The sequence below is a fragment of the Aphis gossypii genome, chromosome 2, assembly GCF_020184175.1.
Source record: "Aphis gossypii isolate Hap1 chromosome 2, ASM2018417v2, whole genome shotgun sequence".
In the NCBI taxonomy this organism is placed as follows: domain Eukaryota; kingdom Metazoa; phylum Arthropoda; class Insecta; order Hemiptera; family Aphididae; genus Aphis; species Aphis gossypii.
The window spans coordinates 58,242,857-58,505,742 of record NC_065531.1 but is presented as its reverse complement, the minus strand read 5'-3'; the positions used below and the strand labels follow the sequence as shown (position 1 = coordinate 58,505,742).

The 262,886-nt window shown below is 25.9% G+C and overlaps 9 protein-coding genes and 1 long non-coding RNA gene across 27 annotated transcripts; 5 read left to right on the top strand and 5 right to left on the bottom strand.

The window, feature by feature from the left end:
* Positions 1 to 4,205: 4,205 nt before the first annotated feature.
* Positions 4,206 to 10,185, top strand: LOC114125078 (mitogen-activated protein kinase p38b-like). 5 transcript variants are annotated; one of them, XM_027988568.2, is made up of 12 exons: positions 4,206 to 4,435; positions 4,558 to 4,681; positions 5,186 to 5,320; positions 5,399 to 5,528; positions 6,723 to 6,781; positions 6,839 to 6,980; positions 7,051 to 7,213; positions 8,284 to 8,355; positions 8,587 to 8,666; positions 8,759 to 8,837; positions 8,906 to 9,079; positions 9,782 to 10,185. In XM_027988568.2, the coding sequence occupies exons 2-12, from the start codon at positions 4,662 to 4,664 to the stop codon at positions 9,838 to 9,840; spliced, it is 1,113 nt and encodes a 370-aa protein (XP_027844369.1). In that variant the 5' UTR covers positions 4,206 to 4,435; positions 4,558 to 4,661; the 3' UTR covers positions 9,841 to 10,185. The 5 variants fall into 5 exon arrangements, with proteins under 5 accessions (XP_027844369.1, XP_027844370.1, XP_027844367.1 ...); XM_027988569.2 differs by lacking the exon at positions 8,587 to 8,666 and adding an exon at positions 8,448 to 8,527 and having other exon boundaries at positions 4,207 to 4,435; positions 4,558 to 4,664; XM_027988566.2 differs by lacking the exon at positions 8,587 to 8,666 and adding an exon at positions 8,448 to 8,527 and having other exon boundaries at positions 4,207 to 4,435.
* A 34-nt stretch (positions 10,186 to 10,219) lies between these two features.
* On the bottom strand, positions 10,220 to 11,068 carry LOC114125079 (NADH dehydrogenase [ubiquinone] 1 alpha subcomplex subunit 5). The gene is made up of 3 exons (XM_027988572.2): positions 10,912 to 11,068; positions 10,557 to 10,718; positions 10,220 to 10,497 (listed from the first exon to the last, which is right to left on the bottom strand). The coding sequence occupies exons 1-3, from the start codon at positions 10,933 to 10,935 to the stop codon at positions 10,324 to 10,326; spliced, it is 360 nt and encodes a 119-aa protein (XP_027844373.1). The 5' UTR covers positions 10,936 to 11,068; the 3' UTR covers positions 10,220 to 10,323.
* A 5,756-nt stretch (positions 11,069 to 16,824) lies between these two features.
* LOC126549832 (uncharacterized) lies at positions 16,825 to 17,622 on the top strand. Its single transcript, XM_050200219.1, has one exon. The coding sequence runs from the start codon at positions 16,825 to 16,827 to the stop codon at positions 17,620 to 17,622; it is 798 nt and encodes a 265-aa protein (XP_050056176.1).
* Positions 17,623 to 19,402: 1,780 nt separating this feature from the next.
* On the top strand, positions 19,403 to 35,943 carry LOC114125090 (uncharacterized). Of its 12 annotated transcripts, none has more exons than XM_050199011.1 (24): positions 19,403 to 19,666; positions 22,608 to 22,804; positions 22,994 to 23,296; positions 23,383 to 23,520; positions 23,654 to 23,754; positions 23,806 to 23,954; positions 24,013 to 24,225; positions 24,297 to 24,446; positions 25,600 to 25,764; positions 25,829 to 26,041; positions 26,101 to 26,251; positions 26,800 to 27,037; positions 27,167 to 27,204; positions 27,274 to 27,356; positions 27,590 to 27,739; positions 28,978 to 29,017; positions 31,077 to 31,097; positions 32,159 to 32,301; positions 32,479 to 32,781; positions 33,214 to 33,396; positions 33,457 to 33,669; positions 33,745 to 33,864; positions 33,942 to 34,082; positions 34,912 to 35,943. In XM_050199011.1, the coding sequence occupies exons 2-24, from the start codon at positions 22,644 to 22,646 to the stop codon at positions 34,981 to 34,983; spliced, it is 3,489 nt and encodes a 1,162-aa protein (XP_050054968.1). In that variant the 5' UTR covers positions 19,403 to 19,666; positions 22,608 to 22,643; the 3' UTR covers positions 34,984 to 35,943. The 12 variants fall into 12 exon arrangements, with proteins under 12 accessions (XP_050054968.1, XP_050054972.1, XP_050054967.1 ...); XM_050199015.1 differs by lacking the exon at positions 19,403 to 19,666 and adding an exon at positions 19,981 to 20,781 and having other exon boundaries at positions 23,812 to 23,954; XM_050199010.1 differs by lacking the exon at positions 19,403 to 19,666 and adding an exon at positions 19,981 to 20,781.
* Positions 35,944 to 38,180: 2,237 nt separating this feature from the next.
* Positions 38,181 to 39,872, bottom strand: LOC114125071 (ubiquitin-conjugating enzyme E2 N). The gene is made up of 2 exons (XM_027988556.2): positions 39,260 to 39,872; positions 38,181 to 39,079 (listed from the first exon to the last, which is right to left on the bottom strand). Exons 1-2 carry the CDS (start codon positions 39,355 to 39,357, stop codon positions 38,722 to 38,724), a joined length of 456 nt encoding a protein of 151 aa, XP_027844357.1. The 5' UTR covers positions 39,358 to 39,872; the 3' UTR covers positions 38,181 to 38,721.
* Positions 39,873 to 40,274: 402 nt separating this feature from the next.
* LOC114125070 (GPI ethanolamine phosphate transferase 2) lies at positions 40,275 to 48,012 on the top strand. The gene is made up of 13 exons (XM_027988555.2): positions 40,275 to 41,647; positions 42,275 to 42,473; positions 42,542 to 42,751; positions 42,822 to 43,004; positions 43,823 to 43,974; positions 44,068 to 44,264; positions 45,026 to 45,222; positions 45,310 to 45,540; positions 45,611 to 45,932; positions 46,022 to 46,196; positions 46,306 to 46,597; positions 47,235 to 47,383; positions 47,456 to 48,012. The coding sequence occupies exons 1-13, from the start codon at positions 41,472 to 41,474 to the stop codon at positions 47,676 to 47,678; spliced, it is 2,706 nt and encodes a 901-aa protein (XP_027844356.2). The 5' UTR covers positions 40,275 to 41,471; the 3' UTR covers positions 47,679 to 48,012.
* Positions 48,013 to 51,942: 3,930 nt separating this feature from the next.
* Positions 51,943 to 118,073, bottom strand: LOC114125080 (pikachurin-like). The gene is made up of 14 exons (XM_027988573.2): positions 117,532 to 118,073; positions 101,132 to 101,248; positions 95,605 to 95,856; positions 85,554 to 85,755; positions 85,339 to 85,483; positions 81,628 to 81,817; positions 78,682 to 78,818; positions 64,748 to 64,971; positions 62,250 to 62,349; positions 61,656 to 61,784; positions 57,524 to 57,759; positions 55,907 to 56,137; positions 55,386 to 55,489; positions 51,943 to 53,706 (listed from the first exon to the last, which is right to left on the bottom strand). The coding sequence occupies exons 1-14, from the start codon at positions 117,677 to 117,679 to the stop codon at positions 53,564 to 53,566; spliced, it is 2,358 nt and encodes a 785-aa protein (XP_027844374.1). The 5' UTR covers positions 117,680 to 118,073; the 3' UTR covers positions 51,943 to 53,563.
* Positions 118,074 to 121,542: 3,469 nt separating this feature from the next.
* Positions 121,543 to 147,890, bottom strand: LOC114125074 (guanine nucleotide-binding protein G(o) subunit alpha). 2 transcript variants are annotated; one of them, XM_027988560.2, is made up of 9 exons: positions 146,840 to 147,890; positions 144,537 to 144,579; positions 140,452 to 140,602; positions 132,223 to 132,383; positions 129,897 to 130,025; positions 129,689 to 129,818; positions 124,968 to 125,121; positions 123,865 to 124,094; positions 121,543 to 123,129 (listed from the first exon to the last, which is right to left on the bottom strand). In XM_027988560.2, the coding sequence occupies exons 1-8, from the start codon at positions 146,955 to 146,957 to the stop codon at positions 123,907 to 123,909; spliced, it is 1,074 nt and encodes a 357-aa protein (XP_027844361.1). In that variant the 5' UTR covers positions 146,958 to 147,890; the 3' UTR covers positions 121,543 to 123,129; positions 123,865 to 123,906. The 2 variants fall into 2 exon arrangements, with proteins under 2 accessions (XP_027844361.1, XP_027844362.1); XM_027988561.2 differs by having other exon boundaries at positions 140,461 to 140,602.
* Positions 147,891 to 164,862: 16,972 nt separating this feature from the next.
* On the top strand, positions 164,863 to 178,194 carry LOC114125073 (cAMP-dependent protein kinase type II regulatory subunit). Of its 2 annotated transcripts, XM_027988558.2 has the most exons (9): positions 164,863 to 165,414; positions 165,842 to 166,073; positions 167,395 to 167,486; positions 167,548 to 167,631; positions 169,103 to 169,209; positions 169,301 to 169,559; positions 169,633 to 169,791; positions 169,991 to 170,093; positions 176,128 to 178,194. In XM_027988558.2, exons 2-9 carry the CDS (start codon positions 165,854 to 165,856, stop codon positions 176,256 to 176,258), a joined length of 1,155 nt encoding a protein of 384 aa, XP_027844359.2. In that variant the 5' UTR covers positions 164,863 to 165,414; positions 165,842 to 165,853; the 3' UTR covers positions 176,259 to 178,194. The 2 variants fall into 2 exon arrangements, with proteins under 2 accessions (XP_027844359.2, XP_050055921.1); XM_050199964.1 differs by lacking the exons at positions 164,863 to 165,414; positions 165,842 to 166,073 and adding an exon at positions 167,062 to 167,266.
* Positions 178,195 to 210,634: 32,440 nt separating this feature from the next.
* LOC126549562 (uncharacterized) lies at positions 210,635 to 211,602 on the bottom strand. Its single transcript, XR_007603668.1, has 3 exons — positions 211,344 to 211,602; positions 211,069 to 211,109; positions 210,635 to 210,816 (listed from the first exon to the last, which is right to left on the bottom strand). It is a non-coding gene; the product is annotated as an uncharacterized LOC126549562 (long non-coding RNA).
* Positions 211,603 to 262,886: the final 51,284 nt, after the last annotated feature.

Here is a 262,886-nt window from a genome sequence, read left to right as displayed (position 1 = left end):
CATATACTATAGTCTATATACTGAGATATCTCAGTGAGTCTATAGTATATAATCTAATATACTGTAGTATACATAGGCGCCGCAAGAGGGGTGCACTTGCACCCTCCTGGCTTTTCAAAAAAATAAAAAAATTGAATGATATTATATAATATAATATTTATAATATCAAATAATAATAATATAAATTATTATTATTATATCATATAATATATAATAATTACTAATATAATATTATTTAATGTATATTAGAATTAGAAATCACCGTATACTATGCACAAATGCACCTCCCTGATAAAATTACTGGCGGTGCCTATGGTAGTTATGATCTAAGGTCTACACACTGTACGGTGCACTACACATGATAAATCTAATGAACTCTATGATAAAATAATATAGTGTTAAATGAATAAAACAATCTTGTCATCGTTTCTGGAGTCCTCCATTCTGTATTGGTAGTTGCCACTTGCCAGACGCCAGTTACCACCAAAGGAAAATATTTCATCTGTACATTTTAAAAGTGGATTCAATCCTGTTTACGTTTTAGCCAAAAATCAAAATTATCTACTTTATACGAATTGGAACGACTACCCCAGTCATTAGTTAAACTTCTGAAAACATAATTTTATTTTATTAAAAGCTTACTTGAAAACGACTTTTATACTATTTTTGTAATAGAACTCTCGAACCTTTTGAAATTGGATTTTTTAATATTAATAAGAATTTTTAAATATTTGTATTATAAAATATATTAGTAGCGTAAAAAAGTCGTTTATAAATAAATTCTTTAGCGAATTTAGATATTTTTTCATACATTATATTGAATACCTACCTAATTAAAATACTAGGTTGTAATTAATGCACAGGCGCGTAATGAATTCATTTTTCCTATACAGCGGAATACGGAAAACTAGGTATAATAAGGGCCTTTGAGGCCACTTACAACTTACTAGTAGAAATGAGGGGTCACATACTCACATATCATCAGACATAACCTACGTATAACATCAGCCAAGTTATCTATATCTATATCTATTTCTCACACTAAAATAAAACTATTAAATTAATATTGTTTTTTGCAATTCAAAAACACTGTTTACTCGTAAAAACAGTTAACTGTAAGTGATTTTCTGTTCAAGTGCCTAAATAATAAACTGGTGATAATATGTTTCGATATGATTGTCGATTGAATGAACTAATTAATATGAAGGAAAAAATTTCGTTATTTTTATTTTTTATTATTTAATCGTTATTCTAAGAAAATAAATTCGATATTGGCATGAATGACATGTTTATAAGTTTGTAAGTAAATAATATCAGCTGGCAGCTGCATAGGTACCGCATGGCGAATACGCCTCTGTTTGTGACAGATGATTGTAGGATATTATCACTGGATATTGTTTATAAATATTAAATACAACGAGCCAATGGCACAAACGTCAAATATTTGAAATATTGCGCATATAAATATCTAGCCAATAAGTCACGAGTGTCTTTAATATTCTATTATTTATGAATTTATGATCAATGGGCAAAGGCAAATACTAAATAAATAGATGATATTTATGATGGTATTACTATGAGTAATAGTTACTAATAAATTATTATACATTACAAATTTTAAAAAATCATACCTTAATGGTTATAGGTAACCTATATCTATATGAAACACGACCAAAAGTACGTAATAACTAATAACTAATAATAATAATTATAAAATTTTAAATTCTAGTTACAGTGTTATACATTTTCAACTCATGTCTCATTGTTACAATATATACCTAGTTGGTATAACTACTAACTTTTACATTGACTTTTCTGTATGCTGTATTAATTTCAATATCCTGTTTTAATATTATTTTATTTATATACATACTGACATACCTTAATATTACGTATAGGTATACATTAAAATGTACCTATAGTATGTCTGTATGGTCTGTACATAGCCACATAGGTAATATGATCAAAGCTAGTACACCAAAAATTATATTATCACTTATCAGTAACTTACTAACGAAATTCGTTATTTGTCCTTTTTATACTTTTTTCTTTTCAAATATTCAATTAAAATAATTAAAAAAAAAAAATTTCAGTGAAGTCATTTTATAATTCATAAATATCAGGGCATCAGGCAATATATTAGTGAAAAATTATTTTATTTAAGGTGGAAACCTTTAAAATAAAATATAATTTTTAAACTGTTACAGTTCTATTAATACTAAATTATGAATATATAAAATACTCTTAAAACCATTACAGATGACGTATGGGAATTTCAATCTGGACTAAAATTTAAATAATTAATAAATACAACAAATATTTCATTAGTGAATAGGGAATATTTGCCCCTGGCTCCTTCATAGAATTTCTTCAATATGTTTTTAATCTTTTTATACAAGCTAATGCAGTGATATAAGCTAAAACAAAGGTCAAGGGGAAGATATATCTCCCTCATCCCCCCTCTAAAATACATCACTGAAGTACTTCTGCACTCCCTGCAGGAAATCTGGAAATCCTCACTGCAGGCTAAAACGGAGGCAGTGTAGAGATCTTTCATAATTAATTTAATTAACCCAAGTCTCAAAGCTAAATGTCACTAATAAGTAGATATATAATTACGCAACTCAATTGTTCACATCTCTCATATCTACATCATATTGATCGTGTGATTGTACTAAATTGTTCCATATAACTTCAATACATGAACTTCCATATAAATTCCAAATATTTACATCCCAGAAACGCCTTATGTCATTTGTCCATAGTGTGTGTAACATTGTATAAAACGTGTAACTGTATTCAAGTTTATGTTACCTGAAACTACATTTTTGAAACAGTATTGTAATATTTTTCTAAAAACTATTCCCAGGATATTTGTCACAAATAATATCGATTAATAGTTTGAAATATTATATTCCTAAATTCCTGATATGTTTTTTTTGTAACTTTAAAGGTGCATTGGTATACAGACTTCGTCCTACCTTTGAACCTCTCCAATGTAACAAATACATAAAATGTACACAGTTAATACATTAGTTGAAATGTAATTTACAAATTAAATAAAAAATCCAATTTATACTATAAATAAGATTATTTTAAAATAAATTTCCATACCAAACATAAATAAATATAAACAACTTAATATTTATATTATATTATAGTACAAGTGAAAAATTTTTGGAAAGTGATTGTGCTTCGACAAAGCGTGTACGCTTAATGTTGTACTTATTACCATTGCCAGATATTGGGGGGGCTTAACCCCCCCCCCCTGATAGCCTCTAAGCACCCTCAAAAATGTTTGCAAAATTATAAAAATACGGTACAGTTCAGTAAAAAAATTTTAAGAAACATTTTTTTTTCAAATATAATATATCGTACATTTTATGTTGAGAACATTTTACTTACATGATTGTATAATATATTAAAATATACTTCTGTACGGCAGTGGTCGATCTTTCTAGAAATATAGATCGATCGCGAATACAAATTGATTTAACCATTATAATCGGTCGATCGTATAATAGTTATTGGATAATGCGAATTGCTATATTCTATTGTAGGTATTTTGTATTTACCATTTTCGGCAATTGCGATAGTGGGAATAATTAGTTATTTTATTTTTGAGCCCTAATGTAAGACACCCGTTAAATTACTCCATATATAAATAATACAGAACACATACATATTTTTACACATAGCGATTCGCACTGGTCATTGATGATGTAATTCCTCCAGAATGCTGGTTTTAAAATAAAATATTCATTACTGTTATTATCTAATTATTGATATGTTAATTGACTGGTATGCACTGAATAATTTTGTAAATTATGTATAAATAATTGTAGCTACCCCAACATTTTTAAAGGATATCAGCTTATGCGTATTACATAGGGAATTTAGCGCGTCAATGTGTAACAACGACTGAACGACACGTTATTATTATAATATACAGTATATTATACCTACATAATAGATAGTTTATTAAAGATATTTTGGACGAAAACGATGTCTTGGTTGACGGTTTTCGAATAATAGCCCAGACTTCCACAGTTGTATACACGATTAATGATATATTAAAGGTATCGTGGTTTAATCGTGGTTGTATAGAAGTCTATAAGTAATAATAATGATATTTGACCTTCGAAATCGGTGATAACTGATAATGTTGTTTGTGTACACGATTATAGAAAGAATAAATATAATATATCTTCAATCGCTGTTATGTACTCGTCTAATGCTATAGTGTGTATTTCGACATTCGTTAAAACTGTCGTAACCTACAATTAGTAAGGACAAATATTAAAATAACAGTGAGCACCGTATAACTGGTATTCAACGAAGATACTAAATAGTTCTAGATTTCCGCATTAACCTATAGTAGCCACGAGCTGTTGTACGATACCCACCTACTCCATATTATTGATTACGATTGTTGGTAATTACAAATTGGTTAATACCTATCTAATCACGCATGTTTATGATGTACAATTGTCTTAATGATTCTGTTTTACGAAATAAATAATAAACAGCGTTTTAGACATTTTTGATTTGTTGTAGATGCCAGATAGACTACAACTCACTTCACAGTTCATGACGTTCACGGGTCCCACGTCATTTCGTCAAGACAAACCGAAGCCTGAAGAAATCAACTCTTGAGTGTTATGGTAAAAGCAATTAATATGTAGGTTTATTACTGTATAATATGTATTATTATTGTAGGTATAGTTATTATTAATTAATAATTAATATTATTATCGTTTTCTGTTGTTTTGTGGACGTAACACGCGTTATCAGCTGCAGGTTATCAATTTATCATTATATTATATTACTGTAATATCTTAGTTCAGTGGCGAAGCGAAAGCCCACATTCAAACTGCGTTGTCCACCAATCACAGTCGATGATTCAGAAACATAATCTTGAACTTTTCTTTTTTTCGAATAAAAAATTATTAGACCCACTAGCTATTAACCAAATAGGTAGGTGTTTAGGCGGCGCAGAATTGTAGAAGCACCCCGCACTCCCGAAGCTCTTCATTTTATAACTTAAAATAAACAAAGATAATTCGATAAAATTCATTCGTATCTTGAGAGACACATTTATTTGATAAGCTTCGAATTTCAATAGTACACACAAATATTATTTCGTTACTGTTTTTATATTATGTTATAATATTACAATTTATAGTCATAGATCCATCTCAGCAAACCAGCGTTTCACGATGAAATATTACAAAATCGAAATTAACAAGACCGAATGGGAAGTACCCGATAGATACCAAATGCTCACTCCCGTTGGTCTTGGTGCCTACGGACAAGTTTGGTATTAAATTTTACCAATTTTTACTATAATTTTCAACAAACCACATGATTTTTTTTTTTTTTTACTTGTATTTTTTAGCTCAGCTGTAGACAATCAGACTGGGCTGAAAGTTGCCATCAAAAAACTCGCCAGACCATTTCAGTCAGCAGTTCATGCTAAACGTACTTACCGAGAACTTCGCATGTTAAAACACATGAACCATGAAAATGTATGTCCTTTTTAAATATTAATTATTAAACTGCTTAGATAACACTTAACTTTACGTTAATATACTTACATCATAGGCAATTTTAATTTCAGGGCATGTGACTTGAAATTTATTATTATTATAAGGATCATGCTTTGATTATTTTGCTCACTAATTTACCCTGATATCTGCTTATGATTTCATTATTATTATTTTATACACTTTAGGCGTTTGTTGTAAAATATATTATGCAATTATAATATTGATTAAGTATTAATAATTAATACTTTTAAAATACTATTAAAAATTGAATAAGTTTATTGCACAAATTAAATTATTCATGCTTTCTTTAGTCACTATTATTCTAAGACACCCAATATTTAATTTGAACACCCATTACTTATAACAATAATTATAAAAACAAGTTGTTTTATTCTTTTCCAGCAGGATTTGGGATTTAAAGCATTTGCTTTTTTTCTTTTAATAGAATGCATAAAAATTATATCTTTCTACAATATGCTTATTTTGGTATTTTTTCTAGTTTTAGTTTCTGGGCTAAACAAGGAATGAATTGATTTTACAATGATGTGTGTTTTTTTTTCATGTTTGTTAATACTTATGGTAAAAACTCAACTTTATCGGTGGTTTCTGGTAATAAATTGGATCTAACTACTTTAGTTGTTTTTATTTACTTTTGTTTTATGTTTTGTCTGCTTTAACTACCTATGGAACAATAAAAGTATTCAAAATTTCTAATTTTCTGATAATAATGCTGCAAGAAACAAAAACTATAAAGGATTTAAGTACATTAATGATTTTAAGCTGTACTGTCAATGTGATGAATACAATTATATTAGATTGGTCAATTTATGTTGCATGTTTGTTGCATTATTTGTGTTCTCGTATTCATTTGACTTATAAATTTATAATGGGAAAAGTTGAGGTATTTAAAAGTGCAGTTCATAAAAGTTACAAATCTGGAGTAATTTGTAAGGAAAAAAGAAAGATTTTGAGTTTGCTTGTTTTATATTTAAAAATTCATTTTTGAGTGCTTAATGGTTATAATAAAGTTTTTATATGCTTTTTAAACACTTATTTTGATTCTTTTAGGTGCTTTAAGTCCTGAACTCTGTGTATTAGTAAGGGAATATTACATGTCATTAAAAAATATATTTAACCAAATTATTAAAATTAATTGTATATTCTTATGTTTAGGTAATTGGATTATTAGACGTTTTCACACCTGCAAATAGTATAAATAATTTTAATCAATTGTAAGTTTTTGTATAATTTAAAACTTATGTATTCTTAATACTTTTATTTTGTTATAGGTATATGGTCACTCATTTAATGGGAGCTGACTTAAACAATATTATACGTACTCAAAAATTGTCTGACGATCATGTCCAATTTCTTGTTTACCAAATTTTACGAGGTTTGAAGTACATTCATTCTGCTGGAATAATTCATAGAGTATGTAAAATTTATTAATGTATTATGTATTATTGGTTATTTCATTACTAATAATATGCAATTTATTTAGGATTTAAAACCATCAAATATTGGCGTGAATGAGGATTGCGAGCTAAAAATATTAGATTTTGGATTAGCACGACCAACTGAAAGTGAAATGACTGGATATGTGGCTACCAGATGGTACAGAGCACCTGAGATAATGTTAAACTGGATGCATTACAATCAGACAGGTTTAGTTTGCATACTTATTTACTATATAATATATATAAAATATTTATTAGGGCAAAGAATTATAATATGTTCTATCAACATATAAAATATTTATGCATTTATATACTTATTATCGTTAAAATACACAAAATATACGTAGGTGCAAAAAATATTCTGCTCATATTTATAAAATTATTAAAAGTGTTAATATGTATTAACTTAACTATTATTATAATTAATTTTAAATAAAAATCTAATAAATAATTTAAATAATTAAACCTTGTATAACTTATTGTCTCATTGGATTGCAGATAGTATTTTGAGTATTCACTCTTCTAAAAAGGTCATGAACAGTAGCGTCAAACTACTTTTTAGTAGGTGGTGCATATACACATTTTAACCTCTCATCCCTACCTAGATACCTTTAAAAATATTATTTTCATTTGGCCATCTATGATCAAATTATTAATGTATTATTATGTTCATATTAAATAGGTACCTAGTTCTAAGTGTAAGTTTTTCAAAATTATATAAACGCAGTATCTACCCATCCTTAATTTTAGGTGGTGCATTTGCACCACCTGAAGTATTTGGCACCATTGGTCATGAACAAATATTAATGAAAGAAAGTACATTTTTATAATTTTTTTTATGTATTTTATGGAAAATTGCTGTTGATTACTAAAGACTCATAAATCTAATATTCAAATCAGAACATTCCAGTTTTCAAAAATGTTATTCTGAATTGCGAAAAAATATTCAATATCTTTCCAAAACATTAATACATACTTAAAATTTACTAAGACATTATTAAGAACATAGTTTGGTTTTTATAATTGTTTTTTTATTAAAGTTATTATTGTGATACCTACAAAAAGTGTTATCTTGTTAGTATTATAGTAAGCATTACCAACAAGCAATTATCAATTAAGTATTGAAAATAATTAGCCAAAATATCATAAAAAGAGCTGAAAATATCCTATGTTAGACATTAGCTTTAACTTATTATTACTTTGTTTTTAAATATTATATTTTTGAAAAATACTAATACATAATAATTAAAACAATTATCATTTATTTTAAATTCTAGTTGATATTTGGTCAGTAGGCTGTATTATGGCTGAACTTTTAACAGGAAGGACATTATTTCCTGGTACAGATCGTATCCTTTTTAAATAAGTTTAAGTCTTCTATACTAATTTACTATTAACGAAAATCTAACATAGCATATATTTTTCTTATAAGATACTAAAGACATACAACAATTAAATTTGATTTTGGAAATATTAGGCACCCCATCGAATGAACTGATGCAAAAGATATCCAGTGAATCGGTAAGTGCCTTATTATATCATATAATAAGCTTATAATCCTTAACAGCGTCTTAAATTAGATGTGGATCATTTAACACGTGTATTAGTTTTGTGTGGAACACCGTCCGATGAATATTTAAATAAAATTAAAAGCTCGGAGGTTTGTGTGTCTTATATTTTTCATTTATTTGGTTGTGGTAATATTTGCTTAAATCAGTATCTTGTGTTGTAAATTTTTATTTGGTATTTTAGGCAAAAAAATATATACAGTCATTACCAGTAATGCCGAAAAAAGATTTTGCTGAAGTATTCAAAGGAGCTAATCCACTAGGTAAATTTTTTATTTAAAAATTATTAAAAATTATTGTACAAAATCTTAATGAATTACTTTGCGGATAGCTATTAAATTGTTAGAAGAAATGTTGGAATTGGACGCTGATAAAAGAATGACTGCTGAAAAAGCACTTGCACATTCATACCTGGCTCAATATGCTGATCCAACCGATGAACCAAATTCACCTCCATATGATCAAAGCTTTGAAGATATGGAATTAAATGTAGAAAAATGGAAAGGTAAAGTATTAATTCTAAATATTTGAGTTTATTAAATACAAAATTATTAATTTAATTTTTTCATTGTCATTTGTAAAAAAAATACAGTTTTTCAACAAAAATGATTTATCAATTGTATTTTAAATGTATTTACAGTATAACTTCGATTATCTAGATTAATGGTGAATAAAAACCAGGGTTAATTAAGATTTTTTATTTATTTAACAATGTTATGTACATATGTGTGTACATTGTCTTGTTATTATGTTATATCAGGTCCCAAGACTTAAAATATGAAGTAATTAATATTTTTTAACCCTATTTATAATACTGTCTACAGTTTTAATAATTAATCGTTATTATTTTTATCGTTTTCATCCTATATACTACTTCCACATCTATTTCTTAATACATTTTTGGAAGAAGGTTCATGGTTAATTGAGTTTCTGCTGTACATATTAGTACCTGTATAAACCTATATTCTAAAAATAAACTATGAATTAGATAATTAGATTATTTAATGGTCATAAAAAATTATTACATACCTTATACTTACATCTTTTAACTTTTTTTATTTTGACTTAAATTATTCAATGTTAATGTGTTCCTGAGCGTGCACACTCATCTAAATTTTCCTTTTAAAAGATCTTCACAAAATATATATTTCAGATTATTAAAATAAATAAATGTATTTTAATTGCATATTTAACATTTATGTTATAGAACTTGTTTGGGAAGAAGTTGTAAGCTATGTTCCACCCACACAACCAGAATCAACATAAGTTACTTTAGCATAATTTTGATTTCTTGTATAATTACTTTTGCAAATTATTGTAAAAAGAATGCTCAGCTTTATTAAAGTGTTATTAATTTTTATAATTATATTTGTAGATTAATATTTTGATTATTGTTATTGTTAAATAAATTCATATTCATATGAATTGAATTAAGATAATTTAGCATGTAATTATTTACCGTTAATTGTATTTTATATATAAAATATTTTCTAACATATTTTTTAACACGCATTGTTTTATTCTATGCAATAATTATATTTTTGTTTTCATTTTTTAAATAATTTATGTTTTTTATTTCACATTATATTAAATATATTTAAGTACGCTTTACACATAGGTTTACTAATTATTTAAATAAAAAGCATTACTTTATACTTCACTTTATTAATAAAAATTCAAAATTTTGTAGAATACATATTTACGTATCTAACAAATTGAAACCTAACTATTTCACAATATTTAAACAAATCACTTTGTTGGAGGCCAAGTCCATTGGTCAGCACTTGGTTTAACAATTAATGATTCCCATGGTTTATAGGCCAACATCTGTCTAGACAAAACCAATTCATTTTCAGCTTGTACAATAAGCTCTTCAGCTTGTCCACAGTCAATTTTCTTTTCAAAATCTTCTACTGCTACAGTCTAAATAAAAAATGGGTTAGTTATAAACCTTATTTACAATCATGCATTAAAAGCAATACTTCTTGAACGATTTTGGCTCTATTGCTTATTATTTGCTCAGTGTATTTTCGATATGCCGCATCCTCAGGCATTTTACGTAAAGTTCGAAGAATCTTTCCGTACAACACTCCTAAAGTATAGTGTGGACTTTTTGCTACATTAAGCTTTGTGAGACCAGTTGTCTAAAAAAAGTATTGACATTCATCATTAACATGAAATACGACAAATGTAGGTACATGGGTACATTGTTGATAAGGTTATTATAGCGTTATTAATAATTTTAATATTGCATATTTTTATGAATCGCGTGAAACAGATTTGAATGCTAACAATTATTATAAAACAATCGTTTCAAAAAACAATCGATACGCTTACCTTTTTTAAGTATTTATAAGACATTTTGAAGGACAACCAAAAACTTTTCTGTAAGTTTATTTTTCAGTTTACACTTTATTGGAGTAAAATAAGTTAATCAGTGATTAGTGATGTTATCACTTATCAATAAAAAAAAACTACAAGACCGGAGAATATTACATGGCCATCAGCAGGCTGAGCAGCAGCTGTTTCCATTTTGTTATTATATCATTAAACCTGATAGTAATAAGTAACCGATAACCACAACGGTTTTAGATGTTTTAAGTGTTTTAACACAGATTTAACTACACAGTATAATAGAAGTATTATAGTCTGTAAGTTTTAAACACGAATTAGGATAGACTGTTTTAAATCGAATGCAGGGCACAACATCATAGACTATAGGGTAAATACTAGTATTTATAATCATTAGTAATAGGTAATATAGTATAGTATTAATATACCCAGTGTCGACTCAAACCCACAGACATATATATTTATATGTCTGTGCTCAAACCTAACCTAACCCCTTCCCCTCACAATACCGGTCATTGCTATAAATAAAATACAGTTGATTAAATTCTCCAGACAGCCTGACACTGATTTTTTTAGTAGATTACTAACCATCACCGCTCAGAAAGAAACTGTAAATAGGTACGCCACTGCATACAATTTAATTGATGATTGATGAATAAATCAATTATCATTTATCATATCTAATATAATTAATATTTGGTTAAATATTTAATCATTAAAGTAGATAGTATGAAAATTAAGTTACTATGTACACAAAAAATACATCAATACATTAGTGTAAAACTATAATATCAATTTTGCTTAATACTTAGCTTAAAATATAAAACTGAACATTTTAATGTAAACTTAAAATGGTATATTATTGTTCATTGTTAAATTTAAATTGTTTATTTTCTAAGTTACATAATAGTTTTAGTTGAGTCTCGACTGCAATGTAGGTATTCATTCAAATTAGAGCCTCGTTAGTCGTTAGGTACCTATAGGCTATAACTGAGTGCAGTGGCGTAGTTATTGGGGGGGGGGATATGGGGATAGATCCCCCAGAGCCTTTTTTTTTTAATGTTTAAATCATTGACTATTGAGCCCCCCACTTTATGTTTAACCAATAAATTACATATCCCCCCCCAGAACAAAATCATAACTACGCCACTGAGTGCGCCGAAAGAGTGCAAGTCGGCTATCAAGTTCTACGCATCCTCCTGTATCTCCCTGCTATCAAAACTGGTTTCCCTATGGCAGAGTGACGTTTGGGGATGCGCAGTAAAACCGAATATGGTCGCCGCCGACTTGCGCTCTCTCAGCGCACTCAGTATTATACAGCCATATAGGTATACGTTTTATTATTATTAAATATATATTTCATATAGGTAATTTTTGAATATTTATACACTTAAAAAAAATCTAAAAACTCTGACGGAAAAATTAATTTACGACGAAAATAACTTATACATTGTGTAGGTAATTAATGTATAATAATATAATATGTATTTTTCTATCATGATGAAAATAGCTCGTAAGCAGATTAATATTATAATTAGCTGACCCTGTGCACTTCGTTGCCCGTTAAAAATGCCAATTCTATGTAATATTATTCGAATATTGATTAATTTGTTATTTAATATTCGGTTTAACGGTGTTCAAAACTTAGACATTTTCATTGACCGTTTTGATTCTCAAAAATCTTGTGAAAGCTCCACTTTAATATGCGAATTTTGTAAAATGCTTTCTTATTGCTCACTAAATTTGTGGTACGATTTTACGAATGTTTCGTGTAAATTGTAAGCATCGATCTATCAGACTCTCTTATGATTATGCGAGCAGTATATTATCAAGTAGGCAATCCGCACGTGGTGGATTGCGGACCCCGTGAGATGTGTACCTAAGTTTATTATTTCTAACATTTAAGTTTCAAAGTTATATAATTTTTTTTTTAACTACGGTGGGTAAAATACAACAATGTGCCATCTCGTGGTTTTTATATTGTTGCCTGTTGGTAAAACAGTAAAACTTGGTATAACTTGTTATGTTAGTCTATTGCTGTGAATTTGAAATTTACTGTGGACATTGACTTATTTCGCTAATTCTTATTTTTGTTGTTATGGTTTTAATAAAATATAACAACAGGTCTATAACTATTATATTCAATCATAATCAATAGCGACCTTAATATAGTTTATTTTCTTGCTGGAATGCAGTGACAGTTATACATTGTCTTATACATTTTTGTCTCCATTTTTATATACATAGATTTTTAATTTCTTTTTTTACTATGACAACGATTTAAGTTTATATGTCCATTTGCTTGCATTTTTAAAACCAACCTTGCTATAACATTTTAAATAAATGATTTATTTAATTTAAATGGTTGCCATTGACTACCAAAAATAGTTTAGTTTACTATTTGCTGGACAGATGGCGCCTCTGTAATTTCATCACCACCTCATCATATTTCTCTAACCCGATAACTTTCTCAAATTTTTCGTCCGTAAGAACCTTTTCCTGGCAATTACGACCCAAACAAAAAAAAAGATTGAGCAAAATCTAGATAAATATATTAATATATGTATATATATGTATAATATGTATAGTTAATAGGTATACCTATTATTATTATAATGTTCTTATCTTACTCGAGTATACTTAACTCAATATGTATCACGTGGTACTATAAAGCTATACGTAGAGAGTCTATAAAGACCGCTATACGTAGTATTGTTGTTTCATGACGAGTTAAGGAAGAATAAGGATGTTGTGCTGAAAATGCAATTTCATTAGCTATTACAGTCAATGGTGGTGATGATGGTGTGTCACTGCTAGAGCGCGGTGTTTAGGTGTTTAAATTAGCTCTCACTTGTTACTACTGGAGGTGCCTTGTTTTATATATAAACAACCGAACCCCATTTTCAACTGTGAGGACAATCACAGAAGTCGACGTCAATCAGCCCATGGTAAGTTATCTTTATTTCGTCATTAGTCGGCTTTACGGCAGACTTACTTTCCATTGAAATTAGTGTTGTTGTATGAGATATTTCATGATGGGATTTTCATAATAAGTAATAATGAATCTCAGTATCAAATATCTTACATTACGGCACTGACAATATTTTGCCAAAAAATATAAGGTAACAGCTAACCTTTCTTGTACAGGAATGGCTTTTCGAAAATTCGTATCTTGTTTTGAAATTTTTTGGACCAATCAAATTTATTAAAAATTCAAAATCAATAGACGACATTCTAACGAAATTTCTATATTGTCCGCTTATTTTCTGTTGCTGAAGACAATTTAAGCCAGCGAATGCTTTCAATGGATCCTGCAGCCGCAATACTATTCTCAAAACTAAGAAGAAATATTAAAACTCACGATAGTTTCCTAACCTTGGCCACCATGTAGATTTCACTACTTTGATAGGCCGACTTTATTTGGAGGGAGTTCGAACTTTGCCTTTTCTCACTGTTTGGTTTTTGTTGGGGATATCAATGATATCATTTATTTTTATGGGCTTAAGCATCGTGGAGGATGTATAATATGTGTTTTTTTGCGATTACGATACGGTCGTGGCTATTTCGGTAACTCCTTCTTTGTATTATACAAAATAATGATAATGCAGTGATAATATTTCCATTCAGTTCATAATAGTATACAATTTTTCATCAATGTTTTCTTATGACGTTATCACGTAAAATTTTCATCCATAATATTATTAAAATATTCTGTATTTGAATTATTATAATATATTCTGTACTTAAATAAAATAAATTTACGAAAACATTATAATGTTTTATAAATATATATATAAGTCAACTACAACAATTTCTTATTACCATATTGTAATGCTGTTTGAAAGAAAACGTTTATGCTTGCCAAGCGTGCCACTTTATAAGTACGTTTAAAAATACACTCTCTAAAGCCGCATTAATTTTGAAAAATTTTCAATTTTTAGATTTTTCCCTTTAGTTACACCATACAACCTACCTTTGTGTCAAATTTCGCGTTTCTATCTAAATACAGGAAATGTCTTATAATTTTGATGATGAGAGAATGAGTCAGTAACAATATTGAAAATGTTGACATCCTCCCATTTTGAAATTGCACAATATTAAGGGCTCATATTCTTACAGCAGCCTAAGCTACTCGAGATTAATCTGTGTTTTAAATTTCAAAAGTTTATCTTTAGAGAAAACAGAGATATATGGGAGATATATGGGTTAGAAAAACTGGGCGAATTGGTTCATATAAAGATAATAGATATACTGTCATTGCTGGAACTTGGCTTGACGTACTGCCGTGCTCTCAGATATTTGTTCCACACGCTTCTCAAGGAAGGCGTCGCATAGTTTATAACCGCTATCCTATAGTTTTAATCACTGACTTATACCAGAGTCAAAGTGACTATTACCAAAGTGATTGGGTTACTTTATTTATCCACATCTTCGTGTGTATAATATATCCCTGATGCATTCGCGTTCTTTAATTTTTTCCAGCTAAATGATATTCAAAACTCTTTTGGTGTTGTCTTGGACCTTGTGTTCTCCAATGTTAACAGTATCTATATCTCTAAAGCCGTAACTTCAGCAGTACCTTGTGATCCCTACCACCCGGCTCTTGATATTATGATAAAGTTAGATAAACCCTCCTCTTTACTTGATCGCTCCCATAATTATTATGACTTCCGCCGTGCTCCCTATTCAAAAATATGCGAATTCCTAAATTCATTTAATTGGTTGGAGACCATAATATCCCTCGACGTTGATGAAGCTGCTAAGGCAATTTATGACGCCTTGCACTTTTGCATTTTAAACTTTGTTCCGAAAGTGTCTTATATACCTTCGACATTCCCGAAATGGTTTTCAAAAAATCTCAAACATATTGTTTTTAGCAAGAAAAGGGCACATGCCAAGTTTAAAGCTTCTCGCTGTCCCCTAGATTATGCGGAATTTTCCGCACTTCGTGCCTCTTACAAGACAGAATACAAGAGATGCCATACTGTCTTCTTGTCTCGCACTGAGTCTATGCTGAAATCTAACCCCGGGTCGTTTTGGGACTTTGTCCGAGTTAATAAATCTAGCAACGAAATTCCCCACTCAGTACATTATGAGAATTTACAAAGCTCGGGTTCAGAGTCTGTCTCTAACTTATTTTCCCATTACTTTAATACAGTCTATGTTCCTCCTTTGTCTAATGACCTTTCGTCTCCTTTTTTGTTCCATGACCTACCTAGCACTTGCTCATTCAACATCGATGATGTGGACGCTGGTCTAGACGCACTAAAAAATGTTAAGTCGGTAGGCCCCGACGGCTTGTCAGGTATATTCTTATACAATGTGAAATCTTCATTATGTTTTCCACTGTGGCTACTTTTTAAACGTTCAATCGATAGCGGAGTTTTTCCCTCTTCTTTCAAGATTAGCTCTGTCACTCCTATTTTTAAATCTGGTGATAAGGCTGATGTCAAAAATTATAGACCTGTCTCTATTTTGAGCCACATATCCAAACTGTTTGAACTTCTAGTATTGAGAAGTATTCAATCTCCAATTAACTCTATTCTAATCGACGAGCAACATGGATTTAGACCTGGTCGCTCGACCACTACTAATTTAATCGTTTTTAACGATTTTGTTTTGAAGGCTGTCGAAAAGCACATCCAAGTTGATGTTATTTACACAGACTTTACTAAAGCCTTCGATAGAGTCGACCATGGCCGCTTAATCGAGACCCTATACAAAACTGGGTTCGGTGAACCATTGTTGTCTTGGTTCAAATCTTATTTGTCAGACAGAGTCCAGTGGGTAAAAGTGTTCGGATGAAAATCATCCATCTCAAAGGTTTCTTCTGGTGTTCCTCAAGGAGGACATTTATCTCCAATATTGTTTTCTTTGTATGTAAATGGCATCAAAGAAATGGTCAAAAACTGTGAACTACTCATGTTTGCCGACGACTTGAAGCTCTTTAGGAAAATTGAAAACTTATCTGACTGCTCTACGCTCCAAAATGATCTCAACAACCTAGTCTCGTGGTTTAATAATATTGGTCTTCAGTTTAATGTAAATAAATGTCATTCCATGTCATTTTTAAGACACCGCTTTCCTATTAACTATACTTACTCCATCAATGGCTCAAGTGTAACATCGGTATGTAGTAAGAAAGACTTAGGTATTATATTTAATTTCGATCTCAACTTTCACTCCCACACTGAAATGATATGCTGCAAAGCCTTAAAAACGCTTGGGTTTGTAATGCGCATTTCAAAGGAGTTCAATCTATCTTCTTCATTAAAAACTTTATACTGCTCATTGGTGCGTTCACTATTAGAGTATTCATCGGTCCTATGGGACCCTTATACGGTATCTGTCTCCTGTCAACTAGAACGTGTTCAGAGACGGTTCTTATCTTGCGCAGCTTTTGTCTTAAAAATAAATCATCCTCCCCACGACTATTTCTTAGTTATGCAGGAACTCAGCCTCATTTCACTGGCTGACAGGCGAGTTAACGCTAACATAGAGTTTCTGAATAAACTGGTTGATGGTCGTATAGATGCTCCCTCACTTCTCTCGTTAGTCAATTTCAAAGTTCCTTCCCGTACTACTAGATACCATATTCCTTTCGTTGTTCCTGCGCACACTACCAACTATGGCAGAAATAATCCATTAGACCGCATGATGCGGCTGGCCAATGAGAGCACCGTTCATCAAAACTGATACATTTATTATTATATATTTTTATATTGTTTTATTATCATTATTATACTTATTATTCTGAATTATTATCTTATAAAAATTTAATTGTGTCATTGTGTTAATTATTTAAATTATATATTATTGTATTATGTTAAACTGTTGTATAGGGCCCAGCCCGTTAACAAACAAATAAATAAATAAAATAAATATAGTCTTTACGTTTGACATTTTTATTTTTATTTTAAATACTTATACCAATTTATTATAAGGAAGAAAATATTCTATTGGCGTGAGTAAAGGTCTTTTTTAAAAAAAAGTAGATATGTAGAACATTAATACAGTAGGTAATACCGTGGCTGGATGTTGCCCATAAGCTAAATTCCTAAATAATCCAAAAGCGTACAAATAATTATCCCATCATAAGTGTAAAATATTACGTTTTTAACAACCCATCAAATCAATTCTATATAATAATATAAATAATAATTAATAATAAGGTATTTTATTAAAATAGTAGTTATCATTAATATTTAATTAAAGATTTATAGTGATATCAAAATTTCTAATATTCAAATTATAGTTAAAAATAAAAATTTTAATGTTGAGTATTATTTTAAACAGTAAAGTAAACGTCAACAACAAACACTCAAAATTCAACATTAAATTATTTTTCTATACGTTTCTCATACAATCAATTTGGATCTACGACTTACAGTTATGGGGTAATGCAAAAATCTCCAATCTAAATAAAAAATATAGAGGTTCCAAAATATTACACTGAAGAATAAAATTACCGATTCTCAACATATGTATCTTAACACACCCTACATAAAGACCTACACACGTTTACACGAAGATGCCTAAAGTTGTTATAAATGGTTCCACCTGTGCCTTAACTCTCATACTAATCCTCTCATAGTCTCATAAACAACTCAATCACATTAGTCATCCCGCGGGAAACCCTCCTCGTAGCCTTAATCAAAAGTGGGGTAAAGACCTGCTAATTAATAATCCTTGATTCAAAACGAGCAAGAAATTCGAAAAAAAAAATCATACAAATTGTTCATGTTTTCTTTTTCACGTAGGTAGCTCATATTCTTATTGTGCCTGCTTAGTACAATTGGTACATATCGTGTGTGAATTAAGATAACAAATAATAAAAAAATAATAATAGTTATTCAATAGCTATAAATTTATAATTAATATATTTTATAGATAACGCAACAGCGACGACTAAAAAACCGGGAGTTTTTGTAAACAAAAACGGCAACAAATCCCTTATTACATCAGGATCCTCTTTTACCTCTTATATATTATATGTATGATATGTACATAAAATCGTAAAATAAATAATAAATAAATAATTGCTAGAGGTAGGTATTCGTATTCGGACCTCTGCAGCTGTTTACATACATAATAATATAATATATAATGTATAGATATAATATGTATCATAGTGGCTTTTGCGTTTCGCCATTTGTGCAAAACGAACTTCCTGGTCCTCGGGGGCGATGTTTCATACGTGCGCGCGCACAGTTTACACTCGCACAGATGATGATTCATACACACGGGGCCGGTTAACGCGAGACAGCGTCATCATCCCTCTCGTCCGCCACTGCCGCTGTTGACCCTCTCGCGGTACGCCGCCGCAGCATCCGATAATCACAAAATTTGTCTCGCACATGCGCTCCACCGGAGTCAACATCACAACACGCACGCACCCTCTATACAAGCACACGCACACATATATATAACGTGAAACGCGAATTCATAAATAGAGTACAATGCATTATCATGTATAATAACGCGGACAGCGATCTCTCCGAACGCCGCCGCGCGACGTGCAGGCGTTGTACCCCGCGAACACACGAGTTCGTCTTATAGTAATATTATAATATACATGACGTTTTTATTCGGTTTTAGTGACAATATATTATGGTCGTACGCAATAACACAATATTATTTATAATAATACGCCACCGCCGACAACGCCGCCTCTTGCAGTCGACACACCACGCGCGGAATACCACACGACACGTCAACGCGTCAACACGTCTTAGACGCGGTATATACCTATATAAATTATATAATAATAATAATACACATACGTACACACACCACTCTTATTATTGTTCTTAATCACAACACTGCACCTATATGTATATGTCGCAGTGTTTATGTCGCGTACCGTAAACAATACGATTATTGTGCAGTACATCGAGTCGTATACTATATTATGTACCTACTACTTAGAACTACGATACTTCTATACAATCAGTTCCTACGTGACTGTACCACAGAATAGATAGAAAATCTATTCTGTGACCGTACGACCGCCTTATCGAAATTTTTTTTATTTTTTTTTTTACAGAACACACCCGGACATACTCATCACGATATTATCTCGTTGTCGGGCACATAATTATTATTGTTTATTACAGCTCGTCGTTATCGGCTAGCCCTCCGCTCCGGCCTCGTAACGAAATATAATAATAATATTATTACGGACGCGCGCGCCCCACGATCCCTGCAGGCGTGGTCTTCCCCCCCGGATCGTTAGATCGATTCCCGCACAGCGTCCGCGGTCCCGCCGCCGCCGGAACGCGCTTTCCGTCTGTCGCGCGCCCGACACGCACGACGCACCGTCACCACACGTCAAGTACGAGTACGAGGACGTCCGTCGCGTCCGATCGCCGCGCGGTACCCGTCACCCTCCGCGGACGCGACGTCGTCCCCCGGCGTGAGTCACGTTTTCAGTCGTGTTCCGCGCGCGCCGCGAGTGACGGACGACACAATCAATAACCTTATCACCAGCGGAGCGGCACACACACGCACACGTACACGCGTCGCGCGCGCGCGCCCGTCCACGAGCAGTACACGCAAACACACATACTCGCGCGCGTTCCGTGTACAGTCTCTCGTACAACACGCGTATGCCGTGCTCGCTGGTCGTTTGACACCGTTGTGCGCGTTACTTGGCGGTGCTGACCGACCACCCGACGGCCACGAACGCGCGACGGCCGCGTCCGCCGCTCCGATTTCTGCCGCAGCCGCTGACCGCTGACCGTCACCGCCGCCGCCGGGCCGTGCCAGTTGTAGTCGTCAACAGAGCGCCGTCGGCCGAGACCTCCGTTTCCGTCGTTAAATGTCGGCAAAAAATAAATCCATCTGTTCCGGAAGGTGAGCCACTCGTAGATTTCAGGTCGTCTCGTCCCGTAGGCCGTATAGGCAGTGTGGTTAGTCGTGTGTCGCGACCGATTGCAGCGTCCACCGCCGTCGATGTTGCTGTTGCTTCATACTCCTCGATTGCCGAGAACGCAGACCCCCGTGGCCCTCGAATCGTTTTTGGCCCTGTACCGTCTTACTGTCATTACTCGGGGTTCGTCTGGACCTGACGTCTCTAGCGGTCCTCGTGCTGTGTTCATGGACAGTGTCGATTTTTGCGCGTCTAGTCACTAGTGGCCGGTGACCGTTTGTGTTTCATGATCCTCTAAGTCGAAAAGTATCGCGCCTAACCCAGTTTTATATTTTGAAATTGTTTTCGATGTGAGAAAACCAGTTTATTTCAATGTTTTCGGTACATTTTACGTTGGAAACGTGATCACGATTATGAATTTCTAGTAAGAATTTTTTGTGTTGTTACTTCTGACACATGTTGTGTGTGTACTCAATGTCTTTTTATAGTAGGTATATTCATTCACTTTACTTATCGACATCACACCATTTTCAATAGCTTTTCGTTTGTCCAACAATTTATTAATAATTATAAAAGATTATTTAGCACTTTGTTAGTTGTGTAATTATTTGGATAGATTATATTTAATACTAATTGTAATTATTTTGTAGACCAATATAATCTTTCATATTTAATTCATTTTTTTATGCTTTTATGTTATGACACGTTTGTGTGATTATCCAATAATATTGGATGTTTCATAATTCAATAATTATCTAGCCCATATCAATTATTATTTATTATACGTATAATCTGTTTTTAATAATAATTAATAGGTGTAATCTACATTTTACATAATCAAAAATGAGTAGTCTTATAGCTATTTTATAATTTAAACAATTTGTATAATTTTATGAATAGAAGAATTACAACTATACCTAAGTAATAGAGATACAATGTCATGTTTTTGTTGATAATTATTTTATAAATGTACTTATATCAGACAATGGAAATTTAATTTTCAACATGAAATATTTCTGTTTTATCATACTTCTCTTATAATGAATATAAAATACATTTCAATGTGTAATCAAAACATAAAATAATTTTTTGTCTTTAAATGGTTGCTTTTTTTCATATTTCTTAAGTTATATATTAGGTATAAAATACTAAAATATTATAAATACTGTAAATATTGTAAACACTTATTGTAAATGATTAAAATAATGCCGAAATATTTTGAATAATAATTTATTAAATAGGTAGTAGGAAAGAATTATTTATTTAGTGGTATTTCTGTCAAATTAATAAGTGTACATAGGTCTTTGATATAGTTGTAGGTAGTTAATATATATAATATAAACTAATATTGTTATTGAAATTAAATCAATATTATAGGTTCAGTAGTGAAATATAACATTCAATTGCAATACTCATTTTATACTCCAAACATGTACTTTAATAATGTATACAGTATTTTACTAAAAAAATTAAAACAATAGTATCTGTTGGGTTTGCCGTATAAACGAATTACTAATTGATCTTTTCTTGAACTTCTAATGTTAGTTGTTAGTTGCCATAACAACTACAATGTAGCCAAATTGCATATGTTTTTAATAATGGCTGTTTACTAAGAAAAAGAAATTTTAACATCCACCCAGTATTGTTTTCAAATATTCTACCTAATATTTATTTAACTCCAGCAAAATCCATAGGTAGTTGTTATATTTTTTAGGACATTATAATAATTTATTATTCAAGTGTTAACAATAGTTAATTATTTTGTAAACTATAATACTATAATATATGTATATTTTTTGTTTTGTTTTAGATTTCAGAAACGGTGGGACCCGTATTTTGAAAAGCTATGATAGGCTTGAAACTGGACAATGATGATTTATCAAAAATTTTCCCTAAGTGTCGCCCATCTACTGTACGATCTACAGACCTAAATTTAAATCCCCTTTGTGACGACGACACAGACCATGACATGGATTTGACTCAGTCAAATGAACGGCAAAGAAATAGGTACTAATTATAAATATACAATAAGCTTAATAAGATTTTCTGCTTAATATCCCATCTTTCCCAAAGTCCCTTGATGAAAAAGTCCAATTTAATACATTTTTAAATTATTCCCTTGAATATTGTTTTAAATGGGTTGTACTTTATTTTAATTTTAAGGTTAATTATAAATAATCCTGCATTATTAAATAGGTGTGATAACATACGTGGAAATGGTACTAGAAAGCGTAACATCCGTGGAATAAGAAAATTTCGAGCTCGCAGAAGAAGTGATAGTGATGCTAGTCAAGATTCATCATTAGAAACTAGTATTGAAGACGATGAAGAAGAAATTAATGAAAACATGGATGAAGACGATGATGATGAATCTGATATCAAAAATGCATCCAGTGAATCTGGAGGCATGTGTGACATTGGGGCTGCTAACCGAACAAGAAACTCAAATAAAATCAACTCAACATCACATCAATCTACATATAAATTGAGAGATTCAAGGTTTGTTAATATTATTTTGGTAAACTATCTAAGAATGTTGAAAATAATCAATAAAATAATTAATCATATTTGTGGTTAACTTACAGAATAATAGAAATAGCTGGAGGTCGAGAAGTCTATAGTCAAAGCCGAAGTAAACCTGGACGAAAAACCCGTCAATTACCTTTGCCTACTGAAGTTGATTGGATCAAATCACCTGGTCGGGTTTGGGAACTTCGCAATAGGTAAGTTAAAGATTTAATTTGATATTTTATTGGACAATTTTATAATTTTATGGTGCCTAACTTAATTATAATATTTACAATTAAATAATATTTTTATTTTATTTTAAATTTAATTTTTAATTGTATTTTGTAGAGGACTTGATGTTTCAAATACTGAATCTTCACGTGAAATTTCTGAAGCCGTATTTTCTACTGATGTAAAACCTACTAAACATCAACGACCATTATCCTTAGGTATGTAAACAATTATAAGAATAAAATGTATTTTATTTACTATTCATTTAGAATTAGATGATCCAGTTTTGTTTGATGATATACATAATGACATGTGGGATAAAGTTCAACATGAAACTTCAATTGGGCACTATGGGATGCATCATCATAAAAATGCGTATCAAACTATTGATCCTTGTCAACACCATTTAAATTATAAAGTATGTATAGATATTTTCTTTAAATTTTAATATTTATTATTATTTGTATTTCTTATAGACTAGTCAAAATGGTGATATAAATATGATTGCAAATAGCAATCGATCAGAAATATCAAGCACTGAAAACACTGATGCATTAGTTAGATCTCAGTGTGAAATTCAGGCTAATGATTTTAATGGATCACCAAAACAATACAGGGAGGAAGAACAATCAATGCCATCTTTATTATCATCTCCTACACTTTATATGCCCCGGCCAGGATTTCCTCAAGTATATTTGTTGTATACATAGTATTAATATTATTGTGTTTATAATCCTAATAATTTAATATTTTTTCTTAGAGAGTGATTCAAGATGATTCTAGGTCTTCCAGTCCATCTCCAACAATGAATTTCGATTATTTGTATGAATTTTCAGAGACCAGAAAAGTTTTAGAAGAATTCTTTAAATCTGGAGCTGAAAATCAGGATACTCAGCCGTTGCAATTCCAGGTATACAATAATATATTTATATTGGGATATTAATTATAATATTTTTAATTTGAGTTTTTATTTAATTTGTATAGAAGAAATTAAATTATTTTGTTATATAGTGTGATTCACTAAATATGTTCACTCCCATTTTGTTTTGAAACTACTGTGATTCTAAAATGAATTAAAATTTTTGGAATTTTTAAATTTATCTACTTTAATTGTTCATAATCCCAGCTGTAAACCTATTGATGAATATTTAATTGACATTAATTGACCATTATCCCTTTTCTATTACTATACAATTATTTATAATATTGTCTTGGAATATAGTATAAAATTTATAGCACAAATAGGAGACCATAAATGTTTGTACTGGAATTATATTGACTATTGAATTTTTGAGATTAAAGTGCACTAGGTAGTACTGGACACTTCTGTAAATTTTATTATGCATTAATGTTCATTTATATTTTATTATATAGATTTTTATATTATGTTTTTATTAATTATAATTATTATAAAAAAAACTCATAAGGTCACGGCACACTTATTGAAAACTACTGTCCTAGACCAGTGGTTCTTAGCCTTTTCGAATGACGGAATACTTAACATTTTATAAGGTTTTCGCGGAACACAGCCGTAAAATAAAACAGTAGTTATATTAATTTTTTAATATATCAAACAATAATAAATTAATGTTTTACATAAAACAGTTTGCAAATATGTTAGTAAAATGTCTTATATCTTAGTGTTTTGTTTTAAAAGTCAAAATGTTAAGAGAATAAAACTAGAAATACTTAATAAAAATTTTTTTCACTGATTTTAAAATTTTGTCAAAACACTTATAATAAGTCCACCGAACTCCGGTTAAGAACCACTGTCCTAGACTGTAAATTAAGTCTTGTAGACCTTGTTTCACTTGAGAAAAAATATATGTGGACAGTGTGATGATAATTTTTGATTGTTTTGTTTATATATTTTCAAAGCCATGTGTATTTAACAGTCATTAAGTTAGTAAATGCTAATGTTGAAGATAATATTATGTTAGGTGAATCACCCTTTATTTTATAATTTTTAATAATTAGGATTTATTTGTATATTGTATTGTTAATTATTAATAATATATTCATATGATGATTTTATTTGTTAACTTAATACATTTCTTGTCTAGGATTTGGAGTATGAATTGCGACGAAGAATACCAGTTTCTGAACAAGGTAATACATATGTTGGTATGCATCTATCAAATGAAGATGTCCACAAAAATTCACAGTTATCCCCACTTAAACATGATTCGTCATCAGATGGATCTCGATGTTTAGCTGGGGTTCATCAAGTATGTATAATTATTTAATGATTGATGTTGTGAATAACATGTTGTATGATAAATATTTCTTTAGAGCTGTGTTGGAAGGTATAGTCGTAATGTGACTTTATCACCTGAAGTAACAGACTGTGAAGATGCTGGTATGGGTAGTGATGGAGAATCATCCTCTATGGTAGATGGTCAACACCTTATTCCATTATGTGGTGTAACATGTATCACCATGCCAGTCTTAGAAGATGGACTGTCTAGTGGTCATACTAGTGATACAGATAATAACAATCCAACTGTATGTAATGAATATTTTATGTTTACATGATTAATAAAATATACTGTTTATGTTCTTAGGTATTGTTAATGAAAAGACAAATTAGTGAGATTGAAAGAGAAATAATAGAACGTACAAATAGGGCCAGTAAATGTGATAGCATTGATGCAAATGCAAGTGAGGTACTTTCCAATAGCCAAGAAACTGGAATTCAGTTATTGGATTCATTAGGTTTGTTTTTCAAAAAATTTTATAAATAAACTAGTATCTTGATATTTCAAAGTCAAGTCTAAGTTAAAAGAGGGGTTGTACCTAATTTAAGTTATTAAAAATTAAAAACTTTTTTGATTATATAAGAAATATAAAAAAGAAAAACTTTTCATATAACTTCATTAAGATTGAAATTTAATAATTAGGGATGGGTCAAACATCAGTTTTCATAAACTTAAACTTTGAACTTTTGAACTATAGAATTTTATAATTTTAACTATAGCAAAATTTAAAATATATTAATAGTAAAATAATGTTAACATTTAACAAAAATAATTTAAATTTAATTTGCTGTCATATTCAAACATATTAAATTTGATTATGCCTGAACTATTCAATTTATTTGAAATGTTTGAATTAAAACTTAAATTTTTTTCTGAATTTTGAACTGTTAGAGAACCTATCCCTAATAATTACACAACACATACAAAATATCATTTTTTTTTTTTTAATGTATTCCTATCTCTTAAAAACAAATGACTTAATACAAAGCATATGTTTGGTTTTAGTGAGGCCTGATGAGAGTAGAACACCTCCTCCGCCAGCACCAACAGCACACCGTAGTGCAAATGAATCTGCTGATTTAGTTGAGGCTGCTATTCATGAAATAAGATCTAGTCTTAGACAAACAAAACCATTAAAAACTACTAATGTAGATGATGATATATCGCCAGGTTGCAGTCCTAGCAAAGATAGTACGAATTCAAATACTGCCAAAACTGAAGATTTACCGATTTGGGTACCAAGGTAAAATTATTGTTTACTAATATTTCTTATCAATGATTATAAATACAATTGTATATTGGTATGAAATATTAATAAACATTAGATTAAGATTTAAAATAATTTATTTATAAGTATACTTTTTTTTATTAGGCATAGAGGTACTGGTTCTGGACCTAGTGGCGACGAAGGTAAATATATAGTTATTATTTATTTTTAATCATTGTTTTTAGTTTTACTTATACATATTTAATTATTAGAAGAAGCTGATACAGACTTAGAAACTGATAGACTTTTAGGACAACAAAGAACTGATGACACTGGATTCTTTGATGAAAAAACTGTAAGTTTTTAAATAAACTATAAAAATATTTTCCTTGACACTTTGATAACCCCTAGTGGTTTTATAGTATTTACTCAAGTGGCGTATATTGTTTGAGCAATTGTAACATATGTTTCTAACCCAGTCGGTCAATTATTTTAATTTTTAATTTAAATTTTTAAAAAATAAATAAGCATTTAAGTTACAAAAAAATAAAAGAAAACAAATTAGTTTTGTATAAAATATCACCACAGGACTGGAAGAAGTCAAAAACACGGTCTTTGTTACCGTTTAGTTTGACAACATCAACAAGCAATACGTCCACACATCCTACACCCGTAGAACCGGCTGCTATAATTGAAAAACCATTCATCGTAACCCAAACCCTTAATCCTGCAAAAAAGGTTTGCCTATGTGCTTTTGTCTTCAATTTTATACATTTTATTAGTTTATTGATTTAATTCATTTTTTTGGTCATAGTTCTCTGTTAGACATTATACAAAACACTGTTATTGTTTTTGTTTGCATCACACAGTTTTTATTTTGGCTTTTAGTTAGTATCTACATTTCTTACAACAGGTGATTTTTCTATAGTATGAATTACATAACTATTTTACTGATTAAACAAAATTAGTTTTAAATTTTATTAATTATTTAAAATATTTCCTTTTTTGCAATCACTGTAATTAGTTAATTATCTTAGAATTTTGATAAATAGTATTATCATTTATATTATTATAACAATTTAAATTTCTACTTTTGTATTATTAGTTGTTTTTTTTTAAGTAATTACTTTTAAAAAGATCATTGAAATTAATCTTTATAAACTATTATTAAAAATAAAACATAGAAAAGTATTTCTTTTTAATCTTAAAGATTATTTTTTCAGTTTCTAGGAATTGTCACAAATGTTACTCTTTTCTTAATTTTCTTAAATATGATTTACATTTTAAATTGTGTTAAATTAATTTTAAGTACTTTATTCTTTTTTCAGTTTTAAGTGTATTACAAATTTATATGAAAGAATGACAGATTCGTATTTTGATGTATGATTTTTTAAATTTAATTAGTTCAAAAAAAGAAAATATACTATTGCAATAGCTTAGAAATAATATCTAAATTATTTTGTAATTGGAAAATTCATAAATTGCTCAATCATTTTTATTGATTAATATTTTTTGTTTTACAGCCATAAAAATACTTTATACTTAAATATAAATATTTATAGATTAGTTAATTTTATTATGGCTAGAAGAAGAAAGTTAACGTTTTTTAAAGTTGTCAAACAAAAATATTATGTCTTGTGTTTGAAATATTTAACACAAATTTCTAAATATGTATTTTGTTTACAAATGAAGTATTTTTATCAGCATTCTAAATTAGACTACCTATTCATATTTCAAATTTATATTATTAATTCAATTTTGTAATCACTTGTTGTTAAGATTTTTATTTTGATTATATCTGCTTAATTCCATATAAATAAATGCTTCACAAATATTGTAATCCTTTAGTTATTTATGTAGTATTATTTTCTGTATTGAATGAAGTATTCTTAAATAAAATTATGATGGATTATTCAAATTTCAAAATAAAATTGTAAAAATTATTGATAATAATGATACAAATATTTTTTTTATAGGAGAAAGATGGAACTAAGAAGAAAGCTCGCAATAAAGAAGGTCAGTAAAATTGAAATGATTTAATAATAACTTAAATAATTTGTAAAAACAATGAATAACCGCTAATATATTATTATGCCGCATGGAAAATTGAGAAGCAATTTTCAGCAGTATTCAATAATGATTTTGTTTCAATGCTTTAATTGCTAGTCAACACTTAAAAAGCAATATAATATCATTTTGATAATAATTATGCTTAACTAAAAAACTAACTAAACTTGAGGTTATGATTATGAATAATGATGCTTTTACACTTGCAATCAGCTTGCTTGTCAGCAGCAAAGTACTTCGAGTTAATTAGTTAAAGCCTATACAAATAACTTGTATTCTACAAAAATTATAACCTCCGTAAATCTGTTAACTTAATTATATAATATATATTTTTAGTTTTTAAGCCAAACTAGATGCAATCTATTAGTTGTTCAATTTATTAAAAACATGTTTTAACAGTTTTATGAGTGGAAAAACTATTTTAAAAATTTTTTTCTTACTGGTTTATAAATTTAAAAAAATGGTATCTTTATAGGACAATTTTAAAATCATTAGTAGTTCTTATGAGATTATAAAAATTCTACTTTTTAATTAACTGTGTAGTCAAAATAATATAAATAAAAATGAATTCCTCGTTGGTTATAACTTATAAGTAAGAGGTTAGATGAAGTAAGTGAAAAACTGTGAAAAGTGTCAAATGAATAGAAAAATATGATTTAACTAAAAGTTTTACTGTATCATATATATTATATTATGTACAATGTCATTGGAATATTGTAAAAGTATGGATATAATTTGCTTTGCGTACAATCTATTTTCACTCATGATCAAAATCTGGTATGTTGTGAAATTATAAAAACTGATTAATTATTAAATAAGTTTTTCCGCGTTTTTTTTTTTTTTCAAGAAACTTGTTTTTCAAGATTGAATAAATGTATATTATTTTATTTGTAGTTTATGATGTATTCAAAATTATTTTTTTTGTAATTCTCTAATATAATTGATTAATGAATCACTTTTCTCATAAGATAGTGATAGAATAATTGAATCAATCAATATGGGAAAGTGGCAAGTGCATAATGATGTGTTTCACATGCTTCACAATAAAAATATTTTAAATTTTGATCTAGACTATTTGAATTATCTAAAATTGATAAAATGGTACATAATTATTAAAAAATAGAACATTAAGACTTTTCAGAGTGCTGACATTTTTTCATCATTAGTTATAATTTTATTCTAAATATATATTTTGTAGTTTGACAAATACAATTTTGTATATTTGCCCTATAAATCAATATATATATATCAGCAACTAGTTTATTTCTGTTATTTTTTACAATAGATATTTACTGAGGTTATTGTGTAAATATCAAAATGTTAATGTAGTAATCAGATAAAGTTTAACTTGTACATTTGGTTTCACTTACCTCACCCTCTTACACATAATTTTAATCTTTGAGATAAAAAATGTTCACTGATTTGTTTTTTATATACAGGATATAATATTTTAAAAATATTACTAACTACTATATTTTGATTATATATGTGTATTTAGAAATTTGTTTTACTTTTATAGAACGTATTATTTTAATTTTTACAATATAAATATCTAAAACATTAGTAATTTCATATTCTATCTTAACTATAATGAATATAAAACAGATGAATCAATTAATATTTGGTAAATTTTGATTCCTAAGATTGCAACTTTTAATATAAATTTTTATATTATATTTTTTAGCTAAAGAACATATTAAATAAAATATTCAATAATAAACGGGTTAAAAATTGAAATGTTTTACTAATATTTTTATACAAGTAAATAGCAATTAAATATTTATAATTACACATTTATATAAAAGTCTATTCAGAATGATTTTCTAATATTTTTTTATAGTTTTTTTTTAAATATTTAATACATTATTGAAGATTCAGTTAAGATAAATGAAGCAAGACAAATTTCTAAAACACCCAATATCCCATCAGAACACTTTTATTTGTGTGTAAATATATTATATTATATTATGTATCTTAACAGCTTTGTTTTGTTTTTGTTATTCGTTAGGAATACCTCAACACCAAACAGGTATGCTTTGATAAGAATATATAATTATTTCCTTATATATTATAATTTTACCTGCACGATTTTAATAAAATTTCACATTAAAATTAATATGTATATGTATACAAATACTTAAATACATAATTATTATGACTAATATTAAATTCATTTCTTTTAAAAATGTTATACTCTTCAATTTTTATAAAGTTATGTTATTATTGACTTATATATTTAAATTTTAAACACTACTTTGGCCAAATAATTGTTCTGCTTTAATTTTAAGATCTTACTATTTCACTCTTAATATTTTTTTTATATTATACAACATACCCTAACCATTTAGTTTACTGTGCAATTATTTACAATTTTTGCCTAGAGGTAGATTTGGATTTATCTATTTAATTTATTTTCCTTACCTTTATGTGTGCATGTTTCATTTATGTAATAGCATTATAATTGTGAAGTTGTGTATTGAGTAACTAATATATATATTATTTTAACTGTAATATTGTGAATGAATATAGTATGTATGTTTTGTAGCTCTTAGATCTGTATAGTTATGTTAAAAATAAAATTAACAATTGTTAATACTTAATACTAAAAAGGAAATTAATAATAATTGTTATTCAATTTTTGTGACATAGAATGTACAGTATATTTTTAAAATACTATTTCCATTTTTTTCATCATTCTAACACTAACAATATTGCTTTTTTTTTATCAACTGCACAACATGGAATTAATACAATATTGCACTTGATTGCACGGTAAGTCCAATGAAACACACAACTTTTATATCAACATTAAACACTTGCTTTAAATATTTTATCGTTGTAAAATTTTCAACGATTAATTTTAATAATATATACATGCAAAATATTAGAATAAAATAGTAATATCTAATTTTACATAAAAAAATTTCTGAAGTTATAACATTTTAACATTATACTAACTAATATTAAAACCTCATAAAACTAGTGTTTGAAATTTTATGAATTTTAAATTAAATTTATAACTTAAACATCTTAAGTATAGGTGTCTAAAATTTGTTCTCATATATTTTTTAATTTTTAATTGGTATTTAGTTATGATTCACGAACCTGCAGTATTAATTGAAGGTGTTTTATTCCGAGCACGTTACTTGGGCTCTACACAGTTAGCTTGTGAAGGACAACCAACTAAAAGTACTAGAATGATGCAAGCCGAAGAAGCAGTGTCTAGAATAAAAGTAATATAATTAATAATATTTTTCTTTTAATATTTTATATATTCAATTTATCTTATTCTGCTTCCTTACATTTGGATTATAAAATAGGCTTTGGTAAGTTAGATGAGTAAAATAAATCATCTGTGTTTTATTAATAAATAATAATATTGAAATAAAAAATATAATTTGTTTTGACAGGCTCCTGATGGTGAGACTCAACCAAGTACAGAAGTGGATCTTTTTATATCAACTGAAAAAATTATGGTTCTCAACACTGACTTGAAAGAAATAATGATGGACCATGCCCTTAGGACAATTTCTTATATAGCTGATATTGGTGAATTAGTTGTGTTAATGGCCCGAAGACGTTGTTTTCTTACACATCAACCATCTGACTCCACCACAGAAACTTCATTAGTGCCTTCAAGTGTAAATGGTGTTGATAAAACAGCTAACAACAGAACTCCTAAAATGATATGCCATGTTTTTGAAAGTGATGAAGTAAGATATTATCTAATATTTCTAAATTATAATTGTACCTATTTAGAAGTTGATATTATATTAGTGATGGTAAAATTTACCCCAGTTCTTTTTAACTAATATTTACTCAAATGTAAATTGACTGACACATGTCATATTATTGATATTAACATTGCTTTTTTCAAAAATGCTCATAACATAATTTCATATTTTCATCATTGTTGTTGTATTGAATAAGCATATTATATTCTACTGAATAATAATTAATACAATATTTATGTATATTCGAAATATGTAATACATATAAATACATTTTTTTGGTTATATGCTAGACCATATGTAAATTTAAAATGTAGAGCCAACAATTTTTATTAATTATTTACAATGATATATTGAGTTGGTGAACACATTATTTTAAATATGTACTTATTAAATTATATTTATTATGTGTAGGCACAATTTATTGCCCAATCTATTGGCCAGGCTTTTCAAGTGGCATATATGGAATTCTTAAAAGCAAATGGTATAGAGGATCATAGTTTTGTCAAAGAAATGGACTATCAAGAAGTATTGAATTCACAAGAAATATTTGGTGATGAATTACAAATGTTTGCTAAAAAAGAGTTGCAAAAAGAAGTATGTTATAATTTATTTGATTAATGCCATCTATACTGATTATTTTTGTTTTGCTGTCAGGTTGTAGTGCCAAAATCTAAAGGTGAAATACTCGGTGTTGTGATTGTGGAGTCGGGTTGGGGTTCAATGTTACCCACGGTTGTGATAGCCAACCTGGCTCCAGCTGGAGCAGCCGCACGCTGTGGTCAGTTAAACATTGGTGATCAAATTATTGCTATTAATGGTGTATCACTAGTTGGTCTACCGTTGTCCACTTGCCAAAATTATATCAAGGTACTGATGAATTTATTTATCCCACTGGCTTTTGATTTGATTCTAATAAACTGTTTTTCTTTTTTATTTTTAAAGAATTCCAAACCTCAAACAGTGATCAAATTAACTGTTGTCCCTTGTGCTCCTGTAGTCGAAGTAAAAATTAAAAGACCTGACACAAAATATCAACTTGGTTTTAGTGTTCAAAATGGTGTGGTAAGTGATATAAAAGTTATTTATCTTATTATTTTAATCAAAATATTTAGTATACTTTATTTTATTTTATATTACAGATATGCAGCTTACTTCGTGGTGGAATTGCAGAACGTGGCGGGGTACGAGTTGGCCATAGAATTATTGAAATAAACAATCAAAGTGTGGTAGCTGTGCCACATGAAAAAATCGTGAACCTTCTGGCAACTTCAGTCGGAGAAGTAATTAGATAATTTTTTATAGTTATTACTAGAATCCAGATTTATATTCTGTTAAAATGTTTGAAATAAGTTTATATTCATCAACAGTTGATGAAATGTTCTGAAAATTAAATATTTATTTATTTATCTAACCATAATTTATAGCTTTACAGTCATTATTCATATATATATATATATCTTAAATCTTTAGTATTTTATTAAACTAAACATATAATTATGATTATTTATATGCAATAGGAGGTACATTAACATCAAATATTAATTACTATTATACAATGTTTTTAAATGAATGTATCAATTGTTTAAAATTTTCCAGTGTAGTTAGTATAGCAGTCCGTGATTATCCTCTTAAATATTGTGTTGACCGATCTATCCACATCTGCAGATATTAAAAGAGCACTTTTCATGTCTATGACCATTCAACAAAACTTATTTTTTTTTTGCTGAAGTTGTACTATTGAGTTGGAAAATATTTCTATTTAATCCAGTTTAGTGGAAATATGCTAAAAAATGCACTAATTTGTAAAAAAAATTTTTTTTGATAGATTCTACAGGTTATGAAACACTGACATATTTCGTACTCAACCAATAAAACATCATACACTTGTGAAAAATATGTTTTACATAAAAATCCAGACTAGTTACTAAAAATTTTATATTTTTAAAAATAAATTACAATTTCTAGATCATATGAGGGGTTTTCATAGACAATATATATATTTTTCAATACTCATATTAATTAACATGTTTTTAAAGTGAATCTATTTGAAAATATATACAATAATAATTTCTATGTTGATTAAATTTAATGTATGTTTTTATTTTATAGATTTTGATGAAAACAATGCCAACATCCATGTTTCGTCTTCTGACTGGTCAAGAGACACCTGTATTCATCTAGTCTTAAAACATGAATAGTCAATACAATTAATGTAAAAAATTGCCATTATGAGTTTAATTTAAACCTCAAGAAGAAAAGTATATTTGTGAGATGTTGCGGTATGACTTGACTAAATATAATGTACACATTTGGTTATGTGTCTCTCTAAACAATTGATACTGCGCCTGGTCAGTTTGTGGGTTTGTTAAGAGTTTTTGCACAATATCACAAGTATCTTCTTCTTCCATTTCCTTTTTAATCATAATATTATCAAAGATTGAAAGAAAGAAAGAATTAAATATGGAGACAACAATTTTCCAAGCATTATTTAATTTGAATTTTCAACTTATGTTTTTTTTTATTATTTCGAGCATCTTGATATTCAAAAACTCTAAATAATAAGAAAAAAACATCTACATGATGATTTTAACATACATTGCATACACATTTAAAACACAATTTATCAAATATTGCCATATCACAAAAAATATTATATTATTGTACTATACATTGAATTGTTTTTCTAAGTCTAATCAATCTAATTAAGGCCCTAATTTTTATTTTTTCATACATTATGTTTGTTTTTTTTTTTTTTATATACTTTTATTTGGTATTTTTTATTATTATTTTTTTAATGTTGTTATTGTTATTTTATTTTTATTTGTGATAATTACCTTATTGCTAATGTATATGACATTGCTGTAGCATTGTATTAATTTATACTTTGACCAACAAAATTGTAAGCACAACAGCATTGTCGTCATTTGAACAACTCAAATTTATGTATCATACATAAAATGTGTCTACGGATGCATTAGCTGTGACAATTCTAATTCCTAATTATTCTAGTCATTGTCGTGAATGAACATGTTATGATGTAATTTTTAATCCTAATATTTATTGTGGTCATTAGACTTAAATATTATGTATTATAATAAAAATAAAATAAATATTTAAAATATACATAATTATTATTATTTATATCTATATATTATAATATATTAATATGTATAATGTTTATAAAATGCGTTTTTACCAGTTTAAATCTAAAATCATACATGTTTTAAGTTTGATGGTTAGTTTTTTAATTTTACAAGAATTCGAGTATATAAAGGTAACAATATTAATAAAAAGTGTTTAGTTTTACTTCAGAAATGTTGTAAAAAATAAATACGAGGTACTGTTACTTGAAATGTATATTAAACTAAATAATATAGATAAAATATTGACTCGTGCACTGTACAGTCTTTAGGTAAAATGATTGTGAGAATGGTTAACCTTAAAAATAGAATATTTATAAAATTGAAGTATAAATTGTTATTTGTTCCCAAGATACTATGAAAACTTATAAAAGATGAGTACCTAATATAAGATTTTTAAATTTGTTTGATGATATCAATGACATATTGATTGTCAAAAAAATTTTTTGATTATTCTCATATAAATACTAATATAGGTAGGTGAGTAAATGCAGTTAAACATATTACCTACTATGTTTAAACCTAAAAATTAGGCTACCATAACATTTTGCTGTAGAGGGGTTATCCTTTTTGTAACATATGATTACACTTTAATTACAGCTGTGTAAACACTAATAGCAGCTATTTTGAATTGATGTTCAATTTGTTATAAATTATAATGTATGCAATTGAAATAAAATGTTTGACTAATAGTGATCAGATATAAAAATAAGAGTATATTATATACTTTGTAATTTATTTAAATCAAATCATTAATACTTTGAATATAAAATCTAAATTATAGACTATGAGGGTAGCAAGGAATGCAGTATTTATACATTTTTTGTTGTTTCAGAAAACTCGATTCAATCCTAATTTCTGGCTGTTGAAAATAGAAATTAATGACTAAATACTCAACTAAAACAATAATTTAGTTCGTGTTCACTTTTGTCTTGTTAAAAGTAATTAAATAATTTCTTGTTCCTATATTATTTTGAAATTATATTCATGTATATAAAATTGTGATAACACTGTGAACAACAGTAAATTTAAGCAATACATACTTGTAGGTATTATTAAACGGTTGTTCTACACACTCACATTGTCAACAATAAGATCACAGCAACTGACTTGATGTATTGCAAACAACGCCAATACTATTGTGTGTTATCTTGTATAGGTTCAATTTTATAGATCATTATATTTAAAATAAATTAATTTGACTCCAATATGTTCTTTTATATGAAAAAAAGAATGGGTTTCTCCTTTGAACCTTGCTTTGATCATACGTACGATATTAATATTTAAATTAAGACATCATGAACCATAACTAAAGATTAGATTCTAATTTTAGGGTAGGTTCATCTTAATCTCACCTGACATCAGTCTTGATGACAAGGCGTCACAAAGGAATACGCAGAATTGTCATGTTTTGGATAGAGTATAGGTGTTGTGTAAAGTAAAACCGTCTTCAATACTTTATTTTGTTTTTAATAGTGGAACACATGTATAGGTAAATATTTTAAGTTAAATTCTTCTATTATAGGGTTATTTTAATAATTACGAAGCATATTTTTTGAACCGTGATTAAAGAATCATGCATGATGTGTTTTTTAATTTATTTTTTTCTTATATTTCACATTTTTTTTTAAATGATCACATTTTAATTGTATACAAGTATGTTTTAAGTACACAGCAATTAAAATACAAACAAAACGTATACATGTTCACTGATAAGTGACAAGATTTTAACTCATATCAAGTTCACTTAAAATATTCAAAACATAGGTATTGTAAACTATCAATTAATTGTAATTTTAAAACCACAAGACATTACAAATATATTTTTAATTAGAACAATTTAGACTCAAACAAAGTGAAGTGGATGCCACTAATTCTTGTAGACTTAAATCATAATGAATAACAATGTATTGTTCAGCAAGACCAATGATATAAAAATTGCGTCTTACAATCTAAAACCAATTATTTATATACTAACAATAAAATAATTTCACTGATATCCTCATAAAATGATAAGACTATTGAGAGTTGCTTAGTCATTGTAGTTAATAAAGATTTAATACATCTGATTTATCAATTTTATTATTTTCTAGAAAATATGAGCAAATATTATGTTGATGAAAAAATATTTTAATTGAAGGACAAACAAAAACATATTTTTAACGGTAAATAAACCAGTGTTCAGGATAGTGATTTAAACATTTCATTGGGTGCATAATAGTTTACTCAAAGGCTAAGTAAGTCTTAAATAAATGTTTTATTCACACAAGAATGATGAATCTCAGCAATATAATAATAATAATAATAATAATAATAATCATAAAAAAAAATTGAATAGTAAAAGATTATGAACAAGTTTAAATTAAGACATAACTGATGAAAAGCATTACAACATTAAAATGAAAATACATGTTTTACATATTATATATATATATATATATAAGTATATTACTAGTATTCACTGATGACTTAACAGTTCTATATCTCATTCAGTAGAATAGGCTAGTAAAACTTCCTACCCTTTTAAGTTATCATTGTGATTATATACCAAAGGCATAATAATACAATTTGGGGAACAACAAAATGTTAACAATTATATTCCATCATTACCATTTTCTATAATTCTTAATAAATTTCCATTAGTTAAAAGACAACTGTTGGAAAAAAATATATAAAGTATATTGCTCGATTTAGAATGGTTTTCATTCAGAATATTTTATATTATTATAATTATTAACTTTTAACTTTATTTTTATACTCCTCACTTAAAGCGTACTGTTCAGTTTTCTGTGGCATACATGCGTGTCCATTCCTTAGCATTGCGTATGGCTTCAATTTCGTTGACTTTCCACAATTCAGCAACATCATTTGCTAATGGATCATCTGGATTTGGTGCGCTCAACAATGCTTGTATAGACAAAAGAACGGTACGTATCTGCAACGCTGGTGACCATTTGTCCTTAAGTATGTCCAAACATATTCTTCCGAGTCTGTCAATATTTGGATGGTAAATTTTAGTGATAAAGCGAACCTTTGGCGCTGACATTGGATAGTCTTCGGGCAAAAATAGTTCCAACTTGAATAAGCCCCCTTCAAACGGCGAGTCTTCGGGCCCCGTCACTTTGACGTGAAAATACCTGTGGCATTAAAGAAAAAATATAAATAAAACAAAAGACTACTACCTATCGAGATACATTTTGTTCACACCAATAATAAAAGACGTGTGTCGGAACAATAAACAAAAAAAATCACGAACGTTCGCACAGACGTAACAATTATTAGTACGTAGATGACTTTTAATAGAATACGCGTCTTACCTAGCATTGCCTTCGTCCGGCTGGGCACTTATGCCGGGAACGGGCTCCTGCATCAGACGTTGAGTCTCCTTGAGTATTCTCCGCGGTAACACAGACATAATTATATTGCGCTAAAATAAGAGTGAAGATCGAACGGAAGTGTTTGCCCAACTATAACCGGACAAGACGTAGAATCGGCGCCGTCAATAATTCGTCGTCGCCGTGCACACTGGTTCACAACCTTCTGCAGTTCCGTGTAATAATAATGTATTATTATTTTCTTCTCTTACCGGTTCCGATGAGCGTGTGTGTGTGTGCGCGCGTATGACGTGTGTTTTTATTGTATAATAGTATTTTTAAATAATTATTATCAATAAAGTCGCGTGCGATGGTTGGTGTCGGACGACTATAAACTGCAGTAACTGCACTATGATGCACTAGAGTCGACCGTACGTCTGTACTGCTGGTCGCTATTATTCACGAATAATCACGATTCAGTTTTCGGTATACAACAGCTAGAAAATATTATCACGAAATGAAAACATGTCGGCAGGGTAGTTGATGGGATACCACGACGTATGTATTATTTTGTACTCTCGCGTTCGAGTGTTCAATGTTTAATACCGCGTCGACCTATGGTAATAATAGTAATAGTAATAATAATAATAATAAAATTACTATGGTGTAGAGTGAGCTGCACCGGTGGAAGTGTGGAACGTATTTACGAATGTCGGCTATGTAAAATGTAAACACGCGCGAGTTTAATGATAATACGGAGAAAAAATCAAAAAAATATACACAAATGTCAAATATAAAGAATAAAATAACAAATAATAAATATTAAATAATATGGAACTTGGTTAATTAAATATTTTTTACTGGCCGCTGTCGACAGTCGACTAGAACAGTAAAAAGTATTAAGTAGCTCCCGACTATTGTGTGTACTGCGGTCTGCGGCGTTAAGCGATTAAGGGTTAAGACGATTATTTCGTAGCCTGTGAGTCGGTGTAGTTACCTACTCTAGTTGACTCTAGTTTGGAAATTTTTGCTTTTAAAGTCGGTAAATCGAAAAATCACAAATTCTCGAATCTCGTGAAAGAAAAAATAAAAAAAACAATTGTATCAAAATGGCGCGTGCGTGTAAAATTGGTTCCTAAACCATCATGCACGTGGTATTTGGCGACAAAATATAAAATTATATAAATATTTTATTTTGCATATAAAACGATTAACGAATCGTGCACAACGCGCAGGTGTTGGACTGTTAAACTGTCAAAGGCCATTGGAAACGAAATATTGAAACATAATAGCCAATAGGTATTAGGTATACCATTTGTGATTATTATACGATTGAATTCAAATGGTTTTATCGGTTTATTTCATTCTTAAATCTTAGGTTAACCTTTACTGAACCTTTCTACGTCTAGTAAAGTACTAAAGTATAACTACTACCGCCAGCGGCGTTCAGGATAAAGGATATGCGAATTCTCTTGGTTTGGTCGGTCAGGGCTCTTGACAGTAAACTGGATTTGAGAGCTTAAAATATGTCTAAGTTTTTAAAAAACGACTGTATAGTCTGATACATGTCTATAAAATATAAACTGTGTGGTCACAGATAAATATTTTGGGTCAGACCTCAATGGATTTTTAACACGCCTTTAGAGCCTTCGGGCCCTGGCGTCTACATATAAAACAATATTATAATATATTATTCATTATTCAATCCTAAATCTATCAATGATCGCGCATCTAACTTCATATCATATATCGGTGACCGGTATGGTTTTTAGGTTATGAAAATATTGTTCTTTTCTATTTGTTTTGTTGTTTTGTTTCGTTTACCTTTACACCTCGGTCTTGGTCTCTTAGATTAAGAACTTAAAACTTATGCTTTTCTGCAAATGCACTCTGTGGCCCGCTTGGCTGCAGTTTTGCAGTCGTTACTCGTTATTTGACATGTTTGAAGTAGTTTTGAATCTGACGTGCTGAACACTGCTGCTGTGGCTCATAGCTATTATCTTTTGGTGTGGATGCATAGAATAAACAAAACTTGCGAGTGTGATGAGGAATGGATATTTTGGATGAACCGAAATTATTGCACTTTAGTACTTAACTAACAGTATTGTAGGAACAATTAGTATTCGTACTCACCGTTATAAGTCTTGTGAGAATGTGAAATCGACAGAAAATTATTACGAACAACGGTTAAACTCATTCAGTCTCCGGTCACATAATGCGGCTGACTAAGCAGTCGGTCACTCTGCTATATCTATCATCGTGCAAAATTTTCGCCAATTTGCTGTTCCTCTATGGGTTCTTTTCGTTTGGCTACAACGACAGTCGCACATCAACGCCAAACGATATTCCGTCGATCATATGGCCAAACAAAAATGACTCGGAGCCTTGGCGGTAATTACATTACAGTAATACAGTTACCTACTACCAAGGCCGTGCCTAGAAGAAGGGTTTATGAGTTCACTACAAAATTTTCTCGAATTATGCAATTAAAAATAAACAGTTTTTTAAACGACATTTTAATAATACTCCTTAACCCCCTTATAAATTTGTATTGAATACCTTAGAGTATTACTGTGTCTACTTTTACTAACTGCTGACTATCAAGTTCCAAAAATGTGCATTTTCCTAGTTCCACCACATTACTGGCTTGTCTGACCTTTTTTAAATTTCTACTGTTAAACTATTGAGATTAACACGAAAACCTTAAAACCTACCATTCTAATCCTCCAACAAATCGTCCTGAGTTTAAAATGGGAGAGCACAAGTACAGTGTTATACTTAGATTTTTGTAGGACACCCAGTAATATATTTTTTCAATTTAATGCAAAAGATAATTTTAATAAAAACTTATAGTTATTAATAATTATTGATTAGGTTTTATGTTTTAGTGTTTTAATTCAGACAGTAATTATACTTTAATTAATAGTAAATTTGTTGCTTCAAAAAAAAAAAAAAAAAAAAATATAAAGAATAAATATTTTAAGTTAATTGTTTTTAATAATATGGACATTTTTTTAGTTTTGACACTCGTCGCTTGTATCATAAGTCAGTAAACAAAGTTGTGTTGATGGTAATTGATGGTATTCGTTATGATTTTTTCACGGAATCAGAATATAATGTATATATGCCATTTTCTACTGATCTCATAAAGCAAAATCAAAGTTGTTTATTTCGTACCAGAGTGAACGCACCTACAGTTACAATGCCACGTATTAAAGTATATTTATAGTCATATAATGATTTCTAAACAATTTGAAAATAAGCCAGTAAATATTTTATTATCAGGCCTTAACTACAGGTACAGTACCAAATTTTATTGATCTTGTGCTAAATCTGGATAGTTCAGCTGTGAAACAAGACAGTATTATTCATCAAGCTCGTGCAGCTAATAAACGAGTTATATTTTATGGAGATGAAACATGGTTAAAATTATTTCCAAATTCATTTGTCAGACATGACGGAACTACATCCTTTTACATATCTGATTATACTGAAGTAATTCTATTTTCTGTAGTAAAGTTTTAGATAAATATAAATATTATACTAAGTGATAAGTTTTCTTTAGGTTGATAATAATGTCACTCGTCATCTAGAAAATGAATTAAAACCAACAGCCGACTGGGATATTATGATTCTTCATTACTTAGGTCTTGATCATATCGGCCATACAGGTGGACCTCGAAGTACATTGATGCCAAATAAATTATCTGAGATGGATAATATTATTCAACGTATTGTAAAGTACATGGTGAATTATTTGTTTTGATTAAAATGGATAAATGAATTGCAAAATAAAAATCTCCATGAAAAAAATCCTCAGAATAGGTACTACATATTACCCACATAGTATTTTTCAATGAAATTGATTGAATAAATATTTTTAAAATGTTAATAACATTATTAATATTTAATTACAAATTTATAAATACTTATTATTTAATGAATGTATCATATTTAAATATTATATAAGTTCAAAAGTTATTAAAAATTTAAAATCAAGCATTAAAAAATCATGAAATTAAAAAAAAATCAAGCTAGGTATGTTAATTATTGTTTAAAATAAATATTAAATACATATTAATTTACTTTCATATTAATATTACCATTTTAAAATATGATTAATATTTTATTTTGTATTACTATATACATTATACTGTAAAAAATTAAATTATTAAACAATAAACTGTTATAAACATAATAACTATTAGGAGGCATTTTTAAAAGCCACCAGTTACATTATACAAAAGGTTAAAATAATACATAATACAATAAAATGCCTACATACTTTAGTAGTTACTTCATCATAGAAGGCTTCTATTTATAAAATATTTTGATTGGTTGTTGAGTTAAGCAAAACTTAGTTAATAAATACAGTAAAAAACATTTGAAGTTCTCACATTAATCATTGACTATTATTATTTATTTCATAAATTACCTAATTTTAAATATTTTATAATATTTATCAAAATATTTTTGGGGATTTTTTCCTAGGGTTTGATTTTATTCCGATTACCAAATAGAATTATGTAGTTGGTTTATATTAACTATTTCTGAACAAATTGCTAGGATTCTGAAAAATCTGAATTGCCATCCGTTTTAATTGTTTGTGGTGATCATGGAATGCGTGACAATGGTGGTCATGGTGGATCCTCAATTGGCGAAGTAATGGTTCCTTTATTTGTTTATTTTAAAAATAAGAAATGTGGCGGATCTATAAAGTGAGTATAATTATAAAAAAAAGAAAATTATTTTTTGGCAATGTATTATTTTCTTATTTATAAATATTACCTTTTTTTTAAAAAAAAAAATAGTGAAGAAATAATGCAAACAGATTTCGTTCCATCAATTTCTGTAATTATGGGACAACCAATACCTTCAAGCAGCACTGGAAAACTTATAAATAAAATTGTGCAAAATCTTAATATCAATGAAATTCTTTTTGCATATCATTATAACACACATCAAATGTTTACAAATTATGTTTCAAAAAAAGGATTACTGAACAAAGGTATTTTGAATTAGACTATCTTTTATATAGGTACTATATTTATATAATAGTATTAAAACGGTTTAAAATCAATAGATACTTGCTTTGTTTACTAATTTTTTGTATTATTTTGTTTAGTAGTAAAAATACAAGTATCTGGAGACTTTAAATTGCTTCAATATTATCATGTAAATGTACTAATAGAATATTTATGAGTAAGGTTAAGGTTTATATGCTTTGTTATGTTTATTGCAATGTCCATAAATAACTTCATTTTTCAACTATAAACAAAATAAAATACAGGTTTTATGATATATATAAATATATAATACAAGATGAGTATAAAAACTATTGTTATATTATTTTATGCTCCTGATTTAAATTTTATCTCAATGATTTTATCTTTGACAAAAAAAAAATGTACTAAAAGTATCTTGAATTTATTTAAAATAAGTCTAATAAAAATGATTAAGCTTTATTTAAAATTAATTGTATTAAATTTGTTTAAAACTAAAATATTCCTTTTTTTTCATTTAATGATTGTATAGAAATTATTTAAATTAAATATATATTTATTGTATAATATATCAAAATAAAATATATATTTTATTATTATATATTGCATATAAATTTTATCCCTACTAACATAATGATTCTTTACTCTTGCTATATATTTTATTCTATTATATAATATATATGAAAGAGTAATTCTATGAGAAATATTTTTTTTGTACAAATATATAAAAATATGTATTATGTATCTGTAATTTTTTATCATTTAGCTTTTATGGATGATTATGATCATGCCGTGCTCTATTATTATGAATGGTTGAAAAGAGAAACTGTTTCAATCAAGCAAGCACACCGTGTTATTTCGCTATATGAATCTGCAATGAATGGTATGAGGAACTATATAATTGGATCAATAGCTAAATTTGACGTATTTCTCATAATTGTCTCAATTGTATTATCTATACAGGTACATAAAAAATATTTTCAAGTTTTTTGTTCTTACTATTTTTAAATGACTAGTTTTATTTTAATGATTAATATTTATTAATTTAAGGTATGGTTGTTGCTCATAGACTTTGATGCTGTAAATATCCAATTTATTAAAATTAGCAGTTTTGTGTACTTAATGCTAATTCGTTGGGCCATTTGTGTATGGTTACAATGTGATAGTGTACTTTGTGAATTCACCATCACATTTAATTTATTAGCTAGTGTTATAATCACAATGTTTATTATAAACTTTGGAAGTTTTGATTGGCCACTTACTACATTTTTTAAATTAGAGGTATTGAATATTATTATTATTTTTTTTTTAATTTTAGAATATTTTAATAAAAAACTATTACTATTTTTAGATTAATGATTCCGATAATAACTTATTTTATGTTTTGCCGGGAATATTAATACATGTATTAAGTCTATTTTCATCAAGTTACATCGAAGAAGAGCATCAATTGTTGTATCACCTTTGGACAGGATTTTCTGCTATTCAAGTGTACAAAACTTTTGTTATGCAAAGTTATACAACAACTGCTAAGTGGGTTGTATCTATGATTTTGCATCGATTTTGTAAAAATCTGAATATTATCGGTAATCAATGGTCAGGTGTTTATAGTTTAGGAGATTGGTTCCGTGAGTCCCAAAATAAAATTTATTTGTCAACTTTAATGGTTATTGGTAAGTTTTACAGACTATTTTTGTAATATTTTGATAATATCTAAATTAAGTTAAGCTATTTAAAACTATTATCTTTGAAAAAATTACAGGTCTCTGCAGTATATTCTATGCTTGTATCAACATTTACCTAGTGGCTAAAAACAAAAAGCGATTTTATATATTAAGTAAAATTATTTTTGTTTTATATTTTTGGACTTTATGCAGTGTTTATATGTATAGGGTTGAAACTAAAGAACTTCCTGTACCATATGGATATAATATATTGTAAGAATAAGATTTATTATACTAATAATTTATATACTAGTATTAGTATATTATTAGGTAAAAAATTAATTACTATATCAATAATACTAATATCATTATTATTTTTTAGAAATTTAATATTTTGTTTGAATTCGTGGACTATAGCATGGTATTTATTAATTGGATGCCATATTTTTCTTGTTATCAAACAAAATGATAGATATAACAACAAGTTTAATAGTGCTGTCTGTTCAATGATAATCTTGTTAATGCTACGTTTGTCACTATTATTAAGACCTCATAACATTTTGGTACCGGCAGTCTTAGTGTATACATGTAAACTCCTTCAATTTAAAAGCTGGAATACTTTGACTGTAACTATACTTCATTATTGGTTGTCGTTGATGTTTTTTTTCTATCAGGTAAATCACTTGTGGTCTTTTTCATTTTGCTATAATATATAAGGTTTAAAAATATTTAGAATTATTTAATGTTCCACATTGTATAGAACTCAATTTATTATTTATGTAAATTCACTCTACTCTCGTGTCTGAAAGAAAAATAACTTATGTTTATCTATTTATGCATCAGAAAAGATTATTCATGAACTTTTGACTAAAAATACACTGTTAGTCCTTCATTTTGGCACAACATGCTTACTTTTTATTCTTATGTTATACAGAATTTTCATAAAAAATTTGGTTAACTATTAATAGATCTTTAATATTAATTGAAATTCTTCATCCTAAGTTTAATTTGTTGTGCTTATTGTTGTTTATTATTGTAAATGTGTGTTAGTAGTTATTGACTGTTATACTTATTTATCAGTTTTTATTATAACTACGGTTTCAAATTTTAATTTTAATAAAATGTAACATTATTTTTATCTTCAAATTGTTCGTTCAATAAATCCAGTGAAGTTAATTAAATGTACTAAGTTGTTTAAATAATAGATGTTATTGTATGTGCCTTAAAAGCTGACACATATGTTTGTCATTTTAATAATTAGTTATAAATATTATAAATATGTGAATAATAAATACTCTTTTTAATTTACAGGGTAATTCAAATAGTGTTGGGACATTAGACATAGTTCCCGGATACATTGGTCAAACCACTTATGATCCTGTTGTTGCAGGAATCCATATTTTTACCCATACATATGGTTTCCCAATGCTGGTTTACTTATTCCTTGTTCTCGATCAAAAGTAAAATATACATAATATTGATATTATATTCATATGTTTAAAGTTTCAACTAATTAGATTTTTTCAAATTAGGTTTTCAGGACTTCAACAACTTTGTGTGCTTAACGTTACTCAATCATGTGTATACAATTTTGTTATTTTATTATTTCGTAATCATTTATTTGTTTGGTCAGTATTTTCTCCAAAACTTTTGTATATTGTAATATTTACATCTACAACATACATTTTTTCTGCACTAAATGTTATTCTATTAACTTTATGTAGATCTTCTACTAAAAAAAAATTGGAAATTTAAATTTGTGTATTTGTGGGTTACTTAATTACTATTTATATTTTATTATTTATTACAATGTGCAATGTTATTATGATAATGATTGATGGCTCTAAGTGTAAATTATAAATTATTTTTTGTTAATTTATAAAAGTGTATGGTTGTTAGACCATTATATTAAGTATTGTGTATTAAAATTATAAGACCATACTTATAATTTATTATAATTACTTTTTATACCATATTTGTCTTCAATTAATTTATTACACTGTCTAAGATTCTTATTACATATAATTATTTCTTAATAATTTTAAATATTATTGTAAATGTGTTAAACTGACTGTTACATTACTTAACTATTCCAAAGAACTATCTAGTATTATTCAACTAGAAAAGTTTATTATCAATATTCATTTGATTGTTGATTATTGTATAATATTTATTAAATATGTTTTTTTTAAATCTTATGATATTGAATATATTATTTTTATTTTGAGTTTATATATTTAATCATTATTTTCTTTATATTGGCTATTATTAATAGTGAATTAAAATACTAAATATGAATGTTACATTGTAACCTCGATTATTACTATATTATTTATTTGTTATGTCAATTTTACAATATAAGATGCTATATTACTATTTACAGTGAAATTTTTGTATAAAAAACTTATTAACTAAATTTTTTTGTTTGAATAAATGGTTTAAAGTACCATAATCAAATTAGAATTAAATTTATTAAATTTTATTTAACAAATTTCTCTTCAGTATAAATTAATTTTGTTGCCCGTAGACTGTTGAAACTATTATATTATAGAAAACTTATTGTTGGCAATAAGAGATGGGAGATTATCAAGAAAATTATTATTTTTTTAAATTGTGTAAAAAGTATCCTAGTGTAAGTAGATAGTAAAGATACCTATCTATCAAATTTGAATATTTTTGTATGAATTAAAAAACATCTATTACATTAAAATTATATCAATTCATTAAAATAATGGTATCTCATTTTATAGTATTTTCAAGAAAAATACAAAAATATATAATAGTAAGATTATTGTAATGAATTAATAATTATGATGTTGACATAATATGGTTCAAAATTGTCAACATCTTCTTAGTAGAATAATGTAAAATATAAAAAGTTATTGGAAATCAATAAAAAAAGTTAAAAAAATTTAAATTATGAATACAATTTAATTATAAATATATAAAGTGTAGGTATATTTTCTGAGTGTCTTTTTGAAATTTTCAATAAGTAGGTACCTATGTACCTAATCAGTAATCACTTATTATATAGAGTTTTGGGGCCTCTTAGTGGCACCTATTAATGCATAAATTTAACAGTACCTATCTATAGCTTGCATATAGCCGATACTCAACAGCAGTATTTGTTCCTACTGTTAATATATTTATTGAATATAAATTAATAATTTATGTTGTTAATTGTTATTATATTGGTACAAATATTTTGCGTAGCGAAAAAAACTAAGGTGTTTGTGGATTTAAAAATTTAAGCATGTTTTTAAAATTTTTACTTACGTATCTCATTATTAAAGTAGTCACTATACTTGGAATAAAAAGTAAGACCAAGATATATCTTGGCTAAAAACAGCCGATATTAAATAGGTAGGTACCTACTCTTAATAAATATGTTATCGTTCTTTTAACTAGTATAGGTTAAGTCTATCTATTTCATAGGTAATAACTAATAAGAAATTTAAGGCGTTTTAAATATTTGTCATTTTGGTTAAGTATCTAGGTACCTAATATTGGATATGTATCTCGGTACCTGAACCAATGAAATTATTACTCTCATTAAATTTAAAATAAAATACCTACCAACATGTTAGGTTTATTTTTTACACATCAGTAATATATTCAATAGATTAAACACTTTATTACTATAATTTAATAACATTAGGTACCTACGTAAATTAATGTTATCAAAATACTGAATTTGAAGTACCTACTTACTTACTATAGGTAGTGTATTAGATGGTATCTATACAAAACTCACACTTGAAAAAAAAATGAGTGAGTACTGAATATATATATCAGGGATGGGCAACTGGCGGCCCGCGTACCTTTTTTATCCGGCCCGCGCTACATTTTCAAATTACTTCATATAATTTTCAACTACAGACATAGAAGTGGATTTTACTAAATTGTCTATTGAAAAACCTCATCCTCAAGTATCACATTAAATAATAATAGTAAATATAAATAAATAAAGATAAAAAATAAATGTTAGTAAATTTGAAGGACTTTTTTTTTTGCTTTCTCCTATGCACTGCGGATCGCTAGATTTTAAAGTACTTAAAAGTGGCCCGCTAGTTATTTTGAGTTGCCCATCCCTGATGTATATAAATAAGATGTTTTTTTATTTATTCTGCTTCTGATAATATATAAAATAAAAGTTCTTACCTCATACAAGTGACACACGAAGATTCTCGGAAATCCTATTGTCTAGGCGCAAATAGGGAGTTACATTGGCGGGGGTTTAAGCCCTTTAATATATTCAACAAAAATTCCCCTCCTTCCACATCAAATAAAAATATTACTTTTTTTTTTTTTAATTAGCTTCTAGTATAAAATTATTACTCAATGCACAAATTCTATTTATTATTAACTAGATAATAGGTAACTACAGTATTAAATTTATTCTCCTGTTGAATTTGACAAAGTCATTTAATACTGATATACCGTGTCAATATTAATATCCTTTTCAATATTAATTAACCATAAACTCCTGAATCTTTCTTGGAGCATTGTTGATCTCATCCATGTTTTCAATCTCCAAACACTAAACACACAGGCGTTATTTTAACGCCCAACATTTTTACCGTGCGAAAAAGTCATGATGCACTTTTTTTGAAATATCGCACGATATTTATGTTCCCAATATTTCATAAATCAATTAACTCTATAGTTAAAATGTAAAAAAAAAAAATATATATTGACCATATTGTACACATTTACCGTCATAGGGAGCAAGCAGTCAAAAATAACATTTGATTATTAATAGGTACATTCAAATTTTAATTTTAATATAAGTGTAACCTAGCCCTCCCAAGCCCCACCTTATTTGCGCCTATAGGCTATTGAGCTTTTCTTAAAAACTCCAACTCTTCATTATTTAAATAGTGATTTGCAGCGTTGACAGCAGGTTTATATTATAATATATTGAAGTATAAATATCTAGGTAGGTACTAATTAGTAATTATAAATGACATTGATGATAGTATTTTAATTTTTAAAGTAATGCAAATTTCTAATTTTTAGTTATTGACTTAAATGTCAAGAAGTAGGTATTTTATTATGCTTATTTATTGAAGATCTCAGACCAAATAACATCTTTGGCGAATAAATAATTTTCTAATAATTTTTAAATAGTTAATCACTTCCTATATAGTGTTAAAATAAAAATAAAATATCTGTCACATCTGTATAATTATATGCTGTTTGCAACATAAAAGTACATTATTGTCCTTTCTCATACATATGAGTACCTAATGAGTAACATGTAATGATGGGAAATTCAAAATTTAAAAAGGATTGATCAAACTAGTATATAAATAAATATAACATCTGATATTATATTATAATTAGTTAATTACTTACACGTTCATACGTTGAATATTATTAAATTGATTCTCGAGAATAATGCAGTAAGCACTGTAATTTGACGGTTTATCGTCAAAATATTATTGTCTAATAGGTACTATGTAAGAATACCTGAATACGTATTAAACATTTATTATAAAATAAAAGTACCATATAGGTACTGTTATTAATCATTATTCTTTGTTAAATTCACTAATTTATTATGATTTTACCATGAATTAAAAATATTAAATTCTATAAGTAGGTAGGTTAAGTACCTACATTATATAGCAGTATTTTTTTCTTTTTTTTTAAAATTTATTTTAATAACAACTTGACAGAAAATACCAATTACAGCAGCATTCAGTACCTCCCTATTCAGTAGGTATAGGCTATTTAATAGGTCAGTAGAGTTATACACATTAATGTGTAAGTGTCAGATTGTTAACAATTTGTCTTTTTTCAAACTATACACATCTTACTCTCTTTAATTTAAGCTGCTTTAAATATTATATATAATTTATAATTAATTGTAATTTGGTAGATAGACTCCCAAATGTTTCACAGACACAGTTGAGTAAAGTAAAGGTAACTCTTATGTATGTATATATTGTTCTCGCTAACCTATAATAATCTAAAATGTACCTATGAAATAAAATGTATACATTATCATAATATATAATATTTAACATTTTGTGGAAAGTTTATTTCAATTATTCAGTCGCTAATAAATAAATAATGTACACGGTGATAATCAGATACACAAGAAGTTCTTATCAATATTAATTTTTTGCTAAATAATAGATTATGTGATATTTTCAAATTACACGTAGAATTTTTCCCTACATATATTTCTAATTCACAAATTATTTAATATTTTTTTGGACATTTTAATTGACAAGTACGTTTGTGTTCATATTATATTGTACGAGTTACTTGTTTTTTTTTAACATTTAACATGTTGATTTGTTTTTAGTTTTGTACAAAGTATATAATAATATATATAATTATTGTTAACAAGTGCCAATTTTATTTAATACACAGTTAAAAAATTAAAACAGTGTTTTTTTATTTTAAAAATTATTTTGTTTGATGTCTTAGCAAATTGAATACAATATTTTACTAATTATCATAAATATTTTTAAATTATAATTGTACAATTCTATATAAAAAAACACCAATATGATTTTAAGGGTTATTGTCTACAATTTTTATATTCTAATTTTAAGATATGTACGTAAAAACCTTGTAATTTATATTTTCGAAATATCTAAAAAATAATATGCAACGCACGCAACGGTGATGTTGTGTATGATGTATGAAGACAGGAAAATGGATACCTACTAAAAAGTCGTTGATAGATATATATTAGTGGCGTTTCACCGGTGTAGAAAAATATTTTAAAAATTTCATCGTCCAAAATTATTAAAAAAAAAAAAAAATAATAATAATAATATTAATTATTAAATAATAAATATTATCACTAGCTGTATGGTTAAAAACATATGTATTAAACATCGTTTGAATAATTGTTCGTATAGACAAAATTATTTTTCCGGAAATGTTCTACAGAATTTCGTTTTTTTTTTTGTCCAGAAATTCCAAATATTGGCTGATATTGTACTCGATATACAGTATTATTTACAATTTTAAGCTTTAAAGTGTAGGTATCAGTGTATAGAAAATGCGAAGGAGCGTTCGAATGATAATACGAATATTGTTCGTGTTTGTTTCAAAACATAATTATGATAATAACAATAATTATAATCTGTATACGCAGTTAATCGACTTAAACGATGTGAAACGATTCGCGCGCGGGCGATAGGTAGTTAGGCAAGTTTAGCCTACACGACATATATATATAGGTATTTTCAAAAAAACATCGATACATATAATAAAGACGCCTATACATAATAATTATGTTATTAAAATGATTATATAGTAAGTATTATGTTTTAAGACTGAACATTCGAACTTTCAAAGCTAGTTCATTACAGTGGTTTCTCAATTTAACTCGTATTACAAACAACAATAATAATATTAATAATAATAATAATAATAATGACGATAATCTAAAACAGAATTTCCTTTAACTACAATACAAGACTAGATATCAAACGTTAGGAAAACACATTATAGTTAATATTTTTACTCCAGTTGAAAACTGTAATAGGCATTTAAGTTTTTTTTTTTTGTTTATGTTTCGTCGTCATTTTTACACGTTTATATACGTAAGCTCAGTGTGTACACGCGCGCACGAGTGCTGGAGGAAGAAAATAATTGCGTACGACGCTCACGCTCTATGATATGCAAACACGTTCTCTGCCGGTGGACCAAGAAAGTTTCACTTGGTAGTCCGTGTTCAGGATAAAGTCCGAAATGCAACCGACAAATCCTTTTCTGTATCTCTTGCCCGTAGACTTCTCCACGTCTTCTGTTCCTCCTGCGAATTCGAATAAATCATAAATGTTTAAATGCGTTTTTAATACATATATAATATAACATAATAGGTATTGTAAAAGTACTGTTGTTTTATATTTTTATAACTAGTTTTATTTATTGAAAATTATAATACATTTTAAATACTATATGAACGAATGTTAAATATATTTTCTACGCGATATTATAGTATAATAATATATGTCTAAACCTATTCATATAGCGTTTATTATATAAAAAACAATATTTGTATTGCACATTTACTTTTTAATTTTATTGAAAATATTTTACTAGGGAAAATTTTGTTAGTTTTATTTTTTCCAACTAAAAGTTTGTACATTTTAAGTATACTATTATATTATGTTTTACATGTGTTTTGTGTAAATTACTATTTTTTTTTGTTTTTGGCACGAAGAGGGTTGTTAAGAAATGTGCAGTATCATTAAAACACCACCCAACTACTTTCCTGCAACCAATTACTCGTTAAAAAAAAGTAGTGCTAAAAAGTTATTAGAATTTGAAGAAAGTTTAAAAACAAACAATAACACGAATTGAAATTACTTACTTATTAATTATTTTTGCAAAACTTCTGATTTGAATATTAAGTTAACAGTTTTTATTTTATGTTTGGTTTAGTGTAATAAAAAAATACTAGCATTTATGTTTGAAGAAATATATTTAAATATTAACACTAAATTATAATTATTGCACACAGATAAAAGAGAAAACTTTTGAGTTTTTGACACTAATAAAAATTTAAATTATATTTCATGCGTATGTATACTTTGAAGTTTGAAGTATTTTTTATTCGTTATATTTTACATAATGGGAGTTTGAAGTTATACATAATGCATTTATAAGGCAATCTTTTATTGTAAGTAACAATTTTTGAATTGTAAAAGAAAATTATTATTATTAATTCAGAGTTATATTATAGTAATGAAAAATTGTAAAAGGGAAAAATGACATCTACCTATGTCCTATATGTTACCAGGTTACCTATATTGTAAGTAGTAAATATCTTATAGTCTCTGCATCACAAGTGATAATGTATAGTATATTAATTAATTAAATAGATAAATTATGTATCCTGAAAAGTAAATAGTAATTCGCTTTGAAGAAAATTAAATTAATTTAATAGTGTGAAATGTTGTTGAACCCTAAAATCGCATAGGTACTCTAGATAAATTAAAGTACAAAAATACACACTTTTTAGTTTTTTTAGTTAATTGTATCCAAGAACTAAAAATTTTATACTTTTATTTTTTTTTAATTAAAATTTATTATTCTTATAGAATAATATAAAATAAATTATCTTCTAAGAAGATATTAAGTACTCATCATAATAATTAAATGTTATAAATATAACTAATTTATTCCATCTTATTTGTAAACATAAGCCATTTTTTGATTTTAGGTGGTATGAATATCATAATTTAGTGTTTGAAGTGTTTCTATCAAACTTTTTAGTAAGCTAAGTAAAAGTTTTTTACGTTCGGAATACATCTGTAGAGTGTAGATTGTACATTAAAAATAGTGTGTAGACAATTTTTATTAGATAAAGTGTATGGTTTTTGAATTCAACTTAAAATGTAAATCTGCATATGTTGGCGATGTAACGATATCATGGCTCAACATACAAAATATTTTATCGTATATTTTAATGTATAAAATAAGACTTACCTAAATACAGTCCTGTATTTGTGTTGAGTTGTTTTAGTCGTCCCGTAGAAATTGTTATCATTTTCGTTCCATTATCTATAGTTAATGTACTCAACCTCTCATCTCTAAAAAATAAAAAGCATTATATTTTATTACATTATTTATAATATTAATTTTTAAATGACAACCTATACTGAATAATTAGATATTTTGTAGACTTAATTTGATTTAAATTATGCATTAATTTATCTTGATTAAAAAAAAAAACTTTAGTTAATCAATTTTATAATATTATTATATTTAACATTTAATATAACAATTATGTATCCACAAAAAAAAAAATCAACTAATAAAAAATACCTATTTAAAATAATTATTTTATAATTTATAGTGTATATATTTTTTATTTATAATTATGTGTTTATATAGAGGAAAGTTTGTTTTATTATTACTTATAGATTAAAATAAATTCATTTTATTTTATATTTTTATTAGATAACATGTAACCATGTATCTAGGTATTTAAAAGCATTTCTACAAACCTTGTAAACTTCATTCTGTGCCAGTGTCCGTCGTTTATAGGTAAACCAGTGGTATTATATCTAAGTACTGTTTCACCACTCCCTAAATCGTAAGTCACTTCAATACGACCATCTTGTAATCCCAATGCTAAAAAGTCAGCCGACCTGTCTGACCGCCCGGTCCATAATATGAGTCCGGTAAGTGCAGTAGTCCGAAAGCGCATATTAATATCCAAATGTCCGTTAGTGATCCTAAAAATAAAATAAAAAAAATATACCCATGTTCATGAATAATAATAAATGTATTTTAAAGTTGATTAAAAAAGATAATATTTTCAGATGTTTAGAAAAACGCATAACTAATGTCTTATTTGTACGGATAATAAATTTATTTTTAGTCTTTCAAGTCAACGAGATTACTAAAATATAAAAAACGATAGTTTTACTATTACAATCTTAATTTATCACCGTGCCATAGGTTGCTCATTTTTTAAATTTACGTTTTAAAACTTAATGGTTAGATGATCCATCTCAAACTGAAAATATTATATTTGTGTATCTATACTATAAACTAAATTTAATTAATTTTACCAAAGTAACATGTGTATTTATTTTGTATTAGTATTGATAAATATAACATTAAGAGTGAATTATGATTTAATTTAAATTTTATAATAATATTTAATATCTATTACCCGGGTGTAGTTATCCATTAAGAGGTTATTAGACATACCCATCCAAAAAAATCTAGTTGAAATAATATTATTCGTATAACATTAATACAGAAAACATTGACAAAAATTAGACTAACTAATTATTGTCAGGTTTAAAAATTGATAATATTTTATACACCATTGAGTATAAAAATACAATTATAAGTTATATAATAAACAATATTATAAAGCAATAATAATTGATTTCAATGGTAATATGATTTATTATGATTTGGGTGTGTATGTTTTTATTTTAAACGTTAAATGACTTAAATAGTGTATAATATTATGTGGTCGTATAGGTAGCAATATTGGCAAGTACGCAGATGAGACTCAAATGGTGCATCGCACATATTTACATATTGTCATAGCACATATGGGCGTGGTGGTAAATCTACTGTTAGTTTTAGGAGCTGCCGATATTATTGAAGTAAATTTGTGTTTGCAGTGTGTTACCTATACAACTGCGCAAAGTAAACAAATTATCTATTTGGAATGTTCCCAGGTTAGGTACTTATTTTATGGCCCCGTAATTTTGTCTCTCTTATCCGCAGTGAAAACGAAGTAATTATCGTACTGCTATAAAATGTTTTTTAGTCATTTTAATTAAAAATTAATTAGAATAATTAATTCGTATGAAATATTATCCACTATTAGCGTGTTGTTAAAACAACCGAATACATAGAATATGAAAAATTACGTTTTTAGGCGTTTTTTTATAATTTTGTAAATTGCCACAATATTGAAAAAAAAAAAAAAATCACATAACTTAAAATGTGCTCTCACAGTCTCACCTTACGTATCAAGGCATTGGTTACCTTTAGGTAGATATAGTGGTATAGGTAGTGGGTATACTCTAGCGGCTTGAGAAATGCGATACTGTTGTTATATTATGTCACAATAATAAAAATTTTTAATGAAATACCTTTGTTGTACTTCGTGACCGGTGTAATGTACGAAAGACGTGCCATCGAATGACACTTGATCGCCGTCGGATGAGTTGCACCGTCTGTCGCATACGCACTTGTACTTGTCAAATATCGGTACGCACTGCACGTCGTTGCCGCATGGTTTGGCCACACAAGGATGAGGGCAGTTGGCTACGTTCGCCCCAGACAAGGCCCCTCGAACGATTTGCAACGGCTTATCGTTGATGGTCACCTGCACCGATACAAATTCGAATTTATTATAAAACGACAATACTGTCACAACGTAGAGAGGTTATTGTTATAGATAATATTATTATATTATTATAGCAGGATAACATACTTATTAACCCTGTCCTGTCCTAACCAATTATCTTTAGTATATATATACTAAGTCATTATAATTCAAAAACTACTCGTTCGAATTTTGATCTAGACACAGTGACATTTTCACAAATTCATCTGCTTAAAAATTTACAAGAAAAATGAAAAATGAATAAATATATAAAGTATAACATGTATACTCACTTATCTACAGTTAATTGTTTAAATTATTATATTTTTCTGGAGAAAACTCTCATAAATTTAAAATGCGTTTTTGATCATATTTTATTAATTAATTAAAAAATACCAAGATTTAAGAGAGGTATTACTAGGGTTAAATTTTTGGAAAGCGGTTAATTTCCTCACAGTTTACACTTTTGGAAGGGATGATCCTTCACATAATATGCATGCCTAATTTGTAACGATTTAAAGTGGAACAACCGATTTTGCTCATTAAGTTAAATTATAAAAAAAAATGCTCTCTTGATTCGAATATTTTATTAAAAATAGAGAAAATAGACCGTTTTGTTAAAAATGCAACTAATTTTATAAATCACCAAAACAAAAATCCAATATTATCACTGTTATTTGTGATTGGCTTGATTGGAGGAACTATAACATTTTTGTTGTATATGTAGCTATAGGTATATCCTCTATCCTTATTTTGTAAGAAAATTAAAATCAAAGGTCTACATAAAAAAAGACAAATTATTTTATACTTAAAACATTATCAATCTTATTGTCGCACTAAAAGCTATTGGTTATATTATATACCCCGCACTATATTATACTAGTTACTGTATGAAATACGGCGAAAGTCATCCCTCTAAAATATGTGTTTCATGTTATCTGCGCACTATGAAAAAGTAATTATCGTGCAATAAACCATAAGGTAGATATGTACTGTATATAAATAACTCCAACAACAAGACTTTGACATTTTAGTATTAATTACATTTTACTAGTATGTTATACTATATTATAGTTTTAAACACACCCACATGCAACATCAATATTAGTTACAACACTTCTCCGTGCCCAGTCCAATTGTTAACCAAAAACACACACCACAAACATAATACGCTTGATCCGACACTAACGTGATAGGTGATGATATCACATAAAATAAAACAATTTATACTCTTTTAATTAATATAGATAAAATAACTTTTACATTAATTTAAATCTATAATATAATAATTGATCCCTTAATCTGATCACTGTCATTTCTAAACTGATCGAATCTAAAAATAATAAAAATCGTACTCCTCTAACATTTTTTCATTACATTACGGATCGCTAGAGGGAATTCCATAATAGGTTTAAAAATATTATGGTGTTGTGACCTGTTTATTTAAAAATAAAATATAATTTTAAGAATAATTAAAACACACGTTAATTATTGCGAGTATAAATTATCGCCTTTGTAATAAAATTCTCGTAAATCAAAGTACAAAGTTAAACAATTAATAAAATAACTGAATACTTACATATATCATATATTTTCATTTTTATATAGAAAAATACTATTGCAAATTTGTAAATTAATTTATATACGTCATACTTTCAAAAGAAAAAATATGATTTTAATATCTACTTAAGATTTTAATATAGTTATATAGGTAGCCATATCGACTCTAAATTAGAATAATACAATATTTAGAAATAATGTAAGAATACTTTTTAAATGATCGTAAACTTCAACTTTGTAAATTATTGATCGAGTAAGTTAATATATCTAATTAAAAAGTATTACACAATTCAAACTATTCGTTAGAATATTAATTCATGTATATGCTTTACTCAGTAAATAACGTGATATTAAATTCAAGGGTCTCAAAACTATATTATAAAACAAATAAGACTTATTTAATTATAAGTAAACTGAAAATAATTTTTTTTTCAAAGTATACATCGAATGTACACATTTATTTTATATAATTAAGTATTCTTTTGAATATTCGTTAACAAAGCTTAAGATCGGGAATGTGGATTAAAATATTTATAAATGTATGTATAATGTATAAATGGGTAAGATAAAATATTTTAGATATTTAGAATCCATAAGTAATCAGTAATAATTATTTATTTGATACTTTTTCTGTTACACTAAAATAAAATTATGTTTGGTTTTAATTTACGATACTTATTGAAATGTAAAATAATTCAATTTAATATATTTTACTGAATACAAGTCTTTCATATATCAATCGCTTTAAAATGACAAAATGGTTGGTGGCAACATCTGGAATTACATTATTCGAAGTATACCTACTAGAAAATTATACAATCCACAAAATGAAAATAAACCAAAATCGTATGACCGTATTTTATAATATATTATTATTTATATATGGTCAATACAAATTCAATTTTAAATTAAGTGTAAATCACAGGCACCATTTTTACGCTAAAATAACGGAATTAATTAGCATTTATTTTGTTTGACATTTATTTTTTTTAAATAAAAAAAAAAAAAATGCAGTATATAAAAATTAATATAGAGAAACATAATAGTTAATAATTTGCACATACCATATGTTTTTAAATTAACTTAATAAATAATTTGTTATTCATTCATATTTTTTTGATAGGAAAGGAAAAAATTGCAAAGAAGAGCAACGTTTTAATGTAAGCTCTAAGTTAGTTTCTGATGCTAATACAGATTTTGTTAAGTGATATAATAATACGATACTCTCAAATATTATTATCTATTTTTATAGTGTAAAGTTGACGAAGTTTATGTTGGTTTATTAAAAAATTAGAAAAAGTGATATACTATAATAAAATAATAGGTGTGAAGGTGGTAAACACTATTGGCCTGTTAGCTTTTATTTATGTTTTATTTATAAAAAAAAAAAATGTAAGTGGACATTATACATGGTATGTTTTGCGTTTGATATATAGCTGTATGTAACAGTTGGTTGACATTTATAAGTAAAATTAGTTGCAGAGTTAATTTTTACTATAAAAGCATTAACACTTCATTTAAAGAAAAAAAGACATACATCAAGTTGGTCATGGCTGGTTACCTCAAATAAATATTTTTTGGTCGTAATTTAAAAGTATTAGACTTTTGGATATATGCATCAGTATAATACAAGAAAAGATTCTCTTAATGCAAATATTGAGAATGTGAAAGAAGATAAAAAACACACTATGCTGCATTGCTGTAAAAAGTGTAGCGTTTACCTGTGTTTTAAAATGAAGTTAAATTGTATTAAAAAATATCATGATTAATTTATAACTTATTTTATTATATGATGTTACTTTATATGATCTTTATATTTTATCGTATCGCTTACACCTTTTAAAAGTGTCTCCTTAGTTTAGGTATATACATATTGTTTTGCTGGTCTGACCCATTTCTGTTATTTATTTACTAAGATATATTATCACATAGGTATTATATTATTATATGTATTATGTATTATATTTTATACAATTATTTAAAATAGTTTGACATCTTTGTTTGAACTTGTTTACTCTGCCAATATTTTTTTTTATATTTTTCCTTGAATTTATATTATGAAACATAAAATATTGCTTTTCGTTATTCAGAGTGAATAATACACTGTAGAGAATGAATTGATTAATAGGTTATAAATCAAACCAACCATCAATATAATCTTTATTCTTTGTGTTATATAGAGTTTTTCGTTGTAATACGTTTTGTTATAAAGAGTTTTCATATATATTGTCGTGTTCGTAAAACATTTTTACTACATTTTTAAGATTAATAACTGTGTGAATATTATAGCTTATACAATAATATAATAATAATATTTTTGTTGAATAGATACAAACTTTTTGTATGCAGCCTCTGAATGACGTTCGAACTTTGATTTGTGAAGGTACTGTGTCGAAGTCGGGTACACCTCCAATGTACATACTTAACGGTAATGATAGCTGCGTAAATGCGCCCGGTGACAATATCTGAATCAAAGAACCAAGGTGATAGATTAATAGCCGATTAGGTTTGCATTTTTTAAAATATTTGTTTTATAAATTATAATATTATATATTTTTTGTTTGTTTTATTTATGCATGAATGATTGACTATCCATTAATAATATGACTATAGATATTTTTACGAATTTTACGCTGTATTTTTTACTATGCATATTGTATATATTTATTATTGTTTTATGAAGAGAACACTTGTGGCGATTGTATAACTTTTTTTTTATTAAACCTAAATTGTTGAATAATAAAAATAAATTACTTTTCGTTTATAAAAATACCATGGACTATTGAATTTGAAAACACCTGCTATTTAGTGTTTAAATTCAAATTTAAAGTTTTTTTATGCTCTTTATACAACACCTTAGTTAAAAGTTGTCGCGTTTATATTTAATAACTATATATTTATAAGCTTATAAATATTCAAGAAGTTCTTACTTGAACTTCTGGTTGATTGTCCACACGCATCACTGCTAATTTTCCTGTTCGTGATATCCATAGTCTGTGCCATTCTCCCAAAGACACAGTCCACGGACTCCTGTTCAAAGTATAAAATTAAATTAGCCATTTCTATTCTTTGAAAACAATTTAATGATAGTGTTTCTTTTATTTCGTCCTTATGAGTTCTGACTAGTGGCGAATAGGGTATGTATACATTTTGTATGATTGCAATACTAATTCCCTGTCGGAGGTTTGGAAAACCTAATCCATGTACAAACATAGATCATTTAGGATATTTATAATGTTCTAAAAAAATCATTAGTGAAAAATAATTTAAAATAAGACTAAAGCTTCTCAAATCCACTATAAACTCTCATACACGTTAAATAGTGTAATAGCATTCTACCATAATATAGGTACCTTTTATATTATACTGTAAAAGTTTCATATATTGATAATATCTTCTAAATAATTTTATGTATAAGAAAATACTAACAACTTCTATACGTTTTAAACATTAACCTACAAATTAAATGCGCGTTTATAATTTATTTTAATACCTATATAAAATTCCAATTAGAAGTTCAATCTAAAATTAAAATTTTGTCAAAATCGTGTTTTATGGGTTATAAACTGAAATAATATAGTTTAAATCAATGTAGATCCTATCCTGTGTTAATAATAATTAAGGTTGTCTGTGTAAAACAGTGAGTATGTAATATAGTTTATGTTATTACGGTTTATGTTTATAATCCGTTCAGTTAGTTAGCCACCCAAATGCATGCATGAACAAACATTTCTAAAGATTATATTATAGATAAATATATTCATATAATCTTAATAATTCGAGGAACCAACTATGATTTATACATATATGTTTCATAAAATATAAATAAATATTCTATTCAATTGAAATATTAATACCAAAATATTTGTGTACCCAATGAAAATGTATGTACCTACAGTGTATAAGTAGTACATTTATTTGTTTCATAAATATGATTTGCATGATCGAAGTATGAAATAAAAATTAAATTAAAGCTTAAATGTTTAAAATGTAGTTAAAAACGCTTAAAGAGATTTTTTTATATTAAAATTGAATTATCATAGTATAACATGTTGTACAAAAAGTTAAATTTTATCATAAATATTTTAATATTTTTTTTTTCCAATCATAATTTTTTATACTTTTGTTATTATTAGAGCTATATTAGTATTTAGTATAATATATTTAAGGATAAAAAAGAAAGCTCACTACAAAATATCAATTAATAGTATAACGTTAATATTTACATGCATTAATTGATAATTTGTTGTATACGATTGAGAATTTTTAAATACTAACAATATTTATGAAATAAAATTTTCTTTCTGTACTAAATAAAAACTACTATATAGCTAAGTATTTATTTGTCATATTGAATGAGTTAATAACATTATTTGATAGCTATAAAAATATAATTATTTTATTGTTTACTCTATAGCATAAGTTAAACATTTATATTCTTTGAAAAAAAAAGATTATTCGTTGTATAATAGCCCAATTAAAAAACCTATTATGTTTTAAATCTACAAATATAAGAAACTATTTAACTATGAAAACTTAATGTTGTAAAAAATATTCAATAATTCAGGTTTTGAAACTTTTAGCATTAAAAAAAAGATTGAATAGTGTTTAAGCAGAACTCTCTAGTACCATAGTATAATACAATACAAATAAAATACATATATTTTATATAATATATTGTGTTTCTTGTCCTTGTGTGTTTGTGTGTTTGTATAACAATATAATGTAAATTTATGAGATATGATTAACGTTAAAATGTGTTTAGCATCAAAATGCAAATATATTTAATTGAAACATAGTTATGTAACAAATAAATTATAATGCATTTTCTTTTATGTTATTTACACTAATCAAAAATAAATTAAGTTTCTAATTAATGTTCCATTAAAATCTTATTATACACCTATTGAGTAAAAGTTATAGTATATAATGACATAAATAAATTGTCAATAGTATTTTATCATATATTCTGATTAATTTTGATTTTATTAATTTATTGCAAATTTCGCATCTATAAAATTAATCTTGAAATATCTATGTAATTATCAAACCAGAGGTGATTATTTTGGTATGCTTGAGTGATTTATAGTTTATAATTATCTTTAAATTATTCTGACATATTATTATAGTGCAAGATAGATACTTGGAATGTATATATGTAAAATATATTTTTTAAATTAATTTGAATGAAATTAAAATAACTGACTTATGTTCAAAAGCTGTGTAAATAATTTATTGTCTATCACCTTAAATTATTACACGGCGCAATAGATAGGCTATTTGAATACATTATGCGTTAGTAGGTACATTCATATTATTTATATTGTATTTAACATTATTTTAACAAAAAGTTATATTTTATATTGAATAGTTTTTATTATAGATTATTAGATTTATAAACCCAAATAAATTGTAATTTATACTAAACCTTAATGAAACTGTTCCAGTGCCGAGATCGAATGTAAACTCTACGTGACCATCAATCATATAAACACTTATGAAGTCAGCTGAACCATACTTTTGGTATCCTTCATACAGTATTAGTCCATCGATTGATTGAGTTTTGAAAACAATATCCAAATCCAACCACGACAGTGCTGAGTCACCCAAAGCTGGATGTCTCAAGTAACTAGAACCATTAAATGATGGTACCTGGAATAATAATAAAGCGGAATGTGAATTATGATATTTTTGTTACCAATAGTTAAGTATTTTTTATTTTAAATAACAATATACCTGCTTTTTCTTTTATCATACTAATTTTTAGTTAATGTTAATATTTTGTCTTAAACCATAATAATATTCTGCTTCTTTACTGTTTATATTTGTTTTGAATATTATGTAGATATATAAATCGTATTTACAATTTTAAGGATATCAATACAGGCAATGACAATATGTGATATTGATTAATTGTCTTATCAGATTTATTGTTATTGATGATATTATGTTTATATGATAATGTTAGATAATTATTAATATTATGACATTCAAAGAAAGTTAAACAGTTTATTAAAACGAATATATAAATTAGTATATTCATTTAATTACTTATGGGTACTTACTTTATAATTATAAATGGTTTGTAATAGTAATCCACAATAGGGCAAAAATTACCTTTGAATGAATCTTTCCCTGTCTATCCCCATAATTATGGCACTACAAAGTAACATTACTTGGATTCTATTATTAAGATGAATTAGGTACTAACTATAGGAATCCAACAAATTCTATTATTTTTGATTGCATTCTAAAATTAATTAAAATAACATATTTCATTATATTACAGAGACAGGCAAACGTAATATATAGGTATTATCATATAGTTTTAGATTTTAGTACTTATTAGGCACTCAAATTAATTATGTTATATTATATAAGTGGTACTAGATAGTTTTATTAAACTTAATAATTAATAACATAATACATATTGAAATCAAATTTATTGATTTGTCATGTAAATTATTAACTACTCGTTGAATTTCTGTTTTATGAGTACACGATTGTATGGTATATATATGACTCTATGAGTAATAATACCATATATTATTATAGATATAAACGAAAATATGTAGGTAATAATAAAAGTGTAATGCATATAGTTATATATACCTATTAAATTACATTTTAATGTTTAATTTGGAAAAATACATTATTTATAAATTAAAATATATTTTATGTATTTTCGGTATAAAAGTATACACAGTGATTTTTGTTACTTTTAATATCATGATTCATAGATATAACTATAAGACATTTGTAAGTATGTAGAAAATATTTTGTTTTATATGGTATCATAGGTCTGTATTATAATTATTATCGTTTGTGGTTAACGTGTATAATATTGAAAGTGTGGTTAGTGTATATTAGTAATAAATGTTATTATACTTCGGTAGTTCGGTTCATCCAAAATAGTAGTTGTAATTAAATTTAACTTTGAAGTTGAATACATATTTCATTTAAACCTACCCTGCCAATATGTCTTCGTAATTTTGAGAGTCTGATAATGAATTCGTTTTTATGATAAAAAACTATTTTACTATACTCAGTGTTTAGCAGAAGTTAAAAAATGATTGAATTATATGCGATCCTCATCGGAATCAATAAGAGCCAAAAAAAAAAAAAATTAAGTAAATCAGAAAGTTTTATTTGCACCGTCCGTGAAAGAGTTGATCATAAAATGTATGAACCATTTTACAGTAAAATATAATTTTTAGAAAATATTGACGACCAAATATTTTAAGAACTCGATAGCGGATTAGTTTTATAATAACTTTAGTTAACTAAAGTTTCAAAGTAGTGATAAACAAAATAAATACAAAAATGTACCTACACTTTCTTGATTACAACACGCATTATGTTTACCGAAGCAGAATAAGGTGCAATAATATTTGTATTATATATATATATACATGAGATTAAAATTTAGGTATTAACTACCGACTACATACTTCAAATATTTTGTGAACTATTTGCTTTTTAAACCTAAAGTATTCGTCGCTTTTCTAGTCAAAAAGGTTAGTAAAGTAAATAGCAAGAATATAATTATTGCAGTTAATTAAAATTTACCCGGTTGGGTATAAAACCTAGTTATACCCCGAAGAATTACAGAAAGTGAAGTTATTATAACTATGTCATGTGTTGTAGTCACTACTGACTACCGAGAACTGAGTAAATTTTATTTGCTTTACAGTCGGTATCATTTAATATTGATCCAGTACTATTTAACCGGAATATGACAATATAATAGACTCCGGGCATATTGTTCAGATCGATAGATCAAATAAAAAAAAAAAACATTTGAAATACATTTATAAATTATAGTAAATAGTTAGTGTATAATGTTTATTCAATACAATAATATTTGTACACTCGAAAATATTTTTTCATAGAATTGGGGTTTTCATCTTCAAATTTTCATTTAGTCTTTCTTTTCTCACGATGCGGTGTTATCATTGTGACACACACACACATATCTACCCGCCCACTAGTATAATATATTATTATCTTATATTTTAGGTTATTTATTGAAATACGAAAAACGAAGAACGAGTATTAATAATAAAATAACAATAGTAAAATGGTATTACAATATAATATTATCATGATATATAAATTCTGTACGTAGAGACGGCCACTTGCCTCGAGACATGGCGATATAATATTATAATATTTGTGTATTCTGGGAAATGTGCATCAGTTGTGGTTGCAGAGGGAAAGTTTATATACATTTGTTTTAAATCGTTGAGTGGTTGTGCACCGATCGTGTGGGAAGGAAGAAACAATTTACAATGAAAACAGTTGTCGGCGCGCACTTCGTGAATTTACGCCCGGAGACTAATAAACATGTGGCAGTTTTGAGGCGCGAATTGTTATCGCGCGAACACGAATAATAATATCTAAATTGATTTTTTTCACAACAAACATTTCTCTTCCGAACGACTAGTGATTTCGAAAAAAATAAAATCAAACAAGTTGCATTTATTATTTTTTTTAAACCCGCATTGTACATTTTCGCCACACGCACGTCATATTATAATTTTATCATTATTTGTTTTAACATTCTATCCAAGTTTTCGTTATTGTTTTTATTTCAGTTATAGATATTTAAATTTTTAAATATCAAAATTTAAAAAAAAAATGTCGATTCGGTGAATACGGAATTAAAATACGATTCTTAAAAGTATTTTAAGACTCAGACGATTACCAATAAGCAGTATTGAATTTTTTTTTTGCAAAGATGTCAGAATTTTCAAAAAATAATAATATAACACAAGACTAATCTCGTATGAATAAAAATTCACCACAATATATAATACGATATGGGATTGTGGCGAGCATTATACGTCGGCGCATTATTACGCCTATTGTTACGAAAATCTCTATATATAATTGCGTAAAATATTATATTATGGAATCGGCGTTATAATAAAATCAGGAAATAGCGCCCGTGCTGGCTGCAGAGAGAGGATTCTCGCGAGTTAGAACGGGATCGCTGTATACTCTCAGCCATGGTTGGCAGACTTGGGGAAAATTCGCGAAAACACACCAGACCGCATGGCTCCGTAGCCGCCATTTCTACAAAACCCCCCACTGACCTCTGCCACGTATAACCGCGATGCCACAGCGCCAATGTTATTTATTGTTGTCATATATTATAATAAAATATAAATGTGCAGGTATTATACGCGTACCTATACATATACTGGTGCGGTGGCATTTCCGTCCTCGTGCAGACACGTATATACGACGATTAACTGCGACACAGTACGGGAAATGTTTGTTGGATATGATTTACCTAAGTGTATAACATTGCAGACTCAAAAAGAGAATTATTTGGGATGCAATTATTCGATGTAATAATATTATTTATGTATATTATCTATATTATAAGCATATAGAAACTTACGATTTGTGCAATTTTTATTTTCAATTTTATTTTTATCACGGCAGTGTGGAATTTACTGTGTCTAATAAAAAAGTTTTCGCGAACTTTATCCCGCAAGAGAGTTTGACTCGTGTTATCTTAACGAAGTAAAGAGTTTGCGTGTTTGTCCTCGAAATCTAATTATACTAAGGAAACAGATATTTTGGAAATGTAACTTAAAATCCTGTAGTAACAAGTAAATATGAAGGGTGTTAGGAATTGGTTTATTGGCAGCTGGTTGATAATATATATAATATAATCTACGCTTCTATGGTGCCTATCGGGCAGTCTTATTTATAATATTTTGCGTCGTTTCAAAATTGTTGTAAAATAATATGTCGATTTACCACGACTGTTATGTTAGAATTTAGGTAAACGGAAAATACCTCTTAGGTATCCACAAAAGCTTGTAAGTAAAATTTCGGGTTGGTTATGGTTTTATACAAAGTTATATTATATACATAATACAAAATGATAAATCTATTTTGAAATACTTAATGATTTTAGGTATTTTTAATAATGCCATTAAAACTCAAAAATGAGCAAAGTTTGTGGGTTCGACAAATCTTTTTGTTGAAATATTACACAAAAAATATAGTAAAAAGATTATTTGTGTCGATTTTTTGATAATTGTAAAATCACACGATTACGTATTTAAAAATATATTCAATCATATATTTGTACTGTTTTCGAATAATATTGTTTTAATTTATTGTTAAAAAAATAAACTATACTAAGTATTTTTAAATTAAAAATAAATCTGATTCAATTTAATACTTTTCGATACTTTGTACAATACTGATTACTGATATTTACTTATAATACAAATGTACATGGCGTGAGCGTTTACGGGCTACGTGTTAGGCATTACTAATCTCAGACACGGAAAATTGTGCGCTTTTCGTTGATGGTATAACGACTGCAGCTGCGGCTTGTCTGGGCAGCACGTCAACACTTAAACGGGTTTGTGCCATAATAGGAAAACGTCTAAATCGCGGGCACGTCATCACGACCGCCGTTTTCTGCGCTTGTCGTTAATCTCCACAAGGACGCGACGGATTTTCCAGTAGTAATCTATACCTCACGACAACACATTGCGACGGCGAGCAAAAACTCTCGTTGAGTAAAAAAAAAAAAAAACTTATTCAATTTCTAAAAGTTGTTATGATAATAATTTTGTAGTGCTGGTGACGATGACATGACAAGTTGTATTTTGCCTTTATTTTGCCCACCCACCATGGTTAACCCATACACGATTATGACAAATACAACTATGAATATACTAATATAACATTTTTTTTTTATGGAAATTATACATTTTATTTAATCAATATTTTTATTTTGTACCCTGCAATATTATCGTTAATAGTGCGTTTACACTAGTCATGAAATTTGATATAACTACGCAGTAAACATAGGACATACTAAAAAGTACGTTTTAAAAAAAATTAACATAACTTGACATAATTTAATTCATAGCTATTTTTAATAATACATACAATAACACTATACATATTAACAACTTAATATTGATATTTTAAAAAAGTAGTGTGTTTGACATTGTCACTTCTCTAATAAAATAATAATCGTATGTATATATATTATTAATGTATTGGTACGAGTGTACGACGAATATATTATTGAAATAAACTCAATACAATATTATAAATGGTTAAAAGAGTTCATTATGAATTGTCATCTGACATTGATAATTTATACCGTAGTTCTAACAAAACAGAATTATCATTAACACGTAATAATATTTATAAAAGGCAAAAGTGTGTCAAAAACAGTACTCACCAAGTGGTATTATCTATACTATAAAAGCAAATCCCGATTTTTGTCACGCATTATAATATATTAAAATAATTGTTTAAATCGCCCACGACCCACCTCAAAATGTATTTATAGAATCGACGATGAACCAATTATTATTGTCGACATATCGTGTATGAGATGTGACAATGGCTCGGTGCTTTGAGCGATCCCGTGGTGTTTGAAGTATAAATCACTGCGCTCTAATTACGACTGACGTACTTAATCTTAAGACTCGAGTTGAATTGTTTTTATGCGCTGTTTGAGAGTGCTAAACTTGAAATACTTTGTAAAGTATTATGTTGTGTGATAACATTTCGGAAAACGAGATTTGCAATTTGAACACATGTGTGTGTACGTTTGCTAGTATCAATATATTTCCGGTCCGGTGAAACATGTCACCCATTTCCCGAGGGCAGCGTTTAGAGATAATATGTTCATCGGTTATTCGGAAAATGATATTCAACACACTACGACACCTATACGACTCGTTTACAACATTAATTAATATAGTTAATAGTTGCAAATAATATTATTGTAATGTACAGTGCGTATATGGATTGTAAGATCCAAGCTGATTAAGAAGCGGCTGTATGAATTCGAAATAAAATACGTTTGTGGAAATAAATAATAATGTATAATTATTACTATATTATAGAGTCATTTATGGTACGCAGTAAGTGATTCGTAATTTATTTTAAAGTTTAACGCAACTTTTGTATGAGACGGTGCAGCACCGTTTGAAATCAACTTGCAGCACACGTTTTTTCTCTAACTCGTTCTGCCACTAACTTTTTGCAAATTTTTATTGAGAATAATAAGTTTCAATTTTTTCACTCCTACTCAGAATTGTTTTGATATCAATTTGGACTGAAAATTTTGGGTTGTTAGGGTAGATGAAGCTGTAATAGCGTTTCTTTAACATCTGAAGATGTTTTTTAGATTTTTGTATATTCATAGTATGTAATAGCTGTAGACATTATTTTCATTGAAGTTTAAATAAGCATATAATATATTTTGAAAATTATTGTTGGAACATGGAGATTACAGACTTCTTTATACCTTGGTATCATCTTCAACTATATCTTGTCACAACAAACAAAAAATTCGCCGATAAAACAAATTAATATGTATATTCATAAAAAAGTTTTCACTCCAATAACTTGTACTAGTTAAAAGATTTGACAAAATGTTTGATATGCATGACAAAGGTTTGAAGTAATTTTTATTCAAAGGTGAAATACAGCACGAGCCGTTTAGTCTTACGTTCGTCAGGAAATAAAAGGTAATTAAAATATATCAGTGATCTAATAAAAAAATTCTTTATGTAAAAATTCCTATTTTGCTTGATACTTTTTAGTTTTTCAAATTATTAAAAAAAGTACTGAACATTTTTTGCTTTTGATCTTCTCTTCCCCTTTCAAAAATAAGTAACTTATTAGAAATACTTTTCTATAAAAAAAGATATTGAAGTAAAAAATCTAAGCATTTTTAATGTTCCAAAATGTGCTGACACAAAAAAAAAATATATAAAATTAATAAAAAATAAAATTGCTATATTCAGAATCTAAAATAAGTAGAAAGCCGGTATATTTCTTTACCTATATATAATTCCACCAAAACTTTTCCACCCCTAACCCTCACCCACTATTAAATAAACCACTGTATAGGTTTCGTTTATATGTCGGTTGTCGAAGATTATGAAATAGTGAACAATGTCGATGTTTCGTGTGCACACACTCTTCAAAACATCAACAAAAGTGATCCGGCATTCTCATGGTCGGTAAACACAATAATAGAAATATGATGACCTGCCAGCATTCCACTAGACGAGGATTATATTATTATATAGATAAAGATGAAAAACTCCCTTTTTTCTAACCACTTTAATAAATCTGTAGGATAATTAAATATTATTGTTTATAATACATGTATAGTGACTATAAGTGTCAAAATTTATAGTCGGTATTTTGGTTCATGGTTTAAAGTTTATACCTATATTAAACGTAGGCATATAGTGTTGTATATAAACTATTTAGAGGTGACGGTAGTCGGTAATGAACATTTTCGAACGTCGCTATTTGTACACACGAATGAACCATTTCCTGTTTAAATAACAAATATATACCGCTACTGTATGTATACTTAGTTTATTTATTTTTTGTTCAGTTATTCGGATCACTACGATATCGGCGTATCGGATATAAAGTAAAAAAAAAAACTCAAGAAAATCATCGTAAAAAATATGAAGTCTTTAATATGAAAAGACTTAGGTATTTATAAAACTTTTTGCCCTTTCATATGTGTAGTAGTAGGCGCTAATACAATATTTTTTTCGCAATGTTATGAGTAAACTAATAGATGTGTTTGAAGCTTTAATGATTTTTGTATTTTTCTGTACTCATTTTTTCGAGCAAACCACGTATGTTTCCAGTGAAAACTATATTTGTGGTGTTCAGGGTATACGTTCATACAGACATCAAGTTTCTATATAATAATACGTTTTATGACGAGTTCATGAAATCAATAATATCATTGCTGAATACGTGAAATCGGAAATTCGGTTAACAACTTGACAAATCGGCGAAATTTATTTGCTGATTTTCTGAATTAAGCAGACTTTTTTGTACTAAATGCATTTAAGTTTTACAATAGGTTATTTAATGACGTTTTACATGATATAGAAACATAACTAAAATAATCAAATAATAAAAAAAATATCAGCCAAGAAATGTTTTATACCGAAATACGTGATTTAATTTGTATTAGGTAATTAGTATATAATATATTGTTTAGGCTGCCCATTATTTAGTTATTGGTGAATGAGAGGGCAATTAACATATTTTTTGTTTGATGTTGACACAATTTTGTTTATAAGTTAAAAAATTATAAACTTGATAAAAATGTTTCTAATATAATATTTTTCTTGCAGGTAGGTAATACGAAATTTATAAAAATTTGCAAATTGTACTGTGTAGTTAAAAATTCATAAAATTACAATGCTATCTATGCTATACACCATTACATAAATAATTTATTATAATACACAATTAAATTTTAAAAATATACTATCAAAGTTTAAGTTATTTTTTCATTATACTACTTATCTATCCATATTATTTTACGTTACATCGAAGTTATAAGATAAAAGTTAATAATATACATTTAATATGATGATCTACCATAATATATTTTGAAAAAAGAAATTTGTATCACTACAGGATATTTCTAAATTAATAAAAGAAAATTTTCAAATGCATATTTAAAAAATACGGTCCTTAAATATACTTAAAAAGTTTAAAGTTTTAAAAATCAGAATTTGAAAAATGTATTATTAAAAGAAAAAATGAGTGAGAGCATATTTGATTAAGCACACTGAACAGTGTTTGGCGTCGAAAATTTTCGACGTCTAAAGGATGTTGTTATTACATTATAATATAGATATATCTAGTTCGTATCCTGCCATGTTATAAGTTTTACATTGTTCATCAGTCGCCGTATGAGATGATATATCTAACGCATCTAAGGTAGGTATATTTTTTTTCTTTGATGCCTTTCAATATGTTATTGCGAGGAAGCGCACAACGTATACTCGTTAAAAACGTTACTGATTTGATGTGTCATTAGCGTGGCGTCTCTTAATTAAATTTTTTCGTTACCCACAAAAATTGAGTTTCGTACGATGAGATTTCGACACAATTTAAAGTGTTTCCATGGAAATATAAAACGTATGGTGGTTTTAGATGGTGGTTAAGGGGTAAAGGTCGTGTAAATCCTTTACAATATAAATCATATATATTATGTGTTCCCATGGAGACCTATTTAGACGAGATGGGTTAATCTTTTGTGTTTGTATAAATCAAACTTAAAGTCAACGTTTTCATTGAAAATCAAAATATTTAACTTGTATCTATAAAATCTGAACTTTAGCATGACCAACTTATCTATTAAATGTTTATTTTATGCTTGGTTAAATAATTTAAATAATTTACTAGATTACGTAATGATACTGGTTATACTATTTTTTTGTTGGATATAACACCATTTTTTGAAAAATAAAATATTTTATGGAAATGAATAAATATAAACATAACAATATTAAAGTATAGCCACAATGAATTCTTGGTTAAAATATATATACATGTAATCTTACTTTATTATTGTATTAAACATTTGAAATTCGCGATATTATAATATTTTGGAGGAAATAATAAGTTTTGTTGTTTAAAAGTTTCTTATTTATTATAAGATAAAGGAATGTTAACAACAAATATACTTTGTTCACTAAATAAACGAATAATATTAATTCTTGTTTACGCCATATTATGCTTTATTGTTTGTCAAAGTGTAGAAACTAACTTAATAGTATTAATTTTTATTTGACATTTTTTCTAGACCCGAAAATTCGTAAAATAATAAATTTTTATAAGTATTTTTTCTATTAGTACCGTATAGCATAAAAGGGTTAATGACAATAATAGGAGTTACGTGTGGTGTAAATGCGGTTTCAGGATTGCATTTATACGGTTATATAATATTATGTCCAATGCAGATTTACGTGCACCGGCGTCTTTGATAGGCAATTTGGTTATATAATGGCATACGAGGGCTATACGTGCGTGCGTGGTATAACCGGCCCCTTCTCACTCGTTAGAATATCCTAATGTTATATTATGCTGCCATTTCATGCCCCACCGGTCGTTAAATGACAATAATGTAATTTAATAGTCATTTGGTATTAATTAAGCCATAGTGCCCGAATAGCGTTTTTGCTGTTTCACTCGCCATTATATAAATTAAAAACCATATTTTAAAATCAATTTTAAAATTGAACACAATAGTGGTTGTATAGTAAATGTCAATTGCATATTATACAATAATACCTATAGGTACTATACACATACCAATACTATATGTTACGTTTAAATTTAAAATTGATAAAAAAAAATTATATTTATTTGTAAATATTACATTACTAAAGGTAGTATATAGTAAATAACTATTATGTACCTTCATGTTATATTTTTCAATTGAATTGTTAGTTAATATTTAATTTAATATATTATACTTGTTTGAGGTTATTCCTATCATGTATTATAATTATTGATTAGGTAGAAGTCAACATTTTTTTATAACAAATAAATCGAGAAAATATGTTAACGAACAGCATTTTGAAAATATATTTTAATTATTTTAGATCAATGGTTGATTTATATAGAACTTGAATAATATTTAAAATAAAGTAAATTGTATATCTATTATGTAGAAATATTTATAAGATATTTTAAAGAGTAAGAGGTAATCAAATACTTTTTTTATTAAAAATGACTTTTTAAATATTTTAACTAAAAAACTAAAAAAAAAACTAAAAAACTTATACATTTATATTTATAATACTTAATATCAAAAAGTAAAGTTGTGCCATTTTATTATATATAATTTTTTGGTATTAAAGTAATGATATTTGAGAATAAATATAATTAATAACTATTCTAATAAATTAAAAATGCAAAAAATAAAATAAAATGATCTTTACAATCTGTAAATCATAAACATTAAAAATCGGGATGACGTTTTGATATACAGTACTGACAATAACCATGGTGCGTAAATAATACACGCATTCATTTGAAATCGGAAACTAGGAAATGGAGAAACTCATGAAAGTCTCATGTCCACAAAAGATTCCTTTTTATGCTTTATCTTTTGTATAAAAAAAATCTTAAGAAATGTTTTTTGTGATTTATGTTCAATAAAGATTTTTTTCTTCTTTAAATTTGCTAAGTATTGCAACTCTTGCGTCTTATAAAAATAAATACCTCATTAAGAATTTTGTAAAATATTGAATTTACTTTACATTTTTCTTTTACTATATCATTTTTTAGATCATTTTCTATAGTTTTGTACCATGTGGAGAGTATTATTCTCAATTTTTTTTTATAATATATAGGTATGTATAATATTCAAAAAAGTAATTGATTTTTCGGTTTTGTTGTGATTAAATTTATCGCGTACCCAAAAGGTTTACCATAATTACATTATATTACATTAACATATTTATTATATTTACTACTAATAATTATTTTTTAAATTAAATCGTTTTTATTTATTTAAGTAGATTTGTTTGGTAAATCTTTTGGAGTTTTTAGAGCATTTTTTTCATTTTTTTCAGGTCATTTTTGTGTTTTTTAGGTCATCAACATCCTATCTCTAGTTACTTACACATAACAATAAATGAAACTTAATTGTAGTACCAGTAGATACCTATATAGCATATTATTCATGTTGAAGGCTATTGGAAAAGGGATGTGTTGAATTGCATAAAATTTACTACGATTGCCATAAATAATACCAAAATACAATATAGTATTATATCACATTGCATAGGCGATTTTGTAAGCTTCTTATGTTCTTTCAATCCGTTTGTTAACCCTTTATAGAGTAGTAAGCTTTTGATTTCCATACCACCCCACATAAAATTATTAAGAAGGATTAAAACTGGGTTACAATTCAATTGTTCAATCTTTAAATCTATAAAATCCAAATGCTTAATTTATATATACCATCATTTTCTCTCTCTCTATTGGTACCAATAAGTAATAACAAGAGCATCTCGGTTTCAATCACACTCGATTGTCAATATTGATGTATAAGTCTGATGATAATATTATATTATAATAAGTCATATGCTTTCAAATGTTTAACGATACATAATTCAATATTATAATATTTTTTTAACTTTTTGTTAGAAATATATTTTTTTATTTATAAAAGACAATTTAAAATCTGTATCTAAAAAAAAAAATAAAAAAATAATATAATAAGTAAATAAGTTGAAAATTCGTGTATTAGACATCAAAACGTGAGGGAAAGGGACATATATTGACACTACTTCCAATTTATGAACTCATAGAGAGTAAGTTAATATAGATTATTTAACAGATCACGTGGCCATTTATGTTTGAGACGACAGAGAGAGTTTATAGGTAACACGCGAGAGGAAGTTTGGATATGAGTGGATTTGTGTGTTTGAAAGAGCTTTTATGAAATTTATTATAGTGATAGAATACAAGTGTGGATATTGTTGATTTGTTGAAATCATGATGAAGTTAGAAATATTTCTAGTTTTAATTTATAGCTTATCAAAATAATTTAATAAAATATAAGAATAGGTATATTCAGATTTTACGTTGTATTTACTTATTGGTTTTTCTTAAAGTATAAGATTGGGCTATAGGTATATATACGTCATGTAAGTTATTTTTATTATTAATTTAATCAAGTTTTGTAACTTTTTTTTAGCTTTTGTAAATACGTAATTATAAAATATGTATAAATTGTACATACCTAGTTATTTTTGGTAGTTAAGGTTATTTATTAAATAAATAAATAATATATTATTAAAATAGTTGGGTATTTTTTTCTGTGGCGTAAATTTGATAAAAATATATGGTAATAATAGATAATTATAGGTCGAGATTTTTCTACTGTTCTTAGAAAAAACTCAGAATTTTATTATACTATATTTTTTGTCACCTATCTGTGACAATAAATTTATACAACTAATTGTTTAATTATTGAACATCTATTTTAAAATATTTAGTTTAATGAGGTATTAGTTATTTAAGAATTCTGTTTATAAATCTATTTTAGTTACCATTTTAATTAAAAAAAATTTGCTTCGAATCAGTGGTTGAACTAATAACTTCTCTTTATTGTTATTAATTTTTATTTTACTTCGAAGAATTAGTCATAACTCATAAACTCTGCATAAATATATATTGCAGGGACGTACGCAAAATTCGTTTATGGGGGGGAGGGGTTACCATTTATGTATATGTATAAAATGTTATTAATGTAATATTCCATAAAAGAAATCATTATACATGTTTCACTTCTGAGGCAGGGAGATTAAACCCCTAAACCTCCCCGTTGGTATGCCACTGATATATTGTTAATATGTTGTACATATAAAAGAGAAATAAAACTAAAAGAAAAATCTTAATATTGTAAACAAAATTACATTTACTTACATATATGGTTGAATATTTATATAACTTATATATATATATATAATATACGTTTACGAAGTAATATGATATTATTTTTGTGATATTTACCTGTAAGTCTAATATCGTTTCACATAAATCTCCAGTGTAACCAAGAGGGCATAGGCAAAGTGATGAATTGGTAGTTGTTACGCACTTGCCACCATGTTGACAAGGAGATCTTGTACACTTGTCTGTAGAGCATTCCTCTGTAAAATTAAATTATTATTGATATTGTTTAGTCGTTCTGGTACATATTATTGGCTAAGTGATACGAGTTATAATGTTTAAATAAAACAAGTTCAGAAAATAATTTTTTTTATTTGGTTTAATTCTATTTGAGAAAAAGCAACCCTACTGCGTCTCGGCCAGTCCCATGTGTACTAAATTACAGTGCCATTTATCAAAGACAAATTACAAGGCGAGGTTTTCGATCAGAAACTAATACTTCAATGTCATTGTTCAAGATACATGTAGCTATCGCAAGAACAGTGCTTTGCCCGAGGTTAATCGATCTGATTTCAAAAAAAAAAAGTAGCAGCGCCAGACTTAAAAGTTGTACACTTTGTTAAGACGAAAACTATTAACAATATTATGTAATTATTAATCAATTTAACACAGTGTGTTTAACACAATTATTATTAATAAAAATAATTTTCATTAATCACTGACATAATTATGTTTCATGTAGTTTCTAATCTATGCAAAGTTAAAAAAAAAAAATGCTTATAATATTTTAAATTAAATAAATATATAAATTGTAAGATAAATTATTATTTTAGTTGTATGGTATGCTAAACAAACGTAAAAATAATTTTTAAATTTAATAATGATGAAATCATATGAATATTATAATTTAAGTTTTAATTTTTATGCAATTTATAAATAAGAACCTTATTCCGAAGTCTTGGTTCTTGAATATTATATTTATATATTATTTGAAATTGTTCAGGTATAATTTAAGTGTTAAAGACGCTTATCGTTTCGTATAACTCTTATTGGGATTTAGATTTATGGAAATACCGTCAAAACAACAATTTTTTTATTAACTATATGGACTATCGAATAACATAATTCACGGAAAGCTAAGTTTAGCGTGTTATGACTATAAATATAGTCATTTTTCCCTTATCGCAAATTAATGGGAATTTGAAACTTTGACAAGCATTTTTACACAATAGGATAGGATGGATTGCTTATAATTTATTATTGTTTAACCTATATGTAAAACTTATAAAAAATGTTTGTTTTTTTATAAATATATTTATTGGATGATTTATAATATTATAGGCATACAAATACTCGTAAACCATATACTTTTTTTTATCATAAAAAATTAACTTAATTATAATCAATATCGATACTTGAAATAATCTAAATGAAAATTTAATACTAAAATTACTTACGTCGAGTAATTAATAAAATAAAACTTCAAGTATTTGCTCAAAGAACTTTTAAAAAGATTAAAAAGAAGTAAGTGAATTTTGCCTTTTTTCGTTATTTGCCATGCCTCCCAGCCGATTAAATTCATAATAAGACACGAACCGACATCGAGCAACGTCGACGGTGAAGCGGTTGACTAGAAAATTAATTAACGCGGTTGCACTAAAAGGGGGGAGGGAGTACACTGCTGTCCTCGACTTTCACCTCAAAAGCTTCTATCTAATGTTTACTCAAAGAGTTTTAGCAGCTTTTTTCCCTTTTCTCTTATTGTTGTCGCTTTTAGTTTAATATTAACTATATACATTAATAAACATATATACGGCATTTGATCTAATCATGTTTCGTTTTTCATCAACTGTCTATATATCAAGAACATTTTTATCTCGTTAAATCTCTTCTTCTATAACATTTTTAGTTTACAACTTAACATTTTTATTAGAAGATCATTAAAATAAAATATTTTTTAAGAAACCAGAATAAGTTCTAAGAGTAAAGCTCTTGACTATAATATACTCATGCCTCACAAGTCATAATTGATAAATTGTAATAATGCATGTTGGTTATTTAGCATACATTCCTTCACAAATTATATATTAGTAAGTTTTACTGTATTATTAATGTAATGATTAAATAAGTCATGTACTTGTATAATTTCACCAGGATAAATAAAAAATAAAATTTTAAATCTTATTATTATTTGTATAATATAATATATAATTGGTACCTACTGAGATTAATATTAATCATTTTACATTTATTAAAATTTTTTTAATAAAATAAATAATATAATATGATTTTTATAATATTTAAAACAATAAACATAAAAGTATAAAAATATTATACCATTATAACGTATCCATTGCACATTTTTACTGTTATATTTCAAAAAAAAAAAACTAACTGAATGTATGCACGTTCAAAATTTAAATAAAATATAAACCTTGTCGTTAAATTCAGCAATAAATTCCCAAAGAAATTAAAAAAAAATATAATACTTAAATTTTAAAAACGTTCAATTATAATTTTCATTAATAGATAAAGTATTTATTAGTTTTAACGTCCGTGATTACAATAATAGCGTAAACAGGCTTTCTCAAAACTGATTTTATTATTTTGCTTTACATTAAAAAAATTATAAGCTGTTATTATACGAACAAAAATAATTAATGGCATCACCGAGTAACCCATATGTTTTATCCGGTATAATTTGCGAAGTTAGTGAACAAGAAGACGTAGATTAAGGAGAATGAAAAGTTTTCACTGTCCACAAATTAAACAGTTTTGGCAGTTTGTTTAAAGTTTTGTTAGAGAGCCTTCCCCATTATATTATTTCCTTTATTTATACATAGAACTGCTAAAAAGTGAACATCTATATGTTTTTTTCATCGTTGGATTTCGAAAGTTCAGTCACGTCCTTCAGCGTCGTTTTGAATGTATAAAATTGTATTTTTAATACCAATAAATATAATAAATATTTTGTTGACGGTTATGAATGGATCGATATTTCTCATATTATGTCTTTTGAAAATGGCCGAGAGGCGGTTTAAGAAAACTAAATGTGTAGTTAACACTTACCGACTTCTTGAGATTTGACTGTATCGCCGGAAGGTGTTTCACCAAAATCGTATCTATGATCATTAGCTTGTAACAGCCGAACACAGCCAACGAATCCACGGTCTGTTGGAAACCGTTCAGCCAGTCCAGATGTGTTACCTCGACCACCGATAAAGACAGGTTCTCGAAACGTAATTCTCGAGAATAAACCCTAGTTTACAAATAAAAAATGTTGTTAGAATGATGAAATTGGACTTATCATTTTTAATTATATTCAAATTAATTTTGTATTCGTTTTTAATATATTATATAAAAATTATTTAATGTTATTAATGTTTTTGAAAATTGTAAATACAATTTCAATTACGTTTGTCTCATGCAAATAATTTATATCATAAAAAAATGGTATCTGGTGTTTGTGTAAATGATAAAATAAAATAATTATTTTGAAATTTATTAAGTGAAATAGCTATAACGTACAGTTAATTTAATTGTGTATAGAAACCACCGTCATAGCTATTACTAAACATTTATTTATATGGCACGAACCAAAGCTCATTATCTTAATAAAAGTATATTTTAAAATATAAAATGTAGTTTTAAAAACCAATTTTGTTTTACCAATTCTTATTTAATATTATATATTCAATGTATAAAATGAGTTAAATTATTTTAATATTCAAATTTCAAATATTATATTTCTATTCAAGGCAAGAATAAAGAAAAATATGCCTAAAGTCAATGATTATATTTGGGTTTTGGTATCCAAATTTTTCACGAAGTCAAAGGAAAAAGAGAATTACGGCTAATGTATTAACTTTGCTACCATAATAATGTGTCTGTTGCCCATGTACAATAATATAAATAATAAATGCGATAATAATTTATTACGTATAGGTCCTGACCTAACGCATAAGATGCTACATAGGTACTACAGAGTCACACTTACTCTACATTTGATCCACTTATTGTTATTATTATAAATAACGAAAAAAAGAAGAAAGTATGATGCTTTGAAAATTGAGAATATAATATATAATATAATATAATATAATGTCTAATGGTTAATTCTATTAAGCAATTATCCATTACACACTGATATAACATTTATATTTCTTACAACAAACCGTGGTCTGTACATAAACATCACAAATTTACAAATAATAAGATTACCAATAACAGTATTATTAAAAATATTTTAATTTAATTTATATTTACATTCAACTTTATCGATCAACCCCAAACAAGATCATTAAATGAAACAGATCCTTTTGCAATATTATATGAAATTAATATCTAAAAGATTAGGCGAATAATAAAATATTAATATTATTAATATAACAAATATAATATAAGATAAAAAAATACCTTATTTTATTTTGTTGAAAAAATGTATGAAATTTACTGCCAGTTAAACAATACTTAACATTATTTTATACTCTATAATTTATTGTATTACATATTCCATAATAGGACATTATAACTTAAAATAATTTGAATACCATTAAACGACAAATAAAACATAAAGATGTGCATTGTTCTAACTTATAAATTTATAATGCTTAAGTATTCAACTCTTAATTTATAGTTTTAAATAAGGAATTCTTGTATTCAGTATTTTACAAATATTTATAATGTAGATAACCGCTATTTTTGGCTATTAACCAAGTTAAAATAAGTGAATAAAGAAAGAAATAATTTATGTTTTGTTTAGTTGGGTTTTATTGTTATAAAATTAATAATCTAAGTAGTAAATAAATAAATAATATTATATTTTATAGATTTTGAGCGGAGCTGAAAAAAATAATGTTAATATTTCACATATTATATTATTATTATTGGTTTTACAATGAAGTGCGTTGAATGTCTGTTATACAATTTAATAACAATTTTTTCCTTAAACGATCTTAGTTATTTTTTCTTTGTTATTTTTTAAATACAGTTTAAATAAATAATTATTATATTTTGATAATTCTTAGTGATTTTTAGAAAATAGATTACTACTCTGCTGTACAGGAACAGTTGAGTGTACCACTTAATAGAATACGCATTGTAATAGATAACGTGTTCAATAGAATTCAATGATAAATAATTGAAGTGATTCTGAAGATTGTCTAACTTTTCGGTAACTAAAGTTGCCTAACAATTTATTATTTTAATAATAACATTAAAACTTTAATAGATGATTATATTTTTTTAATTTTATTATTTTAATTTTAAAAAGTACTGATAATTTTCAATGTTTATCTCCTCTAAGTACCAACTAGATCCACTTTGTTACAAAAAACTTCCATCAGAATTGATGATAAAAGCAAGTTTTTATGGAAAAAGCTTCTTCAGATACAAAAATTCAAATAAAAACAGTATAAATGCACATCATTATAAAATAAACACATTTACCATTACACTTAAAATCTAAAATATTGTTAAAAATTTCATATTTTAACAGTTTAGCTATAGCTTTTTTTTTATCTTTAACTTTATCGATTTACAAAAAAGCTACAAATTATGTGATAATGGCGTGTAATAACTTCTAAAATTCACTTCTAAATATTATATATAACATATATTTATTCATTTTTTAAAGTTTTAATTAGGTCCTGAATTATTATTATTTTTTGTAATTATTGTGTATTTTTTAGATAGTTACAATAATCTACGAGTATCAGAATTAATTAAATCTTAATTAATCTCAATTAGAGTTTACCTATATGAACTAAATTAAATATATATTATATTTCTACACTGACGAATAGTTGATAAGTTATTCTACTTTATAATATTAAAAAGTTTATTAAAAAGTAATTTTTACAATAAATGTCTTGCCTAATTTAGGTGAATACGATTTTTGACGACGTTTACATATTAATTAAAACTTTTAAGCTTGAACTAATCAATTTAACTTTATATTAATTCAAAAGAAAATATTCACTGTAAAATTATACTTAAAGTTTTCTTGTGTATTTTTAGTTGATTAAAAATTTTAGATAACTTATTTGAAGTTCTAACTTCTAATTTCGACGGAATATAATTAAAAGATAAACTATTTATTAAGATATATTATTATTTATCACGTATTCACGGAATTTTACATATTTTTCAGTATTATATAATACGTAGTAATTTTGTTAACATTTTTAAATTCAAAATTCTATGGATATTGTGTTTAAGTTAGTATAATAGTCTATATTTTTTTTAAATGAAAATAAAGTTAAAAATGAACATTTCTCTTTGGAATTAAAATATTTTAACACAAACTGCTTATTTTAATTATAAAGTTGTAAAGAATTATGTCTCAAAATTTTAACCGTTTAGGAACTTACGAATGTTTAATACAACACTGTATAGACATAATAAGACATGTACGTTTATTGCATGTATTCAAAATATTTAAGGCATTATTTGTTTATTCTCGTATATTACATTTAAAAACAAATTATACTTAAACGTTTAAAATATTAATTAATAGAAAATTTTTTTGATTAGAGTACACCAGTGATTTATTGACTCGGTAAACAATTCATCGATACATTTATAGTTCATTAACTTTTATTTTACTTAAAAGTAAAATCAAAAATATATTATAATCTTTTTGAAATGACCAATTTAAAAAAAAATGTATTTAAACTATTCTCTTTAGTTTGTTTGTGCAGAAAATGGTCAAACGTGTATTCAAATAACAATCATTACATTTGTAATTTTACTTTAATTAAAATGTATAAATGCACTTACTTTTGATCTCCCAGCAATGCGTTTTCCGCGATTTAATTGGATCCACGCATCCCATCTATGTCTGTATACAGACAGAGTATTCCATTGATTTAAAATAACTGTTTCTTCAGATTTAACTACTCCCAAACCAGACCCACAATCAAACCTGTAAAGAAACATTTCATTTTTATTTATAATGTTATCATCACACTGTTATTGGTTCAATTTTGAATTACCTAAATTCCAAAAAGCCATTGTGAAGTAGAATAGCCATGAAATCTCCAACTAAATCATCTCTTTCAGCAGCTAAAAACAATATACCATCCCAGCTTTCTGGTCTGAATTCTAAACTTATTTGCACATGTTTGTAAGCTCCTCGTAGTGGCGGAAATGCTAACCAACTACGTCCATTGAATCTTGGGTATCTAATTGGATTTGCTAATAAGAAAAAATAAATTATTATTATGGCGTTGAAAAAAGTATATGCGTATAAATGTATATTAATAATAATAATTATGAATAATAAATTTTATTCTTTACAAAAATATTATATTAAACTGAGCATGTATGATATAGATAAGTATTTTTATAACTGCATAATTATAATAATACTTATCACATTTAATCATAAAATCAAATTATTTGATCTTTGAATCAAAAATAAAATATAAGTAATTTATATTTATTTGTGTTTCAAATTATAATAAATTCTAGAACAAACAAAACGAAAATATTGGATTATACTAAATCGACTTCTTCCTAAACGGTTTTTAAACTCTTATAAATCCACTTATCTCAAGTTTACCACAATAATCAACAAAATACTACTGAACAAATTAACTAATATTGATTCAAACTTTTTTTATTAATTAAAACACTACATGAAGTTATATTAGAACACCGAACAGATCGTCTGAAGATATAAAATAACTTAAAATAAACGACTGAAAAAAAAATTATTTGTGTTTATAAACAAATAAGTATAGACTGATTAATATTTAGTAGGATAATCTAAACTAAATGATTAGAAAATTACTAAAAAAGTTTTTAATTCAAAATTAAGTTAAACGACTATATTTTAGAAGTGTTATTTAAAACTTTCAACTGTATTTAAAATTGTTTTATTTAATTAAAGCGCTTCATCAGTTTCATTAGATAGTTACGATTAATTAGTATTCCTTGCAAGATACCGAGACAGCAATATTAATTGGTATAAAACTAAATATTAATCGTTAAACAGTGATTATATGATTTTTAATCTCTTTCAGGAAATAGTTGTTATTAAGGATATAAATGTAATAATATTGCATTAATAATACACATGCATAATAGTCAAATGTTTTAAATTATAACCTATTATATAGGTATTTGTTACAATATATATTATAAAATAATATGAATTTATATATTTTAAGTCATAATAATTAATGTTGTTTTTACTTTGCCAAAATAGTAATTATTATCAATTCTCAAATCTTAATGAAAAATGTACAAAGCAAAATCGATTTTTCTCTTTTCTTTACACGTAAAAAGTTACGCACTATTGTTATTGACTCATGAATAACCATAGATTGACCATCCACCTACCTATGCATGTAGTACGGCTACTACACATATAAAATATCAGCAAACACTAATGGGTTTATTTTCGCAAAGCGCCTTTGTCCGGTCACCGGCGCGGTCGACACAAATATCCGGGGCGAATTATTGGGCGCGGTCACGCAACAATCCAGTAAGATGGTCACGCGAACCCCGAGCAAGCCAAAAATATATTTGACACGCATCCAAAATGTTACCTGCAGTTGTTATTAGCATACAGTGCACACCCCTAACTGAATGGACAAAACAGCAATATGTATATACATAATACATATGTGGGTATACCGTATACGCACTTGCTATCCTGCCTAAGATTATTTATGCGGTTAGTTATTGATGATTTATACTGCATATTTCTAAATGCAAATAAATTTAAAATATAGTAACAGTATCGTTTGATGTACATGCGTGTATTATTTTATGTAAACAAAATAAACAGTATAAAATAGTAGGTATAATGATGATAAGAAAATATTCAGAGTTAAAGTATATACAGAGCATAAACACTGTTAAAAAAAGAAATTAAAAATGTGATTAATTTAAAAATGTCAATACAAGCTAGTATATAATATGTGATATAATATATATATTATATGTATTTATATATTATTAATTTTTTCTGATCAGCTATTAAAATTATTTTATTTTTTAACCTAAATATAATATAAAAATATTATAATTATATTATATTATATATATTATAATATAATATAATTTATAATAATCACAATAATTTTCGTTAAACCTTGTAAATCAAGAGCGTTTTATAACAATATAAATTATCATGTGCAGTTTTTATAAATTAAGACATAATCTTGAGATTTTTATTATGTAGTTAGAACAATGCGTATGACAAAATACAAATTACAAGGCTTTGAATATAATATTGTATTTAACGTACAAGGCAACCCGTAGCTTTTATGATATCTATGTATCACATTATTATAACAAATACACGTACCTACAAGCTTCTTCCGCATCACGTCATTGTTATATATTTCATCAATTTCAATAATGTTGCAAATTAAAGCTGACTACCTAAATCATGTGATTATCGTACATTTTCTATATAATTTACTATAACGGTTGTGAAAGCTAAATTATTTTTAAAAGCTGTCCAAAATACAACTAGGGCTATTGCAAGAAATAGTAGTCTGTCGTATATATAGACGGTCATTAATATTATTTTATACGATGCGTATTGAAAATATATTTTAGATTAGTAAAAAAATTAAAATCGATCGAACCGATGAAATGAAATGCACTAAAATGGCAAAATAATATTATGTATTATTTAAGACCGCCATACTAGGCTTGGGGAGTCCCATTGTTGTAGTGTATACGGTAAACGCGGAGGTCTTGATAGTATTTGTGTGTAATTTTTGTGGTTTAAATATTAAATTGTACATTTTTATTTTTGTGTTTGTTTGTTTCACAATAAAATTGTTTCTGACAACTATATTTTGTGTTATACTATTGTTAATTTGTTCGACATTTTTAACTTTAAAAGTTCTTACAGCACAGGGATAATTAATATATTATATGGTCATAAGTTCTAAAGGAACCTTTGTAAATAATAAAAGTATATCATTATGCCTCATTTTAAGATGACAGTGCAGTCTGAATTGTTTTCGAATATGGTCATAGGTTTAAAATGAAAAAGGGTAAGCCGTTTCAAGTGTTAACGCGTATTTACTCGTGTGAATGATACGACTAAGTATCGCCCAAATGTTAAATTATATATTTGATATATTCATTACAGTGTATATTCAATGAAACAGCTTTTAACCGAGTTCAACCTTAAATAATTCAATACGTTAATAACACGATTGTTGTAGTACTAACGTTTTACCTTGGATTAAAATGTATTCTGATTCATAGTTTAGAAAATGTATAAAAAAAGAGGAAAATATTTCTAGATATATTAGATATTTATACATGAATAATATGTATATTAAGGTACATATTACTAGTTTATACTATTTTAATATGGGACAAGGAAAATATTTGAAATTATTAGCATTGCACTTAACTACTAGTTATGTAAAAAAAAAAAATGCAGAGTAAGATATCATGGTGTATATTATTTTACAATATTGTTAAGTTGTCATTATTATTACGAGCAGTAAAATAAAATAAATATTTTTGATGTCTTTAGATAGATTTTGTATAAATATCATATTATTTTATCGTCTTCCTTATCCCAAACTTAAATGAATGAAAAATGATAATGCATCAAACTGATCCATTAAACTTTAGCATTATTGGACCGTATGCATACAAACTATGTAATTTTTTTTACATAATAATGCACTACTGCAGTTTTTATGTAAATCTTTTTTTAAATTGCAATGGCTCACTAAGCTGGATATCAATGGGATTAAATTCTCATTTTTCTTCACTTTAATAATTTTGACCTGTAAAGAGGCTTTTATAAACTAAATACATGGATTAACTAGGTTCGTTTTGTTTAGTATTTTTTTTATCTCACCAAGATTTATTATGATATTTATAGAAAAAATAAAACCACATGTTACAATTTTTTGGCTTCATTTAATGGATTAGATTTAAAGAAAATTTTATTTTAATTGAAAATTCTTATGTATATAAACGTTAAATTTTTTATTTTACATTATATGATAATAAATATTATTTTCAAATTTTAATGACAAATTATTTTTTACACATAATTAATATTATTATGTGCTAAGCGCGTATTCCTAACTGTGTAAAAAATGATACTTAATGAGTGTGTGGTCTGGAATATTATCGAACCTTATCACTAATTGTATATAAATAGGTAAATTCAATCAGTACCGAACAATCATCTTGAACTTGTTGAAGTTTATTTTGATTAAAACATTTTTAATATTTGTGATGGATTGATTAATGTCATAATAATACAAAGTAATAATTTTCACTCCGTTTTTTATTTAAATTCTGATTATTGGTATTTTTAAGTACATTCCTATACTTATGAATTATATTTTACAAATAAAATAATATAAAAAAATAGAAATAAAAAAAAATAATGATATAAAAATAAATATACGCAATAATAATAAAGTAATTTTTCGATAGTTAGTCAACAGTTTTAAACAGTTTTATTTTTAAATCTTTTTTGTGAATAGTGGTTACATTACAAGGGGTTGATGATTTAAGACTAAATGACATACACTTAATAAATCAGATAATGCAGATTTAAGATGGTTTAGTACATTCCTAGATTTAAATACCATTGGTTCAAATGGATCTTAATAAAGATTTGTATAGTGTAGATTTTGTATGAATTGATTTAAATACGAAGTAGATGTAGGTGGTTATTAAATACTTTTTGTTTGGATTTTTATCGTAGCTGAATGAAATTACTACAAAACTCTGTTAAAAATATAAAATGTTTATAAGATATTTGTTTTCACTTAAATATTAACAACTCTAAGTTGTGTCAAAGAAAAGTTTAAGACGTGAGTTTTACTATGAAGTAAAAAAATATAAATAATAAAGACATTCTATCCAGCAACTACCGAGTCGTAATTTTATGTACATGTCGCATCCACTTGATGAAATTGTCCATTTCATTAAAAGTTATTCAGTTCATGAAATGGAAAACATTTTTTTCCACTTATATACATATAATAATTAAAAATTTCATAAAGTGGATATCTTTTCAAGAAATGGATACTAAAATTTTATATCGTGTAATTTTTTTCATCAAATGGCCATCCACTTAGTGAAACAAAATATAATATACAAACATTGTCATTTTATTTTCACTTACTTACTACTTTACACGATAATCGGTATCTTATTGTAATTATATAGTTATATATATATATATATATATATATATATATATATATATATATATATATATTATTTATATGTATTTTTGATTACATTAGACTATTCGGAACACACATTTGCAAATGTACTTGCAAGTACATGATAAAAATTATGGTTTTAAAGAGAAATAAAAACTATTACATTAACAACAAAATAATAACATAACTTTTGCGAAGTGCCAGTATGTTCATGAAAATGAGTGTTGCAATAGATTTTATTTTTAGTAATAATAATATATGTAGCATAAACATAAATTATATTATATACTACTATATACTTTTATACTAGGTACATAATATATTTGGTGATATTATGTAATATACTTAAAATCTATAAATATGAGTGGTACTATTGTTTGAGAAATACGAACTAATGATACGAGTAGTTATGGCTTAACGTTTTACGTTTACATAGTTTCATACTAAAATAGTATAATTCGTCTAACATTTTTTTTTTCTAATCAAACTTTTTGCGGTTGTTAAATATTTCTATAACAGTTTTATATAGCAAAACTTTTAAGTAGAAATTGATAACACATATGCTAGTAAGGGAGCTTAGAAAAGTTATTTTTTAATGTCATTGTAACAATAATAGTTACGTATCATCCGAAAACTCTCGTGTTCGGTCAAAACTTGATAATATTTTTAGCAAGTACATCAGCTTAGAGAATTTTTTCACATTTACCTTTAATTGTATTGTTATTAAAAATATGATTTAATATCGAATAATACTATAATATTTTCATAGGTATTATTCGAAAGAAAATTGACAAGACTCTTTTGAGAAGAAAATTCTTTAATGTCGCTTTTTTGACAATGATTATATAATAATAATAATAATAATAATAATAATAATAATAATAAATAATAATATTCTTATTTTCAAGATCTACTATAAGATGTAAATTAAAGAAGATGGTAATTTTTATTTTGCCTTTACAAAGAAGAGTATAATAGTGAAAACGTGCATAATGTTTATCTCTCTGTAAAATTATATTTTTAAATTTATAATATTATTAATATTGAGACTAGATATCTTATTGTAAGACATTTCTTTATTTTTTTATGTGATTTTCCGTGTTTATTTTGAGTTCAAGAAGTAATATTGTAGATAAACAAAATTATAGTGAAAGATTTAATTAATTTAAATATTAAAAATATAGTCAACTTGACCGAGTTTTAAACGGTTTTGAGAATAACTTATTTTATTAAAATATGTTTATTACTCCATTAAAATGGGTTAGATTTAAGTTAATGTTTATTTGAAAATTTAATGAAAGTTCATATTTTCTCAAAAATCAAAAGTAACTAGAAAATTAAAATAATTAAAATGGATAATGTAGATTTTATGATCTTAGGTATATAGTTTTTAATGATAGGAAATAGTTACTGCATGCAAGTTTTTAAATATTTCAATAGTAAATAGTAATTATTAACACGCATACTTATAAGATGTATAAAAACCCACACACTATTATTTTTTTATACTTGTTTTGTACAGAGTTTAAAATATATATATAGATTATTGAGTCATACAATAGCTGTTAATTTAATACTAAAAAAGCGGGAAAGTACCTGCCACTTTGATATATATTAGGATCACTGTAATGAACGTGTAAATTTGAATTCAATGATATATCATTAAATATGAAAACCGATTCTGAGTGAATTAGTGAAGATAGTTTATCCATAACTAAGTGTATATCACGATATATTTTTTTGATATAGCTATTAAAGTTATTTATTTTACAGTATGGCGATTAATTTATTTTTCACCGAAAATATTACAGTTATAATAATATTAATATTTAATTATTATAATTAAATAAATTTATATAATGTAATAATATTGTTATTAAGTTTTGAGTTAATATTACTAATATCACTTTACTATAAAATAGTCTGATAAGGTTCATAGCACAAATAGATAATATTTTGAAATTAATTTACATATATGGCATGGAAGCATCGTATTAAATCATTTAATACACTATTAAATATATTAAATAATTTAAATGTTGATACCTTAGTATTTTTTTTATGGATTTCTAACGCTTACATAAACATTTGATAAAATTTTCAAGGATCTAAGGTTATTCGTTTTTAAGTTATATAAAAAAAAAACAACCATATTTATCAATACACTGGTTTTATGTAAAACTTCTTATTTTTTTCAATTTATTTTTTATTTTTCTAGATTATTTTGTAAGATACTAGAGTTTTTTAATGCTGTTCTGTTTAAAGTACAAATTAGATTCAATTTTCTATCAGAATTAATTTCAATTACTTATTGTGTATATAGAAAAAACCACACAACATTTTAAAATCAAAACATTTATCACTCCATTTAGGATATAAAATGAAATTGAAAGTTGAGTATAAATTAAAAAATTTAATTGATAGTTTTGGATTTATTATAAGATAAAGCTGTAGTTCTCCAATATGATGAATTTATGAATTTTACTTTTAATTTTGAATATGATTTAAAAAAATTAAGTAGCTACCTATATAATATAAACATAAAATTGAAATTGAAATAGAGGTATTTCGTTATTGTCTTATTGATCATATTATTGAATAATAATAAATATATTATTTTATTTTATATTTATTTTTTTTTATAAATATTACAAACGTAACTTTATCACTACTATTCAATGAGTTTTGTATTATTAAAATTATTATATTATTTATTTAATGATGATAAAATTTGGAAACGACATATGATTATTTCGTAGCATACTATAACACCGCATCTTCACTAATGATTAATTAATTATTAATAATTAACTAAGTTTAATTTAAAATTTTATTATAGAACACAAATAATGTTATAACAATTAAGTCATCTAAAATTATTTATTTAATTTAATATTTTTTATGATAAAACAATTGTTTCAAAAAAAAAAAAAAAAATGCTTATAAAATATGGTTAAAAATGAAAAATCTACCATAAAAATCAATAATAAATTATTCAGTTGAACTGAATATATAATATAATACGAATACAAAATGTAAAAATGTATGATTAAACTCATAAATATCACGTATCTTTAAAAAAAAGACCTCTTTTAAAAATACTTTTTTTTTTTTTTAAATATAAATTTTCTATAAGAATATGGATTGGCAATATATTAAACCATATAACTTTTTACAATTAATATATATTTATGTAAATGAGTTTTCAAAGTATTATGATTTACAAAAGTTAACCTATTTTAATTATGATTTAATACTAAGTATGATAATGATTATATGATATAGGTAATAGTATATATTATATATTGTGAGTTATAAAATTATTATTAAATGTAAGTTATAATTTATACATTATAAGTTGTACAACGTTATTATTCATTGATAAAAAATTATAGAAGATCAATAAAAAAATATTTATTATTGCACTCTTGATTAGTTTGATATGTGTTAAGTTTTTGTAATTAAAAATCCAGCTTGATTAGATACTTATTACAATTTAATAACAATATTTTACGATTTCTGTGATATATACTATTATACTATGTTTCAATGTGTACTTACATCAGTAATATGATGTATTGTAGAAATTAAGTAGCCTAATATATAATAGATTTCAAAAAATTTTGAAAATGGTAAGAAATAAAATATATATAAAATAAATGAATAAACTAGATTTCATAAAAAATAAATAAATAATTTATAGTAATTTTACTGTAAAAGTTTTTCAATAAAATTACTTTTATAGTCAGTTATTTATGAATTAATTTTGGTAGAAAAAATTGCTTCGAGGAATTTAATTATCTACCAATATATTAATTATTAAATATTTATTTATCATGAATGGTTTTACAGAAATATAAATAAAATAGTAAATATTTAATAATTTATACTTTTAATTTTTATTAATTATATTTTATATACAATACACATTTAAAAAATATTGATTTATTGTGTCTATACGTTTGTACTCTGCACTAGTATAATTAATTATTGTGAAAATGAGTTGTTTTTTGTTCTTACGTTTTGAATTTTAATTTAGGTAATTTGAAATTGTAATGCATTATTATTAAAATATTCCTAATAGTATCAAAAAAAATTTCAACTTCTTATCATAACAATTATAAAATAGTTGTGTGGAATATCTCGTAGAACTACATAACACTATCTATCGGTAAGTGGGTAGATAAAGAAATGTGTATAACCATGGATTCGACAGTTGGTGGCTCAAACGAGCTTCATTCGTAATCTTCTTTTTGAATGCGATAGTTACGATTTATGATTGTAACATTTAAGTATAAATCAACCCGCTATTACGGACTGGTAACATGTCAAAACTACAAGGCCAAAATAGTGATAACAAGACATCTTAGCACAATATCGCGAATATTCAAAACAGCTTTAGCTTTGGTTTATGTATTTAATACATACACATTAATATATATATCAAAATACTAGTTGAAAATCCCAAAAATACCATGTTTATTAATTTGTATGTATATTTAAAGAAGTGTTAATAAAATAAAATATAGTACAGGTAAAATATTTTGTACATTTCATTGAAAACTGAAATAAGACTACCGACAAGTTAAAATTAAGTACAACCGAATACTGGAAATACGCTTCCAACTAATATTTAAAGTAGTATCTAAATTGTACATTACAAGTGATTTTCAGTGATTTTTGTTTTTAACGGCAACAAAAAATATTTTATAATTTTTTATATAAAATACAATGTGTTATAATTGAATTCAATATAACAAAATGCATTACAGTGCTCTACTCATAGTAGAGTTTCACTCGAAATCTAATTTTACAGCAGAGTAGTACTCACTGGCATATCTATACTTTTAATACTTTTAATACTTACTGATCTGGCAGGTGGATCCAGTTTTACCAAACGGACATCGGCAAGTCTGTTTGTTTCGGCTGTCAAACACGCATGTGCCTTCACCGCATTTTCGAACGCACAAACCCGGCGAGCCTGTGGCAGCGGATGTTTGAGTTTCGACATGCTTTACAAACCGTACACTATCCTCGGAATCCACTTCGTTGGAATCGACAAACGTCAGTCCAATATCTCTTTCGAACTCTTTGATCTTATCCGTTACCGAATCGTTTCCTATGAAATACATAAAAACATAATAATACATAACAATATATAACAGTTATAATAGAATGATTCACCAAGTATGCTCCTTTTTATTTTTAACAATGCAGTTTTTTTTAAATATGATATTTGAATTTTTAATCATATTTATACAATATATTTTAAAATTTTTGAGATTTACTTATACTACTAGAGAAGTGTCTTGTTGAGATATAAACTTTCTGTTTCTTAAATATTAATCCCTTTTTTAATTAGTAAATTATTAAATACATAATCTTTTTGAATGTTTTGACGTATCAAAATCAAAATTTGAGTGAATAATTAAATTTTTTGTATAAAAAAAATAATAATAAGTGAAGATATGAAGGGTAATAAACTATGATAGTTTGAACATTTAAGTAATCTGTATTAACCTATCAATATTTATTATTTATAAATATGGTCGAAATATAACTAATATAAGAACCAATATTATATTTATTTTATGTGTTTAAAATGGGTTATGCATACTAATTTTTAAACATAATTATTCATTTTCATTAATTAATAATTTTTTTAACAATATTATTGCATGTATGCAGTGCTTCATTATCGCTGTTAACTAATTCTGCATAGGAAGTTCGAATATGTTCGAATTTTCTACATTTGTAACAAATAATTCATATACTCTAGTGGATTTTGAGTATAATTTTCTACAATATAGATTATAGATACTTAGTATCCAGATTATCTTAACTTGTCGTCAAAACTTTTCTCGGTTTTTTAGAAATATCAACTTTATTTTATTTTTTGACATGGTGTTCAATAGTTATCTCTTATCTTGTTTTCTAAGATTTTCTTTTTTTTTACGTCATTATTTTTTTTATGTTACTTCCAAAGACATTTGTATTCATTCTTATTGAGTGATTCCGTTAAAATTTCTGTTTTAATTCTCTTTCGTAAATTTCTTTTTTCTGTTTCTTTCAGTTTTGGAATAGGTAATACATATATTTATATATTTTTAGTTGTTTCAATTGTAAATATATTAAGTTGATTATGAAGTACCCAAGAATACAGTGGCCTATTCAAACCAACTGTAGTATGTGTTTTTGTGGTTTTTGCGTTCAAATGTTGATCAGTTAATTTTTTATTTATTCCAATATCTTTTTTTAGTTGACGAAGTACTCGGTATTAATGTATTATATCAGTTATAATCGATGGAAAAACATCATCATTACTAAAATCTTTATTATTCGAAGGCTATATTCTAGTTACTTCAAGACATTTCATTCCCGTTTTAATGTTTACAGCTACAGCATGTATGAAAGCCGTACTAAATAACGATGAAATATTTTCTTAAGTAAAAAAATTCTATGGATTATAATGGAGCTATTTTTCAATTTAATCTTCATAGTATATATTATGCTTCATGGTTTTATGAAAGATTATGAAAGATACGTCACGTGGTTGTTTTTTTTTTGTACCACAGTGGGATGGAAAACATAATATAATAACTCCATTTTTTTTTAGCTGTGTCAATAACCGGTAGATTTTTAGTATGTAATGAATGACCACTAAAAAGTAATACAGCTGTATCTTCTTTTATTCCCTTCAAAAATCCACTAAATTGCATTATGAATTATTTCAAAAAAAGCTCAGAAGTGATTTCTTTTGTTTCATGACATTCAATCCACGATCTAAGAGGTAGTCCAGAAAAAAATTGGGCTGATTATTTTTTCTTGGGAAAATTAACATTGGAGGTACCACTTGCTGAAAAGTATATTGGTGCAGTACCTAACCATTTACCAGATTTCAGCGAATATGAAAATGCTAACCTATCTTTTTTTTTAGTAGTTAGTAACTAGCTTAATTAATTTTTCATTGCTTACTTATGTACTAATACATTTTTCGTTGGGGGTCTGTCATTTTTTTTTAATTGGGGGGTAAGGATAAAAAGTTTGGGAACCAGTGATCTAGTCTTTATCAGTCATTCTATCAATCTAATTAAAACGTTGAAAGCAACCATTTTTTTTGACAAGTTGGAAAGCCAATTTACAAATATCTAACATTGTTAAATGTGCAAAAAAAAGAGGCGGGTTGGGTTATACCTTCGTAATACCTCACACTGCCCCTTTTGTTTTTTGTGTCCCAAAATAGTATTAATATTAACACTATAATACGTTTTTATATAAAAAAAGCGAACACTTGATAGGTATTAAAGAAGAATAGCAATTTAACTTTAGTGCGTGTTTTGATATATTTATAATAGTACTCAGGTTTTTATATAATATTAAATTCTAATTACCTGCAGTGAAAAAACGAATTAATAAGTTATATAGAGTGTATATAGATTTTTATTGTGATAAAATTATCTATGATTACATGAAGGAAAACATTATTATTTTCGACAATACTTAAAGACGGTGCTTATGAAAAAAACTGTGATCCCATTTTGCTCCGTGTCATCATTCTATCACGGAGTTTCCTACTCATAATAATACTAGCTCATAGTAACGTTATTCGTGGTAGTTGCTATTCATTGAAAACCCCAATTTATCTACTGCCGCAATAAAGTATCACCATCACGGTCAATTAGTAAAATGGCCTGAAGTGCCGATTAACCACAGAACTTATACTAATACAGTATTTTTTTTTTTTTTTTTGTAATGATTTAAATTATAACTTAAGTATCTATAATTAATCAAAATTCAAGTATGTAAGCACTTATATTCATAATTGTTGGTATTACATTATATACATTTTATGAAGTTGGTTGTATATATTATTAAACTTGCTATGTACGAGTATTCAATAGTAAAACCGAAAAGTTTAGTTTAGTTTTTATTTTTATTTATTTATAATTGTTTAATTCATTTGAAAATAAAAACATTTTTAGTTCATTTTTAAATATAAGATAACAGAGAAAGTACTGAAAAAAGCTTAATTTGAATACTATTCGCATTTTAAATAATTTAATGCTTTACAATCTTTTGAATTTAAATTTTTATATAAAATTATTAATTGCAATAAATTTACTTATTTATTCTTTTAGACTGTGTTAGAATGTGTTTATAGGAGAAGAGAGGTATTCGACAAAGAAATTATTGATCACTATTTATGATTGATAATGTGTAAGTTAAAAATTTAAACTACGCTAAATTTCTAATAAAATACTCACTGAGAGAGGAAGTTTTTTAATTCATTCTATAAGTACTAAGAAATAATAATCATTCAAATTAGATTTTTGAAGTATAGGATAACTGAATTTTGAGAGAGGAATTGATATAATACAATATAAAATGACTAATATGAACATTTAAGTTATAATAACAAATAAATAATATATATTAAATCTAAGAAAATAAAATAATGAAAATATCAAATTAGGTAGGTACTTATCATGATTAAAATGAGTAAATAATATTGGTTAAATATTTGACATTTTATTTTTAGTAAAATAATGTTTTAGTTAAATAATATTATAATTTCAAAAAATTGTATTTGATTGACAATAAATATTACAGATTGTATGAAAAGTGTTGAGATGATTTTTTTCCTTAGAAGATATTTTTATTTTGACGACAATTGTTTTTATTTATTTTATTTTTTAAAATAAAGTATATTGTTGTTGCTAAGGTAGATAAAGATTTTTTTAGAGTACTATGTTTTTGTGCCCGGAAATACTTTTTGTTACAGACGTTAAACATTAATAACAAGAGATTTTTTCTCGTAGGGTTCCTCATAAAATAAAACTCTTTGCTCAAGAATATGAACAAAATCATATTTGATGAAATATGACACAGAATGTACCTAATATTTATTTTAAAGAATATAGAATTTCACAGTAAATACAATTTTAAGGTATGTTACATCACAAAATCATCTAATAAAATTAAAGTACCTTTTGGTTAGTAACAAATTATCTAATTACTAAGTATAGGTATGTTACGGTAATAGTAAGACCACTGGTAAAACATAAGATATACAAAATTACAAAATAGTTTAGTCAAACCACAAATGATTTTTGTAGTTTGGACTTTTACAAATAAGATTTAGTTAATCTTAGGATAGACAACCAGCTTTGATAAAAGTACGAAATCTTTACTAATATTATGTATTTTTTTTTTTATTGTTTTAAACTCGTATATTTAAATAATAATAATTATTGTAGATACTCGCATGCATACTTATTTTCCACGTTTGATAAAACTTCACAAAACATAAAATATTTATATACCTAACTAATAAATGACTACATAAAATGCACATTAAGTCCTTAAATATTAATTATTATTATTATTATTTTTTTTTTTGGATGTAAACAATATTAAATATATTTTATTGTCAGTCTTTCATAAATTAAAAAATTAAACTATTTTAATGTAAATAGATATAATACTATATTGTTTCATTATTCAGAAGCACTATCTTTTTAAACATCATTCTCAGTACATGATTGGGACCTGGCCCATCCAATAAATGTTCCAAATAAATGTTTGAGAAGGTTAAGTTATCCTAAGATTTACCAAACCTCGTTTGTAAAAGTCTGAACTACAAAAATTATTCAGGGTTTAACCAAAATATTTTGTATATCCTAGGTTTTACTAAAATTAATCGGTAAATGTCCGAAATTCGGACATTTAACGACTGCAGTTGGTAAACCCTAGAATTTACTGGTAAATCTTAGGTTTTAGCGGTATTTGTACTTTTACCGTAACATATAGAATGTATTATAAAAATAAGTTCATTATTAAAATATTGAAAACAGAGTGTCTCTTTATTGTTATCTCTAAAGTTTATATATTTTTTTAATCAGTCAGTATTAGAAATAATTTTAAATAATTATTTCTCTATTTGAGAGCTACAATGTTAATTATAGTTTATTATAGTTATTAGTGTTATTATAATATTTATCAGTTATCTTATAATTTCCTTAAGATCCATAATAGGCGATTTATCAAAGTTAAAAAGGTATTTAAAATAATTTATTTATTTAAATATTTTAAATGTTCAATTACTTATTTAAATTAAGTAATTTAATAGTTAAATAAGTTAAAAGTATTGTCAGAATTCTGATTGAAAATAATACCTACCTATATACTATATATATATTAGGTAAACGTGTAAATAGGTACTTGTTAAATGAAAAACATGGTGATAGATTTTGTGTAAAACTATGTAAATACTACATAACTCATAACATTGCTATGAATTATTATGTAAGAAAAAAAGTTATAATTTAGGTTATAAAATAACATTAATTAACGCGAATAAGCTATTTATTCTATATTAGACTAATTAAGCATACTTGTGCAAGTATAACCATCTTCGTGTAATGTAAATCCAGTTTTGCAATCGCATTCGAACATGCCGTCGTGAAGCTCGTAGCATAGTTGTTGACATGGACTATCGTGGCCACAACGTCCTAAGAAAAAAAAAATTAATATTCTATACAATAAGCTTACTTACATCAATAATATAAATATATTACATTATAAAATTATTTAACGTTAGCTCTTTTTGCATGCAGATTAATGTAGAAAATATAAAGAGCCCTTTTTTAGAGTATATTCGTAAGTTTAATAGTAATAATTGTCAGATGAGAAGTTTGATTATACCATTGATATAGCTTTAAAATATAAATATAAATGTACATTAACATTATAATATATAGCAAAAAATCATTTTAAAGTTAGTAAAAATCTTTATTTTGTATTTATTTCCTGAAAAAAATGCCTATCTATGTAAAAAGTAAATATTATTAATCAGTTTTTTTAAAATATAAATTTAATAATTTAAATAAAATGTTGTTTGAGTATAGTCATTAAAATCTAAAATAGAAACAAACAAAAACCTTTTTGCTGAAAAAAAAACATTTAAATAATTAAATTTTGTAAAATAAAAATATGAAATTCAGGAGTCAGACACAAGCCACTGGAACAAGACGTGTCATCATATATTTTGAATGAATTATAAATCAGATTTAAAAAAAAAACTTTTCTGAGCTGTTTTTCTTACTTAATAATAATCCAAAGAGTTTGTAAAGGAGTATGCGAAATAAAAGAACAAACCATTAAAATACTGGTTTATGAGTCTAAAATAAAATTTAAAAAATAATATAATTTAAATAAGTGTATAACTATTGTTAATATTTAAATAAAATAATAATAATATTTTCTGGTTTAGACTTTATACAATGATAAAGTTTACAAGTAAAAATAATTAACTTCAAATGAATATCTGAATTAGCCGATTGTTATATTTTTACATTTTGTACGATGGAAGTTGAATGAAAACGTATATTTATGTTTATAAACCTAATTATATTCTCAATCTTAATAAACCAACTGGACCTAAAAATGTTGAATCAAAATATGAACATATGTTATTATTTATTCAATCAATAAAATTATACTTATATTTTAGTATAATATTTCATTCAAACCATTATTTACAATATAATAATTTTAATTTCATGTTACCGTATAAATATACAATAGAAAAAAATAATTTATTGATCATACAGTTATTTTCATGTGATAACTGTATTTCAATTACAAAATTAAAATATCAGGAAATCACATAAATTTAGGCAGGTACATACACTAAAAATATAATTCTGATAAATTGGTTAGGTTTATTTTATTTTATGATCATTTATTAAATTAGTTAAATCATTCAATCAATTAATCAAACTTAAAAATAATTAATAATATTTTATAAATAGATATGATTCGAGATTGACAATAATCTTATAAAATATTTTAAAATGTAAAATAAGACGAAACAACAAAATAAGTGAAAATATAAACATTATTAAACTTATCAATAAATAGGTACATATTGTGTCCATTGAAGTATTTATAATTAACTTAATATTATATGTTATTTTAATTAATATATATTTTTAAACGTATGACAAATTATAAAAACAGTTATTAAATATCGATTATTATTCATATTTTCCCTTTAATCTAGAATTTAAATACGTTTTGAAAGCTTACCAAATCGATAAAAATATGAACTTTATTATTACGTTAAAATATAATCAACGTTGAACCATAAATAAAGAAATTCATTTTTATATATTTTTTATGTGGTAATATATGCGAAGCAAAAGCCATGAATATTTGAAATAAAAAAAAAAATAAAAATGAGAAAGTTTAAAAGTATTACATAGAGAGATACATAATGTACTTAAGACTCTCTGTCGTAGTTTTTTTAGCAAACAATTATAAATTATGGCTGTTTGAAATTTAACACATCTTTTTTAAAACTTAATTTTTAACTAAAAATATACGGCGATAGACGTTATAAATTTATGATGTACCTAAGTTAAATGTATTCGGTTGACGTAATATCCATATAGCTAACTGAATAATAAAATTATGTAATTATATTTTGTTTGGAATATAAATTATAACAGCATTCTTGCAGTACAAGAATACAAAATATCCTAATAAAATCTAATAACTTATTTATATAGGTACATATATTTTTTATAAAAAAAAAGTTTAAACGAATTTTAAACATATATCAATTTATATAATTACATTTATTTAACGAAATTTCAAAAAGATCACACACATTTCAGTTAATGTGTGTAACCTTTTGTACTTTTTTTTTTATAATTCTCTTTTTTTGTTTTAAATCTAGTGGGATAAGCCTTTCCTCTTCGGGATTAAGTTTTATTTTTACGTAAACAAAAAGCATTAGATTCATATAGGTGAATTGTGTATTTAAATTATAATCCTCCAAAAAATATTTAAAGTAAAAATATGTGTATAAAAACTAGATTTTTTTTTAACTATATGGAAAATATAATCAACTTATATTTATGAAGTACTTTATTATAATTAAACCAACTTAATAATATATTAATCTATTAAAAATAAGTTATTTTTTTTATATATTTTTAAAATGCCAAAATATAGATAGTAAATACCTAATATTAAACTAGTAGGTATGCGTTCTACTATATAGTAATTATCGAGTGTACCCTATAATTGCAATAGATATGATACATTTTAATTCAATGATAAATCATTGTATACGAAAAACAAATCTAAACAGAGACGGTTTGACAGTCTATATTACTAAGTATATTATAGTTATTTATTTTATCATGATTCACGAGTAATGGGTAAGTAAGTTAGATTGAATTAGTTATTATTCTAAACATGGTATTTATTTTATAATAAACGATTAAAATAGTATATTATTTATTATTTATATCAGTGGTGTTATCACGATGAATCGAGAGGGTCTAATATTTCCCTTTTGGACTAATTTTTTTAGTAAATATATAAATGAAAACAATTTTTAACAGTGTTTTATTATTATTTAAAATTTATAGCTTTGATAAATCTGTAGATATGAGTATTTTACAACAGAAAAAGTTATCCAAAAAGTAGTTTTTAAGTTACGGCCTCCCTCTTAACCACCACAAATTTGTGAGAATTAAAATATTAATAACTTAATGATGGGATAGGGGACTGGGGAGTCATGCTCATTTAAAAATTAATTTTAATTGCCTATTTGAAATAGTATACAATTTGACTTAAGACTGTAAAAATTTCATTAAGTATGGAAAATAATAATTTAAATAAAAATATAGTTTCTCATGTTTCTACAATCAATATTTTTTTAATAATAATAAATAGCAAAAATAAGTTGAGAGTAAATGTTGTACGTTTGATGACGTCAAAATTTTAATTTCATTCGTTTGCTTAAAGTAATTGGGATTCAACCATAAAATTTTCATCTATTTTTTAGTTTGGTAAGAACAATTTATAAGGGACCTTATATTAATTTACAAATTTTATTTAACCAAAAAACGAAAATTTTATCATAGGATTTTTCATCTAATAAAAAACATTCAATTATTAACTATTAATAGTATAAAAAGAGCCAAAATATATTGAAAATAAGCCTTGTGTATTAAATTTTTCTGTGAATAATTGATAAAAACTTCAATATTTTATTGTAATTTATTTTTGAATTATAATCAAAAAAATCAAATGATTCTGTTAAAAACGGTTTTGCTTAAAAATTATTGTTTTCTATAATTTCAGCTCCCAAAAGTACAAGACAAAGATTCAGTTTTTACTAAAAGTAATTTTTGAATTTATAGATTGAAGTATTTCTTCTACTGTAAATCGTATACACAAACATAAAAATGATGCAACCGTCATTTTTATGTTTGTGTATACGATTTATGGTAGAAAAAATACTTCAATCTTTAGGCTGCATACGAATTGCGTCCCGGATTTCCTATACAACTACATTAATTACGTCCCAGTTATTTAATATTGTTGTATACGAACTATAAGTGTCTAATTTAATAATCAATATGAGAATTATCTATTGAATAATACTTTGAAACTTATGGAATGAATGTATACGATGGTTAGTATATATTTTGATTATGTGTTGGTAACCATTTTGCATTGTTCTGTTTCAAAAATTATTAAAAAAATTATAAATCTACGTCCTTGGTTGTATTGAACAATTTAGTCAAGTTATATATTAAGTTCAAGTCATATACTAAGTTAAATAATAAAAACAAAATATTAAATATGCTATAGTATAACCATGCAAGTTAGTCTGTTAAAATATTAAATAGACTCAAATTAAACAATCATTTAAAACATAAGGTAATAGACGATGTCTATGATAAATCATTAAAACTATAATTTTTAAGAAATTATTAAATGATGTATCAACATCGAAATCTGGTGCAATTAGATTAGTTGTTTAATACTATCATGACGTAATTGAGTAATCCGTATAAAAAAGGATTTTGGGTCTTAGGCAATTTTATTGCCACAAAAAAAGACACACTTCATTGTTAAATAAATTAATTTACAGCTCCGCTCATTATTTAAAATTAAAATATAAAGGCATTATTTTATTATGTGATGTATTATCAAATATAATTTTTAGGAATGACATTTAAATTTTATACTTATAGTGTTGTATACTTGCTATCTACACACCCTGGTGGTTAACATATCATAAGCGCTTACTAGCATGGACGATCGATCCGTTTGCTAGTATAAAAATAATGTAACGTCCTTCGCATCGTAATATTACCAAAGAAAAGTAAATAAAAATAAAACCAAAAAATAATTCAACTTACATTCATTTTATTGGCCAACAAGTTCAAGTCTTTGACTTATGAAATATTTCAGTTTAAATTGAATGGAGGTTTCGTTCCTTTAATTCTATATGAGAAAATAGTGATATAACTATATGGGGTGGAAGAATATTCTACAGCTCGTCCACCCGTGGTCATATATCCGGACATTAATGTATTGCCAAGGTATAGTATAGTCACTCATACACAATTTATTTGTAGTCTTAAATCATGAAATATGAAACGAAAACACGAATCTAATAAATAATACATTTATTATCCAGTTTTATTACTATTAAAATTTATTATTATTGTTGTTAATTATATTTACTTCAATTATTAATTCAGATTAACTAGGTAGTTAAATTAATATTTTACATTATTTGCATTACAATAATACAGTGAGTTGTACAATAACAATTATTTAAAAATTATTACAATACTTTATCATTATTATTTTTTTATTATTAAAATTTAGATGTGTATTATTATTTTATTTTAATAATTATTACTGTACCTACCTTTAAAATAAAATTATATTTGCTTAACAAAATGTCTACGTTTTTTTGTCTTTCAATATTTATCTACATAACACGAACAATTTTTTTTTTTTGAAAATAATACCTAATATATTATCTTACTCTAAGGTAACTTAAATGAAACTATTAGCTATCACGCAATTAATGTAATTTATATATTCAAATAATAATAAAAATCAATACTTTTATCGTACTGTAATGCTAAAAAAATTATATAATTAATGATTTTAAGTAGGTAATATTGTAAAATATAAACATTTTTAAACTAAATATATTGTCGTAAATATACACAAATTATTAAATTTAAAGTGCCTGCTAAAATTAATTTGCTTGCCTGTAAAACATATTTTCCTGTTGACGTCTAACATAATATCTCTATATTCTCAAAATAAAGTCTTCTAGATTCGATTTCATAACATTCAAAGTAACTAAACATTTTCCGAAAAAAAAATTATTGTATTTATTATAATAATTTGTTTATCATATTTTTTGTTACAAAAGTGAAATATCAATTGAAATAGTTGTATCAAAAATTAGCAAACCACCCGATTTTCCTTCATCCTTCAAACCAATATAATTAACCTTAAATATGTCACTCCTAAAGATACTTGACTCTAATATAACTTAAGCTTGTATAAAAATGTTATAAATTATTTTATTCAAATATATAAATAAATAAAAGTATTCATTTTATTTGATTAGATTAAAATTATTCATTAATGATATATCAATTTCATATAAATAAATGTAAAATTTTGTTTCTGAATATAGACTATTACTTAGATAAACAAATATTACATAAAATAGTGAAATTAAAAATAATAACTTAATTTATTTTTATATAATTTTGAAAATTAATTTTGAGCAAAGTGATAAATGATATTACAATGATGTATTTTTTTTTTTAAATTTTATTATAATTATTTTTCAGTATAATGAGTACTTCAAAACTTTTATGAAATTATAATTTTGATTTGACGTTTTATTTCAAGTCGATAGTAATGTCGAATTTAAATTTTTTCATTAATTTATGTCAGATTTATGATCTGAAAAGTTTACTTAAACTAATTCTTACCAAATTTGATTAACCAATGAGATTAATGAAGTGAGATGAATGTTTATACCTAGTAATTGTATCTTTAAGATTAATTTCTATGATATCAAATATACATATTGATCGATATTAAAGTATACGTATAGATTTTGTTTTCGTATTTATACTATATAGGTAGCATAATTAATATTAATGTTCGTAAATACTGACAATAATAATTTAATTCATTAATTTTTTTAGTAGTGTATCGTAGATTTGGTATTTAATAAATATATGTAGTTATCTGGGCCCTTGGGTAAAATTAAAACCGTGAGTTTGGTATAGTTTCAAAGGGTAATAATTGATGTAACAACTGTTAAACAATATATTATTTATTGTAAGCACAGCAGTTACCCAAAATGATAATAATTTACACGAACTAATATAATCGGTTTTCAAAGACAAAATATGTAGTATTAGGTATACTGGTGTTTAATACTATTGTCAACAAAATATGGATAAATGGATTACAATTGTTGATTTTGACTAAAGCGAACATTGTATATTGCATTGATAGTATGATAATATATTATTACTGTTATGAGTTTTTTATCCATCAATTTTTAGTTTAAAAGAAGATTTTCAATAATTATAGCTACCTATATATAGATTATAAACATAACACAGATAGTAGATAGGAGAATTTTTTTTTTTATAAATGGCAAGCTTAGGTTTCCAGAAAATTACAAAATTATTAATATAATTAATAAAAGTTAAAAATTAATTTTTTAATAATACAATTTTAACCAGTCAAAAATTCTTACTTGATTTTAATAATTTTGTTATGATAATCAAAATAATCAAACGTTTATATTATTATGAAGTTATAGTTTTTATAAACAATAATCCACATTTTTGACTAGAGGACGACATATATAGATCATGTGGTTATGTTGTGTGGGGGGGGAGTATTTATTGATTTTTTATGAACATAGAAGAAAACTGTATCTATTGATAATTTATTATTAAAATGAAAACTCATGTTATCAATATGAGTATCTATGAAATTTTTTATATTTCATTATATTCCTTAATATAATCAATACATTAATTATTTTTTTAATATTTTCATACATCTTTTTTTACAATTACTTCTAAAAATGCTTCATTAAAAAAAAATACGAAGTCTACTCATCAGTCATCACTATTCTTTTAAATAATATAATTTTAATAAAATTTCATTCAAAATGTATAGTAGTAATACATATTAAAACAAACCATATTTTGTTTGCATCGAATTGAGTGAAATTTAACAAGTTGTCTTTTTGCAACTTATCTTATTCATATTAAATTTTAAATTTTAAATGTATAAGTTACTAAAGAATACATGTGTTCGAACTGGGTCTTTAACTTTATTTCTTATTTAGTCAATAACTTATTGATTATTATTTCATTTCCTTTTGTAATGTAGAGTATGAATAATAATGATATTTTTTAAAATTTAATTATTTATTACTTATAAAACGATAGTACAAATAAGTAATTTATTTTATTTTCCAAAATAATTTATGTACTATGCAATACTTCTATATAAAAATATTCGAATATGTATTACAATAATCTGAAAACTGAGTTTTATTCATTTATTGTTTTATGATAATAAATTTATTAAATACTCAAATAACTTAGTATCTAACATTAAATTATGATAAATTATGTACCTATTATGATCAATAGTGCACGAATTTATTGTGGCAATATTTAGACAATGAAAACTCAGCTGAGAAACCAAATAGATTCTTGTGAACGATTTAATATTCGTGCAAGATAATATATCTAAATATTAGCATATCTCATTTTCTCTAGATAAGAATAAACTTGGCTATAAATAAGTAAAGTACCGTTTGAAAGCGAGTATTCAAAATACTTGAAAACTTTTTACAAATGGTACTCAGAATATCAAACAAAAAATACAAAATATTTTCACTATTGTTTTATAACATATTGTCATCTTTATATCCAGAAACCTTGATTAAACAAATTTGGAATACATAGTGTTTCTATATTAAACGTTGATCGCTTTACAGAAGTCTATATATTAAACCGAGAAGAAAATGTATGCACTTATTACTTAAGTATTTGGATACTATTTTAATAATCATACAATATAATACTAAATGTAATATAATACTTAATAGAGAAATTATTGAAAAATTATTGAAAAATTATATAGATACTGTATAATAATCATTTGTAATTTTCTATAATTATTGTGTTGTACATACTATTTACATTTTGAAAATTGACGATTTTAATTTAAAAAAAAGCATTTAGAAAAAAGATTGCTAAATCCAACCTCCCGGTAGAACTACTGGAAGCGTGTATTTTTATCGACTTTTAAGTTAGTCATTCGATTAGGTTACGAATAAGAATTATAATATATCTAGTAAATCAAAACATTTGCATCTAATAAATAATTTTATTTGTAATTTTGAGTTTTATAAATTTAATCCAAAGATAGTAAAGTGTTAAAATTAGTAAATATAAGGATAGTGTTATTATGAATTAGATAAGTTTATTTAATTGCCTAAATTTTACTCTTTCTAATTATTAGGATAATAAGTTTTTATGTGAAAAAAAAGAATAGGCACCTGAATTAGGTATTAGGTTTATGATTCTTCATTAAAATATTATTTACATATTTAATTTATCTGGGTTTTAATCGCTCTACACATTTAGACATTTAGTTGAAAGCACACAACAATGAAAATAAAATATGTAAATTGAATGTAGAAACGTGTTATCAAGTTGACATCGTAAAATTAAACGAAAAATATATTTTTAAAGAAAGGTTTAAAAAAACCAAAATAGGGTATTGTTTTTTCCAAAAAAAATGAGACATCGAGATTTATTTTTGTGAGTTTTGAATAATTCAATTGACGGCAAAACGTGTGTCTTGGCACAAGTCTTCAGCTCGTACAAACAAATGAGTTCAAATTGAAAGATCGTAAAATAACGGCGGTGGCAGCGATGATGACGGAAATTAAACGCTTTTGGACCAAATCCATTTTCATTAAAACCTCTTTGTTCCCAACCTCGGCCAAATATCTAACTTATATATCTTCTTTATCGCGTTCCATCTACAGCCACTACCGTTGTCAGTAACCAATCGAATTCAATTATTCCTCATCTTCCCTCCCTCTAATCGTAAACGGGTACGGCATCGTTTATGGTAAATCGGTATCATATCGTTCTCCATAAATCTGGATGTGTTGTATAACGACTGTCGGTCTAATGATATAATGATGTGTTTTATTTTATCTTGTAATTTCAAGACGAATGTTTAAAACAAACAATGATGTGTACAATGTACACTGTACGCATTATTATTAAATATGAATATAATATATTGGACAATATTTCACACGCAAATATTATAGTCTATAAATATAGTCATAAGTGTGATCAAGGTGGAGACTGTAAATGTGTATAGATGTGTTCGGAGCGTTCTACGGCCGCCGCACCGTTGAGCAATTGTTGTTAATCAATACACAAGTTGCCGCTGCCGCTGCCACCGCCCCCCTCCGTTACCCACCACCATCGTTTTACCGCTGTTGATAGTATTCGTGAAACTACGGAAGGGTGTCAAGTATATGTATATATAAATATATATATATATATATATATATATATATATATTATGTTGAGTACACACCACTGAGTTTGCAAGCGACCTTCTGCCCGAGTCGTGTATTACTGCCGCCTCTAAGGGCATATTTTCTCTAACCCCCTACTGCAACAATACTCTTATCTTATTCACCACCTACAAATTTTTTAAATGTGTATAATTTATACGGACCTGTTGCTCGAATGTAGCGTTTTGTCCGGATACCCAACTTTTTCCTATCCTTATGTTCCCAGCAGAAATAGATTCAGAAATCACAGCGTTTAGACCATAATATCCACAATCGCACGCATTATCCAACTTATTCTACACATTATAAATTTTGAAAGAGAAACATCTAGAAAATATGTTAACCATAAATGTTTATAAAATATATTAGATACCTGGTAGAAATGAAATATTTTCGGTAGAATGAAAAATAAGAATATTACATGAAATAATCCATTAAACATTTAAGGAACTTAGAATATTCATACCTATGTTTAAATATTTGACATTAAATAAATATTAATATCACCTTAATTTTAAAAGAAAATCAGACATACTATTGTGTAGGTATTTTAAATTCCATGTACATTCCAGGTGATTTATTTTATTGTTTAAACATCTGTCAATTAGTATCTTTTGGTCGTCTAACTACTACAGGTTAAAAAATGTTTAGTTCAGATAATTTAAATAAAACGTACTTCGGGTATTTGGGTATGGTCAAATACTCATATTTAAGCATAAAATGTAAAAGTAAATCCACATGAATATTTTAAAATGTATATACCTAGTATAGTATAGAGTTTTGTTAAATAGCATTGTTAAATTCAAAACAAAATGAACAAACTAACATAGTAATACTTTCGTATATAATGAATTACCCACCCATAACTATTTCGTTAAAAAAAAACTTTAAGAGCCCTCTCATAAATCATTTCTATTATAATTTAAATGTATTGAAACTAACGCTAACCAAATAAGTAATAACACATTCTGGTTGTTAACTAATTGTAGAATTAATGATAGTATATAATGCATGAAATAATGTTCATGAAATATTTTTTTTTTTTTACTTGAAATAAAAGTAATTAAATAACTTTAATTTCGTAATATTATGATACAAACGTTGAAAAGATAGTAAGTAATGATGTGAAATAAAATTATTTTTCCTAAAAGATTTTAATATTTTAATTACATAATAAATATATGAAACCTGTTTTTTATTAGTAGAATTGAATGCATGTTATTAGTTTTAATATTAGATTGAATTGACCTATTTACAATTTAGAAGTAAGAAGTTTGTCCTAGTATTTGTAATTTTGTTTTTATGATGTTTTAATTTTTAAGTGAGTTATCAGTGATATTGTTAATATACATTTTTTTTATTTATCTATGATACTTATAATAAATAACTTATTTTAACTTACATGAATAATCAATATAACAATACAATACGTTATATATTGTTTCTATTTATAAAGTACAAATGTTATTAATAGATAACGACAAAGAAGTAGTTACAAATTCAAAATAATAAAAAGTTTTTCCTTATAATAAATTATTTAACATAATATTATACGAATATTTGTTCTAGTTATTTGTTTCAAAAAAATAATTTATTCGAAGATTTTAAAAGTTAATTGAATATTACAGTACTTTTATTCTATCTTATATACTACAGTGATGTACTTACAAATTATAATAATTTAATTTTATAATTAAACTTACCCATTCTATAATAGAATATTATCTTAGAAAATAATTACCATGAGAGATTTAGGTACCTAAATATAGAAAAGTACCTATATAAAATACACAATTAATGCACAATAATTATAATGATAGTAAATTAATGAGTTTGAGGAAACTTTCTTCTCAAAATATGAATCCAATAAAATGTATTAAAATGAGTTATTCGTATATTTATGATAATTATTTTCTTGCAATTAAATTTCTCAGTTGATGTGAAGTTTATTTAATATAGTGTTACATTAATTAAAAATACTCATAATCCAGATACCTATCACACTTATAAACACTTAATTACATATTAATTTTTAATAAACTGTAAAAATGTAGGTATTCATTTATTTACAGAATTATTAAAAAATTATGTGTTAAATCGGTATGTATTTGAAATAAATTGTTTCCATAAAAATTGTAATTTGTATTTATTTGGTTTTTGATATATATATATATGTGTGTAATAATGACCACATAATAAGTAAATTTAAGTAGTATTCGTACATAATTATGTCAAATATAGTTTTGTTTTATTTAAAATAATATAATATAATTTTATTATGAATATAAAAATTACAATTGTAGGGAAAACGCAAAAAAGTCAATACGTGGTTAAGTTTATTATTACATTTTCATAAAATATATATAGATTATAGATATATAATCAGTGGTGTTCATACATATAGAATATATTTTATAGAAATATACAAATTCAAAATAGTAGTATGTATAAATTTCAAACCATAAAAGTGTTTTTTAATCATTTTGAAAAGTTTCTGGAAGTAGACTTGTTTAGTTTATAAATTATGTTATTTTACAAAACAAAATCAAACTTTCAGTCAATTTGTGTCAATAATTTAAGAATGGGACATAATATCAGTCTTTATATAAGATATATTCACTAAAAGAATTAAACTGTATTCACCTTATAAAATTCTATAAAAGAAAATTGAATATTGCTGTTTATATTTTACTCAATTAAATATATTTATTTTTTCATTTATCTAAAGATATAAATGCCAATCGACATTTTACATGTATGGAGTATGAAATATCGAACAATACATAGAAATAGTTATAGATTAAAATTAGGTTAAAATATTAATTTTACTACTATAAATAAAATAAATGAATACCATGTGTTGATACATATACATAATATACATATCATAATCAAATCTATACATTTCATAATCAAGTGTATAAACAGAAAGAAAATCATAAAAAAAAACAAGGCTTAGTCAAATGGTATCAATTAAAATATACTTCTTTCCCAATAAAGTTTTTCCCTTCAACATTTCTTACTATTTTTTTTTACGTAAAATCCATATATTTCAATCTCTATTTTGTTTTAAATTTTTAGTAAAAGTTTGGTTTTTAAAATCTAAACTACCTAACAATATAACTGAAATAGACAATTATATTCCAGAATGGGGAAAGTTTCTATGTATATTGTATATACTTCACTATGGTACTTTTTAAATTATTATTTAACACTAAGAAAACAAATGTTCTATATATTGTTATATTTTATTGATAGAAGTCTAAATATTAGGAAAGAAAAAAAATATTCTCTAACCTCTCAGACTAATTCAAGTTTCTTTGAAAAATATTTCATATTCATTTTTTTGTAAAACAATAAATTTGAAGAAAAATGTTTTTTTTTTTTAAAAAGTACATTACAAATATTAATTTCTAACAATTATAATCGTATGTACATGTGAAGTATAATACGTATGTCGTATATATATTTAGTATTTAAACACTAAAAAGTTCAATAGGTAGAAAGTACTCGTTCCACTGAAAACCATTATCATATTATGTCTGTGCGTGATGTTTATTGATTATTATACAGTGAATAGAACATTTTTGTATTTTATATTTTTATATACATAACATCACATTGTAATAGTTACGTGAATTTTGAACTTTCTATCTTAAATTTTGAACTTTGTTGTATACATTTTAAAATATGAAATGGATTTAAAAATAACACATTTGTTTAAAATTAAAATAAGAACAATTGTTATCGTATATATTATTAATATAAAATATTTAGTTTTATAACTTATTTATAAAATTAAAAACAATAATGTTAAGTATAACGATTGTCTTAACAAAATAATTTAAAATTTAGGTATATAGATACTTTAAATATGTATAACAAAATAATATTCAATTTAAGAGTTATTAAAATAAATGCTATATTAATTTAAATTAGTCATTTTTATAATAAGTTGTACAGTGCATTTTAAGAATCAAAATTTAATATGTATACCTACCTAATAATTAACATACTGATATATTTTTTGTAAAAATGAATTTATATTAATTTAAAAAATATGGAATAGAAAAATACTATACGTACGATTAGGTGAATTGTTTTTTTTTTTTGTTTGATTAATATGTTAATATATTTTTATAGTTTTATACTTGTATTCACTCTGGGATACATAAAACAAACTGAATTGCTAATTATTACAGTACTCCTGACAAATTTAATTAAAATACCCTTTTTACTATTTTAATATTCGTCATAAATTAATAAGCGAGAGTGATGTTTATTAGTACACAGGTGGCTAAAAATAAATCTGTTGAACGAACTGTTAAATCAAATTAATAATCAATGGGTTACTATAGTAGGGGTTGCTCTCTAGTGTCTACCACAAAATGACTAACACACGTATAGGGCCACAGATAAAGCTTCTATATATACTAAAATTGTGGCTATAACGTGCACATCATGCAGCATTCATTATTTGATTAACATAATGACTTGTTTCAATATCATATTATACATAACATATAAATTTTCTTTAAGTTAAGTGTTATCAATTTTTCCCCAAAGATAGTGTTTTATTTGACTGTCAGTTTAAGTGTTAAATCCGTTTTATACATAAAATATATGCTTATATGAGGTTTTCGAACTTTCTTCAAAACTTTCTTTTACAAAAAAAAATTACAAGTAATGTTTACCAAAGATTCATGAAAATGTAGACAACTACTTATATTATTATGTGACAATACAATGATTTATCTACTAAAGCATTCAATAGTATTCGTAATAATATCTCACTTTATTGTTTATTTGGAAACCTAACTACTAAATACCTACCTAACCTAAAAAATAGACGACAACAATAAATAATAAGTATTTTAAAATAAAAATTAATAATAATAATAATATAACCTATATGAACTAGGTACATTAAAATATTAAATTATCATTTCATCAACAATATAAGTATGTATTAATTTTGCATACACAACACGCCTTGTGTAAACATTTTACATTGTGATTAAATATGACGTGTAGCTTACGTAAAATAATCTAGTTTCTTTATAATACAGGATACAATTAATTACATAAGCGCTACAAACATTTTATTGTATTAAGTTTATACATTATTTATGTTAATATTAATATCTATTATCTATATAATATTATAACTCAACTTTTTTTGTTTGATAAAGCAATATTTTTTACAATTATGTAATTGTTTTAGATTCTGAACATAACAAACATATAATTATGGTCTCAATAGTTATATGGAAATATATATTTTTCTGTAAATATTTTTTGTGCTACGAAATCTATTAAAGATTTTTGTATGTGTCTATAGATTATGATTATAATTTTTAAATATTATTCAATCAGTATCAGTGTTTGCACATATTTAATAGTCTAATTAGTATATTACATTACAGCTTTAATTACTTTTAATTACTTTGAATACCTTAATCAGTCTATTATTAGTAAGTATTTAAATATCACTCTCACTTAACATATGTGGCTGTAAGATTGACTAGCATTATTAATGAAAACTTTAAAAACTAGAGTAATGATGACTTAATCAGGTATAGATATAAAATAAATTTTACTTCCCCAGTTATTAATAATTCATATATTTTTCAGCAGTGTTCAATTTAGCATTATTGTACATTCATTACAATTCGTAGGACACATTAACATTATAAGTTAAAGATAATTATTATTCTCTAATGTTAAATACTTTAATAAGGGTGGCCGTATCGCAAAATGACCATACTCTGTGTTTGTTAACGTTTGTAATGTTAATATGGTATACCAATTACGAAGATACTCATTCATTTCTTAGCCAATGCTTAGTAATAATAGTATTTGATGACATGCGAATGATTAATTCAAAGAATTGAGCTTAACTACAGGAAGACAAATGTTTTAAAAAAGCTTCTTTTCCATTAAAAGCTCTTTCAAAGTTTAAATATAAATCAACGACAATTGTACATGTTAATACCACAAGTTAATCCTCTATATTTACGATTTTTTTTTCATAATAATACATCTTACAATTTTAGAACAGCTTAATCCACAAATCGATATTATCTTACAACAAAGACAAAATCAAGTAGTTAAATACTAGTGTAATAAAATAAATTATGTTGTGTGCACAATATTTTTAGAATGTCCGGCAAATTTGGTTTTAAAATACATTATTTTATAACGGTGTCTAAATCAAAATTATGAACAAAGCTATTCTGGTGGTTCAAGAACTTTCGGTACTTTTTCCCATTAAAACCATATTATAACTTTTGAAAAGCTTACCTTGAAACGCCGCTTCAAACTGTAACGATTTTTCGACTGCCGACAACTCGCCGCCGATCATTGCGCCGACCGCGACGACGACCGTCGCCAACAACACCGACGACAACCGAAAGTCATACATACTATTCGCTGTACACCGCATCGGCATAGACACAGTCGTAGGCGAGGGTCACTCTATATTCTTTACCAAACATTCACACGGCCGATGGTCGTCGCCCTTTTCGCTTTTTCTCGGCATCACGTCTCGTCATCGTTGCCCGCGGTTTATTTTAATTATTCGAACACTACGTTTAATGCGCGCTCGCATACACCCACGAGGACAGACAGATACGGTGACGTTTATAACACTATAATATTATTGTTAACTCATCACTAAAACGCACCACAACGAATAGTAATTGTATTCAGTATTGTTTCGTTATGGCGAGGCGAAAAACAAAAACCTGAGAAATAAAACTACCCCGTCGGGTGGAACGGCGACGACGAGAACGACGGAACTCCCGTGACGGTGCTACGGGCGTTTAGCAACTGTTCGTGGGACCCTCGGTTCTCAAGCGCGAGAGGCGTATTATCATTATTAATATTATTATTATTATTATTTTTGACCGCCGACGAACGCACCCACCCCTGGTGGTTAGAAATCGCGCCATCTATGTACCGAGGTATAACGGTCATCGCGCCTGTGCGTCTGGGCGTATTTGATACCAAGAGTCAAAGACGCTGCGAACGCTTCGGTTCGAGCGGCAACTCTTGCTAGCTGCTAAAATGCGACAAATAAAATAGTATTATAGATATAATATCTTATTGGCTAGTGTCTACCTACTGTAATAAATTTATTATAATTTTATGTCTACCAGACTAGGTACCACTCTACTATAATATCCCAGCGACCGACCGATAAAATTATGTAGGTAACATTATGGTCAATAATAACTATGCTACGAACAAGACTTTAAAATAGGTCGATTTTATTAACAACAGAATTATCAGAATAATATTCTTAGTTTATTGCAATATGCAACTACTGTAAAACGAGCATTATGTCAGATCGCGCGGCAAAAAACAGGTTTCGGTCGACGACAACTTGGCGAATACGACGAAATTAAAAACAAAAACTATAATGACCGCGAGCGCGCTCTTTATCTTTTATCGCGACGAAAACTGATCGCAATCGACCACATATCTCAACACCAAAAGTTTGATGATAACCTTGTTCTTAATACGTCGATACCTATACGGCTATAAAGTCATTGGATACTATAGGTACCTACCTAGCACCCTATAAGACTTCAAAAAAGTCGAAAATGAAGAACATTTTTAAATTTTGTTTTTATTTTTACTGTTTATCGATTACAATATTATAAAATAGTTCATATTATAATTTACACTGCTATAGATACCCTATCCTCTCAGGTTTGTTTCAAAACACATTAATTATTAAGCATATTTTGAATAACTGAAAAGGCATGATGCACACTTGAAAAATGTTTTGAGTAATTGAGTACCTAGCTATAGTTTACAATATTGTTGTTAATAATATAATATTAGTCTGTACTCTGTACATGTTATATGCATAAAAACTTTTAAAAGTACCTACCTAGATACATTTTGCTTATCGCGACTACCAAGTACCAACAATAGTAAAAAAAAAAAATAATAGTAATATTAATAAAATGTAATATAATAATTGATAAAATTAATTATTCACTCGAGGTAGAAAATGTATAACAATATGTGTTGAATAGTATTTCGACGAAAGGATCCGCTTGAAGAGATTGATTCCACATAAACTCAAACCAAAAATAAACTAATATTTCATTAGCCCCTTTGTTTTTATTTTGCCATTAAGCTGACCCTCACAACCGTCCAATATTCTGTTGTTGAACACCTGTTGTTTTATCTAGAAAAATGCATGTGGTTATAGGTACTGGTTAACTGTTAGATGATTGAAACCAGCTTTTTCTAATTTTTCTATTTTATAAACACTCCAATCAGAATAGTTGGTCAGCCTATCTTAATATTATTTTTGACTACATCTAATAGTGTTTATACAGACCTATTGGCTATTTTTGACTTCGATATAAAAACATTATTTTGTCTTTCTACAAATGCCTCTAATATCCATTATTGAGGTAAAATTTGTCAAGCACTGTTTTAACGTATTGTAAAAAAAGCTTTTATAAAATTAAAGAAACTAAAATTTTTCTACATAATTTATATATTAAAGAGATAATTTTGAAGTGGATAGTGAGAATATTCATTCTATTTCTAGATATAAAATATATACGCAGTAACAAAAAACATGCGCGATATATAAGTATAGCATAGGTATATCATGTATGTGAAAGTTATTGATAACACGAACTTTTGTATATATGTAAACTTTTATTATAATATCATAGCGTAATACTTGATACGATTTAATAACTATGATAGGTAATAAATAATATAAGCTTTTAAGTTGTCGGGAATCATTGAATATACTATGACTATATACGTTTTTTTTACGTTTTATATTGTGAAATTCGCGGTGATTATAATCATAATATAGGTAACTTATAATAATAATAAACATTAGAATAGTGAGTACTGACTTTAAATTTGTAGGCACCTTTCAATAAGCACTTAATGGAAAAGTACCTGAATTTATCTTTTCATAATAATTCTACAACACCAATATATTTTATAGGAAATAAAAACTTTCTGTATTTTAATTATTTAATTTATAAATTTAATTGTAAATTTTCAAAAAAAAAAAAATAAATCATAACAATAATTAATAACTTAATAATTTAACCTCTTCATGCACAAAATTAATTAATTAACTTAATAATTAGTTAAATGTATTTCAAATAATTATTATATTAACCTTAATAATAACTAAAATATACTTGACAAAATGTCCTATTTATATTAGTAATAGTCATCAATCGCCTTAGTATTATAAGTGTAAGTAAAGATCATTTGTGTTGCATGTATAGAAGTGAACTCGTGAATATGTATTAGATATGCTGCAGAACTTTGGAGTTAATTAATGAGAATGGAGTAGAATAATCTATATTTTCATACAATAAATTATTCAAAAGTTGTATACCTACTTAAAGCTTATAGTTCAGTTAATCAATACAGCCCTTAAACATTTAGTTATTGAAAGAGCATGAAAAATATATAGTAAGAGTTCACTTAACTTTAAAAATTTTCCATTAACAGTCTTTAATTTAATACAATTATCTGCTGTATAGATATCACATACTACAGTAATATTCATGGATAGAGTACGATATATCTTTTATGCACAATACCGTAATAACTAATAACTTAATGGTTTTTTCTGGATAAATTTTCCACCAATCTCTAAATACGACCAAGAACTTTCAAAATTGTATAACTTACCAGTTTAATGTGATGCCAAGACTCCAGACTTTTAAAACGTTTGTCAATTATATATTCGTAGTACAATACAAAGATCAAAAATTTAATATTTATAACTCAAAGATGAGTACTATAAAGTATGACATAACCTAACACTTATCCAAATTTAACAATAAATCTATGGAATTAGACTATCCAACAAAGCTATTTAAATTGTATGGCAATTTCAGACGGTCATTAAATTTAAATTAGGTATTTCAAACCTTATCTTAATCTATAAGAAATAATCAATGAATATATCATATATATTTCATTTATAGATAAATATATAGGTATATCATTTATAAAATGTAAACCATGGTTGCGACTATAGTCGAGCTATCGTTATGGTACCTATAGATACTATATAGGCGTACCTACTTTAAAATGAATTCAAAAATCTTTAGAATTTTTGTTTTCACTACTTACTACCATACTACTACTGGTTATACATTACATGACATTCTTCATGCTAATTATCCATTTCATTTTAATTTGTAAGTATTATACATTTGAATATGTCAATAAAAAATACCTTGATTGGAAAAACTTTAAAAATATTTCGTCTTGATTTTTGAAATGGAAATATAAACGCAATAATCTAGAAAAAACTAACTTTGTTTTTTTTTTGTTTTTTAATAATAATTCAATCAAACACATTATAATAAATTATAAAGATAACGATGTCCAACCTTGTACGGAGACAATTTTATTATTATTAATATAAGTAGTAATTATTATTATTTTATAATATTTAGTAATAATTTTGTAAATATAAATGTCTATGACTAGAACAGAATTTGTTTACAAGGATTTTCTTTTTAAACATTTGTACAAAATAAACCTATAATATAATACTAAAATAAATAATAATAAAAAAAAAAATCATAAATACATAAAAACAAAAATGGGTAAATAAATACCTAAACATAATTTTATGTAATTTTGCACTCAATAAGAACCAACAACTTCAATGTGAAACAATATAATACGATCATTAGTTCCTCGCTCTATTTATTTTTAGGTAGAGGAAACAAGATTTGTACAAAATGGGAAAAAGTGATTATACTCATGGTTTTTAATTTTATTTTTTTTTAAACTCCAAAAAAATTGTATTTACACTTACATAAAAAGTGGGCTTCATTTTTAATTATTTCTGTCAAGCCTTAATAACAATGTATTTCATTTTATTTTTTATTCTTAATTATTTTTAATGTAAACAATTTAAAAAAATTGGTTTGAATAAAACATTGAATAAAAATCACTGTGCCGTAGTACAATTAGTTATAGTAATATTAATTATAATGTGTAAATTTTGTATTCACATTTTCTGCCCTAAATTAAGTTTCGTATATAATTAAATTTAAGTGATTAAAAGCTAAACAAATCTATTCTACGCTTTTTTATATTTACACAGAAAACAAAATTTGTCTATATAATGTATAGAATTTCAATGCTAGAATATTATGGCTATTTAATTAAATTTTTACAACAATTTTCATTTATTTTTGAATTATTATAATTAAATAATAATAGGCACTGAAGAATTTTCATTTAATACTCATGAATCATAGCGGTTTATCGATATGCTGGTTTGATTACAATATTTGATTAATGCATTGACAGTAGAAAATTGTGCGCAAATTGTTATAAGATTTTTTTAAAGTCTGATTTTGTTCGTTAGTCAAAATTTAATTTGTTTACGTTTGGTCCTCACGTATATTATTTAAGTATATACTTATTTGAATTTAAAATTGTTAAAATTGTTAAGTAAACTACTGTGCGATATTAAGCATATGAATTGGTTTATCATATACATGAATTTTTTTTATACCCATCTTCTCAATTAATACAAATTTGTTCTGATAAAAAAAAATTATAATATATAGATAATATTCAATATTGTTTATTTTATAAAATTATTGAAATGAAAACTTTATATAACATTATACCTATTCTTTTTTAAATATAATATTCGAATATATTTTTAAGCTAATTTTAAAATTGATTCAAAACTTAAAATAAAATAAAAAGGATAGGTAACACGTTTATGGTACAATTTTTTTAGGTAATATGTGTGCGTATGTGTATTTCATATTGTACGATGCGTCTCCTTAAATTAACATGAACACCGAAACTGGCCTTTTGGAAATGTGTGCATTGAATTTCATGTACTTAAAATCAAACCTGTAAACATAAAAAAATGTTAGGCTATGCTAAATGAAACAATTAAAACAATGTTTAATTCATTATTGATTAACATAAATATATAATTAAATTGACTTAATGATAGTATTTATAATAAGTAATGATTACTGTTAATTTGAGAATTTATAGGGTAATACAATTTTATTTAAAATTATTACATTCCGTCATGTAAAAAATTATATTAATTTTTATTCGTTATATACGTTGGTTGTATTAATGTTTTAGGCCTTTAGGAAATAATGCTAATAAGTAATAATTACATTAGAGAGATATTTGATTACGATTGTATGTTGGAAGCTTTACTAACACATTTTTACATGTTCTATCGAAATAAAGATACATTATATTATACTCAATGCATTTCAGACTTTAAGGGATTAATTTTTAAAATCCAAAAAAACGAAAATTCCACTAATAGTTGTATGTACTTATATGAATTTTTGCACGTTCGATGTTTTTGGCAGATAATAACAGTTAAATAGAGCATTATGAAACGACCAATATAAATATTATGATGATATAATATTAATCGGTTAATTGGTATTGGCTCCTAATCAAGTGGTATTATGGTAATTGTACTCGTGATGATCGAGAAGTTGTAGGTTTTTAGAATAGAACAGATGCGACAGTCACGTCTGCGACGTTAGATTGGTATAGTTAAGGCAAAACGGTTAATTCGGTAACAACGGCCACCATAATAACTGGTAGACGGACCTTTTACGCGTGTAAACTGTTTATGCGGCGCCGCGATGTTTTCTAATAGAGTCCACATCCTCTTAGGTTGTTGGCTATAATGACGTCTGTAACTGCATCGAACACGAATTGTATATTATTGGTGTCCGTCGCACATGTCATGTGACAGTAGATCTCTTTGGTGGTGGATTTGTTCTTGGCTTCAAACTGCGCCTGGATATAAGCAGCGGCTTCTCCATACTCCTGGGCACCTGAACCAAATGGAAAATCGGAAAATTACAATTAATACATTTGGTAGTAATACGCTTATAATTATATAATATTGAGGTACACCAGCAGACATTTAAGCGTACAGAAGCGGAATGTGCCAAAAGATGTTGGAGGAGGTAAAATAAATGTCAAAACTTTGCAGATACGTAATATTATTCTTGATTTTAAATTAAAATTTTTATATTTAAAAATAGGTAAATTTTATTGTATAGCTTTAAATACAACTGCTTATTTTGTTACATTTTTTTACATAGGTTAAATCGGAAGTTAAATATACATTTAAAACCCAATTTTGATAGGTTGAAAACAATCGTTCACTATAATTTTTAATATAATTAAAATTACTTTTAAATATAAACAAATAATAAATTGCGCATAAACATATTTTATCTCAAAGTTTATCACCACTTCTGAAAAAATATAATCAACTAATACGCCTAGATATACTTACGCCTATAAGAATTAAAAAAGTAAAATTCAAAATTCAAAACCATGCACGAAAATAATTCATTATTTAGGGTAGTAATTATGGAATTGCACGCGTCTCTGGAGGATGGCAGATAAACGTTTATATATTATACACTGCGTGCCAAGTCGCTTTGAAAAAAGTATAATTATATTTTTCAAATTTGTTTTAGCACATGGTTTCTAATTGTTTATTTGATCAAGTAAAGAAAATTGGTAAAATGTGTTGATCGTGCCGAAAGATACTTTATAGAAATTATGATATAACTTTTTTTTAAATCAATACCTAGCTATCAATAAACAACAGTAGCATTAATATTGAAATTAATAAATGTTAATAATTTGTGATGGTCGTTTAAGATATCATTATTATACACAATTTAACGTACCTGCGTATTCTGGGAAACATATTGTGAGCGGTGATTTCTTGATTTTCTCTTCGAACAAGTCCTTTTTGTTCAGGAACAATATGATAGACGTGTCGGTAAACCATTTATTGTTGCAGATTGAATCAAAAAGCTTTAAACTCTCTTGCATCCGGTTCTAAAAAACAAGGTTAATTATTAAGTTTAAAACAATGTCATATACAGCTGAAATAATAACATCAATATAATATGTATGTATAGTTTTGTTAAGAGTATTTAAAATTTATAACCTATTTCCGTCTCCAATTTAATCATTATTTATAGTACATTGTTTTAATCTATCAGTCATGTACCTATCAAATTACAAATGATCCATCTATTGCATATTAAAGCCATATAAGTGTCAAAATGCCTAAATAGTTTTCGGGTTAATCACAGCTTTTATTCTGTTTTAGTTAACGTTTTCCGAAATATATCTAAATTTTAACTCAGATACCATAAATTTAGATACAGTATAATTGTATACAATTAGTGGACATTATTTGTATACAATACAATGCGTATAATAAATATAAATAAAATTTTGATTTTGTAATTATTTATTGTATAATATGATACAGTGACTCGCCAAATATGCTCATTCTATTTTTTCTTTAAGAAATGTATTGGGGAGATAAAAAACTTCTGTTTTTTAAATGAAACCCCCTTTTTTATTGCATAATATTTAGCAGATATTTTTTTTTTGAAAATATTGATGCATTAAAATCAAAATTCGAAAGAAAGGTTATGAGTTTTTTATTATTATGTACTAAGGATAAGATTAGGTTAGAAAGTTTAGAAAGGTAAGAGGTAAGGTTTAGATAAGGTAAGTTTGAAAGACCTGGAGACTTAAAAACTTAAAATTTTTATAAAAAATAATTTTAAAATCAAATAAATTTTTTTATTATTATTTTATAATTTTTAAATATTCAATTATTTCAATTTTTATCACACAGAAAAATCATTTTTAACTATATTCGTGGAATTCACGGACAATTCCAAATTTGTCAAAATGAGAGGAAAAATAAATTGATAAAATATTTCTGAAATTCGTCCAACTTCCTAAATTAATTTACTCATAAAGAACTCATCAACTTTGTTAATCAAACATTACATCTAAATTTAATGAATCATGGCATAGATTTAAAAAAATATCAATAGTACAAAGGTGTTTTGTATTATCAAATTATAAATAATATAATGTCCACGAATTTCAAAAACAATTACGATATGCAAATGGAAATTTTAAAAGTGTAAATGATCAAAACTCACATTATTATATTATTGGTTTTTATATACTTACGTAGTAAAAAGATTTTACAAATGATAATAGTAATTAATGTATTTCAATCGTTAGAGCTTTGTTGTCCAAATAACAGTCGTTTATTTAGGCACTCGTTTATTTTTTACCATGCCGGACAAAGTCACAAGTACTTATGACAAGCTTTTACATTTTCAACAGTCAAGTGTGAGATGAGATTCAATTACAATTTCTATCACAAACTATTTACATAGATTTTGTACCAAAGCATACATCCTGCCATAATCGTAGCTTGATCAAAAACAGTCGATTCTATATTGGGTAATCGTTGTAACAAAAAATACAAGATCTATAAATATCCAATTGTTTACGGTATAGGTACCCAAATCAAAATTTTGAAATTGATAAATTCTTAAAACAAATTTGTTTTACGTATTAATATATTTATTCATTAAGTTATTAATTAGTCACACAATATACCATTTTTGCACAGAATTTTAATCATTTTAATTTTAAATTCAATAAAATGTATTATTATAAACTAAATTTCTATTTCAATTATTTATTACTTAACTATTATCTTATTTAAAAAACATGTTTTAACGAATGGAGCTATACGTTTTTCTATTTGAAATAATAAATAAGTATAGTCATGATAGAAAAACATCACCAGTAAGGTTAATAGAACATATATTATAGGTACAACAAGATTATAATTTATTGAATAAATATATCATACATAAACCTTGGTGATAAACTTTTAAACAATATTTTGTGGTTTATTCTTATTTATTTCAACTAATAGACATATGTAAATTATAGATTTAATTTTTAAATGAGTTATTAGGGGTAGAATTTATACGTCCTTTTTTTCATGAACGAAAATAATAAAAGTTATTGGCACTTTAATACGCGATTCGGACACAAAAATAACAAATACTTCAATTAAAAATTTAACAAACAACATAGGACATACACATAATTGTGTTCAAATTAGAAACAATAATAAATAAACTAATTTAAATTTCATAATATTACGTTTGAAATCAATAAACGTGTGTAGATTTTAAAATTTATATTGTATAAATTATTGAATGAATAAGAAAATTTATAGCAAAAAATATTGAAATTAAAAATGCTAATGGCATTAACAGTATTTAAGTTTATGCAATAATTCAGGTTTGTAGTTTTATATTTTAATTTATTAAAAATGTCAATATTAGCATGTCATTATCATATTAAGTTAAAATAAGCAATCTACACGCACTATTAAAATGCTTTAATACCTACTTGTTGATACGTTATTTTGGACAAAAATCCATTATAACATTATTTAATTTGTAAAGAACTTTGTTGTAATATAATATTTGGAGAAGCTCCAACAGTTGAAATAATATTCTTTTTAATGGTGATTATTCGAGCCGCTTAGGACGTCATTTTTGACAGTAAAAGCAGCGCACTGCTCCATCATTTTATTTACTTCGTGTTTATAGGTCAGTACTTAAACTTATATTGTTGTTATTATATCGTAGAAAGATATACAAGGTAATGAAATTGGTATTTGTATCCATTATATATTTTATTAGTTTTATATTTTCATTATTGCTATAGCTATTGTAAAATAAATCAAATTATTTTTACAGTCGGACTATTTGATAAAAAAAAAAAACATGTAATTTATAACCAGTTTCCGTTTTCATTAAACATTGATATAATTATAGAATCAAATTCTATGTAAAAATGTTATTATTTATAACAACAATATATTTTTACAGTACTCGTATAGTCAGTATACCAACAAATTACATTCAATCATTAATATCAATAAAAATGCCTAATATGTATTCTTTTAGTAATCTTTATTCTAAATTAATAACTAAAAATGTATATTATCATGATTTATATGTAATTAAAAATAGTAACTAAATACAATTTTCAAAATGCAACTAATATATTATGATAAATATGATTTAAAAGCATAAAATTATAAATTTATCATTTCATTTTTATTTAAAAAACGTATTTATAAATATACAAAACATATACCTATATAGGGTAGGGACTATTATTTTAATATGTATATATTTTATTAGATAATTTATTATAGGTATCTTAGTACGCGTTATTTTTAGAATAAGTTTTAAAAAACATAATTTACGACATTTTTTTTATTAATGTGTATAATTGTTTTTGTAAAAGTAAATTGAATACTATATTATAAGTATTAAAATTAAGCACTACATAGTAGTTATATATATATATATATATATATATATAGTTCAAAGGTTGACCGTTTGTGTAGGGACGGTGAGAGTATCAGAGAGAGGTTGTATCGATCGGGAGTAGTGTTGCCTTGACGACGACCAGCGCCAGAGTCGGAGATAAGATCTTCATACAATATATATAATATATATTGTATGAAGATAAATATATTTATGTGTACGCATACACATATACACAATTTCATGCATATACAATATCTGGGTGACTGGGCACATGTATATTGTATACAGATTCTTTTAGGTGGTACATCGGTACGAGTGATGAAGATTATATGCGTACATCGAAAAATTAAAGATAATTTTGAAATGGAAACCAATATAAGTAATAAAGCATAATTTTTAAAATAAAAAAAAACGTTACGTGGTAATGACATGCGTTGTAAAAAGCAAATTATATCTATATATTTTCATAAAATCCAAAAAACTATTACGGATATCAGATTTTATTTCTCATTGGAATATTATACGTTTAATTTAACAAATTTATATTTTATCTGATGAATGGGCTGTTAACATTTAAGGCACTCTACCTTTATTTTGTACAAACTTTACGAACATTTATACGATTGTAAATCACCCTGAGAAACCTCTATAAATCTCTTACCTAGTCCAATCAAAATATATAAATGGTACATCGAATAGAATTTTGTTCGTAAGTAAAATACACAGTTCGTTATCTGCATCCAGTATAAACAATGCCTATAGAACATTCCACCTTAAATATTCATAATTAAACATGCATACCACTACATTATAATTTATCATGATCCTGAATATAAGAAAGATCCTAAATCAAAGGTAATGTATACGATAAGGCAACGAATAACAGACGGATAATTTAAGTAATATCGACATCAGGTGGGATAGATCGATTGATGATCTCGTACAACTGCAACGGTTTCAATTTTAATTGGTCTAAATGTCTTTGGGTAGTCAACGATGAATGTTGAATGCAATAAACAACGAGGGGTTAAAGTTCAATTAGTGCCAATGTGGCTATCACACGATTACTATTAGATGTGACAATTTATTCATGATCTCGTTTATATTTGTGTGTGTTGTGTGCTTGCGTGTCATTGTCTCTATTTTTTTTTTTTTATTCAGCCCAAGTCGATATCAATAAGAAAATATACATTATAATATTTCGGATATTTAGTACTTACCGTTGTTTCGTCTTCGTGGAGCACTTGGTCGTACTCTGACATGGCAACACAAAATATGATCGCCGTGACATCTTCGAAGCAATGAATCCATTTTTTCCTTTCAGATCGCTGACCACCAACGTCAAACAATCTATGATAATATGAAATGAAAATTATTTAATTATTATAAGTATTCAAAATAATATCCATTATCAAAAAATAAACTCACTTGAAATTAAGGTTTTTAAATGAAAAATGCACTTCTACAATACCAGTGGTTTTTACTCTGGTACGCAATATATCCTGTTCTGTGGGCTGGTAATCTTTGGATCCTAACCTATCCAGATCGTCCAGAAAACTAAACAAAAATTCATAAATTAGTTAATAAAATCACAATAAAAGTATAAATAGTCTTAACTAATTTATAAATGTGTACGACTATAAATATATTTATTGAATTCATGATAACATGGCATGTTATTATAAATACCTACAATTTCTATAAAACCATGAAGAACAATAAAAGGATTTTCAATTGATTATTATAAAATATTTTACAAGGTATAAACATACCAAGTAAAATAAAATACTTATCTTAATATATTACGAATTACTTTCGTTTTATATGAATTATCAACAATAATATACATATTAATCCTATTTGGAACATTATTTTATAAAATTTCTGTATTTTAAAAAAATTATCAGATACTGATTAGCACAGGTGTCAGGTGATCAACTTTTTCAATATTATGAGCGTCTAAAGGATAATAAATATGTTAATTGAATTAAATTTATATCCCCAAAATAATTTATAATATGCATATATATTTTAATAGGTATATTTTATAAAATTAACTTTTTTTAAAACAATATAATAATTTTATAATTTCCGAGTATTTCATAAAAATAATATCGTATTACTTATATAATAATGCATGGTATAAATGACCAAGATTATGTGGATTATTACAGTTAGGTTAAAACCTAACCTAACCTTATAGTTCGTTAATTTTTCTCTGCGAAAATAATATATTTTTTTACGGAGTTTCAAAATAATGTGGTTTATGCATGTATATTTTTAAAATTACGTAAAAATAGATGTTATCTAAAACAGGTAAGTACGGTAATGGTTTTTTTTTCGTTCGTGCACCTATTCCGTTTCCCACAGTAACACGGTGGCGGTGGTGGTGGTATCGATCCACTGACGTCATCGAGGACCACGCCCGACTAGCAACTAAACTAACCGTGCACCCCTATATCCAATATTGAGCTCAAAGTGCTCAAACAGAACGCCAGCTGCTGTGCTATGGCCCCTCGAAAGAATCACGTTAACGTTTTTCAAAGTAAACAAATAAAATCTGAAATCCTTCTCAGCTTTCTAAAGGAATGGTGAACGTCCATTAATTTCGAATGAAATGCGTCTAAAAATTAGAAGTCAGTGAAGTCTAAGTAAATACATATGATGAAAATTGAAAAATGTATACATGGCCAAAATCCAATGGAGATCTATTATAATAATTAGTAAAATAATGCACCAGAAAATAAATATCTAAAGTTCAATATTTTACATGTATTTAATATTTTGAATACAATGTAAATTATTTCTAGTTGGACTATATTCATTCGTTTTTCTATTTTGCAATAGTTCGTAATACTCCTTACAATATAGGAATAATTAATTAATATGTAAATTATTTCTTTTGATCAATAAAATTATACCTAATTCAATATATTGTTATTCAAACGATTTATCAAATAGATAAATATTATGGTATCTTATTTTAGAACAAATAAAAATTTTGACTGTAAAAAATAAAACTATTTTTGGTGTTTGAATGTATGTTGCTAAATATGATAAGAATATTAACTAATTTCTTACTAATTACATAGTGCGGTAGAATATAAAAAATATTGCTACTACAAAATATTATGGAATTAAATAAAAATTAAACTTAAATAAAAAGTTAAATCATTTAATGAAATAATAAAATCTTAGTATTAAAAAATATTAAGGTTTTGTGTTAACAAATGTAACAATAAAATAAAAAACAAATTGCAATTAAAAAGTCTCCTAAATAATTTTTTTGAATTTATAAAATATAATAAATTTGTATAAAAATAAAACTGTTTTGATCATAAATGTTTTAAATATTGATAGAATAATAGTTTTAAATGAAATTTTAATACTATTTTTGTAAATGAATTTATCAAATATGATTCAATTTTTGATTTATTAATTATTTCAAAATATTTAATATTATTATTAATTTATTAATTATAAATAGTTTGATGAATTCATATAACTACGATAAAAGGTTTATATATCAACATTCAACGCATAAAATACCACCCCTCCAAGGCACACATTAACATAGTAATGGTTTCTTTTAGCATGGTTTGGTCATAAATGTATTCAACAGAAATATGAGTATATTCAATTTATGTAAATAAATATAAAAATATAACTTGATGAATATTGGGAGAATTATATATTATATAGTATATACCAACTAATTGTAGTAAATTAATTTTAAAAAAATGTATCAATTTACTATTTAGCAGAATCGTTGAGCTGATATTCATTTGACCGAGAAAAGCACATTTGCACGCCAGGATCGGCCCACAGTCTCTTCATAGCAGTCAGCAATTCTTCCGAGAATGGTTCAGTGTCTTCCATCCTTTGTATTACATCCAACACCATTTTCGCATCAGTCTACCAAAAAATAAAGAAAATTAATGAATTACATAATTATGTTATATTTAAATATTAGTGCAAAACACGAGATTACACATTATACTAATTAATTTAATCTATTTTTTTTTTGTATGGTGCTTAATACTTGCCTAATTTTTTCTTAGTGTATATAACCCGTTAGAATTTTTTTTTAGAAGATTCTGCCATACACAGGAGGGTGTTATAAATTGAAAATTGATTTTTTAATGAGTTTTTAAATTTATGTTTCAATATATATTGTATAAATTGTTTTAAGTTTCAAACTATAAAGAAGTAAAAAAACTCAATACATTTCATACAATTCCTTATAAAATTAAAATCAAATACAAATTATTATACTTATTTTTTTTTAACCTAACCTAACCGCCGTGAGTTAAACTATTTATCACACTGCGCCACCACCCATCGTATTTAGATAGTTTTATGTACCGAAATCTTTTAAATAAAAGTAAATATTAATAAATGATTTTTTAAAACCATACGCGAATAAACATAAAAATAAGATAATTTTCTTAGGAAGTTTTATTATCTCGAAATACACATATTGCATTTTCATTTATAAAATTATTTTGTTATAAAATTAATTTCAATATTAAATATCAAGGTAATACACTCTTTTAAATAATATATATTAAGATAACGTTTGTACGACTTGAAATTACACTTATAATAGTGACGAACTGACAACATACTAAAATGATAATACAATAAATAAAGTACAATAAAACATTTTACCTAAATTTTTTTTCAATTTTCCTATAGATGATTCACAAAGAAAAATTAACCATAATAATGTCAAATTGTTGTATTAAAAATTACCAAGTGATGATTGACTGAGGACGGGGCTATAATTTTTATGGTGGTGGCGAGGGAATACCAAATCGAGTTCTGTCAATGAATATAATAAAAAATACGAACTATATAAATAGTCAACTAACTTAAGAAATTGAGATATTAATACGAATTAGAAAAAGGTAGTTTCAAAACTACGAGTATAAGTTCAAGAAATACTAATAAATACTATCTTTAGTGTTTTAAGTTTTAATCAACTACTTATTCATTATTATAATACTGCTTTTACAAGGATGTATTTTAAGAATTGAGTTTTTTCTGATCGTTTAAATTATCAAAGTTATCGAAAAAATAATGGGGGTCATTCAAGGTTTAAAACGATTAAATATTGATAGTAGCATATACCTATCAAATAAAAAATATGGTAAGCAAAAATACTGACAATAAATGAATAAAATAAAAATAAATACATTTATTTGTTTTAACGGAAACAGATTATATAATATATATTTAGGTATACAGTGTATAATGCACAGGTACACTATGTATTATACACTATTAAACATAAAACATCATTTTTATGTCTCAATTACATAATAATTTTACTAATAATCATAATCAAATATTAAAATTATTTATAAGAGTTATAAAACTGTATAAGTTCAATATTTAATACAATATACTTGCCTATACGTTTATCATAAATATTATTACTAATTAAAATCATATTTTGTAATTAATTCAAATATATTTTATCAATTATTTATTTAAGTAGATATTATATACATTTTTTTAAAGTTGTTTTTTTTATTTTATGTATCAAAGGCTTTTATTAGTAAATATGTATACATACATACACTTTTAATACATCATAAAATAACATTTAATTTCACAATAAAGTATTATATAAAAAAAAAAAAAATTGATTTTTTATAAATGTCATTACTTATTAGCTTCCACTTATTTATTAATTATTAATAGCGCATTTTATAATCAATACCTAAATAGGTTTGCTGCCTAGTTTTGGCTATTTTAGTATAAAAACAAGTTGTAAACTTGTAACCTAGCTTAATATTTAATTGATTGACTTGACATTCAATAGGCTATAAAAAAAATTAAAGAAAATTTGTTCTAAAAATTAAACAACATTCAAAATGTCAGAAATAATAATTAAAATAAGTTGGAAATATTATGTTCTTCGAAACTAGTTAAGCACCCTATATTCATATAAAAGTAAACTAGTAATTAGTAGATATACTTGTTGATAAAAAAAAAATTAATATTTCTATTCCTAAAAACACGAAAAAAACAACAATTTAAATGTTCAAAACATTAATTTTATATATTTTTTTAAATTTTTACAATTTTTTAACCTATTATAATAGTCTTTATTATTCAAACAAATTATGTAGTTTTAGATCATTTTCGATAGCAAGAGGACTTAAAATTTACTATGTATTTTTCTCGGGGTAAAATATTTGGGATGGTAAAGTCATCTATATGGATTAAAAACTAAAAATACATTTTATTTTTATAATTTTTGAAATTCTCAATAGTTTGTTTAACAGCAATAGATGGCCAACACAAATTAGCAATCACAAATAATAACTATCTATAAGTAACCAAAATCCACCATGAATTATTTTTAATTCCGATTATTTTAACTGTTTTATTAGAAATTAAATGAAATTTAACAATACAGTATGATTATATGAAATACCATACAAGAAAATAAAGAAAGACGAGTGCTCAAACCAGTTTTTTGAATTTTTAAATCTATTTATTTCAAAAAACGAATATTTTCATTTACATGATGTAACTAATTATATATTTTTTATTAATAATTAATGTAACTTTTAAGAAGTTTGTCATATAAATTGTATATATTCTTATATTAGTTTAGCTGCTCTTTATATTTTATTGAGGAATATCTGACTCTTTTCACACTTATCAGTTAGACGTATAATATATTTTTAGTTAATAACAAACTTACAAGTAATCATTAGAATGTTAGATAATTGAACACAAATCTATTTTTACAATAATGGTTGTTTTGGTATTGAATTGAATATTAATTTATTAGATAATAAAAATAATGTAATCGGGAATTTGAAATGTACATGGTTTTTAAAAAATATCATTGGGTAGGTAGTTACTAAATGACCCAAACAATATTATGTACTTATAATATATTATATGTAAGTAATGTCATATGTGTAATTATAAATATTATGACGTTCAGTTCAATAGTTAGTTCCCAAACATATTTTCTATTCTATTACAAGTAAACATAACTATACTTTCGTTTTAACCATATAGATAGATATTTATTTTCAGCAGTAATTAGTGTTGTACGATTAAAGAGATTTTACACACACTGAAAACTGTTGTTTGTAGTCTAGTAGATAACAATACTCGTAAATTTAATATTATATTGACTAATTATGTGAGAATACTACCAGAGAAAACATCGGTTGGACTATTATATTTTGTTTTATCAGTCATTATCACATTTTTCATGCATTTATTAGTAAGTTGTCTTGAAAATATTTGTTAATATTTTATACAGACTTGTGTGCAAAAATTTTATTACTAATAAAGCAAACTTATTTAATAATAGATTACATAATATAACGTTAAAGTATTAAATGTATTTAACTATTTGTGTTCGTAATACAGTGAAGATCTCCGTGTAATCTAAATTCCGATTGGTAATCACAAAAATAAATAAAAAAATTATACGTATGGAGAAAATCAAAAAAAAACTTCATGACTAGTGTTCAATAAGCATTGATACGCCCTACTTATTCATAATAATAGACTGGATGACATAAATCTCATAATATAAATTAGATAATAATTAGATTCAAAGTATTTCTAGCTTTGGGTTGGAAAGATTTTTCACTAGAAGCAGGATTTGGGTGATCAGGAAGAGAGTTGTGATAATGTTAATAGGATTTAGAGGTGGTTTCAATAACTGATTGTATATTTAGATCAGTGTGGAGTTTGTGATTCGAAACATAGAAGGAAGTATTTTTAATTAGGCGAAGGTTTTTGTTTTGGAAAATTTGATTTTTTTTTTAATAATTGATTTTCTTGCCGAGGATTTGGACAAAGTAATTTTATTTTACAAAATGTAAGGTGTAAATTTATAAAAAATTGATATAATATAAAAAGTCAGTATTCAAAATAATATTTCTTATATTATTTAAATTATTAATATTTTTATAAAAATATATTTAAATTTAATGTCTTTATTGAAATGAAGAATTTAAAAATATATAAATGAAACTTTAATCAAAATTAGAAATTAATTTTAAAACATTTTAGGTTTTTTGAAAACGTATATTATAGTTAATTTCATTTTTTATTTTATTAAAGTTATACCGTTATATTTTTTTTTAAGATATAGGTACAACGTAACCTTTATTTATTACGTATATCTGTGTATAGGATTGTTGTATCAACATTTTTGGAGGGATCATTTAATATTTGCTTATACCTATATTATAATATTTAATAATCAGTTTAAATTTAATTAATCAAACCATTGTCTAGTCAACATAGGCAAATACTCAAAAATGCTTTAAAATATTTCAATACTTTATATATCTATATAATATGATGAATATATTTTTGCAAATTCTACGCCACAATTTATAATAGAATAAAACGTTATGTTTCTTTATAATTTATAGCAAATTGTACGTATTTGTATAAATATGGATATTGATTTACATTTTATAATATACCTAGCAATTTATTTATAGTATTAACAAGAAAAAGGAAAGCAGATGCGATTGTAAACCTATATAAAGAATTGTTTTTTCAATTATGGCCAAATAAGATAGGTAGCTGTATTAAATAATAATGATCTATTAGTATCTACTTTTACTTTTTCATTATAAATAGGATAGTTTATATATTGTACTTTTTATAATGTATCTAATATATTCATTTTATTATTTTAATTTGTGAATACAACTCAAATTTAAAATTATGATATAAAAATGTTGTATTTACTAGTTAAAAAAGATAGTACTATACTATTATTTATAGTATATTTAAAATGTCGATATGCATTGTATTCATATTATATTGGAAATATATTTAACTAAATAAGGATAATCGATTGTAATACATTTACACAAGCTTAAGTATGTCAAAATTTTTTAAAAAAAAACATTGTAATTTAATTTTTTTTCAGATACGCCTGGAAATGATTAAAAAATGGTCGTTCTAATTACATCATAGACACATTGCATGAATGTACAGTGATCTAGTGAAGCCCTTATTCCGTGAGTATGACGTCATATAAACTATCAACCATGTAGAATTCATATTATTATGATATTTTTATTGTTATTCACTTCAGCTACTATGTAATATACTATCCACAAAATAAAAATGGATAAATAAATCGATGATTGCAAAAACTTCATGAGTCAATTATTTAAAACTTTTGGATAATTGATAAAAACTATATAACATAAATAATTTTGAAAAAAATTTAAATTAAGAATAAATACATATAATACATCATATACTAATTATACTAATTATACAACTAAAGACGTTTTTATACTCAACGCATAGAAACACATGAATAGTACCTATATATACGTTTTTTTACTAATAGGTATCTCAATTTCATAAAATATATGACTTGTGATGTTTCTGCAATCATCGATTCAAATACGTTTGGTCATTTTGTTTTTATATTATCAGAAAACAATTTTTCATTTATATCATAAAATGTTGCAGATAAGTGCACGTTGTTTCTCAAATGAATAAATTTCTATATATTTTGTTAAAAAATATATCCTTTTTCATTATTAAATGTTTTCTTCGGCATTTGACATAATATTGATTAAGGATTATATAAATATACTTTACTACTATAAGACATTTAAGACAATTGGAATGCAAAATAATATATATTATATATAGTCGTTTAGATGAGCAGAGCAGCGATAGTATACATCCAAAAATTGTGGTTTATTACTTCAGTTACCTAAGCTTTTAATACTAAATAAAATAAATCTAATTAAATACTAATTAACTACTACATAATTTGAAATTCAAAATTTAGATACATTTAGATTCTTAGACAAATATTTTGCTTCATAACTTAAAATTAAAAATGTATACTGTCATTCAAAATAGTAAACGTTTTAAAAATAATAAAAAATAGCAAAACATATATTTTTTTTAAACTTTATTTTTTTGTATTTTTGTAATAATTTTACATTTGGCATAAAAAAATATATTATTAAACACGATAATATTTTTAGAAATAATGAGAGTTATTATTGTTGAATAAATAGGAATATATTATAATGTATTATATCAAATATCAGTGTATAAATATATAATATTTCGTTTTCACTATCAGTAAAATAATTAACGGCATTATTATAAATGTGTTGTGTTTCATAAACAAGTGGAGGAAAAAATTATCGCATAATATACTATTTTAGATCCTAGTAAGTAACCATATTTTTAATTTTAATTTTAATTTTTATAATATAATATTATGTTATACTAGTTATAGTATAGATTATATAAGTATTAAAAAGTACACTATCCTCCGATTAATTCGTATTCGCCTTCATATTTTAATTCTACAGTCGTTTCAACCCGTATATACTTTGGGATTATTAAAAAAAATTAAACAACGACAATATCATTCGTGCTTTCCGATTGCGTGTGAATTATGATAACCAAAATTAGGACACCATATTATTATATACATTATACAGTATATATACATTGCCGCTGCTATCGGGCCCTATATACACTCCCCCACGGCATGCGCGATCGCGCGCGCGCGCTACACACCCAATTCAATTCATTTCCGAGATTGCCACCGCCAGCAACTGTCGCTGATCGTAGGTCAAATTAATTCGCTGTATTACGTGGGTGTACAATGTACACGCACAAACTTATATATATATATATTTATATTATATTATGTCATATACGATGTGTATGTGTGCGTGTTCGTATATATATATATATATTATATATTGAACATTGTAGTAATCACGTCGATACGTTAATTTCCCTGTGGGAAAACTTTGAACCTCAAATTTTAATTCGCTTTGCTCGTGTATATACTTACATACTATAAATATATTGTGGCATACAATATACCTATTATACCTAATGTAGTGTTTAGGTAATATAATATTGTATAATGATTATCTCATAAGGAGCCCAAAACATCAATAATAATAGCCCGTTACCGGAAATTGTTCAACTTTTTTTCGCTTTTCGTATAATAATTTAGGTCTTGTATTACGTACATCAAAAATCATAAGGGAAAAATTAGTACAGATATATCAACTAAATTATTTAAGACCGTTCAAATCGATAAGGCAATAATACGTAAAATATGTTTGAAAAATGTTATATATAACCAAACTAACTATAAATTTGAGGATTTTAGATATTGTGGCGCCACATAATATAGTATGTGGCATTGTGGCTACTGGCTATCTCAATACCATTGGTAAAATAAATTAAATTATAATTATTACTTTTTTTTTACTTATATGATTTCGTGCGTTACGAAAATATAATCGCGTGTTATAAGTTATAACCAAAGTCCTGAACGTATTATTATCATTAACATTATTAAAGTTCGTACCCAAGTATAATAATGGTAGTATTATAATTTATAAGTACTAATATTGTTTTAATGTTCATTAAACAAGTTGGTATGAAAGTTCCTTTCAAGGAATATTTCTAAAATTTACGATATAATTTGAAAATAAAAACCAAAATTAAATTAAACAAATTTTAAAATCATCCAAGTTTATATAAAAGTACGATAAAATGCACATATTATTTAATTCACCAGGTAGCAGTTACATGATATGTACTTGAAAACACCGTTTTGTTGATAATGAAAGATAACGATGGGATTAGAAAGATAATTACATGATGTCTAACGACTGCGCCGTCGAGTGGTTTACAATGATGGAGAACATTTTGTGTTATAAACAGTAAATTCTTTGATGAACAATGTAAAATAACATCTGTTCAAATATCGCTAGGTTATTTTTCGCTTTCTTGTATAATATTAATTAGTGTTTTACACAATTTTGGTTATTGTTTTATTAGCCTGATATAAATTATATATAAAGACGATCAATATGATAGAATATGATTATTTTTCCAATTATTTGAGTTTAATAGATATTACAGATATGTACTTGAATTAACAAATCGTTTAAAAGAAAATACTTGCTTTTCTTACCTCCCGTTCGTTGGTGCCGAATCCAATCCCGAGATTTGGCATTGCTCTCAATATGGCAACCAGTGATTGAACTGTGTTGCTGAATACCACGGGCCTGTATTGTTTGAAGTCTTCTGACGTGAAACCGCTCTCGTGAATAATTCTGAAAACACACACAAGTTCACCGTTAAAATATATATATATTATATATTATATATAATATTATTAGTAAGAAAGAATAAAAATCTAAAATATATATAGATATAATTGCATGACAAAGAATTATAATAATAGAATAAAATAATTGCTATATCAGTTTAAATTTTATAATTTTACGATGAAGAATTAGGTATGACTGTATTATAATAAAACGATGTATTGATAAGATGTATAAGTTTTAAATTATATGCTAACTTATTTACTATTCTTCTAAAAATATTTAGTTTTACTAACATAAATATAGGTACACAAGATGACAGTTTAAACATGTTTCAATTGGCCAACTTTCATTTGTATACTGTTTGTATTAAGTTAGCACTTAAAATATTAAAATGTTAGATATAAATAATTTATATATGTATAAAACACCGTTCATAACAATATTATGTATTATTTTACGGTATGAATACCACTAAGTAATAAAGTTGATATAAAAAGAAAAAATATTTGAAATGTTTTTTAGAATGTAAATGCAGAAGATAATGGATACTTGATATCAATAATACATTAAGTTATGATTTATCAATTATATAAGCACAGATATATAATACAACTAAATAGTTGATTTTCTGTGTACTAAGTGTAGGTAATGTAATGTTTTGAAGCCCGGTAAATGGCCGACATTTAAATCATATATACACATATATCCTTAAAATTTTACCATTGATAAGAACCGAATAGCATTACATAAGTATAATCCATTTATTTATTTATTTTGGTATTGTCATATCACATTTGAAATTTCAATGATTAAATAATTAATAGGTACAAAACATTTTTAGTAAAAAAAACCATCAACCGTTTTACCAACTATGACATTAAAGCCAAATCGGCTGTCTAAGTTTAAACTACCTATAATTTGTGATTATAAATTCAAATAGGTTTTAGCATAGATTGAATAAAGAACACATGAATAGATTTGAAATAAAAAAAAATATATTATGAAGAAATACAGTGTTTCTTTTTTATTTGTTTGTTATTTTGCAGAGTAAAATGTGGAGATATTTTAACATCAAAAATTATATAAATAAAAAATTAATAAATTGCAACATAATAATATTAAGTCTTTCAAAAAATCGTCAAAAGAGCAATGACTGCTTGTCGATAATATTAACATTTTGCATTATATGTAGGTTGGTATATACTACAAAAATTATTACGCGTAATGTTGTTTAGACCCCTATTATTTACCACGGTACTTTTAAAACTGACCATTGTATAGCATATAGCTTTAAATTATTAACCAAAACAGCAAAACGTAATATTATAGTTGTTAAAATTGTTAGGAAGTTGATAAAATATTAAAATGGGTAATATTTCCTCGTTGACGAAATTATAGAATTCCATCGACCCTGTTGAAGTATGTCAATTCATAATTGCTATTAGCTTCTAACGATGTCAACAATATAAGTCGGTAGTGTAATTTGAATAACCTATAGCAGTATAGCTATATTATTATTATTATTATTATTATTATAAAAACAATTATTACTGTTTTTCATTTTTAATGGTTGTTAATATGAATTGGAATTATACTTATAGTAATTTAATATAATATATAAATCATGTGTTTTTTGTTTAATATACATCTAAAAAACCAGTCATTAACTAGTATAACGTTTGCATTCCATTGCACACACTGCAGTGTATATTGAAGATCGTAAATATCGATGTATATACATGTGTATTAAAAACATTTTTGTATTTTATGTCGATCCGTCTGCAAGGAAACATATGGCATTACAATATTTTCAATGTGAGAGCAATTTCCGGCATCTATAAATACAACATTGTCGTAAGCTTTTCGGAAAAAACCACGTTCCAAACCATAGGACTGGTCATTGATGTGCCGGTATACTGGCGGCCGCCGATGGCGTTTGCGTGCCCAGCGAGACGGGTGCGCGTGGGAGTATCGATCCTGCACGGCCACCGACGCCGAGGAGTCATCAAACCATGTTTTGTGGTACACATTAACATCGTTGCTTTTAATACCGGGGCGTGGTCGGTCTCGCCGTACCTATATAGTTGCGGAAACTTGTATTTTTGCAAACATCGCACATTTATTATAATTTACGGAAAAACGTTAAATTGCATAAATATTCTCCAACGTATTTTCCAAGATGTTTACCTATACACGTTTAATTATTCTATAAATATACGAGGGATGAAATTTTTGCAGAAATTTGAAGAAAGTGACGAAATTATTAGTTTAGGTATCAATAATTATTATTATTAAACCTAACTTAATGTATTATATATTTAATAATTTTTACGGTTATTATAAACTCATTGGTAAATCACTAATAAGCATTTTGGATAATATTGAGGATCCTTAAACAAAAGAAACACATTATTCTAAAAACAAAAAAAATATGGAACATAATTTACGTGAAAATAAAAATAATTCATTATTAATACTTTTCAAGTATACTTCAAAAATGTATTTTTGAAATTTTTATTTTTATTTTTATTAAACTCTAAAATAATTTTAAAATTACAAACCTAAGGATTACAAATATTCTTTAAATTTTAAAGTTATTCAAGATTTATATTTACCTATAGGTATTATACACTAAATTTTGGATTTATAGATTTATTATAAATTAAAAAAAAAAAAATGATTAAATCATTTATACAAAAATAATAAATCCACCTATTCCTACCTATCACTACAGTAATACAAAATTTGAATATAATTTATTTAAATTGTATTTCAAAGACAATCATTTTTGTTTATAATTATTACACATTACTGTTATGTTATTATCATAACAAATACGACTAACCAGTAATCGATTATACTTTAAACCTTCTCTAATTAATCAAATAATTTTTAATAATACCAAACAAATACAAAAGCTACCATATTATTATATATTTATAATGTAAAAACTTTATATTTTATAACAATTTTATTTAAAACATTATATTAATTATTTGGTCAAATAAAATTGTATTAAATATACTTAACATAATACAATTTATAGCTGGTAAACATTTTTGCAAAATCTGTCGATCATATTTTGAACTTATTCTATTTATGTCTCGATTTACGTGTACATTTTAGCAAACTAAATAAATAAAATTGAAGTATTAAAGAGATCAATATTAACCATGAGATTAATTTAAGCAAACGATGAATGATGACACTATATTACCTATCTCTTTAAAAGCTACCTAGGTATTTGAAAATAAGTCGTTTTACACACACGAGTAGTCTCGCTCGTCATATTATTATGAATTTTTCTCAAATGTAATTCTCACATCATTACACCAAATGTAACAACTATAATTATGGTTTATGTATGATTTTCTGCTTCGTTCAATCTTAATTACTTTTTTACTTATTGACAGTGTCATATTGTATTCGTTCTTCGGCTTTGCTATTATAATCTACGGTTTAAAAATTGCTTATAATATATAAGTAGATATATATTTAATTTAAATTTAGTATAATGTGTTAAAGTAGGTGTAGGTAATAAGGAAATCGAACAAAATTATCTAAATATGATTATACATGAATTATATAGGTACTTAAGTAACGTAAGGCATTTAAAAAAGATTTCATAGACTATTTAAAATTTAACTTAATAAAATTCATCTCACCTACAAATACCAATAAGCTACAATTAAATGATACTCTACTCGAGTATTTGTTTATGCTAAAAATGCTAAATACCACTTGTAAAATCATATTCAATTATTTCAATTGTAAAACAATATGTATAATATTGTTATTAAAATAGGAATCTACTATGAATATATGCAGCATTAATAATATTGGAAGAAGTTGTATTCATTATAGGTACACAGTTTTTTAAATAAATAATAATTTAAATTAATTAATATAACAATATTTATTAAAATATGAAACTCACTTCATCTGTTTGACTATTGTACTTTTCCCTGATTCTCCAGCACCTGAAATAATAATATTAATTATATATTTGTTGGTTTAAGATTTTATTAGTACATATTATTAAGCTCAATTAAACGTTGAATTCAAAAACAAAAAAAATGATTGTATCTCATAAACCTATAGAATAAGTTACCATGTTTTTCTAAAAAATTAATGTATAGAAAACTAGAAAAGACGATGGCCCATCAAGTATAATGATGTTTAACCCGTGTAGAATGTTTAACCTTCAATAAACTTTTAACTCAGATATTTTACTATAAACAACTATAATAGTATATAGGTGAGTTATTGTTGTAATCGATCCTAAAAACGATAAAAAAAAAAGGTTTCATTCTAAATCTTAGAAATAATCATTTGTAATTCGGTTCTATATGATGACATCATCATCATAATATAATGACCAAATCAATTGCTAATTGTATACAATTTTAAACAGCGACAACCGGTTGTCAGAGCCAGTGCAACGTATAATTACAACACAGTAGCGTCAGTAGCCATCATGCAACGAAACATTATTACTATTATTAGATGGTATTATTATTATTGTTACCTATTATTGTTAGAGAAGATCGTATAATATTATATACCTATCGCTTTGCCCGAAGTAGAACATTTTTCTGGTACTTCGTGATTTAACGTCCATAGAGTATATTATTATAAATATGTTTATCTATACATTTTCAAACCGGCGCGCGTTCGGCATAATATGTTTTATCTGGTTGGTCTTTGAAACAATTACAAGTTACAAGTATTTACAACGGTTATAGAAGAAGCGTCATAAAAGCGTATACATTTTGGGCCACACCAAAACTGTGTCCTAGTTTTCTTTTATTTTTGATAACATTATAATGGTTTATTATATGGAAGTAACGAAAATCATAATAACCAACGAGTGTACAACGATACGATTTATATTGTTACAATATTTATACTTCGAAAACGAGCGCGTGCATGGTGCTGCACGTAAATGTTAATCTCGAATTATAAAAATATGTACACAACCTGATAGTTATAAATATTTTTTTCGTTTTTGGTGACCGATTCCCGCTCCAACCCGGCCATAAAAAAATGTTTACGAGAAACTCGAACGTTAAAAAATCTAGTACGCGTTTAATATCACACACACTCGCATATAGGTACCTATGTATATATATAGATGTTACCATTATCCGCGGTGTGCGCAAAAGGGTCGGTGGCGACGGTGGCGGAAAATCGATTTCTCGCGCGTGGCGGCCGACTGCTGGGAGGGGATGAACACGGGAGTGCCACTTCTGACAGAAACCGTCCGTCCAACACATCCTTTATATTATATATAATTATAATATTATAAATATACGTACACGCGCGCAAGGTATATTACAATATTATATATATTACGCTCTCTCGATGAGAAAATGATAGGTTATTAGTCGTTTGTTTTTGATCTCCCTTGCCATCGTCTTCTCCCGTTCAGCACCGGCACAAACCACTCTCGAAACAACAACAGACAGGACTTACACCCTCGCGCATCGCTGAGAGGATTCAACGATCGGACTGTGGATGGCGGGAAAGTGCAGAGCGAAAAAACGACGTCAAGTGTGCACTTGTGGCGGCAGCGGAGCGTGCATAATCGTCATCGTCGTTTTCAGGTACATAACGACGACGTTAAAAAAGCTCTACTACCCGCCGTCGAAAGGACGTTACAACCGCAATGTGTTAAAACGAGGAAAAACAAACTCGACAACGTCCGACCTTCAAACACTTGCCAGAAATAAATAAAAAAATGTTAAGAACATCACACCAGACATACGACCCAGAGGGGCACACGACGACACATATACTCGTCGGGTTTCAATCGGAACACCAAAATAATCACACACACGCACAGGGACGAGCACCGGGTGGGTACCTTGCCAAAAAGCCTCTCACTGTCTAGTCCCCGTGCACGCGACCCAGTGACGATATAGCACTGATTGTGTAGTATGTGTGCGTTTATATGTGTGTGGTCCTGCGTGGCCGTGTGTTCATGCGATGAAAGTATGACAGTCATAATAAATTAATAATGCATTCGATCGGAAAAGTGCATTTCGCATGTCAAAAACAACTCATAAGTAAAACAATAAATAATATTATTTAAGCGCGAAAAATAAAAAATGAAAAATTCAGAATAAGACGTACGCACGCCGCCGTCGACAAGACGTCCGCGTCGTCATCTCCGTCGGTGAAGGGGATTTTCCTGCGAAAGGAACGTCGCCGCTAGGGCGGAGTATGATGTTTGCTCACCTAACAACAGCAGTTTTATGTCTTTGGCCGCCTGCAGGCCGTCCTCCCTGAGGTTCCTCTCGATCTGCCTGCTCCGGGCCAGGGCGGCCCGTTCCTCCGCCGACATAGCGCAGCCCATCTTCCGGCCGACTTTCGCTAGGGCTGAAATCTTAATGCGCGCGGCTATTATACGCGCCGGGACGGAATCGCACCACCGACCGCCGTTAACCGCAACGGTGCCGTACCGGTATTGTGCCGGTCATCGATACCATCTTCTGCAGTGCGCGGAGTAACGCATATTATGGTAGATATCTTGAGGTTGCAGGTGTCCGTAAAAGACGACGACGGCGATGACTCGCGGGCTACCGCACCCGATGGACAGGCCGTCGGCAGCAAAACTTTCGCGAACCCTTACGCGGTGTACCGGCAAAGCTCTTTCGCACCACACACTCGCTCGCAGATATTTTAAACGCAAAACTCGCGCACTTTACGGCTCTTCACGTGGGGGGGAAGGACGAGAAGTAATCCAGATATTACGATTTATACGGGAAACCGTGTCCAAAGAACCTACGACAACGGCGATAATGACACGACCGGCGACGGATTAATATAAACACCGAACTGGCGCGCGCGCTCGCGGCAAATTACAACAAATAATAATATCGAACCGGAGGCTACAGTGGTTATTCGGGTGGGGGACCGCTACGCGCTTGCGAATTGCGACTACGACGGCGGTTACAGAGCAAGCGCAAACCGCGAACTGACGCCCGTCCGTGTGCGCGCGCGCGGTATCGACTATCGGGTAATCGAGTGAGCGTGTGTGCGTACGTGCGCGCGTGTACCGCGTACGTGTGTGCGTGTTGCGTGCTCGTGCGGCGTGCGCGGAGACCGGCAGCTGACCGCCTCGCTCCGGGTGTGACCAACCTGACGGTCCGGTGGCGCGCGGTCGCCCGTCACCGAGGTGGCACGACTGCCGGTAGCAGGGATCCGCTCGATTTCGTTTCGGCGCAACACCCACACGGGTTTTCAGCGGCGACCCGCGGACGGCCGGGCTGAACGGGTGGACGGGCGGCCGTCGGCTGCGGCTGCTGCTGCTGCTCAGACGCTCCAGCTATAGCTGCCGGCGTCCTGGCGACCGTCACCGTCGATTTCGCTTTTTATTCGTCATCCCGTCCGCCGTCCTTATACGCTGTCTTTATATTATTATTATTATTATTATTATTATTATTGCGCCCGCCGCCCCCGCCACAGGTCATGCGCAATACGTTTTCCGGTTGTCTATGATGTACGCCAAACTATAGAAAATCTATCTACCCATCTACCTACCTTATTTCGGTTTTCCGGCGGCTAAACGAGTCAAAGGGATATATTACCAAAGAAAGAAGAGTCGATCGCTTTTTAGTTTTCGTATACTAATTTATTACAACCCATATTGCTGATAAATTTTCCCTACCTAACTTATGAGTTTGGTTTTAGTTTTATAAAGAAAATTTGGTGGGGTGGGCGAAGGCTTATATTATAATAAATCAATGATAACTATATAATATCATTAGTTATTACTATATAGTCTATAATACTTGTCGAACGTGTTTTTAGTTCACTAAAATAATATTTTTTAAATGTCCCTACTTATAATTTATATAGTATAGTCTCATAGGCATTAAGTAATTCTAATTTAATCACTAGACATCAGTGGTGTCGTTTGGACCACGCAAGCCTTGCGTCATTATAGGTATACATTTGCTTATACCTTTTTAAAATCCAATATATTATTGTGATTTGGCCAACTTTTTAAATTAGTTAGCAAGAAAAATAGATACATTCTAGACATTGATTGTAACCGACATGTTTTTATTCATATTAAAAAAAAGTTAAATTACGCCTCTCTTAGGTAGGTACCTAATACCTATATTGTATTATTAAAATACAATTATAATAAATAACTATAAATAAAAATAAGTATATAAATTACTTTTTATAATTATCTATAGTATTTTATTTCAATATTAAATAATGGTTATACTCTATAAATAGAGGTTTTAAACTGGAATAACGTAATATTTCGGTGATTCGTAATTTTATTCATTTTCTTCTGTATCTCCTATTAATAAATATTAATAAATACATGAGTTTAAGTTTTTCAATTAATGTCCTGTTCTCGAGGGGTTAAGAGTGTTCTTTAAGCCTATAACTCTTGATATATTTTTGTCTATTGAATCTCCAACAGTACAGGAAAAACTGATGAACTTATTGATTTTAAAAAAATGTTTTGACTATTTTTACATTTTTATAATTTTTTTTTTTTTTTTTTTTATATAAATTAAGTATTTAAGTAGATTAATTACAATAAAACATGTGAAAAAGTAATAAAATTATAGTTGTCGTTACTATGTAATTTATGCCAAGAAAAAAGTGATTTAAAAATCCAATAAAAATATCTGCAACTTTATTTCTTTTACTTGACACGCTGAAAAAAAACTTTAGTGTAGAGTGTATACAATAATTATTGTGTTCCAAAATTGGTGGTAATGTGGTATAGGATACATATTATAAAGTCTTCATTATTTAAATAAAAATAAAAATATTATTGAAATCTGACTATTTCATGAGACGTGAGAGTTTTTGTGCAGTGAATTCGTTGCTATTATAAGCAAGTTTATTTTGCACTTGAGTCTGATTCACATAGTTGTATTATTTTTATTAATTTTATAATAATATAATATTATGTATATGTATATATAGTATTATAGCCATATAGGGACATATTAACATAGGGTATTGAAATAGGTATTAAATGATATTCCAAGTATTTTTATTTAAATTTTTAGAGTTTTTGAAACTAATTATAAATTATAAATTAATTTTTCAATTTTTATTAATTAAAAATATTATGCGTATAATATTTGAATAGCGATCCATAGAATAAGCATTTCTTTCTTTCATTAAATTATTTCATTTACTGGAACCTCTCCACCGGTAGTAACAGCCCAAACATATCTTATATACATGATATATCTATCAATAATATTATGTACACCTTTGAAATATATTGTTTAAGATCATTGATCATTGTAATAAATAACTTTCGGGTTGATTAAAAAAAAATATATTTACATACCTACTTATATTTTATAGAGCCTGTATTGTATTGGGATTTAAAATATGTACTATTGTCTATTACTATTAATTTATAGAGTAGTAGTATATATATAATATATTTTATACAATATTATAAAAATTATAGCAATTATTATGAAAATAATTATTTTTAAAAATGTTATAGTAATAATATGTACCTACATACAAATAAATTGTGTTAATAATAATAATAATAATAAATTGTTTAGGGATATATTATTTTATTTAATACATATAGATTAATTTGTATATGATGTGGACGTATTGGCTCAAACGATAATAATTATTTGTTAGATATAACATTATAATGTAATAAATAAAATGTTATTGTCAAAAATTAATATACTCAGTATAATAAAAGTTGGTAGACTATAATATCTGCTCAAAATTGTTTTAATATGTATTAGTTTATTTTTGAATTAAAATTTAATACACATGTTAAAGTAATACAGTGACCTACTCAATGACGAGGTCGGAATTACACTTGATACCTATTTACTACTCGTTAGTGTGAGTTCCCAGAATTTTTAATTTATTTTTTACCCATTATTCAATTTTTTACTGTGAATAACATAAATAATGAAGTGATTAGTAGTATATACCTTCAGATTTTGTTGGTACCTACTGATTTAATTTAATTTATACGTTTGCATTTTAATATTTCGGAATAATTAAAATTGAGATATTTATGTTATTTTAATGGTGACATTGCTGTCATCCTTCCTAATACCAACATGGTAATATATATATATATTATAAATTATACATTTTTCGTCTGTGTATGCGTGTGTTGGTATATACAGGTGTTGTTAGGTTGGTGTATGTATTTAAGTATTTAACTATTTATGTGTAGATAAATTTAAACACAATTGTAATGCGTCAACATTTCAAATATCTGTAGTAACGTTACAATTTTGGAATCAAGATTTTTTCAGTAATTTATAGTTTATATATTATTATTATACGAATCCGTAATCAATAATCAGTTATTAATTTAATCATTTATCTATTATTGTTTATTTTGATTTAATTCATTATATTTATAGTATATTGTCTTCGATCGTATATAAGTTTCTGTTTATTATTATTATTTTTTTTTTTTTTTGTAGTTGGACACTTAGATAAAAACTGAAGTAGGTAGAAAATATAAAACTAAATTATCACTGTGTTCGATGTTGATGTATATATTTTATTTTTTTAACACCCATACAATCACTATATGCCAACATTGAATATGTGTGCTCAACAATAAATTATATTATTATTATTAATTAGTTTTTACTTTTAATAAAATCATATATTCGTATTCTATCATTATATCTATTGACTGAGTTAATACCACTGGCGCATACAAGGAGAGAGCTTTCTCAGAAAAAAGCAATTTTTATATTAGATTAAACATTAGTATAGTCATAGTATATTGTTTTTTCATAAATATATACAATGATGATTCTTTTTTTGGGAATTTGTTTGTGATGTAGATACATATTAATAGTTGAATGATTCAGGGTATCGCTACGCTGCCGCTGCAAAAGAACCTATTTTTGTCGGGCTCTGGAATATTATTTCGCTGGACAAGGCATATATATATATTTTAATATTTCAATCATAAATAAATAATTTATTATTGTGATAATATTTCCTAATTCTCACTTCCCTGTACACGAAATAATAATTTCAGGAATTATTACAAAAAAATACAAGACATGTTTTTTTTCACTAAAAATGATAAAAATTTTAAAATTAGACAAAGACGAATACCCACCTCGCCCCTTAAATGACGCCACTAAGTAAATATTTATGTAAATATATCATACAGTAATATATAAATTTAAAACACTACATTTAGTTATTAGGTATTTGTATTTACCTAATACCTATAAAATAAATAATAAGTGCATTTAAAATTTAATGTTTAATTTAACATTATATAATAAAAAAAGTTAGGTTATCTGAAAATTGGTAATCTACAACCAACATAACATCTCCAGTACTATTTCTTTAGTTATTTTTATTAATAATGATTATAAAGTAATAGTTGAAAGTATCTTTCACGTCTTCCATCGATACTTGAAGCCTGCATGTAGGTACATGTAGGTACATAAAAGAAATGTAACCAACATTTTTAAAAACTTTATTACTTAATAATTATTATAGGTTGATACCATTTATGGAAATATAGATTGGATAATATTAGCATTTTATAATAAGCTCATATTAAATGTTTTTCTTATAGTGAGACGCAGTCTGATCTCAAAGATCCCAAAACTATTGTTTTAGTAGTCCTATACAAACTATAGACGATCGATTTTTAGTGTTTATAGTCCACTTATTATTATGGCTATAAGTTATAAATTTATAATATTATTGTCAGATTAGAATACGTCCATACGTCGTCTCAGGTTTGAAATATGTCTTTAGCAAAGCTGGATTTTGCTATACTAGCACAGTCCATACGTATAAAATAATATAAATATTTTCGGTACCTGAGCTCCAACTTTCAGGGATGACGAAAGAGTAACGCATAGTCCATCGGACAGATGGCATGTTGTGTTATTTACCATCTACTGCTGGTAGAATATTGAGCACACAACGTATTTATCAATTACAATTTATATTATATTTATATTATTTCATTTGCCCGACCGATAAAATAATAACAATAATACACATACACAACTCGTCGAGTTCAATGTATACCTACTGTATATCAAGTAATAAATAAAAAAAAAACAGTATGAAGCGGTCTGGAACAGTACATATTATAGTGTGTAACTAAATGATAAGGGACGTCGAACGATGAACGTATTATTATATAATATATTGTAAATACCTATTACAATATTTTACAATATACGATAGGTATAATAAGTATCGGACTTGAGTATTTGACTAAATATCCTCTAGAAGTTATTTACTGTTTTTAGAAATTGATTATTCTTCATTCTTTATTATCTGAAGCCTGAACCAATATTATTTTGTGCAAATACTAGTATACTACACACACTAATATACATGTATAATGTATCTATATATCTATATTCTATAACTATAATTATAAATTCCAAATTCGTGCCCACGTCAGCGTGATAACCAGTTTATTTACATTATAGTTCAGTCGTTAAGTGTTCTGCTCATGCACAACTTCAAGGATGATTAAAATGATAGTGTCCACTGCAGTCCAAATGTCTTTATAATAATGCACATACTTCAATACTTGCAAACGGTGACATTTCTTTATGATCTTAGATTCTAATAGGAGTGATGAATATATTGATTTTACAATGATGTGGTTTTTTTTGCGCGTGTACACCATAACTTGTAGAAATAATGCTTCGATTTAAAATTTCAGGGGTGGTTTCCGGTAGCAAATTGAATACCCTTGGTGCATTATATATAGGTCAAAAGTAAATAGTTTCCAAAAGCTTTTAAAAAAATCTAGAAAAACCACAAAAAATTAACGGAAAATCAAGAATTTTTACATAAAACCAGTTTTTGACTAAATACATTTTTTTTTATAGGTAGTTGTAACTTTAAAACGAATCACTATTCACTGTAAATACTTGAAATTTTCTCCAATTATTTATTTTACTGTTTCCTGTACACGGTTAAATTTTATTAACTAAAATATTCTAGCTTTTTTTTTAGCCATTTATAGATAACTGACATTTTCGATTTTTTTTTTTATTGAAATTTAGTATAAGGTTTCTTATAAGTTGTTCTTATTGCAGTTGAAAAAAATCAAAAATCATTAGTCACAATGATTTTTTATACGCTTTTAAAGTTCAATCACAAAAATTTACAAGTAATTTTGTAGTTAAAAATTCCTAACATTTTCAGTGTTTATATTTAAGGTTAAACAATTTAACAGAGTTTTCCATTTGTTTTCCTTCAAATTGTCATAGATAAAACTTTAGCGCTATTGTAGGAAAAAATTTATGAACTTTAAAATTGTAAATGTTTACGAAATTGCATACCCTAACAATAACGATTTATTCTCAAACGATTTTAAATATTTATTATTATTCAAAAAGTGTAAGTCGTAGATACTTGAAAATTTCACCAGTTATTTAGATTGGCATTTTCTTTACATTATTTAATTTTAAAAATATTTCGTTTATTTAAGGCTATTTATAGGCATTTGAAATATTTATGTTTGTTAATCTTTTTTATAAATAGGGATTTAATTTTTTTGGCTTAATCAAAATACTAGAAAATTTAATACAAAGTTCCTCATAAGTTATTCTTATAGTGATTCTAAAATTATAAGAATACATAGGCAAAATTTTTTTTATTAGCGTTTGAAATTTAAATATTAACAAAAATTCGTCAAAATCATAAATATTTGTAAATTATTTTGTATAGTTAAAAATGTATAAATGTTTTTGTATAATTAGCTAAGAATTTAAAATTGAATAAAAGATTTTCCATAAGTTTGACTTACAATAATTATAAAAAATTAAATTTGTATTCGTAAAATAACGGTTTATACTATCAAAAAATTTTAGAGTTTTGTTATAATTAAAAATTACTTAGAGTCGTAGAAACTTAAAACATACTCCAGTTGTTTAAATTGAAATTGTTTGTACATGATTTAATTTTAGGAAAGATATTCAGAATTCAGATCATTAAAATATAAACCACCTTTTTCACTACCCACTAGAAAATATATCCTTGGCTGACAAATTATCTCCATTTAGAATCGTTTTTCATATTATACAATGTTACCTATTATTGGATTCAAATTTAATACATCCATCATCCGTTAAAGTGACCTACTCTATCTACTAGGTCCACTCGATACCTACTGTAGAGCAGAACGTTACACACTTGACCACCCTTTTTATTTTTAATGATACAATTATTGTAAAAGAGAAAAAAATGATTTGAATAGATAGCTTGTAGTAGAGTTTCATAATTTTACACAATCTTATTTATTGCTGATCACTACTTATATTGATACTACTTAGGTTTTATGTTCTTTAGCAGTTTAGCTATACATATAATGTTTAATGTTTATAATGTAAATAATATAATATATATTAGTATGTATCTATATTAATTTGTGTAAAACGTATGATTGAAAAAAATAAAATGAAAATGTATATACCTACCTATTATAATATAGTATAAATAAAATTGATAAAATTTATTTCATAATATACTATACGCATTCAAAGATAATAAATTACTTATGAAATATTATTATGTTATGAATATTATATGATATAGTAAGCATTCGAAATTGTTATAAGCTCCCAGCAAAAAAAATGATTAGGTAAAACATATTCAACTTATGATAAATATATTATTATGAATTAATATAATATACGTACCTAAATAAATCTTTAAAAATGTTGTGAGATTATTAAATTCAATAAATTTCAGGACCCTGGTTGCTTTTGAACCATTTAAGAATTTTTTATATTTATGCCACTATTCACAGATATTAAGACTTGAGACATTTTAGTATATTTATAAAAATTATAACATAGTATACTTATAGTATCTTTTTCTTCATTTTAATTTTAAATGAAGTTATAATGACTGTTCTTTTTTTTGTTTATGTGTGTTGTCGTGTTTTTAAGTAGAAAATGTAAAATGTAATACCTATTGTAATACTTATAACCCGTTCTTCCTCCCCCTCGCGAAAAAAAAACAACAACAAATATTTTTCTGGTTTTGTCGCTTGGTATATTTATTAATAATTAAAGGAAAAAGAACAGAAAGAAAACCAGAATATTTAAGCAATATTTTTATAATAAAAAAATTAATTTTTCACCAAATATTTTGACATATCCTAAATAGGTATACTTGATATAATTTAAAAATTGAGCTATTAATTTATATTTGCAATTTTCTACTTTTTTCAATATTTATGTTGATAATATTATTTACCAGTTAGGTATATATAGATAAAAAAAAATTGAAAAATTGAAAGTTGAATAAAAGATTCTTCATAATTAGTGTGATTAAAAAATAACGAAAATATATAGTCAAAACTTTTTTTTATAAGCAAGTGTTTAAAATTCGATATTTAAACGAAAATAACCATTTTTCTTAATGAAAAATCATTATATTTTTCAATGTTTGTAATAATCAAAAAAATATAGGTAACCATAAATATTTGAAACTTTTTATTGGTAATTATTAACTTAAGAAATAACTGTAATGTTTTTGACAAAAAATAATTCAATTTATTAAATAAATAAACTATAGCATCAAATCCCAAGTTAAAAAGAAAAAAGTTTAAGATTTAAATTTATTATTGATGATGGGTGTATTAATATGTATTAATTGCTGAAATTATGTATAATACTTTACTATTTATACAAATACTAAATAGTATATAAGTAACATACAATTAAAAATTATTTGTATATCATACATATTTTTTATAGAAATAAATGCTGATTTACTCGGATCAGAATTGTTTTTTTTCGTATAATTTATCATTTATCGAATTATTGAATTAAAATTAACACATTCGCTATAGCCTACATAGTAGGTAGGTACTCTATAACTACTTTGTTGTATACGACTATACGCATCTGAAACATAAATATTATAAATTAAATCAGAAATTCAGAAGTGAGTTACTTGATTTATTTTAAGTTGATGCCTAATAGTACCTATACTACCGAAATAAACCATATTATTTACTTCTTTTGTATGGCTGTATCGAATATCTCTACCCAAGTCTATATGAACATCATAGTATGATGTTATATTTTAACTATCATAATATTAATTCGAACTAATATCGTATTAAACTGGTGCATAGAGGTGGTAGATGGTACCATTACTGATTAATATAATATTATAGTGAATCATAATAGTAGTCATACGTCAAAATCAATAACATTATGTATCATATATTTACATCCTGTTTTTTTGATGACCTAATACTTTATACCACGAATTATACTCTATAAAAACTTCATTATAATGGGTACGTCAATATGCAGAATAAAAGTTTGAATTAAACTTAGATAATATACCCCAAAAATAATATTAAAAAATACCACTTTTGATAGTTTGATGATTTATGTTTGTATGTATTGTGCATATAAAAGTAGTATTTTCCAAAAAATATTAATTAAATAAAAAATAAAGCTTTGTAAGGTGTAAGCAATAAATATTGTTTTAAGTTATATTCTTCAAATAAGACAATTATTATAATTCTCATCAGAACAAATGACAAATAGCAAACCTATAAATATCTCATATTACCAAGCATCAGTACATAACTTTATTATTACCTACAGAAGTAATTAAACTCTCGACATCGCAGGACATTATTTAAATTTAGGATACATATGTTACTGGTTATTGTGTATTTAAGTGCATGTAAACGATTAAATAATATCTCATCAAAAACTTGGCGATAGTAATAATTCATTATTCACCTACATATACAACGATGTGGACGATATGGTTAGAAAGTAGTCTGGTTGAAATCTAAAATTATAAAATTCTTTGCATGTAGAAAAAAGAAATTAGGTATAGATGTGGTTAATAACTGACGAACCCATGAAATATTCAAATATGTATTTTTGTATTTAGAGGTGACCTACTATGCATTTTCATGCCTAAATTTTAAATAATCTATAGTCTATATTAATAATGGTCTACATATAGTTAAAATGATACTTTTAAACACAATATGAATTATATTTATAATAATAAAGATTAGTGTTATAGACTAATAGACTTACAGTCAATAGTTAAAAATCTAAAGCATTATTTTGTATTGTCATATATGCTGATATACAAGTTTTTGTACGGATATAAGTCATAAGTATTATTTCCCTTTACTTATACCTCCATAATTAGTGCAGAAAAGTATTGTTTTAATTGTCATAGGTACATTATAAAAAAGTTGTACTGCATTTGAAAAACGATTTTTAGGTAAGATTTTTTTAATACAGTAATGTTTATAAGACATTTTATAACACTTCTATATATAAAAAAAAATAATAATAAATACTACTCTGAAAAATTTCTAGATATATCATATCAAATTCGTCTTATTTTTAATCTTCGCCAACGTACGTGAGTGCGAGAGCAACTATCTTGTATTCTTGTCCATATAGTATATACCATTATAGAGATTAAAATATTAAATGTTATAATATGTAGCTTGTGGCTATTAAGCACATGTATATATACATATGTATATATGTTATTATTAAAACATTTCATTCGACAAGTACAATATTTAAAAATAATACTTTAATAGTTAAATAATATATTTCTATGTAGGTACATTGTACACTATATCTGCGAATAATATTTGATACTTATTTATTTCTAATTTTTTAGTTATAAAACTGTGTAACCACTTTAAAAAAAAAATTAAATATAAATATTTAGATTGTTTAAAATAAATTGATAGTTTAAAAATTTAATTTTAACTTTTATGAATAAATAATTTAAATCTTACTACTTTTAAATGACGAAAACTAATACTTATTAAGTACAATATTTTCTAACTTACATTAATTATATCATAATTTTTATAAATAATGAATAATAATGATAATATTTCATATTCTTTTTATTTTATAAAATATTCCTTTTATGTAGATATAACTATGTAAGTTCTAAAGTTCATACACTCTATTCTACTTTTTTTAAAAGATAAAAACATGGTTTAAATATGTACACGAACACGTCCTATACACACGTAGAAACTCTTCCATGGTAGGTACGTATATGTAAAGTTTAATTTATTGGTAGGAGTACTGGAGAGTGGAGAGAAGGAATTGTTTTGTACACAACATTATGGAAATGTATTGTTATCTATTAATAATTGTTGTATTGCATATTAGTATATTACATATAAACATTAAACATAATATAGATAATATTATAATCTTATCAACTTAATGTGGATATACCATGGTCAAATTACGTGCTCTTGAAGTAAAAAACATGTTTAGTTATTTAATATATATAAAATAAACATAATATGTATTTAAAATATATTATATATACATAGAAATTACAATAGGTATATAGTAATTCTTATACAGTTTATACCTTAATACTCATATCTAATTTATTCACATATTACTTCGAGTGCAATAATTAAGTTGTTTAAAATATTTGTGCAATGTGATTTTTTTTGTATAAAGACATGTTTTTTGAGGAAATTATTATTTTCAATACCAACAACATTTTTCAAAATATATAAGAGAGTTCTTAAATGTTTAGAATTATAAATAAAATCTTATTTCATATTCTATCTTTACTTAACCTGTTTATTTATGAATTATAAATATCGAATTATGTAATACACTATTATAGATAGTAGTATTAGTATAACAATAACTCAGCTATTGTGTTTATACATAATATGCAAAATACATTTAAAAGATTTTTAGGCGATATGGATTATATAAAGGAACAAAAATATATAATAATATATAGTGTAATATTGTACCATAAACTGTAGTTCCCAAACTGTGTGGCACGAGCACGATATATTATAGAGGCGATGCGGACTGCGGAGTAAATATACATTTAAATAGGTACAGTTATTTATAGACTACTTTTTTATTCAACCATAATTCTAGATTTTGATAGTGTGAAAAAAAATATTGATTTTACAATGATACATCATACATAATATAATAAGTATAGTTAATAAAATGTTTTGATCTTTAATTTTGATAGTGGAAGGGTTTGCTATTATAAAATTAAAACTTGTTTATACTTTTGAGAGGTCTAAATAAAAAATTCACAGTAATTTTCAAAATAAACATGCAATGCATATATTTTATATATACCTAGATATATTGTATATGTATATAAGGTACCTACATAATATAGTAATATAGTTTACAGTATACAGTTTGTGTCGTTATTAAGTCCCGTAAATAAACAATTATATGTATAGAATTATGCTGAAGTTTTTTTGGAAATAATGTACAGGTTTATAATTTATATAAATCTATAGTTCAATTTTTCGTAATTGTTTTACGATTTTGTTCGTAATTTTTTCGTTATTTTCGTAAAAAGTGATTAGAATAAATTATATTTATCATGAGCAAAAATATACTGTAATATTAATGTAGGCAGTAGCTTAACTAATTACTCTAGTTATAATATTAATTTATTATTTATGCATACAAGTTTCAAAATATAACATACCTATCTATAGTACTTAAACAAAAAAATATAAAAAATAACAACCTTTATGTAGGTAACAAAAAAAATAAAAATAAAAACTACCGTCCACAAAGTTCCGTGGTTGTTTATTTGAAATATTTTGTAGAGTTTGATTGATGTATTCAGGTGATCCCTCGAGGCTATAGATATTTTTATAGGTTTAGAATTTAATTCACACGGTGAGTTTTTATCTTCAACAAGACTATTATTATTTTTTTATCTAGGCCCGATATACCTACTACTCGTATTAATTTAATATACAATCAACTCTTTTATTACCTATTCAAAAGCTTTTAAATTAAAGTATATTATATATTCTTGGATTTATTTTCATATAATTCAAATATTTTTATTTTGCTCTGCTAGAATCTAAAAAAAGTAGAATGTAATCTCTGAATCAGATTATGTACCAAATATTTCATGGTTTATAATATAAAAATCATTATCTACCTGTATACTGCAGATATGTTTAATATAGGTTATAGTTTATTTTAATCTCGAGAGAAATATCTATGTAAAATATAGATTAAACATAGTATAATTATTGAATTATGCCTACCTATTTAGAGGCCACGGCAGGTAAAAGAAACAATACTGTGTAATTACGAAAAGATGAATTTTGACGGGCGGCGAGCTGTATAGGTGGCAGCACGTGACAGGGTGTCACGCGGTGTTTTATTGAATAAAATGGAAATCAATAGTTTTTCCGGGATCCGGTCGCCGCCAACGACGCTGCTGGAGAATAGGGACCCTACTGTCTCCTGACGTAAGCTAGCGTCAGCGGTGGACCTGTTATAAAAAAATTCTGTTTCCTTTTTTCTTTTCACTCTTCGTAAAACCTATATACATTGCTCGAATCAAACTGTTGCGCTACCACAGCCATCGCAGAATAGACAGAATATTAATATAATATTATATTGTTATTTAATAACTATAATATTATTTGTGTTAGATTATACTTGGAAATCTCATGTCATAAAAGTTATAAATTATAATCTTATTAGTTAATAGTTATTATACAATATATACCATCACATCAAGCTCCAACTTTGTTTTATTTTGATATTATCATTCTTAGATAAATTAACCAGTATTATAGTTTTAAAAAGTGATACATATTATATATATATATATACTTACTTAATTTAAGAATTGTTTATTTTGTACTAACTTTTGTTTTTATGTTTTAGTTTTTACTCATGAATAAGTACAAAAATCATAATAACTAAGAATTAATGTTTTCATTATTCATGCTTAAAATTGTTTTGTTTCGTATTCATTGAAAATTCAAAATATTATATACACGGCGGAAATCCATAACTAATATAACATAATAATATATTACTATAATGTGCTGCTTAGATTTGTATTCTATATATATTCATCATTTCCCGTTAGAGTATTGTCAAAACCTAACAGACAATTAGTTAAGGTGATTTATCTAATATTCCTATTGCACGTGTACGCTATATAAGACCATAAAGGAACAATGTTTCTAGAAAATAATGAAAAATAAACTACATAAATAGTTATTATAATAGGAACAAAATTACCATTTTTTTTAAGCTTAAGTTTGAGATCATGTTAGATAAAAACATATTCTAAACATATATTATCTTTGTTCCTTGAATTCTATACGTCATAACTTATAAGTTATAATGGTTATAATGCGGTATGTAGGCACAAAATTAATTCTGTAGAAATAATACATCAATGATTCTAACAAAATCACTTAAACTTATAGCATATACATTAAAACAATAGTATAAGTTATTATAAAAATATTATAAAAATTAAGAAGTATATTAATTATATATTTTAAAATATTATTTGTATCTATTTTTTTTTCAAAACTTTTTTTTATTTACTTAATTTTTTATTGACTGGTACAAAATATAAAATGCATAATTATTATCTAAATCCAATGTTATAAAATTAACATTTTTTCGAGGGGGGGGGGGCAATATTCTAAGATTCATTAGTTGCTATTGTATAAAAATATTGTACTACTAAATACTATGATAGCTTATCATCTACATGTACTATGTACTTATGTACCTAGTAGCTAGTAGTGGTACCTATTAATGATAATTGATAAGAAATAGTCAATAGATAATATATTATATATATAATATTAATTAAGTTCATGAAACATAAGCTATATTTTAAAATACTTTTAAATACTTTTTATATAATACATAGGTACTTACAAAAAATGAAATAAGTAGGCTATGCTGAAATATTGAAATATTCTTATATGAATTGCAATTTACTGTCAAATCGTTATTTCAAAATAATTTTTAAATTTTTATTACACAACTATTTAACCTATTGTAAATAATAGTTGAGTCCAAATACTATAGAATCACGTATCAATTCACTATGTCATCATTAAAACGGTCGGTGGTTTGAAACTTTCGAAATTATATTTTTAATGAGTTTTCATACCAGTAAAAGTATTAACATGTTAGTGCTACATTACTATAATATACACTATAAAATATATAAAAGATAAAGAAATTTAGTTGAACATTTAAAAGGACATGGCTAAATAGCATAACAGGCCAACACGATGTTATCCTGCAATTCAACTAGGTAATTAAAGTGTTATCGTAAGTAAGTTACTAAAATACCTCAGCTATTTTCATTATTCTCAATAATTGTATGTTATAGGAATTACGTTTAATTTTGAGAGAAGTAAATTAGATAGGCACTAAGGCACCTACCTACAATGACAGTTACCTACGGTTAGTCCTAAATAACAAAGTAAAATTATAGTAGCATTCCAAAAATAAATTTGTACTTACTTAAGTACGAATACACAACGTTTTAGAAATTTTATTGAGTATAGAACTTATATTTAAGTATTATGTATATAATTGCGTGAAGTTTTAAATTTCAACATTCAAGTTTCCACTACTATAATATGTTTTGAATTTCTTATTATAAGCACAAGGGTACAACAAAACAGTCATTACATAAGAAAGTTATTTATTTTGTATTTATCCGATTTTATTAAAATTTATGAACTTCTTTATTTTAAATATTATTAATACTTGACGTAGTAATAGAATCCAAATACCCAGAATACAGTTTTAAATTATAATTTATAATTTATACCTATTTGATTTTTGTATGTTTATCATTCAACATTTATTATGTTCCATACTGCAATTGCACTAGGTAGGTACAATAAGGTATTAGGTATGCTATAACTGATATAGGATACAAATGTATAATATTATGTTGATTAAACACATTACTAAATTAGATACCTACCTACTAAAGTACTAACAAATGACAGTTACGTCAACATAGAAAAATATTGCACTAATGTACAGTGTACCTACTGTACCTACCCTCACCTAAAACACCACTGTTGGCCTGTCTCAAATTACACTTAACCCGCCCATTTGAACAAGGTAGGCGATTGGCGCTTTGATACTTGGTACGGCGCCACTGAACTTATACCTAGGTATCAATCTATCGATTATATCGGTACGACAACAGTAAAAATTATATCGTTTATAATTATCGTCGTGTAGGTACTGTGTAGTATATACCTATTTATTATATGGATACCTACTACAGTATTATTGCTTATTAGTTATTAGGTAATCATATAATAAAACCAATCCAAGGTAGTCATATACAATTTACCTATACGACCAGAGTAAAACTTATAACTATATTATTATATAATTCATACAATAATGTAAATATATATATATAACGAATAATGATGTATTGTGACCTCGTTGATTTCGTCCGTGTATATTCAACTGCCGCACGTCAAGTCGTTATACTGCATGCGTATCTATTTAACTTTATACCTAATCAGTGGCGTAATTTGGTCATGTTTGTTAGGGGGGGGGGGGGGATGAAATGATTTAAAAATTTTATTTAATACCCCCTGCCAAAAAAATTTGTATTTATCATAAGCATCTCCTTTCGGTGCAATAAATGACAAATGTACCTAAGTACGCTTATGAGTATGTGGCACTGAAACGAATAATTAAAAGATATTTAATAATATACAATAATATCAGTAAATAAATGTAGTGAGCCAGTCTTTTTTTAAAAAAAAAAAGGTCACGGGGGGATACGACACTCAAATCTCCCCCCTCCAGTAATTACGACACTATATACCTCATATCTCAGTCCTCAAGAACAATATATGTATATGCATAGATACGTTTAAAACGCGACGGGTCGTATTAAATATTTCACCAACAATTGGCAATTAGCGAAATTAATATAACGAGTACGGCAATTAATACCCACTAAAAGTAACACGACGTCGTCAATATATCATATTTATAAATATTAAATTATTATTACGCCGTTGCAACTATGGTGTGCGGGGGTGGTTACGGGGTGGAATATAAAACACAAGCGAACCTACTACCCAGGTATGTAATATGTTATTATTACACGCGGTATATTATAAATTATATATAATATTAAAATATAATATAGCAACAACAATAATAGTAATAATAATAATAATAATGTGTGCCGCCCAATCAGGACGACGACGTGGGAGTCGGTGCGTGTAAAATGTAAATACGCGCACGGGTCTCGGCCGTCGGGCGGCGCGTCGGTCGTCCACTGCCGGCGGTGAGTTGCTCGGCAACGTCGCGGGACGGCTGCGGAGCGCTCCCACAACGTCCGCCTGATAATAGGACGACGGTGTCTGTCAATCCGTCCGCCGCCGCCGCCGAAATAATAATAAGGGTATCGATAGTATCAAAACACACTTATAATAATAATAATAATATTAATATTATTATATAATATTTTATTATAATCGGTCGCCGGACGGATAATATTCCGCGGCGCACGTCGTACGACGAGTGTGAGACGACTCGCGCGCGCGCCGCGATGTTCCGCGATCGAGACGAACGCCACCGTCTGTTTTCGCACGATCGCGCGGATCTCGGCCGTCACTGATAGCTCGCGCCGCCCGACCGCCGCAAAGCGCGCGGGTGTGTGTGTGTCCGCGCGTCCGTGTGTGTGCGCGCCCGTCCGTGTGTGTGTGTGTGTGTGTGTGTGTGTGCGCGCATAAAACTACGTTTGTCAGTGCGTGTGCGGCGTGTGTGTGTGTGCGCGCGCGTTATCTTCCGTGTGCCGTTAGTGTGTCGTAATATTATTGTAGCTGCGGGCCCTGCGATCGCATCGCCGTCACCGCCAACGCCGACGAACGGCCGACCCGACCAGAGATTCGTCGTCGAACCGACCGACGACCGACGGATATTGGTGTTGTTGTTGTTGTCGCCGCGGTGAGTACCTAATGACGACGACGACGATACGATAATATGTCGCGTACGTAGGTGTCGAAGGCCGACTCGGCGACGGCGTGTTCCGACGACGCCGATTATCACGTATCTATAATTATTATTATTGTGTGTATAGGTAGTATTAAAAAAATATTAACGTTTTCGTTATTATAATAACAGTACTCTATACCTATACCGTCAAGGACACGACGAATGCTCGCGGCTCGCCACACGATCTCCGTGTGCCTCCGTGTGTGTGTGTGTATTTGTGCGGTTTTATTTTTTTTGTTACTACCTATATTGTTACAATTGTGCAAAACGTTTGTTGATTTTTCGGCACCTTCGGCGTAGTACTCGTTAACCGACTCGACCGACCGACCTGGGACCGGTGACCGCCGTTATCTGACTGCGACGTGTTTTTTTTTCGCAGGAACGAACAAGGATGAGTACCAACAGCGATAACGCCGCCAGGCTAAACGTGCCCGACGAGCTGAGAGAGTTGCTGCTCGATTTCACGATCGGTTACTTGCTCGAGCAGCCCAACAATCTCATCGACTACGGCATAGAGTTCTTTGAAAAACTCAAGAACACCAAGTTGTCCTCCAGTGTAAAGCAACAGTCCGCTGGAGATTTCAGCGACGAAGACGACGCTTCAGACATAGGTATGTACTATCTCGTTGTTGCTAGGTATTATAGTTTTTTTTATTTCGCTTGATAAGATTATCTTATCTCCTCGTTGTTGCCTGGTGAACGGTTTAGCTTGTACGACTGTTCTGCGAACAACTCATAATATTTTGAACTCTACACTAGGTAGTTTTACTTAAACGGCTATAGTTGTATACTTAAATCAGTTATATTATTTGGATATAACATTTTGTAATCACTCTTATACGATTTGAATCTGGGTTAAATATCGCCTTGTTTTAAGAACCTGTTATAATATTCTGTAATAGGTATGATTTTTAATTCTTCAATAAATATCATAATCAAATCACAATCAGAGCAAAAACTATACACAAACACCTGCGTTCTGGTTAAAGTAATCCCAAAATATACCCACACTTAAATATCTGTAGGTACTCTAGTTTTATTATTGTATAGATAATATTATTGTAGATTACAATTTAATCTTGCGTTGATGGAATTTGGTTTTATATGGTCTATAATGTATTTAATATTATAACTATCAAATAATAACATCTGCAATACCTACTTATGAATATAAAATCCTAGTTACAATAGTCTTACAACTTGTAATAAATTTATAGCACAAGTTATAAAGGATTATATATTCTTTATTAAAACAATTTAATTTTTTAGTTGGTATATTGCTAATTTTTCCATGAATATTATGTGTAAATCGGATTGTGAGTCAATTCATTTTTCATACTTTGTGTTTAATATTATTTTCAATAGGATTTGTTTATTTATTAAATATTATATTTATACTTGAATATTTTCTGTTTGGATTTGTATTGAACATTTCAGTATCAGTAGATATTATTACACAATAAGTAATAAAATTCATCATTAAAATAACACAATTTTCATTCCTATATAAAGTACCCATTCTCTCAAAACACGTCATACAGATGTATATTAAAATTAATTCCTTTGTCGTTCTTTATTTTCTTTCTTTATGTCATTCATTTATAAGTTTTCATCATGAGTTGTATGAAGATATTTAGATTAAACAAGAAAGGTTGTTATAACTTAATTAATGCTCAAAATGATCAGTATATATTTCAAGTTGAAGATCATTTTGTTGAAACTACTAAATGTTTAAAAGTTTCATCTATTAATTTCAAATTCAACCCTAATGATTCTTTTTTAGGACCTTGGTCGTTAAACATCGGTAATCATTTTATAAGTAATTTTACTTTTAAAATAAGTGTGTGTATATATGTGTATTAATTAAATTAAATATGATTGCTATTTAATTTAATTTTGTTTAATTATTTAAATTTTTTTTTTTTCATGTAGAAGCTCCACCAACACGTTATAGTTCTAGACGTAAGTCAGTTTTTGCAGAAACATATAATCCAGAAGAAGATGAAGAAGAAGAGGGACCAAATGTATTTAGAGAAAGTTTGCTTAATTTATTCAGTTTATTAAAATAAATATTTTTTTTTTTAGGTTGTATTTCCTAAATCTGATGATCAACGTCAAGCACTTGCAGCTAGTGTTAAAAATATATTCATATTCAGGGCTTTGGATCCTGTAAGTCTAAAAGTTCATTAGTTAAATCATCATAATCTTAGAATATTTTTAATTTTGAATAGCAAAAAAAGGTTCCAAATTTTGGAATTAACTGGTCAAAAGAATTATACTGTTAGGTTGTGTTTACATTGTTTTATGTGAAAAAGTTTTTACATTATCATATTGAAAATATTTGCATTTTTTCTAATTATATGGTGTACAACATTGTTAATGAATGAAAATGTGTTAAATTTTTAAAAAACACAATAATTAACAAAGAATAAATAAATACATAGGTATTTATACCTAAAACAGTATTATCATTTTGGAGAAATAACATTTTTATTAGGTATTTATAATAATGGAGATTTTGGGCAATTTGAATTAAATTTATTGTTTTGTTTTGTATTTATATTTTTGATGAAAAATAAGTTAATTAAAGTGATATAATATACTTAATATTATTATTGTGTAATGATCTTTTATGTGGCTATGAACATTTTCCTTTTTATCATTAAATTCAACCTATATTTAGGAAATTTCTGTCAATATTCGGACAGTGATAATATATTATATATTGTATAGTATAAAATTCTAAATGAATAAAATTTACATTTTTTATGTTGTGTAAATTTTAATATTCCTTAGATGCTTTAACGTTTTATTTAATTTGTTTCTATTTATTGTTTCTTTGTAATATATGACAATAACTATGATCTGTTAACTTTTTTTAGATTTTAAGATTAGAAAAAAACGAATTCTTTAGTTACACAATACTTAAATTTGGGTTTGTTTCTATATGGCATCATATGACATAAGTTTGGACTGTGGTATTACTTCAGCTAATTGTATTATATTTTTTAATGGTTTTATTAATAAAATATTGAAAAGAACTTTCCTTTTTGTTTATTTTTCAAACATTTCAATAAAAATATAATTTATATTTTTATTTTTATTTTTACAATAGCATACAAATTCATTATTTTGACTTCTGAATAAATAAATTTAATAGTACATTAATTGTAATTTTAAAGAAACATTTTTATGTAATTGTAATTTTAATATTGTTATGTTATACCTATAATTATTACATAATATCTATTAGAGTTAATTGTTTATACTGTTTACAGTAGTTACACATTTAAATTTTATTCATAAAAAAGACATCAACTATTTAAAAAATGCTGCTATAATATATAGTAATAAAAAAGTACCAAAATTAGTAAGATAGATTATGATTCTTTTAAAATTTTAAGTATATTTTATAACATATTCTATCATTTTTATTAAACTTAATCAAAAAGTAAATATAGTAGTACAAACTAAGTATTCTTATTCTGTTCTGAATTCATAATAAATATTTTTCTATAAATAATTAATACTATTAAATATTAATTTTTTTTTTTTATAATTTTGTTATTTTTACATGCAGTAGGTATCAATTATACATGTTGTGATTTAGTTTTCATTAATATTATTTGTTTTATTTTAGGAACAAATGAACAATGTGATTGATGCAATGTTTGATCGCGAGGTGCATGCTGGGGATGATATTATTAAACAGGGTGATGATGGTGATAACTTTTATGTTATTGATAGGTAATATTTAACTTACATAATACGTTTTCTATTAAGCTGTTAAGGACAAAATAAAGAACATTATTTATTATAATAATATTAAAATTTTTAGAGGTACATTTGAAGCTTATGTCACGGATGCAGATGGTAATGACCGTTTGGTGCATACATATGAACATAAAGGTAGTTTTGGAGAACTTGCATTACTCTATAACATGCCTCGGGCAGCAACTATTAAAGCAAAATCAGATGGCCTTCTGTGGGCTATGGATCGTCAGATATTTAGACGTATTGTATTGAAGAGCGCATTTAAAAAGCGTAAGATGTATGAAGAACTCATTGAAGTGGTTCCTATGCTAAAAACATTACAAGTAATTAACAATTATGAAATTATTGTTTTATAAGTATTAATTATTTTAAATAATTTTTATTATACATTTTCAGTCATATGAGCGCATGAATTTGGCTGACGCTCTAGTCCCTAAATATTACCAAGACAAAGATTGCATTATAAATCAAGGTGATCCGGGTGATGGCATGTATTTTGTAGAAGAAGGCATTGTTAATGTATTAGTAACCAGTGAAACTGGTGAACAAATTAAGGTTTGTTTAAAATTATGGATAAGTTTTCTTCAAATCCTTTATCACCAAATTTGATACATATTTATTTAAGTTTGAATCTCTTGATAATATTAAAATTCAAGAATAATTTTGATTTTATAAAAACTGAATGTTTGACAAATCCTTATTTAGAATAGATATGAATTATGTTTTTGTATTTCATTTATTTATATTTCAATAGGTTAATCAAATAGAAAAAGGTGGTTATTTTGGTGAACTGGCTCTTGTCACTCATAAAGGTCGTGCTGCATCAGTGTTTGCTGAAGGCAAAGTCAAACTAGCGTGTATGTATTTTATTATATTTCAACAGATATAAGTATCATGGAAGCTTGATATTTATTTTTTATATATTATCTATACTATGTTAGAATTTGCTCATAAAATATGACATACATGGGGTAAAATTTTTAAAATAGTAATTGATATTGTATAGTTTCTTTCTATTTTTATTTTTTATTTTTTTAAATTATAGTATTGTATAGGGACTAATTCTATGCACTAATATACTATTATGTGTACTGGATATAAAAAAATGTATTCAATGTATTTTGTGATATATTGAATGTTATATATGTTAGGTATATTTAAATCTGATATAGATCCTTTGAACTGTACTTATTATGTGTATTTTATTACATTAATATTGAATTATTGAATCAAGGCAATGAGCAACATATTGGTGTATGTGATCTGGTGAATTGTAAACTATTGATTTTTTTTTAAAATTATTTACAAAAAATAAGTTCTTTTATATTATGATTCATAGCAGAATAGTATTTATTTTTGTTGTCCAACATAAAGGTGTTAATCTATTGAATGTAAATAGTAGAAATTAATAATGGTATATTCCTAGTTGTTTCCACAGTAAATACTAGGCAGTTATCTAAACATAAAAATATTTTAATTTATTCAGTTTTATCAACTAACATAATTATCACTAAGAAATATAATTTAAAATCGAGAAACTCTTTTTTGATGTATAATAGGTTTAGAGTAGAGATTCCCAACCATTTTTATTTTATGCCCTTCTAGTAAATTTTTAAAAATTTCACACTCGTCTCCCTTTAAAAAGAAACTTTTTTTTGTTTTTCTTTTAGTGATATAAAATAGTTATATTGTTCATTTATTATACAATTAATCATAATAACATATATTTTTTCATCATTTTAAAAATTAAATACTAATTAAAGCTAAAACATTTTTACCTATCAATATTAGATTACTTGCTAAGAAGTCTATTATCGATAGGAAACCATTAGAAAATTAATTTACTGTTTTCAATTTTATGCAAATTAGTATAATTATTTTATCTACAAAATGTTCATTATTTCATCATCACTATATTACCCCATGCAACATCTAAATTTCCCCCAGTTGGGAATCATTGGTATAGATTTTACTTTGTAATCGAGTATGTCATAATGGATGTGTTAAATTTGAATTAAATAATTATGTAGGAATAATGATTCTGAATATAGGCAACTAGTAGATCACCATCTGTTTCTAAAGGCAGTTTACATTATACCATATTTACAATATATTTAATTAATTTTTTTCTTAAAACCTTCCTTAGATTTAAGTGTATTTTATTATGAACTAATAAGTCAATACTAATATGCTGTAGAAAGTTGCAAATAGGTTGATGGTATAAGTAACTTGATTAATTATTTAGTTTTAGGAAATTAATGTAAAATTATGTTATTTTATCGACATTAGAAATGGTAATGTTTGATTATTGTCTCAGTGGTTTGCATCTTAACTATGTTAACCTAATTAATGATATGGAGTTTCTTTATGTTCTGTCGAGATATTTTCCTCATATTGATTACATTGTTAAAACAATGTGCATGTACTTGGTCTTATTAGAGGACACTCATCAAGCTTTTACTTTCCTAAATATTTCTTTATGCTCTATTATGTATTAGTATGTGCGATATTAGAGAATATTATTGTGTGGTTTTATAAACTTAAGGTGATACACAATGAGTTGTTTAAGTGTAGATCAGGTTTCTAAATAAATCGTGCTGGGTATTGTTTAAATATAGTTGTTCATCTATCCCATGATTATCAGTCTATGAATTAGATACTTGGTTTTAAATTACTATCTTCTAGACCAGTGTTTCTTAGCCTCTTTTTTTCACATACATATTGACCTCTTATCATTACTCTACATACTCCCAAGGTAGAGTTCTATTTAGAAGGATTGTTCTTTCAATATTTGTTATTAAGTTTGCCTACTACTATATATAAGTATTAAATAAACATTAATACATGTTTTTAGTATTCAGCTACTATCTACTCTATTACATATACATGTCACATTACAAGAAGAGTTAGAGAAATTCCACTTGTTTGATTGACCAATTGTTTAATACTAAAACATATATCTAAGTAGGTTGACCTGTTTTCTAGGTTTGCTTTAAAATAAATTTAAAATTTTATTTTTAGCAAATATTTTATAATGAATATTAAGAATATTTCTTTTCAAAATATATTTGATTTATATTTGGATGGCCACAAAAATAAAAAATTAAAATTATTTCTGATCAAACCTAGAAAAGAGTCATATCAATTAAAATCAAGTTGATGCAAGTATTTTCCTTATTTTCCAATGTATTGGTATAAATTATAAACAAGGTATTAAAAATACAAGTTTCTCTAAACTTCTTAATAAAATGTATTTATGATGAAGTATCCATATTTTAAATTTAAATTGAATGTTTATATTTAATGTCTGTAGTTCTTTACTTAACTTTAATATAAATATTTAAAAATTATTAGTTTTTAGTACTGTATACTATCATAGTTTTATGGCTTAACAACATAGGAGTGATACATGTTTGCTGTTTAATATTATATAATATATAGTAAATGGATTAGATCCTGACTGAATCGCCTAATAAGGAATAGTATACACTCATCTTATGCGTTTATAATTCTGTTTATCCTAGTTATTGGATAAAAATTCTGAAAAAATATTTGAATTTGAATTCTGTATTTCTGTACAACCTTTTAAATTTTAAACTGATTATAATATTATATTATACTCGGAAAAATGAATTATAATGGGTTTTGCTGTATTGTATAGTCGTGTTTATCACCTGATGTCTTGAAATTCGTGTTTTTTCCAGCTATTGGAAAAAGTACTGAAGTTTTGTTTTTTTTGATACTCTATTACTAACTAGGTTCTAAGTTTCCTATTAGAAAAAAATATTAAAATTGAAATTAATGCAATGCATTATATATTTTATATTTTTATTAAGTTTCTGAAACTTTTTCGGGTTACTAGGTTTGTTTTAATAAAATGTTAACATAAAATAACTAGTTTTGTCAATATAATTGTCAAAATACGTTAAGTCATCAAGACAAAAAATAAAAAAACAAATATGTCACGTCACGGCATGCTATGTTTTTGCGAGTAACAGCCGTATTTTTTTAAACACTAATGATCATTTACGATTTACTATGTATACACATATATCCACATGTAGTTGGAAAGTTGATTATATTAAACAATTAAACCCTTTTACCACATTTTCCTAATTTAAAATTGTAATTTGGAAAGTTTTCTCAAATTTCCATACAAATTAAATTTTTTAACTATTATACGTTTTAATAGTTCTACTTTTTAAGAAGTTTAATATAGGACAGTTTAATGACTTATAAAATATAATTTATAAAATTAATTTTTATTTTAAATCTTAAATATATTTTAATTTAAATACTATCTCGAAGTAACATCAAACTATTTTCGAATAGAACCAAATAGCCGGAATAGGTGAAGGAAAAAGCTTTCAAAGTTATTATTGAGAAATCAATTATTATTATCATAAAATTAGAAAACTGTCCATAAAATCTATCGCGTTTATAACAATTATTATAGTTGATTTTATATTAAACACTTAATGTTTCTAATTCAAGCTTAATACATGAATTATATGTTCCAACACAGTCCCAACTACCAAGTTAACGTTTTATTTTAATGCGCATTTACGATTGCTTGTTATTTATACAGTACCTACTTGTTTATACCTATTTCTTTCGATTTCAGTTTTATGAAAAAGTAAAGTGATATTATACAAAATTCTCTGTTTCGTTTTTTTAATACTAATTTATATATATATATGTATAACTATTATAAGACTAATTTAAGTGGTTCTTTTCTGCGTGAAATGGTTTCTAACAATTAAACTATGGATGTTTAATGTCCTCTTACAAAGTATTTTTCATACCTGCTCATTGTATTGATAGTGATTAAAATTTATTGAAGATTGTTTTGTTTTTTTTTATTCACAGCTTTGATTTTTTTTTTTTGAAGTATTGTAAATATGACGCGTTTTTAAAATTCAGAATATTTTTTTTATATTTATAGTATTTGTTAAACATTTTAAATTTATTATTTATTTGGCTATAGCTAGGTTAGATTACATATCAGTTATTTTAATAATCATTTTTAGAATGCGAAAAAAGTCACTTTCAAATTTCTTATGATAACTTATTTCTTGGTCTTTTAATAAACATGGATCTTATAAAGTTACTATTCATATTCAAAGAAGTACTATTAGAATTTATCAATATGTAAAAAACTTATTATGTATCCTAGTCCAATGTTCATTTCTAATGGTTTTTTTTTTCAGTCACTAAATTAGTATAGATGTTTTATTTCATTTAGTGTATGCATATTGAATATGGATCTTGATTTAAAAATTTGAAATGTAAAACAGTACGATTCAGCATTGCTGTATCGTGCCGACCGCTATTTTCTGTTCTTATTCTACATCCTTTTAAACGTTGCTCACGTGAATTTACATCGAAGAATTTCATTTAAACCGTCTGGGACAACCTAAATTTCCTTAACTGCGTTGAATGCTGCAGGAATGTTATAATAATCTCGTCAACAGGACTCTTGATCCTACCTATTCATACATTAAACAGTAGCCCGAGCTGTGCCAGAGGGGGTCATAAAATTATATTTCTGCTGTGTTACTGTTCGAGTGAAAGTTAAGAAACTGGGACATTATTAAACGAGAGGGTTGTATTCTGCAATAAACAGATTGTTTAAATAAACCTTTTTACGCGAATACAAAATAAAAGTATAATATATTTTCCCTGGCCTAACACAATATATAAATTAAAGCATCGTGACAAAGCAAACCTTTTGAGTTGTTAATCAATGTTTTTTTCCACTGCTGGTGGTTAAAGGGGCAGTGTGTGTTGTATAGAGGGAGGAACCGGATTTTAATAATGTATTTTAATTGATTTTTATTCTTTACATTGTCCTAAGAAAATCTCGTAAATAATAATAATACTTCTACAGATTGAGTTTACTGAAGAATAAAACTTGGAATTTAACTAAATTCAGGTTGACTGATTATATTGTTGTTTTCAGTCGATTGAGTTCTTGTTTTATTATATTATTATTGGTTAAATTATAAATAAAGCCATAAAGTGCCTGTATTTCATATTTTGTTGTCGAACACCATCATCTACCATAAAATGCATATTAATTTAAAGTCCTTGTAAAAATTAAACGAACTTAAAGATAATTGTGTTTTTCTTTCTATTAATTGTATCAAATTTTTGGTAAATAACTTACCATTTTATTTCTAATAATACGTTGCAACAACTATACAGAATTAAATTAAAAAAAAATTATCCTAACTTTTTCTTTCTATGCAATTTAATTTTTTTTATAGAATAGCTGGTCATACTTTTTTTCTTCATATTTTTAATTTTATTAAATGTAGTTTTGTTGTAAATGTCAAAATAATTGTTAATCTATAAATTTAATAAACTAAAAATTAAAATTATTTAAAAATGTTCTTTGGTTCTTTTCTTTTGAATATTTTTTAGGACAAAAATTAAAGTAATTATTGTTTAATATACATTATACATATTATTGGAATTAGGGATGTCTTTAGAAGGTATATAACATTTGAAATATGCGTATTTTTTTTTTTTATTATTTATAATTGGTGTTCATATTTATTGTATTTTTAATTCTAGAAATTATAACAAGTTTGTTTATCTAGTTAATTTCTTGTTCAAATTAATTATGCTAAAATAACTGACTCTCGAGGAAAATTCATTTTTTTTTATTAATACTGTAATATTGTTGTTAAATCTATAAAAACATTAGGGTTTAACATGTTATAAGGTTTTTGAAAAACAATTGGGGTTAAACAATTGTGACAACAATATTCATGGAAAGTTCAATAATAGAACGCAATTATTTTGGATAAATATCATGTTTTATAATATTATCAAAAATTATTGTTTAATATTTTATTTTACATATTTATCTTTATTTTTGTTCAGTTTTGGACGTTGATGCATTTGAACGTTTGCTGGGTCCATGCATGAACATAATGCAACGGAACATCGAGGACTACGAAAATCAACTGGTGAAAATCTTTGGCTCCAAGCAAAATATGACTGATGTCCGATGAATGGTTAACGTTTGACCGGTCGCTACGATTGTGTTGTATATCCATTGACCATTTGTAGTTGTATTTTTTCTTATCCTAACAATGTTTGGTAAATCATTATTTATTATTTTTCTCAATTTACCATTAGAAAATATTATATATAAATATAATTTAAACTTTAGATACAGTTTCATTATACAAACAATTACAATCAAACAAATTGACACCCCTTTTTGTATACATAACGTGTATATAATATAATATATAATAATTATATTGATATGATAATCTTTTTGAACAACTACATCATAACCTAAGATATAAACGACTGTATTACTTCAATTTTATTGTGCGCTTTGATATGAATGTTAGTTGCGTGATGACATGTATATTATATAATACGAAGATGATTTATAATAATATATATACAAGAGTTGTATTTTTAGTCGTACATTTTAGGTTTCAAAATGATATAATACTATGATAAATACTATTGTTACTTCGCGGTGTTATTAAATCACGAGGAATGATGAACATAATTTGGTTTTTCAATTTACTTTGTTCAAATGTCTATCTGGGGTAAAGTTTTCTATTCTTTATATAATATAATAATAATAATTACAATACAGTACGAGAGTATTTGATTATTAGGATTTAAGCAGATTCTATCTCATCTCGACCAATAAACTTTATTTAAGGTGAACTTTATTTAATTGTTAGGTCGTTCGATATAAGAACAACACATACGTTGCCGAATCGTCTCTTTTATTTTACACAATAAAAATCGTATACCGTATCCGATTGATCGTGCGCTGAGCAGTTAAAATAACTGGGATTTGGGGTGAGCCATAGTCCTCAGACAGACTACATGTTTTAATGTCATTTTCCATTGCAGACATTAATTTACTATTTTTTTTTTATCCAAAATGTTTGTCGCAATGTTCACAGTTTTTATTTTTATTTTTCATCTTCCTAGTAACGGACCACAACAATTCGTTAAATACGTTTCTCCTAACGTAATTTCATATTGTATAAGAAATTCGTACTTATATGTAACGCCACGACATTAATTTTTGTGCTACTCCACCACCTTAAACGGATTTTGTGTGTAATTCAACTATAAACGTGTATGCCTCGCTTTTTTTTTAATATTAAAAAACATTCGGTAACGGAATGAATCCATGATGACTGCCCTGTAAAAACCCTATTAGAGAGAAAATGCTGCTTTAAAAATCATAACCGTGTACCAAAACATCCCTAGGCCATAATTAACTAACCCTAATAATATTATTTTATTTAGGCAGTAGGTGATAAAAATTTAACAAAAATAGCCATATAATAATATATATATATACCTATAAAGACTTAATTTAGATGTTTAATTCATAATGTTAGAGTCACAATTATTATAATTAATAATTATAATATAATGATAATGTTTTATATAATATATAATATCCGGGTGCAATAAATGTATAGGTTTTACATTTATCTATACATTCTTATTTATAGGTAACCCAATAATTTTGTTTTTGTTTTGTGTTTTTGTTTGTTTTTATTTTGTCTTACTCTAGTTGTTATTTAACACACCCAGCGTATTAGGCACCTCAAATATTGTATTGTAATAATCGTTTTTTTTTCTATCGTATTAGTGAAATAATATTGTAGTCAATGATTATAATAATCATAAAGTTTTGTTTATTTATAAATATATATATATATTGTTTATTTTTTTTGTTTGGTGGTTGCGATTAATTATTATGTTATTATGTGAGCCTTTTTATCTTCCTAGAGTATTATTACCATGTGTTTATTTTTATTTTTATTTTGTTTTAGTGAATATTATTAAAATGCAAAGTTTATTATAGGCTATTCCAGTACGATAAATAATATTTAATAATAATAAAATTGTATTTACCATTTTTTTTAAGTAATAATTAAATATAATAATGAAAACTGCACAACTGTTGGTCGTTTCATATTTTCCCGTAACTGTACGAAATCCTCCCAAGTAATCCTTCTCCAGTATAACATAATATTATTATGCGTACTGCGTGATGATGATGATGTATTCCTATAGTATAATATATTATATTATTATGTACAATGTATATATTTTGTCAATATAATAGTCTCCCGTCGAATAATCGTAATAATAATTATATACCCATGTAGAATATTGTAGGTATATTATATACCTAATAGGGAAGAATCGTGATCGTGTTTCCGTCCGTCGTTAACCTATATCGATAGGTTCTATACTTCTAGTATATGTATTAAGCAATATAATATATATATATAAATATATAAATATATAAATATATATTTACTTGCTTTAGTTCACATTATATGTATACCTATCTGGGCTACTGTTTACCACAACGCGGCGCCGGATGGAGCGGGGATGTCCGTGTCTCCGTCGTTATCGATAACATATTAATATTATACATGTGTATCGTTAAGTTAAGTTAGGTACACGCCCCAATGGAAAGGAAAAAACTACCTCATTGGAATAATATTATATTGTATATGCTTACCGAAGTTTACACTGTAAACGTATAAAGAGACGCGTATAAACATATTACATATAGAGCGTCCTTCGTATTCAATTATTAATTTTTAATCCATTACGTACACATTGCCCTAACGGCTATACTCTACCCATTTTCCACGTCTTTTACCCTGCAAAGATGAAAGTAGGTTCACGACAACAGGTAATCACCTCTATATTATTATGTAGCGAACATACAGTGATCCATTAATGACCTACTCCTCACTAGTTTTCCGCGCTTATGGTTCAAGATTTTGAAAAAAATCCTTTTATTCGGTTTCAACTATTTTTAAATACACCATTATTTAAATACATTCATATTTCGAAAAAATATGATTTTTACAATTTTTCTATTATTTAATTATACACGTACACTTATATGTATATTTGATTTGACAATTGAAAACAGAATATTGTACGAATTTAGACTTACAGTTAATATTGAAATATTAATATTAATTATTATAAAATTAACTTCTTAGATAAATGGACTGTATAGTGATGGAACAATTAACAAATAGTATACATTATATTATTAAAATGTTTGATTTATTCGGCCACTAAAATTATTTAAATAGTTTGTTAGGGGGTGATAAAAAAATAACAGAACGTTCATGTCTTGAATAAGTCTGTTCTAGGAGATGCGTTTCAATTTTACTTATTTTCACCTTATTAAAACTTATGATATATTACTTTGAATTTTTAGTTTAATGGCCATCTATGAATCTAGCTTGAAATCTAGTGATAAAATGACGAAACAAACAAAAATTAACTTTGATATATTTTTCCATTAAAATGAGGCATTTTTTTTAATGTTTATTATACTTTTGAGGTGGTGACAAATAACAACAATGTAGACAAAGAAAAATTTAAAAAGTAAAAATATTTACGGCGTGTTTATCTTGATTGGTTTTTATAACGATCTGGCATCGTGATAAACGATAAAATAATCATTCATAAAACACTGTTTGCTAACAAAAAAGTTTCTTTAACAACAGTAGAAGCATCAGGAATTACTCAGGATAATATTAATTGTTAACAATATACATAATATACATTATGACGCGATATAGACTTCAACTAATCAACGTCTTGAAAATAAAATCCCAGGACGCCACTTCTCTTGAATACCTGCGCTACTGAATATACACGTATATACACTGTTCATTGCGTAAGTACCTAATTTATTAGTTATTATAATATTATTTCATAGGTAACACTTGTATACATCCCGACCCATTGTCGTTTATTGGAGTCCCGGAAATGGCTGGCTGCTCGCCGACGACGCCTTCAAATCCGCAATAATAACAATATTCCCGGTGATGTTTTTGCGGAATTTACCGGCGAGGCCGAGTAGTGCCCTCCATAGTATAATATTTTAATAAACGTCCTTATAATATTAACATAATATTTTCCAGCAATGGACCAATGGTGTCGTCCGGAGTGAGTGTGAAAAACGAAACGTTACTTGAACAGCTTTATTGTATTACATTGGTAGTCATCGGAGGGCGGACAACGATATTAAAACGGCATATTTTTTCGGGCGTGATGTTATCGTACAAAGCGTAGTCGTTTGACACTGGTACTGTAGTTATATACATGTATACAGTATAGAGTAATTGCAATTGCATCACCTTTATTTGATATACAGGGTGAACGATTCTTTCATTGTCAATCGGTCATATATCTTGAAAATTGCAATAAATGTAAACAATTTGTAATTGTATTTTTAATTTCAAGAACAAACACCACTACACGATGCTGATAATCATAGAAATGCTCAAAAAAGTGTATTCAAATGAACAAAAATGGTTTCGAAATAATTTTAAAAAATCGTATTTGGTATGATATTGCATGTTTCAGAATAAAATAAATGATCCTGTACATGCGATAATGTTTTCCGCAATGCTAGTTTTACGATGTTTCGACTTTCGAGTGATGTTCTCTTTAATTTTGCAGGCACCAGTATCGCGTGTCGCATATACCGCCTTGAAAGTTTCCGTTTGTAATTTCTTGTGTGAAAAGAAAGCACGAACCTTTTACAGTGCCGCCTCCTCCACCGCCACTATCTTCGTCATCATTGTAGAGATGTTTGAACGACGACAAAGTATAAGTAACCGTGGAGTGTGTAAATCTATATAAGTACTATATGTATGTTTAGACTGTAAGTGTATAAGCATGAATATACAGATAATATTATAATAGTAATAATAACATATATATCATGTTATAGTAGTAATAGTATTATCATTAATAAATAATAATACATACCTAATACCTTTATACATATTAATAAATATTATACAATTGATCACGTTTTTAAGTTGCATTAAATTTCTCGACTGAATCAAAATTTGAGCTTTTCTAGAAAGCGTAAGCAGAGTAAATCTGTTGTTTTTATGGCAATAATAATATGTATACTTATTTTTTTTTTTTAATGTATATAAATAATAATAATGATAAATGATGAGTAGTATTTAATATGATTTTTAAATAAACCAATTCAAAATTAAAGGGTATTCATGTTTTATTTAGGTAATTTTAGTTAATGACTAAATAAATAAAACTATAACGGGTTAGGTTATTAATCTAATTTGTTGGTGGGTCAGTGGATTATAAGTACTATAAGTACCTAGTAGTTTAAGTTAATTTAATATTGCTGTTAATTGTTATAATATATATATATACGAGTATATTATTAAATGTACACGGTGCAATGCTGAATAGTGTATGGTACATCACGTATGCATCATACTTGGATACAGTTTCAGAATAGAACGAAGCATACTGTGAACAGAAACGCATATATTTCTTTCTGTTGCACAGTCATATAGTGGGTAAATGAAAAAAAAAAAGAATAAATACCGAGTCTTGTAATAAAAAAAAAAAAAAAATAAATAAACAACAACGACTAGTATTACTTATTGCATACGTTATTGAGAGGACGTGATGAATTTATTTATTTATTTTTTTGTTGTTATCAACTATGTATACATAACATAGTATATTATTATAGTTACAATATCGTGATACAATATAGGTTATATAGGTATATATAGTTAAAAATGTATGTTACGACTTGCGATATTATATTATTGTTATATTTTTTGATTGTTCCGAATTCTCGAAAATAGCTACGTATACAATATGTGTAATATATATATTATAATAATATGATGGGTATCGAGGTTAAAGATCAATCGATTGATATTCGATATGAATTGTGAACTACATAATATAGTACTATTATACCTATTGCTGCTGAAGCTCTGGTCCCAGCGGCTATGTTTTTCACCAATTACTTACTTTTTGATTCGTTTTATTTCTTAGAAAGTTAATTTTTGCGAATCATATTGTTGTAACGTATTGTAAGGTTTCATTTATTAAATTTTCATTTTTTTTTCAGCGAATTATTTGTGTCAATAAAACTTTACTCACTTAAAAACAATAAATTAATATAATTTGTTACTGTAATTTAATTTAAATTGCCATACAAACTTTTCAATAATAATCTATATATGTATTATACAGATATTTTAAGCGTAATTTAATCAGTAACTATTAATAATGAAAAAAAATGTACAAGGTGCACCCTCTGGTTGCTCAAATGTCTTTAAAAATGTTATGATTTTATGATTTACCTAAGCAAGAATACAATTTTAGATTCTGAGCGGAATATGTAATGAAGTGTGTTTATTTTTTGTGCCTATCATCTGCTCATCATGTTATTTTATGTTGTTGAAGAAACTTTTCCCAATCCCTTATATTAATATCTTTGTACACGATAACATTTTCAAAACATTTAGTTTTATTTTAAGCTATTTAAACCACGATCATATTATAACGCCGTTTTAAGCTCAAAAACTGATCCAGGAGGGAAGGAGATAACATTCTCTAAGAACTCACTTCGAACATATTAATTACACATACTTGCTTTAGGTACATATTTCAAATGATTATTTAATCTTATAATTTTATTTTATTAGTTAGGTGTTAAATATATTTAAAAAATAAAAATAAAAAAATCAATATTTATGCATTTATTACAATTTAATCCTGAGATTTTTTAATGAATAAAGTATATATAAAAATAAGAAAAATTTAAAACCAAGGTGATACTTTAATTTTTGTATAGAATATATACCTTATATAATATTTTTAAATGATAGTTTAATAATCAATAAACTCAATCTATGAGTATGATATGTAATAAAAAGGTATAAGATAAATATTTGTGTTGGGTAAATTTAAATAAATGCTAAATCATCATTCTAGCTAGATTTGTACTTGTTTAAGATGTGTCGGGGTATTTATTTAGGTTTACTAATAATATCAATAATATACAATATACATTTATTCTAATATTTACAATGAAAGATAAAAATATCTACCCCTTATAAATACATGCTTTTGGTGGTAGTACTGTGGTAGAGAGTTAAAATAACATAATATGAACAATTTAACTAGGTATAAGATATAAAAAAAAGATAATATTCTATACATCAACTATAAAAAAAAAAATATATTCCTTTTTCAAATAAAGAAAATGATATCTGTATATTTTTTTTTATATTCGTAATTATATATGTTTCCAGTCGTATAGAATATGTCTATTTTATATGTATAAGTATTCAGTTTTAGTAACCTAGATAACTTATATATTTTTAACCAAACGATTTTTAGAACAATCTATTCTGATATCGAATTATTTCTATTTATTATTTTCTCTTTTCTCTCTTCTATTGTTCATATTCAGAAAAAATGTAAAGTTTTTAATTATGAATAAAATAATTATTTTCTTGTTTACACATTCAACTGGTAATACATTTAATAGTTTAGTTTTTTTTCATTGAACCTAAGTATTTTCTATTTTTATAAATATTTAATTTGGTTTAAGGTGTTTAAGTTAAGGTTTATTGGTTATGCCCTAGAATGTTATCCCTATTATGATAATTAACGTAGTTATACAATCAATAGGCAATATAAAAATAATTTATTTTTCAGGTTTAAAAAGCTTATGAATATTTATTATTTACTACTAATAACGAGTAATTACTATTGATTTTACAAAATTAAAATACATAAAGTTTTTGCCATTTTGGTAACATATTTAAACTTTATTATTTCATTCAGTATTACGATTAACTAACAAGAATTTTTTAATTCTGTTGCTATAAACTGATACTTGTCTTGAAGTTAATAAATAAGGATTAAAATAATATTTTAAACGCGTTGATGCGTTTTTTTGCAGCCTTGATCACAATAATACGGTTTTCCCGGAAAATCATCAAGTCTATTTGTGTTAGATGTAGAAAAAGTAACACAAAACATTGTACACTCGATTGTTCTTCAAGATTAGTACCTATTGCCCATTGCATCTTCATTTTGTTTCACCAGTTACATATTTGATATTTTTGTTGTAAAGTTGGTGGAGTACTTCGAAATATATAGTTTCCCGAACATTACCATATCCCTAGGTATATAGTATCCCGAGAAATACACCTTGGGATAGGGTAATGTTCGTGATATTATATATCTCGGGAAAGAGAAAAACTCGGGATATTATGTATTTCGAGGTACTCTATCAGGCACCAACCTTACTACAAAAATATAAAATATGTGTCTGGTGAAACAAAATGAAGATGCAATAGCCAATAAGTACTAATGTTGAAGAACAATCGAGTGTACGATGTTTTTTGTTAATACAACGTTGCATCTCTCTATGGAGTAGAGATAGGCTATAGCTGTCTATATACCAGGAGTGGCCACTAACCTTAACTTTGGGAGCCGCAAATTTATAAAGTTAATTTGAGGTGAGCCACATTGCAAAGCAATGTTTATAAAATAAAGATACATTTTTTATTTTAAATCAAATGAAGGAACATTTACTTACATTTAATTTTAGTCTAAGTTTGGTTCAAGAGCCGCATGCGGCTAGCGAGCTTCGTTGTGGCCACCCTTGCTATATACGTATTTGTTGGCTGTGGTTGTTGTTGAATGATACACAGTACACACTATACACACCCACGTTTAACATTTGTTCAAATATATTTTGTAAATACTCAGTCTGTAAAATGTCGATATTATTAATACAATTCTCATCGTTCAATCGTGAATGTGACACTAATGGTCTCTTTATAATGTATGATGTAATAAATATAATTAATACTTGTACCTATTGTAGAGACTCTATAATTACCAATAATATCTGTGCTTTTTGTGTTTATATATTTTAATAAAAACACTATATAGAAGTTTCTCTACTCCCACAAGTTACGATTGTAATAGTCAAAAACAGCCATTTTAGTTCTGCTCGAATAGTCATAAAATATATTATTATGTTTATGCACAACTGCACAAGTGTAGGTACCTATATACGAGTATATGGCTATATTGTTAATATTTTATTTATTGTATCTGTATTCTATGGTTTTGTGATGTATTTAGAAAACAGCTCTTTTTGGCTATAAAACTGCAGCGTACTGATATCGTGTGTGAATGTCTATGTTACCGTTTTTATATAACTTATATTATATTGTACTGAAGAGCAGAGACGACCTGGGATAAAAATTTAGGCCGGCAAAATGTATTAGACATATTTTTTTTAGTTTAAAGAAATTTAAAATTAGGTACTTAATTAAAAAAAAAAAATGTAATACAACCGGTAGGCAAATGATAAATTCCAATATTTCAGGCCACCGGGTACCTCTTGGTATCCAAATGAACCAGGCTGTCCTACTGAAAAGTCATATTGTTTGTATATTTGTACCATATATTATTATTGAGTTTAGAGGGTAAAGATTCCTATTTTAAATCACGTGTATGTGTATTTATTTTGGAATATCTATGAAAGTTGTATAGCAATACATATCAACAGTGGCGGTTTTTAAAAAATTTCCTGAAGGAATCCTTCTAAATTATTTTATATTATATATCTATTTATATCAATTTATTTTTAGAAATATCTAATCACTAGATTTGTGTATAAGCGTATATCCGTATATAGAAATCGTAACAGCTACCTAGTCAAAACCCGAGCGCCCAGAACGTCCCGAGTGAATAATATATCACAGCCTAAACACGGGACCTTTGTGGAGGGTTCAGACCTCCCTAGACTCTTATACCCGTAAAACCACCAGTAAATATCAAAAATACTATATTGTTCTCATTTTTAATAGATTACAAGAGTATTCGAGTACACACCAAACCGTCTGTAGGAGGTGGTGTTTTATGTTTTTTAATATTATGTTTTATGTACCTATTCTAACAGTAAAATATGACAAGTGTGACTGTAATATTTATATTGATAATTGATCTATAAATGTAAATTACAATTGCACTCGTGAGAGTTGTCATTTGAGTCACATCGCTCACGCGAGTGACTGTGCGTTTGGTTGGTTGTGATGGTCCGTCAACTTTATCGGTTATCGTCGTTTCCCCTCACCCCCACATCGGGACGCGGCGCAGATCAAGTCCGGATTTACCTTTGCAATTACTTCGTCCATTGTGTTATGGGCCTTGTATAGTAGTTGTACCTATTATATAGTGATTGGCCGTTGTAATCACGGTATCATTCATTAACCATAATATACCAAGAAACGTGCCGAGTTGGCTGAGCTCAACTTTTGTACACGACAAGACAGATGACGAGACCGTGAACCCGAATTTATTCAAATTAAACCGCTATCGCATTACATCATATACTTCATACATAATATATAAAGCCACATAAACATACAACAATATGTATGTACTGTTCTGCGGAGTTTTAGTTGTGTTTGCCGGCGGCCGGACTGAAACAAAATTAAGATGAAATACATATTTGGCCATGGTTGACGCACGAGTCTACTCAGTAATTATTAATGTTGATCGAAAAATGAGCTAGGTACGTATAATTTAATTAATTTAAAAATATATATGCTGGACAAACTCTCTTAATTGAATTGCAATTAATGCAGTAAGTAGCAACTATAATAGTATGTTAGTTACTATGGTAACTCATCAGTGGTGCAACAGGTTCTTTTACAACGAATTACACATTTTTAATATACGTATCACCTACATTTTCTCAACATCAATCGTATATGCTGTTAGGACCAAATTAGACGTTAGTCACGACGTGTATGCAGATACTAATGATATAATATAATATAATATAATATAATATAATATAATATATTTTATTTTATGATATGATATAATATATTATTTTTACACGTATTTAGGCCACTATTTTGTTATCCCTTCAACTCAATAACAATATAGATTAATTATTGTCATAATATTGTTTTGTATGTTTAATATAATTTATTATTAATGTATAATATATATTATTATTTGTATGTAATAGTAGTATACTTATACTTTGTAATATATTTTTTTTGCGTACTTTTCACAATTCAGTAGAATAATAATATAATATTAATTAATTTATCTTATTTATTTCTTGTTTTTAGCCATCATCATCATTTACTATCCAATATGATATTATTATATCGACGCAGTCGAAAACCATCCCTCGTGAAATTCTGTGGCTTAAACAGTTCGTGATCAGGGTATATATTATTATCTTTGATTACCTTGACGTGATTGTATAATATATAATATACGTGTTTGTTAATAATTAGAAATGTAATCGATTTGTATATATTAATAATCACATTTGTAAAAGGCGCTGTAAAAAAAAAAATATAATCACTATTGAATATTATAGTTTCATATTAAATAAATTTACATATATTATTAACATTTGAAATTCTATATTGAATTTAAGGATTCGTATTTTACAATTTTACATTATATTATGTATAACTCGCTTAATAATACAGATTGTCAGATCTTGTTCTTACTTAAAAGTAAAAAGTCTGTTTTATTTTTTAAGAGCCCAATTCACTTTAATATTAAGACTAATAAGGCAAAATTTAAAATTTTGAAAAGATGAAGGTACATTTTTAGTTGCACATTTATAAAATGGAGTCAACACATGCGATTATGCGAGTGTGACGTCCTTTTAAAATTTAAATCAAAATGTACCGCCCGAGAGTGCAATAAAATATTAATATAAGCGTACGGTAGTTAACCTTTTACTCCGTGCGTCTCAATATGTAGCGACCGTATTATAAATATTTTATATTATGTGTGTATAGTAGGTTAGTAGCATATGTAAGAATTGAGCTAAATACATTGTTTACACTAATATTACAATGTATTTAATTCGGATGGGGTGTGGTCAGCACTTGAGATTGCTGGATTAATTAATACTGATAGTATTATATGCATTTTTTTATTATCTATTAAAAATTTGAATAGGTAATATAGTATTTATGGTAGCCATGTAGGTGATATGTGTTGCTTACATTATAGTCATGAGTAGATGTAATTGAAAAATAATTAATAAATATAATAACTTTAATCCTATTCTTCGATCCATCAGAAAAAAATAGTTAACTACCTGTATAAAATCGGTGACATAATTTAGACACTCACAATCAAATCTAGTTGTGTGCATTTTATATGGCTACAAAAAGCTACAGTTGGTGATATTTTGAATAAATCCTTTATGTAAAATATAAAAACAAGAGATTAAATGTATTTTTAGAGTTTTCACGCTTGTGAATATTAATAAAACAATAAATTGTGTGATTATTAGCAATTGAGTTACTAATTATTATTAAATATAATTTATAAATACTAAAAAAAAAAAAAAAAATAATAGAAATCTTAGTCGATTAGTGTTTCAGGTCTCTACTATAAAAGCACAAATATTTATTGTATTTATTATTTTATCAGGGAATTATAAAGGGCTATCAGAGTTAGAGTTTTTATGATCGAACGATGAAAATAATATTAATTTTAAAGTTATACAAACCGAACATTTATAATTAATATTAAAATTAATTATGATTTTGGGTGCGTATACTAGTCGATAACAATGGTAAAATGGTCAATTTTTGCCTCATCTTCCATTCAATAGAGAGTGGTATGTCTTTGTGTAAAGGTACAGGGGACAAAATAAAATGATAAAAATCGCCGCTAATAATAATAATAATAATAATAATGTATTTAATTATAAATTTTATTATGATATTATTAGCTCAAATTTTGCTAAATTTATGATGGAATATGAAATTTTGAGATTAGATAAAATTGCAAAATAATATATATGCACAATATTTCCAAGTATTTTAAAATTTAAAATTTACGCTTTTGATGATATTCATATTAGTTTTTTTTTATGCACAGTATTTTTACATCTAAATTTATTGTAGATTAATGAAATGCAATAAATTCTATTCATCACTCGAATTAATTTTTTTGTATATTCTTATGATAAAATGGTCGAAAAGTCATTAAAATATAGTACTTATTTTTGTTTTTATATACTATCACGACATAGGGTGGGTCACGCTTATTTTCGACTCACTCGAAAGACACTCTTCTGAATTAATTAACGTTAATATAATAAAAAGCTGAAGCCAAGATACATCATATAAAAACAAATGGAGTAACTTAAATTTTTTATTTAAAAAAAACAAATATAAAGTATGATCAGTATAATGGTGTTTAATAATTAAATTTAAATTACTCTCGGTTAAATTAAAAACATAACAAAATCTCGTTATCTCCTTAAAGAAGAAATAGGTAGCTAAATAAATAACATACCTACATGCGAAGACGAGATTACTTTTAATAAAATAGATAACATACTTTATTATTTAAGACAATTTACGTTAGTAATAATTATAACAAAAACTATCATTTAAATAATTATCACATAAAAAAGAATACTTTCAAAATAAATTATAGCAGCTTATTGAATTGCATAAACGATAAATATACCTTTATCTTTGGTAGTGATAGGTATTTAATCATTTGTCGTCTGTAAAAATACATATAGAGAAATACACAATAAGAATCACGAGTTGATTGGTGAGCATGTCCGGATGCTCAATTTTTTAGGGGCGCGAAAAATTTAACCTATATAGTGACCAAAATATTACACCAGTAGCGATTATGTAAATATTTTTTGATGAGGGAACTTATTGATCATGATTCCATTGACGAATGAAAAAAACTATGAAAACATCATTGATTGCAGACTATAGTTAAACTCGTAAAATAGAAATCAAATATGTTCTATGACAGAGGAAAATGTATTGTAAACGGTCGTTATGCGAAGCAATAGTTAACGGTTATTATACCATAGTCTTGAGGGGGCAAATTTAAAATCCATGCATGCTCACGAGGAGAGGGAGAATCGTAACGGGGTGCAATGAATATCATTCATTATTAATTTTAATAAAAAAAAACCTCTAATTGTCCATGAATTATTGTGGTTTTTAAATATTGTCTAACTCAATCTTTCTAATTTTTACTAGTTTTTACATAGGGATCTTATACTAAAAAAATATTTAGTTACTAAAATAAACCCGTGTAAATAATATAAATTTTAGTCAAATTTACCATTTATTGAAAATTGATAAAAGGAAAAATCAGTCATATAAATACATGCAGTAAATGGTTGGTAAACATTTGTGTATAGAGAATATATAATAGTATTGAATAGGTAATTAATATTCCAAAAGCTTGTACATTTGAAACAATACAAATATAATACTAATAAGCAGAATATTAAATATTTATTTGTTAAAAAATAATAATAATCATTATGTAAAAGTTCTATTTTAGTTTTCAACTTTTGAATATTTACATACTCGTAGTATTATATAATTAATTATAATGCTATTATACTATAATATAATCAGTGGAGTGGCAAATGTATTATTTTGGAACAATTTATTGCTTCAACAAACTTTTTGGAAGTGGGTGGTTCTCTCATCTCCGAAATACCTACATATATCATAGAAATATACTATGTATGCAAATATGTGTCTTAATTGTGTAAGTTACAGCATAAAACCCTGTTAGTTGTATTTAAATAAACTAATTAAGTAGGTACATACATGATTATACGAATATCTCTACAAATATATGCATTTGTTTTGAAAATTAAAAAATGTTTGTTGAGATGAATTAAATGCCACTACAATCGTAAAGGAGGGCGAGTACTGTATTGTAGTTATACATTTTCGCTACACACCAAAAATTAGGTTAACACGCCTCTGAATATAATAATTATTAATATTTTTTTTTAACGTGAAACCATAAAATAGAATAATGAATAAAAAACTTATGAGTCATTACCAACGTTGTGACGTAGGTATAGGTAATATAGAATTAAGTAAATAGATTCGTACTTATAAGAAGCTTAAATTAAGTCAAAATATTTTGAAACTTTCATTGTGCATAGAAAATAATAATATGCCTGATGATGAAAAGTTTTCAGTCTTTACGATAATGATTTTTTAGTTACAACAGAATACCTAACTAAAATCGTTAATTATTTTCGTTTGAATGATATCAAATTTTGTTAAAATAAAAAATAAAAATATCTATAAAAAAACGCGTGCCTATATGTTTATGATATTTTTAAATTGTCGTAAGAACAGCTTAAGAGGAACCTTGTTTTTAATTTTGTTTTATAGGATATGTGTTCATTTTTTTTTTGTTTAAACATAATGATTAGGTACTTACTTTCTAAAAAATATACTCAATATAACTTGTTTTAAATAATGCACATTGCACGGCTACAGACAGAAGTTAAATTCAAATATTTCGAGGAAAGGGAGGATAGTAAAATGTTGTCCCAAGACCCAAGTGCTATTGTGTCTAAATCTTAATACATCACTGTATGCTTGCAGTCCCGGTAACTGTTTATCAATATTTTTTTATATTAGCTTACTGGTTAGGTTATTACTTATCACTATAGATCTTTGTGTTATCGGGCGACCTATAAAAAATAATATTTTCATTGCATTGCTATACTGTAATAGGTATTAGTAAAATTATATAATAATTATATTATGTATTATATATTAATACTTATAATATTTAAATCTTATAACATGATTAAAATTCCATATTCGATTAACATGGTATTTAATGGTTCTATAATATTATGTACTAGGAAAAAAATATTTAAAAAGGGGAAAAGTAGGCAACCGCTTTGTTTTAAATTATAGGAGTTGAGTGTATAGGTCATTTTAATTGGATTTGTTAAATCTGAATTCAATGATCAATCATAACATATGAAAAACGATTCTCGGTAGAGATGGCCTATGCCATATCCTGACATCCTATACTATTAATTATACTAGGAATGGATTATCATATGTTTATATTGATATTAACAGTATAGTATAAACTTTACTATAAATTGGTAATTGGTAACAGCATAAAATTAATCTAAATATTTTGAAATTACTTTTACTTTTTGTAAATTATTTTAATATACGTAAACATTTCAAGTCTACAAATATTTTTAATTACAATAAATAATAACTAATAATATTTTTGAATGACAACAAATAATTATTAAAGTTAATCGTTTTTTTTTTAAATATTCAATTTCGTCAAAATTTGAAAGAATTTAAATGTCTACAAAAAATTATTCTTATATATTATTAGATTTTTGAGTTTTAGTAAGAATTACTTAAGAAAGAACTTGTTTTAAATTTTCAATCTTTAGCTGTACATTTTTTTATTTTATTTTTCCAATTATTAAGAAAATCACTATGAATATTTTATTTTTGACCTCCCTCCCGAAGTAGGTACAAACTAGATTCATTTTTCCGCTTGAAAAGATGTATAAGTTTGCAAATCACAGAGCATTTTTATACCTCCGATTGGTAATGATAGACACAAAAATATAATATATTTTTGTATTTTACATAAAATTATGTTTTATTTTATAGTTTTAGATTTATATCCGATGCATAATAATATAGGGAATACCCATCAGGGGCGTGTACCTAACTAAATGGTCTGCGTGAATCATTTTGGCGCCAACTGCCAAGGATATTTTTGCACCCATAACGAGCGATAGATTTTCCTTCCTCACCCGCTGTCCGCAGATACGTTCCTGTAAATCGTTTATAACTCGAAGATCTCTCATATCGCACGTGTCACAAAGCGTTTACGAGTCGTCGTTGATGGCCGCGACAGCGCACCTGCAATTGTGCAAGTATAAGCGCGTAACATTTTTGGGCGCCCAGGGACAACTATATTATAATACGGTGCACATGCTGCAACTATTCCTCGGTGGCCATGATGACGTAGCCTATATAAAAAGCCAGAAGCAAAAATCTGAAATAAAAATATTATGTTTTTAGCGATGCTATTGATTAAATAAAAAAAGAATTATCAGTACTCAGTGGACATTAATGGAATACCAATAGCATCACGTATAGTATGATATATTATAATGTAACATAGTTTACGTAACTATAGTATTATACTCGTAACAATATAACTTCATATTATTATGGATTTAATTCAACTATATACCATTATAATGTTTTAGTATATACACATTATAAATTGTTTTAGATTAGTTAAAATGATGACATTCAACAATATTAAAATTGTTTATAATAAAAATCAACGTATTGTCCTGTTTAATGTGTATTACGGTATTACGGTAATGTTAATTTTATATGGAAGTTTTGGTGTGATCTGGGCCTGGGTGAATTTAATTATTTATAATTTTTTCGTTTAAAAATAGTTGTTAAAATATGTATGAATATATTTTTTGTTGATGTTCTGTCTGTATATTATATTCACATATTGCACTGTTATTAAATTCATATATTCGTTCAATTCCCGTTGAGAATAAGTTGATTTTTGACTAAATTTTTGTTATATTCATGACATCCGATTTAGGTATGTATATTCAGTATATGCTTTTGACGTGGTTTTTGCCTTTTTTTGAACCACTGTACATTAAATCCGTTTTTATGGTATATTTATGCATAAGTCATAAGTTTTTTTTTTAAATGTTTTAATAATAAAATTATGATCACTTATCCTATTTTTCCATGTTGTTATGAATGAGACAATTTAAGTCTTGTGCTTAGTGACTTGGTACGATCGTCTAGATACTGTAATAATAAAATTACAATAGTAAAAACTAAATCGAAGAAAATTATCAATTAATTGATTATTGTTATTTTTTGGAAGATATTAAATCTAATAAAATCTAAGCAATTTTTCTTTTTACCAAAAAATAAATAATAGGTATATTCAATATTGTATAATGTATTATGTATATTGTATATAGTATATACTATATATATAATTACATGTTAGGGTAGATATTCGAATTGTTAATAGTTCTTATCAATCGAAACTTTTGTGTATAGTCTGAAATAATTTTTAAAATTATAATAGAACACACAGTTTAGTCGATAAAACAAATGTTTTCAGTTTAATATATAAATGTAAAGGTATAAAGGAAATAATGTATAGAAGGTTCTAAAAAATCAGAAATTTTGTACTTTTTGTACGTCGTAAATATTTTTATGTGAGTGTCAAATCTACAGTCAGAAACTGTGATTTTCTGGAATGTTAGAAACTGGATATATTTTGAGCGGAATATGACACGGTGTGGTTACCGCGCAAAGAAAATATGGAAATCGAACCAAAAGGAATATATACATACCTACCTATACTAAACTTCTTAGGTATCTACGCTATAATCGTGTCTGATCTTTCATTGCCAGACGTGTCAGACGGAAATAATAAATTCACTACCTCGAGGTATGAAAAATATTATTTAATACTCAGTTTCAGAAAAAAATGTTCAGAATTTTCACTGACATCGGAACGAATACTAAACTACTTAATAGTTGAAGCTTCGATTTGACAACACTGAGTTGTCCGGGTGTATACGTTATTATAATTTAATGAGTTGGTGAACTGTCAGTGTCGGTGAGGTTGTGTTTCCGTGTACGGACGTTGGCAGTTAAACGTAATAATTTTTTTTTCGTATGGTTGGTCAGTTACGGGTATGTGAGGAGGTAGAAGGGAGAATTTATCAAGTTTTTTTAAAAGCACTTTTAAATGTCACACCATTATAATAATATATTAATTTGTATATTATTAACTCTAATAAACTATTCCGACGAACCTAAAATATTTGCTTTGCAAGTGAAGAATATATTTTATTTCTTAGAAATGTAATATTGTATGTCATGATTATCAATATTTGGAAAAATATCGATTCCAAGGAAAAGTTTCTTATTTGCATCAATGGGCGCAAAGACGGAGCAAAACAGGAGGGAACTTGCCCTTCCTTAAAATATAATATCAACTTATAATTTAATAAATATTATCATCGTGTTTTCTATATTTTTCTTATTAACAAATGTATTTATTGAAATGCATTTTAATTTACTATAATATAGCAATAATCAATACAAATATTAATTAAATAAATAACAGAGCTCGTGTAATTATACCATATTATATTTTGTATTGAAATATTGAAATAATTTAACACTTTGATTTAGTTTAAATTTGACATTTTATTTTTTATTTTGCATTCTCATTTAAAATGTTACCTATAAGCACCCACGACTGCTCTTGATAATAATACGATTAAAATAAGTTACGCGTAGGTATGTTCAATTTATCATTTTGATCGGGATAGTATAATATCGTTAGGATTTTTGGCATACTCGTTTTTCTAAAAAAATAAAATAAAATTGTAAGTACCATTATATTATCGATATATAAGTAACAGAATAGTGAAAATTTTAATTTTGTTAACAATTTGGCTGATGGTAAAACGCATACAATGCGTATTTTTCAATGGCGATACATTATAGTTACATCCATTGCAGGCTGCACTGACCCACTCGTAGATAATGAAGGTACTCGCTTGGAAACATTATTTTTGTTGTACAGAAAGCGTGTGTAGAGCACATTGTCAGTTTTATTAATAACATGAAGTGCAATAGTATAACAGTTGTGTGTCTGGAACGTTGTGTATTGCGTGTTACCTGTGCTTACTCACTAACTATACATAACTATTAATACTTTAATAGCTTTAATAATATTGTCTCCCTTTACTCATTATGTAGGTTGCGTGTGCTGAGAATGTTCTTTTAATCATATCCTAAATTAATATATAATAATTAGGATTATTACTTAATTTTGCGATAAAATAGTACTTTTATAATATTATATTATATTATACACCCATCTATAATAATATGGTAGGTAATATAATTATTGCGTTAAACTATTATTTCATTTATTATTTCATTACATAAAATACTTACTTAAAATTTACCTAGGCTACAATATAGTGTACTTTATTGGTTTGAACAATGGATTTGTACACAAACATACAACTGTTCATTCGGCCATTACGAGAGAAAAATATTGTATTATGATTCGACATTCTAGTAATATTATATACATATAATGTTGTACTTCGCGATAAAAGAAAATATACATTGCAATAACAATACAATTACAAGATAAAGTGGAAAGTGAATTTTAATGAAAAAAAATAATAATAATAACAATAAAAACAATAATAAGAAGTAAGAATTTGAATAACTCGCAACCTGTTACCCTTTTATAAATTGAGTTTAATAATATCTCATACTTTATTAAAACAAAAAAAAAATTTCTATAAATATTAAAATATTTATATTTTGTTTGTATTGCCTAAATTAAATATTATATATTTTTTCTTGTAATATTTTACATATTTACATTCAACTATTCTCATGATAATACATTTAATTTTGCTCGTTGTTCCGACTGATGTATTTTAAACAATTATTTACAAAACGAATAAAACAAGTGGTACGGAGTGTGAAAAAAAATCATCGTTATTCGTAATATATATGTAGCTTATAAATTTTGCATCTCGAGTCTATGAAATTTTTTTTTCCATCCCTTTCGACTAATGGCACTAACGCGGCGGAGATATATAAAAATTCATAATGTCTTAAGCATAGACATAGGCGTGGTGGTGTTCGGCTTGTTATCACGATGATTGGTTATAATATTTTCAATGTGTGTGTGTGTTTTTTATGTGATTTTTGTAAAATCATCTCAAGTCCCTGAGGTTGGCCTGTATTCCTTCGCCACGGATTAGATTGAAAGCGATGTCCCGTTGAATATTTCATCTCAGAGTTAAAATGTTATAGCAACAGCCTTTGTTTTACACGCTTCTTGACGCTTCTTGGTAAATTGCATTCTATATTCTCTGTCAGAATTCTCTTTGTCTCTTCTCTTTTTTTTCTGTATATTTATTTCGCTTTCTCACTCCTTTTCCTATTGCAGCCAACATCGTACACGCCATTATTGCGTGATTGCTATATACATTCCAGTTACGCGTGTGTTTTGCAGGTGCAGGTATTACCAATTTTCGTGGACTGCCTCGGAAATGGGTTGTTTTCACATATCATCACAGTATGTAGCTATAATATTATCGCACGTATTCGAGAAATCTGTGAATATTTGGTATCATTGTTATACGAGAAAAGTTTGCTCTTATATTTTTCGACGAATGTGCGTATTTTTATGGGTTTGTTTACCCGTTACTATTCGACTGGTGTTTTTCATTCTATTTCATTTATATTACTTTGCATCTGAAGCATAGAGAAACTCTAACTCAACATGGTCGAAAAACCGCTCGTGTAATTTCCATCGAAACCGAACTGATTATCCATAGTTTTACTCCAGTGTACACGTCTGCAGAATGTCTTAACTGAATATCTAATTTTTAAATATTTCCACGTTATTCGGTTTGGCATTACAATATAATATGGTATAATAATATAGCCGAACGTTGATAATAAGAAGTTCGAAGTCATTGAACTTTTTTTATGAATAATGAATAGTATTCATTCTAAGCACAAAGCGATATTGCATATTTATACATTTATATGACTATTTATTTGAGTTCAATCACGTATACTGTATATCATATTTTAATTTAACTGGCCACTTACCTCACCAAAATTAAATAAATAAGCAGGATTAATTAGGAGTATAATTAAGAGTAATTATGAGGTAATACGTTGGAGTTGAATTATTTTAATTAGAAATTTAACGTTTTACTTCTTTTTAGAATACGAGTATTACATACTTTTCTTTTTAATTCTCATAGTTTGAATTTTTCACAATATTCCAGTGACATGTCTAGATGTCAAAGCCAGATGATGAATATTTAATGGATATTAGATAAGTAATAGGTGGATAGTCGGGTGGATAGATTTTATATGACATATGGATTATTTTAGGTTCATGTCGTCTCTGTCTACCTATATGTGATATACTACATTATAAAATATCAGCATTCCATTCTCTAATAGTCAGGAGACGTATATCATTAGGAAACTATTTCATATATACACTCTTCGACTTTTAAGTATTTATGACTAAATATTATAAAGTTGTAAAGAGACATTTATTCCCTTCATAAGTCATTTTTGTCTAAATTATGCGATCGAAAAAATCACTATAACAATGTCGGTTTAAGCGAATGGTGCCGTAGAAGCGTTTCTTTGAAACCGTCCTAGTTTCTTGTTTGTATGGTAAAAATAAGTTATACAAATTTGAAACATATAAATCCGCAAAAATTGTATTCTTAATATTTGCATAATTATGAAATTTATATGATAAGGGAGGGTACTGGGTAGAGTAAATTACGCCCATATAAGATATGAATAAAATATTCATACAATGGATGCGCCTATAGAATATTAAATTATAACCGACCAGTCAAGAAATTTAATAGACTATACATAGATTGAAATGATATTTATAATCATAAAAAAAAATATCGAAGATTGTTATTTTTTATTCTACTAATAAAGGATTGCTGGACGTAGTTTATCAGATCAAATACATCAAATACTGAATACATTATATGATTATACAAATTATATATAAGTGTATGTAATACCTATATTATACTCGTAATATATATATAATATATATATATCGTATACCTATTAGGTATGTTTAAGTCATGACAAAAAAAGAAATGTATTGAATTTATCTATCAATGATTATATAGGGTACCTACTATATATTTGTGGCTAAATAATAATTTTCATAACTGTTCGTCGTGCGGTGTAGTTAAATTATTGCAAAAGAACCAAGTTATAATATAATATATTGTGACAGTTTACTATTATACGTGTTTCAAACTTGTAGTGTACTGACGTTATCCATATGATAAGTTTTTGATAAAAGACTTTGCAAAGACCGCTATATGTGATTATCGACCAAAGTTCACGGCTATATAGCTAACAAATCACAGAACAAAATAATAGAGCCAACACATATTATGCTATCCTAAAAAACGGCGTCATTGGTCTATTGGTCTGAGTACCGGCATATTTATTATCCCAAATAACACGAAATTAGCATGAAAAAATATATGGTTGATTAAAGTTCGTTACCTTGTTACGTGAAAATGTTGCATGAACTGACGTAAGTAATTATTATGTCTTAAGTTTTCTTCGCTTGGACAGTGAGAGTGCCGATTGATCGGTTTTGTTTGGAAATGGGTACAAGAGGCTCGTCTGAAAGTTTAGTTTACCTGATGTTCAAGTTTTACGGAAATGGACATTTCATTATTACGTTTTTCCCAAAACTTCTCAGCGAGGTAAGACTATGCGTATTTTAGTATTTTACTACTTCGAATCACGACACCGCGCCACCCTTCGTTGTCCGACGCACTCCAAAACAGAACGGTACGTGTCAGAGAATACCTATTTTGAGAATATTTAGGCGAACCCAACGGACCAACTTTGTTGTTTGGTTTTTTTTTTTTATTTTGGATCGTATAATATAAATAATTTGTAAAATATTTACATAAACAGTAAATATCAATGTAGAGAACTGTAATATCGTAAATGTGTGTTTATTACAAATTATTCAAATTATATTAAAATAATAAGTATTATTATATCAAACATTGAGAAAAATTATTATATAGTTAAACAATTTAACTAACCAATTAATAATTATCATATAATGAACAAAACATAACAAATAATCGTTCAGTAGAATTCATTTTGTGTAATTAACATAAATATTAGACTATTAGAGAGAATTAATTTCTTAGGAAACTTAAAACCAAGATAGTTATTTGTATTTTTAAGTCAATACTTTACGACAATTAATACTAAAGAAATATTTTTAAACTATTAAACTACATATTATATCAAGCAGTTATCTAAAAAATTACAACATTATTAAAATAGTAAATGAAAATGTATAATAATATTATAAAGGTCGTATGTTTAAAAATTACTTGTTTTACATATTAAAGGAAAATCACAAAATTATCTTTAATACTTGAGTAGTAAAAACAATTTACTATTGATCACAAAATTAAGATAATAATATTTTTATCTGCAGTTTTATTTAATAGCCATTTTGGTTTTTATGTCCACAAAAATCGTGATTTGACTGTATTATCTTCTACATTGTTTTTCTTTTTGGATAATATCGTGCATGACTTTGGAATTTTTGTTGCATTTAAATCGTTAACTCAACTCTCAATTTTACTCGAGCTTTTAAAGCTTCAAATATAGCTATAAAACATAATTTTTAGTATGAACGATTCAATACACCTGTCACTTTTATTATTATGTAGACGTTTAAATAAGTAAAATTTACACATAAAATTCGGAGAAAACACTGTACTGTCAAGTAGGTCTTGAAATATAATATTCGAATGATAAACATTGTATATGCACGGTGGAAAATTACTTCAATCGGAGACTGTGTATAAGGCTTTATTTCAAAGGATATTTTATTATTTGTTTATGTTAAAATTATTTATTTGTTTTTACATTATTGGTAATAATAATGTAGGTTAAACTAATTTTTGACCAAAACAGATTATTTTTTCTGATTATTTTGAAAAGTATTAAACTTTTGATTCCGATTAGACTAATTAGACCCGATTTTCTAAACGATGAACCATGTTTGAAGTTGAAAATTCAAAATATTTTATTTTATAAAAAAGTTTACGGACATAAAAAATAAATGAATAACAAATATATGAGTAAATCAAAAAATTATAATATTTTAAAATCAATCTACATTTATTGTTCAGTTCAGAACCTTTAAAACATACAAGGCATGTCGTTCTAAAACAAATAAATTTATTGCACTGTCAGAAATTTAAAATAATGTAATTTACCATAAAACCTATGATAATTAGGTTATGATTAGAGTACCTACATATATCAAACTTTAAAAATTGGAGATTTAATATAAAACTATAATTTATTTATGTTTTATAGTTGCATGCGTCGATTAATGAACCATCACAATTTAAATTCATTGTTTTTACCCTAAAGCAGTTCCGAACACTTGTGTTTAAATACTTGAATTTTAAATGAACATCTTTATACTTAAACTGTAAAATATTATTGTTGCCATTATTTCCTTAACGAGGCTTATACGTTTTCATACGTTGTGTAATATCTTAGATAAAAATCCCAGTGTATCGTTAACATTCTAGTAAATATTTTGGGATAAAATCAAATTTTCTTTTCAAAATGTTTTCATTGGTTTATATAGCCAGAAGTTTTTTATTGAATGATATGTAGCTAATAATATTCACTCCGAACGTCCATACCACATGCATACTGATTGCTTGGTATTACTTCAATTTAGGTACTATATTTATACTATAAAGTATTTAAATTTAAAACAAAGAAAGAATTAAAAAACAAAAATCTCATTACATCGATAATAATAATTATAATAATATAACCCAGTGATCAGTGGATACATTTTATATGATATTACGATAAGATTGAAGTTTAAATTTAGTTTATTTAGCTATTATTATAATATAATATGATAATCTAAAATTGCTAAATATATGATAATAACTATTTAAATTTATTATAATGAAAATACGCATATTTTAATCAGGAACTTTATTATATATTTTAGACGTTAGACTGTTTTTGTAGTATAAGTGTAAGTGATTATGGAAAATAACGTCAGGTGTGAAAAGTACATGATATTAATATTTATAATATACATGGCAGTTTTTTTTTTAATAATAAATTTATTCAAATTATGATACTTAAAATTTTAAATTAAGGACTAGCGTTCTTGTGCAATTCGTTAACCGTAAAAAATACATCCTTGTTAAATTTCCTAATAATAACATTTAGCGTACGCATACGCAAATTAATTTTTTAATACATTAACTTAACATTGCTGATCTGCTATGTGATTTTTTTTTTATATTGAAAAGAACTATTTTTTTTAAATTATTTTTAATATGAGTGGCTGGAGTTGGATTAAATATATTTTTAAGCATTTTTCAAAGTTTCTATTTTTTTGAACGGTTTTTTGCAATTGTATTAAGATGGACTTCGCTAGAAAAAAAGTTTTACCATTTTTTTTTGTATAAAATTAAAATTGTATTTTCTTAGACAGATGGCGCTACTGATTTATTCATAATTTATTGCTCAATATTCCGTTGACGGGAGTCCCAGAGTCGAGTACTTGAGTTCACAAAATTATGATTAAAATATGTGTTATTTAAGACATATCCATGTAAACATTTTCTAGAGCCCTATTATAGCGCATTGGTTTAATTGTGAAACTATAGGTATTGTGCATAGACTTACTGAAGAAATGTTATTGAAATCAGTTCATTAGCTTAGAAGGAGTTGAGTCATATCAAACGTAAAGCAGAATCAAAAGAATTATATATATATAATATAAAGACTTTATTTTAATAATATTGAGAAATAGTGATATAAAAATTGTTTTTAAACGAGAATCGACTTTTTAAGTACATAACATTTTCGTAACATTGATACACTTTTATCAAAATTCGAAAAATTAGTTTGTGTGTCATAGTATGTAAATCTTAAATTTAATATAGATACAAAGAAAATTATAACAATATAACATATCATAACATTTTGATAGATTAAATAATTATTAATATTTCAAAAACCATCATAGAACTTATATCTTCCAAACCTTTAAATTATAAAATTATCATTGTTATTATTATTATTATTATTTTATCATTAATTTTATTAGATACACAAAGTTATTTTACTGAAAAATTATTCGTTCGAATTTCTACCTAAATACATTAATATTTAAGAAAAAATTCATTTACATAACAATTTACAAAAAAAAGAGATTTTTATTTAAGAAAAAAAGAAATGGTGTCGCTACAGTATATTTATTTAATCATATAAATAATTCAATTATTTAAAAATATGTACCTTTAGCGCACAAAAAATTCCAAATTAAAATTTTAATGTATATTATGTTATTGAAGAAAAACATAGAGCCGAGAATGCTTGTTGAATCACTCTACTCTGAGTATTTTTATTGTATAAGCTTGCATTTCAAATCCTTTTTCAATTTTTGGGCTTACAAGTAATCCAAGCTCATACAGATATTATAACCAAGGGCAGTCGCAAATAATAATAATAATATCTTAATTGAATATTAAGTTTAAATATTTATTATGCAAATGTACTGTTTAAATTTTTATTTCTCCAAATTATAATTATGTATAATACTCTTTTCCATAAGCCCTTTAAAGTTAAAATTGAGTTAAGATTTAATTTTGATTAACATTTAATACATCAAAGACAATAGCACATTAGATAAAATAGATACCTAAAAATATTTTCATGTTTAAAATAATTTATTAACCATGCCCGGTACAGTGGATACTCATAATTTTGAATTTATATAGCGTCTTAAAATTTAATGTTATCGTGTCGCATAGAAAACGTCTACAGATTCGTTTAATGAATATTGTCGAAAACTTCAATACTTTATAATATAGTGGCTTGAACAATATAATATGTAGGTACTCGAAACTATGATGGTAAAGTAGGTACTTAAGCGGTACTCTATAGGAAATACCGTGGCTGTTTGGACAATTTACATTACGTTATAATAATAATAAATAATAATATATGATCATTATATGTTATAATATTATGTAGTTAGATACGTACCAATTAACCACGATTGGCTGTCGGCTGATCGAATAAAACACCAGTGTCGTTATAATATGTCACCGTAAATTATTATTATTACTGTGCGTATATTGAATGTATTTGTAATTGTATTTTTTTTTCGTCAGAATACAGTAATATTAATTGGCTAGCGGATAAACATCCTAACGGTACAACGATAATGCTTAAAACAGTCAACTAAACGAATATAGACGTATTGAATTAAACCTGTACATAGTAGGTACATAGTACTTTAAAATAATTTTAAAAAATCGTGGTAATCAAAATTATTTTGATATAGATTTTTAAATTTATTTTTTCTTATGATAATTTATTAGGTATTAATAAACTATAATATTGACTTATGGAAATGTTTTTTTCTTTTTGCTTTATTTGTTTTTCGGAATAGAATTCATGAAAATATCATATAATAATATGTTTTACGGAATAGTAAGTAAATACCTATTAAAATACAGCACATATTTTTCTTGTTAAATTTTTTTATGAAAAATGAAAACCAAAAGTAATACTAATACAGTACTTCTAATTACATGTATAAATAAATTTGAATTTATTTGGTTAATTGTAAATTATAGACAGTAATAGTGTAATGTTCAGCTAAATATAACTTGAAATTTTATTTGTAATTTTTTTATTCATGATTTTATTATAAGTACTTAATTATGTATGCAATTTAATATTGCATTTTATTGACTATAGCAATATTAGATATTATTAAATAATTCAATTTATTATTAAAAAAAAAAAAAATTCAGTCAAATGGGAATTGGCCAATTAAGAAAACTCATTTACACTAGATTTTGTCCAGATAATTTATTTGTTTGTTTTTTAGTTTATGAATATAATATTTATAATAAAATATAATATAATATTTTTATACTCATAAAATTTAGCTTGTATAAGTTAATTTTTTTAAGTATTTATATTTTAGATTCTGAATAGGAAGTAATTTATTTTAGGATTATTGATTAATAAAAATTTTATTAAAAAAATATTATTCATCTATATCGTTTTTAATGCGAAATTATAAATAAGTAATATTTATTTTAAGTAGATATTTGTATAGTTGTATTGTACTTAAATGTATCATGAGACGTATAAAATAAAGAAAAAAAGTTGTAATATATATGTTATTGTGCACCTTACATAAGTTAAGGTACTTTTAATTTTAATATTCAATATAATATTTCAACAGAGAATTTCGGAATAGAGCAACTATTTCGTATATTTAAGATGTAGACTCAGGTTTCTCTCACTTCTCAACGTATTAGTTTTCTTTTAAATATAAAATTTACATAAAGCAGATATAACTTACTGATGCACTGCAAAAAGTGTTAATACGAGTGCTTTGATTGTGTATTTTTTTTTTTTTTTTAAACATAATGTTTATTTTTATTTTTTGTTTTATTCCTATTTATATTATGTAATAAATAGTATTGTTTAACCTGTTGATACTAAATTTAATATTTATAATATACGATTTTCCTATCTAAAGTTAAAATTCACCTAAAACCATAGAAATTAAAAAAAAAAAATTTGTACAGAAAATTAAATTATTATATTTAGTTAAGTGCCAACTCCCTAGATAATCGTAGTTCATACTTTTGTATGTGTTAAAATGTATTCTCAAAGCTATAAAGTTTTTATTGTTGAAATCATGTGTTTGTTTTAATATTTATGTATTGACGTTATTTTAGACAGGAAAATCGTCCGCTTAAAATAATTAAACATTACATTTGATAGTATTTCGTATAAAATTCAAAAATAAATAAAAAATGATTAAATAAAAAAACGAAAAAACTATAGAAAACAAAATATTAATTATATATTAATGAAGTGTTAGTGTTTACAGTAACGAAAAATATGTTAAAGGCACTTTGGTGACAAAATGTGTTACGAGATACCGTTACTCGCACCACAACAGTAATAATAATAAAAATATTCATTTGCTAGCGAGATCGTAGACTAGCGCATACTTGGTACTTTTAATACTGTAAGTTTCCGCCGTTGTCAACATCACCACTGCAGCGACCGTCTGCACCGGCTGACGTCTTACACACGGGGTGCGTACTCTCGTAGCAATATTGTGTCGGAAGCGACTGCCGATGTTGCATCCGTCGGACGGATTCCGTCCACACGATCAACGAAGCGTTTAAACACAAAATCGGTCATACTCTCTGATCATTTTTTGATCAATGTGATAAACTTTATTACAACCGTTGTATATTTATACTATATATAGGTAATTTTGTAGGGTTATAATCAATATCAAAAAAGCAAAAGAAAATATCGTATTCTTATTTTTGTTTGTTTGTTTTGTTTTATTTTTTCATAAAGGAGTTAACAGAATTAAAAACCTACAGGAGTTGAGATTAAAAGATAAAAAAAGATAAAAATGGTTTAGGCCGGCGAAGGCGTTGAAAATAATTTGTATACATTATTATGGGTTTAAAAGACGATCAATTTTGAATGAGATTATAATTATTTTCTGTACGAACGAATTGCATTTAAAAAAGATGTGGTGATTTTGAATTCTGTTTAATATAATAATAATTATGTGTTAACCGTAATATGTTTATAGTATTTAGACGTATTATTGAGTGGTTGAATTTCAATTTAAATCCGTCGTTTTCCCTAAGTCTTTACCTATAGTATAATATGGTCTAAATGTTTAATTAATGGTATGGCGTATTGGTGTATGCTTGCTGTATATTCTACACATTTACATGTATATATACCTACTATTATCTATTAGTAATATAAATGTCGCATCCATTTGATAAAATTGTATATTTCATGAAAAGTTTATGACATGGAAACCGTTTTTATCACTCAATAAAATAATCAAAAATTTTATATCGTGTAATTTTTTTCACCAAATCGTCATTTGCTTGATGAAACAAAATATAATATAAAATCATTGTAGTTTTATTTTTACTAACTACTTTATGACAACCGTTATTTTATTATAATTATATGTTTATGTTATTATGATATAAAAGTGCTATTGATTGTAAATTGTACATAACCCATATATCACAATATTTATATTATTATATTATTACAATAAGTATAATAAAATCATGCCTTTATTAAATATATGAATTGTTTAAAAACTTTGTAAGATTTGGAATACATTGTCATTTTATTTTTTAAATTTATTTATTTATTTATTTAAGCAATGAGATGAATAATAACAACAACTATTATAATTTAATTTAGCTTTTAAAAACGAGCAACGGTTAGAGTTACATTTATTTTTATACGAACAGCTCAAATATTCTTGTCCCCCGATAAAACAGAAACTGTTTTACGAAGTGTTATTTCTTTGTTATTTTTAACTTGATCAACATTAATAATATTTAATGTAGCCAGTTGCAAATTTCCAGATCCAAATCATCCTTTTAATAGTCCATTCTGGCCTCTGGGTTCCTATACGGTTCATATTATTTCTTTGATCTACAATAACACTAATTACGTTTACAGGATCTGAAGGTCTTCTGTCTACTTTTGGTAATGGAATAATCACACTGTCATTAATCTTGTATTCTGAAATTTCAGCTTTGCTATTCTATAAATAATTTAACGAAGACATTTATTACAAGATATTTATAATAATTATACTATTTAAGTTTTAAAATTTAACCTGTAACATTTTTTTAGATGCTTTTTTATCTTTCGTGTAAATTTTTATAAAAATATTATGATATATGGCTTGTGTTAATTATATAATTATACGTATAATTATTATAATAATACAACGATTGTTGTAAAGCAGTTAGTAAAAATAAAAAGACGATGTTTGTATATTATATTTTATTTCACAATGGGGATGGCCATTTGATGGAAAAAATTACACGATATGAAATTTTAGCATCCATTTCGTAAAAAGATATTATCCACTTTATTAAATTTTAATTATTTCATTAAATGGAAAAAACGGTTTCCATTTCATGAAATTGGCAATTTAATTAAATAGATGCGTCATATTATAATTGTTACTGTCATATTCAGATATTATAAAAAGTTGTTAGTGTTTATGGTAACTCTGACTATTTTCCGTAGGAATTGATATTATTTAGGTATATAACGTTGTAAACACTTAAATAAGAATAATATTTTTTGTAGTTGGTCAGCCATTATCGTTATTGACCAAGACCATGTAGTTAAAGACTTATAGATCATATCAACATGGCTGTAATAACTAATTATTGATACTTTTAACAAGAAATGATACGTGATAAATTATAACTTAAAGATAATAAACTGTATATTAGTATTGTATAACTATTATTTTAGATAAATATTCGTATAATTATTAATATTATATACTATAATTTATTTACATATAATGTATTAAGTATCACATGGTATCTAAACTGTTGTGGAATGTTGTTGTGTAAAGCCGCTTAGCTGAACGATAAGTATATTTATTAGATTTGCATTTAATTTAACAGTGCGGAATCGTTGGAACTTGGAATCCTTGAGATCCCATAACACCGCAGTAAATGGACATTCGTTGTCTTTCTTGAATGCAATAATCTAGACTAGAAGATCAATAACAGATAACATTGCCTGAGTTATCAAGACAGAGTTATAAATATATTATGTTCACAAGAGACGATGAATAATATATAGGTACTTAGGTATTTGAGTAGCCGTTTTTAATATTATCTGAACTTAATACTTTTATAGTAATATATTATATATTATGCAAATATATGAAATGAACAATACACGTTTTTGTGTACTTGTTCTTATGTTGTTCGTCTACTTGTTGGTATCTACTTATGTTGTTATGTGTATTTCTATTATATAATTGTCTGTGTTTATGAAGAGTATTACTATTGGGTTGAGTGAGTTCGAAGGAATAATAAAATTACTGCTTTTTCTATATTAGTTATTCTATTTGGCGTATATCAACATTAAAAAATTTTACAATGTATTTAATTACTTTTTTGCCGTAATATGTGGATAAATATGTTATATTTTCTGTTGTGAGAGACAACGTTTGAATTGTTTTTGTTTAAATAAAAAAAATATTATGGTGATCTGGATGTGCCTATACTGTTAATTAAAAAAAAATACTATATGATATGATACATAAATTATTGTTTAATAAACAGTCAGCAGAATCAACATAAACAAATATCCTGAGGAATCGATATAGAAAAATATCGTGCGAATTCGATAGCCGGTGGAATTGATAGGTATTAAAACGGTAAAATCAATAAAACTTTACTCCAGTTATAGGTTTTGTAGGTTAATGTCGTGCTAGCCTTTAAATTGTTTTAAAAAAAGGGGCGAGATGTAAACAATGAATACACACGTGTGGGCTACGATATTTAAACACTATACGATTTCGTGTTTATATCTCATTCAACCAAATATCGGTAATCATAACATTCGTAAGCACTTAAACTCTCGTTGTTACTCTCGTAACACTTTAAAAACAACATGTAAATAATAAAAATATTGTTTATTGTTAATATTCAATTACTGAGTACAGTAGTTTGTTTCACAATAAAGTATATATAATGTTGAGATTGAAATTAAGGTGAATGTTGATATAATGAACTCACCCTCATTGCACGGTGTTTATACTTTTAGAATCGAATTTGACCTAATCTCAAACTTCTGAGAGTAAAGTGTAACTTAGGTTGTTAGATTCAAGATTATAATTTTAAGTTCGTTGGAGTATATTATCTTAAATAAACTAAATAAAAATACATAAATACGAAAAAACATAGTCACTGTGTTAGTAATTAATACGGTGTTTCATGTTTGTACTCGTAGAACTGTAAATTTATAATTGTGTGTTTGATTAAACCATTGATTATATAGTAAACTATATAAATTGTATAATGACTTTATAATTAATAGTAAAGCGTTAAGCTTATACATAAGCTATTGGGTGATTCAAATAGTTTGTTAGTGTTGAGACTCCGCAGTCTGCAATTAGTAGATTCTAGATGGACAATTTCTTATATGTCGATTGTTATTTATCTTATTGTGTTAATTATAGGGCGAGAAAATTATGAAATAGTTTTACGTAGAAGGTCGAATGGTAAATGGTTTGGTTATAGGTAAATAATGTGTTTTATCAAAAAAAATAAAAAAATAACCTTCGGTCAGTACACCTAAAAAAAAATCTTTTTTTAAATCATTTAATATTGTTCGCTGTCAAAAAATTAAAACAGAACTGTCTTGATACAAAATAAATTGAGTGTTTTTTGTATTATCAAATAAATACCACACTGTAACTAAAAATATCGTACTTTCATGTAAATAATTAAATAAGTACCATAAATTCAATATCGATACAAAATATTCAATTATCAATCAATTCGACGATTCAACTGACTGATTGTTCGGTCTAGTAAATCCGATTCTACCTTTGTTATAAACATGTGTAATTTATATACGATTTCCAAGTTCTACATATTTTTAAGTAATGACTTTTACAATTCTACTATAGTATTTTATTTATTTATTTCATAAAAAATATAAGATACCTTTGATTGGAAATAATCTATTTCAAAAACACTTTTAATTAAATATTTTTACTAGTCAACAGTGGCGTAGACAGGAACTTTCATTGAACTTTCATATACCCTAAAAACTAACTATTTTTCGTAAAAAAAAATCATTTTATTTTTTTATTATCGGTATAATGTATTAAGTATATATAAAAAAAAAGGTCATCGGGGATCCATCCCCCATATCTCTTCGTGTTTACTCCCATGATAGTCACTGATTACTATTACCACACAATTTCCATATTATTATATACTTATTCATATAGAATAAGAATTGTATTATGGTAAATTTACTAAACATCTCAGCTGGACTAAAATTACTAAAAGTGTTTTGAGATATTCGAGATCATAGAAGATAAGTGGTAAATATCATATTACGTGTATATCATGCATATCACATACATATATAAAATAAAACAAAAATAAAACATTATTAGTTATTACAATGCAGTTATTATAATTTGTTTGTGATAGATAGGAGAGATATTATGTGACGTAATTTTAAAATCTGGCTCCAGGTGGTATATTCACTAATACGAGACTTCATTTATCGTTCAGACTTCTTCCTGGAAAAGCCATAAAAGGTTTGTATGTAAGCAGTGTAAAGAAAATGCTTAATCTCATATATTATAATAAAAATAAACGTTGAGATACACCGTGTTCATATCCATAAAACAGGGCAAGTTATTTATTTATTTATTTTTTAAAATAATATTTAAATATTTTAGTTAATTGATGAATAGAATTAATAAATTTAAAAAAAAACAAAGCTGATGTACACACCACAATAATAATTACAAGTTACAACTGATAATTACCCGTTACATCGCGTTTACCATTTCTGTGATCTATGTGTAATCTATAAATCGAATAATTATTTTAATTAACACTTCTAAGTTAGTATTATTAAGCGTATTACAAATAATATTATATGCTTAATAATATTTGAAATAAATTAAGCTTGATCATATATTTGATTTAAAAATGTATTATTTTTTTCATGCTTGAATCATTTTTATAGTCGACATTTAAAAAGAACTTGTCCTAAAATAAGAAATAATAATTAAAAAAAAAAAAAAAATCAAATACTTACAAGGATTTTGTTTTTAAGCCCCGTAGCTATCCCTTTAGTAATCTTTGGTTCATAAGTATGTCAAAATACTACAACATGTGTATTTTTTATGAATTCATGACGGTTTATATCATCTTTTTCTTGGAACACAACCACCTGTAAAAATATTTTAAATAAAACAAACGGATCAGCATTCTATCGTTTCATAAAAAATTCTGCAGAATACCAGAATAAACGAATGAATTCTAATACCATTATAGGTATTTCGTAGTAGTCGTATGTACCAGCCCCGTGTTTATTTATTATTTGTTTTTATTTCTTTTCTTTTTTTCATCGACCGAATTCAGCTTTAAATAATAATCACACTAATGTTTTATAACTTATGTCGGGGGAGAAGGAAAGTCGAATAATGATTATACGGCTATAATCAGTAAATAGAATACGTACATTATATACTGTAGCATTACCGCGTAATGCAATCGCACAAAGTATTCATTTTCGAGAAATACAAACCTAGATTTAACGTCGTACGGTATACAATGATAATATAGATATAATAATAATGTCAGAATGTCTCGGCTCAAATATATCAAACCCGTGTAAAAGACTATAATAATATGATATAAAAAAGCATAATGGTAACCGGACTGTTTGAAATAAATCCTCCCAATGGCGCACCTAAAATACACCGATAATAATATTATTATTGCCGTTATTATTATTTTAGTCCGGTCGTATTACAGTATTATATTATCGACGACGGACACGTAGTATGTACGGTATAATATTTTCTTTCTGCGGCAAGCATTATCGTTGTTTTTTACTGACTTGACTTCCACAGATGGCCGTAGAATCGTGGTACAGACATAGCTAGGTACTTACCTATTGTTATTATAATAATTATTATAATATTATATTGCAATATATTATTATGTGCGACGTTTGACTTCTATTCGCTGTTCGAATGTTTGATTATAACACGTTTTCCGGTTCTATCGGTTGCTCTTCGACCGCGAAACTCTTTATTCGAAAATACGGTAACTACCAAAGTAGTTTTTCGTTATCTCGATAACTGTCTACCGCTTGATGCCGTGACCTCAGGCTCGATTATATACTATTACGTTATATCGACTATGCCATTCGAGTCGATTACTATTTTTTTTTTTTTTTGTATCTTTTATTACCTATAGTTCCCAATAGTTAGTATACCATTACAAGTTAAGTGTGCCCATTTACATAAGTATCATAATAAAGTGATGTTACGTTATAATCAGTCAATAATAATTAATATCAGCCAATAAAAATTATAATATCAGTCGAAAATTGATGGATTAAAAATTAAAAATTATATTTAAAAGTTAAAATGTTAAATTATCACTATACATATAATTTAAATATAAAATGCGGTTAAGTAGGCAACCACTTTACTGCGGTACTGTATAGGTGTCGAATATCGACACCGATTAAGTCACTGTAACATAAGTGTTAAATAAATGAATTTAAAGATATGGTAATGTGTTTTGAATTAAAACAAAATAATAATCGATTTTTGTAGACGATAGGTTTTTACTTTTAATTTCCAAAAATACAAACTAAATCTATTTTACTATCAAAAACCACCTTCAAAGTTGAAAATCTAAGTATTTTTACTGCTCCAAAAGGTGATGAAAGGAGTATAAAAAAAATGTACATCATTATAAAACTAATATGTTCATCGCTATTCTTAGTATTATGTATTACATGTATAATATAATCACGTTTATAATTCAATATTTTCGATAATAATATTATCTGAAATATTATTTAATAAAATATGAAATTACTATCGATCTAGGTTGTGTATCTAGAAAAATACCAAGCGATGCTGTATCTCTTTTGACATTTCTTGTTTTTTCGTTTACCTGAGCTTTAAATGAGTTCAAGCCACTTCACTCAACCAACATGATGAAATGTCTATAACATGGCATTAACGTCATAATATTTGTTCTACTCGTCGATGGTGTAAAACTGCAGAAAACTTCTAATTTTTTTCACAGAATTTGAATAGACGATGTTTTTGTAATATAATATTAATTTTTATACTTAATCTGTTCATAGATTACGTGTAGTTTTGAGTTTTCCACCACATATTACTATATGAGCTTTGCCTATTATATCGCGATGACACCGTTATAAAGTAAACACGCCGGGCATGTTAACAAACAGTAATGTTTGATAAAAACAAGTTCGGTGGTATAATAATATTTCGAGATAATAAAATACATTTAAAAACAGTTTACGGGCTTTTTAACAAAGACGTCGGTCTTGTTTTCCAAGTTTCTTTGCCTGTCCTACTACAACAACCGTCATTTCCACGACTTTGTTTACCGTGCCCTGTCAACATCTCTAAAAATTTGCGACTACATTTTATTTCAGTTTAAATTTAACACTTGTTTTTATTATTATTATTTTTTTTTTAGCAAACGTAGTCTGCATTATTTTACTTTTCTATTTAAAATAGAAAATATTTAAACATTCCTTCTTGAATTATTTATTGTATATTTTTTGGTTCGATCTAGTTATTATAGATTATAATAGGTATTGCAAAACAAAAAAATGATTCTAAATTTCTAAGTCTACATTACTTGGCATATTTATTATTTAATTATATATTTATATTGTTGTAGTTATTATTTAAATATTAGTTAAACGGTACCTAGATTTAATTAATTTTTATCAAAAACATTTAATTTTAAAATGTCATTGTATGTATAAAATATATAATTGGTAGTTTATTGGAATTTTCACAAATTGTTCATTAAATTAGCATTTATTTCGATTGTTTTTGAACTATTTATGGACATTTGCAATTTTTCAATTTTTTCAGTTTTTTTTTTTTTTTACATATAAATTAAAATAATCATCATTTATTTTTAGTAAAAAATTTGTATTTTTATTAAAAAAAAAGGTACATAGTAATTCACTCCCAGTTCAAAAAACTATAATTAAGATAATAATAAATAATATATGTAAATATATGGTTGTTATAAAATATATACGAAAAATAAAGGCATTCATAATATTAGTACATCTTCACAATTTAATCGTAATTATATATTATATAATAATACAAAATTCAATAAATATTAAATAAGTAAAGTAATACTGGCATCATATTATCTTTATTCTTGTATAATATATTATTATTAAATTTGATTGTCGACTTTTTAATGTTTTGTATATTTTATATACCTTTACTTAAAGTATAGTGTAATAAGACATGCAAAGGGGACTGAACTGGAATAATTAAATATTTGACACAGGATGGAATTAGTACATCCATTAAAAAAACCTGGGACGGAACTAGTATATATTTAAATTAAATTTTTATAAATGGGATGGAACTCAAATGCATCCTTGTGATTTTGTTAATTTATCAATACAATAAAAATTAAATTATAAATAATATATATATAAAAAAAAAAATTACGGAATTTCAAAATGAATTAATAAATCATTTAAGCAAGGTATACTATAAGAATATTATAACGTTTTGTTAAACATATAATCATGTAAGTATCACTTGCTATATTTTAGATAAATGAATATTTTTAATAAAAACAATTTAAATACAATGTTTATTTTTATAAATATCCATATAGATTATAATATGAAGTACTTCATAATATTTCAACTTTTATTTACTGTTTTCTACTTATATTCACGAGAAAAGTAGCGTACCTATTTATAATTCTTAATACTATAAAAATACAATATTATATAAACAATTTATTTTGAATCGAAATATATATATATATATATTTAATTATGTGAATAAGTGAAATAAACGAATTAAGATTAGGTACACATATTTATAGAAAACAAATGTTTAAAAAGCATTTTCAACCCTTCATACATATTTTATAATTATTGTAGAATATTTTTATTCATAGGCACATCCTGCATATTAAAATAAATTAACATTCAAATATATTGAAAATTCCGAATATTCGTAAAATGCATGCGTAATATTGCTATGAAGTTTTTGATTTATCGAATTACTGAATGTCGATAATATTGAAGTGCCTAAACTTTCATGTCTCAGGTGAATCTAATAAAAAATTTAAAATAATACTATACTAAACTAACATGGCTTTCAAAACATTATTTTATAGAATGTTGAGATTGGTGAATACTAGCAGTTTATCCTATGGTATGTAGTTAGTTTTCGAAATCCTATATAGCGATTTTGTTTATATTTTCTTTCGTCAATTTTTCATTTAGTGTGGCCAATTTCCACTTAAATTTTTCTAAAGAAAAGAAGATAATATAATATATATTTTATAAATCATTATCATAATATTATGTTCATTATATAGCTTGCTTAATGTAAATTTAAAATTGAAAAAAGTGTATTTGTGTATTATAAATAAAATTCTGTATAAAAATTTTAAATTGAGATTAGTAGGATGAGATCATTCACTCACGTTGCAATACTAGTTATACAAGTAAATTGTATTATTTACAAGGGTTTAACGTTTAATATTTTCAAACAGTTGACGACGTGTACAAAAACCCAAACAGAGCTTCAAAGTTTATTATAGTCATTTAATTTTAATGTTTATTAGGGATACGGATACCTGTATACTATATCTTTATGTAAATTGAATATAATGAACATGCATGCTATTATTATGTCAAAATAATTATAGACGCCTATAATAGTAAATAAAGATAACTACTTACAGAATTAAAATACATCAAGACCAATTAGTAAATATAAGTTTTAACTTTTGTGATATATTATACCATTGAATAGAAATTTTAGTTTATACATATATGTATAATGAGAATATATTGTATACTTGAATATTTCATTATATTTTATTTGTATATAACTAATGACACAATTAAAATGCATGCATATAGTATGTACTATTTGTTTATTTGTTTTTTATTCAAAATATAATATCATTCAAAAACCCCAAAAATCCAGAAGTCAAATCATTTAAAATACGTTACTAGTCAAAGAAATGTGTACTTTATAAATAATTAGTCGTTTACCTTATAATTTGTTGAATTTGTTGAAAATGTTTCATTAAGGAACTATTATAATTTGTAAATTAAAATGTAGTACTCTTCAATGATGCAACTAAATTTTTCCTTTAAAAACTTGTTATATCTGTTGTTGTGAATATTATTTATATATAGTGTTTATTTTAAAATATGTCATTTATATTTAAAACTTTGAAAATTAAAAAAAAAATACAATTATTTATATTATTTTTATCAATCATAAACTCAGCACTCAATTTATCACCATAATAAATTTAAAAATGTCTGTAACCGATAGACGGACTACTCATTATTTAAGCAACTCAGGACATTGGGTGATATCCCAGTTAGTCAGTGAGCCATTTGTACCCCTACTACAATATCATTTCAAAGTTTCAAACCATTAAAATTATATATACAACATTTTTGAAAAATATCTATACATAAATAATAGTTTTATAACATAATATTATTAAGTTTATAATATTTAATATTCCATCAATTTCATTGAAAACTATTTAACTAAGCACATCTTTTGTTATATTATGTATTTTAGTAAAATACAATTTGTTTTGATGTAATTTATACAAACAGATGTGTAATTGTCGAAGAACTTTATTATTTAACGCATACATGTTTAATTGTAACTTTTATTTATTATATTATGTATGTTTACGATTGTTTTTCTAATGTTATGACTTATGATAAACTTATTATTATTATTAAAAATTATCTAATAAGCACGTCCACATAAAATCGTCTTTGGTTAGTTATTCGTATAATAATTTTTAGTTTCAATATGGAGTGCAAGATCACGTAGCTATAAGAAAAATTTGAACATTGACATATCTCGAATATGTTTCGTTTTTAGTATATTAGGTGGAAACAGTGTAACAATAACAATAATAATAACAATATACTTACCCCGACAATATTATTTTATTTTATCACCAAAAAGTAGTGAAGTATACTAACATATAGAATATAAACTTGCATCGTAAATGTAGTTTAAAGTTTATTGGTGAACTAGGACGATAACGATTAAGAGGTATAAAATTTGGACTGTTGTTCCATTTTCAAGGTTTTTGTTATTAGTAATCCTATATTTTATATTTAGAATGAAACCTAACATTAGAAAACAAATATACATTGTATTTTTTTTTGTTTTTTAGATATAACGAACGGTGGATTCTAATATTTTCGACTGAAAAAGTAATATTTTTCATTAGATAATAACTAAGGAAAGAATATCAAAAAACTATTGCTAAGTTAAACAATTTTTCTTATTAGGTATATATTTTGTTATAGATTTAAAATAACATGCAGCGTTATAAAATTTTTAATTTATGTCATCAAATAAACATGAAAATAAAAAATCGTTCTAATTATTTGAGAATAGGCCAAATTGTAGACATGACTGACAATTTATTAATTGTGTACTGTTAGAAAAAAAATTAAATACATAAAAACACTAAAGATAGTTCATATTACAAGTAAAAATGTTCTGTATAAGCTAAATACAAATCAATGTTTTGATTTTGAAACACTTAGTGAAGATTGAATTTTTGAGGATTTTCGTTGAAGTCCAATAATATTAGAAAAGCGAGCTTAATTGTATTAGTATATTATGCAATAGGAATTAGGATTGAATTAATTGTTATATTTTATTTCTTTATTTATTCTAGAGTAAGTTGGTATTTGTTGATACTTTTAAAAGTGAGAAAAGCATAGTCCATGGTAAATAATCAGAGATTCAAATTATTTGCATTGTCATGAAAACACATTAAAAATTAAAAAAACGAAATGAATGAGACTATTAGACATTAGCTGTATAGTTGTTTATATTTAAAAAATTAGAAATCGTGTATAATAATAAATTTTCGTGATAATATTAAAACTTGTGGTTAATAATTTATAAGTACTAATGTCATAAGTACAAACTAAATCGACAATGCAATGTATGAATAAGATCCCATAATACGTTAAATAGAATATAACCAATTACTATATACGCATACTTCAAAAATGCCTTAATTATAGTCTTATAATGATTAATCTGAAAACTGATATTAGCTTATGTTTACTAGTACTAATTAATAATGAAGAGCTCTATAGCCTTGTATGCATATTCCCAGGGGATAACAAACTGATCAGTATCAATTATTTATCATTTAAAATCAACTATTGATATCAATCTTATCATTTTAGATAGTTAATAGACGATAAAGTATAATAGATTACGTTATGGTACGATAAAAAATATTTGACGGGATGTTTTCTACGTATAAATGAAAGATTGTGGTATCTATAGACGCAGGGTTCTGATGTCTATTATTTTTTTAAGAAATTCATTATAAATATAAATAGTTTTTATATAAAATGTTTTTGAAATCTTAAATTACTCTTGGAAACAGAAATAATTATAGAAATTTAAAAACGTATTAAATATTATGTAACTAATATTATTCAAGATTAGTTTAGATAAAGCAATAATAATCTATTTTGAAGTTTTTAATATTAATAAATTTGTGTAGTTATAGTTGTAAATATTTTCAAGTAAATTTGATTCATACATTATTTATATTTTTAAAATGTTATAGTTATAAATTAAAATTTTATTATTGATTGAAATTTAGTAAATTTGCTTAATACATAGTTTGGTAATAATTTTTAAGTGATTTAATCGATACAATTACATTTTTTTAAAAAAAACCATTTAAATTTAGTTCCAAATAATATCCAAGTATTAATTTAGAGTAACAATCACATATTAAAATATGACAAATATTGTTATGTAGTTTAATATATATTTGATTTAATAACCTAAAGAGGTTTCAAGTGTTTGTAAAATAATATCAAATTTTATGAATCGAAAAATGAAAAAAATAATTGATAATATATTTAATCAATTTATTAAAATTTTCAAGCTATAGTAATTTAAAAATTAATTTTAAAATGTCGAAATCATGTCTGAGAGCTTTTTAAATACCTAGTATAAAAGATGGAAAAGTTATCAGTTTAGTCAAAAAACGGGTAAATTAAAAATTTATATTTAAATGTCTTCTAATTTAAAGTTGTCTATCGATGAGTTTCGAGTGGTAGGTATTATATTGGTTTATTAGTTCGAGAGGGCGAACGATCATCACGATGATTCGGATATTATGATACAATCGAGTTTATTTTTTGCACTCATTAAACTTAAATTGATTATATTAAGAACTAAAATAATGAAATTGTAATCTTATTAATCATAAATTTGATTGATATAAATATTAAGATTAAAAGTTTGTAAAATATGAAATATTATGCTTCAAGTGTTACAAAAATTGAATTACTTATAAAAATGATAAAAAGAACTTTTATCCCAAAAATTTTAAGTATGATTATCTGTGTGCATTGTAAAATTACAAACAAGTTATAAGCAGTATAACAATAACGAAATATTTCGCATTTATTATTTTGTTACAAAATAATGGGATTTTGAAATTTTTATAAAATAGAAATGAAATATCTAAGAAACTTTGATTAATTAATATTTGATTATAACTGTTTGTTGAATGAAAACAAGTTATATATATATATATATATATATACATTATATACCTATTATACCTACCCAATTCAATACTCACTAAAATCTTGCTTTAATATTCTGGCTCTTCGCTTAGCATTTTAAAAATGTATACTATTCATCAATGTATTAACAGCATTAAATCGGGAAAGGAAGAATTAAAAATAAAACACTCTATATCTATTTCAATTATTCCATTATAGTATTACGTACTTGTTATTATATATAGTACCTATGTTTTACAGTCCAGAATTTTAATTTTTAGAAAAGTTTGTGAAAATCAAATATCAATATTATTCCAGCATTTTTTTTTTTTAAAGAGAGAGATTTTATACCTATAAAAACTTTCTTCGGTTCTCAGATTCCGAAGGACAACATCAATTTTAGAATAAACGATATGGATTTTACACACCGTCAATTCCGGGATTCAGGTACCTAAGTAATACTCAATAAGTATTTACGGACTTTGGAAAATATTACTACTACATCGATCATCTCCCATTCGGGGATTCCTTATAAGTCGGAAATAAAACCAATTGTGTTCAATAAAATATAATATACTGTAGAGTGTATACGTATGATACTTAGGTATGTAGTTGTGGATTATCCCAAATATGCTTATTTAAAACTCCATTTGCGACCATAATAATAATACACTGGTCTACTGGCTCATAAAAATATAATACAATTGAAATAAAAAAAAAAATAAAAATAAACCACATTATACAGTATGGTTGGTTACGTTTTGCCGTAATCTTCGTTTTTAACTTATAGATCAACCGTTACCTCCAATGTGAACAAATAAAAATTCTTTTCCGTGTTTATTTATTTTATCACATCAAATTTTACTTGCAATTGTTATGAAAATAATAAACAACATTTAAATTAAAAGTTAAACAATGAATCATAATCTTAAAGAGGATATTTTAATACCATTAATATAAATAAAAAATTGCATAGGTATTTATGTTTTGTATAATATGTTTATATTTTGTTATTGGATTTTATGAAAAATATCTTTAAACACTATTTGACATTAATATATTATGTATACGTATTAAAATATTTGTTTACTTATTAATAAAGCATTATGCACAATTTATATATATTATAAAGCACTATGATCTGTGTGGTTTTCTTTTGTTTGTGCTTGCAAATACTTTGTGGAGTAATAACAATCTTTGAATTTAAAAATATTGTAAACTGTAATACACGTTTACTCATAAGTAGGTAAAACTGAAACAAAAAAAAAAAATCTAATAAATATATAAAGGTATCAGGTAATTATTTTTTATGGACATCTAACGTTCTGATTTAGACAAAATTACTTACTTTAAATGATAAATAACGATAACATGTTAGTTATTTTAAACTTTTTTGTATTTTATATTATTATTCTAAATATGCATTCTATTTTTGTCCTATTATTACATATTGCACTTATTGTGCTACTAGATGGTACAGATTATGACGTATGTCTTAATATATAATATAAAAAAACAGTATATTATGAATTTTTAATGGCATTTTCAATTTATTTTAAGATATTATTATTAATTTTTACTATGAATCTGTTTTTAATATTTTATGATATTCACAGAAAGATGTTATTAATTTTTGAGTTCTATAAATTTATATAATATATTATATTATACTCATATATTATTATTATAATTAAATAATAATAACATGGTTAAAGCAAAATTTTCGGAAAAATTGATATCAACCTACTATAATATGAAAAGAAAAATGAATTTAAAAGATATATTAAAAAAATATCATGAAATATACTTTGTGATATATTATTGAATTCAAATTTAACACGCTAATAATAGTGATCCACTCGAGACATAATATACAGCAGAGCGCTTGCCTACCTTTTTTTATAGTTGCTTATACTTAAGACTAAATCTTTTATAATTATAAAATTATGTTTTTTTATTATACTATAATATAATAGTATTAAAAATTATTAAAAATATCAAATAAAATATTAACTCTCTAATAACGTCGTATGAAAAAAATAAATGAAAATTGAAAAACTCACTGAAGTTTTATTATAAATCCTTATTAAAAAAACAATGTTAATAGGTTTACTTTATATTATGTTTACCACGTTATCACTGAAACAGCTTATAACAAGTTTGAATTTGCTATTACTATAATATATAACAATCATATTTGTTCGGGCCGGGAGCATATAATGATAATACGCGCGCCCGGTCACCAAAATACTTCGTGCGCTGCGCGCTGCACACCGACCGACCTGTGTATGTGTGTGTAGGTGTGTATAGCGACTCTAAGGAAGTGGACGGGGTCGCCGAGCAAGACCAAAGAGTGCTAGTGTGAAGTGGTGTGTGTAAGTGTGTATTATTGTGTGTGTGTATGAACTTATATGCTAGACGGATAGGTAACTCAATAATAAATAAATGGTAACTCAAATTAGAGGTATGGTAAAAGCTATAATATAATAATAAAATTTACGGCCCTTTTGGCCCAACAAGTAAAAATATGTATAAATAAATGTAATATAAAGATTGCCGGTTCGGCACAACCAATAATAAAATAATAATGTATAAAAAATAATAGTAATAATAACTCACAGAATTGTCGGTGCACTGCTGGCCAGCCGCTACCTAAAAACACCTATATAATAATTGCACACACACACACACGAAACAATTTAAATATAATACACTAAAAAATAAACGATATAGGTAGGTAACAAATAATTTTAGGTATAAAGAATGGCGATTTGCGCCTGTAATATAATATAAATAACAAGTGGCGATTTGCGCCTGTAATATAATAAAATAAGTGGCGATTTGCGCCTGCAATATAATAAAATAAGTGGCGATTTGCGCCTGCAATATAATAAAATAAGTGGCGATTTGCGCCTGCAATATAATAAAATAAGTGGCGATTCGCTCCACAACATATAACGTATGATATAATAATAAAACAACGCGGCGATTAGCGCACGACGAGGGCGTTATTCCGTTAACGCTGGAGAGAAGACCAACTTAATTATAATATTATACAGCCGACGGACAATTCCGTGATCGCGTTATTTCTATACATTATAATGTTATATAATAATTCACAATCGACGAAATAATATAACAATAATTAACAAACGAAGATAACATAAATACAATAGAAAAAGTAAAACAAATATAGCGGACGGCATGCGAGTGTTTGTGTGTGTGTGTGCGTCGATCGGTGACAGCTATCGAAACCGGAACGCGCGTATAATATGCCTATGCTTATGCGGCGCCAACAATATTAATTTTTTAAAATTGAGTTGGCATATTACAAGGGTAATGATGAAGATAAAGTTACATTAAATCATCAATAATATTATTATTTAACAATTTGTTTATTTTGCGTTTATTATCTGGTTAAAATAATTATAAAAAATAAATGATTGTAACAAATATTTTGAAATATATAGATCTGTTCGATTTGATTACGGATATTTTTATTTAAAATAATGTTAAAATCACTCAAGTGCGTTATTGTGTTTTCTATAAATAAGGATATGTGTTATATTAACTACTGTTCATCCACTGTACCAATTAAACTAATTTAACCAATTAATATAAATTAAATAAGACTGCACAGAGGTTATAAATTATAATTCTGTTTCTCAGCATAACTCTTCTATATGATATCTTGTTGTGCCATATGTATGTTACCTTCAACAGTATCATTGATGTCAACGTGTTTGAACGCTAAAGTTTGAGTAGGTGCACTATAGGGAAATTTAAATCCCATAGGTATAATGATTTATGTTTAAGCCTTTAAGGGATTTTGATATTAAATTACCACGTTTTTAAATCGATGTAGGTACCTAACATAATATTATATTATACAATAATATACATAGCATATTATGTCAACAATGTATTTTTAAAATATAAAATGAGCGATGTTGCAGAGGCTAAGTGAGAATGCTATATATACAATATTGTTAATAATAAATTATTGAAATTCGTTTGGTCGCGTAATTTATTACAGTTTGTATTTTATGAAATCTTTTACTTTTACACAATATTATAATGAATTACAATAAACAGCTACGTCAAAGTGTATTATGTTTAACAGCCTTGAAATTAGTATTATTCAGTTTCACGTAAGATCCGATTAAATAATAGCTATGGACGTTTTAATGTAATTTTAGTTTTTTGTATATATAAATATATCCATACATTTTAACCAACCAGATACCATCGACCATAACCGAAAAATGTATTTTATTTAGCCAATAAATTCCGTATTAATGAACAAATATATAATTATAACAACGCGGTTGAATTAATTTGTAAGTGTAACTTTTATAATTTTTTTATTAATTTATATCAAAATATAAGTATTAAATAATAAATCAACATTATTCTTAAATCATAAAATTTAAAATTGAACTATAAAAATATGTTTTACGTGAAAATTTGTGTGATTTATATGAATTCTTTTTTAAAAACAGCGTATTTAACAAAAGAATACCACAACTTTGAATCATTGATCTTCACGAAGCGTCGAAGCTCCAATATAATCTACAGTGATTCTTTTCTAAGGGGGTGTGTGAAGGATGCAGTTTATGTACCATCTCTGCCGGCCAACATTGAAGAGCTATAAACGAGAGTCATAACGGCCATCTAAACAGTGTCACCAAAAATATTGAAAAATGTGCAGAATGAGTTATTCGGGCTTCAGAAGGTGAACACATTGAAAACTTGCAGTGTTAGTGTACGTGAAAAGAACTTCATTATACGTTTTATTAAATGGTAGATAGAAATCGTCCCTAACTGTTTTATTCTATAAATATGAATTTTAAAAGTTGTGGTATTCTTTTGCGAACATACTGTATTATTGCGTCCTAGAAAAAAAAATATAAATTCTTTCTATCACTCTTATAATACGATTTACAGATCATAAAATAAATTGTTTTTGATACAGGAAAATTAGTTGTCGTATAAAAATTTGAATAAGAAACGAAAGAAAACCTTTAATACTCAGTATAAAATATACTGCAACTTTACTATTATAATACAATAATACGTTATTGTGTAATCAGACCACCAGATAAAAAAGGAAAGGCCAAATGCAAATGAACTATTTACATTTTTTTTTAAACGGAATTAGTAAGTATTTATCTGGTAATCATTAATAATTTATTAGTTATAACGTTTTAAAATATTTTGATTATTAATATGTATTCTGGTAGCCGTCGATATTTTTACAATTTACAATTTTTTAATTAATTAACATTTTAAATTTCTATGTACATTGTACATGCATAAGAAGTGACAATAATATGGTTTCCAAAGTGCGATTCTTGTGGAGTAACAAACAGCCGTTGTATCCTCAGCCATAATTGTGACTTAATTTTAATTCGTGTTGTTATAACTGATGTTGTAATGATGGAATATGGCAACATCGTTCTAAATATTTTAAACTCAATCATACTGTATTATACTACTCAAACCTTTGAATTGACACCTTATATGTGTTTCGGATTAAGATTAAATGAAGTATCCACAGTCACACTGACCAATTGATAGAATATTTAATTGCTTCAACTCAATTAGATATATTTTATGAATAATAATAATAATTTTTTTGGAAATTTAAACTGCATGTAAGTTAATAAAACAATAATATTACGTAACTAGAAAGAACATGAAGTTGTATCTATAATAAAACCGTATGCGGTATTCCTTTGAAAATGCGTATTTATAAATGTATATATTATATATATTAATCATATTATATTTCGTTTAATTAACATTTTAATATGTTTCAATATGAATATTAGGTATGCATATATTTAATATAAAATAGTAAAATACTCTAAATAAAATATTAAAAATCATTAGGTACTAGACAATATTTACAGTTTTAACGTACAAATAATTTATATCATTATCTCATTAATTTAAATCTAATGCCAAAATGATTTGATAAAAATATTACTCCTAAATAGCAATTTCACTACATAAAAGGTAGATGGCTTTGACGAAAATGCGTAATAATTTTCACAATTTTTCATCATTATATTATTATAACAATTATAATATTAATTTACTATATAATTATCTATATATTGAATGTGATTGTGTATAATACAATTTGTAGTATCAACAATGCCGGCAATTAAAATCGATTAAATAACCCTAAATAACTAATGATTTATTACATAATTATATAATAATATAGCAAGTGATGATTGCTTCCATCATCTTCTTATATTATGATATACTGGTATATTAAAATAATCACACAAAAATCATTATTTTAAAATGACAAATACAGATGACCTATAATGCCCCTTGTAACTTGTTATCCCTTCACCTCCTACCACTGAATGCAACTGACGTTTTTTTACTACAAACAGTCGTGGGTGTAGATGTGGTTCGTATATAATATGCATACATATATTTTACGTAACGATTGTGAGAAATTTTAAATTTTCGTAAAAAGAATTGAGTATTATTATATAATATTATCTACATTTTAACGCTTAAATTTTAATTACTGAACATTGTGCAATTCTGATGATATCACATAATTTCTACACAATTAATTTAACAGCTACAATAAAATAAAATTCAACAGTTCATCAAAAAATATATTATGACTACCACCACAGTTTTATTATTTCGATGTTTTAATTTCCATACGGAATTTACTCACTTTCGTATATTAAATTTTTAATAAAAATAATTTGAATATATTTTTATTAAATGGAAACAATTAATTTATGATTGGTCTTCTTTTTTTCGAATATCACCCTTGTTTTTATATTTATGTTTACACAGGTGATCTAATAGAGAATTGTATGCGAGTTATGCAACGATTGGTTAGAAGGTTCTAAGTGTGCATAATAATCCTCAGTTGTCATTCGATATATAATCGAAAATCCACATATATATATATAAATATATATTATATATTGGAACACATATTATTGTACTTATAATCTAATTATATTAATTATAATAACCTTACAACATATTTTGCTGAAATTGTATAACAATAACGTTTTAGTATCTTACTCACTTTTAACACAATAAAGCTAACTAAACTAGGTTTGGTTAATTATAAAAATTGTACAGTGCAACACTCTCTAAATACTCGTTATAAGATGTACTAGATTAAAAAATAAAATCAATTTATTAGTTCATATTCTATTGAAATTGTCGTGTAAATTTAATATACAGATAAACGTTGTCCACCATGTGTATTACAGTTCAAACAAACAGATTAAGGAAAACGAAATGAGTCTGGTAGAATTATAGCCAATTGATAATATCAAATCAAACAAAAGGTACACAATAGTGTACCTTGGGTCTGAAATGGATAACAAATGATAATAATTCGAATGAATAATTTAAATAAGTCATGACTAATGACATGAATTAAATGTTAACGAACTTCGGTATAATTTAACTTGTAAATTGTTCTTAAAATAATATTTTGAAAAAAAAAATGATATAAATAGCACTTGGTAGCCGGAACATCAACTGTAATATATCTGTTAGAAGACCCCAGATTAAAATAATATTACAATGCAACTGGTGTAGGCGATTTGACAAAGGTTGTAAACTTTGGTAAACACATTACAATAAAAGGCTTCAAAATCCATACAAAGAAACGACTCTCATAAGTAATATTATACTAACCAACGGAGATTGCCCTATATACAATATTTTGAATTTGTATTTGTGTATTTGAGATAGGGCGTGCGCATTTTCCTGACTTACCAAAGATTAAATTACTATTATTTTTATAAATACCTATTATATATTTATATCCCACGATATATGTACAATGTAAATAATAAAATCCATTATTTAATTAAATCCACTTTAGAAGATATGTATGTTATACTTAGAAACTACATGTTTTCAACTCTTCGTCATGTTAATTTTATTTTTACCAACATATGGACCTAATAATGAAGCGCATCACATGGTTAAATAATATAATTTTTATTTAGGTATTAGGTTTGAATTTCAGTAATAGGTACAATAATGTAATCTTATGACGGTTTGGATGGTTATTTATTTAATATATTTTTATTTTTTTTATTTTTATATATTCAAAAGTAAATCAAACGATGTCCACACCTACGCCTAACTAGCCAAATTTCGACACGTTTTACACTCAAGTAAGGTACACTTAAACCAAGAAATGTAACAGAGATAATTTTACTATTAATTTTCATACTGATTTATTCATAGAATAAATTTTAAAATTTTTACTGACGTTAATATTATAAAATATAATAAGTGTAGATAATTGGTTGGGTTAATTTTTTTTGGATAGTATTATCCAAAAAAAAAAAAAAAAATGCACTACACCATAATTACTATTTATATTTTTATTTTTTTATACTATAACAATTATATACTTTATGTACCTATAATCATATCAAAACTCAAATAAATATACTCTGGTCAATCGCTTAATTTTTTAAACTTAAATTTACTAATAAAATATTTAAATTCAATCTTAATTCTTTTGTAAAAAATGACATTTATTATATTCGTGTAAGTTTAATTGTTTTTTTTTTTTATTTTATTATTTTTATTGAAAACTCATTTGTCAAAAAAATATATTAATACGTTGTATACCCTATTAAAAGATTTATATTTATATTTTTAATACCTTAGCAATTTATATAATTGATGGAATATAGTTTTTCAAAAGTTTTTAAGTAGATATATTAATCTATAATAAAATAAATAACTGTATGAATGTTCTTAATTGAGTGGGGTAACCCGTCGCGTGTAGCTAGGAAGGTATTATAAAAATAAATAATGAAATATTATTAATTATAAATTATTTTAAAAATATACATTTTACTTGAAACAATAACTACCTTTTTTTTTAAACATAGGTAGGGATTATAAATGTTTAATGTTTATGGATGGTAAGTTAATGTTTGTTTATGGATACAGCATAATATAAAGAACCCTTTTCATTGGAAATACAATATCATAAACAATTGATTATTATTAAACTAAAGACAAAATATTCTGCAAAAAAAAAAAAAATAATAATAATAACTACCTATATAGAATACTAAGTACTAAATATGTGAAATTTTATAAATTCATTATTTATTTTTACTTAAATTTATATACAATTTAGGTTATATAAACAAAAATTTAATAAATTGCTTCTTATGCGACTACGTTTGCAGGATAAATAAAAATAAATTACATTTTAACTGAATCTGGTAATATCCCATAAAAAATATACATTTATATTTTTGATATTTTTTAATCACTGTTACTACTACCACTTTTAAATATTTAATGATAAAAATTGAATTCATTTTGCTAATTTATTAATTTTGTTATACATAAATTACAATAATTCAAAATTATACTAAACATTTCAAATACATATAAACAAAAAAAGAGAAAAATAATTTTTTTCAAAACATAGTTTATTTACTTTCGGTCGTAGTATGCCTAGTAAATTTTGAAATAAATATTTGTTGAATAATTTATGTATCTGTAAAACTTGCAATAAACTATTATTTATTTTTGAAATGTACGAAATAAAGAATTTTGATTTTGTTGAAAACTATTCTAGTATAAAATTTACTGTTTTTGCATTAAAATCTTTGTGACTTCTTGTCTAAGTATTATATGTAATTTGCCGATTTTAAATTTAAGTATGAGTTCTACCTCATTTTTTAAAAATGTTTTATTTTTAATTACTGAGTACCTATTAGAACTTATAATATTTTTGAAATACAATTTTTGATATTGAAATCAACATGGTTTTGACAACTTTTGAAAAGTTTGAGTTAATCTCAGCAACTAGGTATCTTGCAATTAAATAAGTTTGCTAGTACTAAGTAAATTTCCATGGTTAGAGTTTTTACATTCTAACTTTGATCCTGTCTCAACCTTACGCCGAGTTTAACTAAATATTGTTTAAATATTAATAGTATAAAATATATTTTTCAAACAAAGACTGACATATATAATGAAAAATTTTTAATTTTATAATAATTTACAATCTGTAGATAAATACAGGTATTACTAAATTATATATTGTAGGCCATAAAAGTTGTATTCTTGAAAAAAAAAAATGTGTTTGATTTATTATTTAAAATAGCAATATAAATATACTTATAGTTTAAACCAGCGGTTCTCAAACTTTTTTTTTTGCGTACCACTTAGGTGTATTATTAATCAGTCACGTACCACTAATGACTAAAAATAGAACAATTCAAATTGTACAATTTAAATACTTTACTTTTTAGTTAAATACATTTATTTTAAATAATATGGCAAGTAAAATATTGCAACATAATTATTTTTATTCATTAGTTTTTTAAAATAAAATATGAATTAAATAACAAATTTTCAATGAGATCAGAATCGAATATTTATTTTTAATTTTCCGTTCTACCACCGTGTGGCCTTAAGCGTACCACCATGTAGTCTTTCACGTACCACTAGTGACACGCGTACCACAGTTTGAGAATCGCTGGTTTAAACTTTATTTAATGCATTAAATAATTATTAATGAAAACATTGTACACTTATTATTGTTTGAAAAAAATAATACTTCCTCCCCAATTGTAAAGTACGTAAAATTTTTAATCACTTAATTCTGTTCAACCATGTATAACCCTAACCCGCTTATGTACTGTATTCTCTATCATTATTAATTAAATCAAAAAGTATTTTTGTGTTGAATTATTTTGTTTATGCTTTAGTGCAAGTGTACTTGTAATTTTTATACATATTTTTTTTTAGCTAAACTTGAATAATAAAAATGTTTATTATTATTGAATTTAATTAATATAATTACCTTCAGATATATAATAATTTTTAAAGATATTGTTTTAATTTATATAAGTACTGCATAGTTTAATTGGTATTTAAATTGTTTAATTTATTAAATATATTTGTTTACCTTTAAGTTGATTCGTTTGATTTGATATTTTTGCACTTAAATAGTCAGGTTTAATTGAAAAAAAATAATTAGTTAAAGTATGATATACTTCTATTAAAATAAAGTGGTTTATTACATTTAAGTGCACATTACCTATATCCGGAAGTGGTCAATAGTTGTTGATAAATATTTTCGAAAGGTTTACATTTAAATTCATCTTGGATAACATTCTTTATATGTATGTTAGAAAAGTAATCTAAGGTCTAAAAGTACTGCGGTGGTTTATGTATTGATTAGTTTGAACAGAGTAGTATATTTCTAAGGAAAAAATTATACTTAACTGACCTTTTTGCTATTAAATATAGCTGTTCTAAAAATAATTTTCTATTTTAAATTATATACTCGTATTTGTGTCAAACCTTCTATTTATACTGCCAATAATTCGGTGTTTTTGTGTTGGAATTTTCATTGTAGTTAATTTTTAGTACGGATGTACTTAGATGTATTCTTAAAAACTTGATCTGTTGATTTATACAAACCTTTCAAATATGATATTTAAAATAATTAATTGTTTGTCGTACCTATACAAAATAAATTTAATTGGTATAAATGAGTCAATTGTGCTACATATTACACACGTTTGTTTGGCCCAAATTCGGATTAAGTACCTATTACGCCCAGGGCTGAATTTCAAACGTACATCGTTAATAAAATATTTTGGATACTCTACATAAAATAGTCCTCTATTGCTTTAGTACTTGTAAGAATTCGGGGATCGGGAATACCACCCCTCCTAGATCGTCTAGATCACCATTTAGTTTTTACATGATTTGGTCTACACATTTGTGTGTTAGTAATAATTGTTAATATTTATATTAATTTTTTTGAGAACTTTGGGTAATTGAAATATTGATGATTTGTCACCCAAACAATTAATTTAGAATTTAATTTATTCATCTGCGTCAGTTACGATATTAAAATAATTAACCAACACTGTAATATCAGCACTTTATCCAAACTTATATAATATAATATATGTGTTAATACAAATTAGTATACATTTATAAATATTTTTTAATATTTTTTTATTCTTGTTACAGTTTTAATAACTTACAGGGGTATACGTTAATAGCTTACAATTATATTTAATATAAAAGTTTAATAATATGAATAAATATATTGGTTTTTCTTGACTAAGTAACTATAATATATTATATACATTATACAATATACATACACACATGTGTTTTGAGAAATAAAATGATTTTGTAACTGTAATTTTCATTTAGGCTCAGAGTTTCAAAGCTAGGTTAAGTTAATTAGAATTCGTATAGGATTCTCCTGATTTCTATGCGGTTTCAACAGTAAATAAGAAGGTGCTTAAATATAAAAAGTTATATATCTATACATATAAAATCCAAATACCACTGACTCACTGATCGCTGTAAAAAAAAAAAAAAAATGCATGTAAATACTAGATAGACGCCGTATATTATAATTATTGTGACGCTTCCATTATTCTTAAATTAGATTAAATAATATCGGTATTACCATCATTGACCAATATCATTTTATAAATGTTAACATTCACTAGTGAATATTTACTAACATCACAAATTTAATCAATATGCCAACAATTATCAATGACTTTGGCGTACTACAAAATTAACCGTCATAAAAAACTGTTTAAGATGATTTTTTTCCATAAACTTGATAACTCGAAAACCTTAGTAAGTTAAAAATCTCGATAAGTCGAAAAAATAAATTTCCCTTAAATTTTGATTTATCAAGGTTACACTGTACATATATTGTTTTATTTATTGATAACTAAGATTTCAACAATTAAGGTTCTGCGTTGTTGGCCTAAAGTGTAAATAGAAAAATAGCACTATTTTATACGTATATTATTTTACGACTTTTATGTTGTTGGGTAACGGCTGTATCATACATTTTATTTTTTGCCATTTAGTGGTTAGCTGTTAGTTAATATTTGTTGTTACGTTTATTAATGCAATAACTTTTTTTCGTGAAATAGTATTCTTTCGTGATATAAAATTATATTTTTGAATGTATACTGGATCAACTTTTGTAATTATTATTTTATGTACCGTGGAAATTCAAATTAATATATAATTTTTTGTTTTTTGTTTTTTGTTTTTTTTTTTAATAAGTAAGACTTAAGATACTTCTTAAAATCTTCTCGTAGATGATATCAAATTGAATCTGATTATTTATATGATAATATATTATGAAAACACTAACATGCTCGGGAATTAAACAAAGAAACACACAGATGAAGGTTTTGTACAAAATTCCAGAACATCGATTATGCACAAAACTACAGTCAAGACATTTATATAATAATAAGTTCCATTTTAAGCACAGACATTATACAAACTCAAATAAAACTTCTAGTTAATTAAACTTATTTTGTAAGCAACAATATGAAGGAATTTATACTTAATTATATACAATCAACTCCTTTCTCTTAAAATATATGCTTTAATCTTTTTTTAAATAAAACAATATTCCAGCAATGAAAAGTGATAATTGTATTTAAAAATAAAGTAGTTATGATATTTTTTGTATTTTATACATAAATTCTTGAATTTATATAGTATTTGTTAGGTAAGTAATTTATGATTTTGTAAAAAATTATAAAAATCTGATAATAAGTTATATTGTATATACTATATATATTTTAGTTATTCGTTTATTTAAAATATTTTAATTAATGTGTCTAAACCTAATTTATATATATATTTTAACTAAATAGGTATATGATTACTTATAATTATAGATTATCATAATAATAAAATACTAGTTGATAAATAAACGTACCCAACCAAGTCAAAAGTTATTAAAATTTATATAAGTATTTTAAAATTTAAAAATGTATAATTCAAATATTTATATACCAATGTCCAATATGCATACATATCATATTGGACATTGGTATATTAAAAAATAATAATAAAAAAAAAAAAATAACTGTTAATTGTTTATTTTAGAGACTATGAAGTACTAAAAAACATAATTCTATACTTAGGCATACTTTAGGTTTTATTTTTCTACAGCAAAATAGGTACCTAAATAATTAAGTATTGAAAAATAGTGCAAAATATGACTGATTGATGTTAATTGATATGTGTTAAATTAAATGTAAGATAAACTGAGAATATTAATTGATTCTATATGCATATTTTTAATTATAAATTATATATAAATTATATATATTATATTTATGTATTTTAGAAATTTTATTCAGGGATAGTATATTTATCGATATCATAATAAAATAATAAAACAAACATTTTTGTATTTTATACATAAATTCTTGAATTTATATAGTATTTGTTAGGTAAGTAATTTATGATTTTGTAAAAAATTATAAAAATCTGATAATAAGTTATATTGTATATACTATATATATTTTAGTTATTCGTTTATTTAAAATATTTTAATTAATGTGTCTAAACCTAATTTATATATATATTTTAACTAAATAGGTATATGATTACTTATAATTATAGATTATCATAATAATAAAATACTAGTTGATAAATAAACGTACCCAACCAAGTCAAAAGTTATTAAAATTTATATAAGTATTTTAAAATTTAAAAATGTATAATTCAAATATTTATATACCAATGTCCAATATGCATACATATCATATTGGACATTGGTATATTAAAAAATAATAATAAAAAAAAAAAAATAACTGTTAATTGTTTATTTTAGAGACTATGAAGTACTAAAAAACATAATTCTATACTTAGGCATACTTTAGGTTTTATTTTTCTACAGCAAAATAGGTACCTAAATAATTAAGTATTGAAAAATAGTGCAAAATATGACTGATTGATGTTAATTGATATGTGTTAAATTAAATGTAAGATAAACTGAGAATATTAATTGATTCTATATGCATATTTTTAATTATAAATTATATATAAATTATATATATTATATTTATGTATTTTAGAAATTTTATTCAGGGATAGTATATTTATCGATATCATAATAAAATAATAAAACAAACATTTTTGTATTTATTATTATTATTATTGTTATTCCAAATATGTTTAAATAGTAATTATTCGGAAAATTAATCACTTCTAAATTATTTATAGTTGTACAATAAATTATTTCTATTATTAATAAATTAATGTGTATTGTATATTATACTTCATCAACTCCAAACATAAAAATATAATGATAAGTCCACGCATCGTGGTGGTTTATAATGTATTAAATGTATTAATTATTTTCCATTATTTATTTGAATTACGTGATTATGCTTTACAGTTAATCAACAAAAGGATGTCTAATAATTAAAAAACAGATATTTATTATTACATTTATAATATAATTATTTTTTTTTACTTATTTAACTACAAGAATACGCTTGAATTTTATCTAAATAAAGCATTTTAAAACTTAAAATTATAATTCATTTGGGTATGATAGTTAAAAAAACGTTTAATGTATAAGTAACATATTATATTATGTTTAGATACATTATATTATTAAACGATAAAGGGTTAGTGTCAACCACTTTAATAGAACGTTACAAGCGGATGTAGAAACAATTCATTATTATTTTTCTTTCTATTCAGTAGTGAGTTTTATAGTCCAATGTAGTATAATGCTTAAAATTCTTTTTATTTGCCGATACGGACAAAAACTTACAATGTTCACAGTGCATAGTGTGTATTTTTATTTTATTTTTATAATTTTTAACTAATAAAATATTCTCAGAATAATGCTTTTGTACACCCAGAGGATACTATTGACGATAAAAAAAAAACAAATAAAATATACTTTATCAAGAATAAATTTATTGTCGGTAAAATACCTTAAGGGTGAATCCATATCTTACAGTAGAGTTGGAATGATTAAACAGTCTCCATTTTCGTTGGTTCAAAATGGGAAAAAAAAAATAAGGTCTATTTTAATGGTAAATACTATAATATAATATGATTTTAAAATTTCACGATAAAAAATATTATTAAAAAAAAATATATTTACCTATATGTTATAATAAATATATAATAACTATACCTACACTCTTTTGTTTTTATCTTTATTATTATTATTATTATAGGTTTTTATTACATTTATGACCATTAAGAGATTATAAACTTACTGTTTATAAAGAGTTCTGTTTAGACAATAACTTAGTCAGATGTTATACTTTATAGTATAAATAATAATTAATAATATAGTATATTGGTTGAATTAATATTGTTTTTAATATATTTTATCGATCGATGTAGTTATGATATGGTTTTGATATTAAAAGCGGCTTTGAACTTTGAATGTTTGAGTATGTTAACTTTGTATCCTACGAATAACTTTTTATTTATTTATTTGAAGGAGAACTTTAACTTTTTACGATTTGATAGACAATTATTGATAAGCATGAGTCCAAAATTATTAAATTTGCTTGTAGAATATAAAGGAAATAAGACAAGGAAATTAAATTTTAAAATGCTTTTTGTGTAAAAACATCTATCGTAGTGTTAAAATAAAAATAGGTATTTTAAGTAGAATTAAAGAGCCTATTAACAAATTCTTTCATAAAATGATACAAGACAAGTCATATTATACAACTCATAAAATACGGAATAAAAAGTAGTTAAATTTGATAGTTAGACATTTTTAATGTTACAGGTTTGTCTTGTATATTTGAATATTACATAATGTTTTTTTCAATGATTATAAACAAATTAATTTTTAAAAGAAGATTGCTAATTGCATCGAGTAAATGTTCCATTATTATTAATTACAGTATGCAATTAGTTGAAAACATTTACTACAATAGTTTTACATTTATTATTAAAACGTAAAATATTTTTATTTAATTTTCTTTATTTTTAATCTATAAACATTTTTATGTCCACTGATTATTCTATTTGGTAGAATTCTCGAGGTTGTAGTTTAATATTTTTAATAGCTTTTAGAAATGTTTTTTTCTACTACCTACTGTGATTGATTTGACATAAAGATTTTATTGAGAAAGTTTAGGAATTTTATATTTTTACGGTTTTACAATGAAGTATTTTATTGTTATTTTTTTCTAATATTTGTAAGAGCCGTTAACACACTCCAATCCTATTATATGTATAGTCAATTGATTGGAAATTACATATATGTAGTTATAAAAGCGTTAAAGCTGTAAAACGTTCATTTTTATTTGTAGTTTATTTCTAAAAGTATGTTGCACTTCTATTGTTACAATGAGTAGCAAGTACTTAAGATTTACTTGCTTTTCTTAAATAAAAAAAAAGAATATTAAATTCGATAATAGACAATACATTAATGTAAATAAAATCATATAAGCATTTAAAGGCTAAAGGAAAACATTTTAAATGTAGTGATGGGTCTAAGGCAGTTATCTAATAAACCTAATGATAAAACCAATATTTTAGACGAAAATATAACACGTTTTGTTTATATATTTTATGTAAGACAAGATATCCGATATGACAAGATAAGTTTGGACTTTGGAGTAGTCGAGGATGATGACAGATGAGTTTAAAAAGTAGATTATTTCATCTAAAATTAAGTTAAAATTTTTAGATATTGAAAATGTATATAAAACAAAAACCTCGTTGAAATAATTACCATTAAACAATACCCAAGGGACTAATGATTTTTATGAAGCAACTGAGTAAGTAGGCTGAATGTTTAACAAACAAAATAACAGTAGAGAAGGAATATGGAAGAAAGTTTGTTTTAGGAGGAATGTAAATAAGAGTAAGTCATTGAGAACAAATATCTAAAAGATCCAAAGCTCTAATTTGAGTGCTAGAGAAGCAGCGGAGCATAACGTCTCCCCTAAAATAGGTCATAAACACATGACTTGGTAACACTTATTCACATGCTTGTTATTATTTTTTTTTTTTGTTCAGATATTATGTTGGTATGTGACTTAGAGCATTTGTTATAAAGATATTATCATTACTCCTTGAATACTATGTAGTCATAAAATGGTAATATTTTAAAATAATTAATTCAAATATCAAAATTTGTATTCTTACAAGTACAAAATAGCAAAAAAAAAGAATAGTAAATAACAATATTACTATCATAAATCAAAAAAATACAGTTCTATCTGTAAAAAAAATAATTATAAAAAAAAAACCAGTTTAAAATCCTTTGACTTTTTGATCAATATAAAAAATATATATTATAAACGCTTTAAATATTATACGATTAAATTAATATACACATGATATATAGGTGATAACCGAATCGAAAAGTATTAAACAAAATAATACGATATAGTAAATCGTTATACACCTATTATACTACACTGTCGACTTACGATAAACCTATTTTTTTTTTTTTTAGTGCTACGTTCACTTAACTTGATATTATGCAGTTATTGAACTGCACCACATTATATTTTCGATTGTTTACTACTGCTGGAAAATCGAAATAATTATTATGACATGTATTGATGTACATTTTGTTGTACTAACTATACCGATCGTATTTCGTCCATTATGCTGCTATACGTTAGTACCTATGTAAAATAATTAAATGGCAACGATACCCTAATGGCACATATAAAAATTATTAATTTAAGTACACCAAGTTTCATTTTCCTATTTTGATTACACATCTTAACGTACTATGGATGTTATTGTGTATGTGTTTACATAATACCTACATTTATTATTTATAAAATAATTTATTTATCGTTGAGCATGGAGGTGGTTGAATACTATCGTAGGTATAATAACGAATAATTTACTTAAAGAATATTGATGAGCGAGGAAACCAAAAAATCAGATCTTCGTTGTCTGTACGTCGTAAATTCTTCGGCTCGTACTTATATTACAAATTTTGTATTTTTTTTTTTTTTATGTATTTTTTATTATTATTTCAGAGAAACCTTAAAACTATTTAAAAATGAATGTTATTAAAATATTTGTATATTATGTATAATATGTAAAATAAATTGCCATTTATTTTACAAAAATAAAAATATACCTACATGATAAAAAAAAAATTAAATTAAAAAAACACAATAAGCAAAGGATTTTGTATTGTAGAGCTTGAGATTACTATAGGATTCACTATGAAGTTTGATTCTTTTCCATTCCCCAAAAAATGTGTAGATGCCTATAATAATATCCTACAAATTTCTAGATTGTGTCAACAAGTTTATTTATGTAATTCATGGTGAACACACGTGTTTATTATATAAATCACGATTTATATTATACAAAAAGAAAATCAACTTATTTCTCAATTCTTTTAAATTAAAAATATTTTATTATTCTTAACACATTGTCCAGTTGTAGCTGCACGAGACATAAGAAAAAAAAAATCGAAAAGAAACTTTTTTCTATGAGTGTGGTGACAGTATGATATAACGTATAATATATAAACAATAAACCATGTACCTATCTATCACGTAATATGTGACACATAATTTTTTGCCGATTATAAATAAATTACTTCTTTGATAAAGTATGTATAAAGTATCGACTATGATTGTTGTTTATATTATATTCTGTACTTATGTATCTATTTGGAAGAATAAAAATACCCATATTATTCAGTCATCGATTGTTAAAATAAAGTTTGTAATTATTTTTATTTATTACGAAGCAGTAAATTGTCATAGTTCACTTACTTCATTTATTATTAGATAATTTCAATTTGAATGAGCTTAATGTTTGTTTTGAGAAAAAAATCAAATGTAAACTATAGGTTTAGTCTTATTGTACATATTTACTAAAAAAAAGAATGACTATTGGGTGTACTAGATGTACAAAGGTTTTTTTTTTATAGATTTACGGATAAATATAAAAAAAATATTATAGCTTTCATAATACCTATAATATATTGTATTATTCAAAGGTTTTAAATTTAGTTTGGAGTATGGCAGCAGTGATGAAATTGATGATTTCAGAGATTAACTGGAGATAATTGTAAAGTGTGTGTTGAGATATATTCGGCTTAAGTGTTTTAAGTTGAGAATATTATGTTTTATGGTAATTTTGACACTACATACTGTGTAAGCATAGGATTCTTTCTTGAATATTATGAAATAATAAGTGATTTGTGTGTTGCTAATTTTGAGTCTTGATATTATAACTTCAAATTTCCTGAGTGTTTTTATGCGAAGAATGTAAATGCCAATAAGGTGTTTAATTTAATTTAATTTATTGTTGAGTTAACTATTTACGTATTATATTCAATAACTAAAAGTTATCATCAAGTTATCAAGTTTATCAAATAATGAAATATTAAATTGATTTTAACAATTTAAATCTCTATTTTTTGTCTTTATATTTCAATATTTATAATGTTATTCGTTATTCATTATTGTATTTATAAAAACAGCACTTATATGAAAGACAAAAGGTATGATACATTTATTTTTTTATGTAGTCCAATTTAAAATATATACGTATAAATAGTTTTTATTAGTTGTATACTGTATTCAATTTAAATTTATATATTATAAATAAGTTAGCTGAAATCTAGTACAATATTGTTTCTCAAACTATAGATTATTTATTTTTTCAGATGGATAACAATCATATTAAATTTAAGATTAAATTATACTCGTACAATATTTTTACTAAAAATTATTATAAATTATAGTGATATTTACAATATAACTAGATAAGTTTTATGGGTTAAAAGAATATCAAAAAACATCGAGAAACTCTACCCTAGAGTATAGTTTATTTCGAAGTTTTTAAAGTATACATGTATAAGTATATACATTAAAATATTTGTTTATGGCTTAGTAATATAAACTTTTGTGTAAAGTGTTGTACTAACCTGTATTATTTGGATTATTTATTTTTAGTATGTTTGTTAAAAATTCAATTATATTCAAGAACTCAGTTGTAAATTAAGAATGAATATAGTTATTTAAAATATTTGAAAAACATTTAAATTTACGAATTAAGTCATTTTTCATTTTTAGTATTGTTACATTATAATTATTGGTAAACCGTTAAGTAAGTAATAATAAATTTATCAATGCATTTTACAAAAACTATTGATTTATAAATTTAATTAAAATTTTCAAACAAACCTGTTTAAAATTATTAATTTAAAACGATTAGTAATAAAAAAAAACATGTAGGTATTTTGATTTAGTATAGTTAGTAGTATTCTATGATAAATATCTTTAAATAGTATATTTAACCAATAGTCTAAATTATCAAAATTTAATTCGATCGTGGAAAAACTGACACATTCGTATTTATAATAAAATAAGTATAGTATACAAATGAGAGTTGTAGTTTCATTACAAATAATTTAAATAAAATTATCTTATTACTCTAAAATAAAAACAAAAGAATTTGTATTTGGTCATTTTTTGCTTTAAAAATTACCATCATTATTGTTATTACTTTTTTTTTTTTTAAAGTAGTTTCTGTTGTACATCAATTATTATGCATCTGACTTTTATACATAGTTTTATAGTTTGTATCTAAGTCTATAAGACTATTATACAGTATACATGGTGATTCAATTGACTGATAGTTTTAGTTAACAATGCATCACAAACAATCTGAACCCATGTGGTCATGTGGGTTAGATGATTATATATTTTAATGATCTGATATTTTCTTTTATCTACTGTGCTAGATGTTTTAAATAACATTTCTGCTAGACACTATTTTCAATAAATAAGTTTAATACTTAACTTAATTAAATTTTAAGCAAACTATTGATATAAAAAAATAATACAATTAAAAATATTATTTACCTAAATATAATATTTGAATTAATACAAATATTTTCATAAAATATATGCTTCACTTTAAATAGGAAATATTCCAAATTGTATATAGTTATATTTTTTTATATTCTATGTATTTTAAAACAAGGCAAATAAATAATTTAATTTACAATAAAATAATGTATGTTCTTATACCTAAACAAATTTTAAACGAATACTTAATTTTGGTAGGTATATTAGATTTATTGAACGATTATTTAATGAGTTGTCAATTTCATTAATTATTACATTGCTATTATTATATATTAGGATAACATTAATTAAGTTTAAATAAATCAACTAATACAATATGAAAGTAGAAGACTGAATGTGTTTTTTATTTATAAATACCATACATTAAAATGTTATGTTCTTTGTTTTTGTCTATGAGAGAATGTGAATAAATTGAAACATTAAAATACATATTATAACAATTACCAACATACTTGTTAGAAATTTAAATATATTTTGATTAAGTTATTACAAACAATAGAATATGTAAGATAAACATAAATTTTAATGAAATGTAAACCTACTTAACACTAAAACTGTGTTATATATATTTTTTATTTTAATAACAATAATTAATAAAAAACAATTTTGTATACTGGAAGTTTTAAGTTTAACAACAAAATACCTTTGATAATAAGCACTGAAGAGTAAACGTCGAATCGAGAGAACAAAATATGAAGACGCATAAGTTTATGGTTATTAATAATAATAATTATTATTATAATATTTCACTCTATAGTAACTAATTCAAAGTAGCTAAAGCTTGAATAATACACTGTACAAAGAATACATTTTGGTTATGAATATTATTGGTCTCCCAATATTGATCCACGGATGAATGAGTCCGTTAAGAGTATTTAATAATAATGGGTCTTAGAACCTATAATAACAATGTACACGAATATTTCCTATTTACTAAGTAAAATGTGTCTTTATACTTTATAAGGTTTCCTTATAATATTATAACATTTATAGTCAGTTAATCTTGATTAAACAGTCAGATTGGACTGTTTTAATTGATATGTGTCACACATCTAATATTTTTGATACAATAAATTACACCATAATTAAGAATAATAAGTGTGACGATTATGAGTGAATGCTATGCTCATTTTCATTATAGTTAAGCGTGTAACTGTATAATAAAATAAAAAAATAATAAAATTTACAATATAACTATATAACTATTATTTTATTAGTAGTATAATAATTTGAATACATTTTTTTTTAAATTTTGCAAATTATGACAGATGTACATTAAGTTCGAGTAAATCATTGTAATACATATATGTTAAATCGAATTGAATGATTAATATTAATCATTTTATTATTTATATGACAATAATATCATTGTACAATAATAATAAAAAAACCATTCTGAGCGGAGACGATTAGTAACTAAGTATATTTCATGATATTTCTATCATAATGATTTATTTAACTATTAGCTATATGACGATAATTTGATTTAACTTTTACTTAAAACATTGCATTTATTAAGTAATTTAATAATTCATATTTATACTATTTATACCATATCAATTTATTATTATTAAATAATGAGTTAACACAATCTTATTTTACAAAAACGTAAATAGATTCATAGTATAAGTATTAAGTCTATAGGTAGTATTTTCTTAAAATTAATTAACATAGGTATTTCAAAAATGCCATAGTAAAATCCACAATAGATATACATAAACGTTTTAAGTCTTCACTAACAATATATTTTGAATTATAGCAAACTAATTAACATCGTTATTTATCGTTTAAAAACATAACTTCGTCTAAATTTTAGCTGAAAAGTTAGAATTTAAAAAAAAAAAAAACAGTATCAATTTTGAGGAAAACTGGATTTGTTTTAAAATTTCTGAAATTTATTATTTTCTTTCCTAACAAAATAATTGTAAAGTATTTAGCTTGAACCCTTTCCCTCACTAAACTACCTACTATTTGAATCCAATTTTCTACCAAAAAATTCAAAGTTAAGAATTGAAGAAATTTTATTGTCCCAAAAGGTAATAGCAACAAAAAAAAAAAAAAACATACATCACTGCAAAATCATTGATTCGTTCAAAATGTATTATAATATAATTTACATTATTTTTTTTAAGATATTATTGAACATATATTTAAATAATCAACATCCATTTTTATAAGAATAACATTTCGGAAATATAAAGCTATGAATATTTTGTTTTATCATTTGTTTATAAAATAATTTTAAACAATTTGAGGACTTTTTTCTATACGTTCTAAAATAGTACTATTAATTTCATATATCTAGGTAGTATTTTGAAATTTGTTTTTGTTTAAAAATAATGCTTGGTTTAATTTAATTTTAAAACAAAATTGAAAATTATACAATATTAATAGCAGGTATTTAATGTAATAAACGGGCAGTTTAGTCTACTGTTATGTATTAAATCTCTTTTTGTTTACATTACAGGTGTACATTACACACGTTTTTCATTCCTAACGGGTTTTCAGGTTACAAATAGTATTTTTTCATCGTACCACAACAAAAATCCTGGACATAAATAAATTTCTATGTGGCAATAAAATGAAATGCAATAGTTTTTTTTTATTATTATTTTCACCCCAAAAACCCAGTCATCTACTGACTATAACATGGTAAAAATATTTAACATCTCAAAAGTATAATATATTTCACTTAGGTATCCCAAAAAAATACTCACTTAAAGCGTTTTTATTTTATATTAATTTTGTTTCCAAATAAAAAATACATTTCATTTATATTCTATATCATAATACACCGTCTATTGAATAATATCTATCATCTTATACATTTTATATTTTCACCTTGTTGTGATCACTATTACTCTATACATTAGTTTTGGTGATCTATAAATAATCAAAAATGTTATTTCACTATAATATAGATTAAACTAACTCATAACAAAAGTTCAGATCTTAAGCTTATTCTTGTGGTTAAATCTTTCGAAATTTTGAAACGATTCTTTTAAGGTACATAAAAAACACGATTTATTTTATTTTTCCTTAAATTTTTTGTTATTTTTCACAGTTATAAAATGAAGTACTGAGACATTTTATTTAAGTTTTACCTATTTATAGTTCAAACTAGGTATTAATTTCGTATTCAAAACTATCCCTCACACATTTTTGAAACTTGAAACATTTTATTGTTAACTTAAATTTTTTTTAGTATTGTTTTTACGAAATACGGAAGAATCTAAAAAACCAATATCTGGGTATAAACTCAGTATTAAAGTTAAACATTTTTGGTGGTCCAATTTTTTCTCCTCTGCGTTTCGGTTTTGAACAAATATTTGTCTATTGACCTAATTGTTTTAGTACGTAGTTATATGAATCAACTATACATGATATCATTATAATAAGTAATTTATACGTCTTGGCTTTTAAGCGTGGTAGTTTTCCAATTGACTACAATAGTATCTTAATTTTTTATTGATACTGAGTTGTTTAGCAATTTGGAAGTACCTACCTACTTTCAAACATTTAACTTATTTTTTTAATTTTTGTGATTGTATGAATATACATACCATAATAAATATTATATTTGCTTTGATATTGTCAAACTAGCTATAATAATTTAATAATTGATAATAATCCATTAAATACCTTGTATTAGTATAGTATCTGAAACATTGAGACTTAAAATAGCTGCTGACCTTTTACTGAAAACAGATTTTTTAAGGCTGCATCCGAATGCATGCCACCTCTTAGAGGGATATGATTATATATTTTATTATTATAAATTATTATCATCTTTATTATTTTATAATTAAATATATACTTATACTATATAAGATATTGTCAAAAACGCTCCTCCAAATTTTATAATATTATTATTTATTTAGAATACATTGTAAATATGTAAAATACGTTTATTTGATTATCTGAAACTACAATCATTTTATTTAATACTTATTCACAGTGCACAGTGTCATATTCTCCAATTTTATAAAATGTTTACTCGAATTTAAACATATTTCAATCTAGAAACTAGACAGTTTATATTCATGCACTTAAAAAAAAAAAAAAAAAATAGAAAAATAGAAAATAAAATTTAAGTTGTGCACATAAGTGCATGATAAATAAAAATAAACGTGTAGATACATGACATGCAATTTGGACATTCCAATTTATGTTTATTTTTTTGGCATGCAATTCGGATGCACCGAGTTTTAGTTGTTTCTATTAGGGACATATCAAAACGTTATCTAAAATAAAGTTACTTACTAGTTACTAGGATAAAAAAAAAAAAAAAACAAATTACATAATATTATTAAAAAGGGTAAGAAGTGGAAGAATGTGAGAAATCTAATTTTTCTTCGACAAACATCATACACGCTGTTGGTGTAATAATATATGTAATTATTACAGCTATATCTAAAATGTTATTTACGCACGGCGTACCACGGACGTTTTACGCAAAACTCAATTTCCGAGAAAAAAACATAGTCACCGATAAAAAATCTTTTTTGATCCCTCGTGAGTAATACAAGTAACCAACCGCAGGAAACAAAAAAAAAAAAAAAAATGCTCATAACACTTGACTCGTTATGAAACCGAAGTGACTCGTGGATTGTCAGGTCTCATATCTAACGTTGTGTTATGAATTTTGACATCCACCCCCCTCCACCCCTCCTCATGTTAACACAAAATTCAGTCACCACCTTTTCTAAAAAAAAATATAGGATACTTTTTAATTGATATTTCAATTTACATAAATTCAAGACTTATAGTTCTATTTTATTAGAAGTGCAATGAGCATGTTAAGGTTTAATTTGGGTCCCTTCCCTGGCTTCCCTTCATTGAAATCACCACTAGACACAGGAATGTTGTATAAAATAACTACGACATAGAAATCACACTTAATACAATATTATTTTAACATACAACTATGAACTAAACTGTTTCTATTAATCGATTTTAAATGTTTTCATATATTCGTTCAACTACAAGTAACTATTGAAGTATTCATACAACATCATATTTTTGCAAAATATATTTATACTTACATATTTATGTGATGTGTAATTGTTTTTTTTTTTTTTTTTTTTAATTAAAATGCATTAATTACCTACTATACATAGCGTCAAACAGGATATACTTTTCTAAAAATTTCGAAATGTGTGTTTATGTTAAAAAAATAAAACACCACGATGAAAAAAACGAGTAAAACAAATTATATTTTTTCTTGAATATCTATATAGTGCAATAACTAATAACTTATATTTCAAACATGATAATAATAATAAAAAAAAAAAACAATTATTTTTAATTATTTTTTCATAAATACGGCTCTATTGGTACAATATTGACGTGTAGCTTGCAGTCATCTGCAATCGGACGACTGCACATGCGCCTATACGATTTTATATTGTACCTACATATCCATATACAGGAGCTATACAATTTATACCTTTATAATCATTGTAAAATATTGTACATAAATCGCAACACAATAAATTACAGTGCGATATTATCGTATAATAATAATAATAATAATAATAAAAATTATACAATAATAGTCACAAACGGCTTGCTTTAAGTGGTCGTCAGCCTTCACACACGGTACGACACACAACTTTACCGCCGTCGCCGTCGTCGTCGTTTTTCGCGGCGGCGGTAGCGTTCACGCTTGCGTCGCGTCCACCCTCGCGGGGCTTTGGCGCAATTCTCGCGACCATTCAAAACCAGAGTGAATATCGTCCTCCGACACGCTCGCACGGCTTTCGCTCTCCTCCGCCGCCGCCGCCGATCGCGTCTATTTCGGTTTCGATATCGCGTCGTAATATTTATTATAATCGTCGTATATCGCCTACTTTATATGCCGATTACGATTCCTTCGCGCTTCGGCTGTTCGTAAAACCTGTCGGATTTTCTCGATCGTATTATTCGGTTCGTTTTTTTTTTCATTCCGTTAACCTATTTCCAAAACAATTTTTTCGACCGATTTTCCAATCGCGTCTTCGCCAGTTTTCCGGTCGAATAATAAAATTTATCGTCGCCGCGAGTGAGAGTGTCTAATAGTGGACTGTCGCGGTCCACCCGAACACACGATTAAGTCGAGAAACTCCGATCACGTTTTGACCCCGGTCGGTCGTCGGTGACCGCGGGACGGTGGTAGAGTCCTCGCCGACGGAGTAGTGACCGACGACTACGACGAAGACGATATTATTATTATGTCGAGGGCTTGAACCGCCCGTTTGTTACAATAATAGTGTAATATAGGCACACGGTCCGACGGTATCGACAACAACGCAGGTGAGTGACGACGATGCACGTTTGACGTTTATGGTAGAAAAAAAATTGGTATTTTTGGTGTGGAGGGGGTCGGTTGTGGGGAGTGTGCCGTATCGGTAGAACAATGTGATGACGTAAATAATATTATCGTCTCATTATTATTGTCTCGAGCGAAGGGTTCAATATATAATATTATGTAATAATAATATAATATAATATTATAACGGTCGTCCGGACGGATTTACGGACGCGATTCTGTCGGGAGTCGCGGTGATCAAGACAAAAGGAACGGGAAAAAAATATAATATAATATCATGACAATTATCACAGAGATTATGAAAACCTTTTCAGATATAGTACAATAAAAACGAAAAAGTGAGCCATCTTTATCAACAAAGTTTTTTTTTATTAACTTTTGTTGTTTGACTTCATAATAATAGTAATATGATGTATACAATAGAATTTGAAAAAAATTCCTTAGATGACGGACGAATAACATAATATCGCGATTGGATTCATTTAAACATTTTTATTTATTACTTTCCATTGACAATTTGTCTTTTGTGTCACTTAAAAAAAAAAAAACAATTATTTTTAATTATTTTTTCATAAATACGGCTCTATTGGTACAATATTGACGTGTAGCTTGCAGTCATCTGCAATCGGACGACTGCACATGCGCCTATACGATTTTATATTGTACCTACATATCCATATACAGGAGCTATACAATTTATACCTTTATAATCATTGTAAAATATTGTACATAAATCGCAACACAATAAATTACAGTGCGATATTATCGTATAATAATAATAATAATAATAATAAAAATTATACAATAATAGTCACAAACGGCTTGCTTTAAGTGGTCGTCAGCCTTCACACACGGTACGACACACAACTTTACCGCCGTCGCCGTCGTCGTCGTTTTTCGCGGCGGCGGTAGCGTTCACGCTTGCGTCGCGTCCACCCTCGCGGGGCTTTGGCGCAATTCTCGCGACCATTCAAAACCAGAGTGAATATCGTCCTCCGACACGCTCGCACGGCTTTCGCTCTCCTCCGCCGCCGCCGCCGATCGCGTCTATTTCGGTTTCGATATCGCGTCGTAATATTTATTATAATCGTCGTATATCGCCTACTTTATATGCCGATTACGATTCCTTCGCGCTTCGGCTGTTCGTAAAACCTGTCGGATTTTCTCGATCGTATTATTCGGTTCGTTTTTTTTTTCATTCCGTTAACCTATTTCCAAAACAATTTTTTCGACCGATTTTCCAATCGCGTCTTCGCCAGTTTTCCGGTCGAATAATAAAATTTATCGTCGCCGCGAGTGAGAGTGTCTAATAGTGGACTGTCGCGGTCCACCCGAACACACGATTAAGTCGAGAAACTCCGATCACGTTTTGACCCCGGTCGGTCGTCGGTGACCGCGGGACGGTGGTAGAGTCCTCGCCGACGGAGTAGTGACCGACGACTACGACGAAGACGATATTATTATTATGTCGAGGGCTTGAACCGCCCGTTTGTTACAATAATAGTGTAATATAGGCACACGGTCCGACGGTATCGACAACAACGCAGGTGAGTGACGACGATGCACGTTTGACGTTTATGGTAGAAAAAAAATTGGTATTTTTGGTGTGGAGGGGGTCGGTTGTGGGGAGTGTGCCGTATCGGTAGAACAATGTGATGACGTAAATAATATTATCGTCTCATTATTATTGTCTCGAGCGAAGGGTTCAATATATAATATTATGTAATAATAATATAATATAATATTATAACGGTCGTCCGGACGGATTTACGGACGCGATTCTGTCGGGAGTCGCGGTGATCAAGACAAAAGGAACGGGAAAAAAATATAATATAATATCATGACAATTATCACAGAGATTATGAAAACCTTTTCAGATATAGTACAATAAAAACGAAAAAGTGAGCCATCTTTATCAACAAAGTTTTTTTTTATTAACTTTTGTTGTTTGACTTCATAATAATAGTAATATGATGTATACAATAGAATTTGAAAAAAATTCCTTAGATGACGGACGAATAACATAATATCGCGATTGGATTCATTTAAACATTTTTATTTATTACTTTCCATTGACAATTTGTCTTTTGTGTCACTTAAAAAAAAAAAAACATATTAATAATAATTAAACCTTGTTTTGTTTAAATGTCTTAACACAGTTTTTATCGTTTTAAATGTCCTTACGCTCCTTCAGTCTACGTATGCGTGTTACGGCTGGAGCTGTTCATAGTGAAGTGTAGACATACATAATATTTTTGACAAACTTTTAAAGGAGTTATTTATTTATTCTATAAAATATATTTTTAGCGATATTTTATTAAAATAATGAAATATGAAATATGTTTTAAAACAAGTCGGACCCACTCCGATGTGGGATTACTGTCTGTACTTTAAAAAAGATAGTTTTTTTTTTCGGAGACTTAAATCCTTCGCTTGTAATCTTCATAATTTATTTCATAGACATAAAATCACTACGTATATATTTATATGTTTTAAAATATTAGAATAACTATGCAATGTACATTATTATGTCATCTTTATAAAATTAAATAAATGTGTTGTTTATTTAAGTACAATTATTATAAACATACAAATATTACAAATATTGAATTATGAAAACACACAATATTAAATTATATTTAATATTGATTAATTAATTTTTAAAACATATTATTTAAATCACTGTTTAGAAATGTTTTACGAAATACATTTTAAAAATGTTCTGCATCGGTTTTAAATATACATATAGTTATCCTTAAGTAATTTTCTATAATATTATTTTGTACATAATACATTACGTTAATGTAAAATATATACCCAATTTATTCATTTAATAGTATTATTATTACATTATTATTACAATGATTAATTAATAATCTGTCATACATATAAATATATATTAAATATATCTTTTTTTGACTCGTTTGTTCATAAGCTCAATAGTTTCAAATTTAATATAATGTTAGAGTAATCATACATATCAGTAGTTAATATTACATAATTTATAGGTCATACTCATCGATTCCATTAAATTTTATGCTAGTGATTCTTATACACAATACATAATACAATTTTGGAGGCGGTTGAATTGTTTACTTTTGTAGGCATGTTTTGAATTTAACCAATTCGATTACTATTCTGCAAAAAATACTTTTATCTAAGTTTTAAAAAGGAATAGTAATAAACAATGTAGGTATTCTTGTTATTTACTAGATAATAAAATATTGTGACTAAAATGAAGAGTAATGTAAAAAGTATTGTTAAAAAGTATATAAAATGATTGTATTTCAGTTTTCTGTCAATAACTATATGTTAAATTATTATCAAAGAAAACTTTTTTTTCTTCGTAGAAGTAAAAATATTTAAAAAATCACACAAAAAGAAATATTTATGATCTATGTTTTTAATTTAAAATTTATAATTATAACTACAAAACATTATTGTAGTATTGATATTACTCGAAAATGTCATATGCATTTCTATGAACATAATTAAAATTATTTCTAGTTGAGTTTTTTCAATATTATCATACTATTTTTACTACTCATTTTGACGTCACGTGAACTATTTTTTAATATATCATTATTTATATTATAAATAATGATATTTTACTTTAGTTCAATCATTAGTTATTACACAATTCTGTATTTAATAGGTCATTAGCTTATAGGTATACTGTTACAATCACAATAAAATACAACGTAAAAAAGCAATAAATAATTAAAGATTTTGTAAAGTCTGGATAAATATTGTTATACTATTTATATGTCAAGTTTATTATAAATATGATGTATATTTAGTCGTTGTTATTTTGATTTGAAATATTAAAAATGATATTATTATTGCATTGAATAGTAATTATCACATTGGATAATCGAATTGTGGTTTCACTTCATAATTAATTGTCATTGAAACTTTTATCTTTTTATCAACTTGCCATAAACCTCAATAGTTATAGTTTATGTATATTTGAGTAATAACCAGGTTATATGATATCAGTGTACAATGTACATGTTCTACTTTTATTAATAAATGGTAAACTTTTCAACAATTCCAGTTTATATATTATGAGTATGTGGTATAAATCACACAAGTTTTCAGACGAAATACAACATTTATAATACTTATAATCTGTGTGTGTTTATTAATTATTACTTATTATTTATTACCAATTTAAAATCACATTATTTATTATTTAGTACCACAATCATGATTTTGAAGCTCAAACGCCTAAATATTTTTACCATAAAACATATTCTGTTTTTCAATTTGTCGGCAACTAGTTAAAAATTAGTAATATTTCAGGAATTATTTAAGCTATGATTTAGGAATACACAATTTTTCCAAAACGTTAAAATTAAATAATTTTATGTTCATAAAAGTATTTGTATATTATGATAAAATCTGAAATATAGTTAAAACAATTTTATAGCTGCAGTACTTACCGTGCTAACACTTCACATTTAACCATAGGATATTACATCAAACTTAAACATAGTTGTGATACGTTTATGGATATAATGTAAATACTATAACCTGGTGATTATAATATTTTTATCGCGCATCGATAGCCGTTTTATAATCGGCTTTTGTTCCCATTAGATGGTATACGATTAAATTGTACAGGTCGTTGACGATGTTTTTTTTTTTATTTGTTTTCAACTTAAGATTATATAATATTATAGCACAACTACACTGTACGTCGATGGGGCATGTTGCTTGTGAGTCCCTGAAGTTTTAAAATCGATTTCAAATGATACGACCGAACGAAATCGAAATTAATATAGTATGTGACACGGAACGCCACAAAATACAGTAACCGGTACCATGGTCCATGAGTATACGATGCAAAATAATATTATTATAGCTTCGTTTACCAGCGAACTCCATGAGCCACACCGCAGGCTACATCACGAGCTACTTTATTCACACACGACGTTTAACTGCAGGTGTTCTAAAATACCTATTTACATATTTTACGTCCTACCACTGCAAAGGTTATGTTAACCCTACCGGAATAACGAACCGATGATGGTTAATCGAAACCGAATTGAGAATATTATAATATTGTTTGTGATGGATCGAAAAAGAAATCACATGTGGTACTCCTCCTACTGTAAAAAAAAAAAAACAGAATATTTTAATTTTTATAGCAATGATTTGTGTTCATTCGCGTTAAGACATTCAAAACCGTTGATTACCCATCTGTCTTTTTCTAACACAAGTGTAACTTACTATGTGAACTAAACTTTCCCACATTTTGATTTTATTGCAATAAATCCTACGTAGTAAGGTATATTTAAAGTTTTGGAGAAAAATAAAAAAATTGCAAGAACCGATCTCAAATAAAAATTGCGATAAATTTAAATGTTTTTTTACTAGATGGATATTTTTCTGGCTATAAAACACTTTCAAATTCCTAAATTGTGAGTGTGTGTTAGACATAAGCATGTTTATTGCTTAGTCAGTATTAAGGTGTTCGATGACTACTTCACGGATAACTTTACTATTTTTTATGCATACCATGCACACAGTTATATTGATAATGATATAGGAGGTTTTAATAAAACTATATTTTTAATAATAATATAAGCGTGTAGTTAATAAAACTGATTAAAAAAAAAATGTTTCCCTTTTCCTTCTGCTCTGAATAGCTGTAACAAATGTTGTATTTAAACTTCGATATTCGTATAATCTTTAAGTACTCCACCGATAGTATCTGCACACAATTATAATATATATATACGTCGATTATGAAAATAGTTGAAGCATATGCTTTTAAGTTGTATGATACAACTATCATCTCTGACGGGAAACTTGTGAATAATAGAGGCGACATGATTGTGAAACGTCTTAACAGTTAACTTGACGTGCCACCGCTCGTAGCTGTTATAATCTTCATAGAGCGGAAGACGCATTTCGTCAGACTAGAAATGATGATGCTCGAAAATAATATAGTTAATACGTACAATAGTCTTTCTGTTCGAGTCTCGTCATGACGCATACCAACAGTAGGTATACTATGTGCTCACAAATGACGTATCTAACGTAGTTTGATCACGGCATGGCAGACGTGGAGAAGAATACCGGTAATGAATTTTCATTTTTCTACACTGACTAAGACCACGACCTCTTAACTTATATCGTGGTTTAAAAAACCATCGTAAACGATATTAATGTTAACTTTACTTGAGAGTGGATAACCACGTTATTTTCTGATAAAAAATCATATTAAAACATATTAACTAGATTTTGAAAAGTCTGAGAAATTAAATACTCATCATAAAAAATGTATCATTACGTCTTCTACTCTAATATCATCATTACATTATTTTGTTTTATTTTTGAATATAATTTTTTAAACCGGGCTCAGCACTTATACCTAATAACTACCTAATATTTACATATTCTCTTTAGCATTTTTAAAAAGACCCGTTTCAGATACAAATTTGCTTCTTTTAACATCTTAAATAGGAAATTTGTTTGGCTATTGTATACATATTTTACGACTTCTTATGATTTATGTTAATTTAATATTTTAAGTGGTACTTTTACTTAAATTTAATTATTTATACGGAAATGATAATTTATTTAAATAAGAAATCGGAAAGGAATTAACGGAGATACTAAACTGACTAAGTATTGAGGCAATCTTCCACTTCTTACTTTTGCAAATTTTCTTCTTAGCGCATGATTGTACAGATGTAAACTCAAATTAATTATCTTATTCAAAAAAATTTAGTTAAAACCTTGCATTTTTTAAAGTTAGTTGTTTCTTCAACAATTATATATTCTGTTAAATTTAATGGTACTTAATATAATTTACACAATAACGCTTGATTCATATGTACTTTACATATAAATTACATACATACAAATACATATATATACAAATTTAGGTACTTAATATTTGTAAAATAATGTAATACATAATAATATAATTTAACTTAAATATATTCGTGCTGAAAATCATATATAATATTAAAATTATTAAAATTTGTATATAAATAAATTGTTTAATTTTATACTATTTTATTCATATTATACCTACAGAAAATATCTGCCTTTTAGTACTGTTGTTTATTACACAACACTTTTAACATATTTGACTTACAACATGATTTAATAATTTAATTAGTATTAATTTTTAAATACGAGTATATAAATTATTAAAAGTATATTGTGATTTGTGACCCAAAATTAGGTCATTAGATTTAATTGTTTATACAATTTTTATTGTATACCTATTATATTTTAAAATATATACTGGATGTAGTTCGTCTATTTAACAAATGCAATAACTTTTTTCCATTCAATATTTCTAAGTTTTTTTTTTTTTGTTATGATTTTTAAAGATCTGCGCTGTAATGTTTATGTTATAAATATATTTTTTTTTTTTACAACAGAAAATAAAAAAAATAATTTTTTTATTAAATTTTTTTTTTATAATCCAAAATAGCTATTTCATAAATAAGTTTTTAAAAACAATTTTAGCGTTTAAAGCTTTGAATTAGGTTAAGTCATTGATTTTTAACCAATTTTTAAAGTTTGTTGAAATTCAAATTTATTTCTTGTTAATGCAGAAGTCGATTTTCAATTTTTTGTTTCCAAGAAATAATTTATCATTATTAGGTAATCAACTAATATAATTTATCATAATTATACAACAATTCTTGTGGTTTTCTGTTGATAACACTCCTTCATAATTTTTATACGACAGTTGAAACTTAAAAGTTGAACTATAAATTTAAATAATATTATATAATATGTTCGTACTTGGTACGGTTATGCCGTCAATAAGCTTTGCTCGGGACACTATAAGTGTGGCGAATATATTATTATAAAGTCCCAGCAAACTCCCCCCTCCATTGTCTGGCGTCAATTCGTCTGCCGCAGGACAGGCAGCTAGCCGTCACGTTGACCTACAGCCATTTTAAAAAATTGTCTTTTTTCAACGGTCAAACTGAACGCAACGTAGCATTCGTTTACCGTCTTGTGCGTATCGTCGCAAAACCTCGTGTGAAACTTGTAAACGGATTTTTTATTAAGTCGAGTCCAAGTCTCTTTTTGAACACGTCAAAGAAGAACTTCATCGTAGTCAGCGGTCATCGTTCGACCAGATCCATTTATTGCTATTGATGTCAGGCCATATACATATTTTTATACACGTTGTTAGTAGCCAGTTATAAGTTATTATTTGTATATTGCCAACTTAGCGTTCAATTGTTTTGTTTTGGTTTCCATTATTATTATTATATTTTGTTATACATTGCGGCATTTGAGCTCGTTGTACTTAAACTCATATATATAATAATTATATTATACGTTCACAATAAAGTTATTATATTATAATTTATATTTTAATGTTTATGCCCCCGCATATTATTTATTAATTAATTTTTCATATACTATATAATTGTAGATATATATATCGTGCTTTCGGCGTCACAGTAATTGTTATGCTTTAAAATATTTATAATTTTGTTCATTTTTGTGGGTAACCCCTCCCGATCCCGTCTTCAACAAAATTCGTGAGTCGTTACCAATAACCGCCGAAATCGTAGGATTTCTAATTATTTCAATCAAATATTTTTAAGTCGTCGTAGTTAGTGTGTTTAAATTGGTTAAATTTTTATCAGTTGTTATCGTCTGGAAATTAGTTTCATAGAATTTAACAATTTATTTACTTAATAAATATTTGTATTTATGGGTTTTTGTTGGTTCGTATTAATAAATTTCTAAAATGTATAACTTTTTTAAGTCTATATTTTATTTAGCCATTAATATAAAAGCCATTACTTTGAGCTGATGAATGCCTTATCATTATCTCCTACTAATTTGTTTAAACATTATTCACATTTAATATTGTAATAAGTATAGCAAAATGGTTATTCGATTTGTTATTTGACCTTTGGCATGAACTAAAGTTCTGTGACTTAAAATGATCAATCATAGTTAGTATAAATTTATACCTAGGTAATATTACTTATGGCTAATAAATTTAAGTATTGCGTGTGTTTTAAACGATTAATTCTTAGTCTAGGGCTCGGAAGTTGTAGAAGCTGAAAAAGGCAAAATATGCATACAAGTATGCACAAAAAATGGTATAATATGCATAAAAAAATGTTAAATATGCAAACAAAATTAACCAATTTGATCAAGTCTGTGACAGAACACGGGACCTTCATCACGCAATCGCGTAATAGTCTTTTACCGGAATTATAGTAATACCCAAACAGCGCAGACTTACGTAGTACCTACAGGTAAATAGAGACCTCCCTAGCTGAGAAATTGTCGGACGAGTGAATGATGTAATAGTTGGAATATACCACCATTGTATTGGACCTCACACCGTTTACAATCAATGGGGCTATAGTCGGAATATCCCGGCATTGCACTGATTGTCAAACCATTCAATTTAGGCTTCCCCTAGTTTCCGACAGTGTGTTTGCCGTGAGTCATTTTATTAGAAGAAAACAACAATTTTTTTAGAAAATATTTAACTAACAAAGACTTTTAGTTATTTTATAAGGTTATTCACACAGAGCAATTTTTTTTAAACTAATTTGAACATATGAACACAAACATATTTTTTAAATAATTTGTTAAAGCCTTAATCACTTTTAATAGAATAATAAATATAGTGAAATAAGTTATTTAGTTTATCATACATAGCTTGATAGATTTAATACTAGAATGTACTAAATGACAACAATGATTTGTCTTAATTTCAAAATTGTACATATTTCAAATATCTTCACAATCGTTAAAATTAAATTATGTTTTAAAATTCATAAAAATTCTTTTAAAAATAATTAATTTTCTTTTAAATTTAGTTTACCATACATATTATCTTGGTGGCTCGCTTATTTTAATATAGATACTAAAATTTACTAAATGACAACAATTTTTCTTTTTATTAGTTAATAATGATCCTTACATATCAAAATTGTACATGTATCAAAATATCTTCACATTTGTGAATTATTAGTTTTAAAATTAATAGTCTTTCAAAAAAAAATGAATTTGCTTTAAAATTTAGTTTACCATACATATCTTGATGACTCACTTATTTTAATACTTATTCTCAGAATATTATGATATCATTGCATCATTTTATTCAACTAAATACATTTTTAATATGTGTCTATTTAAATTATTAAAAGTATATTTTGACTTGTGACCCAAAACTAGGTCATTAGATTTACTTATTTATGCAATTTTTATTGTATATTATGTTTTAATATATATATATATACTTATATTGTTTTATTTTTTTTTTTTAAACAAAAGACAGTGGTTTTTACTAAAGCTTAAGAAACATTTATATTATAAACATCATATATGTAGGAAACCATAATCCCAAGCGGAATGAATAGACAAAGATTTATTATAACTATAAACTTGAATAAATTGGTACCTACTATTACACCTATTAGTTGAGAAAAATTGTTTTTACTGCTAAAATAGTGTAGCAGAATGTAAATGATTTTGTACCAATAGTATAATTTATGAAATGTACGCGATTTAAAATAATATTTTTTATGCTATTGTCATTATATTTAACTAAAGTACCGAAATGAAATAATATGAAATGTTTCTTTTATATTAAAGAATAAAAATCAATGAATTTTATTATAGGTGAATAAAAATAATTATGATTTTTCTTTAGAATGTAGGTATTACTTTTATTATTATTTTAAAAACGTAATTTTGTTTTATATAATTATGTTTCTAGATATTATTATTTTTCGTTTTAGATTATTATTATTATTATTTGGTTTTTAAATAATTAACCTATTCAAAATAAGTATTTTTTATATTGTTAGGTCATTCGTGGCTTAAATACATTATTTTAAAATACTTTTAATGCGGTTTGTCCAGTGTTATTTCATTTACAAAATAATTGTACAAAAATTCAATATACTAATATAATTAAGTATATAATATAGCTTAATGTAGCTTTTAAATACTTATATTATTTAGGTAAACGAAAAGTAAGTAATTAATATAATATTTCAATATACTATATACCAATGATACACTTTATTATTCGATATTATTTGAAAACAAAAATGTAAATTTTATAACATGGTTTATTTTTTAATATAAATATTTATATAAAAAATAATCCAGTGTTACGCATACCTAAATTACAATATAATATATTACCTAACATTAAATACGATGAAAATGAAAATCCTAATAATTATTAAAACATAAAAATTCATTTTATTCTTTGTGGATATATTTATGTGTGTGCTTGGTTGTTTATAAAAGATTTTACTTTTGATTATTACACATAGAATATTAATGTTTTGTTTTCAAACTCAATATTTTTGATTGTGAGAATAGGAATGAATATATTTGTTTTACAGTGATACGTATTTTTTTATTTTCGTGTAAGATAATACATATTCTAACTGAGAAAAATGGCCTGATTACCAACTTTGATGGAGGTTTTCAGTAGTATTAGGTGGATTTAGTTAGTACCGTTAGACTAGAAGGAAAAAAAATCAGGGAGAGAGAAAACCAGAACATTTTTTAACATTTTATATTACATATTATTAAAATAATTATTTAGTGACATTGGTTACCAAAATATTAAACCATATTCGTTCAAAATGATGTAATAAATTGTTTAATTTACTATTATAATATTTTGTTAAGTTGATATATATATATATATAAGTATTACCTAATTATTAAGCAAATTTAAATATATTTACGTAGATTTTAAAATTGTTATCATCATGTGTATTTAAAATATAATTAATAATTATTATATACTTGCATAATAGGTAGGTAGTAGGTAACTAATAAGTCATTATAAAGTTATTTTTGCATTTAAAATTATATTTTATATTCCATACTTATATAGATTAGAAAGTTATAGACTCAATATAACAGTACCTATAATTTTCCACTTAATGCTCGAAATTTAAATTCCATTCTAATTTAATTTGTCACCGTATACCTAATATTTTATCTATTACAATATGGTATTTATCAACATTTATTATTTGAGTATTATTGTTATTTGTGTTATTTTAATTGTTGGCTTACCATTTAAAAAGTGTACTTTAAATCTGTCAATTTATTATTTACGTCTTATGATAATTAATCTAGAAATGCATTGTATGTACATGATGTAAAAGAAAAAAATCACAGATGTATCACTTGATTGTATGGAATATTCATTAACAAGATTATGAAGTTATCAAACCAACGCATCTCTTTTAATTGGATATCACAATTTTATATGATTTATTTGATAATAAATTAAAGGGAATTGGAACATGCTAAAACTTTTTAATACAATTGACTCAAAAGCAAAATCTTTAACAAGAATATGACTAGCATATAGAGTGCTGTAACTTAAATTTTGAAAAAAAAGTTTAAGACTTTTACAAATTTTATTTATACTTGTTATGAATCAAATTATGTTTAGAATGAAAAGAAGGTTTGGTGTTATTTAAAAATGTAAAAATAAAATTATTTTATCATTATAATCAATATTAACGTTTCAGTTCGTACTATAATTGAGAAAACATATTTTTAAAACGTGACTAATATTTTATTTATAGACAGTATTTAATATAATAATTATTTGATTTTATCATTGTAATATCGATTCATTAACTTGAACTACCTGACTTACTCTTCAAATACACGGTGACGGATATATACGAGACTAATTATTTATTTTTACCCATTAATAAATTACTTACGATACATTAAATAGTACGTGTACATTATAACAATTATATTGATTTCTTGTGATAAGATGCACGCATGAAAAATTTTGCTTTTTTAAATGTTGAAAACCACTCACTTGGATGTGAATTATTCTCGTTTTAAAAGACAAAATTCAATGTTTGTCTGTCATAAAATTTTCAATTCTTATAACATCCTTTTGGAAAAAAAAAATATATTTACTTAAACAAATACAAACATAAAAAAATGTTCAAGTATTAATATGAAAATAAATAGTTGGTAAGATATTCAATATCTATAAATTAGAATCCAGAGTTTGAACTTAAAATATATGACACATTTCCCTACATTACAACGTGTAAATTGACACCTGATAAAAATATGTTAAGTAACTTTCAAATGTATATAAATAATAGTAACAACAATTATCTGATGATTATTATTTGAATAAAAATAAATTAAATAAAAAATAGAAACACGATTTTGGATTTCTTGTAAAAAAATATCATACCATTGTTATTAATATTATAAATATTTATATATTATATTCTAATTTAATTTTATGGTATTAACGAATGTATCTATAAAGTTTATTTTTCTTTTTATTTTGGTGACAAAAAATTAAATAAAAGTACTGTCACATAGGAGTATAACTGTATAAGTTCACTGACCGTATCAGAAATGAATCAGATTGTTCGTATACTATTCCATTGTCATTTGAATTTTTATGTACGTAAAGAATACATTTAAACTGAATTATTTTAGTTAATATTTATTTTATTAAACGATATTCATGTTACAATATTTATTTAAAGAGATCATCTTTTAAAAACGAGACAAAAAACATCTCATTCGAAGTATATCGAGACAAAGGGACACGATGATAAAAAAGGACAATTCAGTTTTTTAATGTTTCACGTATGTTCAGCATTGGTCACCCTTAAGTAACATTATATAAAAGAGCAAGTTTATATAACAACATTTTTATAATACTAAAATAAATAAATTTTAAAAACTATTGAAAAAACTAGTAATTTCCTCTACTATATGGTATGTTTTAAGTGTAAGTCACTATAATGGATGTGTTAGATGTGATAAATCATTGTATACAAAAATTATTTTGAGTTAAGACAATGTGTCAGTTTCTATTTCTTAAGATTTTTTTATTGTATATTTATGTTACAATTAGTTTTTTTTTCTAGTAGTATATTAGTAGGTTAAATAAGTTTTCAACTAAAATATTAGATTTATTATATAATTTGATGTAATATTGTTTTATGTCATTTATTCTTGTTGTTAAATTTAAAATATAAACAAACATGTTGTACAACAATATAAATATAATCATCGTCTAAGGAGATTAAAATTATTTTATATCGTATTTTAAAATTTAGAATAGAAAATATTAATATATATTAATTATAAAAAGTTTCAATTTATATTAATATATATTTGTTTTTAATTAAAATAAAATACGAGAATAAAATCGTTATTTTTTTATACATATAAATAGTTTAAAGCTTTAACTTATTTAACTTCATAAAAAACAAAAAAATAATGACCATGACGTATTTTTGATGTGTTTAAATTTCTGTGTAAGTAAATTATAACGCTGTATCTTCATTAAATTGCCAATCTTTAGATACGATTTTCAAGCTATAAAACAATTTGTATATTTTTGTAATTTTTAAAATATTTAAAATTTAATTTTTATGTATTTTTATATTTTTGAATTGTTGTAAAACAAACGTAATTAGGAAACTAATATATTATATCTAAGAAGTAAAAAAAAAAATATATATATTTGATTAATTAAATACATTGAATAAAAATTTTTAGAGATGCATTAAATTTCGAAAGTATGATAACATATCGGCCTTTTATGTTTGTAGTCTCATCCATACTCACCCACAATAATTTTTCACCAAGTAAGCTCTTATAATATTGATTGTATTATTAGAACAATCACCGACAAAATTATATCGTATTATTGATTCATTTGGAATATTTTGTCTAGTAAAAATTGAAAGAAAATCGCGTAAATTGGCATTTTTCAGTTTGGAAAAAATGAATTTTTGATGATAAAATTCTAGTACAATGATCTGTTTTAAATAATTTATGTCCAGGCATAATATTAAATTATGCCTGCGATACTTCAATTTTAATTTTTTGATTATTTAAGCATGTAAAAATTTTTATCTATTCACATATTGTGTCAATGTAAACTTTTTTCAGCTGCCAATT

Excerpts from the sequence above, each read along its gene's own strand:
- LOC114125080 (XM_027988573.2), bottom strand. The coding sequence starts at position 117,679 with ATGCCGATGCGGTGTACAGCGAATAGTATGTATGACTTTCGGTTGTCG. Across the intron at positions 81,818-85,338 it reads GCATTGCTGGGAGATCAAAA|GGTTTATTCTCGAGAATTAC; the intron begins GTAAGTGCATTT and ends TTTGTAAACTAG. Across the intron at positions 57,760-61,655 it reads TCAGAGGCTGCATACAAAAA|GTGACCATCAACGATAAGCC; the intron begins GTTTGTATCTAT and ends GTATCGGTGCAG.
- LOC114125090 (XM_050199011.1), top strand. The coding sequence starts at position 22,644 with ATGATAGGCTTGAAACTGGACAATGATGATTTATCAAAAATTTTCCCT. Across the intron at positions 23,297-23,382 it reads TATAAATTGAGAGATTCAAG|AATAATAGAAATAGCTGGAG; the intron begins GTTTGTTAATAT and ends GTTAACTTACAG. Across the intron at positions 27,740-28,977 it reads CCCTTAATCCTGCAAAAAAG|GAGAAAGATGGAACTAAGAA; the intron begins GTTTGCCTATGT and ends TTTTTTTTATAG.
- LOC114125070 (XM_027988555.2), top strand. The coding sequence starts at position 41,472 with ATGCGGCTGACTAAGCAGTCGGTCACTCTGCTATATCTATCATCGTGC. Across the intron at positions 46,197-46,305 it reads CCATATGGATATAATATATT|AAATTTAATATTTTGTTTGA; the intron begins GTAAGAATAAGA and ends ATTATTTTTTAG. Across the intron at positions 47,384-47,455 it reads TTCCTTGTTCTCGATCAAAA|GTTTTCAGGACTTCAACAAC; the intron begins GTAAAATATACA and ends TTTTCAAATTAG.
- LOC114125074 (XM_027988560.2), bottom strand. The coding sequence starts at position 146,957 with ATGGGCTGCGCTATGTCGGCGGAGGAACGGGCCGCCCTGGCCCGGAGC. Across the intron at positions 130,026-132,222 it reads CTCAACGATTCTGCTAAATA|TTTTCTGGACGATCTGGATA; the intron begins GTAAATTGATAC and ends ATTTTTGTTTAG. Across the intron at positions 129,819-129,896 it reads TTTAAAAACCTTAATTTCAA|ATTGTTTGACGTTGGTGGTC; the intron begins GTGAGTTTATTT and ends ATATTATCATAG.
- LOC114125078 (XM_027988568.2), top strand. The coding sequence starts at position 4,662 with ATGGTAAAAGCAATTAATAT. Across the intron at positions 8,667-8,758 it reads ATAAAATTAAAAGCTCGGAG|GCAAAAAAATATATACAGTC; the intron begins GTTTGTGTGTCT and ends TTGGTATTTTAG. Across the intron at positions 8,838-8,905 it reads CAAAGGAGCTAATCCACTAG|CTATTAAATTGTTAGAAGAA; the intron begins GTAAATTTTTTA and ends CTTTGCGGATAG.
- LOC114125073 (XM_027988558.2), top strand. The coding sequence starts at position 165,854 with ATGAGTACCAACAGCGATAACGCCGCCAGGCTAAACGTGCCCGACGAG. Across the intron at positions 166,074-167,394 it reads AGACGACGCTTCAGACATAG|AAGCTCCACCAACACGTTAT; the intron begins GTATGTACTATC and ends TTTTTCATGTAG. Across the intron at positions 169,792-169,990 it reads AAACTGGTGAACAAATTAAG|GTTAATCAAATAGAAAAAGG; the intron begins GTTTGTTTAAAA and ends ATATTTCAATAG.
- LOC114125079 (XM_027988572.2), bottom strand. The coding sequence starts at position 10,935 with ATGTCTTATAAATACTTAAAAAAG. Across the intron at positions 10,719-10,911 it reads CTTATAAATACTTAAAAAAG|ACAACTGGTCTCACAAAGCT; the intron begins GTAAGCGTATCG and ends TACTTTTTTTAG. Across the intron at positions 10,498-10,556 it reads GAGCCAAAATCGTTCAAGAA|ACTGTAGCAGTAGAAGATTT; the intron begins GTATTGCTTTTA and ends TTTTTTATTTAG.
- LOC126549832 (XM_050200219.1), top strand. The coding sequence starts at position 16,825 with ATGGTCAAAAACTGTGAACTACTCATGTTTGCCGACGACTTGAAGCTC.
- LOC114125071 (XM_027988556.2), bottom strand. The coding sequence starts at position 39,357 with ATGTCTGTGTTACCGCGGAGAATACTCAAGGAGACTCAACGTCTGATG. Across the intron at positions 39,080-39,259 it reads CCGGACGAAGGCAATGCTAG|GTATTTTCACGTCAAAGTGA; the intron begins GTAAGACGCGTA and ends TTAATGCCACAG.